Here is a 222,219-nt window from a genome sequence, read left to right on the forward strand (position 1 = left end):
ACCCACTGTCACCCACTCCTCTAGGATGTCATGGTGAATCACTCAACACATGGGCCACCTTGGGAAGTCGCTTAACCTCTCTCCCTTTTCACTTTATAAAACGGGCATAATCATTACACAAATGCATAAATCAACCTCAATTTTCTCATCTCTAAGTGAGAAGGTTGGACTAGAATTAACAAGAGGATCCCTGAAGTTCTTTCCAGCTCTGACATCCTCATCCATTGCAAACAGGCTGTGAAACTGGATTATGTAAGGTCCTGTGGCCTCACCAATTATTTGGCACATCCGGTCTTTTTCCCTAGCTAGCTAATGATGTGGCTGAGGGCAGGGACTGTGCCCACACTCACCAGGTGCATGTGAGTCAGCATCTGGATTGTGTGGCCTCGCTGGGGCTGCCCTGGCTGTATCACATGCCTCTTGTGCCCATCTCACACCCCTCAGCCACCCTCTAACCACAGCATTGCCCGGTGTGCCCCCTGCAGGCTTTTATTCTCCTGCAGCCCCAGGGCCTCTTCAACACTGTGACATCAGTCACCTGAGAAGCCCAGTCCCACAGGCATGCACAGCTCAGGAGTGCAGGACTGTCAAGGACTGTTGCAGCAACCCTCAGCCATGCGGTAGGTATGTGGGGTGCAGGGTCGGGGGGCAGCAGCGTACACACTCCCCAGAAGCTTCCAGTGGGATGAAGATCAGCTCAACAACACACCTTTGTCTTGGCTTCCCCTCCTTCTCCACTTCACTCCCTCAGCCCCTCTCCCTACTCCCTGAGCTCTCGTCCCGAATAAACTGCATGCATGAAGGCACACATGCCCAGGCTGTAGCTCTGCTCTTAGTGGGATGCCAGGCAAAGACACCTGCCCTAGGGACTGGAGCCTAAGCCAGAGAGGCAGGAGGGTTCAGGGCTCCAGCCAAGAAGTGCTTTCCAGATGCTGATTGGAATCCCGAGTAGGGGAGAGGGCATCTAACATAGAATGAGGAGGAGATAATACAAGGGTAGAAATAACCAAGAAAGGGGATTTCTCTCAGATGGCTTTAGAGGTGCTCCCAGTCATCGCTGGGCTTACATGGCTCATGTGTCATAATTTTTGCCAAGGCGGTTTCCTGCCACCCGCCTCAGCCTCCAGTGGCTTGTCCATGCGTGGCTCTGGCCTCTAACTGGGCAGGATTTTATAGGCTAGGAAGAAAAGTGGGGAAGGTTAAGGGAGAAGGAAGTCAAGTTTAACTTGGAACCAACTCAGAATGTCCAGCAGGAAAGGCCCATGGATGTTATAGGCTACAACCCTCTCAGTGCTCAGAGGAGGAACTAGGAGCAGAGAGAGTGACTAAGTCAGAGGCACCCAGGCCTTGTAGGGAATCCTGTGTCCCTGCAGGATGCAGAATGGATGCTTCTGAACCCTGCCACACCCTCAGGGTACATGTTAGAGCAGGTGTGTGGCTGGGACAATCCTCCATCTACATTCTTCACTTACACTGGCTCCAGTTTGGGAAGCCAAAAAGGCTACATCCAACCCACCACGACAGTGACCACAGTGTGCTTGGTGACACCTCACCTTGACACACAGCCACCTGCCAGTGTTCACAAATGTTGGCTTTCAGCTTTATGAGAGGGTAGGATCAACAAGCTCTTTCTTTAATGAAAAAGAATAAAATTGTAAAATATCAGATCTTATCACATGTCCTAAGGGTAACTTTCGTCTCATAACACTTTTGCTTCAATCATGAAGGTATAACCTCTATTTGATTATGTGTCTATGGGGTTAGATGTGCAATGTGGAAAAGCTTGAAAACCATTGCCTTACACCCATTTGACAAACCAACCGCCCAACAAAGGCTTGAAAAGATGAATATTTGCCAACCAAAAGGAGAACTCTTGGGCCCGGAAGAAGCATCACGATTCAAGCGCTGCAGCACAAAAGAAGTTGAGGCTGGATTTGCATTCAGCTTGACTGTTCATAAAGCACCATGCACCATGCAACTGCCTTCAGTTCTTTTTCTGTTTGTTTGTTTGTTTGTTTTTTGTTTTGTTTTTTGGAGACGGAGTTTCACTCTTTTCGCCCAGGCTGGAGTGCAATGGCACAATCTTGTCTCGCTGCAACCTCCACCACCCAGGTTCAAGTGATTCTGCTGCCTTAGCCTCCCGAGTAGCTGGGATTACAGGTGCCCGCCATCAAGCCTGGCTAATTTTTGCATTTTTAGTAGAGACAGGGTTTTGCCATGTTGGCCAGGCTGGTCTTGAACTCCTGACCTCAGATGATCCACCCGCCTTGGCGTCCCAAAGTGCTGGGATTACAGGCATGAGCCACTGTGCCCAGCCTGCCTTCAGTTCTTACCACTAAAGGATTCGTGTTCTCAACTGAGAAACAGATATGTGGAGGGGCTTCCTACAAGGGCACTGAATATGTCAGAGATGATGCCTGTGGAGCCCCTGGCACACAGGAGCTGCCCTGCAGACTGCAGCACAGCCAGTTCACAGGGATGAGCGCCGGCATCAGCTGAGACAGTATCCAGTCTTGCAGCTCCTCCCACTAGCACACTCTCCCACCTCTGCTCATGCAGGACCTCTGTCCAGGAGTGCTTACAGCAAGGCTTCTGCCTCAAAAACAGGGCTTCTGGGGCTGACTTGGGAGTGTAAGGGTAAAAGGAAAACTTCCACTAGGCTTCCCTGATTGTTCACTGGAAATCAAGGGACAATAGGAGATTAATAGGAGGAAAAGGCATACAAATGTATTAACATACATAAACACAGGAGCCATGCAAAATATGAGACTCAAAGAAGAGCGCCAGATGACTGAAGTTTAAATAGCACCCTCTTCATAGGACAGAGGGAAATGGGGGTAGGTAATTTTCAAGGTTAGTAAATAATTTTGAGCGAAATCAAATGGACCCAGAAGGCAGACATTTTCCTATAAATGTCCTCTTAGGAAGCTGAATGGAACTGCAATTTAAGGGAAAGCGAGGGGCAAAACTGCACTGTGAACAAAGGTTGTCTTATTATGCAGGTAAAGCCTGCCTAGCAATCCCTCAAAGCCACCCTCAGAAGAACAGATGAAAAGTCTGGGCTTGGTGACAGCTTTTAGTCTTTTCTCCTTGCAGATGGGTGGTTAATCTTTCCTGGTTATTTGATGAGATTTCTAGGGAGGGGGCCTTAAGACAGTTGCATTTCTTTTGGAAAGAAGTTTCCTTAGTCAGAGAAGGAAATTCTAGAGAGCCCCTTTTTCCTGCACTTGGGGAGGGGGCAAAGGAGAAACAAGAGAAGGTTAGAAAATTCTTAGTTCTGAGGCAGCTTCTAAGGACTTGCATTTTCTTTTAATTCACAGTGCTCAGCCTGCCAACGTTTCCTACTTTGGGGTATCATTCTCTGTGACCCCACAGGGGAATGGGGTCTGTCTTCAGACCAGGGAGGAGGACCTCAAGGCAGAAGGGCGGAACCCTAGGGTGAGAGTCAAAGATGGTTTCCTGGACCTGAGACTGTAGTGGGGTTCATGCTAGAGTCACCCCAGTCTTCAGGTTCACTGCCCAAACACGCACTTGAGGAAGTCCGTGGGGGTAGTTCCTTGTTTTGCTCCTCACTGTCATTTTCCAAAAGGCACACAAGCCCTGGCCGCCTTATGCCAGGGCTCAGTCCACACCATACTACATGAGCACCTGAGGGGAGGCTCCTCTCCAAAGTACATTACCGGGGCTTGTGCTAAATTTTTCAGCAGCCTCTTGCCTCACTAATGGTCCCAGGAAATAGACTGAGACTCCATCCCCAACTAAGTGCTGAGGCCTCCCCCACCTCTGTCCTGCCTGGGCAAGAAGCCCAGCGCCGCCCCGTAGCCCAGCTCTCCATGCAGCCTCAGCTACCAGTGGCCCTCTGCCAAGCACTTGGGCCTCCGCTGTGGGATGTAGTGCCTCATTTTACCCATAATTGTACATGGTCCCTGTGTGATGTCCGGGGTAGTGAAAAGTTGTGTCTCATTTCATTTGGGATCCAGTTAAATTCCCAAATGCTGCAACTGAGCAGGAGTCTCAGTGCTCAGAGACCAGCAGTAGGAGGAGTCTGGCTGCTGGGCCTGGACACCAGGCCACTCCAGCCTCTGACCAGCTCTGGCCATTGGTCACCACCCTGGCCTTGTTGGGTATTAATCCACCACACTCTGCCTGGCTGATCCCTGAGTCAGAGCCAGGCTGGGATATATGGGTCTCTGAGCCGACCAGCCTGTGACTCCCAAAAAGAGAGCACCCTTGCTACTTGGGAGGCTTGCCACCATGCCTAGCCAGCACTCTTGCTTTCTAAGCTGAAATCATTATACTTAGTCCCCTACTACATTCTACCCAAAAATGTATCCCCTCACAAAGTATACGTTCCCACCCTACCCCAATCCCACCATCATGATTTCTGAGTACTTTCCAGAAAACTATCTCCACTGGCTCCCAAGGGCAGAGCACTTCCTCCAGCCTCTGGAACGTCCACCATGTTGATGGTGTATGGATGCTAATGACCCCATGGATGAGCTCTCTCCAGTGGGATCATGAAGGGAGAATGGGATCCCTGATTCCCCACAGAACAGCTAGGCCCAGCTGTGAGCTTGAGCAAATACCCTCAAAGCTCAGAGTTAACCCAAGTCCAGCGCTCTCAGTTTTCACAGGTGGCAGCCCAATCTTAGTGCTCCACTCAATCCATGTCTATGTCTACTTAATTCTCTGGAACTAAAATGGGGAATAGGGCCAGGCGTGGTGACTCACGCTTGTAATCCCAGCACTTTGGGAGGCCGAGGCAAATGGATCACCTAAGGTCAGGAGCTCGAGACCAATCTGGCCAACATAGTGAAACCCCATCTCTACTAAAGATACAAAATTAGTCAGGCCTGGTGGTGGGCGCCTGACTACCCACCACCTAAGGGAGGAGAATCACTTGAACCCAGGAGGCAGAAATTGCAGTGAGCTGAGATCGAGCCATTGCACTCCAGCCTAAGTGACAAGAGCAAAACTCTATCTTAAAAAATAAAAATAAAATAATTTTTTTTTTGTAAGAAGGGGGGGGACTAGGATGGGGGGGACAAGCAGGGAGGTTCCAGCTCAATCCTCGCCAGCAGATATTCTTGCATCCTCCATACCTGAGCCTTCAGACCAATGCTCCCCAGGCCCAAAGGGGACCTCCCTTTCAAGTATAAGGCTCCTCTAATTCCTCACCTTAGGATTAACTTCTTTCCCAGATGACTGCCTTAAAGAACATCTATTCCTTGCAGCAAGAAGACCCTACTCCCAAATCCCACAGAGTGTGGTCTGGCCTGGACAAGTCTGCCCCAAGAAAAAAGCCACAGAGACCCTTAATAATTGAAATAGAGTTTAAGTACCATAAAGATGAGCTTTCAAGCATTAAAAAAAAAAAAAAAAAAAAGGTTTACTGAGCCAGGCACCAGGCCTAGGAACCGAGAGGTGCATCCGGGCTGCCATGTTAGGTGGGCTTGGGCCCCACTGCTGGGGTCAGGAGGTATTAGAAAGGGTCTGGTCTGCTGGGCACGGTGGCTCACGCCTGTAATCCCAGCACTTAGGGAGGATGAGGAGGACAGATCACCTGAGGTCCGCAGTTCGAGACCAGCCTGGCCAACGTGGTGAAACCCCGTCTCTACTAAAAATACAAAAATTAGTCAGGCATGGTGGTGGGCACCTGTAATCCCAGCTACTCAGGAGGCTGAGGCAGGAGAAATGCCTGAATGCAGAAGGCAGAGGTTGCAGTGAGCCCAGAACACGCCATTGCACTCCAGCCTGGATGACAGAGTGAGACTCCATCTCAAAAAGAAAAAAAAAAAAGAAAGGGTCTGGGAGCTCTAGGTGACCACAGGCCCACATCTATACACACACCTTGGCACATTATTTATTGATCAGATGGCACAGCATTGTAGGCAGCAGCATGGCAAAGACAGTGTGGAATCAGAGTCGGGCAGCCTCGGATGGGATTCTGGTTCTGCCACAGCTGGCTGTGTGATGGAAATCTACCACATCTCTCCAAGCCTTGCTGTCCTGTTTCATCAAATGAGGACATTGCACTGAATCACATGGTCTGCACAATGCCTATGCATGTGCCTGGAATCTTCCCCTCTGGCGTCCCCTCAATGCCCATGGTGCTTCCTGCACAGGGTGTACCATAGTTGCTTGCTGTCTCTTTCTGAAGCCTGCTGTGACGAGGGGCTGTGTGGAGGGAAGGCAGTGGGCCTCTCCCTGTGAGGTCCTCAGGGGGCTGAAGGCAAAGTCAGAAGTAAAAAAAGAGTGGGGGCACCCCATCCCCAACCAGCTGCCATCCCAGGGCACTCAGCCTAAGGTCACTGTATTTGCATGCTATTTGCATAAATCTGCATATACATTGCATTCCCACTATGTCTTGTAGGCAATTATTGCATTTAGGCAGCTCTGCATTCCAGGAAGGGGCACAAGCAGAGATGTGACCTCCTGAACTTCATGACAAGAAGGTACTCGAAGCTCCTCTCCCACCTCCAGCAGCAAATGTCTGCCCTGGGGCTGTCCCGTGTTGTGTTTGAACCCTGCTCTGGGGCTCCTGCCCGCTGCCTGTAGTGGCTACCATTAGAAGTTCCTGTTAATTGGGGACGGCAAGGTCACAACATCTCTGCTCCTCTCCCACATCTCAGCAGTTCTAATTTAAACCAGATTAGAATCTTTCCACTCGGTAGTCTGGTAGGGAAATTATAGCTAACAATAATTTATTATATAAGTCAAAATAGCCAGAAGAGAAGAACTATAATGTTCCCAACACAAAAAAAGATAAATGTTTGAACTGAAGCATTGAAGCGATGCTCCAATTACCCTGATTTGATCATTACATATTGTATGCAAGTACCAAAAGATCACATGTACCCCAAAATATGTACAACTATGATATATCAATTAATTTTTTTAATTGATTTTTTTCTTATTTTCCTGCATAGTGGCAGAATCACAGCTCACTACAGCCTCAACCTCCCGGGGTTCCAACAATCCTCCCAACTCAGCCTCCTGAGTAGCTGGGACTATAGTCCCTCGCCACCATGCCCAGCTAATTTTTTGTGTGTTTTTGTAGAGATGGGGGTCTCATTTTGTTACCCAGCTGGCCTGTAACTCTTGGGCTCAAGGGATTCTCCTGCCTCAGCCTCCCAAAATGATGAGATTACAAGTCTGAGCCACCAACTCTGGCTGATATATCAATTTTTTTTTAAAAAAGGATCTTCGGCCGGGCGCGGTGGCTCAAGCCTGTAATCCCAGCACTTTGGGAGGCCGAGACGGGCGGATCACGAGGTCAGGAGATCGAGACCATCCTGGCTAATACGGTGAAACCCCGTCTCTACTAAAAAAAAAAATACAAAAAACTAGCCGGGCGACGAGGCGGGCGCCTGTAGTCCCAGCTACTCGGGAGGCTGAGACAGGAGAATGGCGGGAACCCGGGAGGCGGAGTTTGCAGTGAGCTGAGAGCCGGCCACTGCACTCCAGCCTGGGTGGCAGAGCAAGACTCCGTCTCAAAAAATAAAATAAAAAATAAAAATAAAAAAGGATCTTCTCCAGACTTCAGAGCGATCCAGGTGTAAGTGGCCCTCATGTCCAGGTGGGTGGGGCCAGGCATCTGCAGGGATCTCAGGCTCCTTGGATTGTTTGGGATGGAGGCCCAAGGAGGGGGAAGGTCTGGGGTCTCACCCGAGCTGGTGCACCCCAAGGAATAAGAGTAATCACATGGGCCTGGAGCAGAAAAGGGAAGAGAAGGGCCGCCAAGGATGAGGATTTCTGGGGCTTCAGGAAAGATTGTGGAACTGAATGGCAGAGCTAAGGGAAAACTGGACCTTGCAACCACCCAAATCAGGCCCTCCAGTTGGGTCTGGGGCCAAGGGAGAGTGCAGCCTGGCTTCTGCCATTCTCCTTTCATCCCCTCCTGAGCTTCTGAAATCCACAGAATTGTGGTGAAGGACAAGGAGCCGGAGCCAAGGGCTCACAGGCGAAGCGAGGCGGGGAATTCAATGTGTTCAAGGCCTACATTGCACCATCTGCCCTTGGTTTACTCTACCTAATGTTCCCATTTGACCAGTAAGAAAACTGAGGCTCAAGATTCAAACCCAGGTTCTTGTAACTTCAAAAACCTTGTTCTGTTTAGGTGTCAAAGTCAATAGGTGGGCCACGGGGCTAGCAGTCACTTCTCTTCCTGGACTCAGCAGTCAAGGGACAGGACCTGAACTAAATTGCCTTTCTGCAGACTTTTCAGCCTCAACCAGAGGCCTGCTGCAGGCAGTTGTTTGAACTCCTTGATTAAATGTTCAGCCCCTGGCCTGGGCGGCAGGCTCCCTACACACAAGACTTACTGAGTCCCCCAAATAGACTTCAAAACACAGTGCTGAGACTCTGCCTGCCAGTTGCCCATTAAGTTCATCCCAGCCTGGCATCTTCCTTTGTTGGTCCACTCTCCCTGTGGCTACCAGGGAGAAAGTCTTTTCAGAGATGAATAAGGGCGTCCAGACAACAGAGACGTAACAGTAGGTGGTGGAACCAAAACAGAACCAGGGACCTGAATCTTGTCTCTGCTACTGTCTGAGCTATGTCACATCAGACAGGTGACTTAACCTCCTGCGTTTCCAAATTCAGTTTCCAATTCAAAACCTCCTCAGTTTCCAAATTCAAAAACGGAAAATGTATTATGATGATCAGATGAGTTAATACAATCAAAATGCGTAGAACAGCATCTGGGATGCAGCAAGCACTCAAAAACATGTTAGCTATTATGATCACATAGGGACTCATACCTCCTAAAATCTTCCTGGGCTCCCACCACCAGCATGATAAAGCCTCATTTCTCACCAAAGGCAAACCAGGCCTCTCATCTTCTGCCTCCTCCCTCCCCAGCCCCATCTCCTTAAGCGCCTCTCAGGGCACCTCCGCCCTTGCATAGGGCAGGACCTGTTCCTAGCAACCTTCAAAGCAGCAGGGGAAGTTTCCAACACCAAGATCTCAGACACCTCAAACTGGCAGGAGTGTGAGGTCCAACAAGAAGGGATTTTATGAATCAGCCAGCCATGTGGGTGGGGCATGGCCAGGTTTCCTGATTCCCAGACCAGGGTGCCAACAACACCTACTGTTCATGTGAGAAGAGGAAGAGGGGCCACTGGCATCTTTTGCCCACCTGGGGTTCCTCGCTGTGGGGAGGGGAGGCCAGAGGACAGCAAGTTCCCTGAGGGCTTCTCAGAGAAGAGGAGGGTTTAGATCATCGCACAGGATGAGGAAGAAGACCTTCCCCAAGGGAGAGGAGCAGAGCCTGCCTGGAGGTAAATTTCTTTTGGGAACTGTCTTCTTTAGTAGTTGCCTTCCTCTCCGAACACTCTTTCTTTTCCTTTCCGATGATCTGACAGCCTTTTAATGAACACCTACTAAGTGCCCAGCATTTCCTGGGAACTTAATTCTTACAATCTGCTGAGAGGTCTATACACTCATTCCACGGTGGAGGAAATGGAGACTTAGGGGAGAAGTGAAATTTGAACCAGGTCCGTGTGGTTTCAAAGCCTGTGCGTGTTCCTTTACCCTATGGAAGCCTCCAGAGGCCAAGGTCTCACCTCCCCTCTTCCCCGGAGGCCCCAAACCTGAGTAGCTGTGACCCAAGACCTTTGAGGGAGGATCTTGAGGCATGATCTCCCTTATCTTTTCTTGCAGTGACTTGGATTCTCCCAGGCTGCTGTAACCAGCACATGCCTAAAGGTGGCTCTGAGATGATGGCCCTCTGTGCCCGTGTCCATGAAATGAGGTAGTACACCACATAGAACCAGACTCTCGGTGACAGGCCTGATATTCCACAGACCTGCATCCAGGCTGTGCAAATCTCAGGTAGATACAACCAGTGGTTGGGGATAGCTGGTAGGATCTTGCCTAAGCAGACCAGGGAGCTCTGTGAGGAGTGTTTGGGAGAAAATCCCCCAGGTTCATCTCCCTGCATGGACTGCCCCTGCTGCACCCTCACACTAAGCTGGTCCTAGTCCTCAGTACTGAGGGGTCACCACAGGTGTGTAGGCCACAGCTCAAGGAGCCCTCTACCTAGCGGGTCAAAGGTAGTGGAAGATCTGAGAGTCAGGCAGACCTGGTCCAAATCCTGGATCTGCCATTTCCTCACAGCGTGATGCTAAAAAAAAGTCACTTCTTCATCTGAAAAATGGGGCTGATCCCACCCGTTCTGCAGGGTCTCAGTGGGGATTGAAGGCGGCTGACCTCAATGTAGCACGATGCCTGCCCCAGGTGGGACTTCAGCAAACTTCACTTCCCTTCTCTTCCCTCCCCTGAGGGCCAAGACCAAGAAAACAGAACTGGGTATGCGGAAACCTATCCCAGCCCTGTGGGGTGGATTTATCTTCTCTTCTGATCACAATGTGTTTGCATATGACCTTGAGGCCAGTGACTTTTACACCTTGCCTATGCTGGGCTGGGCTGTGACCTGGCTGTGACTTGCCTGACCTCAAGCCACGCCTCAGCTGACACCCGTCTTTCCACCACCCCTGCTGTGCTGAGTGAGTGCCAGCCACCTGTCCCATTGTTCCTGCCCCAGGCTGTGTGTGGAGAGTGGTCTGACGGGGCAGATAGCACCCTACACTCCAGATGTGTTGAAGTGGGCTCTGAGGGTCAGAAAAAAAGCAGAGAGGGGCACGGTGTGAACGTCCTGTGCAGATTTACCCCCAAGTGGCCCCCCAGCTGGTTGGGTTTTCTTTTCTCAGTAACTCCTGGCAGAAGTCCAAGGAGGCCTCCTTTTCCCAAACCCTCTGTCCTTGGCTCAAAAATCCAGCAGAGGACGTGCCACGACCACAAAAGGTGACAGCAGTCAAGGGGAAAGAGGGATCCCTTACTGGAGTGCACAGCTGTTTCCTATTTATTTTGCTTACACGGTTGACTTTTTCCAGAGGCTGCTTGGGATGGTTTTACATCGAAAAGCTTAGCAATAAGGCTAATAGTAAGTCAGACAAAAAAATCATGGACTGGGGGAAAGAAAGTAGCATTTAAACATATTTAATAAGGATAATATAGTCATGAACATGTGTCTGAGTATCCTGGCTACCACAGTAAAAGGGGAAATACGATTAGTTACAGGAAAAGAGTAAACATACTAATCATGTTTTTTTTTTTCTTGGAGCTTTGTGTAATAGGCACTGAGTGTTGAAAAGGGTAGAGTTATTTACTCCATATTTGTAGAAATTCAGAAGATTATCAGACTATTTGCGTCACAAGGACTTTTAAGTAAGCAAAGAGTATGATGTTGTCATGCACCCTGGTGAGGGGAAGTGTCGTCCAGTTCTAGGTTTCTGTGAATCTACCTTGATGCAGGTGTTCAGGGAGTAGTGAGTGTCCTTGGTTGTAATGCAGACGAGCGCTTCTCAAACTTAAACATGTATACAATCTCCTAGGGAGTCTTGTTAAAATGCCATTCTAATTGGGGAGCTTTGGGGTAAGCCTGACACTCCGCCATCCTAAAACCCCCCCAGGCCATCACGAGCACCACCTTCTGAGCAGCAAGGGGTTAAAGCCCAGGCGTCTCCCATGATCTAGTAGTGAGTGCCTTTCTAATCTCCCCCAGCTGAAAGGCAATGCAATGTTATGGACAGGCAAGAAGAATCTCTTCCTTGGCTCTGTAAATGCTTCTGGGATGTGCAGGGTCAGCCTCCCTCCATTCTGGTTGGCAATCTTGGTCTAGTCACGAGCCAAGACCATTGATCATACACAAAAGTTTAAGTACCTACTATGTGCCAGGAAGCTCCCTCAGAAAGACGGTTGGTCCTGCTCCCTGACCCACCCTCCACCCCGGCATCTTTGATCCACTCTTCCTTCAGCAACTGCCTTTGTCAATGCTCTCTTGAGCCAAAATAAACAAATGAAAAGCAACTTCCTTTCAAACCTTCTCCATACTCTCCTGCTGGCCACAGTTACATCTCCCTGCAGATACACAGATTCTTATGACACAGAGCTCAGAGAGCGCTTCCTCTCTGGAGGGCTCATGTTTCGAGAAAAGACTGAAAGGAGGACAACCTTATGCTCCAGTAGAATTCCAAATTCTGGGGTGCAGGGAGATTTGGTGTGTGTATGTGGTGGTGAGTGCCCTAATGCCCCATAAGCCACACTTTACAATGTTGTACAATATTGGCTCACAATCATGGGCCATGGAAAGCGGAGTCTTAAGGTTCAGTCCCAGGCTCCAGCACTCCTTTATCAGCTGGCCTCCCCGCTCAGCGCTCTCTCCCACTACCCGCCCTGCCTCAGCTCTGAGTGCTGCTGATGTGCCTCCACCCATCGAGATGGCAAAGACAATGCCTCCTTTTTACCCTGAATGCAGCCTCACATAGGGAAGAGCTTCCTGTGCCCCAGAACTTTGAAGAGCCCTGCAGCACCTGATCTAGTGGGGAGAGTATCAGTGGGGAGTGGCACCTTTCCTGAGGCCATGGCCCACCATGGCCTGGGCAGGACCAGATCCAAGTGGCCCGGCTCCTGGCAAGGGTTGTCAGAGTACATTGGGGCACGCAGCTTCCCGTGACCCTCTCGTTTTCATGCAGGATTTATTTTGTGTAGTGGATCTGCTCTGTCCCAGCCTATAAATGCTGGATTAATCCAAGAAGCTGAGGGTGAACAACACCCCTCTCCTTCCTAATCAAATAAGAAATAAATCTATATTTTCTTCCTGGATAGTCTCTTCTTAGCCAAACGGCTAGCCCGGTCGTCAAGGAAAAGGGCAATCCCGGGGGGACTGAACATTGAATATTCAGCAACTCCGGGGGCAGAGACGTCCCTAAGTGCACGAGTGGAGCACCCCTCTGAATCAGCATCACACACCAGCCAGGGGCGTACAAAGGAGGAGAGCAGAATGGGCAGGAGCTGTGGGGACACTTCTGAGATACTAAAAGAGGCGAGGAAGGGTGAGGACAGGTGTGCATTCCTGCAAAGGGTATTTACTGAGCACGTACTATGAGCCAGGCGGTGCTCTAGCCGTTAGAGATACAGAACTCACTAAACATAAAAATCCCTGCCCAGCAGGAGCTCACATTTCTATGGAAGAAGAAAGTTACTGAAAAACAGTCCAAAAAACTCTATTTGATAGTGTGTTCAAAGGTAATACAGCCTATGGGGAAAAAAAAGAAAGAAAGCAGGTACATGAATGAGGAATGGGGGTGATCATAGAGATGATGACCTTTCAGCAAAGACTTGAAGGAGGTAGGGAGGGTCCCTAGGGATACCTAGGGTCCAGGCAAGGGGAACGGCAAGGGTCAGGATCCTGTCAGATCTATCTGAGGCGGGACTGAGTGTGAGCAGAGAGACGGAGACAGAGGAGGAGAGAAGGCCAATTGCACTGGGCCACAGCTATTGCAAGGACTTTACTTTTGCTGGGGGAGGGGGTAGAGTTTTGAGCAGAGGAGAAACGCGATCTGGCAAACATCTTGAAAGCATGGTTCTGACTGCTCTGCCCTTGGCGGAGGACACCAGAGTCTGGCCCATAGAAGGTGCTCAACAAAGCTCAGCACATTGCACTCCTCCCTGGAGTAGGAAAGGGCTCGTCTGCTTTGAGAAATTTGGCCCTCAAGCTTCTGGAAACAACTGACCCTACGCCAGGTGAGACAAGCTCACACTCAAAAGTCCCCCTTAGTCCAGGGGTCAGTGGACAGAACAAACACCAAAGGTCAACGGCGTGGGTGGTGCCCTCTCCGCCAAGGTGTGTGTGCCCAAGTAGGGCATTCACCTCCCTCCCTCTGTGAGAAATTTCAGACCCCTCTTCTTTCCAGCAGGAGTTCATGTTCCTTTTAAGATAATCCTCTGTAGACCTCTGCCAGCCCAGCCTTCAAAATGTCTCCCTTTCTCTCTCTTACTCATGGAGAGCCCCCCCACCAAAAAAAGTCTCCCTCTCTCTTACTCATGCATGGAAAGCCCCACAAAAAGACACTGGTTCCCAGGGATTCTTCCAAAGATGCTGGAAGACCTCTCGGTGTTTGCGTTTCCCAAGCTCAGTTTTTGTCCCTGGGCATTAAAGGAAGGATATTCAGCCATCCCCGTCAGCAGAAGCAGGTCTCGAAAGAACAGCTACTGTGGGGGGAGCATATTGGGGGCACCAGAGAGGGCTAGGAACTGGGTCTTGTCTTTTCAAAGTTTACAACCCACTGCAGGGGCAACTCACCAGCCCCGGCACCCTACGGACAGGAACCTCCATTGGGCACCTGTGTCTCCAGTACTGGGAACACTGTCTGGCACCTGAGGCACCGTAAGTGTTGAATGGATAAAGGACCTGTGAGAATTGCCACAAGAGGTGTTGCCCTGGGGCAAGGTGGGACAGGAAAATTCTTGCAAGAGAAAGGAGAGGCTCTGGCCTTGGGCCCTGGCTGGGCAGAGAGCTGGGAGGTGGGTATTCAGGCAGGAGGAAAGCTGTGTGGAGGGGGAAGCAAACCGCCTGCGGGTGGGTCTCGGTGGGGGTTGGGGGTGGCGGGAAGGGCCCTCACAGCAGCGCTCCCTCCACAGGGAGACCAGAGCTCTGCCTCTTCCTCCCGACCCTGCCCTTTGGGGTCTAGTTACGGGCCTTCCCTGAGGCCCAGTTCCTGCCTCTGGCCTCTGGAGGCTTATCTCCCCAACAGAGGCTGGCTCCCCAGAAAACAGGATTCTTAGACTTCCTAAAAATAACCTGAAGCTCCTCATCAGAAGCTAATAGAATACGCCCCCCAGGAATACTCTAGAAAGAGTACCGGGGTCTCGAACCCCCACTCAGCCTCCACGAATCTGAGCGGAAAAGCCCGGGTCTCCTCACCTGTAAAGAGAGTAACAGCAGCCGGCAACTGTGACCATAGGTGAGAAAGGGCTTCGGACCAGGGCGCACACCTCTAGAAAGGCGCCCACAGACGGCCTCACCTTACTTCTGCCCGGCCTCACTGCTGTGCTGTGAAGCCATCTGCACTGGAAGTGCGGAGGGCAGCGAGCAGTGCGCCAGGGGGAGCGGGGGACGGGTAGGGTTTCAGAGCCCAGAAGGCCTAGACAGGGAGGCAGCTCCGGGAGAAAGGTGCCCGCCATCCCACCGGTCTTGGAACCTGAGGACTGCTGGGAAGGGTCAAAAGTCTGCCCTAAGGGTGGACAAGGGACAGAGATGGGCAGGACCACAAAGGCCTTGTTGAGAGGGAAGGGATCCGGACCCAATCTGGCGCCCTGGCCTCTTCCCACCTGCAACCATGGCTGCCACTTGGGCTCCATTATAAAATGGATAAGGATTCGAGGTGCTCCTCAGGTTAAGAGAGGGGGGCCTAGAGGTCACCCTGGCCTCGGTGCCCTCCCTGGCCGGGTTAAGGGGCGGTCCCGGAGTTCCGCTCTCTTCAGCCGTGTGCGGGGCACTGCAAATCAGGAAGTGTTGGAGCCGGCTGGGGACCTCCCGCCTGGGGCCAGGGGAGGAGGGTGGTTAGACGCCGCCGCCGCTGCCGGGCCTGCAGGACTGGGCGGGGAGCGAGGACCCGGCGGCTCCTGATTGAGGCCCCGGGGGAGGTGGCCGAGCCGGATAAGCTGCGGCGGGCTGGCGGGCGGCCACCTCCCCTGCAGGTCCGGCCCTCCCGGGCGGGTGGGGCGCGCGAGAGGAGGAGCCTCGGGCCGAGCCACTGCCTTCGCCGCGGACCTTCAGCTGCCGCGGTTGCTCCGAGCGGCTGGCCGCAGAGGTGAGTGACCCCTCCCCCGGTCTCCGCGGGGCTGTGTGCTGCGCCGGGTCCCCGAGACGCCCGCCCGGTTGCACCCTGCGCCATCGCCGCACGGACCTCGGGTGCCGCCACACGTCTGGAGGCGACCCCTCTACCCTGGGACCGAGCCACGTGCGCCCGGCGGCAGATAAACCGGGTTCGGGGCCCCCACCCCGCGTGCCTTCCTTCCCTAGGCGCAGAAGCCGCTTGCGCCATGCGAGTTGGGCAGGGCCGGCGGCGACAGTGGCGGGGAGCAGGCTCCGGAGCCCCGGGTGCAGATGTGGGCGCCCCTCCAGGTGACCTCGGCTGAGTCCACAGGTTCCGTGTGCCCCACAGCTGGGGCTCTGGCCAGCGGTCCCAAAGGAGGGCTGGTAGCTGTAGGCGGGATCTTCTAGGCTCTTCCTCGCCAGACCTCCCAGTCCCTTCGCAGCCGGGCAGGGCAGGGGCAGGGGCTGGGCAGGGGCGCCCGACCTTGGTCCCCAGGAGGAGGCTGGTCTGACCAGTGCCCGCCTCTGCCCGCAGAGCTCTTGCCTGGCAAAGTTCCCTTTCCTGCCCGGCAAAGTTCCCCCTCCTGCCCACTTCCCCGAAATTTGGGGACAGACTGCCCGGAGAGGTGTGGTTGGAACTTTGGTCACCCTGGGTAAATGAAGTGGAGGGTGTGCCCAGATAATATGCCGTTCGGGGACCAGAAAGCCGGATCCGTGGGGAGAAGCGGGAAGGTCCTGCTGGAGCCCTGGCAGAGGGCACGGAGAGGCCTCCCAGGTATCCAGGGCCACCTCAGAGATGAACTCCAGAAGTGGGGGGTTCTGGAAATAGCCCCAGGGAGGTATTTCTGTCCATCAGAGTGCAGCCATAATATAATTAACAGCAGATATTCCCATTTATGTGTGCCAGGCATCTTGCTAAGGGCTTTGTGCATAATATCCCAGTTAATCCTCACAACAGGAAGGCACCATTATCTCTTGTTAAAAATGGGGAAACAGCCTCAGAGAGTCCACATATTTTGCAAGGATACACAGCTAGCAAGTTGCAGAAGTAGGATTTGAACCCAGAGTTATCAGACTTGGAGCCCAGAGGAACCTACCAGTGGGGTGAAACAGGCTGTGTCCTCAAGAGGATTCTGGTAGCCCCAAGAATACAGTGCTGGGAGCCAGAAGGTCCACAAAACCAAAGGGTCTCACCTGGGTGTGTCCCCTCAGTCACCTGCAAGGCTTGTTAAAAATATAGATCCCCAAGTCCCATCCAAAGCTGACTGAATCAGCTAGGAGCACCTGGAGGACCCAGACTGTGTCTTACTTATCTGTGTCCCCAGTGGCCTGCAGAGGGGCTGGCAGGGAGCAGGTGCTTAGCCAATGTCTGATGGGTAAGTGGGCGGAGTGGGGTAGATGATGTCACTAGTGTCCTGAAGGGGCTTAAATGGAGCAGGTGGCCTCAGCCAGGCAATGTGGCAGCAGGTATGGAACTGACACAGTCTAATGCTGGCCTCAGAGCCAGCAGGGAGCTCAGGCTGGGCCACTTGTCCACCTGGAGGTTGAGCAGCCTGCCCCAGGTTTGCTGAGGTCCCCAGGACCAGGCCAGGACAAGCTGGGATCACACATGTGCCCTCTCCAGCCTAGAGATGTCAAACAGGTAGATTCCTCTCCCATTCACGTCTCCTATCCTTGGCCCACAGCCCTTCCCTCCTCGGGCTTATCAGAGACCAGGGTGCTGGGCAGGGCTTCACATAGTTAAAAAGTGAAAGTTCTTGAGTGAAGTCCAAAGGCGCACACCTGAGAGCTGGGTGGGTAAAGGTCGCTGGCTGAGAGCTGGGGGGAGAGTCTGGCTTTGGAGTCAGATAGATGAGTCCAAATCTCAGCTCCTTACCCCCTGACATGAAGCCCTCAGCTCTCTGAACCTCTGTTCATTTGCAAAACCTTGCCAAGGACTTCAAACAGGATATCCTCATAAAACAAGGATGCCTATCTGGGGGACTAAGTGTGTGAAGTGCTGAATTTTAGGAGTGCAGTAAATATCAGATCCCTCCTTCTTCACCTCAGGTTTGCGTGTTAACCAGTGAGGGGCCTTCCAGGCTCAGTACTCTTCTAGACCAAACCACTGACTTTCCTAAAGAAGGTAACTGAGGCCCAGAGAGTGGCCTCCAGGTTCCGTACTCTGTGGCAGAGCTGGCCTTGGCTCCAAGCCCCAGGGTTCCCAGCTCTGTCTTAGCTGATGCCTCCCAGACTGGCAGTCTACGCTGCCTGCTGCATTCCCTGTCTAGCTGCAAATGAACAACTGAGCGGGCTAGGGTGAGGTTCAGGCAGGCTGGGGCAGGGGAAGGAAGCAGGTCATTCGGGGAGTCAGGCTCCCTGGTCTTCCAGCTGAGGCTGGATCCGCTCTTTCCTGTCCACCCACGGTGCATAGTGGCCAGGTCTTCCCGAGCTGGGCAGGTTGAGTACTATGAAACTGCTTTCTAGCATCTAGACCAGGGAGGTGCCTCTTGATTTAAAATGAGGATGTTTACCAGTTTAAGTAGTTATTAGAACCTAAGGCCAAGTTGGCGCCTTTCCTCCCTCTAGGGGTTGGAAGGGTGTATGCCTCTTTTTCCACTCCTACCTCACCCCTGCCAACCCATTCCAATTTGAGAGGCTTTGGAGATCACAGAACTTAGAGAGGAGAGGGGCAGGGGTCAGGGTGAGATTAGGTGGTCTTCAAACATTGGGCTACTGAAGTCCCACTTCCTCCCACCAGTCTCCTGCAGCTGGGTCCACCCACCTGTCCAACACAGCCTCCCACGGGTCCCGGGCCTCTGTGTACTCCAACCATCACATCCTTGGCATGCCACACACCACCACCATCTCGCCTGAAATGCCAGTCCTCATCACTGACATTCAGCCTCCCATGTGCCGGCTCCCGGGCCAAACACTTTACCTACAGGAGCTCATTTGTACCTGGAGACTCTTAGGAGGTCGACAGTGTTATTCTCCCAACCACGTGACTTTTCAAGCACATATGGACCCCAGCTTCTTTTTTTCCACCCCTATCCTGAGAGTCCTAGCCACTAACTAACCGCCACATTCTCCTGTCCAAATTCTGCCTCATCGGTTATTCATTCAGCAAACACCTACTGAGCACTACCTTTGAGCCAGGCACTCTAAGACCAGCTGAGTCCCACTGCTGGCAGGATGAGTGTTGTCATTAATCACCCCACAAACACACATGCCCTCTGCGTACGTGTGAATCTGAGTGAGGAGACACGTGGCGGTGAGGCCCAGGACCTATCGCTCATGTGAATGAGCCAGGATGCAAACCCAGAGACACCCCCTTCCCTCACCCACTGAGCCGGAGGGATCAACCACTGTGCCTGTGGTGAGGGCTGACAGGCGACTGCTCATGGCTGAGAAACTCTTGCGTTGTCATTTCAACCCAAGGGCAGAGTGTGTTCCTCTTCAGGTGTGGCCTGGCCTCATGAGCACTCCTCCGAATGGGTCAGGCGTTGGTTGCTTCAGTGCCATAAGAACGCTGTCATTGGAGAGTTGTTCGATATTCAACTCCTCCCAGTCAGTCTGTCTTCTGCATGCCCACAGTTACCGAGCAGCGCAGGCAACAGGTGAGCACTGATTGTTCCTCAATCAGACAGTGACTTCCTCCATCTCCGCCTTCTGCTTAATGAGAGCCAGGTGGGAGTTCAGCATACATCGCCTGTGTAAGCCTTCTTTTTAAAGGTGTAAAAAAAATACTGCCCCAAGATTATAAAGCCAACTTCGGTGCATGTAAAGAGATTTGGGGTTGGTGAATGGGCCCACTAAGCTTTATTTGGTGGTGTCAGCTGTCTCGGTTCATGTGTAGACAGCAGGGCCCCCAAAGCTGGCATGCTGGGGTCTGCGAGTGAACAAGCTTCCCATTTCTTTTATTTATTATTTATTTATTTTATTTCTATCTTTTTTTGAGACAGACTCTCGCTCTGTTGCCCAGGCTGGAGTACAGTGGTGTCATCTCGGCTCACTGCAAACTCTGCCTCCTGATTTCAAGCAATTCTCCTGCCTCAGCCTCCCGAGCAGCTGGGATTACTGGTGTGCTCCACCACACCCGGCTAATTTTTGTATTATTAGTAGAGACGGGGTTTTGCCAGGTTGGCCAGGCTGGTTTTGAACTCCTGACCTCAGGTGATCTACCTGCCTCGGCCTCCCAAAGTGCTGGGATTGCAGGTGTGAGCCACCATGCCCGGCTGCTTCCCATTTCTATAAGCATCCAGCTGGTGGGGTGGCCAGCAGGCTGTGGGGAGTGGTGCCTGATTTTCCCAGTGGGCTTGAGAGGGTAACGGTATACCCCCCAGTCAGGGCGAGCGTCTCTCTGAAGGTGAACTCTGGGTGCACAGCTAGAGGATACAGTGGCTGAGAGCTGGGCCCTCTGGGTGAGGTCTGGCCTGCATATTGCCACAGTGGGCTTGCTGGCATCCAAGGGGGCTTTCTGGGTGACCATCCAGGCCTGCACGAGGGTCAGTAGCACACTGAATGCAGTGGAGTTTGAGAGGACGCACCATCGGCCGTCAAATCGCCCCAACCTGGGTGTAAGGCCAGAGGAGCTGTGGGAAGTGAGGAGCTGTGGGAAGAGAGTGCCAGGCCCTCTGGAGATGACCCTCTGGCCCTTGGAGATGTCTCTGGACTGGCCAGAAAGAAGGTGGTACCGGGAACTGGAAGGGAAGGAAGCAAGACAGTGCTGGGCCCAGCAGCCAGAAATCAGGGTGATGGGTAGATGGAGGGGCGGACATCTGGGAAAGCCCTGCCCTCCTGGTGTTCCCAGATCTGAAGGCTGGAGGTTGGAAAGCTTGCGTCACCCGGGCTGGTGTGAGTTCCAGTGAGGTTGCTGCTTGCCCTCCCGTGACCTTTAACATCTGGTATGGCTGCGTGGGGGGTGCTGAGAGGAGGGGAAGTCCCAAGGTTGAGGGAGCTCAGGGTAGAGCCAAGGTCTCAGTGAGAACCCCAGGGGGCAGCTGTCACAGCTGACCTGGAGTCCTCCAGGAACGTGTACTCTCCAGCTCCTGTACTCTCAAAAGCAACAGAAAGGTTTGCTTTCCTCAGGTGCGGTTTCCTCACAGTGCAGCTTCTCCAAAGAGATCTGGAGACCCCCCAGCAGCTTTGATAGGAAAATAGAGTCCTATCTACCCCACACCAACACACTGAACTAGAGACTCTGGGCCTGGGACTGCCCAGAAACCCACCCACTTAAACTGCCCGGGCGATTCTGGTGTTCACGAACATTTGAAAGCACTGCCTAAGACCCTCTGGCTCAACAGGTATCCACCAGCTTCACCTAAGCAGAGCATGATGTGAGGGACTGTGAGGATGTGCAGGGGTGGAGGGCACATAGGTCCCTCCCTCAGCTGACCATAGAGCACCCAGAGTGGCAGAGGGGCCATGTGCAGTGAGTGGCCACAGCAGAGCAAGGAAAGGTGCACGCAAGAGCAGTCCTAAGGAAGACATGTGTTTAGGGGTTTCACATTCACTGTTTAATCGTCAGGACAGAGAGGGAACGCAACCTGCCCAAGGTCACACAGCTAGCACATGGCTGGACCGGAATTCACACACAGCTCTGTCCAGCTAGGTCCACCAACTAACACAGCTGCCTCTCTGAATTCAAAGCAGGGAGAGATTGTCAGGGGTGAGGGTTGGGGGAGATGGTAGGTGTCTTAAGTGCCCAAGGCCTTGGGCTGGCTCTTCAAGGAAGGGGGATTGGGATGGGCCAGGAGGATGTCAAGATTTGAGATGGAAGGAATGCCATTGGCTGTGGTGGGGGGTGGAGTGGGCAGGGACTGGAAGGAGGGGTAGTGGAAGTCAGTCCCTGCCTACCGGCCTGTGCTGGACTCCGCGGAGATTCAGCAATCTAGCCCTGCGCACAGGAGCTTTCACTCCAGTAGGAGAGAAGAGACCCAGGGAGCCACAGAGAACAATGAGGCCTTGGCTTGGTGTTTGGTGATGATAGAGAAAACCTGCCCAGAACCTGTTTATCAGATGCTCAGGGATCTGATAAACAGGTTCTGCACGCGGGCTTGAGATAAAGATGCCAGGGATACTTAGATGTGCCCTATTCCAAGATCACTGGGTTCCAAACAAGTTGGACAATAGAATACACTTATCCCTAAGAATGGACTTGCACATAATTCACTTCAACAACACAAAAGCTTCCAAACCTCCAGCCTCCTTTGGGCTGCCGATGTGGCCTCCAAGGTCCACTGAAAAGCCGTCCCCAGCCAGCAGAAACATGCCTGTGTCTTCTTCAGCCCCCGTCCATGCTTTGCCCTAGAGACAAGTGCTGTCATCTCTTTGTGGGTCTGTCTGTCTGTCTGTCTTTCTCTCCACTGTGAGCACTGACAAGCAAGTAAAGATGACAATGAAGCCTTTGTGGGCACCAAATGCTGAGAGCATTATCACTAAGCCAGTGGCAACCATGATGACTGCAATAAATTTCCCCCACAGAAATTGATAAATTGCCACTTTCTGCAGCCATTATGTTTGCCTTTGTATCCCGAAGAGTAAACACCTCTCTCCCTTTCTTTCTCTCTCTCATGTGTGTGTGCACACATTAGATGACATTTATTCATTTTATGCATCCTGGGTTCTACTGGTCGTCCCACCTCAGTTCCTGTAGCAAAGAGACTTGAGTCTGAGCCACTAATTATCACCAGTGAGGTTTCCTCCCTGAGCAGGAAGCAGCAGGCCAGAGCTGCGCTCTCTCAGTGCACTCTCCAACCAAGCATCAGTCACCACTCCCGGTCCAGTCCCTGTGGCCAAGAGCTGGCGTGCAGGCTGGAGGAGTCAGCTGGCTGTCTCTCTGGCAGGTCCCTCGTCTCCTGAGAAACCAAAAGTCAGAACCAAAGCCAGGCTGTCCTGCTTGGAGACTGAGCCAGAAAGGTGGCTCACCTCATGATGAGGCTGTCGAGTGACCTGAGAGCCTCAGACCCTCAGACCCTCATGTCAGCCAGATGTCGCACCAGCCTGCTGTTGGTAAATCTGGCTATGATGCACATCCAAGGTGGCATGGGTCCTGTGCAAACCCCTCCCTCCAGCTCCCCAATCCCCTGACCCCTGGCCAGCTGGAGGGTGCCCCTTGAATCTCCAGGAGGAACTTGACACCTCCCAGAGATCTGTACTGCCTTGGAACAGGCTGCAAAAAGTGCAGTATAAAATGGGAAATATGTATCATCTGCACATTTTCATGGCCCCTTTTTGAGGAAAGGAAGTCCAAGTTATTAAGTCAGGAGGCTTTTAAAAGTCAAAGGTTCAAGTATTTATCACACACAGTTGTGTGTGTGTATGTGTGTGTTTAAGGATGTTAATGTTTATGATGCATTTCTGTGGAATGCAGGCCCATTGGGAATTGTACATTTTTCTTATTGGTAACCATTTCTGCATTGGTTTAGCACGGAACTGCTGCTGCAAGTAATTGAACCGGATTTTTCTAGAATGATTCGAAAATCTAGATGTTTGTAAAAAGCTCTCTAAATTATTCATTCACTTTTATTTTGCAAAGTGGTGTGATGATCAACTCTTTTCCATCAGACCTAACTTGCGCGCATGTGTATTTCTGCGGGATTGGCTCGAGTGTGCTTGAGCTTTCTGTATTCTCTTCTGTAGGAACTTCTCAGCCTTCCTTTTAAAAATATAATAATTTTTTAATGATGTCTAAATAATGATTCCAGGCAGTATTACAAGAAATATAACAGTAAAATGTTTGTAAGAGTACATCAGAAAGGGAAAATGCCCACAGAGAAAATAGAAATATATCAATTAGATGTGTATGGCTATAACCAAGCTTTTAAACCATGATTTGAGACTGGCATCCTCCATCCTCTCTCCTCTCAGGTCAGCTGTGGGAGGCTAGGGGTGGGATAGCAAGAGGGACCTGGGATCAGGTGGGGCCTCCTGGACCCCAGGCCCAGTGAGAACCAAGCCTGGGGGTTTGGGGATAGCGGGCAGCTCTGGATTTGCAGAAACAGCCTGAGAATGAGAGGCTGGAAAGTGTGAGTTGGAGCAGCTCATTGAGGAGAGAGAAAACTGAAGAGGAAGAAAGCAGAAGACACCAAAGCCTGGTGCTGACCAGGTGACCAACTGTTACTCACGTCCCAAGCAATGAGCCGCAGGCCCTCGCCACCCCAGAGGCAGCTCGAATGCAGGGACGGGACCGGCCCAGGACACAGTGGAACTAGGGCAGGCAAGAGCCAACTCGGGGCCCGGAGGAGGTCCTTTAACCTGTCCGGGCCTCAGTTTTCTCTTCTGCAAAGTAGAAGGCATGATAGCCTTCCGCAGGTCAAACCTTGTGCGCACATCCTCAGGCGCGATCCCCGACTTTGCCTCGCTGGCACTTCTCTGCATTTGACTCCTGGTTATTGCAGCTGTGTCCATGCCAGCATTTGTTAGGTGCTGGGATGTGCCTGCCCAGCTCCTCTCTGTTGGGGAAGATGGAATTCACGCTATAGGGGAAGCCCGGAGTTGCTACATGGGGCAGTCACAGGGTGGGGAACTTCCCTGAAAACTTCTTATTTGCATAAAATATGCCCTGCTTTTGACTTACATTGCAAATTTCAGATCCATAAAATGGGAAAGACTTTGCAGAAGCTGTTATTCACTTCACCTGACTGGGAGATGTAGATTTTTCATATCCAAGGGTGTTAGTTTTAATACTAACATTATTAGCATGTGGGGAGGGGTGATCGAGATGACAGGGAGTAGGTCCCCCCCACCACCTACCCCTGGGACTTGTAAGGGAAAGTACATACCACTGTATGTTAGTTGCAACCTGTTACCTGTGCTGCAGAGCCAAGAGGTGGGGAACTTAATTCTGCCTTGTAGAGGCACTGGGCCTTCCTGTTGAATTTAGCTAGCTGGGGGAAAGGCACTTCCCAGGGAAAAAGATTAAGCCTATAACCTAAGCAGAAAGAAAGCAAGAGCTCTGGGTGGGAAGTGGCCAGAGGCACAGACCAGGCAGACACAGGTTTGGAAGAGCCAAGGAGACAGCACATCTACCAATGGCAGTAGCTGGGCCTCACCTGCCCTGACACCCCCACCTAATGGAGACTGGGCAGACCCCTCCAAATGGTTGCTATGCCCTGGCCCAGAAGCCTCCAAAAACCCTGAAGCCATTGACTCAGCATTCCTGAAGGCTCCTTCCATGAGTACCCCCATACCAGGCTGCACCTCAGTGCACCTTAGATCTGGTGTTTGATTTTCACTCTGACCAGAGTTGCAGCAGTCTCTTTGCTAATATTTATTTCCAGTGTTTAAATTCATCTGTGCATAAGTCCTCAGTGTTACTAAGTTTATCAAATAGCAAAATGCTTGACTAGGTCTAACGATGTCACCAAGCTGCAGAAGGGATTAGAAACTCATAGTATTATTATTTCATCACCACTGAGTATGAGAGAGCCCCAGCTAGGTTCTGGGGAGAGCAGCTATGACTCACAAATACTCCCCTCAGAATCTAGTCTTAAATCATTCAAACCACAGAAATGTATTGAGCACTTACTGTGTGCCAGGCCCCAGTAGGTGCTAGAGACACATAAATGAGTTTTTTATTGGCCCCCATCCAATGAGGTGACAGACAAGAGAACCAGTGTGTGCAGCCAATGGTAATGTGACAAAAAGTGCAGAGTTAGTTCCAGAGCGTGAAGTCCTCCCTGTCCTAGACCCAGGTGGAAGCCAGGAGCTGCTCCCCAGGCTGCCTGGACCAGCCTTTTGAGCTCTTAGGACTCTGGCAAACGTCAAAGCTGTTGCAAAAGTCAGAGCTCTTGCAAAAGTTGGTGCTGGCCCATGGCAGGTGGTTGAGAAGTGGCTGCATGACTCTCCCCATGCAGAGCAGTTAGAGGGTGGAGGCCGACTTCCAGTATCCCTGGGAATCCAAAGTAAGAGGCCACTGAGGGGCAGGGGAGGGCCCCTCAGAGGCTTCCAGAAAAAGGCAGTGCAGCAGCTGGACAAACCAAAAGAAGGCACACATCCCTAAGCCCAAAAAGCAGTTGATGTGAGGCAGGCCGAGCTCCGTGGCAGACACCCTGAGCTGCCTCTGTGTGTCTTGGCTAACTCTGCTCTTTCCTTACTCCCATGGCTTGCCCTGCCCAGGAGCAGGGCTGAGGCCCATCCCTGATTCAGTAAATCCTATGCCATAACAAGGGGAGGGGTGGGGGCAGCCACAGCCCACGAGACCCACCAGTCCCAGGGTTTGTGCAGCTCCAGGTCTCCCTGGAAAGCAAGAAACCACCCAGCTCCAGACGCTGAGGCTGCAGATTCAGCTGCCACTGCCTGATGGCCTCCAACCTGGCTGGATTAACTGGCCCATAGGGAGCTGGCTGCCCCCACAATCCAGCTCCCTGGCCTCCCTGGGCAAAGTAAAGCCCTCCTCCCTGGCTCCATAGCGCCCAGTCATCCCCTCATGCCAGCACTTTACTCCTTCCTGCATTGTGTAGCTGGCCTTTCTCCCAAGAGCTTTAAGAGGGCAGGTCATCTTTGGCTACCTGCATGGCCCTGGCACCTTGCTCCATGCTGAGTACACAGCAGGTACTCTGGGAATAATGAATAAGAGAATTTCTCAGAGGAGGTTTGGTAGGATGGACCATTGCATAAAACTGCACAGGCTGTGCAGAGGGCGCTCTCCACAGCGATTACTATGTAAATAGCACCTCCTAAAGTTGTACAGCATAGGGACCGTGGTGCTTGAGCATGCCCCACCCCCTCTGCTGCTTCAAGCCCCTGGCCTTGGTGCTGACAGTTGGGCTTTCCTCTTCCCCTTCCCAACCAGCACTGACCATCATCCTTCCCATACGCTGGCAGTGGGTAGTAATGAACTGTCCCAGTGAGCAGTTCTCCCAGGCTGGGCTGTCAAAGCACGGTAGTGAGAGATTCCTGGTTGGCACGCAGGCCATCTGGATTCTTGGTCAGCCAGGAAACTCTGTCCTTTGGGAATATCCTCCCAGTCAAGATGTTAGGGGGCTCCCAGATTCCCAAGATCTTTATGGTCCCCTAGAACTGCTCCTCTCCCCAGCCTGCAGTGGGCCTGATGACCCACATATAGCCAGGGAGTGGTCCCCATGGGATTTGTTTCATTGACTCAGCTAACAATGCCACGATGACGCTGATCACCTTCTCACCTGAGAGACCCAGCTCTGGGCAGCCAAGGGGTGTGTAGGGACAGGGCATATACATGTGACCCTCAAGACCTAGAGGAGCTCAGAGAGAGCATGAATACTCGAAGTCCCTATGAGCAGGGAGGACTTTCTGGACCAAGTGGGCTGGGAGCTGGGCCAACTGTAAAGACCCAGGGAAAAAAAAGTTAAAACTGAGTTGCTCTTGCATGCAAGTGAGTGGTTAGTTCTTTCACCCCTTCCACAGACCTTTCCTGAGCACCTACGCAGTGTTTTTCAAAGTGTGGTCCCCACCCCAGCAGCACCAGCAATTCTGGATGTGGAGCCCAGCAATATGTTTTCATCAGTCCTCCAGGTGACCCTGATGCAGCTCAAGTTTGACCTGATGTGTCCTAAGTGCTGGGGTTTGCAAAAGTGAATTTTACTTAGTTCTCACCTTGAGGAGCTTGGAGTTGGGGAGAAGATAGACAGGAAAGAAAACAGTACTGTCCAGTGAGATGGATTGCTCTGGAGGGCCATGGAGGCAGAGGAGCAGTTGGTGTGGGCTTGATACTTGCAAGGGTAAGTGGCCTGGAGACCCCAGTGGCATAACTGTCCCTGGCAGGGAGCCAAATGTTAGGACCAGCATCCCCTAGAGGGCTCAAGGAGCCCAGTGCCCCAGTTCCCAACCACCAGGGCTGTAACCCTGAGCAGCAGGCCCTCCTACTCTTCCTTCCACCCCAGATCTCCTGCTCTGCTCTTCCCCCATCTTCTTCCCACTCCCGAGTCCCAAATAGCAGCAGGTCTTTTCCTCCAATTGTCTTGAAGAGAAATGGGTATGTCTCTCCAGGCCATTATCTTAGAGCACATTTTTAGAAAATTTTAAAGTAAATTTTTCCATTAGGCAGAGAACACCGTGTATTGATTTGGGTGCATCTATTTCTGCTTTACCCAGACAAGAAGATTTACAAAATATCCTAGAGAGGAATAAAATAAAAAATGAGCAAATTAAAAGGCCCAGAGCATAGCAGATTATTTGTCTCATATAATCCTTCCTACACCTCATTAAAGTGAGGAACATCACCCCATAGTGCAGATGAGGAAATGGGGCTCAGGAAGGTGAAGTGACTTGGCCGGGCCACCAGCTAGCAAGTGGTCGGGTGGGATATGAAAATCCATCCCTCTGCTGGGCCCTTGCTGGCTGACCTTGCAGTTTACTAAGGTGACTGATCTGGAATAAATCCAGAGTGTTCTAACGTTTTCCTGAGCCCATGTCCTGTTGGCTGCATGGTGGGACCCATGTCCCATTGACTGCATTGTGGGGAGTGGCCTGGCCTGGCTAGGGGAGCTCTCAGTGACAAATTGTGGCTTCAGCTGTGTTATTTAGAGAGTCCCAGGGGCTGAAATGATCCTGGTTAGGGAAGGGATGACTTTAGGAGGAAGAGGGACCTAATGCCCCACTTAGAAGATTTGCAGCTGTGTGCATGTTTCCACCTGCACATCCTTCTATAAACCCTCAGCCATGTGGGTGAGTAGCAGATGTCACCTCCCCCACACCCCCTGGAACACATCTGCCCTGTTTGCTGACCCAGGAGCTGGTGGGGTAGACCTCAGACCCCGGCACTTGGCACACATACATCATCCCCTGGGCCCTGGAATGGCTCTCTGCTTGCATGGATGGCAGAGAAGTAGCTGTGTGAGCAAAGGCCAAGAGGACAGTTTAGCCCAAGGCACCATTTTTACAACAACAACAGGTAATGGTACTGATTATATAAGCCTCACTTGTCCAGAGGTCATGGGGCTTAGGAACCTCAATTATGTGGAAAACAAACAGGAAATAACTTCAGAAGGTTGCAGAGTCACTGTGTTAGTGTGGTCTTTGTGTTGCTATAAAGGAATACCTGAGGCTGGGGAATTTGTAAAGAGAAAAGGCTTTTTTAGTCCATGACTCTGATGGCTGGAAAGTTCAAGATGAGGCATCTGCATCTGGGGAGGGCCTCAGGCTGCTTCCACTCATGGTGGAGGCCAAAGAAAGGCAAACATTTGAATGCTCTGGATTTATTCCGGATCAGTCACCTTAGTAAACTGCAAGGTCAGCCAGCAAGGGCCCAGCAGAGGGGTGGATTCGTATCCCACCTGACCACTTGCTAGCTGGTGGCCTGGGCAAGTCACTTCACCTTCCTGAGCCCCATTTCCTCATCTGCACCCTGTGTGCAGAGGTCACCTGGGGACAGAGGAAGCAAGAGAGAGAGAGGGGGAGGGAGGTATCAGGCTCTTTATAACAAGCTGCTTTCGAGGAAACTAATACAGTGAGAACTAACAGGGAACTTACTTGCCCCTCTGCCTGCCCCAAAGCCAGGGAGGGAATCCACCCCCATGACCCAAACACCTTTTATTAGGTGCACTTCCAGTATTGGAGATCAGATTTCAACATGAGGTTTTGGGGCGACAAACCTCCAAACCACAGCAGCCACCAACATTGGTGTTACAAAATCCATCCAATGATTTAGGCTCATGGAGCGTGCTTAAGCTCTCATCCAAAACATGTTTACTCTTGGTTTACACACACTAGTAGCAGTCTGCCGTATCTCAATTTCCTTTTTTATTTTAAGTAACAACTTTTTAAATAACTTTATTGAGCTATACCTCACATTACCATGCAACTCACCCATTCAAAGTATACAATTCAATGGTTTTTAGTGTATTCAGAGTTGTGTAATCATCACTATAATCAACTGTGGAATATTGCCATCACCCCAAAAAGAAACTGTGTACCTGTGAGCGGTCACGCCCCATTTTCTCCAGATCCCCCATTCTGGCAACCACTCATCTACTTTCTGTCTCTATTGATTTGCTTATTCTAGACATTTATATAAATGAAATTATGTAATGTCTGGCCTTTTGTAACTGGCTTCTTTCACTTAGAGTAATGCTTTCAAGGTTCATCCCTGTTGGAGCATGGACGGGTACTTAGTTTTTCTTTATGGCTGAATATTATTCCACTGGATGGATAGGCCACATTTTGTTTAACCATTCCTCAGTTGATGGACGTTTGAACTGTTTCCACTTTTTGGGTATTATGAATAATGGGTGAAAATGTTTTTGTGTGGATATACGTTTTTCCTTCTCTTGGATATATAGAGTAGTAGAGTTGCTGGGTCATACAGAAGCTCTGTTTAACGTTGTGAACAATTCCCAGGCTGTTCTCCACGGCAGCTGCACCATTTCACAATGCCAGCAGCAGTGTAGGAGGGTTCTGATTTCTCCACATCCTCCCTGTCTTTTAAAAAAATCTATCATTGTAGCCATCCTAGTGGGTGTGAAGTGGTATCTCATTGTGGTTTTCATTTGCATTTCCCTGAGGGCTAATGATGCGGAACATCTTTTCTTTTCATGTGCATTTGTATATCTTTTTTGGAGAAGTGTCTTTTCCAGTCTTTTGCCCACTTTATGTAGGTTCTTTTTAATACCGAGGTGTAAGAGTTCTTCAGATATTTAGAAATAGGTCCCCTTATCAGATATATGATTCGTCAAACTTTTCTCCATTCCAAGTTGGCTTTTCTCTTTCTTGATGTTGTACTCTTTCGATTTCCTCAGCAGTGAATTAGCAGGACCTGGGGGGCTTTAAGAGGCGAGCAGGTGGACAGACAGCGCCCATAAAGGCCTGAGGATGAGAGAACAGGCAGAGCTTATACAAATGCTCTGTGAAAACTGAAGATGAACCCCAGGCAGGTTGGGGTGATCCCTGGGGTGCTGGATGAGGATCTGATTTTGTACTACGTTTTGGAAGGATTTCTGCCCCCAGAGGCTACATAGGCTCCAGTGGTGTGTGCAGTCAGGCAGAGAGATGCACAGAACCTCTACAGTGTGCTGGGCGTGGTGCGGGGTTCTGGGTGCGTGTGGAACAAAACACAGCGATCTTGCTCTCCCAAAGCTCAGGGAAGTGGGGGCAGGGGGTGGACAAGGAGCACGTGGAAAGAAAGACCACAGGGGAAGAACTCCCAGAAACATCCCAGCCACAGAGCAATGCCCCAGGTGTATATGGCCCTTGGCTACTTCATGCCCTTGAGGGAAAATCGGTATTTTCATTTTACACATGAAGAAACAGGTTAGAGAAAGGACTGACATGTCCAGTACCTCCCAGTGAGAAGATACTCAGGGTAGACCCCAGACCCAGTTCCTTCCTCTTTCCCTCTCTACACGTTTTCAGTCTGGAAAAGAGTTCTGTGCAAGAATTTGTTTGTTTGTTTTGGTTTGTTTGTTTGGTTTTTGTTTGAGACGGAGTCTCACTCTGTCGCCCAGCCTGGAGTGCAGTGGCGAGATCTTGGCTCACTGCAACCTCCGCCTCCCAGGTTCAAGCGATTCTCCTGCTTCAGCCTCCGGAGTAGCTAGGATTACAGACACGCGCCACCACACCCGGGTAATTTTTGTACTTTTAGTAGAGATGGAGTATCACCATGTTGGCCAGGCTGTATGCAAGAACTGATGTTTTCACCTGTGGCTTGCTGAGCCCTGGTGCTGGTTGTGGGTACATACTTGTTCACCCAGGGACACGCACTGCTGATGTGTGCCTGCACTCTGGGCCATCCTGGGCCCCCTTTGCTCAATGCAGGCCCCTCTTTCTGAAGTGCTTTTCTTGGGCTCACTCTCAATTCGTCAAGGCTCAGCTCAAGCCCACCTCCTGCAGGAATCCTCCCAGTCCCCGCTGTCTGAAGTCAGTGCCCTTGTCAGGAGACCTTGAACACTTTAGTCCACTGCCTGGCCCTCCCAGGGGGCAAAGGTCTCCAGGGTGTGTGTGGACTTCCTCGGGGCTTGTTAAGGCTCACTCCCTGAGAGCAGGGAGGACATACAGAGCCTCCCTTGCACCTACATTTGTTTACATATGATTTATACCACATACAACGTTATAGGGCACTGCTGCATAAGTGTACATATTCAGTGTATTTTACTTATAAAGAAATAGAGCAGTAATAGGAATACATGCCCCCAAATGTAATTTTACTGACCAGATAAAAAAACATTTTTTTAATTGAAAATTAAGTAGCCGGGCTGGGCACGGTGGCTCAAGCCTGTAATCCCAGCACTTTGGGAGGCCGAGACGGGCGGATCACGAGGTCAGGAGATCGAGACCATCCTGGCTAACATGGTGAAACCCAGTCTCTACTAAAAAATGCAAAAAAAAAAAAAAAAAAAAACTAGCCAGGTGAGGTGGCGGGCGCCTGTAGTCCCAGCTACTCGGGAGGCTGAGGCAGGAGAATGGCGTAAACCCGGGAGGCGGGGTTTGCAGTGAGCCGAGATCCGGCCACTGCACTCCAGCCTGGGAGACAGAGCAAGACTCCGTCTCAAAAAAAAAGAAAAAGAAAAAGAAAATTAAGTAGCCGGACGTGGTAGCATGCGCCTGTAGTCCCAGCTACTCAGAAGTCTGAGACAGGAGAATTGCTTGAACCTGGGAGGCAGAGGTTGCAGTGAGTCGAGATCGCGCCACTGCACTCCAGCCTGGCGACAGAGCGAGACTCCGTCTCAATAAATAAATAAATAAACAAACAATAATTTTTTTAAAAAATTGAAGATAACTGTGGGCTGCTTGAGGACAAGAACTGGGTTATTTTCTCTTTCCTCGCTCAGTCAGTCCCTACATGGGAGGTGTGGGAGACACCCCGTTCTTGGCCTGCAGGCTGCCCCTCCTCCATTTAGCTGCAGGGTACCACAGCCAGCCTCTGATTGCCGGTGGCCCCAGCCCCTCCATCAACACCGACCTCACAGCAAACCCTCCGTGGCCACAGCCTGCCCCGGCCGCTCACGTCGGAAAGGTGATCAGTGTCCATGAAGAAAAGGCCAGGGGACTGTGGATGTCATACCGCTAACCATTAGTGACCTGCACAAGAGCAGACAGGAGCTGGCAGGCAGGCCCATGGGCCAGGCATGGCTCCCAGCCATAAATACAGGCTGTAGTTCTGCCGGGAAGAGGGAGGGGACAGACAAGCCTGGGCAGAGACCCAGAGGGGACCGGGACACCCGAGCCTCCATGCAGTTCTGTCCACAGCTTGGGAGGAGAGGTGGGCAGGTCTGCATGCAGGAGACGGGCTTCGGCCCACAGAGCTGCAATCTGATCCCGTCTGCTCCCTCTCCAGTTCTATAAATAGAACCCCCAGGGAACCAGGGCCCAGACAGGATTAGTCACACCCTCACCTCAGGCCGCAGGGACAGGCCTCTCGGACTTCCAGGACATGTACCACCTGTCCTGCCCCCAACCCACGCCAGCCTTCAGCAGGAGGGTTCATGCTGAGCATCAGGAGGGGGCAGAAGAATTGAATGTGGCCACTGTCCATGAAGAAGTTAGAGAAGAGTACACACAGCACACATGCACACAAGAATAGGACACGTACACACACACACACACACACACAAGATTAGGAAACACAGGTGCACATACAACCAGTCAGAAAAGAGCTCTGAGCTTTTACACATATTAACTCATTTCATCTTCAAACAGCCTTTAGAGAGGTATAATTAGCATTCCCGTTTTAAAAGTGAGGGAACTAAGGCACAGAGAAGCTATGTAACTTGCCCAAAGGCACCAAGCTACTGAAGGACGTTTGAGGCCATGATTTCTCCCCAGGCCTTTAACCACCTGCCTGACTCCTCCCAGCCAAGTGGCTCTGTTCCTGCATCAGAAAGGTCAAGGAAGAGGCCGCCTAGGGAGCAATACAAGGCGGCATTACAACCTGGCGTTTTCCTGTTGCAGACTGCATCTTGGTGGCAAGAGAAACTTTGGAGGGGCTTAACGTTTAGTTTGCGTTTATCCTACAGCTGAAAAGCAGGGCCCCTTAGAACCATGTCTAGGACTTTTCGTAGCTCCCTAGACTGCTGGGGCTGAAAGGGGCTTAGAGCTGAGCTGGTGCAGCAGCTCCTGTTAGATAAGCCACCCAGAGAGGCCCAGGGACCTCCTATGTCCCAGCACCAGTTAGACGCAGAGCTGGGACCAGCTCTCCTCGGCTGCGGCAGCCTCCATATCAGCTCCCTGGAAGGTTCTGAGCAACACCCTCAAGGCCCAGCCCCGGCAATCCCTTCCCACCTGTGAGTAGCTTTGGGGTTCAACAAAGACAGGACTCAAAATCTGGATCTGCTCGTCTTGCTTCACTTTGGGCTGGTTCAGTTTCCTTTCGAGGTAAATCATTTGAGGTTTTTCAGGGATCCTCAGATGCATATCTGAGTGAAGCCGCCCTGGCTTCTCCTTCAGCTGCGCCCTGGGCAAGAGCCCGGGCCATACCTGTGCCATGCCTGAGCTCTGTCTCTAGCTGCCCCATGTCCAGTCGTCGGCGGCGGGTCTCATTCAAGCCCCTTTTCCCCCAGCACAAACTAACTTGTAAGTCCTCTGGGTGGGGACCGCTTCTCACTCATCTTCATATGCTTAGGAGTGTTCAGCACAAAGTCACTCAGGAGATGGGAGGGAGGGGAGACAGAGAGGGCAGAGATAGAGGAGAGGCTTCTGTCTAGAGGGGTCCTACTTGGGATCAACCAAATCATTAGCAAATGTTGGAAAGATGGTCCAGAGGCCTCAGGGTGGCTACTCTTCTTCCCCATCAGGGCAAAACTCCCCAGGACTTGTGTCTCCCTGTGGTTGGGGACAGGCCTGGGTATATCTGTCCCAGCCTTGACTGACCACAAGGGGAACCTTGGCCCTCCCGATTGCAGGAGAAGAGGGATTTGAATTCACCTTGGCCCAAATCACAGATGCTGGCCTGTGAGCCCTGAGGCCATCTGCAAGGCCCTTGGGCTGACATAACTGTCACCCAGCTCTTCATCCTCCTTCCCTGGGGTCGAAGGGGTGCCGGCAGGGTCTTCTGCCCTCTCTCTGCCTGGGCCCTGCTGCTGGCATGGAGCTTCGTTTCTGTTGGCAGCCAGTGTTTGCTTAGTGATTACTGAACGCCATTTGCTAGGTGCTTATTATGTGTCCAGCACTGTTCTAAGTGCTTTGCACAATTTACCTATTTACTCCTACAACCTGCCCATAAGGGAAGTGCTGCAATGGTCTCCCTTTTATAGCTAAGAAAATTGAGGCACAGACAGGCCCATGGTCACACAGTTCAAATGCGGCAGAGTCAGGACCAGAATCCAGGCAGTCTGGCTCCAGAGCCCGGCTCCTGGACCGGGCAGCCTTGTGGGCCTGGTGCAGACCCGCCTGCCGTGGACTCACTATAGGATGGGTCAGGAGGCCCGTTGTCACCTACAAAATGTAGCTTACCACCCAGGAAATGCTCCCAGAACCAGGCAGAAAACATCGTCTCCTATTCTCAGGGTGGCTGTGCCCAGCGTGTGTGGGGTGGGGGTCTTGGCGGGTGCCTGCATGTCTGTGTAGGTGTGCCACCCCCATCTGTGGACTCGGGAAGCACGATCCCCACAAAAGCAACCCCTCAGTGTCTCAGATCAGCCAATTCCTGCTATCCTGTGACAGGCAGAGCTGTGTTTGAAAACCACGTTAAAGATGCGCAAGAGGCTAAGGGAGTTTCCCATGCTGGCAGAGGCAGGACGGGAACACACGTCCCCTGACTCTTGACACTGAGAATGCACCTCCTTCCACCTGGCCTCTTGTACCAGCCAGTGTGGTCCCAGCTCTGCAGCAATCTGGGACATCTCTGGAAAGCTCGATGTTCTCCGTCTGGGCAGTAAGACGGAGTGAAGCTCTGACTGCCGAGGCAGACAGACCTGCCTCCTGCTCTTCCTCCCCTCAATTATTTGTGCTGCCTGAAACAAGTTCCTGAGCCTCCCTGAGCCTCAGTTCCCTCCTCTGTAAAGTGGGAATGATAACTGAATCTACCTGCTGGGGTTCTTGTGAGGACCAGAGGCCCATCACCCGAGGAAAGTCCCAACAGCAGCGATGGGTGTATGGTAGGCATTCCATTAACAAGAGCTGCTGCTGCTGCCTTATAAAAGGAACGACCACAGTTTCAAAAACCTCTTAAGATTGCATTATTTGTCCTCTGAGAGCAGAGATTGTGATCTCCATTGACAAAGATGGAAGCTGGGGCCCAGAGAGGCACACAGACTTGTCTGAAGACACACAGCTGTTTCATAGCAGAGCCGGGCCCAGCCTCCTGGTCCCCCTGCCCCATCTTTGTGTCAGTCCCTGGACCCACTCCGCACCTGGTCAGGTGTCCAGAGGTTCCAGGAGAGTGTTGTGGAAAAGTGGGAAGAGGCAGACACCTATGCAGGGTGTTGAAAGTCACCCCAACTGCTCTGCTGCCCTGTGGAACTGTAGGCTAGTGAAGCTTGTGGACTTCTGCTCAGAATAATGTTCTTACATGCACCAAATAAAATAGCCTAGGGTTACAAAGGAAACATATTACATGGAAACACGGTGAAAATATTTTTTAAAAAAGACTACAGTAGCATTATGCATGCTTTTTTATTAGCACATTAAATAACAAGCTCTAGTGGCAGATCTAATGTCCACCATAATTTTATTTTTACTTTATTTTATTATTATTATTATTATTATTATTATTATTATTATTTTGAGACAGCCTTGCTCTGCCACCCAAGCTGGAGTTCAGTGGTGTCATCACTTCAGTCTTCAACTCCTGGGCTCCTGGGCTCAAGCGATCCTCCTGCCTCAGTGTCCTGAGTAGCTGGGACTACAGGCATGTGCCACTGTGCCTGGCTAATTTTTTTATTATTATTATTTCAGAGATGGGACTTCCCTATGTGGCCCAGGCTGGCCTTGAACTCCTGACTTCAAGCCATTCTCCTGCCTTGGCCTCCTAAAGTGCTAAGGTAACAGGTGTGAGTCACTCCACCGGGCTAGCATAGTTTTAAATTTGTGCTTAATTTAAATAGTATCAGGATAAATTATTTACAGGTAAATTTATGATATAATCTTGGCCAGTGTTAATAAAAACTTATGTTGCCTACTTCATACTTAAAGGAAATAGTAAATTTTAGTTAGAAGTTGGTGACAATTAATATATAATAATTTTTCCCATCCAAGTTTACTGTAGACTGCTGGCCCGAGTCCAGGGTTTCCTCCACATCCACTCATATCTTGGGCTCGGCAAAGAAGATCGCAGGGCACCCACCCTATCTTAGGGGCCCATTCACATGTCTCTCCAGTCCTGCCCTCAGAGATCAGGGTTTGGTGTTCATGCATTCATTCATTCATTCATTCAGCAAACACTGAGCACTGCCTCTGTGCCAGACTATGATACACAGTGAGAGCCAAGGTCAGAGGAGATGAGGTCCTGCCCTCAAGCTGTTCACTATCCTTCAGGGAGAGCATGAGAACTGCTCCAAGATGCAAAATGTAGACAGGTACAGGGACATGCTCACCCTTCCTGGTCATCAAACACCCAGCGATGGTGAGGTTGGGATTAGATGGTCACTGTCCATTGTATCATCCTTTTGAAAAGAAGTATGGCACTGCATCACATTGGTCATGGAAATTCCAGAGTCCCCTATCCCAGCACTCTCACTCTGCCAGCTTTTCCCCAAGGAAATAATTCAGCAGGAGGGACAAAGGGTGGAGGGCAGAAGTCCTCCCTGCTCTTCCTGAGTCTGTGCTCTCCCCAGGGAAGGGGCTGTGTTGTGCTCAGCTTGTTCCCCTGGTGCTGACATGTGGTAGCACTCGGTGAACACCTGCTGGGTGAATGTCTGACTGCCGTGTAGTTACGATGTGTAAGAGGAGGGAGGTGGCAGAAGGGGCAGTCCAGGAGCCCTCCACTGACCAGGTTCCTGACTTCTCTTGCAGCCACCAAAATGTCAGGAGAGATGGACAAGCCACTGATCAGCCTCCACCTGGTGGACAGCGATAGCAGCCTTGCCAAGGTCCCCGATGAGGCCCCCAAAGTGGGCATCCTGGGTAGCGGGGACTTTGCCCGCTCCCTGGCCACACGCCTGGTGGGCTCTGGCTTCAAAGTGGTGGTGGGGAGCCGCAACCCCAAACGCACAGCCGGGCTGTTCCCCTCAGCGGCCCAAGTGACTTTCCAGGAGGAGGCAGTGAGCTCCCCAGAGGTCATCTTTGTGGCTGTGTTCCGGGAGCACTACGCTTCACTGTGCAGTCTCAGTGAGCAGCTGGTTGGCAAGATCCTGGTGGATGTGAGCAACCCTACAGAGCAAGAGCACCTTCAGCATCGTGAGTCCAATGCTGAGTACCTGGCCTCCCTCTTCCCCACCTGCACAGTGGTCAAGGCCTTCAATGTCATATCCGCCTGGACCCTGCAGGCTGGCCCGAGGGATGGTAATAGGCAGGTAGGTTCTGGGGGAGTAACAGCCATCATAACAATAAATATAAATGGCTAATTTTCATTGAGTGCTGCCAGCACGCCAGGCTCTTTTATTTTTGGTATATTATCATAGCTAATCCTGCATCACTGCAAAATTCCATTTTACAGAACAGGAAATTGAGGCTCAAAGATATTAATGATCTTACTCAAAATCCCATAGCTGGTAAGTTGGGATTTGAACCCAGTTCCTACGGATCTGAAACCCATGTTCTTTCTGCTATGGTAACTGGGTTTCCTAGAGGGCAAGGAGGAAAAGTTTGATGACTTTTTGCTATTTGGAGCCAAGAAGGAGAGAGACTTGGCTTTCAGAATTGGACTTATAAGGAGGAAAGTAACACACTTATGTACCAGGCCCTGAGAAAGGCAGGCATGTCTCAAACCTTTTCTTATTTATTCTAAGGGCTTCCAAGAACTGATTTCTCAGAAAAGTCAACAGTGCGTTTTTCTGGGGCTAGATAATGGCTCCATGGAACAGCTAGAGCTGCACACATTTCTTGCCACGAGGTGTTCTTACCAAGACAAGGTGGTTTTTAATGCCACCTTGGTTTTTAATGCATTTTCTTGGTGAAAGAATGCCAGACTCCATGTGTGTGAGAACTTCCACCAGTGAGTCCAGCCCAGGTGCCAGGCTCTGTAGGACAGTTTCAAGGTGCCCAGCTATACCTGACTATAGCACCTTAAATGCAGGCTGCATCACGGGACTCCCAGGTATGGACCAGGAGGAACAGTAGGGAGTGTTGGGTGCAGGGCCTAGAGGGAACAGAGCAAGCAGGCTGGCTGGAGAAGACTCGGAGGAGGGCTTTGACCTGGGCCCACCTCATGCTGTCAGGCTCAGGGAGCAGGGAGTGCATTCCAGTCTGAGAGAACAATTTGAAAAGGCACAGAGATAAGAAACAATGCTCCTAGACCTCAGTTTTCTCATCTGAAAAATGAAGACAATAGTACCTGCCTGTGGGTTCATGGCAAAGCTGAGATCATATATGTAAAGCTCAGCACAGAGTAGGTGTTCAGTCTGTGTTTTGAGACTAGACTGACCAATGCAGTGTCAACAAGGCCCACAGGGTGCTTTGGGATCTGAGGACTCCAATGTGCCTGCAGGGGGACCTCGTGGCTCAGAGCAGTGGGCTTCAAGGCAGAGAAGGCAGGCTGGAGCTGGCTCGTGGAAGACCTTATGTGCTGACTGAGGGCCCTACTGAGCCGTGAGACATCATCAAGGGGGGCGATTCTGAACTGAGGGATGGAGCTGCAGCCACCGCTGCCCATCCTGCACCATATGCAAAACTCTTCTGCTGAGCAGCTCCCAGGGCAGGCCATAGCCTTGGCGACAGCCATGTCAGGGGCCCATGGGGACAGCCTGGATGAGCATTTTGCTTGTGGCTGCTGATGTCCATGAGCTAGGCAAGGAGCTTACTGTTCGCAGCTTCTCTCCTTGAGTAGTTGGCCTGGCTGGGCAGCTGGGCCAGAGGCTGGGAGGCCTTGGCACCAAAGACCCATGGCCTGGGAGCTAAAGTCCCATTAGCTCCCACCTGTACCATTGACTGGCAGCTCACTTGGACAAGTCCCTGTCCCTCTGGCCCTCAGTTTCCTCAGCTGCTCAGTGAGGCCTTGCCCACTCCTGCGGCCTGTGACCCCGTCTGATTGCCCCGCTTTTCCTCCCATAGGTGCCCATCTGCAGTGACCAGCCGGAAGCCAAGCGTGCTGTCTCGGAGATGGCGCTCGCCATGGGCTTCATGCCCGTGGACATGGGATCCCTGGCATCAGCCCGGGAAGTGGAGGCCATGCCCCTGCGCCTCCTCCCGGCCTGGAAGGTGCCCACCCTGCTGGCCCTGGGGCTCTTCGTCTGCTTCTATGCCTACAACTTCGTCCGGGACGTGCTGCAGCCCTACATGCAGGAGAGCCAGAACAAGTTCTTCAAGCTGCCCGTGTCGGTGGTCAACACCACACTGCCGTGCGTGGCCTATGTGCTGCTGTCACTGGTGTACTTGCCCGGCGTGCTGGCGGCTGCCCTGCAGCTGCAGCGCGGCACCAAGTACCAGCGCTTCCCTGACTGGCTGGACCACTGGCTGCAGCACCGCAAGCAGATCGGGCTACTCAGCTTCTTCTGCGCTGCCCTGCACGCCCTCTACAGCTTCTGCTTGCCGCTGCGCCGCGCCCACCGCTATGACCTGGTCAACCTGGCAGTCAAGCAGGTACCCATCCCACGCCCTTCCTCCCTCTGGCAACTCAGCACATGCTTGTCCAGTGCCCTCCACCAACCAGGTGCAGCCGATACCCACAGGTGCAGCCTTACCAGGTGTCAACTGCAGATTCTGTTCTCATGAGGCAGCACCCACATCCTCCTGCCCAAGATTTTGAGTATCAGTGAACAAAGCAGATGAAAATTCCTGCCCCCATGGGTACCTCCCAGTTGGGGCAGACTTCAACAAAATACAGCAGTGAATTATAGTGGGCGAAGGCGCAAACGAAAGCAGGGGTGGGTGGTGGGGGTGCAGTTTTGAAGATGGTCCGGGAGGCCTTGCAGAGTGAGTGCTATGTGAGCAGAGCTGGAAGGAGAGGAGAGGGGCCGGTGGCCCGCTGGGGTGGTGTTGCAGGCCACAGGGCATAGGCCTTGGGCAGAAGTGTGCCTGGTATGTTGGAGGAGCAGCCAGGAGGCCCACGTGGCTGGAGCTGAACAAGGAGCGGGTGGCAGGCGAGGCCTGAGAGGAACGGCTTCAGCCTTAGGCTCTGAGTGAAATGCGGAGCTGGTGAAGGTTTGAATTTAGGCGTTGATCTGCCTGACATTTTAAGTGGTTCTCTCTGGTTTTTGGCGAGAACAGACTGTAGGAGGTCAGAAGCAGCTAGCTGCTGGGGCCAGCGAGGAGGCCGTGCATATGCCCAGATTTGAGGCAGTGGAGGCTGGAGGCAGCGGGAGCAGTGGAGGAGCAAGGAGATCCCGAAGGCACATGTGAAGCTGGAGTGCATGGAATTGCTGCTGGAATGGGCCCGGGGTTTTGTGGGGTGGTCAAGGATGACTCTGGGGTTTGGGTCTGAGCACCTAAAAGAGAGAGTTGCTGTCAGCTGAGATGGGGGAGGCTGCGGGAGTCAGCGTTCCAGGTTTGGGTTTGTTGTTGTTGTTCTTTGTTTTTTACTGGGGGTGGCATTAATCATTCATTTAGAAAATCCATATGGCACTTGGTTGCCAGCAGGATTCCTGGGAAGTGGAGGGCCTTCAGGCCATACCAGGTGGGGACCACCCAGGCATCAGCTGGCACCTGTGCCCACAGAAACAGGCCCCTGATGCTCCCTCCTGGTCCACAAGCTCACGGGGCCTGATTCTTAGTCCCAAGCTCACATCTTCAAGCAACACTGTCTTTCTTTATTTTCTCCAAATTAATTCCACCTCCAGTGCCCAGCCCTGGGTCTGGTTGGTACATAGGTCCTGCCCACTCCAGGACGCTAGTCACCCAACAGGGTTCGGCCCAGGTGCTCATGAGACACTTCTCATCCACCCCTCATTCCAGCCTGGCAGCCCCTGCAGCTCCTGCTCCTGCTCAGGATGCAGGGACCTTGTTGAGGCTGGGCCCTCCCCTGAACACCTAGCACAGGACCATCCCCTCCGAGGATGGGGGATTGGCAGGACTGGAAAGCAGGGCTGGGCACCTCCTGAGAACCACAGACCTCAGCCCCTACTCACTCTCAGGGTTGCTGCTTCTCTGCCAGCAGCTAGTCGACTGCTCTCATCCTTCGCCACCCACAGATACCGGCATCATTGCATCTGTGGGCTCAGACTTTCCTAAGACAAAGGAAGAACCCCAGACTTCAGGCAGAAAAGCAAGATGCTTGATGGAAATGAGAGGAAGGGAAGAAATCAGTCATGAACCCTTAACAAGAGCTCGCTGTGTTCCAGGAACCATTCTAAGAGCTTCATACACCACTGTGAATTCATTTAACCCCATCTCATCCCTGTAGGCCAAGTGCTATTCTATCCTTATTTCATAGATGAGAAATCTGAGGCACAGAGGGGTTAAGTAACTTGGCCAAAGTCACACAGCCAGTAAGTAGCAGAGCTGGGATTCAGATCCAGCTATTTTCCAGATCCGTGCTTATACCCACGCTGCTTTCTACAGGGAAACCAAAGTAACAATTGAGTAAATGATTTCAGAACTAGGTCATTCACTCGCTCATTCACTGAGCACCTACTCTGCCAGGCCCTGGGGCCACAGAAAGGAGTAAGAAAGACAAAGACCATCTGGCTCCTTGCCTCAGCTGGTGTGGGGCAGTGTGGAGGCCTGAAGGCTAGAGCCTGGACTCATGCTCTCCAGCGTCGCTGACTGGAACAAAGATCTTGACCTTGAGCAAGTTACCGGCCCTCTTTTGTCCTCGGGGCCCTGATGTGTAGACCAAGCTCTCTCCTAGTGCTAATGTTTTTGATGCTCTTTGATGATATTTTCTAACTGACTTCTACACAGCGCCAGCCGCTTGGCGGGAGGCTCTGCGGGGCTCCTTGGGGACTAGTACAATGTTGCTGCCCAGGAGGGGGCAGATCTGCATAGAAGAGCCCAATTCCTCTCCCCTGAGCTGGCAGGTATTTCCAGCAGCAGTGGGAAAGATGGTGACGGTGCCCACTATCCCCCACAGCAAAAGACACACCACTGCTCCCTCCCTCCCCTGCCACCCTCCAACTGCCTTTGTCTAAATTCTCTGCCCTGCCAAGGCTCTCCCTGATATTCCGTTAACCCAATTCTGCCCTGATGCAAATACCAGGGCACAGAGGGGCGCATGCAAGGTAATTTTCCCTGCGTCCCAAAACTCTTTAGGGCTGCAGGCCCTGGTGAGGTTGCCAGGCAACCATCCCTCCCGCAGGACGAGATCAGTCAGAGACACCGAAGGCCTCTCACGCAAAGGGGCTTAAACTTGTTCTGCAGAGTTCTTAAGGGCAAAACCAGGGCTGATGTGGGTATGTCGGGTGGAGGGTCAGAGGGAGGCAGGGGCTTGACACACAGCAGCCCAGATGTGGGGAGGTGCCCAAGCCTGGACACATCCAAGCAGATTCTGGATGGTCCACGGTAAGCCATGCCCATGGTTCTGGGCCTGGGCACTTGAGGCTGCTCTGCCTTCAGCCCCAAACAGCAGGGCCTCTGGGCAGCTCAGGCCTGATGTGTGGCTTCTGCTGCCAGCCCGTGGGCATCTCACCACATCGTCCTCACACATCCACTCACCACCCCAACTGCCCACGGGGCCCTTGGGTCAAGGGAGCACATTAGTCCAGGCACAAGAAACTCCTCCAAGATTTCCTTACAGCCCTGAGTCTGCAGATTAGGAGGCAAAGCTGTATCCCAACTGTAGGGAAAACCTTTGAGACCATGTTTACAGACTGTATTATTACCAACAATAACTGATATTTGTACAGGGCATTTGGTTTTGCTTGTGTATTTCCCTGGAAATATACATTTCAAGATCAAAATCAAAGATCAAGATCAAAGAAATGTTTGGGCTGCACACTCTTCTCCTATTACCTTCACCCCAAGCTACATCTGCACATGGCTGGCATAGGACGGTCGGTCTGAAACTCTCATCTGACCATATCACTGCTGAAAAGGTTCAGTGATTCCAGTGTCCTTGGGATAATGGTAGAACCCTCACTATGCAGCTAGACTCCCTCCACAGCCTCATCTCCCCTTCTCCTGTGACACGTCAACACTTGGGTCCCACACTGTCCTCTAAATGGGCAGAGCCCATTCCTCTTGGCTTGGCATGCCCACCCTGGGACACCTTGACAGCCTGCAAACTCCTATTCCTCCTTCAAAACCCTACCTCTGTTAAGCTCCCCCAGCCTCTCCCCTGACTTCCCCATACCTGCCTCTGTCATCTATTGTATTTTGTAAACACTATTATTTTTCTTACACACTGCTTCATACCCGACTCAGAGGTCCACGACTGGGTCTGCCACACCTTGGGGTCCATGGTTCCTAACACAGGGTCCCAGTGCATGTTCACGGAGTGCCTGATTTTAAACTGGCCACCACAAAGCAATACCAGGCATCTTAAGAGGAGTGCACATAGAGCTTGGAGCAAGAACTAGCCTAACTGCCTTGTTGCCACTGAGAAAAATAGCCATTTATTACATTAAGTGCCCACTGTGTGCCTGTCCCATGCTACTCATTCCACAAACGTAATGCTTTTAGTCCTGCAGTAACACAGCAAGATACAATGATGCTATGAGCCAGGAAAGGGAGTGCCCAGGGTCTCATGGCTGCCCACCAGTGGCAGAGTCAGCGTCAGAATCCAGGCCTGTGGTCTCTATGCCCCCCAGGTTGCCCTTCCACACCCTGCCACTCCCTCCTCCTCTGAGTCTGGCAGGCAGTGAGTCAGTACCACTCTCTTCCCATCCATCACCCGCTGTGAAGACATGGAGAGGGGCTAATGCTGCAGCCTCACTGGTCCTTCAGCATCTGATCTGCAACCTAGAGGGAAATCCCACACCTGAATGCTGTCTTTCCATCTCTTGTTGATGACGACTCTCCTTCGCCTTCTCAAGGTGGCGAACTTGATCATCTCTAAACATAGAGACTTACTAGGCGAGCTGTTACACCTCTGTTCCAGTTAGCCATGTGCGCCACTGGTCACCGGGGAGCTCTGAGCACAGCACTGTGGTTTAATAGGCTGGCCGAGAATCTCATGGACTCCTAAGGCTGGCGTAGGTTCAGTCCTCATGTGGCTCTTCGCCATCCACTGCTCCCTTGCCCACCTCATCCCTCCCTTCCCAGCGTCACTGCAGAGTAGAAATATTAGAGGAAAAAAACAAGACATTTTGCAAGCCAATGTGGTATATGTGTGTGTAATCATTGAAACTCTGACTTGTGACATTAACTGCCTGATCTTCCCGAGACGCAGAGAGGAATGACTAATGAAGCAGAGTTAAGGAACAAACAACTTCCAGCGAGGAGATGACTTACTCAATTCATGCTGCGAGATGTGAGTAAGACTTCTCTGGGCGGAGGTACGGAGGAGACCTCTCTGCCCTCTGCATGCCTTTCCAGCTAATGGTGACTTCAACCACAGCAGGCACACAAGCAAAATCAAGAGAATTTCAGACATGACCTCATCCAAACCTCCCAGGTAGAGAAACTGAGGCCCAGAGATAGACCTGCTAGAGTCACATGCCACTGGTGGTCAGGACAAGAGGCTGGGTCCCCAGACTCCTGGTCCCTTAGTGGCTTAAAGTCACCAAAGTGAGCCGGGCCTGCCCTAAAATAGAACAGAGGCAATCATTTTTCACAAATTGCAGGAAAAGAACTCAATGGATGGCATTTTCTCTGTTTCTTTAAACTTTCTCTTATAAGCTGTACAACCATTTTGCTCAGCCCAGTGGATTCACTTTTAATATTTTATCTGGTAACTGAGCTCATGTTATTTTTTTTTTCTGCTGAAATTGTTTCTCAAAAAACCTGTATGAGTCATTCTGTTTTGAGAGGCAGCTTATTAAAGTGTAGTCACATCTTCTAATGGAAATACTGTTCCTTGTTCTGCTGACATTATAGAATTAAAGTACCAGCATTTCAGTGATTCGCAGAGAACACTTCGACTTCCAGGAACTCTGCTACCTGGTCTAGTTGCACCTTGATAAAAGTTCTTCCTCATGAGGGCACTGTGCGAGTGAGTGTTGGCCGGGTTAGGAGGGGGCTCAGTGGCAAGGTGGGGAGAGAAGGGTCAGAAATCTCCAGGTTCATAGGGGCTCCCCAATTTATGTGTCCTGGAGCTTGGTGGGGGCCCCAGATCTCTCGGAGGGCAGGGTGAAGGCAGGTATCTTTATTTTCTGTAGCCCAGGGCCTGGCACACAGTAGGTGCTTCGTAAGTGCTCACTGAACTGCTTGGTGAATGGCCATCAGTCTCTCTTGCCTGGCAAAGTTGAGCCAAGGCTGTGTGCCCCAGGCAGAAGTAGAGAACTGGGTAGGAAGACGGGAGGCTGAGAGCTTTGGGTCAGGGAGTGTTGGGGGCTCACTGTCTGCTTGTGTCTTTGTATGTCCTGAGTGTGAGCCAGTGACAGGGGCAATGTGGGGGTCCAGGAAGACAGAGGGCTCAGGGTGAGACAGGCTGGGAAGGGAAGCAGCCAGTAGGGTGTGAGCTCATTGGCTGAGGGGATTCTGAGCTAGGAGAGCTCCTCTCTCCTGTCCTGGGATTCTGGGGCCAGAAAACCGTGAGACGGAGCCATGCTTAAGGGCTGGATTTCTGGTTGACTCCTTACTCTGCTGATGTGACTGTTCTGATTGGTTACCCCGGGGCAGATGTGTGAAAGCCCCAGGAGCCCCAGTCACTGGCACCGGAGTGCGTGGGTCCTGGTCCCAGCTCTACATCTGTTAGCTGCATGTGATCTTGGGAAAGTGATTTCATCTTTGTGCCTCATTTCCTCCATCTCTGAAATGGGATAATAGTGATCTCTACTTCGTGGATGGTTTTGAGGATTCGATGAGTTAGTGCCTGAGAAATGCTTATCACAGACCCGGGTAGTGTCAGGTGCACTGTGAGTACCCCCCGTATCATCTTTCTTGTGTCCTTCATCATTGCCCTCCCAGGGCACCAGCCTTTGCCACAGCGTTCACGGTTTTCCTTCTTTTCCTTCCATCCATGTCAGGTCTTGGCCAACAAGAGCCACCTCTGGGTGGAGGAGGAGGTCTGGCGGATGGAGATCTACCTCTCCCTGGGAGTGCTGGCCCTTGGTACACTGTCCCTGCTGGCCGTGACCTCACTGCCATCCATTGCAAACTCGCTCAACTGGAGGGAGTTCAGCTTCGTTCAGGTAAAGTAGTCTCTCGTCTGCCGGCAAGCTTCAGCGTGGCCCTGGCCCACCTCTCATGAGTAAGTGCTCCACCTTCGAGAACTGCCTGGGCTCTGATCATCTGCACAGCAGGACCACTCAGTGAGATGCCAGGCCTTCCTGACCCAGAGGGCCCATCCAAGCCTTCTGATAGGGGCTGCCCGCTACAAACTTAACCTGCCAATACATGAGGAAGCCAGACACAGGCATGTGAAAAAATTACATTCCAGGACACTGAGCCCTGGGTCCACTGTTCTCAGCTTCTAGAATTCTTGAGCTTTCCAAACAAAATTGAATGACATGAAGTCATTGGACATTTTGCTGGTCTAGGTAGGAGTCAGTGGGCTAGGGAGTGAGCGAGCCTGGTCCACCACCCTCCACCCCTCGTCTCAGCCTGGCTCTTAACCCCTTGATTCATGCAGCGTGGATGGGAGACAAGCATTAGGACCCCAGTTTATAGGGGATGCGGCACAGCTTTTTCCCAAGGATGCCATTCCTATGAAACAATCCGGAAAAAGGAGGTCTGTCATCAGATGAATTTGAGAAAAGATTTACTTCCCCCTAAGAGATCACAATGCACTTTGGCACATCAAAGATTCTAATAACATCTACAACAAACAAACCTTTGTCAACCAGACTTATTGGAGCATTAGCACCCTCCCCCTCCTTTTTTCCAAATAACAGCTATCAGCACTCCACAAGCTGGGCACTGTGGCATGTGGCTGGGATCCCAGCTACTAACAGAGGCTGAGGTGGGAAAATCACTTGAGCTTGAGCCATCCTTCCAGGAGTCAGAAGTTCAAGTGTCCAGTCTGGACATCATAGCAAGACCTCGTCTCTAAAACAAACAAACAAACAAACTCCACAGAACATACTCTGGGAAATGCTGCTAGTGGCAAGTTTCTTTCTGCATTTGTTCATTCAACAAACATTTATTGAGCACTTACTGCAGGCCAGGCATCCTGCTAGGCCTGTGATGCAATAGAGAACAAGACAGGCAGAGCCATCTTTCCATGATAAAGGAAACGGAGGCGGGGACATTGTTTACATTTCTCTGGCATCTCCCACTGTTCTCCACACAGAATCTGCGGTCAGTGTTGGCGGATTAACTCCTCCCCTCTCTTGGGTGGGAGCTGACTAATGCTGTATCCTGCCATTGTATCAGGGCAGAGAACAGCCATCCTATCCACCCCCACTATCAACAGAAATCTGTGCAGGGAGGACGTGGTACAGGACTCAGGGACAGTGACAGTGTAATGCTCTTATGTAATCCAAATTAATCGCTCCTGACCAGGGATGCTTCACATCCATTGGAACAACACAGAGTTGTAGCCATGTATTTTTTAAAGTATGTCTGCTTCTGAATCTCCCTGACTCTGCTCATCGCCGAAGGTCCCTGGAGGAGGGCTCAGGGCTGACACATGCTAGCATACGAGAAGGGGAAGAATTTTATTTATCTGCCACTAATCCCCATGTGTCTCACACCCAAATCTAGGATTTTCCTCTTCCCACCTGGAAGTATCTGGCGTGCATGGCTTATCCACAATTAAAACGGACTGCAGGCTGCTCCCCTCACCAGAAAGCTGCTCCCTTAAGCAGCCATAGATTACATGCCCTGGCTCTGGCTGCCAGAGAAAGCCGGTGGATTTGATTTTGTTAGCAAGAGCTGACTGAGACCCTAGCAGCTGCCTTCTACTTTACATAGTAAAGCGTTGAAATGCAAATAGGACAGTCCTTTTGCCACTGCAAGAGCGGGGTGGTGTTAGGTGGGTAGAAAGGCAGGATTTTACTTGTGGAAATCAATGCCTGCCTTCCATCCACAAAAACCAGATGTCAATATGGAGGAGGCACTGTCAGCGTCGCCTGGGAAGCCCGGGTTCCAGCTTTCCCTCCCCACAACCCTGCTCTGTAAGTGTGGGCAGAGCATGTCTGCTCCAAGAGCCTCCGTTTACACCCCTGAAAAATGGAGTTAATGCCCTACAGGGATTTTATGAGCCACAGTAAGAGACTATGTGTGAAAGAAAAATAAAAAGCATGTTGCTATTATTCTTAGGGTATCTGGCCACATTTCCATTATCCCTGACTAAGCTACCAGCCATCCGTTTCTGAGTTCAGTGGGAGACAGTGAGATAGAGGCCAGGGAACTCCAACGCTGGGCTTAGAAGTGGTCCAGGTCAGTGTTTGCAAACTCACTGACCTGGGGGACACTCACTAGTGGATCATGCAATTGATTCCGTGGATCACAAGCAGCATTTTAAAAATGAAATAAAATAGAATGACAAAGAAAACAGTGGAGTGTTTTGCATGTTGTCAGGATACTTTTTCAGTTATGTGGATTTGCTAGTTATATTTGCAAATGTAGCATACCTCATTGTCTACTGGGCAGTAGAGGAAAACATGATTCTCACTGCGAGTCCCTGTCAAATAGGTTGAAGCCAGAGCACTCTTGGAGAAATAGATAACCCAGGCCTGCCTCCCATCCATGGACTCAGATGCTGAGGGATGGCTCCGGCAGTCTATTTTTGCAGCTCCCTGAGTGACTGACAGGTGCGCATGCCACGGTGTGTGGCAACTTCCACTGCAGGGAACACGGACAGTGGAGCCAGGAGACCTGAATTTCAGTCCCAAGACCCCCACTTACCTGCCCTGCATCATCAGACAAGTTTCCTAGGCTCTCGGAGCTTCTGCTGCTCGCTTGTGCCTGTGTCCACCCCATATGGTCATTGAGAGGATTTGAGCTGGACACGTTAAATGTAGGATGGATACAGCCAACAGTGGCATGCTGGCTTTTAAGGTAAGCTGCAACCTTCTCCTTTAAAGTTAGCAAGGCCAATGAGAAGCCACCTGAGCCCCATCACCCTCCCTACACACATGTCCACAGCAGACACCACGCTACGGGGACAGCCGTGATTCTTGAGGAGCCGTGGCTGACCCCTAGATCTGTAATGCTTTTGTTACCGGAAAAGGGTCCCGATCCAGACCCCAAGAGAGGGTTCTTGGACCTCACGTGAGAAAGAATTCAGCGCCTGTCCATCGAGTCGAGTGAAAGCAAGTTTATTGAGAAAGGAAGGAATAAAAGCATGTCTACTCCATAGTCAGAGCAGCGGCGTGGCCGCCCAGCTGCTTACACTTATTGTTACTTCTTGATTAGATGCTGAATGAGGGGTGGATTATTCATGAGTTTTCCGGGAAAGGGATGGCAATTCCCAGAACTAAGGGTTCCTTACCTTTTTAGACCATATAGTGTAACTTCCTGACATTGCCGTGGCATTTGTAAACTGTCATGGCGCTAGCGGGAGTGTCTTTTAACATGCTAATGCATTATAACTAGTGCATAATGAGCCATGAGGATGACCAGAGGTCACTCTTGTTGCCACGTTGGTTTTGGTGCTTTTGGCTGGCTTCCTTACCCCAACCTGTTTTATCAGCAAGGTGTTTATGACCTGTATCTTGAGCCGACTTCCTATGTCATCCTGTGACTAGCAATGTTTAACCTCCTGGGACTGCAGCCCAGTAGGTCTCAGCCTCATTTTACCCAGCCCCCATTCAAGGTGAAGTCGCTCTGGTTTGAACATCTCAGACACTTTATTTAGCTAAAAACCATTGAAACAATGTTGATTCCACAAAGAGGTGACTTGCGCTGGCATTTATCCTTTTGTTCCCAAAGCTGTTTTCAAAGCTTTACATTTTATTTTGTGTTCCTTTGGGTAGTTTTTGTTATCGTGTTGGTTTGGTTTGGGTTGTGCTAACTGTTCCAATTCAGCCAGTTAAACATTATTAGATGTTAGACTGCAAAATACCCCAGTCAGAGCAGCTCAGCTCATCTGCACAGAAAAATGAGGGTTCAGCTTTCAGAACCTAAGTTCTCTCCCAGAGTTAGAGGAACTGCCTGTGACCTTGCCCACTCCAGGCACCTGCCTGAAATAATGACAAGACCAGCCTGACCCCAGCTTCGTAAGCGATTGTCCAAAGCCCCTTCACGCCATAGTAATTGAGCACCAGCAGGAGCTACAACGACCTGGCTGTTTCTTTTTTGCTAACAAGCTTACGTATAATAAAAATGGCCCTAGCTTAGGGATCTTATTAATTGCCTCATGACAATCCCTCCCCTTCTTTTGGGCTTCTTTGGGTTCTGGGATTTTTAAATTGTTCCCAAGGAGAGTTTTCAGGAAAGAAACTCTGGAATCCTGCAGGCTTCCCACTGGGACAGGAAAGTCAAAGGCCCTTTGTTATTGGCTGGCCTTTGGCTGTCGGCCTTTGCTATGAACCACTAGGCTGAGGCTGGAGCTTCCTGCTGTCTGCACCATGGGATTTTGGATAGCACAAGCATGAGGATATATGAACAGGAGCAGCTGACTCCTGGTGGGCCTCGGAGCAGTGTCTCCTCACTGTCCCTGTGCAGAGCCCAGAGTGTCCAGCAAAATTCATCACTCTCCAGATCAGGGGCTGGGGACAGTGGCCCACACAGACCAAACACTGGAGCTACAAGGGCAGAGCTACTGGAGCTACAGCTGCCCGAGGGAAATGCGAAGACCTCACTGGGGCCACTAAGGCTGGCTTTCCAGGCCTGGACGGGCTCCCATTGCTGCCCCTTCTAGAAAAGCGCCACGACACAGAGGTGGGCGCCAAAAGGCTTTCAGTGGGGCTTTGTCTAAGGAACAGATAGGTCCAGGTCCTCCCCAGTCAAGTGACCTGAGCAGAGGGGCCCGTGTGGACTTTTCACCCTGAAGCTAGAAGGGTGTGGTGACGACAGTCTCCTAAATGAGTGGTTTAGTCCTGGCTGCCGATCAGCCTCATCTGGCGAACCTTAAAAAACAACAGATGCCCATGTCCCACCCCAAACCAATTTAATCTGAATTTCTGGGAGTGGGGTTTAGGCACTAATATTTTACCCAAGCAAGCTCCCCAGGTGATTTTAATGTGTAGCAAGGTTTGAAAACCACAGTCTGATAGCCACAGACTGACAAACTCTTGGGGATAAAGGGCATCACCCAGCCATCTTAGCAACACCAGTAAGTCCACAATGAGGAGGGGTGGGAGGGCCCACAGTTAATTAGGGCTGGGAACCTGGCTAGGGAACATCAGGGTGATTGACTTCAAGACTTACTCTTTTTTTTGAGATGGAATATCACTCTTGTTGCCCAGGCTGGAGTGCAATGGCATGATTTTGGCTCACCACAACCTCTGCCTCCCAGGTTCAAGCAAGTAGCTGGGATTACAGGCATGTGCCACAACATCTGGCTAATTTTGTATTTTTAGTAGAGACGGGGTTTCTCCATGTTGGTCAGGCTGGTCTTGAACTCCCAGCCTCAGGTGATCCGCCCGCCTCGGCCTCCCAAAGTGTTGGGATTACAGGCGTGAGCCGCCACACCCAACCAAGACTTTTTCTTGATGGTCAGTGCTGGGGACCTTTTTAACCACAGTCTTCCACACCAAGAGATTAGAATTTAGAAAAGTTGGGGTGGCTGAGAAGTTGCAGGGGATTTGGAATTATTGATAAGACACTTCTGGAAGTGGCAAGGATTTGCTTACGTGTGCAACTGACAGTCAAGGAGGCTTCTCTTTGGGAGGTGACTACATTAAAATGATAGGAATTCACTGTGAGTGACAGCACAAAGCCCATGGTGGCTTCCTCACGCTTCGTGGTGAGCCAGAAGCTGTTAAAGACCGGGCCAAGAAGATTCTGGAAGTGGACACAAAGCCAAGAAGAACCAGAGAGGGTGAGGAAGGATAGAGAAGGTTTTATTTGGTTATTTTACTTGGGCCCAAGGATGTTGAACGTGAGAACCTGTCTGTGAAATTGTAGTGTGCAGCCATTGGAAAATGTTTATTATTATCTTTAGCAAAAGCATTACAAGCAATTCTCCCACACCACGTTCTTTCACTCACTGACGTTCACCATCCTGGTGTCTGTTCTGGAGCAGGCGCAAACGAAGGGACACACACGTACACACACACACACACATACCAGGGAGGAGCAAGAACGGGGCCCAGTGTGGAATCAGACCCTCTTAGAAACACGTCTGAGGGGAGTGCAAATGAGAAGCATCTGTCAGCCCAGGCTCTGGATTGATGCCGACAAGCCGGGCTAGAAGGGGATCCATAGAGACCACCCAGAGGTCTCGGTGTGCCGCCACATTTAAATGACACCCTCGCAATGTCTCCTTGGAGAAAATGCGTATGTGTTCATTGCTTGATGGGTCATTGCTATTTCCATCCCTGTGTAATAGACACGGTCTCTCCTGCCCCAAAGCTCTCAGTGGCTCCCCAGTGCTCGCAGAATTCAGTCAGAGCCCCCTGTGCCACTCTTCCCTCGCTCTCGCTGTCTAGGGGACTAGATGGAGGCGACTGCGCCTACCCAGCGCTTCCCCCTCTGACTTTAGCTTTGGAAATTACTTATCTCCCACTGAAGTTGATTAAGTGGACTGCCCAGGGTTCATATCAGTTGAACCAGCACCAACAGTAGAACCTGGATCTCTTCCTTCGTGGTCCATGAGAACTCGTACATGCCAAGAGGCTGAGTCACAGAGCAGCACTTCCCAGCCATTTGCACATTGCAGCTCCTACAGAAACATGCTTTGGGTGGTGGATCAGTCACTCTTGGCTGGAAGTGACCCACAAAAGCCCACACATGGTTCAAGGGGTGGGAAGCTCCATTGTAAAATGGCTGGGACTATTTCCATTTGGAGTTGAATAGTCTCTTCTCCCCATGGTCACTAATCTCCTCCAGAGGGAAGAGTAGGCCCAGCTGGGTTTCCACCCAGGGAAATATCCCATGCTGGGATATTTATAACCCAGCATGGGGCGGGAGGTGAAGGTCTGGCATGCACAGAGGGCGTCTGTGTGGTGTTCTGGGGCTTTCTATATGGTGCCAGGTCACCCAGACCACAGGCCCCATGAGTGGGCCTTCACTACTGGTGCCAAATCCGCATGCCATCTGTAAATTTTATTTACTCTGCATTTATCTTCAAGCTAATTTAAAATCAATCCACTTTTTATCTAATCTTAACTTAGGCCAAATGTTATCTGTGAAATTATGATTTTGGTATGCAGGCAGACACTTGTTACTCTAATATACATTAAAATACACATATAACTAGTAAAATTTGTATATACACACATACACACATATACATGTATATGTATATATATATTTAGAGACAGGGTCTTGCTCTGTCACCCAGGATGGAGTGCAGTAGTGCAGTAGTATAGTGGCACAATCTTGGCTCACTGCAGCCTTGACCTCTTGGGCTCAAGTGATTCTCCCATCTCAGCCTCCCAAGTAGCTGGGACAACAGGCACAGGCTGCCACAGCCGGGCTAATTTTTTTGTATTTTTTGAAGAAACAGGGTCTCACTATGTTGCCCAGGCTGGTCTCGAACCCCTAGGCTCAAGCAGTCCGCCCACCTAGGCCTCCCAAAGTGTTGGGATTACAGGCGAGAGCCACCGCAGCAGGCTTTAAATGTTTTTTAAACTTCTTTGAACTTAATTCCATCTGAAATCATCCAGCAGCCTCCAGAGATACAAATAACCAAGTGAAGGAAAAAGCATGGTTATATGGTTATTGTAAGGAATCCACATGAATTTGTCAGGCCTTAGACACCTTCAGCATAGAAGCATTCTTCCCATTTTCCTGTTGTGGAAGCTGAGGCACAGAGAGTTGGAGTTATCATAAAATCCCACTAAGAGTGATAGAACTCCGGTTCCAACCCAGAGCCACAAGTGCTAAGGCCACCCTCCTTCCCCTCCGCCAGGCCAACAGATGAGTCGTTGGCAGGATTGCTGGCATCTGTCATCCCCTTGCCCTCACTCTAGCCTTTTTTTTGCTCCACAGTCCTCGCTGGGCTTTGTGGCCCTGGTGCTGAGCACACTGCACACGCTCACCTATGGCTGGACCCGCGCCTTCGAGGAGAGCCGCTACAAGTTCTACCTGCCTCCCACCTTCACGCTCACGCTGCTGGTGCCGTGCGTCATCATCCTGGCCAAAGCCCTGTTTCTTCTGCCCTGCATCAGCCGCAGACTCACCAGGATCCGGAGGGGCTGGGAGAGGGATGGCGCCATCAAGTTCACACTGCCCACGGACCACGCCCTGGCCGAGAAGACGAGCCACGTATGAGGTGCCTGCCCTGGGCTCTGGACACCAGGCACACGAGGGACGGTGCCCTGGGCCTGTTAGGTTTTCTTTCCTTGGTGGTGCAGAGCGGTGTAACTGTGTGCAAATAGGAGGTTTGAGGTCCAAATTCCTGGGACTCAAATGTATGCAATACTATTCAGAATGATATACACACATATGTGTGATACGTATTTACATATATTCCACATATATAACAGGATTTGCAATTACACATAGCTAGCTAAAAAGTTGGGTCTCTGAGATTTCAACTTGTAGATTTAAAAGCAAGTGCCGTATGTTAAGAGAAGAGCAGATCATGCTATTGTGACATTTGCAGAGATATACACACTTTTTGTACAGAAGAGGCTTGTGCTGTGGTGGGTTCAATTTATCCCTGCCCATCCCACCCCTACAACTCCCCTTTTGCTACTCCCCCAAGGCTCTTGCAGAGCTGGAGCTCTGAGGAGGAGGGAAAGCAACAGCTCTGCCCAGGGTCACCCCCGATGCCTGTGAGGGTGCCTGTGAGCAGGGGCCGTTATCTCTTCCCTCCACCTGGGGCAGCAGCAGGAGGACTGGGGACGAGCAAAATCAGGCAGTCGGCCTGGAGCCTGTGCCTGGTCCTTTGTGGGGTGCTGGGAGGATGGGGGGATTGGGCTGAAGCTGCTGCACCTCATCCTTGCTGAGTGGGGGAGACATTTTCCCTAAAAGTCAGAAGTCACCGTGGAGCCTGCAAATGGATCCTCCTGTGAGAGTGAAGTCACCTCCTTGCCAGAGCCATTAGTGAACCTGGCTTGAGAACAAAGTGTAATTTCCTTCCTTCCTTTAAGCTGGTGATGAGCATCCTTTCAACCACTGTGCCTTCTCACCCTTTCCATCTGTAGTTTGAACATCTCCCAGGAAGGCCTAGAGTAGACCCTTTAGAAATCAGCCCAAGGGGGAGAGTGAGAGAACACACTAGGGAGTAAAGCTCCCCGGGCGCCAGAGTTGAGCCCTTTCAGGGACCCTGCATGGGCTGAAGGATTGTCTTCATTAAGTCGGTCCTGGGGAGACATACTGGGGACTCCAGATGTCCTCTGGCAGAGGACCCAGAAAACCACACTGGCTCCAACTTCCTCCTCATGGAGCATTACATTTCAAAACAGTGGGGAGCAACTTTTCCACCAAAGCTACAAACCTGAAATGCTGCTGCCCCAAAGCACAAGAGGAGAGAGCACCGCCGGGGCCACAGGACGTCTGTCGTCCAGTCACACGCCATCCTCGCTGCTTCCTCCTGACCCTAGCTTACTTCCCCTGTGGAGAAACAGGTGTTCTTGGCTGAGCCCCCAACCCCCTGCAGAACCAGGGTGATCTGCCACCAAAAAAAGCATCTTTGAAGACAAAGGGGGTGAGGTCTTGATGAGTCTCCTGGGCCCGCAGGCATCTTCTGATAGAAGGAAGCCAGCAGGGCCGGGGAAGGCTGCCCAGAGAGAGTGTCACAGATGAGGCTGCCCCTGCCCCCCAGGGAGGCTTCATGAGCTCATGTCTATGGAGCACATGAGGGTTCTTCAGTGAAAAGCAGGAGAAAAGCCCACCGCAAGGATAGCTCATTAGGCACTTGACCGATGCAGGGAAGGCCATGCCGGGCAAGCTCTTCCTGCTGGTGTTTTCCATCTGCCGTGCCAAGGCTGAGCGGCAGAAACTTGTCTCATAAACTGGCACTGATGGAGCATCAGCTGTGGCCCACAGAGAGCCTCGCTGAGAAGGGGGCAGGTAAAGCAGAGATTTTAGCATTGCCTTGGCATAATGAGGGCCCATCGACTCCCTGCTAATGAGAGGCAGAGAGAGCATGGGTAATGGAGACCCATAATGATCCCCAACCCTAGTGGGTACGGGCTGCCTGCCCTGGGCCAGGGAATGGCTCCTTATACCAAAGATGCTGGCACAGAGCAGAGCCCAGTGCATGTCCTCCCCTTCCCACCCACCTCTGGCTGAAGGTGCTCATCAAGAGGGAAGCGATTCTAAGGTGGGTGGCAGGAGGGAACAGGTGCCACCTGCTGGACAATCAGCACATGAAAGGCAGGCGGGCTGTGTACTGGGCCCTGACCGTGCGTCCACTGCTGTCCTCCCTACCTCACCAGGCTACTGGCAGCAGCAGCCCCTGAGAGCACATCACTCCCTAAAGCCTGGTAAATTCCATGTGCCTCTGGGTACAAAAGTGCCTCAACAACATGCTCTGGAAATCCCAAATGCCACAGTCTGAGGTTGATATCTAAAATCTATGCCTTCAAAAGAGTCTGTGTAATTTTTTTTTAACCTGGTAGACGGTCTAAAAAGCAGTGCAAATAAACACCTAACCTTCTGCAAGCTTCAGGCTTTTATTTCTGCCATGTAGATCACATATCCATTCATCCACTGACTCCAGAGGCCTTCAGCTTGGAGCCTGCTCTCAGGCAGGCAGTATGCAAGGACTTGGGACTGCCAAGGTGAACACAGTGATCTGTGCTAGAGCTGGCCAATGAGGAAGGGCAGATGCGCAGACCTAAGGAACTAAGGGACATGCCAGGGAGGAAATGGGCAAGATCCAGGTGACAGAGTGTCGGGTGGGGGCGTTGGGATGTGAAAGGAAGGCTTTCTGGAGTGGTCAGAAGTCTGAGGCCTTGAGTGCAGGTAAAAGCAGCAGAGCTTCTAGAATTATAATGTGCCTGGGAGTCACCTAGGAATGTGGTTCAAATGCAGGTTCTGATTCATGGTCTGGGGTGAGGTCTGAGACTGTGCATTTCTAATAAGCTCCTGGATGACCTGGATGGTAATGATCCTCGGACACTCCGAGCAACAAGGGCTTAGATGGCATTCTTTGCCTCTGCTGTGCTGTAGTCTATGGCACAGTAATCAGTGCACACACATCTCTGTCCCCTCAACCCTCCCCAGGAGCCTGCATTCCCCTGGCAGCCCTGGCAAGGTACACGTCTGCACACTGCTATGACCCCGTGTTCTTTTTTTTTTTTTTTTTTTTTTTTTTTTGAGACGGAGTCTCGCTGTGTCGCCCAGGCTGGAGTGCAGTGGCCGGATCTCTGCTCACTGCAAGCTCCGCCTCCCGGGTTCACACCATTCTCCTGCCTCAGCCTCCCGAGTAGCTGGGACTATAGGCGCCCGCCACGTCGCCCGGCTAGTTTTTTGTATTTTTTAGTAGAGACGGGGTTTCACCGTGTTAGCCAGGATGGTCTCGATCTCCTGACCTCGTGATCCGCCCGTCTCGGCCTCCCAAAGTGCTGGGATTACAGGCTTGAGCCACCGCGCCCGGCCTGACCCCGTGTTCTCTTAAAGGCAAAGGGAGAAACACTCCATCCAGGAGCCACAGCCTCGTACTTTGTGCTTCGCAGGGGCTGCGGCACATTGGCCCTGGGTCCATCGGGAAAACAAGAGGAGCTCTCTTCAGAGACCACCCGCCTATCATGCAGCCGAGCCTTCCTGCTGAAGCAACCAGACTGCCTTATGGTACAGGGTGAGGAGACAAGAAACCCAGTGCAGAAAGTGGTCTAGTGGCTAAAAACCGTTGATTGGGAACAATAACCAAAAGATGGCCCTGCCATTTTGAGTTCATGATAAGGATTTTCCAAAGAAAGAACCACGACCAGGAAATACATTCAGGACAAACAATTTTCAAGGTGAAAAGCATCTTGTGCTTGGAGGTTTACTTTTCTCCTCTGTGTCCTCCCATGCATAAAGCTGGGAGAGTTAACTTTACAAAGAAGTAATCAAATAGTTGAAAAATACCCACCACTAAGGTAGCCCATGTAAGAACTAAGGAACCACCAAAATCACTCATATCAGTTCAGGAGAGAAAGTTATCATTCAGCTGTTTGACACACTGAATCTTTCCCGAAAGCAATGAAGCTGGCTCTTGGAGTGCAGAAGCTTTCTTGTGCTGGGCCACTACCCTAGTCTCAACCAAGAGACAGTTGGCTCCACTAGAGCAGAAATTCTCAGTCCCATCAAAGATCACTGACTTCCTCTAAGAAATACTTTGAAAATCTCTTTACTAATTTCTGAAATTAAATTAGGAAATAATATAACCTACCTAGGCATATAATTTTTAAAATCAATGTAAGGTCTAAACTGAAACACAAAGTAGAAGTAATTTATACTAAAACATACATATGTAACAGTAATAATGAATAATTATTATATTACTAGTCTTACAATAAATAAATTGCTTTTTAAATGCAGTGATACTCAACTAAACATTATTGACTTTCTTGTAGCCGATATTTTAAGATAAAGACTAAAGGTGTGTGTGCGTGTGTTTGTGTGTGTGTGTATTGTGTCCACTGTGTTTGAAATTGTGTTGAATGCTACGAAGAAATCACATAGGGTGAAAACCAATAAATGTCAACTAGATTTGGAAACATGGAAACCTAATGGTGAGAATTTCAGTGGGACGTTGAGGGTAAAATCCCAATTGAGTATGAATAAGAAGGAAATGGAGACAGTAATTCTGGACAGCTCTTCTGAGATTTGGCTGTAAAGCAGGGGAAAGAGAAAGGACTGGTAACGGGAAGGGTATAGGGGTTGAAGGAGGACTGGTTATTGTTTTCCATGGTTCTGACCTGAACATGTTTTAAATGCTTCTGGGGAATAAACAAGGTGAAAAGGAATGATGGAAGATGAGGGAGAGAATGATAGAGAATCACAAAGTCCTGGAGGACACTGGGAAGAGATGGAGTGCAGAGTACAGGTGGCTCTGGAGGAGGAGGAGCTTGTCCTTTGCCACTAGGAGAAAAGGGGAAAAGAAGTGGCTGAGTATTAAGGGGAGGGGCTAGTTGTGATGACACAGCCTGTGACAGTTCCCTTCTGATGTTGTCTGTTCTTTTTAAAAAAACAGTCAGTCCCTTCTGCTGAGAACATCACGGGAGGAAGAAGGTTTAGCTCTGAAGATTGAAGATGGATAAAACCGTTGAAAATAACTGTTAGAGAAAATGTAAATGTAAAGGGAGCGGACCAGAAAACTGATAGGGTTTAAAAAACAAAAACAAAATTTGATTATAACCATTTTTTATCCAGAGTGAAATATACCAAATTGTGTTTCCTGGGAAGTGTGCAAAGTAGATTTTTGTTTAGTTAAATTCTGTTTTCCCTCACCAGTTTCTTTAATAATTCTAGGTAGTTTGTCTTAGTTGAGTGTCATCTCTAATAGTTACTCAAAAATGCCTTGGCTTCATTTTTGTTTTCTCTGTTCAGAAATGAACAGTCACAAATGGAACTTTGATGCACTAGGCAACCAAAAACCTTCACTGCCAATCCTCCCGTAAAGTGAATAATCACCGCTCTTGCTTACTGAGTGTTGATTTCATTTATTAGACCAGAAACCTAGCTTATTTGTATAATTCTCATATATGAAGAGTCTATTCTTAAAAATCTAATTTTAGCCAACATTTAAAAGTTCCGCAACTAGAGAATTTATTCAGACTTTTAACTCCCTGAAGGGTCTTTCTGCTTAAAACACAATTAGTTCCTAAACAAAAGACATACTTTTTAAGGCAATACTGAATTTGCAGGAAGTAGGGGAGATCACCAGGACAGAAAATAAATGGGAACACACACAGAAATCAAAAACAAACAAACAAACAAACAAAAAATAGCTCTCCTTGGCTCCTGGCAGAAGCAAATGCAAGTCCTTTCTGAAGAAAAGCAACCTCAGTTCAGATCAACCACATAAGAAGCTTAATATTTACATTAATAAACCATAGGTGAGAATCAGTGGAAACAAAACCTGAAGGACTTAGAAGAACAGAATTGTCAAATATAGGATAATGATATATTAAATACCTAAAGAATTAAAAAATAGAGTTGCAAAAAATAAATAAGCAATAATATACTATAAAAGCACAGGCAGGGTGAAAAGTGGAATTTTCAGAAATAAAAAATGATCAGAAACAATTTGATGAGTTTAACAGCAGATTGGAGAAAATTATTGAATTTTAAAAGCTAAAACAATTACCCAGAATGCAAAAGAGAGACAAATGGATAGAAAATATAAAAGAGTCATTACCAGAGATAAAGGTTAAAATGAACAACTCTAACATACAAATAACTGGAGTTCCAAAAGGAAAGAATGATGAAGAGGCAAATTTTAAAGAGATAAAGACCAAGGATTTTCTAAAGCTAGTGAAATACTGGAATCCAAAAACGCTGAAAGTGCAATGTATACCACCAGGCAGGAAAGCAAATGTAAAAGTAAAGCTACAGTCAGCCACACTAAGCAGCTCTTAAAAGCAATCAGAGAAAAATTATAGATGACCTACAATTGTGGAATTATAATAGACTTCTTAACAATATCAATGGAGATTAGAAAATAGTAGTCTAATATATTGAAAGTCCAGGGGGAAATGATTGCCAACTTAGAATTTTAAATCAAGCAAAACTGATTTTAAAGATTGAGTGCAAAATAAGAAAGTTTCAGATTACAGAAATTGAGAGCTTACCAACAGTTCTTTTCTGACGAACTTCTAAAAATATACTTCAGATAGAAAGAAAATGATCCCAGAGGGGAATCTGAAAATGAGAAAAAACAGTGAGCGAATAAGTGGTGACCCTCAAGGTAAATCTAAGCAAACCTTTTCTCTATAAAAGAATAATATCTATTTATGTGTTTTTTTAAAAGGACATACTAGGCCAGGCACAAAGGCTCATGCCTGTAATCCCAACACTTGGGGAGGCCAACGCAGGCGGATCACCTGAGGTTGGGATCGCCTGACCAACATGGAGAAACCAGATCTCTACTAAAAATACAAAATTAGCTGGGCACGGTGGTGCACACCTGTAATCCCAGCTCTTCAGGAGGCTGAGGCAGGAGAATTGCTTCAACTTGGGAGGCGGAGGTTGCGGTGAGCCGAGATTGTGCCATTTCACTCCAGCCTGGGCAACAAGAAGAGCAAAACTCCATCTCAACAACAACAACAAAATGGACGTGCTAACCGGCTAAAAACGATGATATGTAAATAAGGGATTGAGTTAAAATGTTCGGAGGCTCATATTTGTTTAGAGGTTGGGGCTGGGAAAGTTATGGGCTAATTTAGATCTTGTTAAGTACATCGGAAACATGTCAAGGGTAACCACTAAAAAGCTAAAAGTATAACGCCAAAATCCTTAAGAAGGGAAAAAATTTTAATTGGATTTTTGAAAAACAAGAAACAAGAAAAAGAGCATAAAGCAAGACACAGAAAACAAAAAGTAGATATGAGAAAAAATCCACATATATTCATAATTGTGAAACACAATACCATGCACTGGTATCAATCCTTATGAGGGATACACCATACGCTGGTTACCAGGGGAGGACTCTAAACATCTTGCCAATTTTTGTAAAGATTCCTATATCTGGTGGGTGCCCAGGTCTGGCAGGAGTCTTTACACAAACCCAGCTTCTAAAGGTTTTGCACAAACCCAGCTGCCAGCGTCTCAGTCTGGTATGACAAAACACCTGCACAAGTCAGGCAAAGCCAACTTATTACTCATAGATCAGTAGCAAAGATAGACAGAAGCGTAGACTCCATGGTGAGCTGGTCCCCTAGAACTCAAGCAAGCTGCCCAGGGCAGACAGAATCTCACCTGCATATGCCCAACTTCACACTACTGCTGAGGGACCCTGAAAGCAGTCCACTCTGGGTTTTATACCCTACAGGTACTTAAATCACTGAGCTTAAGCACTGCAGAGCATCTTGTTCTGAGAAGAACAAAGACAAAGCCCAGGCTGTTCTAGATGGTTCTTCCTTCTCTCAGGATGTTACATTCTCATACATTCTGCCCAAGAATTGTAAGAAGGAGCAGGGAGAGCTGAATCAGCCAAGGTCATTCAAGGACTTGTCCTCCTGCAATAATCACAATAAATACAAATGGATTAAACACTTCAGTTGAAAGATAGAGATGGTCAGAATGGATTTTAGTTATATTTGTAAGTGGCATACCTAAAGACTCAAGGTAAAGATATGGAAAAAAGTATGTTAGGCAAAAACAAACTAAATTAAAGTTGGAGTGGCTAGATTATTATCATATAAAGCATACTTTATAAGAAAAGACATTATTAGGAATAGAGAGAATTACTACATAATAAAATAAAGATTTACATATTTTAGAATAGTGTTCTTTAATAATATAGCCTCAAAATATGTAAAGCAAAAAAATAAAAAAGAAAGAAATGTGAACAAATCCCTCATTATACTAGATTATAACAAACAGAAAATTATATGCATGTGTGCACATGCATGTATGTGTATAACAACACAAGTTGGATATAATAAGAAATAGAAAAATTATATTTTTCTCGAGAAAACAAATTGAAAACATATTATACCATAAAGCAAATTTCAATAAATTTCAAATAATATCGGCATTCTCTCAGGTGAATGCAAGAAAGTTAGAAATCAAGAACAAAATGCTATATGTATGTGTGTATATATGTATACACACATATATATCATATATATTTATATTTTAATAAAATATTTTTTATACTTTGTCACTGGGTCACTTTGTCACTCAGGCTGGAGTACAGTCACACGATGATCACTGCTCATTGCAGCCTCAAACTCCTGGGCTTAAGCAATCCTCCCGCCCCAGCCTCCTGAGTAGCTGGGACTACAGGCACCACCATTGTGCTCAGCTAATTTTTAATACTTATTTTTTAGAGATGAGATCTTGCTATGTTGCCCAGGCTAGTCTCAAACTCCTGGCCTCAAGCAATCCTCCTGCCTTGGCCTTCCAAAATGCTGGGATTACAGGCATGAGCCATCATGCCTGGCCTAAAATGCTATATTTTAAATGTCTATACGTTTTAAAACTTTAAATATACATTTCTAAATAAGTCATTAATCAAAGAGAAAATTATACTGAAAATTCTTCAAAACTGTTAAATGTGAATGATTATTAAATATCTTCATATCAAATATTTAGAGATGCAGCAAAAATATTGCTTAGAAGGAAATCAATAACCTTGACAAAAATTAGTACAAAAAGAATCCAACCCACAGAAAGTAAAAGATAGATACACACAGACAGATATACTGAAAGTAAGAGCAGAAATTAGTGAACTAGGAAACAAAAATATAATGGAGGGGATTGACAAAGTCAAAGGTTGGTTTTTGGATAAAACTAATCAAACAAATGAATCTCTGATAAAACTGATCCTGAAAAACGATAAGATGCTCAAATAATTTTAGACATAAAAAGGAGAGAAAACTACAGATGAAACAGAAATGTAAAAGATAATAAGAGAATATTATATGTGAGATTACGCAAATAAATTTGAAACTTGGAATGAAAAATATAACTTACCAAAACTGATTCAAGAAAACAAAAAGTGAGCATACAGGCCAGGTGCAGTGGCTGACACCTGTAATCCCCAGCACTTTGGGAGGCCAAGGCAGGAGGATCACTTGAGCCAGGGATTCGAGACCAGCCTGGGCAACATAGCAAGACCCCATCTTTACAAAAAATAGAAAAAAAAATTTGCCACATGCAGTGGCACATGCCTGTAGTCCAGAAGGTGGAGGCTGCAGTGAGCCATGACTGTACCACTGCACTCAGCCTGGATGACAGAGTGAGATCCTGTCACTCAAAAAAAAAAAGAAAAGAAAGAAAAAAAGAAGTAGCTATGTATCTGTGGTGATAGGCATACAGTGTATAATGATGTAATACAGTCTAACTTAGCAGTAATTACATTAAATGTGAAAGGATTTAACTCTCCAAGAAAAGGCAGAGATTGGCAGAACAAAAAATTCTTTTAAATGACCCATCCAGGCACAGTGGCATGTGCTTGTAGTCCCAGTTACTCAGGAGGCTGAGGTAGGAGGATTACTTGAGCCCATGAGTTCAAGTCCAGTGTTGAACTTTTACTAATAGGCAACATAGTAAAACCTCACCTCTAGACAAAACTAAACAAAAACAAAAAACCCAAAGATTTGAAAGTAAGAGGATGAGCCAGGCGCAGTGGCTCACGCCTGTAATCCCAGCGCTTCGGGAGGCTGAGGTGGGAGGATCACGACGTCAGGAGATGGAGACCATCCTGGCTAACAGGGTGAAACCCCATCTCTACCAAAAATACAAAAAATTAGCCAGGCGTGGTGGTAAACACCTGTAGTCCCAGCTTCTCGGGAGGCTGAGGCAGAAGAATCGCTTGAACCAGGTAGGTGGAGGTTGCAGTGAGCCAAGATCACGCCATTGCACTCCAGCCTGGGCGACAAGAGCAAAACGCCATTTCAAAAAGAAAAAGGAAGTAAAAGGATGGAAAAAAGATAGGCAAACAGTAACCAAAAGAGTACTGGATGACTACATAATAAAGAACATTTTATAACAGTAAAAGTGTCAATCCATTAAGACGATATAAATTATAAACATACATGCAACTAACAATATAGCCTCAAAATATATGAAGTTAAAGCTGTCAGAATTGAAGGGAAAATACACTATTCAACAATGATAGTTGGAGACTTCAATACTTCATTTTCAGTAATGGGTAGACCAACTAGACAAAAGATTACCAAAGAGATAGAAGATTTGAACAACACTGTACACAACTATACTTAACACACATCTATAGAACACTCTACTCAACAACAGCAGAATATGCATTCTTTTATTTTTTGAGATAGAGTCTCGCCCTGTTGCCCAGGCTGGCATCCAGTGGCACAATCATGGCTCACTGCAGCTTCTACCTCCTGGGCTTAAGTTATCCTCCCACCTCAGTCTCCCGAGTAGCTGGGACCACAGGTGTGCACCACCACACTCAGCTAATTATTAATTTTTGTAGAGACAGGGTCTTGTTATGTTGCCCAGGGTCTTGCTAAGTTGCTAATTTTGTAGACAGGATCTTGCTATTTTGCCCAGGTTGGTCTTGAACTCCTGACTTCAAGTGATCCTCCTGCCTTGGCCTCCCAAAGTGCTAGATTACAGGCATGAGCCACCATACCTAGCAAAGAACATACATTCTTTTTTTAAAAAAATACTTTTAAGTTCTAGGGTACATGTGCACAATGTGCAGGTTTGATACATAGGTATACATGTGCCATGTTGGTTTGCTGTACCCATCAACTCGTCATTTGCATTAGGTATTTCTCCTAATGCTATCCCTCCCCAAGCCCCCCACCCCCAACAGGCCCCAGTGTGTGACATTCCCCACCTTGTGGCCAAGTGATCTCATTGTTCAATTCCCACCTATGAGTAAGAACATGCAATGTTTGGTTTTCTGTCATTGTGATAGTTTGCTGAGAATGATGGTTTCCAGCTTCATCCATGTTCCTACAAAGGACATGAACTCATCCCTTTTTATGGCTGCATAGTATTCCATGGTGTATATGTGCCACATTTTCTTAATCCAGTCTATCATTGCTGGACATGTGGGTTGGTTCCAAGTCTTTGCTATTGTGAACAGTGCTGCAATAAACATATGTGTGCATGTGTCTTTATAGTAGAATAATTTACAATCCTTTGGATATATACCCAGTAATGGGATTGCTGGGTCAAATGGTATTTCTAGTTCTAGATCCTTGAGGAAGAATACACATTCTTAAGTACATATGGAACATTCTCCAGGATAGACCATCTATTAGGCCACAAAATAAGTCCCAATAAATTTTTAAAGATTAGAATTATAAAAAGTATGTTCTCCATACAGTAAAATTAGAAAACAATAACAAAAATTAATTTGAGAAATTCACAAATATGTGGAAATTAAAAAACACTCTTCTTAACCAAGAAGTCAAAGAACAAATAAGAGAAATTAGAAAAAAGTTTTGAGATGAAGGAAAAAAATAGCATACCAAAGTTTCTGGGGTACAGCTAAAGCGGTAGGTACTTGGAGGGAAATTTATAGCTGTAAATACCTTAAAAAGAAGAAAAATCTCCAATCAATTACTTAAACTTTCATCTTTAGAAACTAGAAAAGCAAGAGAAAACCAAACCTAAAGAAACCAGAAGGAAGGTAGCAACATAAATTGATACAGAAACTTGAGAAAACAATTTAGCATTATAATGTTGAACCTTCACATACCCTAACAGCCTGTAATTTCTCCCCAAAGTATATTTAGAAAAATTCTTATAGGTGGGCAACAGTGGATGTATAAAAAATATTCAATATGGACTGCGTACAGTGGCTCACGCCTATAATCCCAGCAGTTTGGGAGGCCGAGGCTAGATCACCTAAGGTCAGGAGTTCAAAACCAGCCTGACCAACATAGTGAAACCCCGTGTCTACCAAAAATACAAAAATTAGCCAGGCATGGTGGCACACACTGGTGATCCCAGCTACTTGGGAGGCTGAGGCAGGAGAATCACTTGAACCCCGGAGGCAGAGGTTGCAGTGAGCCAAGACCGTGCCATTGCACTCCAGCCTGGGTGACAGAGCACGATTCCACCTCAAAAAAAAAAAAAAAAAAGAAAAGAAAAGAAAAAGAAAAAATTCAATGTATATGAAAACAACATGAAGATTCTGAGAAGGTGGCAGCCTTGATGGCATAATTATTTAATATCTCCAAATCCCCCATAAAGATACACAAAGCAGCCAGGATTGCAAAACTAAAAACCCATGGACAATCCCTATAACAAACAAGATGACACCAAATCCCTACAAACCCTAAAACACAAATGGGTGGAGACACAGATACAAGATCTGCATGGTATCAGCAGCTTTGCTGGAGGACACAGAAGGAAGCAACAGAGCACCTGGTAGGCCTCAGAACTGTGGGGTCCTAATGAGGGGAAAGAAGTCAGGCTGGCAGGAGCAGAGGAAGCAAAACACAGAAAACAGATAAGCTGTAAGGGTTTTTATAAGGTCCAAAACACATTACCCTCCTGCACAAGTAACTCACGACCTTCCTGTGCTCAACTGCGCCTTCCTGTGCCAACCCTCAACTAATAAAATAACTCAATTTAGTTCACTGCAACCGTGGCATCATCAGTACTGCACAAAGCCCTCTTCAGCACACAGCACAAGCACCATCCTACAAAATCCCCGGGAAGCCTTCGTTTCCTTGCAGTCAGTTCCTCTCTTGCTAACCTGCCTGTTGCATCCTTGCAACATATTTGCCTACTTTCTCTAATAAATCTGCCTTTTTTTAACCTACAACTAACCATCTTGGCCAATTCTTCTCCTGGCCCATGCTACCGGCCCAGATAGTCACTGATCACCTGCAACAAGAACTTTAAAATAATCAAGAAACAATTATTGTAAAGCCCGCAGGCAGCTGGAGGACAGCACCTGACCCAGGGAGGCATTTGTATCTTTCAGTAAAAGCATGTGAGTTCCAAAGGTAAAGTCAGAAGAGGCTGGGGAAGACTGGGCCTAATAAACACTCCAAACTAACCAGCCCAAGCCCCCATCCAGAACAGAACCCCAGCTGGGAACAGACTCCAAATTGAGCACTTCAGGAAAATAGAGAAAAGCAAACAAAGAGAACCCAGACTACAGTAGGAGAGAATGGAATGGACGTTCTCAGGAAGTGAGGGGCCCTATTTTTAAAACACTCAACAAAAACAACAGAAGAGAGTGCTCTACCATTGTGAAATAAGAAAAACCCTTAAAATTATGCCTCCTTTCAAAAAGTTCAGGAAATCTAATATTATGTAAACATAAGTAGCAGAAAAGGATTGAAGTCAAATCCCACACGGTTATTCAAAGAAAAAAGAAAAAGTAGAATAACATCCCTGCAGACGATAAAAGCATGCCAGAGAAACACACAGGTATAAACTAATATTTTGACATAAAAGCAAAGCAAAGGGAGGGGAAGGGAGGAGAGGGGAGGCAGGCACAGCTCATCTGTAGTATTCAGGAATGGGGAGCACAACTGCAAAGAAAAGAGACGATTAGCACAAAAGGCAGGCTGGCGTTTACTCTTGGAGGAGGGGTGGGGCTTTGCATTTGGGAAAGTGAACCTGGCAGGCTTATGGGGTCAGAGTCAATTTCCTTTACATGTGGATGTTTAAAGGTGTTTATCTTGTAATTTCGTTAACCTCTCATTTTGTCTTATGCTATATATATATATGTATGTGTATAATGCTGTTTTTTGTTTTTCATTTTGGCTTTGGTTTTTGTTTTGGTTTTTTTTTTTTTTTTTTTTTGAGACGGAGTCTCACTCTATCTCCCAGGCTAGAGTGCAATGGCGGGATCTCGGCTCACTGAACCTCCTAGGTTCAAGCGATTCTCCTGCTTCAGCCTTCCAAGTAGCTGGGACTACAGGCGCCCTCCACTATACCCGGATGATTTTTGTATTTTTAGTAGAGATGGGGTTTCACCATGTCGGCCAGACTAGTCTCAAACTCCTGACCTCAAGTGATCAGTCTGCCTTGGCCTCCCAGAATGGTAGGATTACAGGCGTGAGTCACCGTGCCTGGCCATAATGGTTTCTTTTTTAGCAACTAAATTTGTTTAAAAGAGTGTTCATCTCAGTATTGTTCATAATTGCCCCAAACTCCATTGACAGGAGTGCATGAATAAATTGTGCTATTCAGAGGATGATCTGTTATTCAGCAATGAAATAAATGACCTATTCCTCCAGTGAAACTTAGAAACATGATTATGGCGAGGGAAAAAAAACAAGTATCAAAAACCTACACGCTATATGATACCATTTTTATAAGCCTTAGAAACCAAGCAAAAATGAAACAGTACATTATTTAGGAATACATACATATGTGATTTTTAAAACTATGTTTTAAGGAAGCAAGGCTGGCAAACATAAAATTTAGGATAGACTGTATACCATATAACATTTTTATAATGCTCAGAAATCGGCAAAAATTAAACAATGTTGTTTAGGAATAAGTAAACATGTGATTTTTAAAACTATTCTTTTAAAAAGCAGGGGAATGATAAACCCAAAATTCAAGCTGGTTTTTATTTCTAGGGAAGCAAGGAGGACGGAATAGGGGAGCTAGACCCCAGTTTTCTTCCTAGGTCGTGTGGTGGGTTCACAGTATACTTTTGATTATCATGTTTCATGATTCACAAATGTGTTTTATATGAAGACTTCATCAGATCTGCACACTAAGAATACAAATTAAAAATTGAATTATCTCCTTCATCAGTCATTCATTTGTTTATTCATTCAGTCATGCAACAAACAGGCATTGTGTACCCGCCCTATGCCAGGCCCTGTGCTAGGTCCTAGGATAGGGCAGTGAGCAGACACCACAGCTGTCCTCTCAAAGTTCACAGCCTCCCAGGACATTCTACACTATTGGTGATGGGGCTGAGTGGGAAGTGGGTTTTTAAAAATCTGCACTGCAGAGAGCACTATTTACAATAGCAAAGACTTGGAACCAACCCAAATGCCCATCAATGGTAGACTGGATAAAGAAAATGTGGCACATATAGACCATGGAATACTATGCAGCCATAAAAAAGAATGAGTCCATGTCCTTTGCAGGAACATGGATGAAGCTGGAAGCCATCATCCTCAGCCAACTCACACAGGAACAGAAAACCAAACATCACATGTTCCCACTCATAAGTGGGAGCTGAACAATGAGAACACGTAGACACAGGGAGGGGAACCTCACACACTGGGTCCTGTTGGGGGCGGGGAGCAAGGGGAGGGAGAGTATTAGGATGAACACCTAACGAGTGCAGGGCTTAAAACCTAGGGGACGGGTTGATAGACGCGGCAAACCACCATGGCACATGCACGCGTATAAACCTGCACGTTCTACACATGTATCCCAGAACTTAAAGTGACAACAATAACAAAAGAGAAAAAATCTGCAGAGAGTAAGTAAGAGCCAGGACGATCCATAATCAGGACCTTCCATTTCAGGGTAACGAGGAAATGCCTTGTTGGTATGACTTGAGGGAGGTAATTTTTAAATTAAGGTAGTTAAGGCAGCCAACAGGAGACAGCAAAAGCATCAGACAGGCACTCCGGGTCGGTGGTTCCCAATACTGCCAATGGTGTTCCCCAAAGAAGTTTTCTTTGTCTTAAGCAATGTGATATGCACATGCATGCAAACGTGCGCACACACATGGGTTATTCAAAGTTTATTTCTTCCCTATGTTTCTGTGTTAGGACCTCCTTGCATTTATGTATTGATAGTGATGATAGACTGTGGTTGGACTTCGTTACTGTTTAGGGAAGTGTGGTTTGCTTTTTAATGTCCATACTTAGTAAAATAAAGAGCTGCCAAATCCAAATCAATCTCTAAGATTTAAATTCTTCATTATGTAAACCCTGAAGTCTGAGAATCATGGTCCAGAGTCATGTTTGAACCTAGCACTGTCCTTTTTGAGTAGGAAGACTGAGGTCACTTTTCTTTTTTTTTTTTTTTTTTTTTTTTTGAGACGGAGTCTCACTGTGGTCACCCAGGCTGGAGTGCAGTGGCACAATCTCAGCTCACTGCAACCTCCACCTCCCAGGTTCAAGCGATTCTCCTGCCACAGCCTCCTGAGTAGCTGGGATTATAGGTGCCCGCCACCACGCCTGGCTGATTTTTGTATTTTTAGCAGAGATGAGGTTTCTCCATGTTGGCCAGGCTAGTCTCAAATTCCTGACCTCAGGTGATCCGCCTGCCTCGGCCTCCCAAAGTGCTGGGATTATAGGCTTGAGCCACTGCACCAGGCCTGAAGTCACTTTTCAATACTTGGTTAAGACCTTGCTTGGCCTCAGGAGTAGCCTTGCCTTGACTACCTGCCCAGCACCACCCCCATCCGTAGGGCCTGGAGGAGTTCCTCAGCTTATCTCTGAGCAGAGCTGAAAACCCCCCTATGGCTGTCACCAAGGTGAAAGGAAAGGATTGGTAGTTAACAGCAAAAGCAGCAGTATATGCATACGCATGTGTGTATTATTACAAATACATCTGTTCCGGCAAGAGATCTCCACTACAGAGTCAACCCACAGGAATTAGCTGAGGCTCTAGAGACCCTGTTGAGGAGTGTGCCGTGTCTGAGGTCAAGTAAGTGCTTAATCCACTAGCTCCTTCTTCCTTGTATCTGCCAGTGTGGCCAGCCGCTGCACCCATTTCTGTTCACCTCCACCATATCTGCCATTTCCACCCAGGCTTGGACCTCATTTCTTTATATCAACGTTTCCTTCGAATCTACTCACTTGTTCTCCCTGAAAATGTTTGTTTGTTTGGAGATGGAGTCTCGCTCTGTCTTCCAAGCTGGAGTGCAGTGGTGTGATCTCAGCTCACTGCAACCTCTGCCTCCCGGGTTCAAGCGATTCTCCTGCCTCAGCCTCTGGAGTAGCTGGAATTACAGGTACCCACCACCACGCCCGGCTAACTTTTGTATTTTTAGTAGAGACAGGGTTTTGCCATGTTGGCCAGACTGATCTTGAACTCCTAACCTCAGGTGATCCGCCCGCCTTGGCCTCCCAAAGTGCTAGGATTACAGGCATGAGCCACAGCGCCTGGCCTGAAAACATTACTTTTTAATATTCCCTATGGAGAGGCAGCATAGCACAGAGGTTATAAACACAAAGTCCAGGCCAGTCATGGGGACTCAGGCCTGTAATCACAGGGATCTGGGAGGCAGGAGGATCGCTGGAGGCCAGGGGTTCAAGACCAGCTTGGCAACACAGTGAGACCCCATCTCTACAAAAAAAAATTTTTTAAATATTACTCAAGCTGGTAGTACACACCTGTAGTTCCAGCTTCTCAGGAGGCTGAGGGGAGAGGATCACTTGAGTCCAGGAGGTCAAGGCTGTAGTGAGCCATGACTGTACCACAGCACTCTGGCCTATTTAGAGATAGCAAGCCACTATCTCTAAAAAAAAAAAAAACGGTTAAAAAAAGAACACAAAATCTGGAGCCACACTGCCAGGGTTTCAGCACCACTTCTACTACTTCCTAACCTGATTTAACTGCCTCTTGCCTCAGTTTCCCCAGCTATAAAATGAAGGTGATTATAGTTCTTACCACATAGGTTTGTTATTAGGTTATAAGAAAAACAAGAGTTTCCCTTTTAACATAATTTATTTTTAACTTTAATTTTAGGTTCAGTGGTACATGTGAAAGTTTGTTACACAGGAAAACTACTGTCATGGGGGTTTGTCGTACAGATTATTTCATCACCCAGGTATTAAGCCCAGTACCCAATAGGTATCTTTTCTGCTCCTCTCCCTCCTCCCAACTTCCACCCTCAGGTAGGCCTCGGTGTCCGTTGTTCCCCTCTTTGTGTCCATGTGTTCTCATCGTTTAGCTCCCACTTATAACTGAGAATATGTGGTATTTGGTTTTCTGTTCCAAGAGTTTCTCTTAGGCTGAGATGCGAGGATCACTTGAGCCAGGGTGGTCGAGGCTGCAGTGAACTGCAGTCCTGCCACTGTACTCCAGCCTGGGGTGACAGAGCGAGACCCTACCACAAAGAAAAAAGAAGAGAGAGGGAGAAAAAAAGAGAATGACAGAGAGAGAAAAAACAGTTTCTCTTTTTAAGGTATTTAAAACAGATCTTCCACAGAGTAAATGCTATATAAGCGTTTGCTAAATAAACGTTTCTAACATGAATAGAAAAATGTTATTACTGGCTGTAAGACCTGAAAGCAATTACAACCTCAAAATAAATAAAAACAAGACAATATAATTAAATTCTAGCTAGATTTTTTACCTGCTAAAATGCTTAGTGGAGACCCGCTCTCAAAAGAACAGAGAGAGGGAAGCAAGTGAATTCTTAAGGACATGCCATCACCAAACTAAAACCTCTTCTTCACTCAACCAGAAGACCTGAAAGAAAACTGAAGTAACAGTAACTGTCTTCCTGTGCTACCCACCCTCAACCATCTCCAGGTCCACTAGGAGCATGTTGTACATGTTCTGGAAAGCTCCGGAAAGGCATTAAGATATAAACAGTTAGTAGCCAGGTGTGGTGGTAGACGCCTACAATCCCAGCAACTTGGGAGGCTGAGGCAGGAGAATCTCTTGAACCCGGGAGGCGGAGGTTGCAGGGAGCTGAGATCACGCCATTGCACTCCAGCCTGGGAGACAGAGCCAGACTCCATCTCAAAGAAAGAAAATAAAAAAGATACAAAAAGTTGGGAAAGTGAGAGGTGTCCCGAGTAGCCCATATACATGAGAAATGAAACCAGGCGATCCTGTGTGGATCTATACATCATAAATGCCCCTGGGCTGGAAGTGAAATATCTCACACCAATAGGTCGGCTCTGATGCAGGGAGTCTGTTTGCACTTTGAATTGAAGCTGTGCTGTTCCTGGCACTGCCAGGGTGGGACTGTCACTCACCGAGCCTCCTTCCTGTCCTTGGTCTGAGGTGATTCGGCACTTCCCAGCAGGTGACTCCAGGTGACAGCCAACAGCCAGCTTGCTCCTGTTCTCTTTCGCAGGCAGAGCTGGCTCTTAATTTTCATGCATTTATTCTTTAGCCACTTGAGATGCCTGGCTGGAGGGATGGGGAAGAGATTTAGCATCTTGGTGCCTCCAAGCCTCCCATCCAGCATGGTCCAGGTTAACAAACACCTGTAAAGCATACATCTCTGCTGGTCCTGACAGACAGGGTGAACACCCTGGTGCATCCTCCCTCCTAAGAGGATTAAGAGGGGGTGTTTGGAAAACAGAGCTGCATCCCGGGAGGGAAGATGCCACAGAGACATCAACACACAGTTCTGCATAATCAGTTCAACAGCAGAACAACAAAAAGGGGAAGAGAAGATTAAAAACTAATCCAAATGTCATAGTACTGAGGAGTGTGATGAAATGGGGAATCGGGTGGAAGCATTAAACCTAGAATCACCAACCATCCCCGCTTCACTCTTCAAAACTCAAGGCTTCGGCGGGAAACAACATGCTCATCCTTGGGAGGGCTCCTCTAAGTCCCTCCTGAAAGATGGATGTCCACTCCTGAGGCTCTGTCTCTGAGGATGGGCACGGGGAAGCTGTGGCAGTCCAGCCATCCTGCGGGGATGTCATGAATAATTAGCTGGGCTCTTCACAGTGGAGCGCAGCCCTAGTCTCTCTCCCTCTTCCTTGGTGGGAAGGAAGCCCAGGTCCCTGAGAGACACTGGTGGCCGTCTCCCTGGAGGCTTCAGGCTGGCCGTTGACAGTGGCACCAAGGTGTAGCTCGGGGCAGGGGGGCAGGCACTTAGCACTCGGCAAGCTCTGTGGGCCTCCTCCCTGCCTCCCATTCATTGTCATGAGCTTGGCAGGAGAAGTTTCCAGTCCGCCTCTCAGTGCTGCACCCCCTCTGCCCACACTCCTGGGCATCCAGCCCAGGGCCTGCCTTGATGCCAGCTCTGCCCTTCCTGCCTCCTCCTTCCTGCTCTGCCTTCTCTCCCTCTCTCTTCCCTACATCCATTTCTATTTTACAATGGTTTTGGGATTTTTTGTTTTTTGTTTTTTCTTGAGAGGGAATCTGGCCCTGTTGCCCAGGCTGGAGTGCAGTGGCATCATCTTGGCTCACTGCAACCTCCACCTCCTGAGTTCAAGCAATTCTCCTGCCCCAGCCCCCCGAGTAGCTGAGATTACAGGCACACGCCACCACACTCAGCTAATTTTTGTATTTTTAGTAGAGACGGGGTTTCACCATGTTGGCCAGCCTGGTCTTGAACTCCTGACCTCAAATGATCCAACCACCTCAGCCTCCCAAAGTGCTTGGATTGCAGGTGTGAGCCACTGTGCCTGGCCCTATTTTACAATGTTTAATGACTCAAACTTGAGGATTTTTCCACTTCTCTATACCATATAATCAAATCAAAAAATCAGATATTAGGCTGTGACAATGGGACTGAATCTTGGAAACCGGAAGGTCCAGTCTCAGGACGTCCTGGAAAGTTCAGCACACAAGCAAGCCCCATGCAGCTGTGTGATGAAACGGCCCCGCACATCCAGGTGCACAGCCAAGGCGTCCCGTGCCACCTTCCTGGTAGAAACTGGCTTTTCAACTTTCTCACCCATGACAGGAAAGCGGTTTCAGACATCAGGCTCGCCGCTCTCCTAAGCCACATCCTTTTCTCATTCCCAGCTGAGGACATGAGCCTGAGACACTGAGGTTCCCAGCTGCCTCCATGATTTGCCAGCACCCAGCTTCAGTTTCACATCCTCCCAGTTGTCATAGCCAGGAGAGCATGCCTCACTGACCATGAGGGCATGTCACATCCCGCCTGGCTAAGCCATGTCGCAGACAGGCTCCTGGCTAAGCACTTGGCTGACACCCCAATATTCAATGCTGACACCCCACAAAGGCATAAGTAGCCTAATTTTGCGGATGATGAAAATAGGACTCAAACTAAATTGTGTACAGTTGTAGGGTTTATTGAGGGCAGAAATCTTCTCCACAGCAGGTCTCTGGCAACCCAGAGCCCCTCCCTGCACTCCTGTGTCCCTGTCGCCGTACCCACAGAACCCCCAAGAGGCCTCCATGGATCACTGGGCTTGTACAATTTTTATCTGGGCATATATATATTACCAAATTACCTCCACCCCAAAAATACTGTTCCAGGTTTCCTGTTACTATTTGGAAACATTGATGTACATCAGCCTGTGTTCATTTTGTATACTATCCATATAGTGGGTGGGTTGTTTTGGGGGATTTTTTTGCAACCTAAAAGCTAAAATATTTTTCATGTTTAAAACTGAAATCCATGTGCATGGACAGGACATTTTTAAAAATAAATATTTCATGGGTATTTGCCAACAGAATCTTATGGTTGGTAATTTTGTAAATGATTTAACCCATCATTTCATGTGAATAAATTTAGATTTGACTATCTATAGGTAGCATAAGGTGAAAAACCTCTAAAATTTGAACCCATACTCTGGGATGGGAGACCTTAGGCAAATTAACCTGTCTGAGCTTCAGTTTTCTCATTTGTAAGAAGGGGATGTACTATCTGTGTTCCAGGATCGTGGAGGAGATCAGAGGAGGTCATCTACCAAAAGGCCCCCACCAGCCTCACAAAATATCATTACTCTCATCATTTCATTCTTAGGTTGACTTAAATAGGGAATACAAATATATTTACATATTCTTATTAAATTCTTAAAAACTGATAATTTATTCAAATCCAAATCATATAGAGATGATAAAATTATCTACTGTGCATAACACCGTTAGGAAAGAATGACTCAATAACTATCACCTGACATTTTATTTAACATGATATAGTGCGATAGTCTCGGCACAAAGTGACCTTAACTGCTTCCAAATTCCTTCCTCATTTTTCCTGTAACAAATCATATGGTTGAAGGAAGACCTTCATCAGGGTCACGCAACTTGGAGGAGCTTCTTGGGGGAAGTGCACAGGCATCTCTGGGCTGTGGAGGAAAGGCTCCGGAACCAGCTTTAATGGGGTTTTTTTTCTCAACAGGATCTGTCCTGTCTCCCTTTTCATGTGTCAGGTCCTCAGTAGCTGGGACCCCATTTTCTCTGTCATATCCCACCCCCAACACCTGACCAACTCAAATCATGATATACATTTTTAAACAGGTAGTGGATATCCAACAGTGTGTCAGGGCATGGAGAAAATGGAAAAGAAACCGAAATTGTGGTCCTGGTGCTGAGACACAGGTAATCTCATCAAGCAATTTGGGCAGAGGCTGAGTTACCTGGATATTATTGCTGGTATCTGGATTTCTTAATATAAGTTCCAGAAAGCCTGGTAACTTTTAGAAGAGTATATAGTGTAGCAAGGAAAGTGAATCCGTTCATTCATACATAAATAACAGATGCATGCATTTATTAACTCCCAGTGTGTGCAGGCTGTGGAAATGCAACAGTAAGCCTGATCTTCAACCTCAGGGACAGCCACATCTTTTGGGTAAGGTCAGTATATAAAAACGCAAGGCCAGCCAGGTGCGGTGGCTCACACCTGTAATCCCAGCACTTTGGGAGGCCGAGGCAGGCGGGTCACAAGGTCAAGAGATCAAAACCATCCTGGCCAACATGGTGAAACCCCATCTCTACTAAAAATACAAAAATTAGCTGGGCATGGTGGTGGGCGCCTTTAGTCCCAGCTACTCGGGAGGCTGAGGCAGGAGAATAGTTTGAACCCGGGAGGCAGAGGTTGCAGTGAGCTGAGATCACGCCACTGCACTCCAGCCTGGTGACACAGCAGGACTCCATCTCAAAAAAAAAAAAAAAAAAGCAAGGCCACACTGTGTGATCAGTGCCACAGAGGACTAGCCAGGACACAGCAGGATGAAAAGGAGAGCAGGGTCGAGTCTCCTGGCTGTGAAGTGCTGGGAAGGTGGGACGGAAAGGACCTTAGGGACAAGATGGTCCTTGGCTGTGCCTCCCAGGATGAATGCGAGTCTGGTGGAACATTCAGAGAGCAGAGTGGGAAGTCTGAGGAAGTGGCAGCATGGTGTGCCCAGAGAGAACAGGGCAAGGGGATAGGGGACAGCTGGGGGAGACAGGAGAGGGTGCCAAATTCCACAGCTGGAGGAGAAGCTGGAGATGTAGCCAGAGATCAAACCAAGGAAGCCCCAGTACACCATGCCAGAGTGCGCACGTGATTCAGAAGGAAACAAGGACCCATCCGATGGTTCTGAACAGGGAGGGATACAGCAGTCAGACTTGCATTTTTAAAAGATCACTCTGGCAGCGGCATGAAGGATGGACTCAGTGGATGAGTCTACAGGAAAGGACACCAGACGGGAGAGTGTCTCTGCGGTCAGGATGAGAAATGATGAGGCCCAAAGCAGGGCAGTGGCGGTGGGAAGGGAAAGGGAGGCCGTTCTCATGAGATGTTCATTCCGGCAATTCTGAGCTGACTCCTGTTGAGGAGGTATCAGCAAGTAGTGAAAGGCAAAGAAGGGTATCACTTGCTCCAGCTACAACTAGGAATTCCTTCCTAGTACCCCTAGTGAGCGTAAGAACCTTCCTTCACCTGTGAAGTCCCTCCTGATGGTTGGTTCTGGCAGGCTCCATCACTTAGGAGCTGGGAAACCTCAGGCAGGTCACTTTACCTCCAAGTGCCCCTTCCCCATCTGTAAGATGCAGATAACTAGTACCTACCTCACAGGGGTCGCGAGCAATAGTGAGTAAATATCTGCAAAGTGCTTTAGTAAGGCCTGGCAGGGCAAGCACTTGATAAATGTTGGCTGTTTTATGCCTGGCTCAGTCTCGCTTCTGATGGCTTGCCCTGCAGAGCTTGCTGGACCTTGCTGGAAAAATACTTGAAATTCTGAAATATGGCTTTTGTCACATATGCAACATCTACACAATAGAAGTGACCACCAGCCAGAAACCAAGCAACTATCACACCCCAGTCCCCACCAGCTCACCATCACATGTTCCCATGTACACACATGCGCACCACCCAAGACGCTCTCCCACAACCCCATCACAGCGGCCTCTGCCCTCAAGTATACAACTTTGGAGGTTATTTGAAAGGCGAGCAATTAACATGCTTTTTTAAATAAGACATCGCATGTACATTTTTAAGATGGGAAGTCTCTGTTTTTGTTGAGAACAACAAAGGACAATATGGCATGGAACGTCTGTGAAGGAGACGTGATGTTTATTCAAAGACGTTGAGGCTCTTTCTTGATTTCTTGAGTTTCTTTTTCATGGAAGAAATTTTTAACTGACATGAAGTTCTGGTTATGAAGGAAATTCCAGAAGACAACACACCTTCTCTCCTTACTCCCGAAGGAAGAGGTTAGATTTAGACACAACTGTGTGTGTTTTAAATAAAATGGCGTTGTTCTTACTTAAATTCCAATTTCTTCTAATATTAGAGTTGGTCTTCAGTTAGTTAGTTGTGTTGGGAGAGTGATTTGGACCATATACATTACCCTCATATATTCAAAAACGAAGGCCCGAATTTACCTATGGTGACAGAAATCACAGCGGTGGTGGGTGATGACAGAGGGGCAGAGAGGGAACTGTAATGGCAGAAAGGAGGTTTTGGGGGCAGTGGGCATGTTCTGTATCTTGACACAGATGTGGGTCGTACACTTGTCAAAACCCAAAGAACTGCATGTCTAAGATCTTTGCATTTCACCATCTGTAAATTATCCTTCAATTTTAAAAAAGAAAGGGAGAGAGCAAGCAAGCAGATTTCCAAAGTTAAACATGAGAGGCTGATCTATTCACTTACATCATCTCCTCTGAAAACCCCAATAAGATGGGAGTAGGGAGATAATACAAACATAAACCCATGAAGACAAAGAGACCCAGAGAGTAGACATTGAGGACAAGAGAGTTGATCCAAGTTTTGAAGGTGAGAAGTGGACGGAGGGGTGGAACTGTCGGAGTAGAGAAAGCTCCAACCCCAACACTGGCAGAAAGCACCATCCACCAGAAGCTGGACGCTCACCCTCAGAACCTGGGAGCTGCAGGCCTTGCTCGGGCCAGAGACTGGAGAGGGGGCCCTCACCTACTTAGGGTCAGCTCTTCCCCTCTGCGGAAAAGTCACCTCCCCAGAACCAGACACCTGGCAATGGTAAAACCCACAAGCTCCGTCCCCTCAGCCTTGGTGAGTCACTCCAACCCCCAGCCTCCTCTCCCTCCTTTATACCTCAAGCCTTCTAGCAAAATTTCCCTGACTCTCAAAGGCTTTCAGGGAAGACTGAAATAATCCATCTTCAAGCTGTTCTGCTTTCAAGTGTACAAGCAACCTTGGGCCAAGACACTGAAAAACCCAACACACTGGAAGGAGAGGAAGAGGGAATACAGAGAGAATTGCTGGCTCTAGAAACTACTCTGTCCTTTTGACCTGGAGCCCAAGGAAGGCCAGTTACCAGGACCTTTGCAGGCAGGTCCCAACACACTTCTAGCCAACACAGGGGCCTTGACGCTGCAGAATGTGCACTAGGTCAGGGGGTCTCACACAGTCAGGTGTGGACTGTAGTCCGCCTCAAATCAGCCTTCTTAGAATTCTACTCTCCTGTGGTTTAGCTTCTGTGTTCCATCTTGCACTTAACCAAGTCTCCTTGACATCTTAGTCTGGAAGCGTCTACCAGCTGTGGTGTCTGCATTAAAGCGCAGGGCGGCCGGGTGCAGTGGCTCACGCCTGTAATCCCAGTACTTTGGGAGGCCGACACGGGCAGATCACGAGGTCAAGTGATTGAGACCATCCTGGCTAACATGGTGAAAACCCATCTCTACTAAAAATACAAAAACTATCCAGGCATGGTGGCATGCGCCTATAGCCCCAGCTACTCAGGAGGCTGAGGCAGGAGAATCGCTTGAACCCAGGAGGCAGAGGTTGCAGTGAGCCGAGATCGTGCCACTGCACTCCAGCCTGGCAACAGAATGAGACTCTGTCTCAAAAAAAAAAAAAAAAAAAAAAAAAAAAAAAAAAAAAAAAAAACCAGTGCAGGGTGGCTGGCTTTGACAGGACTGGGGACTGGAATTAAGACACCAAGGGGGTTCACAGAGCTATAAGGAGACCCTGTCACTTCAGACCTTGTCTCAGGCCCCACTCACAGCCCAACTCAGCCCTCTGCCGGTAATAGTTCTCTGCTGTCGCCTCACCCAGCTAAGCCAGGAAGAGAGCCCACAGAGGCACAGTTCTGCACCAGGGCAGACTGGTTTTTATTCTGTCTGCTGCCTTAAAGTGAGATTTCTTATTTTTTAAAATAACCTAGAAACAAATGCAGGGTTTTGTACACTACCCAAAGAGTTACTGGCATTGCCTAATCATGTGTGAGAACATTCAGTCTTCGGAAGGGAAGCGGGACATCCCCTCTGCAAAGTAATTCCTGTGCCCCTGCCCCTGCCTGGGGTCACCCTTTGACCCCAAAGCTCTAGGCACTGCTTCCAGGCTCACACATGCACAAGCTAAAGGACAGCTTCCAAGCCCCTCCACCAAGCAGAAGAGAGTCTCCCTGCAATTGGTTTGGGAAGGAATTTTTTAAGCACCTCACCTGGGCCAAACGGAGGAGGCTGCCTATCAATTGTTGTGGTAGGAAGCTTTTAACAAAGGAGCTATAGAAACCGGCTCAGCACCTTTCAACCCTCAGCTTTAAGGAATCCTCCACAAATAAACAGAGACATTTTCCAAAGCATTGACACATTACTGGTCTTCTTTTTAGAAATGGCCCATCATCAAATAGAGTGGTATAAAAGAAAAAGAAGGAAATAAGACTACAGAGGTAAAACTGACTAAAGTTAGGTATTGGCTTTGAAATAATTAAGTATTTACTTTTAAAATAAAATTTTAGGCTCGGAGCGGTGGCTCACGCCGGTAATCCCAGCTACTCGGGAGGCTGAGACAGGAGAATCGCTTGAATCTGGGAGGCGGAGGTTGCGGTGAGCCGAGATCGAGCCACTGCACTCCAGCCTGGGTGACACTCCGCCTCAAAAAAAAAATAGGCCGGGCGCGGTGGCTCAAGCCTGTAATCCCAGCACTTTGGGAGGCCGAGACGGGCGGATCACGAGGTCAGGAGATCGAGACCATCCTGGCTAACATGGTGAAACCCCGTCTCTACTAAAAAATACAAAAAACTAGCCGGGCGAGGTGGCGGGCGCCTGTAGTCCCAGCTACTCGGGAGGCTGAGGCAGGAGAATGGCGTGAACCCGGGAGGCGGAGCTTGCAGTGAGCTGAGATCCGGCCACTGCACTCCAGCCTGGGCGACAGAGCGAGACTCCGCCTCAAAAAAATAAATAAATAAATAATAATAATAATAATAATAATAATAATAAACAAAATTTTGGGCGGTAGCAATTGCATGATCGCTTTTGAGCACTAGCACAACATGCCACCCCACGTACAAGCTGATGGTTTTGACTTTCAGCTATCAGACGCCAAGGCTGACTTACAGGGGAACAAACCTACTGCACACAGTCCTTAATAAATGACTGACGTTGGCTCGGCTTCATCAGTTCTCAGGCCCAGACAGACTCTGCTGCCACCTGGTGGCTGAGGGTAGGCAAAGGCGGACAAGTGCAGAGCCACTCCACCTGACCTGCAGCCTGGACTTCTCTGGGTAATGAGGATGTGCTGAAATGGCGGGAAAGGTGACACATCAGAGGAGGAGCTGCTAGGCAAGACGTAAAGATGAACGGCTGCGCATTAATCGGCTGGTGCCTGGCAGGTATCTAGAATATTCAAACTACAAAACCGGCCTTAGCAAGATTTTTCTTCCCAGAGATTAGATTTCCTTGGACAACCTGTGTATCCATTCATTCTACCAACCCACTCCACCCCATCCCACTTGAAGCAAGTTACAGCCAGAGAATAGTGAAAGGGACAGCTTTATTCTTACAGAAAGGACATTTAAATTGCCAGCTGTTGTTAATGAGCCCGTTAGTCCTAATTGGGGAAAATTCCAACCAGAAGAAAGGGGACATGTCAAGGAAACATGTGACAGGTAATGTGCTCAGGGCTAGATGAATCCAAGGCCAAGACACCTCGGGAAATAAAATGGGAACAGAAGGGTTCTTGGAAAATGAAAAATGGGTCCTTCCCTGGGTCCAAGAACACTGCTGGGCAGTGTGGCTGGAGCTGGCAGGTGGAGGGGGCGAACTGGCGGCAGCCAGACACCCCTGCCTTGTAAGAAGAGGCCTGGCTCCACTGCGCAGTGCTCATAGGGGACAACCTCCTATTCAGTGTCTAAATGTTCTCCCTGCGTGATGGGATTAATCGTATTTCTTTGTAAAATAGCAGTGTAACAGAAATTATTCCCCAAAACAGAATACGTTTAGGCAGCACCAAGCTAGGTCACCTTAACAAAGCCACAGAGAAATTCTGGAAGGTCAGTGTTATCATCCCCACTTAAGAGAGTCAGAAACTGAGACCTGGAGAGGCCGAGCAGCTCACCCAAGGTCACACCTCCAAGCTAGCGACAATGCCTTTGTTCTTCCAACCCCGGGCTGCCTGTGTCAACCCTGAGCTCTCTCCTCCCACTCACGCTTGCCTAAAGCACACAGAGAGACCAATAATTCCAATATATGCAAAAGTGCACCACTTGCCTTTTCCAATTTGTATAATTTTAAATGTCACCACAAGTTCACTTCTAGGTCACTTTTACAACAAGCAACTTTGCTTTAAGGCAAGTGGGGAAAAAAAATTCTGCCTTCATTTGTACCGTTGTACAATCCATTGTTCAGTTTTCTACTCAGTTTTCCAGGGAACAGTTCAAACAGAAACAAATGACAATCTAGGACACTTATCTTGCCTATTGTGACTAACCACCACAGCATTTGAGGTTTTTTGTTTTTTTTTTTTTCCAGCTGGTAAAAAAGCCCTCACAGGAGGCTCAGGACCGCCTCCGGGCATACGCGGAGCCACGCAGCAGAAAAGAACTGTCAGCCGCATGATAATGCCAGTGCAGCAGTGACCGGAGTCAGATCCACAAAAACAAACTAACTTTCAACACAGGTTTTCATCTCATTTCCTCAACTCCATTTGAAACACATATGCACTCAGGACTGCTGACCAATTATTCCAGATCTCAGTCTATACCACTTTACACATCTAGATGACTCATTTCAACTAAAGAAACTCCTAGAGAGTGTATTCAATCTACACAGATCTATTAAAACATTGCTATGAGATGAGCTTCAACAATCTGTAGAGTTTTTCTTTAACATTCAAATACAATCTTAGGCCAGGCGCGGTGGCTCATGCCTGTAATCCCAGCACTTTGCGAGGTCAAGGCAGGCGGATCACCTGAAGTCAGGAGTTTGAGACCAGCCTGGCCAACATAGTGAAAGTCCGCCTCTACTAAAAATACAAAAATTAGCTGGTCATGGTTGCACACGCCTGTAGTCCCAGCTACTCAGGAGGCTGAGGCAGAAGAATCGCTTGAACCCGGGAGGCGGAGGTTACAGTGAGCCAAGATTGTGCCACTGATCTCCAGCCTGGACAACATAGTGAGAATCTGTCTGAAAACAAAACAAACAAAAAACAAATACAATTTTAAAGTCTTTCACTCATCCCAGAAACATCCATGCTGGCCTATGAAGTGCCAGCCACTGTTCTATACATTGGAGACATTCTAATAGCAGAAGGCAGAAAAGGATTTTTTAAAAAGTAAAACAGTTAGACAAATGAGTTTTGCAAGGGCAAGCATTTGCTATTTTGTATAGGATAAGCAGAGAAGGCCTCTTTGATGGCATTTGAGCAGAGACATCTGACAGAAGGGGAGAAAACCATGCAAATAAATGTAGAAAAGTCATTGCAAGCAGAGGGAAGAGCAAGTGCAAAGGCCCTGGGGCATGTGTATGTTTACCAGCTGGCCCTGGGGCATGCATGTATTTGGGGTGCACTACGAAGAGGACCAAGGCCAGGGTTCTTTCTCTGAGTAAGGGTTTTGAGCTGAGGCATGACAGGATCTGACTCACCTTCTAGAAGAATCGCTGTGATGGCTGGGTACAGCATTGCAGTGGGGCAGAAATGAAAACAGGAAGAACTGTAGTGGGGTAGGAGTGACAGCAAGAAGCCCATTTAGAAGGAAGGCGACTGCAATAGTCCAGGTAAGAATGGTGGTGCCTTGGATCCAGTGGTAGTAGTGAAAAGGGTGAGAGAAGCCTGGGCCCTGGATATACTCTGAAAGTGGAGCAGACAGAACTGGCTGATGGCCTGGTTGTGGGGTTAAAGAAAAAAGAGATCTATCTCCAAGGTTTCTGACCTGAACAAATGGAGGACCAGAGGTCATGTCCTTCAAGTGGAGAAGATTGAGCATGGTCCAGCCTCAGGGAGAAAGCACAGAGGCTCGGCTGGGGTGTGTTAACATCTGAGGCATCTATCAGAGGACACCTATCAGCTACCTCACCAGGGATGGGGAGCACCCAGCGGGGACTCCAGCAGGGAGCTGCGCTGTGGACTGAGATCCAGAGTCTGCAACATTTAGTTGTTATTTAAAGCTGGGAGCACGCATGAGGTCATCTAGGGAGAAGATATAATTAGAGAAGGCAGAGGACTGAGCCCTGGGGCCTTCCACATTGCAAAGGTTAAGGGATGAGGAAGAACCAGCAAACGCGATAGGGAGGAGTGACCAGTGAAGCTAAGCAAAGCAAGTGTGGGCAAGAAGGGTGTCGGTTGGTTCTGTGTGTCCAAAGATGCTGACAGGTGAAGCAATTCCAAGACAGAGAATCCTGTTCCTGTAACAACAGGAAACTTTGGTGACCTTGCAAGAGCTGTCCCAGCAGAGAGCTGGACGGAAGCCCTCATGGAGGAAAGAGGGTGTGGAGAACTTGGTTCAGGAATCCGGCTGTGAAGGGAAGATGCGGTGGCTCTTGTGGTAGGGTTCGATGGGAGAGCTGTCCCTATGCTGGTAGGGTGCAGAACTTGATGGTGTGGAAGAGGGAGGACAAGGCTGAGGTGTGCTCGTCGGTGTTCCAGAGGAGGGGCGCCCGGGCACGAGGAAGGACAGACAGCACTACTCGCTCGCCTACCCACACAGGAAGGCAGGTGGGGGACATGGCCGAGAGCAGGAGCATATGGTCTAGGATAGCCAGAAGTGAGGACAGCAGCTGGGAGTGAGAGGAGGGGTCTCAGGGTTGAGGGCCTAAAGGAACCTGGAGAGCAAGGGGAACTGCAGGGCAGCGTGAGGACCTGACTGTGGCTTAGCAGCCATGACCGAGAGTGTGGCCATGACCGAGAGTGTGGCCACAGCACTTGCCCTCTACCCCACCACATGCAGTGCAGCGGTTCGGGTGCGGCTGGAGAAGGTGGAGCATGGCAGGGTTAGGCCTGGGGCCAGAGGGGTCAGGGCAGCAAGGGTCTAGGCAGAGATTGATGAGAAGGTGCAGAGGATCTCAAGTCGGGGGTGGGACAGTGAGAAGACAGCAGGGTCAATGAAGTGTACTTCAGGTGGGGGTTGAAGAGCCTTGGAGGGGGCACCAGATGCAAAGAAATGGAAAGACAGGAGAGAATGGTCAGAGAACGGGAGGTGGATATTGAGATGGCGTTGTGGACTAGGGTGCAGTTATTAATGACTACGGCAAAGGTGTGCCTCTAGGAGTAGGTGGCTGAGAGAGAGATGACAAGAAGGTTGCAGTGAGTTCTTCAACGACCTAAGAGGCCCTAGGGTACAGGAAGGCTAATCTACGTCTATCCTGAACTACGAGAGACAGCAGCGGTGAGCCAGGAGCTATAATCATCAGGTAATAAGGGAGAGTGGCACAGGGCCTGCAGGTGTCTGCAACAAGGTTGGGGTATGGCGATAATGTGTAGTACGATGGCATAAGGCTCAAGGTCACAGGACAGAGGGAGGGGGAAGGGGCACTGATCAGGAAATTAAATGAGGTTGTTGTGCTTTGCTAAACAGAATTAACACTGAGAGGATTGAAGATGACAGCTCCCGATCTTACCGCTCTCATTCCCCACCAAGTCAGAGATGGAGGGGAAGAAGCCCTCGCCACCTTCCATCCTGGGGACTTGCCTTAGTCCTGTGAAAGAGTCACAGCCTTAAGAGTGCTCTGGTGGCTGCTTTGATTGACCAGATTTGATAGATCACAAGAATACCATTATGGACGACAGTTTTTTCCCTATGTATTGGATGTAATAGAAATGAAGTTAAAACCAAAAGCTTGAGTCTCTCAGGCAGCATCCCCAAAACAGTCTGCCCTTACTTAGTTCGAAAGAATCACATGACTTCATCTGGGACCTGAAATGGATTTTCTCCATCTTAAAATCTTGCGGCCTGCGAATGACATTATTTACTGAACACTAAGCCGAAGTGGCAGCAGCACGGAATGGAGGAGGGTCACTGCTCCCTAACAAAGCACATGGTCGAGCAGAACAACACACATCCTGCATGTTTAAGTCATGACAACTATATGACCCTCTCGCTGACTAATGATCAAAAAACGAGCCTCCAAAGGCCATTATCAACACTCTTAGGCTCATATTCTAGCCCAAAATGCACACTTGGGGACGGGGAAAGTGGTCTCAGGTCTGATTCTTTGAATAAATATGTCTCCTTTGATGGAAAGAAATGACGATTACCGTGCCTTCCTCTTCCACTCCTATAAATGCTAGAAGTGCAGAGTGAAAGCTACAGAGTGGCCATGAGATGTGCGCTGTGGCTCCACGTGAGAGATGGGTTCTTTCCAGGCCTGCAGACAGCAAGGCCCACTGTCTTGATGGTGCAGTTCAAAATATTAACCTCGGACCAATTAAGTCAATTTTCCACTTCAATTACTTTTGCTACTCTGAGCAATGATGAGAGATTCTGAAAGTAAAATACGGTGAAACTGCCCAAAACCAATAATCAGAGCCCTTCTCCCAACACACATGCATGTGTACATGCACAGTGAGAAAAAGATGACAAGATTGCTGGACAACTTCTGTAGTGGGCAGAGGGGTCCAAGTACAGAACCTTGGACATTCAGGCCTTGGACACTTCAGACCTTGTCTCAGGCCCTACTCACAGCCCCAACTCAGCCCTCTGCTCTTTGACTTATCAGATTGTAGGCCTTGGGCAAGTGGCTTAATCTCTGAGGGTGAGGGTTCCTTGCTCTAAAATAAAGTTGTTGCTGCTGCACTCACTCTCACAATAAGCACCCAAAGACACGTAATGAGCACTCACTTCCTGCTAGGCTCTGTCCATAAGTGCCTTGTAGGCAATGTCCCACTTGATCACAAAACTCTACGAAGTGGCCCTTATTATCTCCTCCATCTCACAGATGGGGAAACCAGGACTCCTCGGAGCTCTATCACAGTCTACTGTGTGGATTAAATGAGATAATATAAAATACATACAGTGTCTGGCACATAGCGGTGATAAAAAAAAAAAGACTTCTCAACCATATTTAAGAGAGTGATCACGCTCTGAAATGCACAAAATGACAAAGCTTTAAAATGCATACCTGTATGTTTAAATAACATATGTGCAAAAAGAAAAAAATAAAGGTCTGAAGGTATGCTCACCAAGCTACGCAAAGGAGTGACTTTGCAAGAACAGGATTTTTACTTTAACCTTCAAAATTTTGTTGTTGTTTGTTTTGAGACAAGGTCTGGCTCTATAGCCCAGGCTGGAGTGCAGTGGTGTGATCTCAGCTCACTGCCTCCTGGGTTAAAGTCACCCTCCCTCCTCAGCCTCCTAGGTAGCTAGGGCTACAGGCATGCACTACCATGCCCAGCTAATTTTTGTAGAGATGGGGTTTCACCATGTTGCCCAGGCTGGACTCCAACTCATGAGCTCAAGTGATCACTGACCTCAGCCTCCCAAAGTGCTGGGATTACAGGTGTAAGCCACCATGCCCAGACCAGAATTGGTTGTTTTAACAAGCAAATGTGACTTAAAACACATGAAAAGTATCAGAAACACTAAAAAAAAAATACACAGGAAAAATAACCTAGATGGAAATATGTCAAAATGTTCATGGCAATTGCCTGATGAATATTTTCGGCTTCTTTTGATTTCTATACAGATTTTGGTTTTGTTTTTACTAATTCTTTTTTTATGAGACAGGGTCTCACTATGTTGCCCAGGCTGGTGTCAAACTCCTAGGCTCAAGCAATCCCCCCACCTCAGCCTCCTGAGTAGCTGAGACTATAGGCGGACATCACCACACCTGGCTTGCTTTTAGTCATTCTTAACACAAACACACTCTCCTTATGAAATTGTGGCATACGCCTTTTGTGTTTTAAGAAGGCCTTCTCTACCCCAAGGTCACAAATATAATCCATTTTTCCTTCTAATAAACTCATCATCTTGTTTTTCGTGTTTGTTATTTAATCCATCTGAAATTTTTGTGAATGGTATGAAGTAGGGCCCTTAACTGCTTTTTTAAATACCTGACCATGTACTAAATAATCTTTCTTTTCCTCATAATTACAAATACTACCTTTATTAGCTATTGTTTCCATGTAAATTTTATGTTTCTATATTCTATTGCATTCATCATTTTATCTAGTTCTGTATCATTACCAACCTGTTTTGATCACTGAATATATTTTGACATTTGGTAGGTAACCACCCATTCTTCTAGCCTACCTTTTGTTTTTCCAAGTTGATCTTGGCTATTCTTGCATATTTTTCTTCCAAATGAATTTAAAACCAATTTGTCAAGTTCCATGATAAATCCTTTGGGATTTTGATTGAGATTGCATTTACTTATGGAATAGGTAGGTATCTTCCATCTATAAACATGTAATCTCTCTCTATTTAGGTCTTTTATACTCATCTAATAACACTATTTTATAGCTTTTATGAACAATACATTTTAGGTTCAGCACTGAAGTCTTAGTTCAAAAAACTTAATTCTCGGCCGGGCGCGGTGGCTCAAGCCTGTAATCCCAGCACTTTGGGAGGCCGAGATGGGCGGATCACGAGGTCAGGAGATCGAGACCATCCTGGCTAACACGGTGAAACCCCGTCTCTACTAAAAATACAAAAAACTAGCCGGGCGACCTGGTGGGCGCCTGTAGTCCCAGCTACTCGGGAGGCTGAGGCAGGAGAATGGCGTGAACCCGGGAGGCGGAGCTTGCAGTGAGCTGAGATCCGGCCACTGCACTCCAGCCTGGGCGACAAAGCGAGACTCCGTCTCAAAAAAAAAAAAAAAAAAAAAAAAAAAAAAAAAAAAAAAAAAAAACTTAATTCTCTTGCAATCATATTGTCTACAAATGAATGTTTTGCCTACTACTTTCCAATATCTGAGAATCATTACTTTTCCTACAGTACTGGCTACAGTAAGACTTGCAGAAATATACTGAATAGTACTGGCAACAGTGTTCATTCTTGTCTAATTCATATTTTTTGTGCTGGAGTGCAGTGGTGCAATCACAGCTCACTGTAGCCTTGACCTCCTGACCCAAGGGATCCTCCCACCTCCACCTCCCAAGTAACTGGAACTACAGGCGCAAGTTACCACACCGGCTAATTTTTCGTTTTTGTTTTTTTGTAGAGATGGGGTTTCATCCTTTTGCCCAGGCTGGTCTCGAACCTCTGAGCTCAAGCAATCTGCCCGCTTCAGCCTCCCAAAGTGCTGAGATTACAGGCCTGAGCCACTGCACCCAGCCGCAGCCTCTTATTCATATCTAACAGATTTGCTGAAACACTTCTCCATTAAGTAGGTTTCCTATGAGCACCCTTCATCAAGTTAAGGGTATTTCTTTCCCTTGCTAACTTTTATATATGCATGAGCAAGAATATCATCAAATGCCTTTTGGCACCTATTGAGATAAACATAATTTTTTTCTCCTTTATAGATTTTGAAAATTATATAATGAATCAATCTTCCATTCCTGGTAAAATTTTAGTCACAAATATTTTAGTCACAATATATTTGTAGTTATCGTAAATACAACAGAAATGTCTTTTCTCACATAGTTCTGGAGGCTACAAGTCTGAAATCCAGATGTCAGCAGGGCCCTGCTCGCTCTGCAGGCTTTAGGAAACAATCCTTCTTTGCCTCTTTCTGGTGGTTGCTGTCTATAGGTTTATTTCTGATTTTTATTCCTTGTTTATAAGTGAAAATAGCCTATATGTACCTTTTATAAGAAAAACACACATCAAAAAAGGTACTATATATACATATTTTTACATTATCTACTTAAAAATGCACAGGTAAAGATATGCTTAATTTTATATTTTAAAAAAGCCTGGTATGCAAATTGAATGTGTGCAAAGCAAACAAATGGAATATGTTTTAGCCTCTACTTATTGAAATCCCTATTTGGGTTACTGCTACCATCATTAATCCAGCCACTCAACTCCAGCCAAGAATCACTGAAGCCTCCATTCCTCCTTCCCCACACTATCCCCGTCCAGGCATTCACCAGGTCCCAAACATTCTAAGGTCATTCTACCTCAGGTCTCCACTGGGAGGCTGCAGTATGGAATGGCGGAAGTCAGAATTTTAAGACAGACTTGGTTCCAATTCCATTGCACATTACTGCATTCTCTTGAGCAAATAACTTCACCTCTCTGGGCCCCAGTGTCTTCATCTATAAATATACATGCTACCATTGAAGAATTGTGGTAAATGTCAAACGAGATAACATATGTAAATTAACTACCACGTCCTATTTGCCACGGAATGCATGATACATCATATTTGCCACAGAATGCATGATCAAATGGTAACACCAAGAACCTCCCCACTCCTCCTCTTCCCCTCTGTCCCTGCCCTGAGCCAGGCCTTCCAAACGTCACCTGCTCAATGATGTCTTCGAGTCTTTCCGCCATCTGGACATTGCTGACAAAGCTCACTTGCTAAAATACAAATGGAATCAAATACCTGTTTAAATCATGCTACTGGCTCCCATCTACCTACTAGACACAGTTCCAACTCCTTAGCATGACTTGTAAGGCCTACCTCAACCTACCTTTCTGGCTTTATCTTCCTCTACTCTGTTCCATGTACTTTGCCCTCCTGTACAGATGCTCCTCAACTTACAATGGGGTTAGTCCCAATAAACTCATCGTTGGTTGAAAATATAAGTGAAAAATGTATTTAATACACCTAACCTACCAAACACGGCAGCTTAGTTTAATCTACCTTACATATGCTCAGAACATTTACATTAGACTACAGTTGGGCAAAATCATCTATCACAAAGCCTATTTTATTGTAAAGTATTAAATATTTCATGTAATTTATTGAATACTGCACTGAAAGTGGAAAACATAATGGCTGTATGGGTACTCAGTGTGCAGTTTCTACTGAATGCCTATTGCTTTTGTACCACTGGTAGGTCTAAACATTATTAAGTTGCACCACCTATAAAAGTCAGGGACACTACAATTTGTGCTTTCTCCTGAAACCTCAAGCTCTTTCACAGTGCTTTGCCTTTGTGTATGCTACTCCCTCTTCCAGTAAGCCCTTCCCTTCTTTTCTTCTAAGCAAAAATTCCTATTCAATCTTCTAAGACACAGCTCAACTGGTACTTCTAAAAACAAAGAAACAAACAAACAAACAAAAAACAACAAAAACCACAGAACTAATTTCTGTCAACAAGGCTCTGATGGCAGCTTTTTCTGATATTCTTAAAATCGTTTGATTGTACTATGTCTTTCTCCATTTACTGAGGCAAAAACTGGGTCTTATTTTCTTCTTTATTAACTCCCCCAAAAGCTATGTCATCTGTGTATTCAACACTTTGCTCCCGAATGAAATAATGAATAAAATAAATAGAATTTCTGTTTTAAAGAAGACCCTATTAACTTTTTCAACAAAGCAAAGCATCTTCTAATCATGTTAATCAGACTTTCAAAGTTTATTTTTAAAAAATAATAGGTTTTCTTAAGTTAGACGTGGCCATAATGAAACCAATTTGCCCTCCTGGCAACTCTGAGGACTCAGGGAGCAATGGTAGAGCTGGCTAAGTTCTCTAGGACTCAAGGAGCAATGGCAGAGCCAGCTAAGCCCTCCAGCACTCAGGGAGCAATGGCAGAGCTAGCTAAGCCCTCCAGCACTCAGGGAGCAATGGCAAGGCTGTCTAAGCCCTCCAGGACTCAGGGAGCAATGGCAGAGCTAGCTAAGCTCTCCAGGAGTTCTGATTAAATGCAGGCTGACTGAAAGGTCTCTGAAATAATAACTCCTCACGTGCTGGTGGTCAGCCATGATCAGGAACCACAAGTATTATATTATTTAGAAGGAATGTATCTTCCAGGACATAGACTTGTTCTCAATGAACAATTTTCTTCCAGAAGTGCAAGCATCCTGCTACTTCCTCTCTCTAAATAAATGAGTTTGGTTCTATGACAGTTTGCTCCTGAAGATGGAAAATACAGCTCAAGAAAGAAAAGAAAAAAAAAAATCAGCAACATTACTTGTATAGCTGCGATACTTTAAAAAAAAAAAGTAACCTTCCTGCATCATAAAACCTCCCTAAAATATACACAATTCAGTTGCACATATGGTGGTATGTATCACACACCCTGAGCTAAAAGGTAGCCATGAGGGTCAAGAAATTCAGAATTTCTGGTAGCCACAGACAGTAACAGTTGCTCTAATTAGAAACTACAGAAAAAATATAAAATAAACAGTATGATCTTAGTCTTACAATCTTTTTAAGGAACTCAACATGCAAGTCACCCAAATAATTCCTAATTTCAGAAAATAAATTATAATTTAAGAATCAATATTCCACGATAATTTTTAATAACAATTTATTTCCCTTTAAAAAAATCAAATGTTTTTCTCATAATATATTATTTTACAACAACAAAGAAAAAGAGGGAAGGAAAGAAAGACCTGAAGAGAAAGAAATCACCAGATTTTAGCTCAAGGAGTAGAGCCTGGGATTAATTTTTTAAGATTTGTTTGTCAGTTTCAAAAACTCAGCAGTGGAATAAAAAGCTTAATACAGGTATGCAAAAAGGAAGCCCTCAAGATGTTTTCACCAGGATGAAATGGGATTAGCTTTGTAGTTCTTATAATCTTCTTCACAGAAGAATGCAATTTCAGTTTCACTGGCTGAAAAAAAACAGAAAATAGAAAACAAGATTTCAATGTAAATCTAAATTTTAAACAAGTATGGAAATCCATATGACTTTGATTCGGTATTTTAGAATAGCTTCAGATGCCTAAAGTGAAAAAGATGAGTTATTTGTTGGGTTGCACAATGAATTTTACCAAATCAACAGGAAGTTTCAGGTGAAGTTTTAAGAATTGAAAACTCAAATGATTTAAAAGTAAAAAAAAAAAAAAAAAAAACCCAAAAATTGAAATCAAGAGTTAATGCAAGAATCTGGTTTTCAGGAAATCATAAAATTGCTCATTTGTAGTACTCTTTACAGTGCTAGGAAATAAAAAACCTTGATTTTTTTTCTCAAATATGCTACTCAGGTACTGAAGGAAGGGGAGGGAAAACTCTTTTTCCCCCCTGAAATTAGCCTGTAGGTATAATAATTTAATACTTAGAGGATCAGTAGAATATTTTACAGATCACTTTACATTCTCCCTCATGACCCATCAAAATATGTGTCTGAAGAAGTTAATTTTTTGCCCTGCTTATGATTAATTCATGCGGCTTCAACAATATGCAAAGTGAAAGACACAAATTGGCTGCTACCTCAATACCTTCAAATACCTCTAATTATTCACAGGGGAAATGGCACCGCTAAAGGACCCATGAAGGTTCAGAGCAGTCACAATTCTTTCAACCTAGCAGGTCAAGGACTGCGTCTTCTAAAACAGTAAGTCAGCAACATTATTAATTCAGGCTAGAGACAAATCTGATGGAAAGCCTTCCAATTATTAAACATGCAATTCTTTAAGGTGTTGTGCCAACAAGTTCCACATTCGTTTTTTAAATTAAACCAGAAATTAATACAGTCTGCTTGGCTTTTACAGAAAGAGCAAACGGGCCTTCAGAAATCTCCACAAGAAAACAGTCAAGATTATTCGTAATGAATACTGAGTACTCAATTAACATACTCTCTAAAAACAGACAAGTAAAACTCTCCAAGTCAAATAAATAGGATAATAAAAAAGGGTGCCAAGGATTACCACTGGTCTCTTAGTTTACAGCTCTCATCTCATCATTAGACTTTGTCAAAAAAAAATGAAATTAATGAGATTAGCATGCCATTTCATTAAAAATGTTTTTGCTGTTTTCAAGAATATCAGATTTAACGTTTGTTAATCATAAGCTACCCATGCTCATTACAGAAAATAAACAAGTGTCAAAAGAAGAAAATAAAGCCAGCCATAGTCACAGATCCTCATTCCAGTCCTTACTATATCTTCAAGATTAAATTTAATCTGAGGAGATGAAAATCAGATTGCAGCCTCGCATGACAAGCAGCCTGTGGGGGATACAGCAGAGAGAAACTGGAGATCAATAAGGAGGGGCTGTAAAAAGATGCACCCTGTGCAAACAGTAAGTTAAGGTACAGTTAAATTTTACAAGAAAGTGGCATCTAAAAGAATAGGTAAAAAGACTCCACACTTGGAATCAGTGGGAAAAAGAAAATCAAGAAAGGGAGCTTCAAAAACTTCAATATTCAAAGATATTTGGAAATCTATCCTTTATACAAAAAGCTCCTGGGGTTTCCTTTTTTGAAGGGAAGCATGCCCAGAGGTAGACTTATATAATTTGCAAGTGATTCTAATCAACCTTCTAATGGAAAATGAGCAAAAGACACCCTGTTCTTAATAATCACAGAGCAAGGTTTTATCTGTGATGTGCTATTTACATACAGAACTTTACACAGTGCTTTGCCCACACAGCACTTTGCTCAATCCACACTAACTGTAATTACAATTTTCACTTACTGCAGTTGACATTTATCTGAACCCCTTCTGAGAAACTAATATGTTGTGTGGCTCTTCAGCAATAGCAGGTTCAGAGAAGCTGATGGAAAGCAAGGACTAAGCAGTTCTGTTTTGACACATCGGTTCTCCTGGGTCCAGTTAACTTAAACATCAATGCATTATTTACATAGGGCATTTATGCTAGCTCTCACAATGTAGACTCCGAATGAGAATCTGCAGTGTAAAGATTTTATTTTCAGATGACTGTACTTTTTTTTTTTCAGGAAATCTAGGTAAACAAATGGGTTAAACTATAATACTTCAGGTTGATATAAAAATTTTTTCACCCTTAACAAATTGGAAAACACACAAATTAAAATTTACTCTGAATATTCAAAAGTAAAACATTAAATGGGTTTTAAATTTTAGTAATGTGGTCCTTAAGCAGAAGTAGAATATAATGTTTTCTTACATCTGTAAAACTCTGTGGAAAATGTTTGAGAGAATGATTTCAGGGACTTATACTGCAAATTCATTTGCCAATTTACCTGAAAACCAATTATAAATAATTTTTAAGACCTCTACATAATTACTCTTTCCACCATTATCCCTTAAATTCCTGCTTCCCAAATACTATTTAAAATGGCTCCTTTAAAACTGGCTGGGGATGAACCCTCCGAAAGTCTACCTAGTGCTGGTCCCCCAGGGCACCTGATTTTAAATTAAATGTGCTGCAGGCGGCAGTGCAGTCAGGTGCAGAGTGCCTTGGCATGGGAATCTGAAATGAATGTGCAATCTAAAATCCAATAAATACACTGCCACTTCATCCCTTCGTCTTACTATCAAATGAAACAGAGAACCCTCCAAATACATTTGTAGGATCATTTTAATACTGATGTTCAAGTTTAATGAAACAAACACAAGCCAGGGCTTTCAAACTTTGGATATAAAATTAATAATTTTATAATGCTTCCAGACAGACACACACAACTTTAAAAGGAACATAATGATAATGACTTTAAATGAAAGAATATAAGATCAATTTTAAGTGTAAAATCCCAAGAAAAATTAACTGCAATGTATTTAAACTCTTCAACTAATTTATCTCAATAAACTTATCATCAACAAGGATTTATCCATATGTTCTGAGTCCCTAGCCTTGTGCTAGTCAGCACTAACGTAATATGAGGCGCAGCCCCCGTTGTCTGGAAAAAGGAGCCTGAGACACGCACACTGACCTTGTGGTACAGAAAATCCACGATCAGGGAGGCTGCCTTGTGACAATAACCACAGACTGTTGACAAAAAAAATACATGAGGGGTGAGGCGTGGCTTCTGTGGCAATCTGAGACCCAAAGGACGAAGTCTCACCCTCTCCCCCACTTTAGGAGTATAGCCTATCCTCCCAAATGTCACAAAATCCTAATCTACAAATCATTCAAAGCTGTGCTCACAACTGAGTTATATTTCTAAGTTTTCACCACCAACAGAGGTCCCAAGTGCTCTGCCTTTTATTTCGTGGCTTGCTTCAAATATTGTTTTGGATCTGCTGGCAGAGAAGATTTCAACTACAGTTTGAAGAAAACAACTAGCCAAAAAAAAAAAACCTCAGTCTTTGCTAGACTGGGTACATGCCTGTAATTTCCACCATGGTATGGGGAGGTAAAAAGGAAAGCACTCCACAGAGGTTCACTCTAAGTCTTGCTTCTGGAATCCCCCAGTTTCCTGAGTCCAACACCCACATTACCGAGTAACCAGACTATCACTGTTTCTATGTAAGAGTGAAAAATGGCCGCCATAACATACTGTCGAAGAAAGAAAACACGCATGACCTAAAATATTACTACCCAGAAAAAGAAAGGGAAGGGGACCCACACCTTAAGGATACACAAACATGATCCTGAAAGAACAGGGGGAGCCACAGAATCCCACAATATTAGCTGTACAGACAAGATCACCCAAAGGGGCGAGGCGTGAACGACAGGGATCTGGTTGGGGGCAGATGACAGAAGTGACATGCAAAATGAAAACAAACCACGAGGGAGTTTTGGAATTATTATAGGACCCGGCTTGCCGAGAATGCTTCCCTCAGATAAACACTTACAGTTTGGCCACTGTATCTTGTTTTAAAATGTTTCCAATGAAACACAACTGGCTTTGGAAGAGTTACCCAGTCACAATTTCTCTCTTAAACCAGACCAGATTCCAAAGACAACAGGAGTAGAATGTAGCAAAATGAAAGAGAGAAAATAACATTTCCAAAAAAAAAAAAAAAAAGCTTACATGTAAATTTATTACTTAGGGGAATTAGTCCATAAAACTACAACTGCTGACAACAAGGTAAAAACAATCTTTAAATTATAAGTAACATTTCTAGGTAAAAGTCTCTTCTTGTTTCTACTGAGCAAAATCTTTTTTAAGTATGTATTTTCCGTACTGAGTCCACAAGCAAAAACTTCCACTGACGTCAGGTGTAGAATGTTCCATCGGGATCTACAGTGCAGAGAAAAAGCCAAAGGATGAACTAGAGAATTTCTCCGTGAGAAAAGAAATCTTCAAACATTTTTTTTTTCCCCTAATTTCCCCACCTGCAGCCTTTCTTTTCTTTTCATGACTACTGCAGAAAAGTCCTAATGATAAATTTGTTACCCTGGCATTATTCCATGGCAACGGGCTGTGGTAGCAGAGTGACAGCTCTACAGCAAGATCAGGTGGTAAAAAGGGAGGCAGAGATGACTTCGAATTTTTCTCTTAAACCTATTAAAAATCTAATCAAACATGGCACTGAGAGAGGGAAAATTCCCTAGAAAAATCACATATTTCAGGCCAGGCGCAGTGACTCACGCCTGTAATCCCAGCACTTTGGGAGGCCGAGGCAGGCAGATCACTTGAGGTCAGGAGTTCAAGACCAGCCTGGCCAACATGGCAAAATCCCGTCTCCACTAAAAACGCAAAAATTAGACGGGCGTGGTGGTGCATGCCCATAATCCCAGCTACTCAAGAAGCTGAGGCAGGAGAATCACTTGAACCTGGGAGGCGGAGGTTGCAGTGAGCCGAGATTGCACCGGGCGACAGAGTGAGGTCTGTCTTACACAAAAAAAAAAAAAAAAAAAAAAAAAAATCACACGTTTCAAGTATCATTTTCACAACTCAGTTCTCACTTAGAATTTTTTGTTGCTTTCCAGGTACCCTCATCTCCGTTCCCAGGTATAACCTCAGCTTGTCCCCAAGAGCACAGCAACACCACTCTAGATAACAAAGAGAAAATCGCTCCCTGCAGGGACCCAAATCACCCTGAGCCCAGGGTTGCTGGCTTGCTGGAGTTAGGAGGGCCGTTTGGAGTCCTCATACCACCCTGAAATGAGTGGAGAATCTGGGAAAAGAATCTGACTCTGATCCAGGACCAATAGCCTTAAAGTAAGAGGACAAAAAGAGGGATTTGCTTCTCACCTTTACAGATGGTTCATTACATAAGTCAGTTTGAAATTAGTCACAACAAGACCAACAACTCAGTATTTTAGTAAAGTCAAAACATTTGCCAACTGCCTTCTCCAGGAGAGTTTCCAGACAAAGCAGTTGTTCTTGAGGGCCTTTTACACACATCACTCCCAATGCCTTCAGTGTTTTACACAACCCTTATGACAACCTTCTAGAATAGGGTTCATTCTTCCTATTTTTACAGAAAACAAAATAAGAGTTTCAGAGAGGATAAGTGGCTTACAGAGGGCCAGAAAGCAAGCAAAACGCACAGCCTTCATTCTAACTGACCTTCCCCAACTTCATGGGTTTACACTTAAAAAAAAAAAATGGTCCTTTAATTACAAGGAATACATGTAAACTGTAGAAAATTTTTTAAATCACCATAAAAACAATTAGATAATACAGAAAAGAAAGGAGAATATCAATTACCGGCAATGCCACCACCTCAAGAAACCATTTCTATAATTTTGGCATATGATCTTTTCTCCGTATACACATAAACAATAATCTTACATGTATATTTTAAACACTTTAAAACAATAATGGGGTCGGGCACAGTGGCTCACACCTGTAATCCCAGCACTTTGGGAGGCCGAGGCAAGTGGATCACCTGAGGTCAGGAGTTCGAGACCAGCCTGGCCAATATGGCGAAACCCCGTCTCTACTAAAAAATACAAAAATTAGCTGGGCGTGGTGGTACACACCTGTAATCCCAGCTACTCAGGAGGCTGAGGCAGGCGAATTGCTTGAATTGCTTGAACCCAGGAGGTGGAGGCTGCAGTGAGTCAAGATTGTGCCACTGCACTCCAGCCTGATCTCAAAACAAAAACAAAAACAAAAACCCAACCATAATGGTATCACACAGCATGTTCTATTTCTATTCAATAAATCAAGCTCTACATCAGTGCTTCACATACAAGGGAAGGTCAGGGCTAACCCCACCACCCCCTTGAAGACCTATCACAATGTCACGGCTTGTCCCTGTTGGCCTAGAAACAAGTATCGCTGAAATTCAAACTTGGGAAAGTCTTATTGGTCAAACTGACCCACAGAAAATTCGAGGTCACATTCATTCCTGACAGTGGTATAAGACTATCCATTTTCCTACACCTTGAACTCCCTTGGACAATGCCACTTTTGTCATGTCTGCTAATCTTACAACAATTGCTGCTGTCCAAGGTCACCTAGACAGTAAAAGACAGAATCAGGATTTGGACCCAAGCACTCTGGCTCTAGACTCTAATGTTTATTTTTATAGACATGAAGTCTCACTATGTTGTGTAGGCTAATCTAGAGCTCCTGGCCTCAAGCGATCCACTAGCCTGGCATCCCAAACTGCTAGGATTACAGGCATGAGCCATGGCACCCAGCCCCAGACTAGAGTCTTAACACTAGACTCTACTACATAAAGCAGTATCTATGTACTCATTTCTAATAAGTCCTCATTCTCTCCTAATGAGGAGGAGCTATTTTTTATATGTGAGTTATTTCTTCTATCAGTAGAATTTCTCTTTTTCACAGTAATTACAAGTGTTCTTTATAAAGTCAGGCTAATAACTTCTTTCACTTTTTCTTTTTCTTTTTTTTTTTTTTTTTGAGACAGAGTCTCACTGTGTTGCCCAGGCTGGAGTGCTGTGCTGGAGTGCAGTGGTATAATCTCAGCTCACTGCACCCTCTACCTTCCAGGTGCAAGCCATTCTCCCGCCTCAGCCTCCCAGGTAGCTGTGATTACAGGCGTGTGCCACCATGCCTGACTAATTTTTGTATTTTTAGTGAAGATGGGGTTTCACCATGTGGGCCAAGCTGGTCTCGAATTCCTGACCTCAAGTGATCCTCCCGCATCAGCCTCCCAAAATGCTGGGATTACAGGCATGAGTCACCACGCCCGACCCCAGGCTAATAACCTTTTTATCTGTTGTATATGCTGCAAATATGTTTCAAAGTTTCTCCTTTAACTTTGTTTACAGTTTTTAGTTTTTTTGTAGTCAAATCTATCACTTATCCCCCTTTATGGCTTCTGTCTTTGAGCTCATGCTTGGAAAGCTCTTCTCCTTCCCAAGATTATGAAATTATTGAACTACACTTTCTTTTTTAAAAATTCTTTTACATTATAATATTTAACCCATCTAGAATTTATTTTGTAATAAAAACAGAGATGAGATAAGAGTTTGAATTTTATTTTCCTGAATGCTTTGGCAATGGGCTTGAGGATAATTTTCTGGCTACATCATTATTTCCTCACTTCTTTGAAATGTCAACTTTATCATCCTGTGAAATATTACCTTTTTTTAGTTTTTGGATTCTCCAGTGTTTTCCATGGAGCTGTCTGTCAATACCCCCATCAATATCAGTCTGTAATATTCATTATGCTTCATGCTTTAACAACAAACAGGGCTACCTTCTAGGTGCTACATGCCCCAATCACAAAGGTGCCACCTGCTACAATAATATAATAGCATTTAAAGAAACAAATGCCAAATTTAAAATCCTTCTTCAAAATAACAACCTTACATATTCATAACATGGAAAGACAAGAATATTCTAGCAAATATTATAGATGGCAACACAGAAATGAAGTCTAAGATTTCACAACATGCTATTTAAGATCCTGTTGAACTCAGATCTATGTCAGGAATTCATGCTAGTCACATGAACCAATCAGAAGTAAATTCCTAATACACGTGATTCAAGTTAACTCAAAATAATACTCATCAAAAAAAAAAAAAAAAAAAAAAATCCAGGCTCCCAATGTGCACCTTACTAACCGTGTTCCTTAACAAGTGCACATAAATAATTATGAACAGGCTGAGGCAGGCGGATCGCCTGAGGTTAGAAATTCGAGACCAGTCTGACCAATATAGTGAAACCGTGTCTCTACTAAAAAAACACAAAAACTAGCCAAGCGTGGTGGTGCGCACCTGTGTTCCCAGCTACTTAGGAAGCTGAGGCAGGAGAATCGCTTGAACCCAGGAAATAGAGGTTGCAGTGAGCCGAGATCGCACCACTGCACTCCAGCCTGGGCGACAGAGTGAGACTCTGTCTCAAAAAATAAATTAATTAATAAATAATTAAGAAGCAGCATGGCTTGTGACACTGCATCGGTTACCAACCACAGAGGTGTATCAGGGCACACTGCCTTTAACCACTCAGACCTCCCTGACAATCTCCACTTCCCCTCCTGCCAGATCAGCTTTAGGTGTACATATACGTAGAATAACAGTGACATCTAATGGTCACAAAATATGTCACATAACATTTATTTAGAATAAAACCACATGCATATTCTAGGCTGGAAGGCCCAATCAGGTACTTTTCAGCTGCACACACCAGGCTCCTATTTTAAATTCCATGCTTCAGTGGGCCCTGAGTGATTCGGAAGACCATCAGAAACCACACTGCATGTGATACCAACAACAACGCATTGCGTTACTCCTCATTAGTTCTTACTATGTCCATTTCTCTCCAACCATCAGCTCAAGTGACAATGATAAGAGTAAGGAGACATGGTACTAACAACTCGTCCCTTAAACGGCCCCTCAGAATTCTGAGCCTACCTTCTGAAAAGAGCCATTTGCATTCTGCATATTTGGAGAGCAGACACCTACTGCCCTCAGTCAAGAGATCGGAATGCACATCATTCTCATCCTCCTCCTCTCAGCAGTTACCGGGCAGTGTCAGGGGGGCCAACGGCAGCATTTACTTTCCAGTGAGTTATCCAAATACCATCAGCCAGGCCTCAGCATAGGCCAGGAGAGGGTTTCCCCTCCAGCAACACAAGGCCCCCTTCCTCACCGATTCCAGCTGCTTTCAGAGTGCTGTCTTCTTTCAGCAGGAGTCTGTCGTCGTCTTCCAAACTCAACACAAGTTCATTTGTCTAAAAAAAAAAAAAAGAAAAAGAAAATCTGTATTTTATCAGTACTTACATGGGTGTGTTTGGTGAGACTTCTCAAAGACACAGAGTTGTAACTTTGAGCACAGCAATAATCTAAGTAGATTCCATTCCCCTGGCCGTAATGAGGGCAGTGAACAGAGGCATAGTGAGGTCCTGCCAAGCGCACGCACCACGTAAAGCACTGGGGAGAGTCCTGTGGCATGGCAATGAAGTCAGATCAGGATGCAAATCCAGACTCCACCAGCACTCAGCTGTGTGTTCTCAACAAGCTACACAACCTCTCTAGGACTCGATTTCCTCATCGGTAGAAAAGTGGAGGAGAGGGATCCTTCCCCATCACCTGGATGGAGCATATAAATCCGCAGCAGTGCCGGCCACAGGGTGAGCACTCTCTTTTAGCTGTCACTGTTCTGTTGCTGCATCATCATCATCTTCTCCTGCCATCCTAACCTGGTCAGCGACAGAGTGGAGCTTCCAGCTCTGGCCAGTCTGACTTCTGAGAGAAGCAAGTATACTTCCTTCTTTTGTTTTGTTTTTTGAGACAGGATCTCACTCTATCACCTAGGCTGGAATGCAGTGGCATGATTATGGCTCACTACAGCCTCAGTCTCCAAGGCTCAAGCAATCCTCCCTTCTCCAGCCTCCTGAGTAGCTGGGACTGCATACATGTGCCACCAAGCCTAATTTTTTTTTTTTTATTTTTAGTAGAGATGGGGTCTCACTATATTGCCCAGGCTCATCTCGAACTCCTGAAGTCAAGTGATCCTCCCACCTTAGCCTCCCAAAATTCTGGAATTACAGACATGCACCACCACACCTGGCCACAAGTATATTTCAAATGGCCATAAGTCCACATATCTAAAAACCTTGCCCAAGCTAAAAAACATTTGGTTCCATGTCACATTAATTGGAATATTTCTCTATGTGATTTGGGGTGGGGGTAGACAAGAGTGCTCTCCAGTGATATTTACAAATCCAGCAAGACTCCATTAAAACAAGTGAAAATTTTAAAGTTGCTATCTGCCCCTAAATAGCACAAAGAGATGACCACTAGTGTCACACAGCACCACTTGTCAGCCAGAACACACCTGTTTAGCAACATACTCTATTTCTAGAACACAGCTGAGACAGAGAGTCAACAGAAAGGCCTCTCAGCAGCCAAATCCGAAGCCCAAGCCACGCAGGGTTCATGGACCTCATTCACTGCAGAGCACAGGGGCTTAAACTCCAGAGCACACACATTAAAAGAAAAAATACTTTACTCAAAAAATCATTTTAGAATAGGTAATACAGTCTGTAATCCCAGCACTTTGGGAGACCAAGGCAAGAGGACTGTTTGAGCCCAGGAGTTTGAGACCAGCCTGAGTAGGATGGCAAGACCCCATCTCTACAAAAAAAAAAAAAGTTTTATTTAATTAGCTGGGTGTGGTGGCACACATCTCTAGTCCCGAATACTCAGGAGGCTGAAGCAGGAAGATATCTTGATCCTGGGAAGTAGAGGTTGCAGTGAGCTGTGTTCACGCCACCACACTCCAGCCTGAGCAACAGAGTAAGACTCTGTCTCAAAAAAAAAAAAAAAAAATTATTCTTTTTTTATTCTTTGTATAATAACTCATTATACAAAGTTCTCCAAGCACATATGAATAGAAAGTGAAAAGTCAGTCTCCTCCCAATCCCCATCCACCAGCTATCTAGTTCTCCAGAGAGGACTGGGACCACTGAGAGGCCCTATTTCCCATACTCTCCCAACACAGCGTGTTAGCAAAGCCTTCTCTTCCTTGTCAATCTGACAGGTGTGGATTAAGTACAGTCTTAATTTGTATTTTATTATGCTTCAAGTTCTGAATATTTTCTATTTTTTGATGGAGTTGTAGGCTAATCTATCCAATAGAGTTGTAGAGTCTAGAGTATCTTCATATGCTAAGGAAATTCAGCTTTTTCTGTAAGTTAGAAAAATTTCCCCCACTTTTCATTTGTTCCTTGCTTTTTCTCAGTGGTTTTTTTTTTTTTTTTTTTTTACATAGAAGGTGTTAAATGAATTTTCTTGGAATAAATAAGTTAGTGAATGAAGTAAAATGTATCAGTCTCATATTGTTTCTCAGTTTTCTGTCATATTTAGAAAGACCTTCTTCACGCCAAGATTTTTAAAATTCCATGTTCTCTTCAAATATTTTCATGAATTTCATTTTTTGAATTTTTCATCATGGAGAATTTCAAATATACAATAGTTACAGAATAGTGTAATAAACCCCCTGCCCTGTACCCAGGACCCAACTTGAACAAATTATCAAGTCATGTTCCATCTGTTTTATCTCTATCCCCACCTATGGGTTTAATTTTTTAATCCAAGGGGTATTTATTTTGGCATAAAGAAAAATACACGGATCCAACTTAGCTGTTTTTTAGATGTTTACGCAGTTATTCAAGTACTATTTATTGAATCTGCCACCTTTTCTTTACAAACTTGAAATGCCATATTTACCATACATTCAATTTCCACATTGGGGTCTATTTTTGAACTTTTAATTCTGTGCCCTTAAACTACCAGTTCCTGTGATAGTGCCATACTGTTCTAATTACTATAGTTTTATAACATGTCTTATACGTTAGAGCTAATTACTCTCATTTCTCTTTTTCAGAATTATCTTGATTATTCATATTTTTTACATACTAATTTTCAAATCAGCTTATTTAGTTTACATATAAACACAAGTATTGTGTTTTATTGGGGCAGCATTAAATATGTAAATTAAGAGAGAATTGATTTTGTGCTGTTGTATCTTCCTCTCCAAAATATCCTAAGCATTTCTGTTTAAGTCTTGTTTTGGAACTCTCATAGCAGGTTTTGTTTTGTTGTTAAGTTGAAGTACAATTTCACACAATAAAATGCACAGATCTTGAGAGGAGTTCACTTTAATGGGTCTGAAAAATTAATCCCAGAGCTTAGATTCATATTTTCAAGTGTGTGTGTGGTGAGGGGTGAGGAAGGACAGCAGCATTTTAAGTTTTCTTTTTAAAGACCTTGCACATTTCTTATAAAGTTTTTTCCAGGATATGACTTCCACACATAAAATGGAAATTAAAATTATTGCAATCTCTTTAATAGAAATTATTCTGACTTTATAAACAGACCACTGATTCCATCCATAATACACACATACACACACACACACACACACTCACACACACATGAGGCTCTGGTGGGAAGGTATCCAGTCAGTCTTTTTATTGTTGGAATGGGAAGAAATTTCTGAGGATATGTAGTAACTGCAACTGGGAAAGTCTCTAAGTCCAGAAAACTAGGGAAATGGGAAAAATGCCTTTTATGAATGAGTTCATTAAGACAACAGAGTTATTTAGAAGTCTCTTCTTTTGGCTGATGCAGGAAATTAAAATTATAGCTGAGTTGGAACACTGACAGGCCAGGCCAGCGGCGCCGCAGGCCCGCAGATGGGGAATAGAAATGAAAGGGTAACAATAACTTGGAAATGAGAAAAACGGCTGTGAGCTGGATAAGGTACAAATGAGGACACGTGGACGAAGTGTCTTTGAAGTTTTAAAACTGTCTCTGTGAAAAGATACTGAACTCCTCCCTTAGAAAAGTTGAAGTAGAAGCTTGCATAACCATCCCAAAGACACCTTAACTAGCATCGTTATGATTTGGAGGAACGCTCACAAAGCTAGATTCCAGAAGCACTCTAAGTGACTTAATTGTTTTGGAAATCCTCCCTTCCACAAATACACTGTTCAACTGGAAAGACAAGCCCGAATTTTACAACTAGAACCTGCCAGTGTGAAACATGTCTTAAATATAAGTAACAATTCTAAGATTGTTTTGTCTTCCAATGACAGGGTAATTGCCAGATTTCTAAAACGTTATAATACTGATAATTTGAACACGACGAACTATGTCTTCACTAAGATAAAGGAATAATTTACTACTTACTCCTTTTTGGAAACATGAGCATAGGAAAAGCCAAACGATGTAAAACATGCAGCAATGAATGGAGAATGGGGACTCACTTTGCTTTACAACCTTTTCAAAGAGCATATTAACTTTATTTTATATTTATATTTGTATTTTAAATATATTGTATATAATATATAAAAATATAAAATAGGACATTTCCTATTCTCTACATTTTAGGAATGAGGTTGAAAACATTCCTGTCCCCAAGGAGAGAAACTGGATAAAGTCCAAATATGGTGGCCATACATTCTAGTACCAATCAAAAGGGCAGATTCCATACCACAGCCCCAGACACATGTGAGCATCACATTTTGAGGCATTTCACAACGGACATTGTCAAACTGGCATCTACAATCCTTGGTATAAAAAATAAAGTTACTAGAAGGAACCAACCCTACTAAACCCTTAACTTTTGCTCAGTGAAACTGATTTTGGACTTCTGACTCCAGAATTGTAGGAGAATAAATGTGTGCTGTTTTAAGCCACAAAAAAATTTTTTAAATAAATTTTAAAACAGTTACTAATCAACGGTCAACAGACTTACCTCATGCCATTTTCTTGTGATCTGTGATACCAATTTATCTGAAAGGTGATTGAGTGTATGAAGTACAATTACGACAACAGAAGACAATGAAATAAAATGAATTCGTAAGTACTTCATTCAAAAATTGTTACGGAAGAACTGCTATGAGCCAGGCATTGTGCTAGGTATTGGGATGTGACAAATAATATCTAGTTCTTGAGTAGTTTATATAATACAGTAAGATTACTGCTTTAAAGAGGACTCTATAGAAGGCCACCGAGATTAAAGGAAAAAAGATCACTCTGCTCTGTCTGTATGATAAATCTTTGATTGTGGCTTCATAAAAATGTTACTTCAAGAAAGTAAACAGAAATATAAACACAGAACAAACCCATACATAAACAGCTCTCTTTGGGAAAGGCAAGACAACTTCAGTATTGCAGGCCATGGCCTTGGTGGAGCTAAAAGGTGTGCTCCCAGAGCCACAGTTCTGTGCCTTCTCTTATACCCAGCACGAATCAAATCAGAACAAGTGAATTATTTGTGTCTGCTTCTGGCCCTTTTGTTCTGGTACAGAATTAAGAAGATAAAAGACACTGGACTGCCAGATAATAAGCAGTTTCTTTTATCTGTAAACTGAATTTACTTTTCCAAGTTTTACGCTTATTTTATGCTAAATATGTGCCTGATAAACAAAATATGGTATACTTTTTTTTAAATTAACACTTTTTTAAAAAGGACCTACTACTAACAGGGAAACAGCTTATTTTTCTTCAATGAAAAAGCTAAGGCAGTAGAAAGGGTACCTATAAAATAAAAAGCGCTATTATAATGGGAAATATTTTAGATGTACAGCTATTCATTCACTTATTCACAAATTTAACCAACATTGATTACTTGCTATGTGCCAGATACTGTACCTGTGGAACATACCTTAGATTTATGTGCTTGATGAATAATCTTTAGTGTATCTGAAAGAAAAAAGCAAGTTATCTTTTTACACAGTTTATTCTAAACTTCTTTTCAAATTATTAAAATGATTGGAGGGTGGCTATGAAATTGAGAAATGTAAGTCCTTGTTTTATAACCAGATTCCCTTAGAAATATACTATATAGTAAAAGAAAAACTACTTTTGTAGATCACTAAAACTGAAGTAAAAGATCTTTATCTTTTAAAGCCTTGGTCTTTAGACACACAGCAGTGTGTCAGAACTTTATGTCAACTCAGCACATTTTCTCTTAGAATGGAAGACAAGCAAATCACATTACTGTATCTTGTTTTTTGGAGTCACTGCAGACCAGGATTAGCAAATAATGTAAAAAAAAAAAAAGTCTTAAAATAGACATTAGTAAATGCAGTTCAAAAAAATCTACTCAGACGAGATACAATGACAAGAGAGCAAATGATGATACGGGTGTTGCCACTCTCAGAATTCAAACACTGTGGCTAGGACCACAGGTAATCAGAACAAGGCTGCTAATGCCCCAAGAATATCAATATCTGCCTCTTGGTTTGCAAATACTGCACACGATCACACCATGTAATCTGCTCTATTCAAACCCAACTTCACTCCTTAATTTGTTTATCTTGAAGTCAGGCTACATTTATCTTGAAGTCAGGCTACATTGTGCATTTCCAGTAGATAACTTCTCCACACTTGGGTAAAACTGTAACTCAGCAACAATCAGCCCTTAACTACATAATCTACACGGCCATTCAACAGGTTGAAATTCAGAAAGTTTCCAAGTCTTCACTCATTTTTATTTAACCATTTAATGAATGCATTATGAGTACAATGTATTACTGAATACACTCCTAACCTTACACTAAAACTCATTTCTATCAATCACGTTGTAACAAGGAATTCCAACAGTGACAGAAAATGAAAGGATCTATTTTTAAAACAGATCTTATTTAACTATGTTCTCATAATACAGAATAAGGTGGCTATCGAGATAAGAACTAGCACTCTGAATTTGCCCGTTATTTTAAATAGTCAACTTTCAGTTATCTATTGCAATTTTTTTTTTTTTTTTTTTTTTGAGACAGAGTCTTGCTCTGTCACCCTGGCTAGAGTACAGCAGCACTATCTTGGCTCACTACAAGCTCCACCTCCCAAGTTCAAGCAACTCTCCGGCCTCAGCCTCCCGAGTAGCTGGGATTACAGGCGCCCGCCACCATGCCCAGCTAATTTTGTATTTTTAGTAAAGACAGGGTTTCACCATGTTGGCCAGGTCTCGAACTCCTGACCTCAGGTGATCTGCCCTCCTCGGCTTCCAAAGTGCTGGGATTACAGGCATGAGTCACTGCACCCGGCCTTGTAACTTTTTATACAAAGTCAACATAATCCTCAGACTACAACTCTGTATTCCTAAGAAATAAAAATAAATCTAACCTAAGTAAAATGTGCATATTAGGGATGTAAATAAACTGTAATTGCTAAAAATAAGCTTAAAATGTATGTAAGAAAATAAACAAAGTTGACTTTCAGCTTATCTAGTATTCTGAATTACCTATCATGCTCTTTTTCTTACTGTAGATATGTTTATTATTTGAGACAAGTGAGAGAAGCCAACAGTAATTTTTTAAATAACAGGAGCTCAAAGTCTGTTGCAATCAACCTGCAAAACTATAGTCTGACCTTACTAAATATTAATCCTGTTCTATATATTTTGCTAATGAGCCTTTAAACTAGAAATCCTGCTGCTCTAATAGGTTTGGCAAACACACAACTAAATGGCTACATATTTTAGCAGAAAAAGAAATGTTTTGAAGAGAGGTTTTTGCCAGATTTTTCTCTCCAACAGAAAGGGGTGTGACCTGAGGAGTGGGTAAGAAAGGAGAAATGACAAACCAGCAAAGAGATGTATTACTGTCCCTTTCTGTGTTGAATAAGTTACTTCCCTTGTTCTTGCTTCTTTCAAATCATCCTCATAATGATCACAAACAACACCTGTGGGCATTGTTGTCTTAATACAAATTCCTTGAGGAAAGCAACCTCATAAAAATATCATCTTTTATTTGTGGAGCATCACACTCAGTTTTACGAAACAGAGAGGGATGAGCAGCTCACACTGTACAACAATTACATTTTCGTGTGCCCTCATGCGTCATGTCTAGGCGATAGGGATTTAAGATAAGCAGCATGCGTGGTAAATCAATAATAGATGTGGATGCCAATTAAATGGGAGGAGGGCTCTGAGAAATCTCAGGCTCTTGGTGGCAGAGAGAACCAGCCCTTTGCCAAAGGGCAGGGAGACAGTAACAGGCAAAACTGAAATTTGACTCCACACTCTTTCTACTCCCTAACACCCAACAAAGTGCTCTGTCCCACAGACTGTGAGGTGGCAATCTTGGATAACAATGACAGGTGAAAATAACACTGCAGCCTTCCTTATTCAACAGAAAGCAGAAGATTGTTAAAGAGCCAAGTTCAGACAAAGCCACTTGAAGTCTATCAAAACTCGAGTGGTTCTATAATTTCTTCACAGATAAATGTATTCATTTTTTCTGCCAATTCATCTGAACAGTATAGAAATACTAGGACAGAAGGATGTTAATACGATAGAATAGCCTAAAGGGTACATTATCTACCACAATAATGCTTAGCAACTTGGATATTCTAACGCTTTCATTATCTAAAATTTCTTTCAAAAGAACTTCCATGGAACACAGCTTTGCACATAGACATATAGACACACACACACACACCATGAAAAAGGAAACCATATGTAACTATTCTAATTTAAAATGGCATCTGTAAGTTGATTCAAGTTTAAGGCTATATTTCAAGACATTGTATTTTGAAAGCCTTGAAAGCCACAATTGAGAAGTTTCATATTTACCTTAATCATCCTTTTTATTCCTTTCTCTTATTCAATATTGAGTATGTAAATTCTTTAAGCCCAATAAATCAAAGTACTTTCCACTCAGTGCCTTCAACTTCTGCTTCACTACCCCTTATAACCTCACAATTAGTTTCTGGATATTAAAATGCATATACACGGTGAAGACTGTGATTTCAAAGGATTTTAGGTCATAAGTTGTTCTATCAAATGAGAACAGAATGAAAAGCCACGCCAAAAAAATAATCTAAGGTAATAAAAAATTTATACTTTAAAATGTCTGCACCAATTAACAGAAATATGTATTAGGTGCATCATACCTCTCAAATGAAGTCTCAGATTCAAAGTTTGGTGAGTGTCCCTCTGCTGAAGGTTAATAACTGTGCCATGTTTATAACAAATAATGAATGACATCTAGCTTCTTACCTTATTACTCCATTTTTAAATCATCAATTGTAACATATAAAACTACTATATAACATGCTCAAATTATTGGCATTTAAAATGTTAAATCCCTTCTTTTAATTCTTAGTCTTCATTTTCCTTTTCTAATTAATCTGGCAGAGAAACTCATTTTAAACATAGTTTTGCCAAACATGCTATTCTTTGCAAATATGTCACTTCGTTACTATTACAATTCATTTGAGCAACATACTAGCATTCCTATATTTCTAAATAAACTTCCGAATTGGTTTTTATTTACAGATAGTCAATTCATTTTTGAAAACAAAATGTAAGTTTGTGACAAACTAATGCAAAATTGTATTAATATATAGTTTAAAAGAATAAAAAAATGGTTACCATATTTATAATTTCTGAATGGTGGTGGCAGGCTGGTCCTTAAAGGGACATCTACAAGAGAAAGATTATTTTTATTACACAATAAGCAAATAGACACTCATGGAATATGTACAGTCTTTTGGTTCTACTCTTCTCTATCTACAGACTAAGTTACTTTGAAAAAACTGATAGAACACAGAACGAATACATCACCGAAATCCAAGGGCCATCTATATTAGTTCATTTACGGCTATAAAGAAATACCCGGCTGGGCACGGTGGCTCAAGCCTGTAATCCCAGCACTTTGGGAGGCCGAGACGGGCGGATCACAAGGTCAGGAGATCGAGACCATCCTGGGTAACACAGTGAAACCCCGTCTCTACTGAAAAATACAAAACACTAGCTGGGCGAGGTGGCGGGTGCCTGTAGTCCCAGCTACTCGGGAGGCTGAGGCAGGAGAATGGCGTGAACTCGGGAGGCAGAGCTTGCAGTGAGCTGAGATCTGGCCACTGCACTCCAGCCTGGGTGACAGAGCGAGACTCCGTCTCAAAAAAAAAAAAAAAAAGAAATACCCAAGACTATGTAATCTATTTAAAAAAATGTTTAATGGACTGGGGAGGCCTCACAATCATGGCAGAAGGTGAAAGAGGAGCAAAGGCACGTCTAACATGGCCAGGCAAGAGGGTCTGTGCATGGGAGCTGCCCTTTATAAAACCATCAATGTCATGTCACTTATTCACTATCATAAGAACAGCATGGGAAAAACCCACCCCCATGATTCAATTACCTCCCACCAGGTCCCTCCCCTGACAGGTGGGGATTATGGGAGCTACAATGCAAGACAAGACTTGGGTAGGGATACGGACAAAGCATATCACCAACTAAAATATTAGAGCTATTGACAAGATGTTGAGCTGTTACTATTTGAACCAAGACTTCAGTAACACTATTAAAAAAAATTTTAATTTCATTAAAGACAACAGTATCTATGTATAGTTAAAATATATACTAATACACTTGTGTGAGACATATATATAACTGATGTTTGTTTAGCATATGAATCTGAGAACCCCTTATGGGTCTCTGACCATTAGTGGAAACCAATGACCTGGAACAATCTTACTACTCTTACCAAAATTCATATAACCAACAAAATAACTCCTCTAACTCTGCAAAGACAACAAAACAAAACACAGTAAATATTCTTTTAAAAACATATTCCAAATGCCAGTACTAATTTTAATTAATAAGATCTGCTGGTACAACACCTAACAGAGAAGTGTGTGTGTGTGTGTGTGTGTGTGTGTGTGTGTATAAAAATTATATATGCATATACTCCTTGACCTAGTCATTCCACTTCAGAATGAATGAGTGAATGAATGAGTTTATTAATTGATTGAGACAGGGTCTCATTTTGTTGCCCAGACTGGAGTGAAGTGGTGCAAACATGGCTCACTGCAGCCTTGACCTCCCAGATTCAAGTGATCCCCCTGAGTCAACCCCCCAGGTAGCTGGGATGACAGGTGCACGCCATCATGCCCAGCTATTTTTTGTATTTTTTGTAGAGACGGGGTTTTGTCATGTTGTCCAGGCTGGTCTCAAACTCCTGAACCTAAACAATCTGCCTGCCTTGGCCTCCCAAAGTGCTGGGATTACAGGCGTGAGCTACTGTGCCCTGCCAGAAATTTATTATCATAGAACTATACTATGCACATGTGTGTGTGTGTAAAATGACATTCATAGAAGGGTATTAACTGCAGCATTGCTCACAGCAGAAAATGTTAGGAAAAGTCCAAATGTCCTTCAATTAGGTACTTGTTAAGTAAATCGTAATATGCCCAAACAATGAAAAGTACTTTTCAACTGTTAAAAGAAAAAGAAGGAAGCTCTCTACTAACATGATAAGATCTTCAAGTTATGTCAAGGCTAAAGAGATATGACAGAACATTATTTTTAGGATGCTACCTTTTGAGTAAAAAGGGGATAAAATGAGAATTTATGGTTGGATTTGCTTGTACTTGCTGACTGGGGGTAGGGAGGGCAGGGGGGTGGTGCACTGGTCAGACAGGGACCAGAAGGGGAAAGGAGACTTTTCACTATATTCCTTTTTACATTTTGATCTTAAAACCACATGAATGTGCTATCTACTAAAGAAAACTAAAAATGAACCAAAAAATCCACATATCTAAATTAGGAAATGTGAAGGTTCTTTGAGACAGGGTCTTGTCTGTTGCCCAGGCTGGAGTGCAGGGGCATGATTATGCTCACAGTAGCCTTGACCTTCTGGGCTCAAGCGATCCTCCCACCTCAGCCTCCTAAGTAGCTGGGACCACAGGCGCTCAACACCATGCCCATAGTCCCAGCATTTTTTTTTAAATAGAGATGGGTTTCACTAGATTGTCCAGGCTGATCTAAAATTCCTGGGCTCAAGCAATCCTCCCACCTCACCCCCAAAGTGCTGGGATTACAGGCATGAGCACCTGGTCAGGAAATGTGGGGTTTTTAAAAATGCTTTTCCAAGGTCAAATACATATCAAATTAAACTAGAATTTATTCATTTATGTTACAAGCATTTAAAGCACCTAGTACCAGGTATTCCAGGAACAGAGTGAAAGAGGAGCTGCCCACTCATGACAGCGTGTGCTCCAGTGGTGAATGCTGTACCAAAAGTACATTTCCAGCCAGTGCTATGGTCCTAGGAGTGTGGTCCTCACCAGGCTACACGTCAGAATCACCCAGCCTGGCACGAGTGGATCCAACTCACAGTACGCTGGTCCCAGGCAGAGATATTTAAACACAAAACAAAACAAAACAAAAAACCCTGAGATGATTCACAGTCAAACAAATTTACCCGGGGGCCAGACAGGCGACAACAGGTGAGTGAAGCAGGTCAAACAAGGAGGGGCAGTGGGATCTGAGAGCACGCGCCCATCAAAAGGGGCTCTGCCAGTCAGTGCTGACTGATCAGTGCTGTAGGAACAGGAGCCTGGAGTGGCCACACTTAAAGATTTAAATGGCAATGCTGTAAGTGTAGGATTTGAGGTGAAATTTCTTGACTTTTAAAACACTCTAGGCCAAAAGAAACCTCTCTGGAGGCAGGATTTGCCCTGCCAGACACCAATTTGAAACCTCTGGCTTAGGCTCACAAGAGTATATGCACTTCATTTTATTCTTCTTCTGTCTCAATCATTTGTGAATTATGGGCCAAAGAAGTATTCATTAGACATCAGAAAGGAGAATTAATTCCATTTAATGTATTGCCATTTATATTTCCTGAATCAGACAATGACACCCCCTGAAGAAAGCTGTGAGGTGAAGAACAGATGGCCCCATGAAGCTATTATCATTTAGAGATGTCTACGACTGAAGAAATCAAATCAGTCTTATGTTCAGTCCAGACTTTTGAGAGCAGAGACAATGACCAGGACACAGCATGCACCTATTCTCTTCCTGCCCTTTAAAGCTTAACTGAAGTGCCGCCTCCTCTGACAGCCTGCCTAAAGTGGGGGTCTTCTCTGATATTTGTTGACCATGTCCGGCCCATAACAAATGAACACAAACTGGCTTCATGAGGGCAGGGACCACGGCCCGTTTTCTTCATTGTGTTGTCAGAACCTAAACTAGTGCCTGGTACACAGCATGTGCTCAAAAACATTCATGAAAGAATACACATAATTTAATGCCTACAACTGCCAGTGGAGAACACTGAGGTCTCAAGAAGTGCCTGGTCAGCCCAAGGTGTCAAGAGCTGAGATCAGAACCCAGCCCTCTCAGCTACCCTCCTGCAGCACTTAGAAGGGTGGGAACTAAAGCGGTTACCTTCTACAGTGGCAGAAAGACAGATTAGACATTAGACACACTCCGGTGAGATAAGAGCTTTAGCAAAAATATACATAAAGATGCCTGCAAAGGAACTAGAATAAAACAAACATGTTCCTTAAGGTAAAGGTCATTTTTAATCTTGCACTATTACAAATAAAGCTGGGAACATTCACATGGAGGAAATTACTTTCATTCCTCACAGGCACATACTGTCATTCCACCTAGAAGTGGAATGGCTGGATCATACGCTAGGTGTATGTTTAGCTTTCTAAGAAATTGCTGGCAGAGTGCAGGGGCTCACACCTGGAATCCCAGCACTCTGAAAGCCCAAGGTAGGAGAATCGCTTAAGCCTAGGAGTTCAAGACCAGCCTGGACAACATAGTAAGACCCTGTCTCTACAAAAATAAAAATTAAAAAAAGACACACCTATAATCTAGCACTTTGGGAGGCCGAGGCGGGTGGGTCACCTGAGGTCAAGAGTTCGAGACCAGCCTGAACAACAAGGTGAAACCCCATCTCTACTAAAAATACAAAAATTAGCCAGGCGTGGTGGCGCATGCCTGTAGTCCCAGATACTCAGGAGGCTGAGGCAGGAGAATCGCTTGAACCCAGGAGGCGGAGGTTGCAGTGAGCCAAGATCGCACCATTGTACTCCAGCCTGGGTGACAGAGCATGACTGCGTCTCAAAAAACAAACAAACAAACAAAAAAGACATGGTGGTGTCTGTAGTCCCAGCTACTCTACTCAGGAGGCTGAAGCAGGAGAATCACTTGAACCCAGGAGTTAAGGCTGCAGTGAGCTATGATTGTACCACTGCACTCCAGCTTAGGGGAGACAAAGCATGACTGTCTCCAAAAGAAAGTAAAGAAATGATAAATCATGTTCCAAAGTGGTTGTTCCTTTTAATATTCCCACTAGTGGTATATGAGAGTTTCAGTTCTTCCACATCCTAGTCAAAACTTGCTATAGTTACTCCTTTAAATTTCAGTCATTCTTATGGATGTGTTGTGTAATCTCATTGTGGTTTTAATTTCCGTTTCACTAAAGACTAATGATGAGTATTAATTAATGTGCTTATCTGTCATACATATGTCTTCTTTAGTGAAGTGTCCGTTCAAATCTTTTGCCCACTTTTAATTGTGTTGTGTGTCTTATTATTGAGTTATAAGAGGTTTTGGCTTTGGTTTTAATTGTTATTATTCTAGATAATAGTTCCTTGTTGGATGTATGTTTTACAAATATTTTCTCCACATCTGTGGTTTGGTTTTTCATTTTTTTTAGCATATTTTGAAAAGGAAAAGTTTTTAATTGTGGTAAAGCCCAACTGATTTTTTTCTTTTATAGTTTGTGCTTATTGTGCTGTATTTAAGAAACTTTTACCAAAATCAAAGTCTCTAAGGTTTGTTGCTGTTTTCTTCTAGATGTTTTATAGTTTTACCTTTTACATTTAGTTCTTGGCCAATTTTGAGTTATTTTTGTATGTGGTAGGAGGTAAGCACTGAGGTTCATTTATCTGCATATGGCTACCAAACTGTCCTAATACCTTGTTTAGGAAAATTACACTCTCCTCAAAAATACCTTGAGCAACAATCAATTTAACACATCTGTGTGTCTGTGTCTGGACGCCACTTCCCATTAATGTACATGCTTATGTACACACCAATATCACATATGCAGTACTGATTACTATAGTTTTATAGCAGTAAGTCATGAAATCAGTTAGTGCAATTTCTTCAACTTTTTTCCTTCCTTTTGTGAGTTATGACCATTTGAGGTCTTCTGCCTTTCCTTATACATTTTAGAATAAGCTTGGTATTATCTGAAAGGAAGAAAAAAAGCCTGCAGAAATTTTGATTGGAACTGGAATCAATACCACAGTTTGAGGACACATGGCATCTTAACAGTTTTAAGCTTTCTGATCCATGAACACAGTATACCTCTCCATTTACTTAGGGCTCTTTAAATGTCTCTCAGTGATATTTAAAGTTTTTAGAGTAAAAGTCTTACACTTCTACCAAATGTATCCTAAGTTTTTCATTTTTTTGATGTTTTATCATTTTTTTCAGTTTCCCACTGTACACTGCTTATAACTATAAATACAATTAATTCTTATATACTGATCTTACATCTTAATATCTTATAACCTTGCTAAGCTCAGTTTGTAAGTTCTTGTAGCATTTGTATAGATTTCATAGGATTTTCTGCATAGATAATCATATTGCCTGTGAATAATGACAGTTTCACATCCTCCTTTCAAACAGGGTTGCCTTCTACTTTGTTTTCTTGCCTTAATGAATTGGCTAGAACTCCAGTACAATGTTGAATAGCAGTGATGATGAACAGATGTCCCTGCTTCCTTATCTTAGAAGGAAAGCACTCAGTCTTTTACCATTAAGTATGATGTTAGGCAACAGTTTTTCATAAATACCCTTCATCTGGTGGAGGAAGTTCCTTTTTATTCCTAGCTTGAAATAGTTTTTTAGCAGGAATGGATTTTGGATTCTGTTTTCAATTAAAAAAATCTTATAGTTTTCTTTTCTTCACTATTAATATGATGAATTACACAGATTCTTTTTTTTTTTTTTTTTTTTTTGGTGGAACCAGCATTGCATTCTTAGGATAAACCCTACATGGTCATTGATATAGTCTGGATGTTTTGTCCCCTCCAAATCTCATGTTGACATGTAACCTCCAATGTTGGCGATGGGCCTAGTGAGAGGTGTTTTGGTCATGGGGGTAGATCCTTCACAAACGGGTTGGTGCTCTCCATGCTGTAATGGGTGAGTTCCTCCTCTATTAGTTCACATGAGATCCGGTTGTTAAAAAGAGCCTGACATCTTCTCCCTCTCTCTCTCTCTTGCTTCCTCTCTCATGTGACATGCTATGTGGCATGCTGACTTCCCTTTGCCTTCTGCCACGGTAGTAAGCTTCCTGAGGCCTTCACCAGAAGCACATACCAGCACTAGGCTTTGTGTATGGCTTGCAGAACCGAGAGTCATAATGTATTATCCTTTTTAATATTTTTGGATTTGATTTACTAAAGTTTGGGCAAGAATTTTTACATCTCCATTCATGACAAATATTGGCTGGTAGCTTTATTTTCTTCTAACAACTTTCTCTGGTTTGGTATCAGGATAAGGATGACCTCAGAGAATGAGTTGAAAAATATTCCCCCCCTCCTTTTTTTTTTTTTCTTAAGAGATGGCATCTCACTATGTTGCTCAGGTTGTTCTCAAACTTCTGGCCTCAAAAGAACCTCCTGCCTCAGCCTCCTAAACAGCTGGGATTATAGGGAAGAATTATTGTGCCTGGCTCCCATCCTTCTTCTGGAAGAATCTCTGTAGAATTGAGATTATTTCTTCCTTAAAAATATGGTAGAATGTACCAGTGAAACCATCTGGGCCTGGAGTTTTCTTTGTGGACTTTTTTTTTTTTTTTTTTTTTTGAGGCGGAGTCTCGCTCTGTCGCCCTGGCTGGAGTGCAGTGGCCGGATCTCAGCTCACTGCAAGCTCCGCCTCCCGGGTTCCCGCCATTCTCCTGCCTCAGCCTCCTGAGTAGCTGGGACTACAGGCGCCCGCCACCTCGCCCGGCTAGTTTTTTGTATTTTTTAGTAGAGACGGGGTTTCACCGTGTTAGCCAGGATGGTCTCGATCTCCTGACCTCGTGATCCGCCCGTCTCGGCCTCCCAAAGTGCTGGGATTACAGGCTTGAGCCACTGCGCCCGGCCGATGGACGTGTTTTTTAACCATAATTCCTTTTAAAATACAGAGTTGTTCCGGCTGTTTCTTCTTTAGTCAGCTTTGATAGTTTGGGTCTTTCAAGCAATTTGTCTACTTTATCTAGGATAATGTATTTATTAGCATTAAATTGTTAAGAATATTCCCTTATTATTCTTTTAATATCTGTAGAAAGTCTGTAGTGATATGACAGCTCTCACTCCTGATACTGGTAACTTGTGTCTTCTCTATTTCCTGATCAGTCTGGCTAGAGATTCCTCAATTTTATTGATCTCAAAGAACCAACTTTGACGACTGTTACTGATTTTCTTTATGGTTTTTCTATTTTCTGCTGCAATCATTATTATTTCTTTTATTCTGATTATTTTAGGTTTCATTTGCTTTTCTGTTTCTAGTTTCTTAAGACTGAAATCATTGATTTGAAACCTTTTTTAATATTTAGGTGTTTTAGTACTATAGACTTTCTTTTAAATACTATTTTTACATGTATCCCACAAAATTTGAAAAGTTGTATATTCATTTCCACTCAGTTCAAAATACCTTCCCTTTTGATCTCTGCTTTGACCCTTAGGCTATTTAGAAGTGTGTTATTTGGTTTCCAAATATTTGGAGATTTTTCCAGAGATCTTTCTGTTACTGATTTCTAATCTAATTTCATTATGGACAGAAAACAGACACTGTCTAATTGGAATCCTTTACAATCTATTAAGACTTGTTTTATAGCATGAAGTCTGGACTATTCATAAACACTCCATTGCATTTGAAAGAAATGTGTAAATTCCATTATTGTTGGAAGCAAGCTTCTATAAATATCAATTCAGTCAACTGGATTGCTAGTGTTTTTCAGTTCTCCAGATCCTTACTGATTTTCTATTTGTTCCATTCATCTATTTCTTCCTGCAGTTCTATGAGTTTTTATTTCATTTATTTTGAAATTCAGTTGTTAGGTGCATTGTTATGTCCTCTCAATTGATGCCTTTATCATTATGAAGTGATAGTTTTATCCCTAGTAATATTTTGCTGTAAAATCTACATCATCTGATACTAACATAGTCCCTTCACCTTTCTTTGGATTCATATCAGCATGGTATAACTTTCTCATCCTTCTATTCTAACTTGATTTTTATCTTTAAAGTACATTGCTTGTAGGCAACATATAACCGGGACTTCCTATTATATGTCTGTCTTTTAATTGGGGTATTTAGCCCACTTACTTTCAATGTAATTATTGATATGGTTAAAGTCTTGCTATTCCTTTAAATTTGTCCATTTGTTCACTATTTCCTCTTTTTCTCTCTTTTTTTGGATTGTCTATTTGACAATCTTTTATGATTCCATTTTATCTCTTTTGTTAGCCCATTAGCTGTAACCCTTGGATTGTGGGGTTGGGAGGCAGGAGAGATGCTTTGAGGTTTACAGTAAACATCTTTATCAGTCTACCTCCAAATGATACTATAGCACTTTGTAACAGCAAAAGATTTTTCCATTTCTCCTCTGCTGGTCTTCGTGCTACTGCTGTCATAAATTTCCCACAAAACCCACAATATGTTGTGGTTGTGTTTCTATAAAGGGTCAAATGTATTTTTTAAATTTTTTTAAAATAAAAATATTTTATATTTATTGTATTTACCATTTCCAGTACTATTTCTCTGTGTGCATCCAGATTTACGTCTGGTATCACTTTCCTTATGTCTGAAGAAGGCCTTCTAACATTTATTACGGTGCAGATCTCCAGGTGATGAACTCTTTAAGCTTTGGTATGTCGGAAAACATCTTCATGTTGGCTTCATTCCTTAACTGCTTTAAAGAAGTTACTCCAGGCCGGGCGCGGTGGCTCACGCCTCTAATCCCAGCACTGTGGGAGGCCGAGGCGGGCGGATCACAAGGTCAGGAGATCGAGACCACGGTGAAACCCCGTCTCTACTAAAAATACAAAAAAAAAAAAAAACTAGCCGGGCGAGGTGGCGGCGCCTGTAGTCCTAGCTACTCAGGAGGCTGAGACAGGAGAATGGCGTGAACCCGGGAGGCGGAGCTTGCAGTGAGCCGAGATCGCGCCACTGCACTCCAGCCTGGGCGACAGAGCCAGACTCCGTCTCAAAAAAAAAAAAAAAAAAAAAGAAGAAGTTACTCCAGGCCGGGCGCAGTGGCTCACATCTGTAATCTCAGCACTTTGGGAGGCCGAGGCAGGCAGATCACTTGAGGTCAGGAGTTCGAGACCAGCCTGGCCAGCATGGTGAAACCCCATCTCTACTAAAAATACGAAAAGAATTAGCCGGACATGGTGGCACATGCCTGTAGTCCCAGCTACTTGGGCAGCTGAGGCAGGAGAATCGCTTGAACCTGGGAGGCGGAAGTTGCAGTGAGCTGAGATCGTGCCACTGCACTTCAGCCTGGGCGACAGAGCAAGATTCCGTCTCAAACAAACAAAAAAAAAAGTTAATCCAGTATCTTCTTTCCGGCACGCACTGATTCTGATGAGAAGTCAGCTGTCAATTTCATCTCTGTTTCTTTTTATGTAATGTGTTCTTTTTTCTCTTGCTGCTTTTAAGATTTTTTTTCTTTATCACCGGTTAAGCAGTTAGACTATGGTATGCCTTAGTGTGGCTTTCTTCACGTTTCTTTTGGTTGGGATTTGTTGAACTGCTTGGAATTGTGAGTCTCTAGTTTTTATCATATTTGTAAAATTTTCAACCATTATTTCTTCAAATATATTGTCTGTCCCCCATCCCTCTCTCCTTTACCATCTCCAATTACATGTATATTGGGCTACCAGAAGTTGTCCCATACCTCCCCACTGCTTTATTTTTTCCAGTCTTTTTCTATGTTTAATTTTAGATTGTTTTGTTGCTAAGTTTTCAAGTTGACTAACCTTTTCTCCTGCAGCATCTAATCTGTAGGCTAATCCTGTCCAGTGGATACCCATCTCAGACACTATTTTCAATTCAGGTATTTTTAAATATCTTCCATTGCTAACATGCTCAATCTTTCCTCTAGCTTCTTGAACATTTGCAATATGGTCATAATTATCTCTATCGTCTTTGTTGACTAATTTTATCACCTGCAATATTTCTGGGTTGGTTTCAATTAACTGATTTTTTTTTTCCTGCTCATTATGGATCATATTTTTTGCTTCTTTGCATGCCTGGTAAGTTCTGATTTGATTCTAGACACTGTAAATTTTATCTTGTTGGGTGCTGGATATTTCTGTATTCCTGTAAGCTTTCTTGAGCTTTCTTCTGGGACACAGTTAAATTATCTGGAAACAATCTGATCCTTTCAAGTTGTGCTTCTGAACTTTGTTAGGTGGGACCAGGGCAGAATTCAGTCTACAGCTAATTTTGCTCTACTACTGCAGCAACACCCTTCTGGATACTCTGCCCGACAGCCTGTGAATAACAAGGTTTCTGCTCCGACAGGTGGAATAACAACTATTCCCAGCCCTATAGGAGCTCCGAGCATTTCTCATTCTACTATTTTTAGGTGGTTCTTTCCCAGGCTTCCAGTAGTTTCTTTACTTGCTTTCACTGATCCATACACAACTGAAGACTCACACTCTGCATATCGTCAAAGTTCCTCTGCAAATCTTCAGAGCTCCCCATCTCTCTGCACAGCTCTCTATGTTCCTGTACTCTGCCCTGTGACCTCTCCAGGCTTCACTCCAGACTGCCAGCTCTGACTCCTAAACTCATGGAACCCACCAGCTTTGGCTCAATTCCCTCTCCCTGCCCTGTGGCCTGGAAAGTGGCACAATCATAGGGGTCACCTTGTCTGTTTCCCCGATCCCAGGGAAATGATTGTTTTATATATTATATATGGTTTTTTTAGTTGTTTAATGTAGAAGAGCAAGCCTGGTCCCCTGGTCCTACTCCATCTTGGCTGAAAGCAAAAGTCTATGACATATCTATTATATTCTGAAAATGATTTCCCACTTTGCACTGAGTTATTCTTTCATTTTATGTTTTCCCACCTTTGAACTTAAGACTTCAGAATGTTGCAAAAACTAATTTAATATTTCATTAATAGAAAGGAAGGTCACAAGAAGGTAACCACTAACTTTTCTCACACAATTAAGTCCCCATAAAAAAAATCCGTGGAAAAATGTAGGCAACTTAACAAATATACTAGTGAAAATTAGGATGCCCCAGGGGAGTCTGAAATGTTAAAACACACATTTCAATACAAAAATCAATAAAGTCTGGAAAACCACTGAAATATCAATAGGCAATAAAATAATTCTTTGCCTCACAGTAAAGGCTCTAAAAATAGAAGTGGTACAATCTGTAACTTATTGGACGCTGGATCTACATTAGAAGACCTTTGAGAAAGCATAAACACCTAAAGGAAAAAAAACAAAACAAAACCAATGACTAATCTATATGGACGAAGAATACCAAACACCTAATAATCAAAACTATGCACCAACATTCAAACCTGATAAGGTATCTTTATCAGACATGATGGTAAGATTCCAAGGTAAAGCTATATTAAGATGCTTTTTACTTTACTTATAAAATAATCTAAATTATAGAAAAGCACAGAGTAGAACAAACAAATTCATTTAACCCACTAACCAGATTTTACAAATGTTAACACGTAGTCATATTACTATAGATCCTTTACTAATTTTTTTTTTAACTAAGTAGAACAATCTGGAAATAGCTGAAACCTTTCCATCTTTCCCCAGTCCCACTGTTATTCACTTCCTAGAAGAAGCCACCTGCCATCCCTAGGTTAGCACACCCGCTCTGTTGTTATACTCTCATTCCAAAGATTAATAGCCAGAGATGAGAAATATAGTTTTGTTTTGTTTTGTTTTGTTTTGTTTGAGCAGGGTCTTTCTCTGTTGCCCAGGCTGGAGTGCAGTGGCACAATCATGGCTCACTGCAGCCTCGACCTCCCAGGCTGAAGCAATCCTCCCATCTCAGCCTCCCAAATAGCTCGGCTACAGGAAGGTACCACCAGGCCAGGCCTACGTTTTTAAATTTTTAGTACAGATGAGGGTCTTGCTATGTTACTCAGATTGGTCTCAAACTCCTGCGCTCAAGCCATCCTCCCGCTTTGGCCCCTCAAAGTGCTGGGATTACAGTGTGAGCCACCATGCCAGGCCATGTATTATTTTGTGTATTAAAATCATAGAGTTAAGTACTTAAAGAATCTGCAGTACATCCTGTAGTAGAGTAGTAAAAACAAGAAAGCATTGCCTTAACAATATGTTGAAGGAACTGCCTCATGTGATAAGGCAATAATACGTTATGACTGTGCTGCAGTCAAATTATTGTATTCCTTTTGAAAAAAGAGAGGCTTCAAGGGAGTGTTTCTTTATAGAAGAGTGCCAGATAATACATGGAGAGAGAATCATAGAATTGGAAAAATCAGTTTTTCAACCACCAATGATTCAGATAAGAATCATCAATAAATGCTAAAACCATTAGAAACAAGATACGTAAACGGTCTCAACGTTTATCACTCCATAGACTACTTATAAATCAGAAAGACCCTTTTACACCAGGAAAATCTGGTGGATGGCACCTTTAGCCAAAGGATTTAAATCTGTATCACCAATGAAGGGATGAACTGGCATTCAGTGTTTCCTGATGTGATGCAACAAGGAAGAATCACCTACATCAAGGCCAGCAAACTATTTTGGAAAAGGCCAGCGAGTCAACATTTCAGGCTTTGTGGGCGAGTCTCCATCTCTGTGACAGTGTCTGCCACAACTATTCAACTCTACCACTAAAGCACAAAAGTGATACATATATGGTCCACAGACTGTAGTTTGTTAACCCCTGACCTACACGGTAATCTTGCCAAAACTGCTTAACCTGAATCTAATCATGAGAAAACGATCTAGACAAATGCAAATTATGTAACATTCTATAAGACACTGGCCTAAATTTTTCCTTAAAAATTAATATAATCAAAAATGAAAGAAGGTGGGGGGACTGTTCCAGATTAATGGAGATTAGAAAGACATGACTTGTCACAAAAAGACATGAAGGACCCTTCAACGCATGTTCAATGCATGTTTCTTTTTTTTTTTTTTTAAATACAGATGGGGTCATACTGTGTTGTCCAGTCTGGTCTTCAAACTCCCAGGCTCAAGTGATCCTCCTACCTCCACCTTCCAAAGTGTTGGGATTACAGGCATGAGCCACTGTGCCTGACCCCTTCAATGTATATTTCTAAGTAAAAGAAGCCATTCAGAAAAGTCTACATACTGTATGATTCCAATTCAGTGACATTCTGGAAAAGATACAGAGATAAGAAAAAAATCAGTAGTTGCCAAGGGTGCAGCATGGGGAAGGAGAGGATAAAGAAGTGAAGCACAGCGGATATTTTAGGCAGTGAAACTATTCTGCACGGCACTGTAACAGTGCTGCATGACATTACCTGTTTGTCAAAAACCCAAAGAACTTTGTAGCACAAAGAGTAAACCTCAATGTATGCAAAGTAAAAAAAAAAAGGTCAGGTGCAGCAACTCATACCTATAATCCCAGCACTTTGGGAGGCTGAGGCAGGCAGACCGCCTGAGTCCAGGAGTTTTGAGACCAGCCTGGGCAACACAGTAAAACCCCGTCTCTAGTAAAAATAAAAAATAAAATAAATAAATAAAAATAAAAATTAGCCAGGCATGGTGGCATGCATCAGTAGTCCCAGTTGCTAGGAGGCTATGGTGGGAGAATCACCTGAGCCCAAGAGGTTGAGGCTGCAGCAAGCCAAGATGGTGCCACTGCACTCCAGCCTGGGCAACTGGAGTGAGACCCTCTCTCAAAAAAATTTTTTTTAAAATTATTTAAGAAGTCAGGGGATCCCAGGAAAGAATGCAGGTGGTGACAAGAGAATCTAATCTATCTGTACTACAAAAGGTACAACAACCTTACTGAAGGGAGAAGAAGAAAAAGTGCTGACCTAAATAACTCTGGCAATGAACAGATTTTGTAAGACTACAGTGCTTATGGCGAAAGGACACAAAAGGACTGTATCTAACTGATATCAAGTGCTTCCCATGGGGATACACTGCTATACCTGTATGCTAGAATTAAACAATTAAATAAATGGATAGCACATGGTGGAACCACGTTTCTCACTGTTGGTGTGGGAATTAACAGATAAGCAAGGAGAGGAAGCTAGAATGAACCATAGGGTAATGGATCAGAGATGGAAAGATCAGTAAGAATTCATGTTTAACATATTTATATATAGATCGTTACATATAAAAATATTTATACATATGTACATATGCACAGGTTAATACAGACACAAGTGTTTCTTTGCCTGATCAGCTGAGACAGTTTAAAATGACACTCCTTGGTCTTTAGATATCTACTATAGAAAAAAGAAAGAAAGAAAGAGCACTCTAGTAGCAATGAATACATCTACTACCTAGATCCTGGTTTCTAATACCATTTTCTACTAAAAAAGAACCGAGACTCTTTGGAAATAAAGCTGATTCTAGGAACAGGACATGTACAAGACAAGTCTGGGGCATCCTATGGTACCAGAAAGTAAAAGTACTGAACACGTGCACCCATGCACACTGAGGGCGTATGTCAGAGGAGCACAGGAAGCAACTGAAAGAGCTCCCAAAGCTAGCATAATCTGAGCAACAAAGTCAAGTCTGCCATACAGAACTTCAAAGGATTTTTGTACATATTTTATTCTAAAGGAAGGGGAGCATAACCCCCGAGTGTTTAACTGTGGATATGAATTCCTTCTGAAAAGTACAATTTGAAAAGGAAAGGAAAAAAAGAGTAACTTTACAGTAGAGCAACTTGACATGACTTCTGCCACTTAATCAAGGTCAACATCAATAATCCTAAATCATGTGGAAAGCGTACACCTCTGACACGATCCGATAAAATCTCTCTGTGCCTCTGTGACCTTCCTCTCAAAAACCCGTAAGCCCAGTCTAACCATGAGAAAAACATCAGACTGAACTAGAAGGTTGGACAGAGCTTCCACAGTGTTCTTTTCCATAGTTGGGATGACTTTACATTTGGAAACCAGATCTGAAGTATTAGTAAGAATCGAAATGCTTGCAAATTAAGAACAATTAAAATAACTTTATGTTATCTAGATAACTGGTTTGTCTAGTATTCTGAATCTAAAAAATACAGTCATCTATAGGTGTTAATATATTATGATACCTCTATGATCATAATATTTGATTAATATCCATTTCCCAGGCCCCGGGTGTGGTGGCTTATACCTGTAATCCCAGCACTTTGGGAGGCTGAGGCAGACAGATCACTTGAGATCAGAAGTTTAAGACCAGTTTGCCAACATGGTGAAACCCCATCTCTACTAAAAATTCAAAATTAGCCAGGCACAGTGGCGCACACCTGTAATCCCAGCTACTCAGGAGGCTGAGGCAGGAGAATTGCTTCAACTTAGGAGGCAGAGGTTGTTAGCCGAGACCACACCACTGCATTCCAGTCTGGGCAACAGAGCGAGACTATGTCTCAAAATAAATAAATAAATAAATAAATAAATAAATAAATAAATACATAAATAAATAAAGTTCTCATACATCAGCAATAGGTTTATTATATTTATATGTAAATATATACATTTATATTTATTGTATTTACATAACTTAAGGTTTTGATGACCTGATGCTCTAGGGCCATGATTCTCAATGGGGAATGAATAAAATTTAACCAAAACTTTTTGGCTGAGGAGAAAATACAAAGAATGATGGTAGGTAACTAGGTTAACCTGTGGATGGCAAAATGTGACTACAAAAGAAAAGAACATTTAGAAAGCCTTGGGGAGGGAGGAGGATCAAAAAATAAAATTTAATTTAAAAAGAAAGGAAGGCAATAAAGTGTGTAAAATAACTCCAAGAGATTTTTCTTCACAATGACCATCTCTGTAACTGTACAAAATTCCCTATGCCACTGCCAAACAATCTCGCTAGCACTCAGCATTCAAAATACTAGAGCAAGACGAACTGAATTCAAAGCCCCTTTTGACACAGAGTCCATCCATTTATTTCAGAGATCCCACTCAAGCAAGTGAGGCAGTAGAGAAGAATAAAGAAGCAATTTAGTGCAGTGTTTAGTAAGAGTACATGTTTGATTGTTAATATGCCTGGGTTGATTTCCAGCTTTGCCTTTTACTACCCATGCAACATCAGGAAAGTTTTATTTATTTATTTATTTTTTTGAGGCATAGTCTTGCTCTGTGGCCCAGACTGGAGTGCAGTAGTGCAATCAAAGCTCACTGCAGCCTCAACTTCCTGGGCTCAAGCGATCTTCCCACCTCAGCCTCCTGAGTGCTGGCATTACAGATGTATGCCACCACGCCCAGCTACTTTTTGTTTTGTTTTTTGTTTTTGTTTCTGATTTTGGAGAGACAGGGTCTTGCTATATTGCCCAGGCTGGCCGCAAGCTCCTGGGCCCAAGTGATCCTCCTGCTTTGGCCTCCCAAATTGCTGGGATTACAGACATGAGCCACTGCAGGTGGCCAAGCAAGCTTCTTAAACCCTCTATTCCTTAGTTTCTTCACCTGTAAAATGGTTCCAACTTTAGTGGGATGCTGTGAGGATGAAATGAGATAATCTAGGTAAAATTCTTAGTATAGTACCTGATACATAGTAATGTTTGCTATCATTATTATTATTACACATTTCAAAAATCCCTCACTATCAAACTATTTGGTCTTTGTTATGTACACAATTCACAAAAGGCAAATATGTGGCCCATCAACCTTTCAGAGTTCCATAGTACCTCAAATCAGATGACAAAGATAGGCTTGGACACAGAGCCCACAACACAAAAAAGCCTGTACCCCAAAAGTTCACCTTTTAGTCAGTAGAACGCATTTCCTTAAGTGCACAACTAAACAAGCAGTGGCTGTTATTCCCACTGCAGATGAAAGGTGTGAGTAGGCGGGTCTGAGCATCTCACTGTGACCAGTACCACTGCTCTGCTGGGGAAGGCATCGTGGTACCTGGGAAGAAAAGAACACCATGACCCTGGGAAAGAGACATCTTCCCCTGCCACTGCAGCAGCTTGAAAATACATCTTATTCTCAAGGACTTCAAGAACCTAGTCTGCACTGTACAAAGAACATCATAGCACTTGCTATATCAACATTAAGAAACACTGCAACCCATAATACACATAAAGATTATAAATAAAACAGTAGGGATTTGTTTCTATTTCAAACTCTGACTATGCTTTGGGTAATGACCTCTCAAAAGCACGACACTTTCTAATTGATGCTGTCAGAGACCAGGAAGTGGCCCTCAAATTATGCCTCTATAGCTAAGGATTTTTTTTTTAGCTAAGAGCAATTAAGCAGCAGCAGATGCAGGAAAGCTCTCAGCCCTCCCTCTGTTTGCCTAAAATCAGGACATACAATAGATGTACAAAGACAAAAGGTATCTTGCCCACCTCTCTACCAGGGAAAACAAAGGTTAACCACTGAAGACAACTTGAGACCCTTATCAGTCTAGAGATGGCACAACAGAATCCACATTAATGAGCTCTACTAACTATTGGTTATTCACCTTCCCACAAGTTGTCACCCTGAGAGATTCACAGTTCATTTCCTTTGTCTTGTCACGTCTCTAAAATTTTACTCTTCTTTGTTGAGGATGCTACCTTATCTGGGGGAGTGAGGAGAATGAGAGAGAATGGGGAAGAGCAGAGAGGGGAGGGAGTGAAGGGAACTGTTTCCAGGTGAGCAGGTCTATGTGAACCTACCCCAGAAAGTCCGAGGAAGCTGAGAGGCTGAAGAAACAGGCTGACATATTCAGTTTCTTAGAAAGACATATTGAATAGGAACTTACAAACAGAAGCCATGTCTGTGTCTCAGGCTTTGGCAGGACAAGACAATGGATCCACACACCATTATCCCCCAGACCCAGGGCTTATACCATAGGAAAGGGTGATCTGAAGGGATGTGTAGGGCAAGCAAAGTATAGTAACATCAAGGTTGTTTGACCTAAGGTCAGGATTTATAGTAAGTACCTGTTCTTATACAAGGAACAGTAGATAACCTGGAAATCTTAGAGGTATCTCAAAACTGGGGCTAATGAGAAGTCAATATGGCAGATCAGCATCCAAGATGGAGTTGCTCTGGCCTCCACAGGAATAAAACAAACATAACAAAATGTTCACACAGGGAATCTGTGTGAAGAGCATCCAGGAATTCTTTGTCCTGTTCCTGCAACTTGTCTATGACTCTGAAATCATGTCAAAGTAAAAAAAAATTACATTGGACATACAGCAATATTATTTGTCAAAACCAATGGAACTATACAAGAAATCTGCAGATTGCACCATATATAAATAACACTTCAATTAAAATAATAAAACCTTATTTTAGATGTTTTCTCAAAGGTCGACGATTAGAACACTTCAATAATTAAAAACAGAGAAGAGAAACCCAATGAGGACATAACAGAATGAAGACTAACTTCATGCATACTTTTAGTTTGAAACAATAAACTAGCACCACCATTTCTGTGTCTGTGACCACAATTATCAGCAGCTCTCATGACTTCCTGCTGTACGGCCCCCGCTCCCCTCCCGCCACGCTTCCCCATGTGACCACCCCACACCCCCTGTGCTCAGCTGGGTACCACAATCAGCTACACTGCACTCCCTTGCTAATCAACCTCCAAATATATAAGCCCATTAACAACAAACCTAGATATTGTCTTTTATTAATTTAAAAAAAAAAAAAAAAAGCCAAAAATGATGGTCACAATCCCTCATGAGGACACAGACTATTCAGTGAGAATCCCTGAGGGAGGCCCTCTGCAGATGCCAGGGCCCAGAATAGGGCTTAGAACCCAGGTTAATCTTTCAAAGTACTTTAGGATTTGTTAAAGATCACTATTAATATCATAGTCAGCTATTTTTAAAAAATACTAGTAAAACAAAATGGCTTCCACATCTCATACCTTGCTTTAGAAATACGATAAATTCCTTTACAGTTTGGTCCAAATTCACTCCATGATACACTATAGGTCTGAAATTGCGATGCTCAAAGGAACGGATGAGGCGAACTGTGATGGTCACTTCTTCAGGAGCCATGTGAGGAAATTCCTGTGGCGAGAGACATGAGAACCGTCTGAATGAAGCCAGCTCACAGCTGTCTACCAGCACCTAGCCTGCATCTCTATCATCAGCTCTCTGGCACCAGCCCCCTCTTCCATGCTGCATGATGACTGACAGAGTTCCCAAACAGAAGCCAGCTTCCAGAGTCCCCAGAAGGGTCGAGTGATTATGCCCACCTATCCACTGCAATCCTGGACGGCTCTGTCACAGACACCAGATGTTCTGACCAGCAGAAAACTGACAGGGTACAGAAGATGAATCAGAGTAACACAGGGGCATGTGTACGTGTGGAAGCAGAGAAGCAGAATGACCAAACACAAACACATGGCAAACACACGCCTATTGTGGGTACCCTATGTCAGTGGGCCCCTCAGCTGGCCCTGAGATGGAAGCACATTTATATTAGAATCAACTATCAACAGACAGCATTTCAATCTCATAAATGCTGCCAGATTTCAGGGCTGATTTAATTATATAGGATGGTGTACCCGTCTTTCACATTACTAAAGCTCAGTAGGTACATTTCATCCTAAAACCAAGTACTAGGCACATGTGCCAGGTCTTCATGTTATCTCATTTAATTCATTCAATTCTCTCACCAAACCATGAAGCATTTTGCCTCATGCTTTAGTGAGAGAATTAAGTGAGATAACATTTTAAAGATGAGAAGACTGACTTGGAGAGATTGTATCAACTGCCCCAAATCATAAAGCTGGCAAATAATGGAGTCAGGATTCAAGCATCAATTTAATTCCAAAGTCCATGGTTTCTAATATATACACACACACAAACTGGAAAACCACCCGAAATTATTTCCTCCAAAAAATTTCTGCACAGTTGCCAATGTTTTTTTCCATGCTTAAAAAATATTTTTGTTTTGAAATATTTTAAGCAAACAGTTAAAAAAAAAAAAGAACCTGCTACACTATCCTGTCAAATCTTAACATTCTGATGCAACTGCATCAACTTTTAGGAAGAAAACACATCAGAAGTCCCGTGTACCCTCCCCAATTCCACCAGCATTTCCTGCCCTGGGACGACAGAGCAGTGACTCGCACACACCATTTCAATACATAATTTTACACTCTAATTCGTATCATTTGAATCTACAGAAAATAGACTATTATGCGCAGCTATAACAACACTTTCTATGTATATATTTTCACTGTTTTGTTTTGTTTGAGACAGGGTCTCACTCTGTCACCCAGGCTGGTCTCCAACTCCTGAGCTCAAGTGATCCTCCTGCCTTGGCCTCTGAAAGTGCTGGGATTATAGGTGTGAGCCACCACGCCCAGCAACACTTTCTGTTATATATCAACAATGCTTACGTGCCAGATACTATTCTAAGTGCTTAGCACTCATTCTATCATTGACTGCCCACTCACCTCCAATCACCCTGTGAGGTTGGTAAGATCATCTCATACAGAAAAAGTGAAACACATAGGCTGAAGGACTGTGCCCACAGATACACAGTATGGTTAACTTTACATACATGGCGTATTATATGTAGCTTCCACAAGCCTTTCAGCATCGCTTTTCATTTATCTGTGTTGAAAGATGTAACTCTAACTCTCATATTCACTTTCTGAAGTATCAAAAACCCATTTGTTTTAAGGAGACAAGCAGGGTATAGTTCTGTCTAGTAGAATCTACTTTGTGCTACTTACAACTTTGCATGTAACTTTAAACCATAATATACGGTAAGAGTAAGTATTAGAAAAAAATACCTGTAATACTGATAAATGTAAGGAAAGATATACAACCTCACTAGTACTCAGGGAAATTCAAAATAACAATGAGACATATCACTCATCTAACTGATAAATTACAAAGTCTAACAATACCTCCTTTTGGCAAGGGTAGAGAACAATGACAACCTCATCAGTGACGGCAGGCACTTAAAGGAGCAGTACTTTTGGAGATAATTAGGCAATTTTTAGTAAAACTGAAGATACACATACCTTTTGATCCTACAATTTCATTCATACATAGGTACCCTAAGGAATCTCACATATACACACAAGGAGGAACCATAAAATAACATTAATAGCAGTGTGATTTTTTAACTGCAAAAACTGGAAACAGCTGTCCATCAACAGCAGAGCAGATAAGAAAAGGATGGTGTATTTGTCATATTTCATACGATGAAATATGACAAGCAATCGAAATGAATGGATTGGAACTACAAGCATCAACATGGATAAATCTCAAAAATACTACCATGAGTGGAAAAAAGCAAGTTGCAGAAGAATCAGAGCATCCCATACTATTTATACAAAGTTCATAAACATAGTCTTTATTTTGTTTCATACGAGACAATTAGTCAGGCACGGTGGCTCACCCCTGTAATACCTGCACTTTGGGAGGCTGAGGCGGAAGGATCATTTGAGGTCAGGAGTTTGAGACCATCCTGGCCAACATGGTGAAACCCAGCCTCTAATAAAAATACAAAAATTAGCCAGGCGTGGTGGCGGGTGCCTGAAATCCCAGCTACTCAGGAGGCTGAGGCAGGCAGGAGAATCTCTTGAACTCGGGAGACGGAGGCTGCGGTGATCAGAGATCGTGCCATTGCATTCCAGCCTGGGTGCCAGAGCAAGACTCAGTCTCAAAAAAAAAAGAAAAAAAGAAAAAAGAAAGGAGACAATCATCTAAGGTGTAGGAAGAATCATGTACTTGGGAAGGAATAAATTGGGGCTTCAATTATATTAGTAACATTTTATATCTTAAGCAGATGATAGGTATATTTTTTTTGTTTGTTTGTTTTGAGACAGAGTCTCACTCTGTCGCCAGGCAGGAGTATGGTGGCGCTATCTTGGCTCACTGCAACCTCCCTCTCCGGGGTTCAAGCAACTCTCCTGCCTCAGCCTCGTGAGCAGCTGGGACTACAGGTGCGCACCACCACGCCTGGCTAATTTTTGTATTTTTAGTAGAGATGGGGTTTCACCATGTTGGCCAGGCTGGTCTCGAACTCCTGACCTCGGGTGATCCGCCTGGCTGGGCCTCCCAAAGTATATCATTCTTTATGCCTTTTACTACGTCTGGGATATTTTATAACACACACAAGCAAGTCACATTAATTTGGCCTGGAAAGTCTCTCTCAATCTTATAAGCATGTTTTGTGGTTAATTAGTTTAACAAATCTTTTCACAATTTCAATATTAGTTACTTCACTATTTCTTATTAAATCTGGCTTACAATGCTTCTCAGAAAATCTGATCCCAGAATCTATCACATAATAGCAGTTCAGCAAATATCTACAAAATGAAAATTTTAAATATACTGAAGTACTCAATAAGGAATAGCTCTTGAGAAAGAGACATATAGAAGCCTCTTTATTTTAGAAGCAGTGTTGACAGGTTTGCTAAAGCTATGACCACATCTCCCTCTTCTCACCCCCTAAAACAACAAAAAATCCCTGCCAAACACAAACATATGCACACCCCTACACACACACACACACACACACACACACACACACACACACACACACACTGGGAAGCCCTATAATGCAGCCCAGCATCCCTAAGAGCCTAGAGTTGGACAGATTTAACTATTTAACTTAAAGATCAACTCTGCTTCTTAGCTGTGTTATAAAATAAGAAATCCTTAAAAAGCTGTTCCATGTTAGCCGGGCGTGGTGGCACGTGCCTGTAGTCCCAGCTACTCAGGAGGCTGAGGCAGGGAGGTGGAGGTTGCAGTGAGCTGAGATTGCACCACTGCACTCCAGCCTGGGCAACAGAGTGAGACTCCGTCTCAAAAAACAGACAAACAAAAAAACAAGTTGTTCCATTAATTTAAGAAATCAACATACATTAAACACAATTCCTCGCACATCGGAGGATCTCAATAAGTAGTAGCTGCTTTTATCATCATTATTCTATTTAGACTAAAATAGGTTTGGGTATAAAGACAGCTCATATAAGCAGCAGATAAATATAAATTCCCAGATGTAATGAAGCGAAGGCTGGGCAGGCTGGCACTTGCATTCCTCATGAAACTGTTTTTCACAATTACAGGTTTGTTATTTTCACTTAATAAAAAGCTGCCCACATGCTGTACTTAAATAGTTGAACTTTTCCATTTAAAACCCCAAAATCTGAGTTATATCTAATTTTGGGCAACTATTGTCATCTTTCTAAAAAGTGTGCTTCAATTTATACTCAGTAACAAAACAATAGCTACTATTAGAAGGACCATTATCTAATTTGCCTTAAGGACAGTGGGACATAGGCTTGTTTGCCTAGACAGGCTGACATACTAAAGAGGCAGCTTAGAAGACTAATCTTACAGATAATAAAATCTGACATTTTCCCCAGAAGGTTTGGCCTAGTTTTTTTAAAAAAGTGAATGTGATCAATTTTAAAAAGCATTCTTCAAATGAAAAGGCAGAGAAGCCAATAAAAATAAACTTCGGGATAAATTAACAAAAAATATTCAAGGACATAAAAGATTTAAATAAATGAAATGATAGACAATGTCCTTAACTACAAAGGTTCAAAGCAGTAAAGAAATCAAGTCTCCCTAAATTGACCTATGTATTGAATAAAATCCCAATCAAAATAAAAAAGGGTTGTTTGGGAATCTTGACACAAATAATTCTAAAATCCATCTGAAAGAATCTGTGACCTTTGTCAGCAAAGTCACAAAACAACAAAAAGAAAAGAGACCAGTGATACCAATTATTAAAACACATTATAAAGCAACCGTTATACATGAAAAAGCTTGTTTGATTTTCATAATTTTACAAAATCCAATAACAACTATTTTAAATGCAAAATCAAGCCATAGTAATATAAACTTTGATACTGGAACAGAAATAGATGGACAAATCTGTGAAATCTAACAGAGAACTCAGACTTAAGATTATAGAAAACTTAATATAAGATGAAAGTGGCATCTCAAATTAGTGGGGAAAAGATAGTTTCCTTAATAAATGGCATTGAGAAAACTAAAAATGGATTTGGGGAAAAATAATAATGGATTCTTATCTCACTCCTTATACAAAACAACCTCTCCATGAAACAAATATTTAACTATAAAATCATAAAGAGGCACCAGAAGAAAATAGGTACATATTTTTATAATCTTAACATAGGAAAAGCTCTAAGCAAAGACAAAGCAGCAGTCATCAAGGAAAAGACTAACAGTTGTAACAACACAAAAATGTAAAAAGAGACCAATATCCTAATAGAAACAAGGATAAAGGTAATTAACAGGCAACTGGCTAAACTTAAGCCAATAATGCGAAAAGATCAGCTTTACTTCCAACTAAAGAACTGAAAGAGAAACAGATATGAATTCTGCCATAAGACTGGTATAACAAGAAAAATTAAAAACTGGCCAACAAGTGTTGGCAAGGATATGGAGAAACAAATATTTTTATAAACTACTGGCAAGAATATAAAATGAAACAGCCTATCTGGAGGTGAGTGGGTAATCTGTATCAAAATTTTAAATTTGTCTACCCTTTGATATGGCAAGTTCTTTTCTAATAATTCACCCTGAGAAGATAATCATATCAATTATTTTATAAATCCATGAGTTCATAATGACACTTTTTTAAAAAGCTAGTCATTCTGGAGGCTAACAGGGCACTAATTTGTTTTTCTGAAAAGTGGCTTTCCAAGTGAGGGTTGGTGGAAATAAGAAATCAAACATTTTACCCTTCCTTTCTTGTACAGACAATATTTCAATGTTACCAAATAGCTAATGAAAAAAAGTTTCTTCTTCATAGAAGAATTACAGCTAAAAAGTACTAAAATCCCAATTTACATACCTTATCAGGATGGCTAAAATAAAACACAGCAAGAGCCCCAAATGTTGGTGAAGGTGGAGACATTCACATACATTGCTGGTAGGAATGTAAAATGGTACTAGCCAGCCTGAAAAAGAATAAGGCAATTTCTCACAAAACTAGGCATACCCATTATATCACACAGTAATTGCATTCTTGGGCATTTATGCCAGAGAAACAAAAACTTACACTGACACAAAAACCTGTACATGAATGTGCACAGCATATCCATGTGTAATACCGCAAAACTGGGAAGCAATCCAAATGCCCTTTAACATGTGAATGATCAGACAAACTGCAGTATATCCATATCATGAAATACTAGTCAGTAATAGAAAGAAATAAATTATTGATACAGGCAACAATCAGGGTGAATCTCAAGGGAATCAAACTGAATGAAAAAAGGCAGTCTCAAAAGGTTGCATACTGTATAATTCCATTTTTATGTCATTCTTGTGATGACAAAATTACAGAAATACAGAAATGAAGAATGCATTAGGGTGTAGCTAGGGGTTAGGGGAGGAGAGGGAAAGAGGTGCCTGTGGCTATCAAAGGGTAAAATGAGAGATCCTTGTGACGGAAATGTTCTAATTCTTGACTGTGGTGTTACCCATTTTTATCTACATGCAATGTAACTGCACAGAACTAAATGCACACACATGCAGGCATACACACAGATACACACACGTGCATATAAAACTAGTCAAATCTAAGTGAGGTCCATTGTTTGTATCAATGTCAATTTCCTGCCTGTAAAATCGGACTATACTCAAGCAAGATGCTGCCAATGGGGGAAAGTGGATGAAGGGGAAATGGGATCTCTGTATTATTTCCTACATCTACATGTGAATCTACAATTATCTCAAAATAAAAAGATTCTAAAAATTATCCTTCTGAAAACCCTAATGAAGTGAGTGTAGGTGATGATCATAAAGCGGTGTTAAAACAATCAGGTAAAAGACTGATGGGAAACTTTAGCATGGGTACATCGGGGGTTGACAACACCTGAGCTTACTAATCAATATTAATGAATGAATCAAGCCTCCAGATCTCACTCCCAGTTTATCAGCTATGATAGAGTGTGTAAGAACATGTTAAATGACACCACAAGGAGGCCATCAGCCAAGTTCAGATGGTGGAAAATTGTACTGGAAAAATGACTTGATTTCTTCAACAAATGGCATGAGAAATAAAGAGAAGAGAGGAAGGCTATATATTAGAAGAGACTTAAAAGAGATAATCTCAACCAATGCAACATTTAGTCTTTGTATGGCTCCTAATTTGTATAGTATTAGATGATATTAGGAATTCATGTTAATTCTGTTTATATCATATTATGGTTACGTTTTTAAGTCCTTATCTTAAAAGACTGAGGAATACACAGGTGAAATGATGACCTGTATTTGCTTTCAAATACCCTAGCAGAGGAAAAACAATTATAGAAGCACAGATTAAAAAAACATTAGTAGAGACCAAGCATGGTGGCCTACGCCTGTAATCCCAGCACTTAGGAGGGCCAATGAGGCAGGAGGATCACTTAAGTGCAGGAGTTCGAGACCAGCCTGGGCAACATATCAAGACCTCATCTCTACAAAAAATGTTTTTAATTAGCTGAGTGCAATGACACACATCTACAATCCTAGCTACTTGGGAGGCTGAGGCAGAAGGATGACTTGAGCCAGAAGTTTGAGGCTGCAGTGAACTATGTACTGTGCTCCACACCACTACTCTCCCTCTCAAAAAAAAAAAAAAAAAAAAAAAAAAAAAAACTAAACCATTGTTGACTGTTGAAGTTGGTTATATATGAAACCTCATATACTTTTCCATTTGTAAATGCTTGACATTTTTCCTAATAAAAACTTTTGCAAGATTACAAGTGCACAAAAGTGTACATTCAAAGATTTTCTTTCACTGAAATGTTTCTAATAGTTAACAAAATTAGAATCCAATTAAACGTCCACCAGTAAAGATACGGTTAAGTAAATTATGCCATGCAATAAAAAAAAAAAATACCCTGCAGTCATTAAAGGGTGATATGGATGTATGGGTACCAACTCTGAAAGATGGCCATGACATACTAGTGAGTAAAAAAACAAGTTAGGCTGGGTGCGGTGGCTCACACCTTTAATCCCAGCACTTTGGGAGGCCGAGGCGGGTGGATCACCTGAGGTCAGGCATTAGAGACCAGGCTGACCAACATGGTGAAACCCTGTCTCTACTAAAAATACAAAGTTAGCCAGGTGTGGTGGTGCACACCTCTAATCCCAGCTACTCGGGAGGCTGAGAAAGGAGACTCACTTAAACCCGGGAGGCAGAGGTTTCAGTGAGCCGAGATTGTGCCATTGTACTGCAGCCTGGACCACACGAGTGAAACTCTGTCTTAAAAAAAAAAAAAAAAGAAGTTAAAGGGCTGGGTGCTGTGGCTCACACTTGTAATGCCAGCACTTCGGCAGGCCAAGACGGGCAGACTGTTTAAGTCCAGGAGTTCAAGAGACCAGCCTGGGCAACATGGTGAAACCCCACCTCTACTAAAAATACAAAAATTAGCCCGTCATGGTGGCGTAAGCCTGTAGTTGGGGGGCTGAGGTGGGAGGATCGCTTGAGCCTGGGAGGCGGAAGTTGCCACGAGCCAAGATTGTACCACTGCACTCCAGCCTGAGAGGCAAAGCCAGACCCTGTCTCAAAAAAAAAAAAAAAAAAAAAAAAAAAATTAGAAAACTGCCTGCGTACAGCATCACTGCATGTTTGTAATGTCGGTATGTTACATGTAAACATAAGCACGGAGAGACGTCCAGAAAAGCCTTTACCAAAACATTAACAGTGGCTATCTCTGAGGGCAGAAATCCAAGAGACTGTTACTTGTTTTATATACTTTTTAATATTGTTTGATGTTTTACCAATCATGTGTTTTTAAATTAAGCTATTTCCTGTATACTTATATTTGCACTTTTCTGATATATGTGTATGCATCAACAAAAAGTTATTTTAAAAACTCAGCTATTTCCATTTCTTTTTAAGAAGGAAGAGATAACAGAACAAAGCAAACAATACCAAACTTACAGAGTACTGGAAAGGAGCGAAGGGCTAGGAACTTAGTTATACTCCTGCTATGTACCAAGGGACACCAAATAAATCCAAACAGCATTCGGAGGCACCAGAAGCAGGTCACACGCCCAGAGGAGTCTGAACTTGTCCGGGATGGTACAAGCCCCTCGCTGCCTCTCCAGTGGTATACATCACCATCAAAATCTGCCTTTCAAATATCCCTGCAGCCACAATGACAGCTCACAGTTTCCCACACCCACCACGCTGTTGCCACGCCTCTACCACACCTCTCCAGCCCGGCTTCTCTCCAAAATCCCTCCGCCCCTCGCCCTCTTTGCTTTCCCACAGAGGCTCCTTCAAGACCAAGCTCAGGGGCTATCTTCTGCAGGACACTTTTGAGCTGGGCTCCTCCTCTCCCCTAGGCTGAGCCATGGGCCCCTCTGGATGCTGCAGTACCTATCACTCCCTATTGATGTCATCTGTTTTAGAGGTCTGGCCCACAAGCTCCTTAAGGGAAAGAATGCTGTGTGGTCCGTTTTTGTAGACCCAACAGCTTGTATAGCATGAGACGCCTCAGAAGCCCCATAAATGTTCTTTTTAAAATTGTCAATTTTGCGTAGAGCTAGGGTCTCACTGTGTTGTCCAGGTGGGTGCTGAACTCCTGGGCTCAAGCAACCCTCCTGCATTAGCTTCCCAAAGCACAGGATTACAGGTGTAAGCCACCATGCCCACCCTCCATAAATATTTGTAGAACTAATGAGCAGTTAAAGGGAGGAAAAAAAAACTGATTTCTTCCATTTTCTAAGGACACACTAACATGGCTATCTTGCACTAGAGACACAGGACCCAAGAAAATGTTTGAGATATGGGAAAAAAGAAATCAAAATTAATATTAATTATATATTTATAAAATGTAACAGTTCAACAGCAACTTGATTCTATTCATAATTACACGTTAGATTTAATGTAGGATATGGGTGTATTGCAACACAGAAGACCCAGGTGATGCTTTGAAAAGTAAGAGTGCCTAGGGCTTAGGAAGGTCTTTAAACCTCTCTGCCTAAAAAACCTGCAGTTCTAGCTAGTACCTTACCCAGCTAGTCTGGGGCAGTGAAGAAAAGCCCATAGGCAAAGCAAAACAAAGCTCTTCCAGACAAACAAAGCAAACACAAAACTTCCATAGGAACTGCCTTGCATGGAAGCCCCAGTTCGCTGGCCAGTAACCACTGCATTAGAGCAGCCCAGCACCCTCCCCTCTGCAGCTGCTTTTTTGGTCCAAGCTACAAGGATAGTGAGGAGGGAAGCACAGCTTGGAAGCTCTGATGCCCCATAGATGAGATGGTCCTTCAGCCTTCAGTCCTGCAGCCTGTGGTGCAAATTCAGCAACCAGGGAAAGCCAGAACAAGCTAAATGCAATGCTCCTTAACTTGCCCAGTGGCTCCCCTTCCCAAGCTGGCTGGTCTCCCCAGGGCAGAGCTCTGAGCTGCAGAGTTATAAACTGGCAGGGGCAGGTTTCTGGGTGAAAAACCAGGCACCACACATGAAAGCTCAGAGCCAAGTATTCAGATAAGCACAAAACACTCACAAGATACTTGATTGTTGATGTTACACTGATCTCTGTCAGTTCAGAAACAACATCACTACAGTTGGTTCTGCTTGTTGGTAGCAGTTATGGTTTATAAAGTTGGCTATGAACACTGAATCAGCAAATCCTGAACCACTGCTCCCAGGGCAACTACAGGATTAGGATCTTGTGAGCCCGTCTTCACATTTTGGCAAATGATCAATACATAATCTTGTTTCGTGCATGTTTCTATTGAAAGAGACATTGTTATGTTGCTGATTCATCAGCATTGAACTCACAGCCAACACTCACAGCCTGCCTGAACAAATCTTATCCAACACAGTATTTTCTTCATAAGGCACATCACAGCCTTCCTGAGCCTAGGAACACTTGACTGCATGTCTGCGCTATGCTTGGGGGACATTTTAAATAGCAGAATCACTAACAGAAAAGCATTAAAATGAAAAAAAACACAGCACTAAATAGTCCACAAACTGGTCACTTGTTTACAATATAAGAGCTGAAATAAGGCAGAGCGACTGGGCACGGTGGCTCACGCCTGTAACACCAGCACTTTTGGGGGCCCAGGTGGGAGGATCACTTGAGCCCAGGAGTTTGAGATCAGCCTTGGCAACATAGCAAGACTCTGTCTCTACAAAAAAAAAAAGAAATACCAAAATTATCTGGGTGTGGTAACGTGCGCCTGTAATCCCAGCTACTCAGGAGGCTGAGGTAGGAGGATCACCTGAGTCTGGGAGGCAGAGGTTGCAGTGAGCCGAGACTGTGCCACTATACTCCAGCCTCAGCCTGGGCAACAGAGCGAGATCCTGTCTCAAAAAAAATAAAATAAAATAAAAAAGGCAGAGCGTTGTCTTATTTGACCTCAGCTGGGAACATATTGAGTGACTCAAAATTTTCACTGCTCTGGACATGTCCAAGAATGACTAAGAAAGTGTCATGAATATTGCTTTTGGGGTTACAAATAAATGTTAGTATGTACATGAATTTGCAAATACAGAATCTGAAAATAATTAGGATTGACTGTACTACCTAAAAAACCCAGTATATATGCCTTATGGTATTTGAAGAAAGCATCTTCTTGACCTTTTTGTCAGAGAACGGAATCCAAAATGAGCTATTAGAAGCTTTAAGGGTACGCAAAGCACTCAAGCACTAAGGCAGTTAACATGGAGAAGACCCTATAACCACTTGCGCACTGGCTGACCTTCCTTCATGTCACACGCAGGTTTCTAAGAAATTATGTTTATGACCAGAATTTTAACAGATTCCTAGAGAGAATCATTTTGAAAAACCAAAATATTTATAAAGCACATCTACTCCCTAAATTTAAGTACTGTAAAATCACACTTGTCATATATCAACTTTGCTTTAAAGTTTGTCTTATCCAAACGAAAAAGGTACAACTTTCAAAAACAGAAGGTTCTAACCACTGTTCAATTAAATCTGACCTAAAGCTGCCTCCATAGGTAATGAACTGCACCCTATCTTACTATGTAAACAAGCTGCAACCTAACTTGCAAGTGTATTATTGTAGTAAGTAACGGAGCCTCAGCCAATCACAGCAGCCAAACTTTCAGCCAATACAGGCTGCAAACTGCCAAAACATGTCAAAATAAGGCAAAAGCCAAGCTGTAGCCAGTCAGACTATTTCGGTCTCTCACTTGTTTTCTGGCCATAAACACTGCCTGCTGGATATTTATAGACAGAAAATACTGTTGCTGGTTAGTGCTCTCTGAACCTTTACTAGTTCAGACGCTGCCTAATTCATGCATTCTTTACTTAAACGCTGCTAAATTGAATTTGTCAAAAGTTTTCCTTTTAACACCAGATTCTCTCTTTCATTATAGACAGATAGGTTATATACAGAAAGAGTATATTAGAGTGATTACATATATATACATATGTACATATGTATATGTAATCATGCTAAATGCTTAATTCTCCTCAAGATTTAGGAACCAGTATCACAGGGCAGAGTCCATCACCTTCCTTTTAAAACAAATAAATCAATAAGAAGAACATATGAAACACAGTTGTTACTGTTCCTTTTTGTGAGGAAACTGAATTGGCAAAGGTGAGCAGGTATAAAAGGAGAAAGAGCAGGAAATTGCTAAGAAGAAAATCACTGAATATGCAAATGATTCTGAAACTGCCCTTAATGATTTTGGAGTAAATAATCCTTAAGTGCAATTAAATAGCATTTAAATATGTCATTTTATAAAAAAAAACAAAAAAAATGTTGTTTAAGGCCAGGGGTGATGTTGGGGAGCCTAAATTATTTTTATTACCCTTCTTAAAAAGACAGAACACCTAGCATACTGTTAGTAGATGAATGATAAATGCTCACCATTTACAGAAAATTTAACCTTGGCAAATTAATAACTTTATATTAACTTCAGTTTAAGTTTGTAAGAATGACAAATTAAAATTAATTCGCACTTAGTACTATGACTAAAAGCAAAATGTTAATTGCATTTTAATCTACTCTGGCCTATTTCAAAAGCATAATTTTAACTCTTGGATGGAGAACAAAATTGTCTCCTAAAAACAGATCTCAGTAACAATGAAATATCAAGAGTTGGACATTATAATAAAAAGAAAAAAGGTAACAATAATTTTCTTTTTCTTTTTTTTTTGAGAGTCTCGTTGGAGTCTTGCTCTGTCACTCAGGGTGGAGTGCAGTGACACGATCTCAGCTCACTGCAACCTCTGCCTCCCATGTTCAAGTGATTCTCCTGCTCAGCCTTCAGAGTAGCTGGGACTATGGGCACACGCTGCCATGCCCGGCTAATTTTTGTAGTTTTAGTAGAGATGGGGTTTCACCATGTTGAGCAGGCTAGTCTCAAATTCCTGATCTCAGGCGATCCACCCACCTCAACCTCCCAAAGTGTTGGGATTACAGGCATGAGCTACCGTGCCCAGCCCCAGGAATTTTCTTTTTAGGACAGACTGGAGAATGAGTGAGAAAAGGATTGGGAGAGGCTGGTTGAAGGCACAGCTGAAATTAAATAGGAGGAATAAGTTCTGGCGTTCTATGGTTAACAGTACATTACAAAATAGCTAGAAGCGAGATTTTTAAATATCCTCATCACAAAAAGATAAATGCATGAGGCAATGGTCACACTAAATACCCTGAATGGCTCATTCTACAACATATATATGCATTGAAACATCAAACTGTGCTGCCCAAATATGTACAATTACGTGTCAATTAAAGAATCCGCTTTACATTTTTTCAAAAGCATATTTTTTTAAATATGAAACTCAGCATTTATAAACTACATTTAGGGCAGGGCATGGTGGCTCACGCTTGTAATCCCAGCACTTTGGGAGGCTGAGGCAGGCGGATCACTGATGGATCACTTGAGGTCAGGAGTTCAAGACCAGCCTGGCCAACATGGTGAAACCCCATCTCTACTAAAAATACAGAAAAAAATTAGCCGGGCGTGGTGGCCTGCCCCTGTAATCCCAGTTACTCGGGAGGTTGAGGCATGAGAATCACTTGAACCAGGAGGCAGAGGCTGCAGTGAGCCAAGATCGTGCCACTGCACTCTAGCCTGGGAGACAGTGTGAGGCTCCATCTCAAAATATAAAAACAAACAAACAAAAAAAAACCCCTACATTTATAAACTAGGACTATATGAGAGTTAAATAACATTTGAAAAGTTCTTGGCATTTTTTTGTTTGTTTGTTTGTTTAGCCGCATAATACAAATGAAAGCACCATTATTCTAGAAGAGTTGGTTAAATCATCTTTCACTGACAGAACTTTTGAGAAATATATTTTCAAAAATTCATTTATAAATGATTTCAAAGTCTTCAACCTCAACTATTTTTTAGATAGGTTAAAAAAATAAAATCTTCCACCTCTAGGGGGTTAGGTAACACATTAGCTACAAGATGAATTTTAGCTAATCTGCTGACTGGCACATGCTTCTCCGTGCTGTAACTGCTTTACTACACAATGACATTAGCAGCTGACCTTCCCTGAGGAAGAACCATTATCAGTTCCAAATAAATATATCCTTGATTACTGTTCATATGTACAGTACACCACCCACTGACAAATCAACACCTACAATTCCTCAGACCTGCCATTATGACCTTCAATCTGGAGCAAATGTACAAAACCATAATTTGTTTTCTCTGCTCAAGATATGCAAGACCATTCTGGACAGTTGAGTTTTCCCAAGGGTTGGAGATTTAACCATTTGGAAAGAATATTTCATATACTTGCTTTCTTAAACAAGGTATACTGGGTATAAATTCTATTTTTCTTGATTTGCAATCATCAGTGAGAATGTCAATCCCTGTATTGTGTGTTAGGAGACATTTCTCCATGGGTCTCCCACACTTTTGCGTGTCTTAGAAGTAGAGGCGCTGGCTGCTTTCATTCTTAACTATCTTTCAAGGATATGTATACAGCTAACAGCTTAGAAAGACAGAGACAGTATCTCCCACCAGACTGTCCAGTACAATGAAGATATCTCACTCCAGGGTAAGGCTGGGCAGGTTTGCCTGCAGCCCTTTATAAAGAATTTGATTTACCTAAACCTGGGGTTTTACAGCTGTGACACAAATCCACTGCACACGCAGTAGCAAATGAGCTACTCTGATTGCCCCTGTGGGACCTAAAGGGAGAAGGAATGGAATCAACTCCTCCTCTCAGTGGTGGCATTAGATTCTCATAGGAGCGCGAACCCTATTGTGAACTGAGCATATGAGGGATCTACGTTGCATGTTCCTTGTGAGAATCTAATGCCTGATGATTTGAGGTGGGACAGTTTCAACCCAAAACCATCCCCCTACCACCCCAGCCATGAAAAAACTGCCTTCCATGAAACCGGTCCCTGGTGCCAAAAAGGTTGAGGACTGCTGCTGTACACCACCATCCACCCAACAGGATGTAATGGACATTTATGGAACACCCCGCTAATGACTGCAAAATGCACATTCTTTTCAAGTATCCACAAAATAGATGCCAAGACATCCATATTCAGCACCACAGGAAAAAACCATGACGAGTTTAAAGAAGTGAAATTAAATAGTGTGTTCTCTGACCATAGTGGAATCAAATTGGAAATCAGAAACAGAAAGCTACCAGCAAAGTCTTCAAACACTTGGAAACTAAGGAACAGACTACTAAGCAAGCCCTGGACCAAAGAGGAAGTCCCAAAGGAAACTAAGGCCAGGTTCAGTGGCTCACACCTGTAATCCCAGCACTTTGGGAGGCTGAGGTGGGCAGATTTCAGGTCAGGAGTTCGAGACCAGACTAGCCAACATGATAAAACCCTATCTCTACTAAAAATACAAAAATCCGCTGGGCTTGGTGGCAGGCACTGTAATCCCAGCTACTCAGGAGGCTGAAACAGGAGAATGGCTTGAACCCAGGAGGCAGAGGTTGCAGTGAGCCGAGATCACTGCTCTCCGGCCTGGGTGACAGAGCGAGACTATGTCTCAAAAAAAAAAGAAACTAAAAATACCCTGAACTGAATAAAAGTTGGACACAGTTAAAGCACTGTGAAGAGGAAAATGCATTGCACTAAATGCATATATTAAATGAGAAAAAGTCTCAAGTCAATAATCTAAGCTCCCACCTCAAGAACCTAGAAAATCAAGAGCAGAACAAACCCAAAGCAAGCAGAAGGAAAGAAATAATAATGAGCGGAAATCAATAAAATTGAAAACAGAAAATAGAAAATCCATGAGAAAAGAGCTGGTTCTTTGAAAAGATTTTTTAAACACTGAAAAATCTTGAGCAAGACCAGCTAGGAAAAAAAAAGAAGGCACAAATAACCAATATCGGTAATGAAACGGAGGATATCACTATAGGCTCTGCACATATCAAAAGGATAATAAGGGAATAGGAACTAATTACATACATACATTTCACAGCACAAGACAAAATGGACCAATTTCTTTAAAAACTCAAACTACCAACACTCACCAGTATGAAATAAACAATATGAATAGCCCTATAACTATTAAGGAAATTAAATCCATAATTTAAGAACTCCCAAGAAAGAAATCTCCATAAGAACCTGATGGGGTTCCTGGAAAAAAGGAAGGAAGGGAGGGAGGAAGGAGAAAAGAAAAGAAATCTCCAGTCCTAGAGAGTTTCACTAGAGAACTCTACAAAACATTTAAAGAAGAATTAACATCAATTGTACACAACCTCTTTCAGAAAACAGAAAAGGAAGGAACATTTCCTAATTCATTTTATGAAGCTAGTCTTTCTACAATAATAAAGCCAGACAAAGCCATTACTAAAAAAAGACAACAACAGACCAATATCCCTTATGAATATAGACATAAAAATCCTTAGTAAGACATTAGCAAATACAATTTAGCAATACATAAAAATAATTATACACCATGACCAAGTAGTTTTTTCAAGAGAAGCAAGGTTAGTTTAATATTTGAAAATCAATCAGTGTAATCCACCAAATTAACAAGCTGAAGAAAAATCACACGATCACATCAAGTGATACAGAAAAGGCACCTGACAAACATCAATGGAGAGTCAACATCCATTCACAATAAGGACTCTCAGAAAAACAAGAAAAGAGGGGAACATCTCAGTTTGATAAAGAGCAACTACAAAAAAGAAACCAAAAAAAAAAAAAAAAAAAAAAACTAGAGCTAACATTAGACTTCACAAGGAAAGACTCAATGCTTTCCCCCTAAGATCAGGAACAAGGAAAGACAGCCATTCTCACCATTCTTACTCAACATGCTGCTGGAAGTTTTAGCCAGTGAAACAAGGCAAGAAAAGGAAATAAAAGGCAGAGTGTTGAGAAAGGAAGAAATAAAACTGTCCCTATATTTGCAGATGACATGATTATCTACACAGAAAATCCCAAGAATTCTCAAAAAAAAAAAAAAATCTAGAATTAATGAATTTGGCAAAGTCACAGGATACAAAATAAACACACAAAACCAACTGTATTTCCAAATAGTAGCAAAGAACATATGGAATACAATATACAATACGAATACAAATACAAAATACAATAACATTTGCAATCACTCAAAAAACAACTATTTAGGTATAAATCAAACAAAACATGCACAACAATATTGAAATTAGGCCAATTAATAACACTGCAATGGCCTCTAAGTTTTCAAGTGACAGGAAGCATTGTTAGTCTCTCATTTTAAATCAAAAGTTAGAAATGATTAAGCTTAGTGAGGAAGGCATGATAAAAGCCAAGATACGTTGAATACTAGGCCCCTTGCACCAAACAGCCAAGTTGTGAATATAAAAATAAAAATATTAGCCAGGCATGGTGGTTGCGCCCATAGTTCCAGCTACTCGGGAGGCTAAGGTGGGAGGATCGCTTGAGGCCTGCAGTTCAAGGCTGCAGAGAGCTGAGATTGTGCCACTGAACTACAGCCTGGGTAAAAGAGTGAGACCCTATCACACACAAAAAGAAATAAAAACAAAAAACTAAAAAACTAAATCAAAGCAACTGATCTTTGAGAAGTGATAACTGCATTATCAAAGTACCTAATCTCGACAATACCCTAACTTAAAACCTGCTGACTAGGGGATGCATTTGACTGCAAATCTGGCCCACACAAGCAATCTGAGTTTCCATCAAGGAAGCTGTAAGCACCAACTAGAGCAAAACCAAATCCAGGCCTCAAATGGAAAAAGCAGCTCTGAATTGTGATTTTCGAAGAAACCTGCATTTCTTACACTTCAGTGTACTTTCCCCATATTTAAGATTTTTGTTAATTTGTTTCGTTTTTCTTTCTCAGACAAAATTCTCAGACTGAAAACCCTAGATTTGTTCCCTATTGCATATTCATGACAAATAAGACACTGTCCCTGCCTTTAAGGCACCAGATGCAGAAATGGACCACAGACATCAATGTGCCATACAGGACTGACACTAAGGCCACAGGCAAGTCAAAGAACCCCTGCCAAAAGTTCAGAGGAAGAGGCCTCGGCTTCGCCTTTCTGGAGACCAGTCCAGCTTTCCACCATCACGCAGCTCACCAGGTACCATCTCCGGGGGTCTTCTCTAGACCCCAAAAGAAGAGCGGGTCCCGCCCACCATTCCCAGGTCTGAGTTTATTTGTCCAGAGAAGCAACTTCCGGCCTCTTCAGGCCGGGCAAGAGATTTAAGGAAAGAAAAGAAACATAAGGACCTTCGCTCTTCGGTCTCCGTCCCCTCCCCTTCTCCCGCGTGCCGTCCCCACAACGGCCCAGGACTGAACCCAACTCTCGACCAACTCGCGTCTGCAAAACTAACCGCCCAACTTCCGTGGTCCCCACCTGCTCCCGGCGTCCCCTTCGGCTACTCCCGGCGCGTGCGCAAGCAGTCCCACGCGGGCTCGGGCGGGGCTGGCGCCGCGGCGGGGGCTGGGCACGCCCCTAGCACAGAACTGGCTTCTGATTGGCTTTCCGGTGCTCGCCCGAGCAGGGTTGGGGCGAGTGAACCGCACCTCTAAAAGCGCTTGCCAGTGCAGCCTGAGGGATCATTTCCTGGTTCTCTCCTCCTGCGCGGTCTCCCTGGAGTTCTTGCAAGGCGGCCAGGATGTCTCAGGTACAGCGGGTGCACAGCCAGGCTGGGAAGGTGCAGCGGGCTGGAGGCCTGTTGGTGGCTCACCCGGCAGCCAGAAGCTCCCGGGCTGTTTCCTTCCGTGCCCCGCAGTTCCTCCTGGACCCATGCCCAGCCCTGATTCGTTGGACAGAGCCTTGTGAGCGGGATTTTCCGTTTGGGGATTTCTAACTCTGCTGCCCACCCCGCAACTGCCGGAAAGTTGCCCATGGGGTGGACTTCGCTGTGTAGCGGGAGAGGAGTGGGAGTCAAGGGTGCTTGATGGAAAGATGGGGGAAGGGGTTGCACGGATTGGAGGAGCGAGAAGACTCAGTCCCCATCCCGAAGCACAGGGCAGGACGTCGCGGCGGAGTGGGGAAGCGAGGAGGCCGTGGACGGGAGCTTGGAGGTCAGGGGAAGTACGGGGCCGGGTGCTCCGAGTGCGGGACGAGGAGAATCGCGGCCCGGGGAGAGGTGACCCAGGGCCCCCTCCCTTCCCTCCAGTGTAGACCCTTATCGGCGACCAAGCTATGTGGGGCGACCTCTGGCCCCTCCCGCCTGCCTCTGCCAATCCGGGCACTGGGACAGATGTCGGTGTTGAATGCCCGGGCCCCAGGGGAAGGGAGGGGACCAACGGGCTCCGGCGCTGACACCGGGGCACTCATGCCCTGTCCCCTTTCAGCTGTTTCCAGCATACTGTGCCGCCTCTGTCCCCAGGCCAGGGCTTAGCTGAAACCCCGGCCACTCCCTAGTGCCTGGCACGGTGGTGGCCAGGCAGTTGGCCGCGCTGCTTCTCCCGCTTCTCCTGCGGGGTGGACACCCACTGCGGGCAAAGGCTTGGCCTGCCCTCTTCACTGCTGTGTTTCCAGACCTGATGCCTGCGTTTGTGAGAGCGCTGGATACGTGGTTTTCGATTGAATGAGTGAACTGGAGGAGCTTCCCCTTCTTGTGTTGCTGAATCTTTCTAGCTGCCCTGTTGGGGCAGGGTAGGGCAGACACACTTCAGGGGCTGCATTGCCCGAAGGGTGCCACCTTTCCCACCTCTCCATCCCTGTAACTGGGCTCTGTTCAGGCCACAGCAGGACTCCTACCCTCTCCCACCCAGAGGAGGCCCTCAGTCCTCTCCTCTCCCTTCCACTTAGGCTGAGTTTGAGAAAGCTGCAGAGGAGGTTAAGCACCTTAAGACCAAGCCAGCCGATGATGAAATGCTGTTCATCTATGGCCGCTACAAACAAGCAACCGTGGGCGACGTAAATACAGGTATGCGGAGAGGGGGTTGGGAGGGCCTCTTCTCATCAAAGCAGGCTCAGCAGCCCGGCCTAGAAGTCCCTGGGAACTTCACTCAAACTGCCTGAGGCCCTACTCTTCGGTTGGGGTATGGTGATGGTTCCTGGGTTGGAAAAGACCGTGTTCCGGATTCTCAGTGTCTCCAATAGTAGCAGAATTCAAATCCTGGCTTTAGAAGGTCTTTACTGGTTATCACCAGCAGCTCCTCTCTACTAGGGAAGAAGCAAAGGCTGCAGCTTGGAAAAGACTTGCTGTAGGCTCTCAGCTCAGTGGCATCATTGTTGAGCCGTTCAGCTTCTGCCCTAGATGGGCAGGATCAAAGTTGGAGCACTTGACAGCCTGGCCAAGCCTGATGTCAGGAGCAGAGAAGCACCTGGTTTCTAGGGCCAGGTCAGAGCATTTCACTAACAAGTCTGTGCCTTCCTGATGACAACTTTTTCCCTGTCCGAAAATCTTGGTGCAGATTTTGAGGCTGTACTTTGGACTGTCGTGTTCTGTAATAACGTCTTTCCTACCTTGGGCAGGTATCATTCTGTCCCTAAGTCCCTGAAACATGGGTGGATACTGAGGCAACAGCACAGTGCATTCTGTGCAAGGACTCAGGGTTGTCATGGCAGCACAGAAGGGAGGTTTCCCCTGCCCCTGTTGAGGAGGAAAGTGAACACAGTAGCTGGGGTGGAAGATGGAGCATGTGGGCTGGCTGCCAAGCAGCTCTAAGCAGAAAATGGCACCCAGAATGACAGATCACAGGCAGTACCGAATCAAACCCTGGGGTTCACATGGAGCACTTAGTTGAGGAAGGTCTTGTGGCGAAGATGGGTTTTACAGTGAGTTCGTAGACTCTGTCCTTCCAGGAAGGAGAAGAAAAAGTGAAGTGGAGGAGGCCAGAGGTGCTGAGATGCTTTTCTGACAGTGTTTTCACAGAGACTGGCCTGTGCCGGTACTAGAGATACCGGTTTTCTCATGAGTCTAGATAGACTGGCATGGGAATCTTTCACTTACGGATCAAAGAGGTATCATTGGCTCTCTCTGGGGCTGTACTATACAGCCCTATTACACGATTATAAAACATGATAGTCCAAACACAAGAGTTTAGTACAATAGCCAGTAGCCACATATGACTATATAAATTTTAACGGAGGCTGGACGCGGTGACTCATGCCTGTAATCCCAGCACTTTGGGAGGCCGAGGCGGGTGGATCACGAGGTCAGGAGTTTGAGACTAACCTGGCCAACATAGTGAAACCCATCTCTACTAAAAATACAAAAATTAGCTGGGCATGGTGGCACGTGTCCGTAGTCCCAGATACTCGGGAGGCTGAGACAGGAGAATCGCTTGAACCTGGGGAGGTGGAGGTTGTGGTGAGCCGAGGATACACCACTGCACTCCAGCCTGGTCAACAGAACGAGACTCTGTCTCAAAAAAAAAAAAAAACTAAAAATAGTTAAATAAAATCAGGTAATCAGGTTTAGTCTTCATTCACAGGAGCCACATTTCAGATGCCCAGTAGTCATTTCAGGTACTTGGTGTGGCAAGTGGCTCCTGAATTGGACATTGCAAATATACATGTACATTTCCATTTCCATCGCTTGGAGAGAGCTGTCGAGGAGTGCTATTCTAGGATCCTGATGATGACCGCAAGGGCAGTTTGTTTCAGCTGTCCCTGGGAACAGTTCCCTGAAAGCGCTCAGGGACATTTTCTCAGACGCAGTGCTCCAGGCTGGACTCTGTTCCCTTTGGCTTTGGGGCTGGGCATGTTAGTGAAATAGGACAACAGGGAGATGGTGAGTGTGTTTCCCAACTGCAGATGATAACAGGTCTATAAGCATAAGGTCATCATGTAACTTAAAGAAACCTTACCCTCGGTGAAAACGCCCACAGATCAGCAAGAAATAGACTAACAATTTGGTAGAAAAATGGGGCTAGGATATAAACAGTTCATAGGAAAGGACACTTGATATCATTACTGATTAGGGAGAGAAATTGGGCAGCTAAGAGCAGGGGTGGGAGAGAAACTTTATAGTATTTTCCTCTGTCGCTTTTGAATTTTAAGCCATATGAATAGATGTTTTAAAAAAAATTGTAATTAAAGTATAATTTTTTTAAAGGAGAAATTTTGGAGTCACTTCACTTGTAAGAAAAAGGTTATCTTGTAATAAGAATAGTGTTCTTCCTATTTGCTCTAGATTTTAAGTTTGGATTGGCATATATCTGGTTTTCTTAGGGCAGAACCCACTCTACTAGACCTATTTAACCCCATGACAGAGCCTAGAAGGAACAGGTGTAATAGAAGATGGCATTTATGGCAAGAAAGTTGATCAAATTCTCCATTAGAATTCGAACCAGATCTAATGCCTTTTCTTTCCTTGTTTAAGAACGGCCCGGGATGTTGGACTTCACGGGCAAGGCCAAGTGGGATGCCTGGAATGAGCTGAAAGGTAATTGTTCTAATCAATTTCCTTCATTTGTGAAACCCAGTAATGAAAGAGTCTTCATTATGAAGTGTAGAGGAAGAGGAGAGGAAACAAAGTCAATGGGGCACGTGTGGGAAACCAGCCTGACCTGTGCCAGAATGGGAAAAAACTGGGCCACCTACTTTTTTTCCTAACACTGTTTATGCCTTTTCTAAAAGCACCATCTCTGAGCAGGAGTATCATTTAGAGAGGAGGGGCTGGGAATCAGGCCACTGAAAAATGGTTTGGGGAATGATGTAGTTGGTGTGGGCTTCGGATGTGTTCAGAATAAGGGGTGGTTTCCTGTCTGCAGCTCCCTCTCCCCTACAAGGCCAGGCGGTGACCCCCAACCCCAGTGGCCCTCCCCAGTTCCCTCCTAGCCAGAAGGGTACATGAAAGAAGGGAATGAGCTAATACATGGCCTGCCACTGGCATCGTAGGCTCAGTGAATGGAGCCATTATATGCTAAGCACCAGCAGCCAAGAAGTATCCAAGCTCGTACTTAATCACGTGCCACCTGCAGCAGCAAGACCCAAGAGTTGGCACCAAAACTCCTGGCAGCATTGGCATTCCCGCTGGCTAGTTTCTGAATAAGCCCTCTGTCTTTCTGCATATGAGCAATCCTTGAATTCAGAAAGGGTTACAATACAATAAACACACTCCTAGGATCTGCAAGTAACTGGGAAGGGAATGCCCGTCTGCCTGGCCATTTTCATGGGACATTTCCATACCATCCTCAGCCCCCATGTACTCTCCAGTGCTTCACAGCAAGCTCTGAGTTCCAGAGGGTCTCTCTCTTTCATCACAGAATCCAGGAAACTGGGTGTCACTGTCTCTGAGGGATACCTTCAGTGTCCTTTCTACTGCAGCAAGAAGACAAAGATTTGCCTCATTCCCCTCCAAGAAGCAGCCACTTTTGCTCAGAGTTCCTGAAACTTTTCTCATAGCCTCCCTCTGGGGAGAAGAAGGTGCCTGACTTTGCTTTTGCACTGCCAGCTTAACAGCTCTGGGAGATAGGAGCCCAACACAGAGACACTGAAAAGGCCAAAGCCAATGTCAGCCACAAGAGTTAGCAGGACCAGTAAAGTCACCACGGTGACAGTTTCCTGCCTGTCTGGAGGGTGGCACCTCTCCCCCGAGGCTCACACTGGCCATTCCCCCAGGACAGGTGGGGGATGCAGGTGTCCAGCAGATGGGCGACAGGTCTTGGCCAGCCCCACCAGGCTTTCTGAGCACAGTGGCTTATAGAGCATTCACTTCGGGCCAGGTTCCATGGATACCGTCTCCTCCAACATGTACTTAGTAGAATCTCAACTTTGTAAGTGAGAAACTGAGCCTCGGAGAGTTACAGCAGAGCTGCCTGGGGCTCTGGAAGCTGCTTATTTCCTACCATGCTGCCTCCCTGACAAATAATCCTATCGATTCCTTACAGGGACTACCAAGGAAGATGCCATGAAAGCTTACATCAGCAAAGTAGAAGAGCTAAAGAAAAAATATGGGATATGAGTGACTGGATTTGGTTACTAGGCCATGGATTTCTCCTAAACTGAGACAATGCCTTGTTTTTTCTAATACCGTGGATGGTGGGAATTCGAGAAAATAACCAGTTAGCCCAGCTACTCAAGGCTGCTCACCATACGGCTCTAACAAATTAGAGGCTAAAACGATTACTGACCTTCCTTAAGTAGTTTTTATCTGAGATCAATTAAAAGTATATTTGTTACTTTAAATAACTTTAGTGATCTGAGTTCTTGAGATGACTTTGTCTGACCTCAGCCTTGCTTCCTTTTTCTAAAGACCTCTGGTAGTGCTTCAGCCGCGTACCTGGTAGAGTATGAGGCAGGCAGTCCTGCCCTGCACCCTGGCCCAGGGTGTGCTGGCCCTTTGTGGGGAGGAGCAGGATGGTAGAAATGGCCTTTCTCGCCTCCTTCCCAGTTCAGCCACACTGAGGAAAATGAGACAGGCTGGCTGAGACCACAGTCTGCAGGTACTTCCGTCGGGGATGTTCCTGCCCCAGGCCCTGTGCAAGGCAGGGTTTACAGTGTTTGAGGTTTGTCTGAGGCCCAGCTGGTCCCTGATTCCAGAGTGCACGAGCCAGGGTGGAAACCCTCATCAGGAATGGAGTGTGAACCTGACAGGAGGCGTTCCCCAAGTCCCAGGGGAAGCCACAGACAGCTGTCTGGGCAACAGTCAGTGGGCAAGGGGTATGTCCTCTGCAGGCAGCAGGGAGAAGAATCCTGGCAGCTTGCAGAGGAGAAAGGCTGGAGCTTGACTCTGGAGGACGTAGGAAGTAGGTTGTTGAAAAGTAATAACGAAGAAAAGGAGACAGCTCTCTAGACCCTTCTTGCCAGATGTTCCCCTCCAGCTCTTGGATTTACAATCCCGCTGCCCTTTGCAGTGGGGATCATACCTCAATATTGTGTAATGGGGATTACTGTGCCCATTATTTGAGTGAGGAAATGAAGGCTCAGAGGTGATTTAAGTGGATCCAAGCCCAGGGCTTACTGGCCGGGAGGGCCCTGTTTGTCCCCCTCCACCACGTTCCCTCTCATGTCCCCTGGCTGCCACTTAGTCTGCATCTCTGCTGTGTCGCAGCAAGTGACATCTGTCTCTCTGGGCTAGCATAAGGTGCTGGTGTGAAATCTGTCCCTTGACTGTGCAGCTCATTCCAGAAGAGTGGCTTAGACAATGAGGTCCCACTTCCAAAGCTGGAGTGACGCACAGATGAGAGAGATTTTTAGGCACCTCAGGTGACTAGGTCATAGCTGGTTCGGGAGATGCCCTCCCCCCTTACTAGCAAGTACTTTACTGGTTTCTCAGAAAGTACTGTTTGTGCAGTTCTGAGAGCACCAGCAGCCTGGGGCTGCACCTGCTCCTGTGGCTCCCACAGGAGTCCTTGTACCACCCAGGGCTGGCTCACAGGGTGTCGCTTGGGGACAAATTATCGGGGGAACCTGCCCCTAATGTTTCAGCATACGTTCTATTTTCCATGAGTGTCAGCCAGCTGAGAAATAAAGAGAAAGAGTACAAAGAGAGGAATTTTAGAGCTGGGCTGCCAGGGGTGACATCACATATCAGTAGGACCGTGATGCCCACCTGAGCCTCAAACCAGCAAGTTTTTTATTAAGGGTTTCAAAAGGGGAGGGGATGTAAAACAGGTACAAAGATCACATGCTTCAAAAGGTAAAAAGCAGAACTACTAATAAGGGTCTAACAAAGATCACATGCTTCTGAGGGAACAGGACAAAGGGCAAAAGCAGAACTACTGATAAGGGTCTATGTTCAGCGGTGCAGTGCATGTATTGTCCTGATAAACATCTTAAACAACAGAAAACAGGGTTTGAGAGCAGAGAACCTGTCTGACCACAAATTTACCAGGATGGAGTTTTTCCCCACCCTACTAAGCCTGAGGGTACTACAGGAGACCAGGGCATATCTCAGTCCTTATCTCAACCGCATAGGAGAGACATTCCCAGAGCAGCGTTTATAGACCTCCCCACCAGGAATGCATTCCTTTCCCAGGGTATTAATATTAATATTCCTTGCTAGGAAAAGAATTTAGTGATGTCTTCCCTACGTGCACATCTGTTCATAGGTTCTCTACAAGAAGAAAAATTTGGCTGTTTTTGCCCAACTCTGCAAGCAGTCAGACCTTATGGTTGTCTTCCTTTGTTCCCTAAAAATTGCTGTTATTCTGTTCTTTTTCAAGGTGCACGGATTTCATATTGTTCAAACACACATGTTTTACAATCAATTTGTGCAGTTAACACAATTACCACAGTGGTCCTGAGGTGACGTACATCCTCAGCTTACAAAGATAACAGGATTAAGAGATTAAAGTAAAGACAGGCATAAGAAATTATAAAAGTATTATTTGGGAACTGATAAATGTCCATGAAATCTTTACAATTTATCTTCCTCTGCTGCAGCTCCAGGCAGTCCCTCTGTTCGGGGTCCCTGACTTCCTGCAACATCTCTCCCTTTCTTTTTATATAAATGTGCCATGGCGATGAAGTCTTGTTCATTCTCTTGGTTTTGATGCAGGATTCTTTGACTGGTCCAGCACGCTAAAAACAAGCCAATTAAACAGAGAAACATGATTCCAAAATTTACTACAGTGGAGCCCCTAATAGACTTAATCCAAGTTGTGGGGTTTAGTCCAGAAAGACTTTCTGCCACCTGATCTAACGCCTCAGCTCCAGGCACAATAGATAAATGAGCTTGAGAGGCTTCAAAAATTTGTTTCTTTAACTTAGTTACGTCCAAGGATAAATTATCTTCCCTACCCAGCAGGTGTCCTTTGACCATTTCCCACAAATGATCAGTCTTGTTGTAGGAATATGGTGTGATACAGAAATCAGAAGTATTCCAATCACATTGCATTTGCATGCAATGTTTGAGATTCACTACCCGATCTCCAAGCCAAATAACAGACTGTCTTAAATCATTAATTTGATTAACTAATTTTTGATCATTGCCCTGTTGAGAATTCCACATTTGGGTAGAATTGGCTTGTCAATCATTAACAAAATGAGCCGTTTGAATAGATTGGTGTAATGCCATTCCGGCAGTGGTGACCAGTGCAGTAACTGTAATTCGGCCCATGATCACAGCGATTAAAGTGAAAACAAATCTCTTAGATCTTTTAAGAATTTGTTGTAACACTTCATCAATTAAATGTACTGAGGGGGAAGATTCCCAAGATCTGGGTAAAGTTACCAGTATCCAGATTCCTTCTTGAGCTCGAACCAACATTACACTTTTCCTGAAGTCAAAACGGGAGTTAACACAAGTGTATAAATGGCAATTAATGCACTGGACAGTTTGATTGTTCATCCAAATATTGATGTTTCCCACTAACAGCGGGTAAGGAGGCTTAACACAACTCTGTATAGGAATTGTCAGGCTGGAGGTAAACAAAGCAGAATGTTTGAATCCACGTTGATACTGAGGAAGAGGGGCAACAGTGGCAACACCCAATGTTCTCCACCATAAAGAAGCAATCCAAGGTGCCCGGGGATGTCGAAGACATACAGGGGCATACCTGGGTCGAGAAGAATTTTAATGCCAATCGGAGTCCCATAAAGGAGGATCGGCATCAAAAAGAGGAAAAGGCTTCAAAGAGGATTTATCATGAGGTTCAGAATCACGGATGCGAGGGGCAGTAGTGGGGATAACAGAAAAGTTTCCCCTTCCCATACTCGCAGTCTGGACATGGCAATCGCCAGTTTCCCAAGTTCTGGGTGTTCTGGGCTCAGAATGGGGAATATCATACGAGGTCTCAGAAGGGGGGGTAATGCCCTTATCTTCCTATTTCAGAACGAGCTGAACCTCCTATGCCAAGTAAGATGAAGATCCTCATCCTCCCAATAAGAAATAAAATAGGCCAGGCGCGGTGGCTCAAGCCTGTAATCCCAGCACTTTGGGAAGCCGAGACGGGTGGATCACGAGGTCAGGAGATCGAGACCATCCTGGCGAACACGGTGAAACCCCGTCTCTACTAAAAAATACAAAAAACTAGTCGGGCGAGGTGGCGGGCGCCTGTAGTCCCAGCTACTCGGGAGGCTGAGGCAGGAGAATGGCGTGAACCCGGGAGGCGGAGCTTGTAGTGAGCTGAGATCCGGCCACTGCACTCCAGCCTGGGCGACAGAGCGAGACTCCGTCTCAAAAAAATAAAATAAAATAAATAAAATAAGTAGCCTCCAGGCATTCCCTTCCACCAGAGGAGCAGTTGTTTTTTAAATAGCCTTTTGGTGCCCAGTCTTATTACTAAACCGTATGAGTAATACTACTGCATGTGAGTTAACACATATCTTCCCAAATTAAAGTTTCAGATGGGCCCTCGAAATTTTTAGGACATGGTTTTCCTACAGGTTTATACTGAAAATATGGCGTATCTTCTATTACTCCCCTTTTTATTTGTATTAAAGGAGAAAGGGAGAGCTGGAGACTAAATGTCCCCATTCCCCTGTGGCTAATCTCTCTGGAAGATAAGCAGCCCAGACTTCAGTTTCTAGATAGATACAACCAGGTGCATGTCTGAGGCACAGAGGAGGATATTTATAACCCACAGTAACATCAAATGCAGTGCCTTCTTCTGGTTGAGCGGGACAACGGTCATCTGTAGCTCCAGGCACACACTATCGTTAGTATAGATTTCCGCAGGAGCATCCATCCAGGTGAGAGGTTGAATAAGTGGAGGAACCCTCCGTTCAGGGTCCCTGACTTCACAACACAAATGAGATTGGCAGTGAGGGTATCACCAAGCGTCCCCTCGCCTGTGAGGGGCCCACAGCACCTCTGGTCCATCTTAGCTGGAATCTGGCTTTGGTGACACACTGACTTGTGAATCCTACTTCAGCCTCTCAGTGCTGAGTCATGTATCACCTTGAAACCACAGTTCCTTCATCTGGAGAATGGGTACCATCTGCACCTCACAGTGCTGACAAGATGGGTCAGTGTTTAGCGCGGTGCCTACCCACCAGCAGCTGGTTTGCAGCCCAAAGATCTGCCCGGCGGGCTGGCCTGGCCTGGCCGCACCGTGCTGCCCCTCACCTTAGCAGGGCTCCAGAAATTTAGGGGTCAACCACGCAAGTAGGTGGGGGTTATCTGAGGATGTCCTCTCCAAACAAATAGTTCCAAGATTCACAAGTCTGGAAATCAGGACTGAGGATCAGGAGCCAGCCAGAAGGGAACATGGAAAGGCCACAGAATTTCAAGTGGCGAGGGCTTTCACTCAGTCACCATCCAAATTAAATAGACATGGGGCAAGATATGTCACCTCTGTAAGCCTCATATTCTTCATCAGTAAGCTGGGGCTGAACAGAAGGTCGTGTGTCCATTGAAAGCCAGAGAAGGAGAATGAGAAAGCCCCCGGGGCTGGCTGGCTTGATCAGAACCAGCTTGGACTGGGAAGTGGTGAGGGGGTAGTTGAAATACCCACATAATTAAGGGTGCTTCAAATTAAATTATAGGTATTTGAAGTTGAGGATGAACGAAGAGACATCACCAGCGGGGGCGGCTTTTGCATGGTTGTGCCTTTGGGTTCTGAGTCAGGGCAAGACAAGGCCTGTGCCCTTTGCAGTTCCCACGGAAGAGAAGTTCAGAATGTGTTTTCTTCTGTTTATTTTGTGGTCACAGTCAATCTCTCTTTCAAAAGGACTTGGGATAGCTAAGAATAAACCCCAAAATCAGGGCTGTCCTATGCTGGACCCTAGAAATGAAGACTCGTTCTTGCCTGAAAGCTATAAACCACAGTGCAAAAGATGTGCCATGGGAGGCCCTCTCCTCCCCCTCCAAGCAGAGAACCCACCCCCTTCTTGGCAACAACCCGCTGCTTAAGGTACAACTCAACCCTTGGAAGAGTAGGAATCATTGGTCTACAGGTTTATTTTATGGTTTTCAGTAAGTATCCTTGCTAAATAATGAATGAATGTAAGTCTAAACTGTAAATATTTTCTTTTTAATGTAGCTGTTGACAACCAAAATGAGTGACTGAGGCAGGCGTCCCCATCAATCCAAGTTTATTGAGCCAGCTTTGCGAGTGTGCCTGGGAAAACGCACAAGCCACACAGACAGATCTGTGGCTGTTTTTCTTTTTCCAAAGAGGCTCTCAGGAGGTTTAGTTTTTATACAGTTTCCCTAAAGGGGATGGGGCGGGGTGGCAGTGAGAGGAATGGTTACATACATGTGAGACCTCAGTCAGTGCCCACTAAGTCTACGTTTTACTAAATAAGATTTGAAGAAAAAGAGAATAGAGGATGCAGATGTCTCAGGGAGGGGTGAAGGAACAATCTCATCTTTGTTCTGTACCTGGGAAGATAAGCTGATAATCTACATTATCAGTGTGGAGTCTTTGGAAAAGGCTGGTTTCTATTTAGCTCTTAGGGAAGACAGCCTAATGGTGGTTAGCCAGGGAGAGGCTGTAATGAGGTATGTCTGAACTCCCATCACGTCATGCTCAGGAACTCAGCTTCCAAGGTTTCTCTGGGGTCCTCTTGGGCAAAAGGGGGTCCGTTCATTCTGTTGGGGAGCTTGGATTTCAACATTGATATGGCTTGGATGTGTGTTCCCCGCAAATCTCATGTTGAACTGTGAGTCCCAGTATGGAAGGTGGGGCCCGGTGGGAGGTATTGGATTGGGGCGGGGGGGTGTTGGGGGAGGGCGGGAGCTGGTAGACCCCCATTGATGGCTTTAAAAGTCTGGGACCTCCCACTCCTCACTCTCTTGCTCCTGCCCTCATATGTAACACGTTTGCTGCCTTCCATCATTGGAAGCTTCCTGAGGCCTCACCAGGCGCAGATGCCAGCACCATGCTTCTTGTACAGCCTACAGAACCATGAGTCAACTAAACTTATTTTATTTGTAAATTACCCAGTCTCAGGTATTTCTTTATAAAAACACTAAGCAGTGCCTAACACAATTATTTCTCATTTCTCCCCTTTGGCTGGGATTTGCCAGAGGCAGCATAGATGGCCACACTTTTATTTTGTCCCATATTATTGCCCGGATGGTGTGGCTGCCCGCCCCATGTCCATTCTGTCCCTTGGTGGAACTCCTATTGCCAAGGGACTTAGAGCCAAAAGACTTACAACCAATTAAATGTTCTAGGCCAGATGAGAATGGAGGTGGGCAGGCACTTAACAACCTTAGAACCTTTTAGAGCCAAAAAGCAAGGTTATAAAATGGGCTTATCTATAAGTTATATGAATTGAGCTACTGTAGTCTTGTTTTCAGTTAAATATGTAGCAATGTAAAACTAGTTGAGCTAAGGAACTTAGAGACTTTTGTTGTGCCAAAAGGTTTTTTTTTTTTTTTTTTTTTTGCAGTCTCCTTAGAAATTTGTCCTAAGGTAGTCAATAAATTATGTCATATCTCTAGTTTCATAAACCCCATAACTGGGAACAATTATACCCAGAAGCCTTCATCACAGGTGTCTTGATGTCCTTGGCAATTCTCTTTTAAGTCTCTGAGAAGCAGAAAATTCTGTATGGTTGGGATGGATTGAAAAGGGGCCACATAATGGCCCAGGAGGCAAAGTCCCTAAGCCGGCCAGCTGTTTGAGCATCTGTGTGCCCATCCTTGATTTGGAGTCTAAACCAATTCTGTCCTTCAAAACCAACCCTTACAGTCTCGCATATCCACCTGCTTTATGATCGTCCCTGGGCCTAGAAGGAGGGTGCTTGAACAGTTTTAGTAGCAGGCATTGGTAATGAAAAACAGATCAAGCCTAGTGGGTATGAACCCCAAAAATCTGAGACAGATCTCAGTTAATTTAGAAAGTTTATTTTGCCAAGGTTGAGGATGCACGCCCATGACACAGCCTCAGGCAGTCCTGACAAGATGTGTCCAAGGTGGTCGGGGCACAGCTTGGTTTTATATATTTTAGGGAGACCTGAGACATCAATCAATATATGTAAGAAGTACATTGGTTCCATCCAGAAAGGTGGGTACAACTTGAAGCAGGGAGGGAGCTTCCAGGTCACAGGTAGATGGGAGACAAGTCATTGCATTCTTTTGAGTTTCTGATAAGTATTTCCAAAGGAGGCAATCAGATATGCATCTATCTCAGTGAATAGAGGGATGATTTTGAATAGAATGGGAAGCAGGTTTGCCTTGAGCAGTTCCTAGCTTGACTTTTGCCTTTAGCTTGTAATTTGGGGGCCCCAAGATTTTCATTTCACATTTTCCCCCTTTTCTTTTTTAACATCTTTTGGAGAAAGCATTTGAAAAGAACATGAGTTTCTGGTCTCAGGTTGCATCTGATTTCTCATGGCGAGGGCAGTTTATTCCTAGATGGGTAGGTCCCAAAAGCTCATGAGTGGCTTTGTCCTATGAAGAGAAAATAGAAAGAGGAAGGGAGAAAAACAACAACGAACAAAAGAAAGATCCTGGAAAGTGGCTTGTGTGTGTAAATAGGTTGCTGTTATTTTCTTCTGAAGTTTCAGTTGTCTAGCTTCAGTTCACAGGGCTTTAAGAAAGCACAGCTTAGTTTTCAGTGATTTCAAATTAGAAAAAAAAAACATTGGGAAAGAAAGGAAAAGAAAGAAGAAAAAAATTAAAAATATTATGTTGGAGACTTATAGCCAGGAAAAATTAGAATTCAGCCCAAACTGTAGAAAATAATAAAAATTGAAAAACTTTAGGCAAGACTAGAATCTAACAACAGGTGTACTATAGTTTTTGAAACATAATTTTTCTCTCACCAGTTTACCATTTTTGCTAAAGACAAATCATGGTAGGAACAATTTGCTTTATTATATTGGGCCAGATTATTTGTATAAAGTACATCAAGAATAATTGTTTTTCACACAGGCTTTTTAAAATTTGCTTTGATGGAACTTTCTCTCAGATAAGACTTTTTTAAAGCCAAGCCCAGCCATAGATTCGTATCAACAAATACCTATGAGTTGGGTGAATTTCCTCTCCTCTTGAGGTCCCAGGATAAACCTGGGGCTCCTGGGCCTATCAGAAAGTGACATTCATTACTAACCACAGGTCAGAAACCCTTTAGAGGGACTGTGTAGACAAGGTATGAGGCCAGTTTCCCCAAGGGCTTTTATTGGCTCCATAAGTCAAAGTTGATTCCTTAAAGGAAAACATACCATTCCAGTCAAAGCCTTGGTAAAATAACCAGTTTCTCCAATTGTGTCCTGTTACAAATGAAAACAGATTCTTATTGCACTTATGCAAATAACTGTATTGCTGTAAGTTAAGAATACTCACGCCTGTAATCCCAGCACTTTGGGAGGCCGAGGCAGGTGGATGATGAGGTCAGGAAATCGAGACCATCCTGCCTAACACACAGTGAAACCCCATCTGTACTAAAAATACAAAAACTTAGCTGGGCGTGGTGGCCAGCGCCTGTAGTCCCAGCTACTCAGGAGGCTGAGGCAGGAGAATGGCGTGAACCCGGGAGGCGGAGCTTGCAGTGAGCCAAGATAGCGCCACTGCACTCCAGCCTGGGCAACAGAGCAAGACTCTGTCTCAACAAAAAACAAAAACAAAAAAAGAATATTCACAAATAGTTTTCAAATTCTGGAGAGATCAGGTAGAGAGAAACACATGCTCTAAATTTTGTTCATAGGAGTGTACTAAATTGTTAAAAGCTGTCAATAGCTCAAAAGAAAAGTTTCAAGGCTGAAACACAAAACAAAGGATCAGCAACGTTTTAAGCAAAAAGTCAAAAAGATTAGTTCAGTCCATGCAGTTAACTCCTGTTCTGTTTGATATTCATGAACATTTTAGCTCTCCATGAGTCCTGAAAGGTTTTCCTCTATTCTGATGCCACAATCTCCAAAGTTATCAGAAACCTGCATTCAAGAGCACCTGTTAGAGTTTTATAGCTGATTATAAAACCACCTTCTAAAGAGGACCAAAACAAGACAATTGTCCATGGGTGAGAAAAAGTTTTAGGGTAGCCATAGTCAAAGACACAATTGACAAGGAAATTTGTTACCTCCGTCTCACACAATAATTTTAACTTTACAATTATGATTATTACTGATAATGTACACTAAATCACATAAGAATTATAGAAGTTTCGGCCGGGCGCGGTGGCTCAAGCCTGTAATCCCAGCACTTTGGGAGGCCGAGACGGGCGGATCACGAGGTCAGGAGATCGAGACCATCCTGGCTAATACGGTGAAACCCTGTCTCTACTTAAAAATACAAAAAACTAGCCGGGCGACGAGGCGGGCGCCTGTAGTCCCAGCTACTTGGGAGGCTGAGGCAGGAGAATGGCATAAACCCGGGCGGCGGAGCTTGCAGTGAGCTGAGATCCGGCCACTGCACTCCAGCCTGGGTGGCAGAGCAAGACTCCGTCTCAAAAAAAAAAAAAAAAAAAAAGAATTATAGAAGTTTCCTGTAATTTTGGAGCACCTACCAATAACATTTATACAAATACAGTCCAAAGAAAATCATACACCATTTTGTATTTGACAATGCTTCCTGTATAATTTTTGTTCCAAATAAGCCAAATTATGTCATTTTTGGAGTCACTTTAGATGCCTTTTTCTTTCTTTTTTTTTTTTTTTGAGACAGAGTCTGGCTCTGTTGCCCAGGCTGGAGTGCAGTGGCCGGATCTCAGCTCACTGCAAGCTCCGCCTCCTGGGCTTTCGCCATTCTCCTGCCTCAGCCTCCCGAGTAGCTGGGACTACAGGCGCCGCCACCTCACCCAGCTAGTTTTTTGTATTTTTTAGTAGAGACGGGGTTTCACCGTGTTAGCCTAGATGCCTTTTTCTAAGGGAGGAGACTACCCCTCATACTGTCTTATTCCCAATTTCTGCCTCCAAAGAAGGAAGAAGTAAAAACTAAAAGGCAGAAATGAAATCCACAGGCAGACAGCCCGGCGACATGCCCTGGGCCTGGTAGTTAAAGATCGTCCCCTGACCTAACCGGTTATGTTAGCTATAGATTCCAGACATTGTATGGAAAAGCATTGTAAAAATCCCAGTCCTGTTCTGTTTCGTTCTGATTACCAGTGCATGCAGCCCCCAGTCACGTACCCCTTGCTTGCTCAATCAATTACAACCCTCTCACACAGACCCCCTTAGAGTTGTGAGTCCTTAAAAGGGACAGGAATTGCTGACTCAGGGAGCTCAGCTCTTGAGACAGGAGTCTTGCCAATGCTCCCGGCTGAATAAACCCCTTCCTTCTTTAACTCGGTGTCTGAGGAGTTTTGTCTGTGGTTCATCCTGCTACAATTCCCCATAATTTGGAACCTTCCTTTGGATAGAGTTGGTCAAACCCAATGGGAAAAAAGGCTGAAACAACAACAAAAACAGAAACAAACAACAACAAAAAAGTTAAGCAAAACAAACTATCTCACAACTTAGATGATTACTGAGCGCTCTAATGGTATGGAGAAATTAAGATGAGCTGGTTGTTAACTTTAGCCAAGACAAAATCCCAAATCAGCTGCTCACTTAGGGATGGGTCTCATGCTGAAGTCTGCTCTCTCCTATCCTGAAAGCAGGGATGATGGAAAGATGAACAGAAAGATGAAAGAATCTCGATTCCAGGTGGCTCTGAAGAAGTGTTGAATTATCCCTGGACTGCTTACCTCTACATTTATTTCTTTAAGAGAATAGATCCTGTGTGTTGAAACCACTTTTTTCAGGAGACTGTTACACACAGACAAATGCAATTCCTAGGTAATAAAGGTATTGTGATTAGTCAGGACTGTGCCCATATTAGATAAGTATGGTAAAATCCTGGAGTATAGGAGCCAGGCTTCTGGAACAGAAACAATTACATTTATAGTTATGTGAAAGTCTCAAAAATTTGGTGCTCCAGAAGTAGAAAATGAAAAGGATACAAATTTAAGGGGCTCTTATGACATGGAGTATCGCTCTGTCACCCAGGCTGGAGTGCAGTGGTGTGTGATCTGGGCACACTGCAACCTCCACCTCCCGGGTTCAAGCAATTCTCCTGCCTCAGCCTTCTGAGTAGCTGGGATTACAATGCCACTACACCTAGCTAACTTTTGTATTTTTAGTAGAGGTGCAGATTCACCATGTTGGTCAGGCTGGTCTCTAACTCCTGACATCATGACCCACCTGTCTCAGCCTCCCAAAGTGCTGGGATTACAGGCATGAGCCACTGCACCTGGCCTAAAAGTTTCTTACATTTGGGTTGTGAGCATGTATTCCGTATTTGTTACATTAGTCTCTGCACTTTTCAATATTTTTAAAAATAGTGGGCATGGGATGTGGGGGGAAGAAAATCACTGTAGCACTCCTCCAGGCCAAGTGGGCATGAAGAGACATCCCTACAAAACTTCATCACTGATGAGGGAAGTGGATTGGCTGAGCTCACTAGGGTAAATTAGATGATTGTTCCCAACGCCTTACACCCTCCGTAAAGGATTATCTGTCTGTGCCCTTCACTGTGCCAACCTGAAGAGTGCCCACTAGAAGTGAACTGCTTATCCCCACCCATTCACTCGAGCTTGGTCATAGGACTTGCTTTGGTCAATGGCATGTGATCAGACATGATGCAAGAAAGAGCTTTATATGAGCTTGTTTGGCTTGGCTGGCTCTCTTGAACTTCTGCCATCTGCCATGAGAAGATGCCAAGGAGCCACTGTTGCCAGGTATATGAGAGATAAGCAAGGCCTACCTGAACCTAACCACAGCCTTGAGCAAGTCCAACCGATCCCAGATAAGCCTGGCAGAGCCACCATCAACTGAAGGCCTGTGAGCTAGAAATTAACAAATAGATCTTTTAAGCCACTGAGTCTTAGGGGTTGTTGATCATGCAGCATTATTGCAGCAGATGTTTATAATGAACATCTGATGTTTTTGTCTGTCTGGCATCCTTCTCTCAGCCTACTAATAACAGTTCCTCTTTCTTTGGAGCAACTGCCAAAAAGTGCTTCGGGCAGGCTGCCAGCCACAGTGCCTCATCCCAGAAGTGGACGTATGTGGGGTCCATTCAAGATAGCAGAAGGGAGAAGAAAGGATAAAAGGTGCCCTTCCTTTTTAAAGATTTGTGGTTAGCAGAATAATGATCTGCCCAGAGAGGTTCGTGTCTGAATCCCCCAGAACCTGTGAATAGATTAGGTTGCATGGAAAGGAGAAGTAGGGTTGCTAATCTGCTGATTTTAAGGTGGGGAGGTGCCTGGATTATCCAGATGGACCCAGTGTAATCACAAGGGTCCTTAAGTGTGGAAGAGGTAGGCAGAACAGGCAATGGCAGGGTTGTGCGATGTAAGAATGACTCAATCAGCCATCACTGACTTTGAAGATGGAAGAAGACACAAACCAAGACACATGGCAGCCTCTGGAAGGTAGAAAAGGTGAGGAAACAGATTCTCTCCTACCGCCTCCAGAAGGAACAGTCCCCTGACACCTTGACTTTAGCCTGGTGAGACCCGGGTCAAACTTCTGACCTCCAGAACTGTAAGACAATACATTTATGTTGTTTTAAGCTACTACATTTGTGGTGATCTGTTACAATAATAGGAGCTGACACAGAATCTTTCCGTAAAGGACCACACACCTGTCCTTGGCCAGAATTTAACCACCTAGCCATGCCTACCTACAAGAGAGATGGGCACATTGCCAACCTGAATAAAATCAGGAGAATTTATGTCATTACCAGGGGAAGGAGGAAATGTATGTTGGAGTGAACAAATGGCAGCCTGAGTCACAGAATCCTGTTCCTCTGGCCACAGTGATGTTCCAAAGATGGGCATATGAGTCAACACACTAGCCGTCTCCTGAGATTGTATTTGGACTTTAGAAGAAAAATCTCTCTTTCTCATGGAGATACTAAACCTGGAGCTTACTGTAGCCACTCCCACCACCCTGCCACCCACCAGGAGAGAATGAGTTCAACAACAAAGAGAGGAAGAGCTAAGAGATGGAGATTGTTCTAGTTCTCTATTTTTGTGTAACAAGTCACCTCAGAAATTAGTGGCTTAAAATAACAATAATCACTTTATTATTGTCTTTATGGCTCTGGGGTTAATCGGGCTCAGCTGGGTGGGTCTTGTTCAGGATGGCTCCCAAGACTGCACCTGAGAGTGGAGGCTGGTGTCCCACAGAGCTTCCTCACTCATTTGTCGGGTGGATGATTGATACTGGCTATTGGCCAGATGCCTACACCTGGCTCTCCATGTGGCTTGGGCTTCCTCACAGTATGGTAGCCGAGTTCCCAAAGTGAGTGTCCCCAGAGAGTGGGCAGAATTTGTGTCACCTGGTATAACCTAGCCTCATAAATCACACAGCATCCCTTCTGCCATAGTCATAAGCCCACCCAAATTCAAGGAGAAGGAACATAGACCCCATCTCTTCATGGGAGGAAAGTCAAAGTCATATTGTAGGAAAGGCCCATGGGGTGGGAGATTGTTGCAGCCATTTTTGGAAAATATAAGCGTCAAGAGATTCATATTATCACATGAAGCTTCAATCAAACTGTCGTTTCCAATGTAACTCTTTTTTGTGTATGCTAGTGTGAGAGAAGTTTCTGTCATTTTCTGGCTACAACAACATTATACACACGTCCCACAAGACTCCATAAGTGGTAGTCGCCTTTCCCCTGTTCCTTCTTTTCCAGTGACCCTTCACTTTCCCTGTGGATGGTGGAAATTTGTCACTAAAGCTGTCTGTGTTGCAAGAAAGCATAGCAGCAACCTTTGCCACTATGGACGGTTATGAAACTTTTTCAACTTACATAAAAGTTGAGAGAATTTTACAGCAAACACCTATGTATTCACTACATAGATTTTCTTTACTTTAGTTGCATTATCTCCTTTTTTTAAAAAAAAAAAATTGTAGAGATGGGGTTTTGCTGTTTTGCCTACACAGTTCATAACCCTGCCTTACAACTACACTACACTCTTGGGAAGTTTTATAATGCATCAGCCCTAGCCAAATGGAGGCAGAGCCCTGCTCTTCAGCAGTCGGCTTTGTTCCTCCTACCCACAGACTCAACATTTTCATCAGTACGAATCTAAACTGGAACCTGCACTGTCTTTATAGTATAAGCAAAATATTTGCAAATTTTGCCGTGTTCTTGGACAGACTGAACAAAAGATTAAAAAAAAAGAAGAAGAAAAGAAGGCAAGGGGCAGTGGCTCACGCCTGTAATCCCAGTGCTTTGGAAGGCTGAGGCAGGTGGATCACCTGAGGTCAGGAGTTCGAGAAACTTTAGTAGAGACAAGCTCCTCTCTACTAAAACTACAAGCATGCCTGTAATCCCAGCTATCGGGAGGCTGAGGCAGGAGGATCACTTGAACCCCAGAGGCAGAGGTTGCTGTGAGCCGAGATGGCGCCATTGCACTGCAGCCTGGGCAAAAAGAGCAAAACTCTGTCTCAAAATAAAAGAAAAAAAAAGAAAAAGATTCACAAATTTATTTTTCATTTCTTTCTTTCTTTTTAATTTTAATATAGCAAACTTGTCCTTAAGCAAACTGATTTTTAAGAGATATTAAAGAAGCCTTGGCAATATTGCCTTCTCAATCCCCAGAGAGAAATCTTCACATTCCATCTCCAAACTGCTGCATTTTAAGAAATATTTTTCCAAATATGAAAAACAATATGCATGCATTGCAGAAAACTTAGAAAACATTGAAAACTATGAAAAAGAGAACAAATAATCTCTCATAATCATTTAGCACATAATGGGGATCATATCCCGTATAAAGTTCTATAACCTGATTTTTCTCCCCTAAAAGTATATCATGAAAAATGTCTGCATAATAGTTGCATCACATTGTTAAACTATTATTTAATTAGTACCCTATAAGCAATATCCCATTTTTCCTGTTATTATAATAATTTGTTAAACATCTTTTTTTTTTTTTTTTTTTTTTTTGAGAGAGTCTCGCTCTGTCACCCAGGCTGGAGTGCAGTGGCGTGATCTCGGCTCACTGCAAGCTCTGCGTCCTGGGTTCTCCTGCCTCAGCCTCCCAAGTAGCTGGGACTACAGGCACCCGCCACCACGCCCGGCTAATTTCTTTTTGTATTTTTAGTAGAGACGGGGTTTCACCATGTTAACCAGGCTGGTCTCGATTTCCTGACCTTGTGATCCGCCCACCTCAGCCTCCCGAAGTGCTGGGATTACAGGCGTGAGCCACCGCGCCAGGCCTGTTAAACATCCTTATATATAGATCTTTGAAAACATTTTGATTTTTTGCCCCTAGAATAGATATACCCTTGGATATAACTTATTGAGTAAAAATGTATGACCTTTTATACATATTGTTAAATTATTTTCATAAAATCCTCTTACTAGTAATGTATAAAAGCGCCCTCTCTGGATGTGAGGGCGATCTGGCTGCGACATCTGTCACCCCACTGATCGCCAGGGTTGATTCGGCTGATCTGGCTGGCTAGGCGGGTGTCCCCTTCCTCCCTCACGGCTCCACGTGCATCCCTCCCGAAGCTGCGTGCTTGGTCAAAGAGGACGACCATCCCCGCTAGAGGAGGACTGGTCTTCGGTCAAGGGTATACGAGTAGCTGTGCTCCCCTGCTAGAACCTCCAAACAAGCTCTCAAAAGTGCCCTCTCACCAACTTCTTGCTAGCACTGAATATTATTATTTTAAACATTGTTGTTTTTGTAATTCAGCCCATAAGTGGTAGCTTGTAGTTTCAGGCTCCCTTGAAAGTGAAAAGCGTTTGATGGCTGCCTTCTCCAGGTTTCTCTTTAGCAGCCTCTGCTGCTTCAGAGGCAGTCTTTCTCTTTCTCTCCCTTGGGGCCATCTTGCATAATTTCTGGTTTCCTCCTTCCTGCTGTATTTTGGAGTTCTTCACACAGATTTTTTCTTTTTCAGTCCCAGCACTCCACTTCAAAGTCTGCTTCTGCCAGGGTGCAGCAGGTCAGATGTTTTCCATTAACTAAGGTAGTTCGTGTTAAATGGTTAACCCAGAACCCTCTGGAGCCAGCAGAGGAGTTGAGTGGAGCTGCGCCTGCCAGGAAAAGCCCCCTTATCCTCATTTCTGCCCAGTGGGCAGAGCAGCACTTTCCGCTTAGCAGCAGGCCTGATGCAGCGCTCAAGGGGAGCCAAGCCAGTGCTGGCATTGCTGCCAACAGCTACTGAGGAAGCTATCTCCTTAACGATGCATGTGATCAAGACTCAAAAGCTTAAAAGGGAACCTGTATATCTTGCTTGGGCAGAGACCATGAGTCATCTAGAAACGGTGTTTGGGGCTCTGAGCAGATGACGCCATTTCCGGCGGAGACAGCCATGGGACAGACAGCAGGACACAGTGGGGGCCAGGGGTCTGCAGAAGTCACAAGCTGGAACGATAAGACCACCTGGCCAGGGCCAGGACACAGACCATTCTTTTAGCCATGCCAAACTTTAAAGGACTTTCCATTTGTTATTTCTCTCCATTTTATTATGAAAATTTTCCAACATACACAAAAGTTGAAAGAATTTTCCAGCAAACACCCATGTATCCACTACATAGATTTTCTCACAGCATTTTACACGAATTGCATTATTATTTTTTTTTTAACACTTTGTAGAGATGGGGTTTTGCTATTTTGCCCAGGTTGGTCTCAAATCCCGGGCCTCTGGCAATCCTCCTGCCTCAGACTCCCAGAGTGCTGGGATTACAAGCAAGAGTCACTGCACCGGGCTGCATTATCATATATTAATCCATCTATCCATCATCCCTCTATCTCTCAAGCAATCTAAATTATATTTTCTTTGAATATCAAAGTAAGTTGCAATGTCCATATGCTTCCCCAAAAAACTGAAGCATGTATATTATTAACCAAAGTTCAGTATTTATTTACAGTCCATTATTTCCTTAGGGAAAGATTTATATACCACAAAATGGACACACAAAGGTGTACTGTGTGATGTTTTAACAAATGCATATACTTGTACAACCCAGATCCCTATCAAAATATAGAACATTACTCTCAATCCAGAAAGTTCCTTCATGCCCCTCGCCAGTCAATATCTGTCATCATGGTTCTAGAGGCAAATTCTGCTCTGACTTTTTCTATCACAGATTAGTTTTTCCTGCTCTACAGCTTCCTATAGATGAAATTACATTTTTGTGTGTGAGACTTGTATTTTTTGTGTGAGACTTCTTTTACTCCATCTAAGGACACTTTACTATATAGGAGGAAACTGGCAAACCACAGGGCCTGCCAGGATCCTGTTTTTGTTTAGGAACCGCGAAAAGCTTTTTTCCTAAATCGAATTTTAAGTGACAGTGAGAAACACCGTTAAGGGGAGCAAAGGCTTCCTATCTCATTCTATGAGGCCAGCACTGCCCTAACACCAAAACCAAACAAAGACATTACAAGAAAAGAAAACTGCAGACCAGTGTCTTTCATGAACATAGATGCAGAATCCTCAACAAAATATTAGCAAATTGAATCCAATAGTTTGATAGAAAAGTGTAACTGACTTTGGGAGTCTGAGGCGGGCAGGTCACTTGAGTTCAGGAGTTTGAGACCGGTCTGGGCAACATGGTAAAACCCTACCTCTACTAAAAATACAAAAATTAGCTGGGTATAGCGGTGCACGCCTCTCATCTCAGCTACTGGGGAGGCTCAGGTGGATGGATCGCTTGTGCCTGGGGAGGTTGAGGCTGCGGTGAACCGAGCCGGGGCTCCAGCCTGGGCAATAGAGCAAGACACTGTCTCAAACAAAACAAAACAAAACAAAAACAAAAGAAAGAAAAGTGTAATCACACAACAGGTTCTCCTTGCCCACTGCCTAGAGAGAGCCAATTTATCAAGACAGGGGAATTGCAGTAGTTTAATTCTCACAGAGCCAGCTGTATGGGTGACTGCAGTTTCATCATTATTCAAATCAGTCTCCCAGAAAGCTAGGGGATCAGGGTTTTTAAGGATAATTTGGTGGCATGGGGTCAGAACGTGGGAGTACTGACAGGTTGAGTTGTAGATGAAATCAAAGGGAGCTGTTCTCTTGTGCTGAGTCAGTTCCTGAGTAGGGGCCACAAGACCAGATGAGCCAGTTTCTCGATCTGGTACCAGCTGATCTATCGAGTACAGGGTCTGATCTTAGTGATACTATCCCCAGGATAATTTGGGAGGTTTAGCATCTTGCAGCCTCTAGCAGCGTGACTTCTAAACCGTAATGTCTAATCTTGTGGCTAATTTGTTAGTCCTGCAAAGGCAGTCTAGTCCCCAAGCGGAAAGCGGATTTGTTTTGGAAGAGGGCTGTTATCATCTTTGTTTCAAAGTTAAGCCACAAACTAAGTTCCTTCCAAAATTAGTTTGGCCTGCGCCCAGGAATAAACAAGGACAGTTTGGAAGTTAGAAGAAAGATGGAATCAGTGAGGTCAGATCTCTTTCACCGTAATAATTTTCTGTTCTAATTTTTGCAGAGGCGGTTTCAAAAGAATTATGCACACAACCAACTGATATTTCTCCCAGGAATGCAAGCCTGATTTAATATTCAAAATCAATTAATGTTACTTATCAACATGTTAAAGGAGAAAGTCACATGATCTAATTAATAGATGCAGAAAAAGCATTTGACAAAATTCAGCACTCATTTATGATTAAAAAAAAAGAAACCGTCAGTAAACTAGGAATAGAGGGGAATTTCCTCAACTGGGTGAAGTATATCTACAAAATATCTATAGCTAACATCTTACTTAATAGTGAGAGACTCAAAGCTTTCCCACTAAGGAAACAAGGAACAAAGCAAGGATGTTCTCTCTCCCCACTCCTTTTCATTGTCCTGGAAGTTCTAGCTAATGCAATGAGATGAGAAAAGGAAATAAAAGAATACAAACTTGAAGAATACAATAAATACAAACAAAAATACAAATTAAAAAGGAAGAAATAAAACTATCTTTGTTTGCAGATGATATGATCTTCTATGTAGAAAATCATAGTCAATGCAAAATTTCTGGAACTAATAAGCAATTATAACAAGATTCCAGGACACAAGGTTAATATACAAAAGCCAATTACTTTCCTATATACCAAGTGGAATTTGAAATTAAAAACACAATACTATTTCCATTAACATCCCCCAAAATGAATTCCTTAATTATAATCTAACAAACTATGTCCAAAATTTTTATGAGGAAAAGTACAAAACTCTGATGAATGAAATCAAAGAACTAAATAAATGGAGGTATATTACATGTTCATGGAGGAAGACTCAATATTGTCAAGATATTAGTTCTTCCTCAGCTTGATCTAATTTAATGCAGTCCCAATCAAAATTTTATCAAGTTATTTTGTGGATATTGGTAAATTAATTCTGAAGTTTATATGCAGAGGCAAAAGATCTAGAATAGTGAACACGATATCTTCAAGTACAAAGTCAGAGGACTGATAATACCTGATATCAAGACTTACTATCAAGTTCCAATAAGACAGTGTGGTATTGATGAAAGAATAGCCAAATAGGCCAATGGAACAGAAGAGAAAGCCCAGAAAATAGCTCCACATAAATACAGCTAAGTGATCTTTGACAAAAGGGCAACGGTCATACATTGAAGAAAAGATAGTCTTCAACAAATGGTGCTAAAACAACTGCACATCCACATGCAAAAAAAAAAAAATGAATCTATGCACAGGCCTTCCACCTTTCACAAAAACTAACTCAAAATGGATCATAGACCTAAAAGCAAAATGCAAAAGTATAAAGCTTCTAGAAGATAACATAGGAGAACACCTAGATGACCTTGGCTATGGTGATAACTTTTTAGATACACACCAAAGGCATGATCCACAAAAGAAACGTGTGTGTGTGTGTGTGTGTGTGTGTGTGTGTGTGTGTGTGTGTTTCTAGAGACAGGGTCTTACTTTGTTGCCCAGGCTGGTCTCAAACTCCTGGGCTTAAGTGATCCTCCCGCCTTGGCCTCCCAAAGTGCTGGGAATACAGGTGTGAGCCACCGTAACTGACTGACACACAACAAAACTGATCAGTTGAACTTTTTAAAAATTAAATAATTAAAATGAATATTCACACTATGCAATAATATACAGTAACAAATGGAAAACGACACCTCATGCAACATATCCTGCAAGGTTGTCAGAGGAATGCGTAAAGGGAATGCTACAAGGTTGTCAGAGGGTCATGGCAGAATGCTCTAGTGCAATGGCCCCAGGTCTGGAGGAAGGAAGGCCTTGGGGCCTGATGAGCAACGTGTGAAGTGTCTAGGGAGGGAGCTTTGGGACAGAGTACTTAAAGCATGGGATTTACTTCAGTGCCAGCAGTTCTGGGTTCAAATCCTGGCTCTGCCACTTACCACTAACCTCTCGGAAACTCCATTTACTCATCTCTAAAAGGGATTATGATGATGACTGAATGAAATAAAATGTGTTCAGATGTATAAAGTGCCTGGCACCCAGTACCTACTCAATACACGGAGTGAGTTTTATTGTGTGGCGGGAACAAGATCTTTCAGTGGACTAACAAAGGGCATGGAATTAAAATAATCTGTTTATGTGTCTGTTGCCTCCACTGCCCAATGGACAGTGGAATAGGGACTGCCCCTGGCACACAGTAGACATTCCGTATGTGCATTCAAAGAATGAACCTGCATGGGAAGCGTGGGAGCTCCTATGACTGAACCAACCATCATTTTGGGGGTCCCCACAAGCTTACTCAAGTCCTGTTGCCTGGCTAACTGTGCAGCCTCTCCTTTTGGTGGCTGGAATTGACACTGCAGGTATAGATTTATGCCAAACCCTGATCTGTTTATGCACAGCCCAATCCTGGACCCCACCGCCTGCCTCTTGTCACCTGCCTGGTGGGATCTGAGGGGGAACTGCTTCTCTGAGTCCCCTCATGGTATGCCTCCCCACCCCAACTTCCCCCTGCCTAAGTGGCCCCAGGTTATAGCACCTTTGTATACTCTTGAAAAAGCTATTCCCTTCTCTCCTGCAACTGATAACACCCTCCTCTATCCCACCCACTCACGGGGACACATTTCGATCACAGAACTCTAGATGCTTTTTATTGATTGATTGATCGATTTATTTTAAGATGGAGTCACACTATATTGCCCAGGCTGGAATGCAGTGGTGCAATCTAGGCTCACTGCAGCCTCTCCCTCCTGGGTTCAAGCGATTCTCCCACCTCGGCCTCCCAAGTAACTGGGATTACAGGTGTGCACCACCAAGCCTGGCTAATTTTTGTATTTTTGGTAGAGACGTGGTTTCCCCATGTTGGCCAGGCTGATACCGAACTCCTGATCTCAAGTGATCCACCCGCCTCGGCCTCCCAAAGTGCTGGGATTATAGGCATGAGCCACTGCCCCCAGCTAAATTTTGTTACAATTATTTGTTAGCACAACTGCCTGCTTCCTTCTGGGTAAGGTCCTTGAAGACAGCAGCTATATCTTCCCTATCTCAGAGGTTAGCCACATAAATCCTCAATAAACACACTTATTGAATGGATGAACAGATGGATGTCAAAATTTCATCTCTTTCTTGTCTTCCTCAGCTCTACCCCATTCAAGGTATTCCAAAACAAATTCTATTAGTAAATTCCCATTGCCAACAATCATTGCCACAGTTAAGATAGAGGAGCCCCCTTATCCACGGTTTCACTTTCCAAGTTTTCCGTCTCCTGCAGCCAACCACAGTCCAAAAATATTACATATAATAAGATATTTTGAAAAAGAGACAATTCACATAACTTTTATTACACTATATTGTTATATTTGCTCTGTTTTATTATTAGTTATTATTAATCTCTTACTGTGCCTAATTTATAAATTAAACTTTATCATAGGCATGTATTTGTAGGAAAGAAATATATATATATATAAAATAGAATTTTATTGCTTCGTCATGGGAAGCACAAAATAGATTTCCTGCTGAGTGGATGGCTCCTTCCAGGTTCTGCCTCCGACCTCCTTTACAGCCACGGGGGCCTCTGAATTTAGCCTGAGGAATGGGAAGGACAATGGAGGTTTTCGTTTTTGTTTTTTTGAGACGGAGTCTCGCTCTGTCACCCTAGCTGGAGTGCAGTGACGTGATCTTGGTCCACTGCAACCTCCAACTTCCAGGTTCACGTGATTGTCCTGCCTCAGCCTCCCAAGTAGCTGAGACTACAGGCCTGTGTCACCACACCTGGCTAATTTTGTATTTTTAATAGAGATGGTGTTTCACTATGTTGACCAGGCTGGTCTTGAACTCCTGACCTCAGGTGATCCATCTGCCTTGGCCTCCCAAAGTGCTGGCATTATAGGCGTGAGCCACCACGCCCAGCTGACAATGGAGGTTTTGATAGGCTAGGTCTTGAATTGACACGCATCACTTTTGCTGATATTTCATTGGCTAGAATTCAAGCACAAGGCACCCAAATTGATAAGAAAGGCTAGGAAATGTAGTCCAGATATGTGTGCCCAGAGAGAAGAGGAAATGGGTTTGCTTAGTAGTCGGCTACTCTCTGCCACACCACCTTAATGGGAATTATTTTACCAGTTCAAAGATTTGAGAATTTAGATTCGGCTCTGTCATTAGCATCAGTAGACTATGTTTGTATTAGAAGGGCTTTTGTGTGGTAATTAATACTGCCTTTATTAAACAGAATGCAGTTTTAATAAACCACATTTAGAGAATGATTTTTCTTTAACATTTGGACACTGATTACAGATGTTATTCAATACATTTCCTAAGTGGCTTAAACTAAAAGTATAGTTTTGTCACGATGGATTATCTCAAACTTCAAATACTCTACTCCAAGAGTAAGCAACCTGAGGCTCTCTGCCTGATTTTACAAATAAAGTTTTATTAGCACATAGCCACACCATCATTTCCATATAGTGTATGGCTGCTTTCCCTCTACATCAGCAGAGTTGAGTGGTTGCAACAGTAACCACATGACCTGTAAAGCCAAAATTACCTCCTGGCCTTTTAAGAAAAAGATTTAGACTGAAACAAAATATGCACAAATACACCAGACAAAAGATTACATTTAAACTTGTTCTAAAATACCACCAGCATGAGAGTCCTCTTTCTTTTTTTCTCCTTTTTTTTTTTTTTTTTTTTTTTTTGAGACGGAGTCTCACTCTGTCGCCCAGCCTGGAGTGCAGTGACCGGATCTCAGCTCACTGCAAGCTCCGCCTCCCAGGTTTACGCCATTCTCCTGCCTCAGCCTCCCGAGTAGCTGGGACTACAGGCGCCCACCACCTCGCCCAGCTAGTTTTTGTATTTTTTAGTAGAGACGGAGTTTCACCGTGTTAGCCAGGATGGTCTCAATCTCCTGACCTTGTGATCCGCCCGTCTCGGCCTCCCAAAGTGCTGGGATTACAGGCTTGAGCCACCGCGCCCGGCCTTTTTTTTTTTTTTTTTTTTGAGACAGAGTCTTGCCCTATCTCCCAGGCTGGAGTGCAGTGGTTCTGTCTCAGTTCACTGCAACCTTTACCTCCCGGGTTCAAGCGATTCTCGTGCCTCAGCCTCCCAAGTAGCTGGGATTACAGGTGCACCACTATGACCAGCTAATTTTTGTATTTTTAGTAGAGACTAAAATTAGTTCTGGCCTCGAACTCCTGACCTCAAGTGATCCACCTGCCTTAGCCTCCCAAAGTGCTGGGATTACAGGTGTGAGCCACTGCACCCATCCAGAAGGCTTCTTTTTTTTTTTTTTTTTAGATTTTTAGATGGAGTCTCACTCTGTTGCCAGGCTGGAGTGCAGTGGCAGGATCTCGGCTCAATGCAACCTCTGCCTCTTGGGTTCAAGCAATTCTCCTGCCTCAGTCTCCCGTGTAGCTGAGAGAACAGGCGCAGGCCACCATGCCCAGCTAAGTTTTGTATTTTTAGCAGAGACAGGGCTTCACTATGTTGGCCAGGATGGTCTCAATCTCTTGACCTTGTGATCCACCCTCCTCAGCCTCCTAAAGTGCTGGGATTACAGGCAGGAGCCACCGTACCTGGCCAGGAGGCTTCTTACAATCACCATCCTTATACTTGTTCTTTTAACTTTTTAGAGCTTAGAACGCGTCTATTGATACCTTCAAGGTATACAGCAAATATATCCTGAAAAACAACGAGCAGAGATTAAGGAGAAGAAAAAAGAGAATGAGGAAAAGGAAGAGGAGAAAGAAGGACAGGAGGAAACATATGCTTGTTTTAATTAGGGTGTTTTTTTTTCCCATAGATTATTGGGGAACAGGTAGTGTGTTTCGTTACATGAGTAAATTCTTTAGTGATGATTTGTGAGATTCTGGTGCACCCATCACCTGAGATTAGGATGCATTTTGATTAATTAGGACAACTAGAGATCTCATCCCCCAGAAATCACGAATGCAGTCTGGACAGATGGTCTCTCTGGGAGACTTGCCTGGTCCATCATTGTGCAGCACTTTGGGGCACCCTTCTACTCTGGGGCTTTGTGTGACTAACAACAGTGATAGGTCCTCCTTGCTTTTCCTGGTCATCTCTCACTTGCTCACCCTGCCATGTTTATTCTTTACCACTTACAAATGGAGAAAACGTCTTATATAGCCTTAGAAACAGACATATCCACACCCTCCTCACTACTGCAATTTATTTAAATACTATCTTTTTACACTTTATATAAACATTTCTTTTTCAAGTATCATTATATTCGCATGTCTTTTTATACTAAACTTATTCTTAACACTACAAGTATTCCATATTGATGCTCAGGTTATGATAAATTGTTGCCAGTTGTTACAGTTTGGCCAAGAAGTTCGTTTGGTGCCAAATTTTTGAAATCTTTCATTGTTTGGGGCCAACAGCAGGATATTCTAGGACCATCCTGATCTTTCTCAACTCCCAGGACACAGACAGGCCATCAGTTACCTTCTACCAGAATCCTGATTCCTTTGGTGTACAATTATATTAGAGTACAAAACCTTGGCACTTAGAATTAAGCAAAACACTACTGTTTACTACTGCTTACTGCTTACTTTTTTTCTTTTTCTTTTAAGACTGCTTACTGCTTACTTTTTTTCTTTAAGACAAGGTCTTGTTCTGTTGGCTGGGTTGGAGTGCGATGGTGCAATTAGAGCTCACTGCAGCCTCATACCCTTGGGCTCCAGCTATCCTCCCACCTCAGCCTCCCAAGCAGTTAGGACAACAGGTATGTGCCACCATACCTGGCTAATTTTAAAATTTTTTATAGAGACTGAGTCTCACCATGTCCGGGCTGATCTCAAACTCCTGTCCTCAAGCAATCCTTCCACCTCGGCCTCCCAAAGCTTTGGGATTACAAGTGTGAGCCACCATGCCCGGCCTACTGAGTCACTTTTGAAGCTACAGACATAGAAAAGAGATGCCTTTTGAACATGTCATTGATCCCCTTTCAAACTGATTTTTTTTTATTAAATCCTAGAAAGACAAGAATGTTTAAAACTCGATTTTATGAAGACAGAAAAGGTTTCTGACTTCCAAACGCTTCCCATTACTTATCAAAAGTAAAGCTTCGAGGGCTGAGACAAGACCATTAACATAAACTGCAGTATCAAGAAGATACAGAATGACCAGGCTGCTGCACTCCATGAGACAGAGGAGGGCCTCTAAGGAGGTGTGAGGGGGCGGAGCTGGCAGGGAGGGAGGGAAGGCCTGGAGGTAAGCCCACAGTGTCTTCCCCCTCTCCCTGGGCTGAGTATGGAGGAAGGAGGCTAAGTCCTACAAGAGCAAAATACTCAGGTGGTGTGAGGGTGGAGGATGGATCTGACAGGCGGCTCCTCCCCTGCTTCTGGGCACTCTGCTGGGTCTTAGGAAGGCTGAAGCCCCCTGCCTAGGAGAATGGGGCCCCAGGGCCGAGGGCCAGGCCCAGAGAGCTCCAGCATCCAGAGATGCCCACGGGCCCCAAAGGTAACCCAGGGCTAGCTCCCTCTGAGGAAGAGAGCCTGAGGAGGAGGAACAGGCAGGACTTTAGGGCCAGGGCTTGAAAAAGAGCGACATCCAGACCTCAAGGACAGCAGCCCCAGCAAGTGCCCAGGCAAGGGCAGGCCAGCACAGGGACTTGGGGAGAAGGCCTGACAAGGCCCTGAGGTTCCTAAGCCACTCACGCCTCAGTAAGGGATCCAGTGGGGGCCCTGTGACAGTTCCAGGCCAGGCCCCACCCCCTTGGGAAGGAGGGATGAGAGAGAAGACGCCTTCAGAGAGGAGAAAAACTGATGGGAAGTCCTAATTCTGAAGGGGCTAAGTCTTCGAAAAAAAGTCTCTTTTAAATTGGAAGAGACTGAAATACTTTGACTCAGCAAGTCACCCACCTCTCAACATTCCATATCCACCCTCGGTGGACTGGAAGCAAAGCAAGGTGAGGCTGGGCAAGTGATGGAAAACAAAGATGGGGCACATCTGGCTGGACCACTCCCAGTCTCCCGACCAAGCAAGGGGCGTGAGGGGAGTGGGGTGGCTCCACCTACAATGCACTTTGAGCTTTTCCCTCTAGAGGGTGGGCGGATACCTCTACCCACCCAGCATTTTCACAACCTCCTGGAGACAGGGTCGTCCTTGGTCCCTGAAAAAGCAGGGTGCCCATTCTTGAAAGCCCTTCACAACTTCACCAATCAGTGCTTTCCCTTTGCCAGCTGTGTTGCAATGCCGTGGGTTTTTTTCCTTTTCCAAATATGAGTTTTTTTTTTTTTTTTTTTTGAAACAATCTTGCTCTTTTGCCCAGACTGGAGGCAGTGGCGTGATCTCGGCTCACTGCAACCTCTACCTCCTGGGTTCAAGCGATTCTCCTGCCTCAGCCTCTAGAATAGCTGGAATTACAGGAACCCACTACCACACCAGCTAATTTTTGTAGCATTTCACCATGTTGACCAGGCTGGTCTCAAACCCCAGATCTCAAGGGATCCACCCGCCTTGGCCTCCCAAAGTGCTGGGATTACAGGTGTGAGCCACCATGCCCGGCCCAAATATGAGTTCTTTTAATTTGAATGTGTTTTTCTGATACACATGCCTCATCCCAAACTGAAGACTTTCATCTCTCTCTGTCTCTCTCCACACACACACAAACACACACACTCCCTTTAAGAATAGCCCTAGAAAGCCTATCCTTCTCAGGGACATCCTGGGACAGTCCCATTCATTTCAGGAGCTACACCTGCTCAGAACCTCTTACCTGTGAGCTGTTCCCCAAGGATGGGAGCAGAATTGCCCTTTATAGACACCCCCTTCCCATTCTCCATTTTTAGCATTTTTCCCTTCCTTTTAGTCCCAGCCCCAGAAATGCTTAGGATTTATGCTGTCTGGAAATATTTGCTTTCCAAAAGGAGAAATAGGGAACAATGCAATGCTCTACCTGAGAGATGACTCATCTGTGGTTCATGCTCAGGCATTAGAGAGCAAGAGAAGCTGCACTAGGGCGAAGCTGCCTTCCCCAGGGTTGCTCCTGCCTCCCCCCAGGGGACACTGCCTTCCCTACCTGCACCACCTGAGAGGCCCCGGTGCTCTCCTGGATGTCCAGGCAGGTTAAATAGTTAATTACCAGAAGAATAATCAACAGCAGCATTTTGGAGCTGTGCACCAGGAAGTCTGTTCTAAGCTATTACATGGACTAGGCACTAACTCATTCTTCCTTCATAGAGTAAGAAGCTGAGACACAGAGAGGTTAAGTAAGTTTTCCAAGATGCACAGTTGGTAAGGTGCAGAGCCAGGCTGCAAATGCAGGCATCTGGCCCCAGACCCTCACCCTAACATTCCACATTGCCTCCTCTTGGGCTTTTTACGGAGAGAAGGAAATGATGACTCTCCACTTCCTCCTGCCCCCATCTCTGTCCATCCTGGGGACAGGGAGAGCCTGGGACAGAACGGCCCTGGAGCAGACTCAACCACCATGCCCAAGTCTGGGGTGGATCCTGGGTAAGGAAGAGATCTTGAACAGAGAGGGAGCACACATTGACCGGGAGAAGGGATTCAAGTCACCCACACCCAGCGCTGGGCCCAGGGGCCTAAAGCAAATGGAGGCCAGATTCTCACCTTTACAGAGGCTGCTGCTGAATTCTTGGTCTTTGGGCTCACAGGCTTATAGACTCTGCCACAGTGCAGGCCTGCATTAGGCTTCGGAGATGCGCAAATAAATAAGATGGGTCCCTGCTCTCCAGAGTCCCCTGTCACCGGGGAACCATGGATGAAACCACTGCACCACCTCTGGGTCTTCTTGCCAAATAATCTAACCCCAATCTGATAAAACCCCAATCTGATAAAACCCCAGATCTATCAGCTTTCAGGAAATACAGGGGGCAGGGAAAGAACATGTCAAACTACTCCATGGAGATGCAATCAGCAAAATCTGGGTGGCACAACAAACAATCCAGTTTTGTCAAAATAAAATACATGCTACAGGGAAGTAAAGAGAGGAGAGCTTCTGAGAGACAAATCAACACAGCGCAGTGCATGGACCTGGCTGGATCCAGACTAGAACAAAGTTGCTTTTTTTTTTTTTTTTTGAGATGCAGTCTCACTCTATCACCCAGGCTGGAGTGCAGTGGCGCGATCTCAGCTCACTGCAACCTCCACCTCCTGGGTTCAAGCGATTCTCCTGCCTCAGACTCCCGAGTAGCTGGGACTACAGGCTTGCACCACCATGCCCGGCTACTTTTTGTATTTTCAGTAAAGTCAAGTCTCAAACTCCTGACCTCAAATGATCCACCCACCTCGGCCTCCCAAAGTGTTGAGATTTTAGATGTGAGCCACTGCGCCCAGCCAAAATAACTCTTTTTTTAAAAAAGTGATGAGACAATGAGAAAGTTTGAATACTGATGGGACATTTGATGACATTAAGGAATTACTATTTACTTGGGGACAGGATAATTTTATTTGGTTTCATTTTAAAATAATTCTTATTTATTTATTCATTTATTTATTTATTTATTTATTTATTTTGAGACAGTGTCTCGCTCTGTCGCCCAGGCTGGAGTGCAGTGGCGTGATCTTGGCTCACTGCAAGTTTCGCCTCCCGGGTTCACGCCATTCTCCTGCCTCAGCCTCCCGAGTAACTGGGACTACAGGTGCCCGCCACCACGCCCGGCTAGTTTTTTGTTTTTGTTTTTGTATTTTTAGTAGAGATGGAGTTTCACTGTGTTAGCCAGGATGGTCTCAATCTCCTGACCTTGTGATCTGCCTGCCTCCGCCTCCCAAAGTGCTGGGATTACAGGCGTGAGCCCCCGCGCCCGGCCAAAATAATTCTTATATTTGTATCTTAGAGATACATAGAAAAGTAGGCCGGGCGCGGTGGCTCAAGCCTGTAATCCCAGCACTTTGGGAGGCCGAGACGGGTGGATCACGAGGTCAGGGGTTCGAGACCATCCTGGCTAACATGGTGAAACCCCGTCTCTACTAAAAATACAAAAAAACTAGCCGGGCGAGGTGGCGGGCGCCTGTAGTCCCAGCTACTCGGGAGGCTGAGGTAGGAGAATGGCGTAAACCCGGGAGGCGGAGCTTGCAGTGAGCTGAGATCCGGCCACTGCACTCCAGCCTGGGCGACAGAGCGAGACTTCGTCTCAAAAAAAAAAAAAAAAAAAAAAAAAAGAGATACATAGAAAAGTATTTATGGATGAAAATGATGTATTTGCTCAAAAACATTGAGTGAGGGGTTGGGGCATGGGTGGTGGCACATAGCTAGAGCAAGGTTGGCCCTGAGCTCGTCATTGTTGAGGTGGGTGATGTGCACATGGGAGCTGATCTTTGCTTTTGTACATAAATGTTAATAATTAATAGGTGAAATATAATTCAGGCAAAAAAGGACATAGGCCTAGAAATAACCAACGGCCCTATTTGCAGCCAGTTTCTCAGGCCTGAATCTCCGTATCTGGATCCAGCCTCCTCTGCCATCAAGGGCTGAGCTTTCCCTAAATTCCTGTTGTCTCCTCAGGAAAGTCGCGGGGCTTGAGTCTTCTAATGCCCTGGGCTGGCTCCTCAACTCCCTGAGGATCCATAATTCCAGTAAATTCCAGAATTCAAGTAAGCCAGTCTCTCCTTAGCTACACAGAGCACTGATGTTCCCATAGCTTCATGGAAGCCAGACTCTGGGATCATCGTCCCAGTGACTAACGGCGAACACTTAGTAAGGGTCCACTGTCTACACAGCTCTGTGCTCAGTTAGTGTTTCAGCAGATGGGCACATCAAGCACACAGTGAGGATGTAAGTTGCCTTCATAGGGTGACCCACTTATCTGGTTTACTCAGGACTGACTTGGTGTTAGCACTGAAAGTCCGTTGTCTGGGAAACCCCTCCGTCCTGGACAAACCTGTACAATTGGTCACCCTGAGCCCACACCTGGGGGGCCTCCAGTCAGATCTGTCTGGCAGCACAGTCCATGTGCCTTCTGTTTTGTTTTTCTAAGACCACCAGAGCGGGTACAAAAGAACCAGCGACTAGGCAAGGGTAGGAGCAAAACTGCAAGTTTATTTTGGTCACCTAGCTTCAAGGGAAGAAGGTGGGTAGGGAGAGGTCTGTTGGCCCCCCGACAAAAGGGGCCCCCAGAGTCACCCGTACAGCTCTCGGACGGAGTTCCCACAGTCCTGACATCCCGACAGGAGTGGAGGACTGAGGAAGGCCGCGCGTGGCGAGCCTCCGGAGCGGCTTTTCTAGGAGTGGGAGGGCAATAGGCGGGGCACGGGCGTGTCAGGGGGCGTTCCACAGGTGCGACCAGGTAAATCTTGGTCTCTTCAGATTGACATCACCTGGCGCATGCCTAGTTGGTCTGCACCTTCCCGGGTCGCCGGCTGGATTTTCGCGCGCGCGGGAAAAGTTGGGGGATGAAGAACCCAGAAGTGCGCCATCTTGCCTCCGTTCATCCAAACACCTTCCACCATGAAACATGGCTTTTCCAAGTTGGTGAGTAGAATGGTCTCAATTTCAAGTGGTTTTCCCATCAATTTTCTTTAGTAGCAATCCATTTTTTAAAATAATGAAAAAATTAATACTGATGAAAACTGAGAAAATAGTGTTGATTGCTAGTTTGACAGACTGTTTTTCTATTTGAGGCTCATTCATACATTCATGTCAGGAAACTGGATTTTCTACTATTCTTCCTTTCTGTTTCACATAAGGGAATTAAGGTATTGGTGTTTCATGGTGCTTGGCAAAGAGCATTGTGGTTCTCAGGGGATTCCTTCCTGGACAGTTTTGTGATCCCTGAGCCTCACCAGGCACTCCTTCCTTCCTCCTGTGCACTGTCTGCCCACCGGCTATCCGCAGGTTGACTGGTATCTGCTCAGATGGAGAAGAGACCATGGGGCTCAGCTTACATCTGATCACTAGCCCTGGAAGGGAGGGCAAACAGGTTTCAACTTGAATGCTGAGTCCAATCGATGGATTGGTAGTGGCTGCCTAGAGTACTGTGTTGAGAAGGATTCTGAAGCCACATCCAGAACTTGGCAAAGAAGCTCTGATTAATTAGTATCGCCTGCCCTGGGACAGGTTATGGAGGTTTGTGCATGTGCCATATACCTACTATACTAGGATTAGAAAACACTTTTATTTTCTAGATAATAATTGCTAATATTTATTGGGCACTCTGAGCAGATATAGAAAAAAGTGCTTTTCCTAGTTCCTCACTCAGTGGTCCACACAGAACACTTCTGTGACTTCTGGTCACCAAAATGCGTGGAGATTTTTCCCCGTCAGCAACCAGTTCTGTAGCAGATGCCAGCTGTGTGTCCCATCACTTAATTCAGTTCTGGTACTGTCTACCTGGAAGCAGCATGAGGTGAGGACCTAGCCCCACAAGATTGTCCCTGCTTCAGATGCCAGTCGCAAGCACAGGTGATGTCTTGTGTTTCTAACCGATGGGCTGCTCTTAGGGTTCCCACGACTCCCTCCTTGGAGTCAATTACTTTGCTGGGGCGGCTCCCTCTTTCCCACTTTGAGCTATGTTGCGTCTCTTGAAACTGCTTGCTGTTGCCACGAGTAGCTGTGGATTAACCTAATAATGCCCCACCCAGCATATAACCCACATCCTATAGCGTAACAGTGTATAACCAATTGCTAATCAATGTCATTTCTGTAAACCAGAGAGAATTTCTGACAGAACTTTATATCAGCCATCCCCCGTTTCACTTTTGTTTCCTTTAAAAACCCGCCTGCGATAAAGGCCACATGAGGCTTATATCCAGGATTACTTGGGTCTGAGTTTTTTGGGCAGCTGTCCTTATTTTTGCTCATGTAAACTGTTTTCTTATTTTTATTTTTTATTTTTGAGACAGGGTCTCGCTCTGTCACCTGGGCTGGAGTGCAGTGGCACAATCACAACTCACTGCAGCCTCAACCTCCTAGGCTCAAGTGAACCTCCCATTTCAGCCTCCCAAGTAGCTGGGGCTACAGGTGTGTACCACCAAGCCTGGCTAATTTTGTATTTTTTGTTGAGATCAGATCTCACTGCATTGCCCAGTCTGGTCTCAAACTCCTGGGCTCAAGTGATCCTCCCGCTGTGACCTCCCAAAGTGCTGGGATTCCAGGTATAAACCATCATATCCAGCTCAAGTAAACTCTTTAAATCACATTGTGCACTTCAGCCTCTTCCTTTTAGGTTGACACAGAGGACGCAGATGAATATCCTATGGAAAAGATGTGCAGGGCGAGGCATGGGAAAAGAGTCTCAGAGCTTCCATGCTCTCTCTGGACACACTACCCCCTAGGAACTTCCATGTGTTCCATGTCCAGAAAAAACTGAACCCAGTCCTTTTGGGTTTTTATGGAGGATTCATTACATACGCATAATTGATGAAATCATTGGCCATTGGTGACCAACTTAACCTTTAGCCCCTCTGCCCTCTCTGAAGGCTAGGAGTGGGAGTGAAAGTCCAAATCCTCTTGGCCAGTCAACAGTTAATCCATCAGCACTCAACAAGACACATCGCTTTAGAGATTCCAAGGGTTTTAGGAGTTGTGTGCCAGGAAACAGGGATGAAAACCAAACATGTATATTGTGTCTTGGCCAGGCGTGGTGGCTCACACTTACAATCCCAACACTTTGGGAGGCCAAGGTGGAATAATCATTTGAGTTCAGGAGTTTGAGACCAGCCTGAGCAACATATCCAGACCTCATCTCTACTAAAAATAAAAATTTTTAAAAAGTAGCTGGCTCATGTCTGTAGTTCCAGCTACTCAGGAGGCTGAGGCGGGAGGATTACTTGAGCCCAAAAGATCGAGGCTGCAGTGAACTGCAATTACACCACTGCACTCCAGCCTAGGCAACAGGGCAAGACTCTGTCTCAAAACAAAACAAAAACACATATTATATCTTATTATGAGTCACAATACTGTATCACAAGCCCTAAGTATATGCCAGAGACTGTGGCATATGCTTAACACATATTATCGCATCTAATTCTCGCAATGACTCTGAGTTAGGGATTGTTATTATCATCATTTCAGAGATGAGAAAACAGCAAAAAGAAGATAGGTGGGTTACCCAAGTCATCAGGACTTTACAGCAGAACGCCAGTCTCCATGTTCTTGGTGCAATGGTCTGTACCAGTGGTTCTCAAAGTGTGGTCCCTGGACCAGTAGCCTCAGCATCACCTGGGAACTCAATAGAAGAAAAATTCTTGGGTCCCACCCCTGACCCGCAACATCAGAGGCTCTGGGGGTAGGACCCAGCCATCTGGGTTTCAGCAGCCCTCCTGGTAATGGATTCACGTTGAACTTTGAGAACCACTGTTCTATCTCTACTGCCTGCTTTTGGCACCATCCTGCAGCAACCACCCAGTGGAAAGAAGCCATGTGAGCTTGAAACCAAAACACCCCAGTTGCAAAGGCAAAGAGGGCAGGAGTGATAAGGTGGGGCTTTTCTAAGCACCAGAGGCGGTTGCAACATCCCGGAAGTTTAGAAAGCACCCACGGTGCAGGGCCAAAGATTTCTGGTTTATCATCCTTCCCATCCTGCAGCAACCACCCAGTGGAAAGAAGCCATGTGAGCTTGGAACCAAAACACCCCAGTTGCAAAGGCAAAGAGGGCAGGAGTGATAAGGTGGGGCTTTTCTAAGCACCAGAGGCGGTTGCAACATCCCAGAAGTTTAGAAAGCACCCACGGTGCACGGCCAAAGATTTCTGGTTTATAATCCTTCAGCAACACTGCACTCTCTACACAGGTCTCAAGGAAATTTCTGCTCAGCATTTAAAAATCAGACCCTAGCCGGGCGCGGTGGCTCAAGCCTGTAATCCCAGCACTTTGGGAGGCCGAGACAGGCGGATCACGAGGTCAGGAGATCGAGACCGTCCTGGTTAACACGGTGAAACCCCGTCTCTACTAAAAAATACAAAAAACTAGCCGGGCGCGGTGGCGGGCGCCTGTAGTCCCAGCTACTCGGGAGGCTGAGGCAGGAGAATGGCGGGAACCCGGGAGGCGGAGCTTGCAGTGAGCCGAGATCCGGCCACTGCACTCCAGCCTGGGCCACAGAGCGAGACTCCGTCTCAAAAACAAAAAAACAAAAAAACAAAAATCAGACCCTAAAAGAAATAGAGCCTGAAGGTGTTACCCAAAAACACCAGGGTTCACTCACCTGGGGAGTAACAAATGACTCCCCACAAGAACACAGGTTTTGATCAATAGGAGTTTTATTTCTTGGCACAAGTAAGGAGCACACTGGGTGTATTCTCCAAAGAGTGTCTCCCTGAGGGAAGTGACAGGAGGGTTTTATGGGGGTGATGGAGGGAGCAGAGGGTGCATTGCTGCATGGAGAGGGGGGTCCTAGCGGCGCAGGCACAGCAAGTCATCACGCCAGCGCGTGGGTTGCGTGTTATGGTTATAAAGCTACCGCTCTGCCCAGGGTGGATACTTTAGCATGGTCATGAGGAAAGTTCACTGAGGCTCATCTATAAGTTGCTGGGGTCTGTCAGGAGCTGGTTCCAGCTAACTAGGTGACCACATTCCCCAAAGGATTTGGGAAAACCAGGCTGCAGGGCAGGAGGCTATAAAATACCCTGATTGCTTGAGTGGATTACATTCATGTAGTCCCTGGAGATCCTCCCTGTCTGCTTACATTTTTGGTAAGTTCTTCTCCCTCCTTCCAGGCATTGTTCCTATTCTCCTTTTTTTTTTTTTTTCTTTTTTTGAGATAGATGAGACAGAGTCTCGCTCCGTCGCCCAGGCTGGAGTGCAGTGGCACGATCTCAGCTCCGCCTCCCAGGTTCCAGCGATTCTCCTGCCTCAGCCTCCTAAAGAGCTGGAATTACAGGCACATGCCACCACTGCTGGCTAATATTTGTATTTTTAGTAGAGACAGGGTTTCACCATGTTGGCCAGGCTGGTCTTGAACTCCTGACATCAGGTGATCCAACTGCCTTGGCCTCCCAAAGTGCTGGGATTGGAGATGTGAGACACTGTACCTGGCATTTCCATTCTCCTTTCGTTCATTCACTCACTCATCAAACGTTTGCTGAGCACTGCCGTGTGCCACTCACTGCGTCCAGTGCTGAGGATGCAGATGAGCCATGGAATGGGACTGCTTTTAGTGCATGTCAGTAAGAGGAAGCTTCCCCCGTTCCTCCATGGCACTGCTCCTCCAGCCCCGTTCCTAAGCAGTCCCCAACCTCCAGCCATGAAGGGGTAAGGCCACTTCAGGAAGGAGCCTCCAGGGCTCTGCAACTGTTGTGCCAATTGTTGGATGTGAGGTGGGGAGCATGGACAGGCAAGTGGACCTCGCAGCACAGGGATGGGTGAGTCCATGGAGGGGCCACCACCCAGACGGAGAGCCCAAAAGTCCCGCCAGTGCTCTGGGTCCAGCAGCTCTGCCTGTGGATGCTGTGGCTCGTCCCCAGGGACAGGGACCAAGCAAGGGGACTAACACTTATTAAACACTTACACGGCACAGCTGGTTCTTTCCACCCCGGGGAGTCCTCACAACAGCCCTGAGTGTTATCCCTGGTTTTCCAATGAGGACACAGGAAGACTGAGAGTCTTCTCCAAGATCCCACAGCTGGGAATCAGGTTCCAGTCCATCTGATGACACCCCGGGCTGTCCCCATAGCTCTGTGCTGCCTCTGCAGAGGGTGGTCACTGGACCTATCATGCCTCCATGGTATTCCTAGGGGCTGCTTTAGTTCAAGGAGTTTGGTGTAGAAACACAGAGCCTTGTTGGTCTCACCTCTAACCAGCTATGTGGACCCCTTAGGTCTCTTCTCCTTGGAGACCTCCTTTTCCTCATCTGTAGACTAACAAGGTAAGAAGGCCCGGGTCTCTGTCCTCTCTGGCTCCACACAACTGGCCTCTGGTCCCATCTGCCCTTGAACCTGTATCTCCTATACTCCCAGACAGGACCCGCAATGAAAATGCAGGGCCCCTGGCCCCAAAACTATTCAGAATGTCAAAATGCCCTTTCCTACACTATACATGTCTTCCGATCATAAGTTTTGTTGCCCACTCAACACCAGTGGCAGTTTGGAGAAGGGAGAGGCCACCCAGACCCACACATTGGGCCAAGCAGAAGGCACCACAGGCCCACAAACCCCAGCAGAAGGCATGGCCCCTCTCGCTCAAGGAGAGTTGGGATAGGAGTGTTATGATTGGCATATACCAGGTGTGAGTCTGTACCCGGGCACCTGCTAGCAGGTGTGGAGGGAAGGATGGCTCCTGGCTTGGCTGCTCTTGGTGTCAGTCACAGGCCCCTACTGGCAGAGCTTCCTGTCTTCTAGGCACTCCTTAGGACATGAGGTACAGGAGCTCCTACCCTGAGAACATGCAATGGATGGCACCTGGCTTTGCTTTAGGGCCACCAAATTCTGCCAGATTCTATCCAACCAGGGCCAGCTTCGTGAGTATATGATCCACACACAGGTCCCTGTTTCAGAAGGACTTGCTTTAAGCTCTGCTGTCACCATTGTCACACCTGGTGACATTGACACTCGTGGGAGAGACTTTATCTTTTCTGATCCTTAGAACCCCTCTTTATTACTGATTTGGGTCTCTGTGGTGCCTTCTGCTTGACCCCATGTGTGGGTCTGAGTGGCCTCTCCCTTCTCCAAACTGGCACTGGTCTTGAGTGGGCAACAAAACTTATGATCTGAAGGAATGTATAATGTAGGAAAGGGCAAGCTTAAAACGGATGTTAGAAAAACTATCTTGCATTTCTGCATTGCTCGCTGGAATGCTCACTCTTGACACCTTCACCTCCCAGGGCTGACTTTGCAGAAGCTGCCATGCTGAGAGGAGGCCCAAGCTCCCCCACATGGACAGACTCCATGAAGATGACCAGTCACCTGACTGCACCCACCTGAGCATCCCCCAGCTGGAAACACCAAAGAACAAAGCAAGACTAGATGTTAGACCTCACGGTTCCTTAAGTCAGGCTAGGCCCTCCCTAGGGCTCCCCTCCTGGCCAGATGGAGGCAAATTCTGTGGGCTTATACAATCTGGTGGAGTCTCCTTAAAACAGAGGTGTAAAATTATTTATCTCATATTAGGTTTGAAAGCTAGTGTTTATTTAGAAGAGACCCATTGGAGAAAGAGGTCTTGAAGCTTGAGCCATGCACCTCTCTGGCTCCAAGTCAGCTGTTTTTGAACTGCAGTCTTCTTTCTTGGTCTAATTGCACTTCTATAACAAAATGCCTGAGGCCAGGTAATTTATTAAAAACAAATTTATTTTCTCATAGTTCTTGAGGCTGGGAAGTCCAAGATCAAGGAGCCAGCAGGTTCAGTGTCTAGTGAGGGCCTATTCCTCATAGGTGGCACTGTCCAGGTGTCCTCATGTGGGAAAAGGAATGAAGGAGAGCAAAGTCTCTCCCTCCGGCCCTTTTTTAAGGACAATAATCTCACCCATGAGGACAGAGCCCTTGTGGCTTAATCACCTCCTAAAGGCCCATCTCTTAATATTGTTGCTCTGGGGATTAAGGTTCAACATGAATTTTGAAGTAGACATGAACATTGAAACTATAGCTCTTCCAGTCCCTCAAAGTGCAGAATATGAGCTGGAAGTGGGAGAGGTCAAGAAATGATCCTTGACTAAGGGAGCTGGATCACCACCACACAAGCAGCAGCAGGGGTGGAGAGCTGGACCTTGGCCTGGGAAGGGGATCCAGGAACATGGCAGGCCCTGGATTCTGGACCTCCAGGGCAGAGCAGGACCAGATGCCAGGCTGACTACCATAGAGGGAGGAATTCCTCCTATTCCCTGTACGAGAAATGAGAATTTTACCATCATCCCTAGAATGCAGAAGCGACATTAGCGACATTAGTGTTAACATTTACCCTCTTAATTGTTGTTACTGCATTTGGGACTCCCAGCTCTAGGCAATATGATTGCCAAGCCATTGTCATTTGTTACTCCACTAAGGGACATTTGGGAACATCCTGCCTGCATGGGTTCCAGCATCACTGCAGCCAGAGGCTGTGTGGGAGACGAGAAGAGACCAGGTGTGCTCCTGCCATAGGGCTCCCCCATCACTGGGTAAACTGAGGCTTGGCCTGATGTCTTTCTAATTTAAAATCACAAGACCAGGACCTGCACCACTGGGTAAAATGAAAGTACCTGCCCCTGTTCAGGAGACAGTGAGAGCTTGGCAGTTGGGATGGGGGTTGGGGGGTGGAAAAACACAAAAAGATGTACTTAAGAAATGGCTGAAAAACAAATAAAGTGAATGCCAATGAATACTGTACAGACTGACTGAGTATATTCCCAGGTACAGTGACCAGTGTGCGCAGCCAAGTCCACATGCTCAGTTGCGATGGTGGTCAACTCTCTAGCAAGCCCCCAGCTTCAACGTGTGGGGCTTTTTTTCTCCACTTCAGTTTCAAGTCCCACAGCAAGCTGGTTGGCCCACTGGGCCTGGATCTAGGAACATAGATCCAGGGTGTGGATCTGAGTGTTCCTCCAGCCTTCCCTCCCTTGGATGTCTCTGTGCAGTGGCCTTGCTCTGTCCTGCTGGGGAGGGACTTTCTTAGGCAGAGAGGAGGGCAGTGGCCGCTGACTGCCCCACCTACAGAGACACCAGAGGAAGAAGGGACTTCCAGGTGTATACATAATGCCCCAGAACTGTCCCATTTGCATTGGCTAGGCACCCACCCCTCAGACCCATCCATTACTGTCACCACCCCCAGGCCACGTGCCCCTTGCCACAGCCAGGAATGACAGGATTCTGAGATTGTGGTTCCGTTGGGAACAGGTAACGTGGGCAAGGGGAGACGGCCAGTCTCCCCTCCAGAGAACAGAGCAGTGCTACCAAAAGAAGAGGGAAAGAGATGCAGAGGCACTAAAATCTCTTATGTCTGCAAGATGTGTGTATGTTAGAGGCAGTGGGGTGCCAGACTTGGGTGGGGGAATAAATCTATTCTTTGTCTGTAATGTCAGGCAGAGGCCAGCAGAGGGAGATGTTGGAATGTGTTGGGATTTGAGGGCCCTCTACCCACAGACAGGACTTGGGAAGCCAAGTTTATTCTCCGCTAAGACATTTCTATCGGTGGTGACCCGGGTGTTTCAATGTACACTAACTTTGTCTTATGTACAAAACTATTTAAAACACTGTGTAAAATTACCTTCAGACTACATGTATAAGATGTATATAAAAAAATGAATTTCATGTTTAGACTTGGGCCCCCTCTCCAAGAGATCTCATTCTGTATATACAGATAGTCCAAAATCTGAAGAAAAAAAAAATTCAAAATCTGAAACACTTCTGGTCCCAAACATTTTGGGTAAAGGACACTCAATCTGCATTGAATTAACAGCACCGCCCAGCCCAGCCAGCCTGCCAGGGGCGTGAGAGCCCTGCATCCACAGTCGCCTACCAGCTCCAGTCCCCACTTGGATTTTCCCCAGAGGGAGGCATTTCCTGGTGCTTTGCTCACCATCTAGGCAGCTGGCCATTCTGAAAGGTCTCCAGGAAATGCCGTTGGGCGCTTTCTGAGACTCTTTAATCAAACCCAGGCCTTCACGGAGCACCCAGGTTGCAAGTGGTGAGTCCAGAGTGCGAGTGTTGTGCTGACAGTGCTGATCCTGCAGAAAGCCCTGGATTTGAAACCCCAGCGGCAAACGAGCCTGGGTCAGCCGCCTGACTTCCTTGTGCTTCTGTTTCCTCTCCCTAATATGGAGATATAGTACTACCTGCCTATAAAGGTTGATGTGGGCGGGGCGCGGTGGCTCACGCCTGTAATCCCAGCACTTTGGGAGGCCGAGGCGGGCGGATCACTAGGTCAGGAGATCGAGACCATCCTGGCCAACATGGTGAAACCCCCCCGTCTGTACTAAAAATACAAAAAGAAATTAGCCAGGCGTGGTGGCGGGCGCCTGTAGTCCCAGCTACTCTGGAGGCTGAGGCAGGAAAATTGCTTGAACCTGGGAGGCGGATGTTGCAGCGAGCCAAGATCGTGCCACAGAGTGATTCCGTCCCAAAAAAAAAAAAAAAAAAAAAAAAAAAAAAAAATACATTCTGGCGTGCCTAGCACAGTATCTAGTACACAAGTGTGCAACAAATATTATAATAATATTATAATCCCTAACACAGACACACATAGGAATAACTTACTTAACTGGTTGCACGTAAATCTATCTCAAATATTTGCAGCTGACCCCTTCAGGCAGGAACAGCCCATCACAGTGGATACAAAGCATTTTAAATGCCTGTGGGCTCCCTGCCTTCTTAAGGACACCTGATCCAACTTTTCCAATTAACTTGAGGTCATAGAACATCAATCAGTATATTATGTATTTTTGTTTTATTTTAATTTTTGTGGGTACATTGTTGTATATATCTATGGGTTACATTGGATGTTTTGATACAGCATGCAAAGTGTAATAATCACATCAGGGTATATAGGGTATCCATCACCTCAAGCATCTATCTTTTGTGTTTCAAACAATCCAATTATACTCTTTTACTTATTTTTAATGTACTATTATTATTATTTTTACTATCATCATCTTGTGCTAGCAAATAGTAGGTCTTATTTATTCTTTTTTTTTTTTTTTTTTTTTTTTTTGAGACAGAGTCTCGCTCTGTCGTCCAGGCTGGAGTGCAGTGGCGCGATCTCGGCTCACTGCAAGCTCCGCCTTCCGGGTTTACGCCATTCTCCTGCCTCAGCCTCCTGAGTAGCTGGGACTACAGGCACCTGCCACCGCGCCCAGCTAACTTTTTTGTATTTTCAGTAGAGACAGGGTTTCACCGTGTTAGCCAGGATGACCTCGATCTCCTGACCTTGTGATCCGCCTGCCTCGGCCTCCCATAGTGCTGGGATTGCAGGCGTGAGATACCATGCCCAGCATATTTATTCTTTCTAACTATTTTTTTTGTACCCTTTAATCATCCCTCTTTCACCTCCATCCTCACCCTGTCCAGGTACCCTTCTCAGCCTCTGGTAACCCTTTCTACTCTTCATCTCCATGAGTTCAATTGTTTTAATGTTTACCTCCCACAGATAAGTGAGAACATGTGATGTTTGTCTTTCTGTGCCCAGCTTATTTCACTTCACATAATGACCTCCAGCTCAATCCGTGCTGTTGCAAATGATAGGATTTCATTCTTTCTTAAATAGCTGAATAGTACCCCATTGTGCATACATACTGTATTTTTTTATTTCTTCGTCTGTTAATGGACACTCAGGTTGCTTCCAAATCTTGACTATTGTGAACAGTGATGCAATAAACGTGAGAATGCAGATACTTCTTCAATATACAGATTTCCTTTCTTTTGGGTATACACCTAGGAGTGGGATTGCTGGATCATATGATAGCTCTATTTTTTGTTTTTTGAGAAACCTCCAAACTGTTCTCCATAGTGATTGTACTAATTTACATTCCTACCAACAGTGAATGAGAGTTCCCTTTTCTCCACACCCTTGCCAGCATTTATTATTGCCTGTCTTTTGTATAAAAGCCATCTTAACTGGGGTAAGGTGAAATTTCATTGTAGTTTCGATTTGCATTTCTCTGATGATCATTGATGCAGAGCACCTTTTCATATACCTGTTTGCCATTTACATGTCTTCTTTTGAGAAATGTCTATTCAGATCTTTTTCCCATTTTAAATCTATTATATTTTTTTTTCTATAGAGTTGTTGGAGCTCCTTATGTATTCTGGTTACTAATCCCTTTTCAGATAGGTAGTTTGCAAAGATTTTCTCCATTCCATGGGTTGTCTCTTCACTTTGTTGTTTCCTTTGCTGTGCAGAAGCTTTTTAACTTGATGTGATCCCATTTGTCCATTTTTGCTTTGGTTGCTGTCCCTGAAAGCAAAAAGAAAAGTCTTTTCCCACTCCAGTGTCCTGGAGAGTTTCGCCAATGTTGTTTTTAGTAGTTTCATAGTTTGGGGCCTTAGATTTAAGCCTTTAATTCATTGTGATTTGATTTTTGTATATGGAGAGAGATGGGGTCTAGTTTCATTCTTCTGCATACGGATATTCAGTTTTCTCCCAGCACCATTTATTGAAGAAACGGTCTTTTCCCCAATGTATGTTCTTGAAAACTTTGTCAAAAATGAGTTTACTGTAGATGTATGAATTTATTTCTGAGTTCTCTATTCTGCTTCACTGGTCTATGTGTCTGTTTTTAGGCCAGTTCCATGCCATTTTGGTTACTATAACTCTGTAGTATAATTAAAGTCAGGTAATTTGATTCCTCCAGTTTTGCTCTTTTTGCTCAGGAGAGCTTTGGCTACTCTTGGGTCTTTTGTGGTTCCATATTAATTTTAGATTTTTTTCTATTTCTGTGAAGAATGTCATTGGTATTTTGACAGGGATTGCATTAAATCTATAGATTGCTTTGGGTAGTATAGATATTTTAATGATATCAATTCTTCCAATCCATGAACATGGAATATCCATTTTTTGTGTCCTCCTCAATTTCTTGCATCAGTGTTTTGTAATTTTCATTGCAGAGATCTTTCACTTCTTGGTTAATTCGTAAGTATTTTATTTGTATCTATTGTAAATGGGATTGCTTTCTTGATTTCCTGTCAGATTGTTCGATGTTGACATTTATAAATTTTTTGATTTTGTATGTTGACTTTGTATCCCGCAACTTTACTGAATTTGTTTATCAGTTCTAATAGTTTTTTTGGTTGGGTCTTTAGGTTTTACCAAATATAAAATTATATCATCTGCAAACAGGGATAAATTTGACTTCTTCCTTTCCAATTTGGATGCCTTTCATGTCTGTCTCATCTGATTGGTCTAGCTAGAATTTCCAGTACTACACTGAATAACAGTGGTGACAGTGGGCATCCTTGTTGTGTTCCAAATCTTAGAGTAAAGGCTTTCAGTTTTTCCCCATTCCGTATAATACTAACTGTGGGTCTGTCATATATAGCTTTTATTGTGTTAAGATATGCTCCTTCTACACCCAGTTTGTTGAGGGTTTTTATCATGAAGGGATATTGAATTTTACCAAATGCTTCTTTAGCATTAATTAAAATTATCATTTTTTTGGTCCCTCACTCTGTAAATATGATGTATCACATTGATTGATTTGTGTATGTTGAACCACCCTTGCATCCTTGGGATAAATCCCACTTGGTCATGATAAATGATTTTTTTAACATATTGTTGAATTCAATTTGATAGTATTTTGTTGAAGATTTTGGCATCAATGTTCATCAGCTATACTGGCCTATAGTTTTCATTTTCTGATGTGTCTTTATCTGGTTTTGGGATTTGGGATTTGGGATTTGGGATTCTACAATGCTGGCCTTGTAGAATGAGTCTGGAAGTATCACCTCCTCTTCTGTTTCTCAGAATAGTTTGAGTAGCATTGGTACTAGTGCTTAACTATTTGGTGGAATTCAGCAGTGAAGCCAAATATGCTATGTTAATTCAATACAGGTCGAGTATCCTTTATCTAAAATACTTGGGACAAGAAGTGTTTCAGATTTCAGATTGTTAAAAAGATTTTGGAATATTTGCTTATATATAATGAGATGTCTTGGATATGGGGCCCAAGTCTAAACATTAAACTTATTTATGTGTTATATACATCTCATACACGTAGTCTAAAGGTAATTTTACATAACTTTTTTTAGTAATTTTGTGCATGGAACAAAGTTTGTGTACAGCGAACCATCAGAAAGCAAAGGTGTCACAATCGCAGCCACCCATGTGGACAATCTGTGGTTGTTTGGCATTGTCATCACTCCTGACTCTGAATTTATATGCCACCGATAGGCAATCATTTTCTTACCATTATTCACATGTAAGTATTTAAGAGTAAAAAATCTTACGTATCATTAATAGAGTGAAAAAATAATATGCTCATCATAATTAAGCCACACAGTAGCATCACCAGAACACCTGGATCAGCTGCAAAACAACAGCCACAAACAATGGCAGGCTTTTGTTGTCATTTTTAGTGGGGTTTGTTTTTTGTGTTTTGTGTTTTGTTTGTTTGTTTGTTTCTGAGACAGGGTCTCACTTTGTCACTCAGGCTGGTGTGCAGTGGCACAATCATGGCTCACTGCAGCCTCAACCTCCCCAGGCTCGGGTGATCCTCCTGCCTCTGCCTCCCATGTAGCTGGGACTACAGGCACATGCCACCATGCCCAACTAATTTTTTTAATTGTTTGTAGAGATGGTTTTCGCTATGTTGCCCAAGCTGGTCTCCAACTCCTGGGCTTGCCATCCTCCCACCTCAGCCTCCAAAACTCTGGGATTAAAGGCATGAGCCACCAGGGTCCAGCTGATGTTGTGTTTTGAATACAAAGTTACTGTGTGCTGTACTTTATTTCGTAGGTGAGAAGAAACATCAGAAGCCGTTGAGGGCCCAGGAAGTGAGTCTTGTAGAGATGAGGAGGTGGTTTCTAGAATATTTCTTCCAGAGTCTTCTGCCTTATTCACAACTGTTTTTGTCTTAAAATCTCTCTTGGATTTTATAAACTGACATGATTTCTTGCTCTGTTAAACCGCTCCAACCCTTCAATAAGCCCATCACATGTTTTCACCACATGGTCTATAGCCACTTTTTCTGCAGTGTTACATTAACAACAACATCTTCATATCTCTGTTATTATAATCAACTTGATTAAGAACCATTTTGGCTTTTTCACCATCAGTAAATGAATGAATAACTAGAGCCTCCTTATTGATGTTGAAGACTTCTTCAATATCCACTTCTCCCAGCGTAGAGACAGATTCTGGAGGGTTTTTTTTTGTTGTTGTTGTTGTTTTGTTTTATGTTTTGTTTTGTTTTGTTTTTTGCATATGTAAGGGAGTCAGACATTGCTTTTTTCTCACTTGACATACGGAATCCTTCAAAATCACCACCTTGTTCATTGTCATCACTGAACATAGTTGCAGGCCAGACATTGTTCCAGGCATGTACAACTGTCTTTAGTCACTGTGTTCCAAGAATTTACAACAGCATATATAGCATCCTTCTTGCTAAACTTCTTTTGAAAACCTTGCACACCTACACTTCTCTTTACATGCTAACAGCAGTTTTTATATTTACTCTTTATTGATTTCAGGATACCCTGGTCACATGAATTGAATTAATAAAGCCATGTTTGGGGAAAGTACATGGCATAGACATTATTTTTTATGAGAATTTCAGCCAGAGGATGAGCAGAACAGTTGTCAAGAAATAATAAAATCTTGCAGTCAACATCTAGTTCAGCTTCCTGGCAGTGAGCACAAGCCACTGGTACAAAATGTTTGTGAAGACAATCAGAAAAGATGTCCCTAGTGATTCATGCCTTTCTGTTAGCATAATAATAAACTGATAAGAAATTATTTTTTATTTTATTTATTTATTTATTTTGAGACGGAGTCTCGCTTTGTTGTCCAGGCTGGAGTGCAGTGGCGTGATCTCGGCTCACTGCAAGCTCTGCCTCCAGGTTCATACCATTCTCCTGCCTCAGTCTCCTGAGTAGCTGCGACTACAGGCGCCCACCACCACGCCCATCTAATTTTTTGTATTTTTTAGTAGAGACTGGTTTTTCACTTTGTTAGCCAGGATGGTCTCAATCTCCTGACCTCGTGATCCGCTTGCCTTGGCCTCCCAAAGTGCTGGGATTACAGACGTGAGCCACCACGCCCGGCCACAAAATTCTTTCCTTGAAAACAGCAAGGATGCAAGCTTTTTCCTATCACAGCAAGTGTACACTTAGCATGCCTGCCGCATCAGCACACCCCAGCACTTATTCTGTCTGTGGCATCCTTAATTCCTGCAAGGTCTGTCTCATTAGCTGTAGTCAGTGTCTTTTGGGGGCAATAATACTAAAACAATGATGCTTCATCAGCATTATAGACTCATTCTGGCATCAGACTTTCATCAGCAATGACCTTGGCAAACTCATCAGTGAATTCCTCCACTGCTTTGTGATCAGCAGATGTTTAGTCACCAGAAATCTTAAAAAATGTAATGTTGGGGTCTTTTCTTACATTTCTGCAAACAATATGTTGACTTTTTATAGTTCCCTTTAATTTTTAGTTCACTGTGACACATTTTTGCTTGTTTCATGATCAGCGTACCATTAAGGGGCATGTGTTCATGGCAGTGCTGATAGATCCACTCTTTCAATACACAATTGGGATCTTCACTTTTAGCTTTATGTAGGGTTTTTCTATGTTTCATTAACTTCTTCCGTTCATCACTCAGTGTAGAGCCTCGACAGTTTATCCCTCTGTTTCTTCAGGTCATATACAATGGCCATTCGAACACTATACTCTTCTGTAAGATGTTGTGCATTTGCGCCACTGTCCAGCTTTTTCAACAGCTTGACTTTCTGTGCTATACACATAAATATTTCCTCTTTTACTTTTGCTCTTACGCATAAAGGTATCTGCAGGCCTTTTTGACATTTTCAAGAACATCTCTTCACTACAGAGAAGAGAATTTAAAAAAAGAAAAAACAATGAATAATGCACACACTGTCAGGCCTTGCCCCATGTACTGCATTGTGGGAAACCTGCCACTGGCACATCCAAACTGCACACATATCATTTTGTTACCCTTCGTGGGTGTGCTTGTGTGAAGGAATCTGGGCATGGGCAGAAAAGATACATTGCAGTGAAGGGAACTGGGACTGTCTTTTTTCCCTTGGGGACTCCAAATGAACTGTGTGTTGTACACTTGCATTTTAACTGTGACCCATCACATGGGGTATAAAATTTTCCACTTGTGGTATCAAGTCAACACTCAAAAGTTTTGGATTTTGAGCAAAGTGTGGTGGTGCATGCCTATAGTCCCAGCTACTCAGGAGGCTGAGGTGGGAGAATACTTGAGCACAGGAGATCAAGGCTGCGGTGAGCTATAATTGCACCACTCACTGCACTTCAGCCTGAGCAACAGAATGAGACCCTGTCTCTAAGAAAATAAAATTGAATAAAATAAAATGTAAAAGTTTTGGGTTTTGGAGCATTTCAGGTTTTGAACTTGTGAATCAGGGTTGCTCAACCTGTAATGATTTCAGGGACCCTATCTGATGATAGAGGAACCTCTGGGGGACTTGTTCCTTGATTCTAATTTGTGATGGACACATGTGAAATTACCAAGTAAGTAGCATGTGGATAAGCAGAATAGCTTCTCTCTCAAGGTACGTGTGTAGACTGATGCAGCTACATAGATCTCCAGCACACACACACACACAAACACACTCACACAGACGGTCTCTAACTTACCACATTTACCTACAGGAAGAGCCAACCCCAACCCTCCACTTGTGAGCTCATGTTGCTCTGGGGCAATTATAAATAAACAAATGAAACTCCAAGATCAAAACATCTCCTTAGAACCCAGAACAGATGAAAAGAGTAGAGCAAGAAACTAAGGAAAGCACAAAGCCTTGAGGGCAGAGGTTTGCAACCTCAACTGCACATTAAAATCACCTATGGAACTTTAAAAAATGCCCTTGTCCAACCACACCAAAATTCTGAGTTCTGTGGTCTGGGATAGGGGTTTGTTGGTGTTTTCTAAAGCTCCCAAGTGGGCCAGCCATGGTGGGTCATGCCTGTAATCCCAGCCCTTTGGGAGGCTTGAGGTGAGAGGATCATTTGAGGCCAGGAATTCAAAACTAGCCTGGGCAATACAACGAGACCTCCTCCTCCATCTCTACAAAAAAAATGTTTTAAAAGTTAGCCAGGTGTGGTGGTACACACCTGTAATCCCAGCCACTTGGGAGGCTGAGGCAGGAGGATGGACACCTTGAGCCCAAAAAGTTCAAGGCTACAGTGAGCAATGAAATCATGCCACTGCACTCCAACCTGGATGACAGAGTGAGACTCTGTCTCTTAAAAAAACATAAAAATAAAAATAAAAAAGCTCCCAGGTGATTCTAATGTGTGGTTAGAGTTGGCAACCCTAGCTTAGAGTCTGGCCTCAAAAGTTTCACTTGACTCTCAGAGTAAATTCCCTAGAGGTTCACTTTACGTTTCTATACTGCCAAATAGTCTGAAAATTAGAGAACTGTTATTGTTCACCAGTATCTTCACATTAAAAGTACTTCCCTCCACTTCTTGGAGGGGAGTAAATCATCCATTTACAACTAAGTGTTCATTAGTTTCTCACTAAATGAGTTCTAGGTCAATGAAGGAAGAAAAGTTGGCAAATGTGGTAAAGGGCACCTGGGTTGATTTGCCACAGCCACAGCTGAAGAGTCTAAGACAGTAGTTTTTAATCAGCCAGCCCAAACTATTAAATCTGATCCTCTGCAGCAGGGCCCAAGGGTCCAAGCATCACCCTCACCCTCCTCCCCACCTTTTTTTTAAAGAGAGACAGAGTTTCGCTCTTTCGCCCAGGCTGGAGTGCAATGACATGATCATAGCTCACTGTGACCCTGAATTCCTCAGCTTAAGCAATCCTCCCAACTCAGTCTTCCAAGTAACTAGAACTACAGGCATGTGTCACCATGTCTGAAATATATACATACATACACACACACACACATATACACATATAGCTTGAGAGAGAGTCTCGCTATGTTGCCAAAGTTAGTCTTGAACTCCTGTCCTCAAGTGATCCTCCCACCTCAGACTCTCAAAGCAAGCACTGGACAGCTTCCATAGTTTTAAAAGCTCCCCATGGGATTCCACTGAGCAGCCAAGGATGGGGACCACCAATCTAGTGGGTGAAAGTATCAGGAAGCTGAACATTAGTAAAGGAAAGTAGAAGAAAGATATCACCTTTTGTTGTCAGTGTTGAGGCTGAGAGCACAATACCCCCAAAATACAGTGCTTTGGCATGCTGAGCACTTTTGAATGAAAGAACACTAGAAGGCCTCAGAAGTTCTCTCAGAACCAAGGATTTTCTAACCTTCTCTTTTTTCTCACCCACCAAACCCCCACTATGAAGCACAGGCAGGAGCTCCCTCTGGAGTTCCCTTATGTGACTAGGGAAACCTTCTTCCAAGAGAAATGCAATTTCTTAAGATCCTCTCCTTAGAATGTCATCAAATATGCAGGAAATACTAATTACCAGAGAAGAGAAAAGACTAAAAGTAGTCACCATGCCCAGGTGAATGTTTTTTGTGTTGTGGGGTGTGTGTGTGTGTGTGTATGTGTGTGTGTGTGTGTGTGTGTGTGTGTGTGTGTTTTGAGATGGAGTTTCACTCTTGTTGCCCAGGCTGGCGCGCAATGGCGCAATCTCAGCTCACCTCCCGGTTCAAGTGATTCTCCTGCCTCAACCTCCCGAGTAGCTGGGATTACAGGCATGCACCTCCATGCCTGGCTAATTTTGTGTTTTTAGTAGAGATGGGGTTTCTTCATGTCAGACTGTCTCAAACTCTTGACCTTAGGTGATCCACCTGCCTCAGTCTCCCAAAGTGCTGGGATTACAGGCGTGAGCCACCATGCCTGGCATAGACGTTTTATCTATTTTTCTGAGGGTAGCTCCAAGAGATTACCTGGGAGACTTTATCTGCATAGTAAGACAACCTTTGTTCACAGTGAGATTCTGCTCCTCACCTTCCCACCATGTGCCCCGGTACCCAGAGGAACTTTGTCCCAGACCATTATCTATCTTCCAGGCCCATTTATTCCCCCTGAAAATCATTTACTAACCTCTCACAATTTCCTGCATTCTCCAATGAAGAGGGCACTATTTAAGCTTCAGCCATCTGACCCTTCTTTGAGTCTCATGTTATGTATGGCTCCTGTTCTTATACATATCAATACATTTGTATGTTTTTTCTCCTTTTAATCTGTCCATTGTCAGTTTGAACGAAAATTATCTTTGCCACTACTTTGAGGAGGAAAATTTTTTCCTCTGCTCTCTTAGCTTTGCTGATTGTGGGTCTGCAAATTAAACTGACAAAATACAGCTTAGAAAGAGAAAATGTAGATTTTCATAATATACATACAGAGTTCACAAGAAAAAATGTGCCTCAAGGAGACGGTTAGAATTTGGGGTTTATATACCATCGGAAAAATAAGTGGGCCTTTAGGAGAATAGATGGGAGATATGACAGTCTTGTGGCAACATTTGTTTATATGTAGTGCTGACTTCTAGTCAGTGATTGTAAGAATCAATTTTTACCTGAGTGTAATGGCTCATGCCTATAATCTCAGCATTTTAGGAGGCTCAGGTTGGAGGATAGCTTGAAGCCAGGAGTTCAAGACCAGCCTGGGCAACATAATGAGGCTCTGTCACTATAAAAAATAAAATAAAATATTAGCCAGACGTAGTAGTACAAGCCTGTGGTCCTAGCTACTCAGGAGGCTAAGGTAGGAGAATTACTTGAGCCCAGGAGTTTGGGGCTACAATGAGCCGTAATTATAGCACTGTACTCCAGCCTGGGTGACAGAGTGAGACCCTGTGTCTTAATAAGCAAACAAATAAAAAAAATCAACCATCCCTGTTGTTCCTGGGGGAGTAATTTATGACAATTGAATTTGAACAGTAGTAGAACATACCACTCCAAAATGTGCCAATTTGGCATAGAATTATTTTGACCTGAAGGCAATTGAGAAGAAGCAAATCCAAGGAAAGCTTTCTGCCCTCCCCCTATTTGCCTAAAAGGAGGACAGAAATTTGTAAAGATGTCCTCCCTCCCCTTTCTACCAGGAAAGACAGAAGTGAGTCACCAGAGAGCTGGAGATGACCCTAGATTCTTATCATCCTGGAGATTCCCCAAAGGAACCTACATAGCAAACCTTACTAACTAGCCCTCATGTACCATTAATCTGCCTATATATTTCCCTTCCCACAAATTGCTACTCTAGAAACTCAAAAGTCTGTTTCCTTTGTCTTGTCACTTCTTTAAGAACTTACTGCTCTTTCATTAAGATGCCATTTTAGTCCATTTGTGTTGCTATAAAGAGTATCTAGGCCGGGCGCGGTGGCTCACACCTGTAATCCCAGCACTCTGGGAGGCCGAGGTGGGTGGGTCACAGGGTCAGGATATCGAGACCATTCTGGCTAACACGGTGAAACCCTGTCTCTACGAAAAATACAAAAAATTAGCCGGGCGAGGTGGCGGGCGCCTGTAGTCCCAGCTACTCGGGAGGCTGAGGCAGGAGAATGGCGGGAACCCGGGAGGCAGAGCTTGCAGTGAGCTGAGATGGAGCCACTGCACTCCAGCCCAGGCAACAGAGCGAGACTCTGTCTCAAAAAGAAAAAAAAAGAAAAAAAAAAGAATATCTGAAACTGGGTAATTTGCAAAGAAAAGTTTATTTGGCTTTCAGGTCTGCAGACTGTACAAGAAGCATGGTGCCAGCATCTGCTTCTGGTGAGTGCCTTAAGAAGTTTACCTATGGTGGAAGGTGGAGGGGAGCCAGTGTGTGCTGAGATCACAGGGTGAGGGAGGAAGGAAGAGTGAGAGGAGAGGAGCTGTTGAGCTCTTTTCAATAACCAGATCTTACAGGAACTAAGAGTGGGAACGCACTCGCTCTGGTGAGAATGGCACCAGGGCATTCACAAGGGATCTTCCCCAGGCAATCCAAACACCTCCCACCAGCCCCACCTTCAACACTGGGGATCAAATTTCAACAGGAGAGTTGGTGGGGCCAAACAAATCATATCCAAACCGTAGCATTCTGCCCCTGGCCCCCCACGTCTCATGTCCTTCTCACATTGCAGAATGCAATTATTCCTTCCAATAGTCCCCAGAAGTCTTAACTTGTTCCAGCACTGACTCAAAAGTCCAAAGTCCCATCTGAGACACAAGGCAAGTTCCTTCCAGCTATGAGACTGTAAAATCAAAAACAAGTTGTTTACTTCCAAGATACAATGGTGAAACAGACATTGAGTAAACATTCCCACTCCAAAAGGGAAAAATCAGCCAAAAGAAAGGAGTAACAGGCCCCACGCAAGTCCAAAACCCAGCAGGGCAGACATTAAATCTTAAAGCTTCAGAATAGTCTCCTTTGACTCTGTCACCCTAAAGGAAAACCCTGAGGCAAACTTAATAGAAATAGGGAGTTTATTTGAGCCAAGCTTGAGGATTGCAACCCAGGAGCATAGATTTGCCCTGAATATACACTCTGAGAAGCAGCAGTTACAAGTGGATTTTTAAAGGAAAAGAAAGGCAATTCCTAAGTTGTTTACCAAGCATTTGCATTAAAATAAGATAAGATATTGATTGGCTGTACATTGTCTTTTGTATCATGAATTCCAGGAACATGAAGGTGATGAGTGAGACAGCTAGTTAGGAACAAGATGTCTTTCAACAATTGTCCCCATCAGGCCTCAGAGCCCAAGCCAAGCCATCACATCCCAGGTGACTTGCACGTAAACGCCCAGATGGCCTGACGTAACTGCAGAATCACAAAAGAATTGCAAATGCTCTGCCCCACCTTCACTGATGACATTCCACCACAAAAGAAGTGAAAATGGCCGGCCCTTGCCTTAAGCGATGATAGTATCTTGTGAAATTCCTTTTCCTGGCTCATCCTGGCTCAAAAAGCTCCCCCACTGAGCACCTTGTGACCCCTACTCCTGCCCACCAGAGAACAACCCCCCTTTGACTGTAATTTTCCTTTACCTACCCAAATCCTATAAAACGGCCCCACCCTTGTCTCCCCTTGCTGACTCTCTTTTCGGACTCAGCCCGCCTGCACCCAGGTGAAATAAACAGCCATGTGGCTCACACAAAGCCAGTTTGGTGGTCTCTTCACACGGATGCACATAACATTTTGGTGCCGTGACTCAGATCAGGGGACCTCCCTTGGGAGATCAATCCCCTGTCCTGTTCTTTGCTCTGTGAGAAAGATCCACCTATGACCTCTGGTCCTCAGACCAACCAGTCCAAGGAACATCTCATCAATTTTAAATCGCGGGTACGTGGCCCCCTTTTTACTCTCTTCTCCAACCTCTCTCACTATCTCTCAACCTCTTTCTCCTTTCAATCTTGGCACCACCTTTCAGTCTCTGCCTTCTCTTAATTTCAATTCCTTTCATTTTCTGGTAGAGACAAAGGAGACACGTTTTATCCATGGACCCAAAACACCGGCACCGGTCACGGACTGGGGTAGGCAGCCTTCCCTTGGTGTTTAATCATTGCAGGGATGCCTGATTACTCACCCACGTTTCAGGGGTGTCTGACCACACTGCAGGGACGCCTGCCTTGGTCCTTCACCCTAAGCGGCAAGTCCCGCTTTTCTGGGGGAGGGGCAAGCACCCCAACCCCTACCTTCCCTGTCTCTACCCCTTCTCTGCTTTTCTGGGAGCAGGGGCAAGCACCCCGACCCCTTCTCTCCCTGTTTCTACCCCTTCTCTGCTTTTCTGGGGGAGGGGCAAGAACCCCGACCTCTTATTTTTGCACCCCCTCTTATTTTTGCGCCCCCTCTTATTTTTGTGCCCCAATCTCTTATTTTTGCACCCTAATACCTTATTTCTGCTCCCCGACCTCTTTCCTGCTTTTCTGGAGGGCGAGAACCCCCGAACTCCTTCTCTCTGTGTCTCCACTCTCTCTTTTCTCTGGGCTTGCCTCCTTCACTATAGGCAACCTTCCACCCTCCATTCCTCCTTCTTCTCCCTTAGCCTGTGTTCTCAAGAACTTAAAACCTCTTCAACTCACACCTGATCTAAAACCTAAATGCTTTATTTTCTTCTACAATGCTGCTTGACCCCGATACAAACTTGACAGTAGTTCCAAAGAGCCAGAAAACAGCCCTTTAGATTTTTCCATCCTACAAGATCTAAATAATTCTTGTCGTAAAATGGGCAAACAGTCTGAGGTGCCTGACATCCAGGCATTCTTTTACACGTCGGTCCCTCCCTAGTCTCTGTTCCCAATGCAATTCGTCCCAAATCTTCCTTCTTTTCTTTCCCTCCTGCCTGTCCCCTCAGTCCCAACCCCAAGTGTTGCTGAGTCTTTCTAATCTTCCTTTTTTTTTTTTTTGAGACGGAGTCTCGCTCTGTGGCCCGGGCTGGAGTGCAGTGGCCAGATCTCAGCTCACTGCAAGCTCTGCCTCCCGGGTTCATGCCATTCTCCTGCCTCAGCCTCCCGAGTAGCTGGGACTACAGGCGCCCGCCACCTCGCCCGGCTAGTTTTTTGTATTTTTTAGTAGAGACGGGGTTTCACCGTGTTAGCCAGGATGGTCTCGATCTCCTGACCTTATGATCCGCCCGTCTCGGCCTCCCAAAGTGCTGGGGTTACAGGCTTGAGCCACCACACCCGGCCCTAATCTTCCTTTTCTACAGACCCATCTGACCTCTCCCCTTCTCGCCAGGCCAAGCTAGGTCCCAATTTTTCCTCAGCCTCCACTCCCCCACCCTGTAATCCTTTATTACCTCGCCTCCTCACACCCTGTCTGGCTTACAGTTTTGTTCCTCCACTGGCCCTCCCCAACCTGCCCAGAAAAATTTCCTGTTAAAAAAGTGGATAGAGCTAAAGGCATAGTCAAGGTTAATGCTCCTTTTTCTTTATCTGACCCTTCCTAAATCAGTTAGCATTTAGGCTCTTTTTCATCAAATATATAAAAAAAAAACTTAGCCCAGTTCATGACCTGTTTAGCAGCAACCCTGAGATGCTTTTCAGCCCTAGACTCTAAAAGGTCACAAGGCCGTCTTATTCACAATATACATTTTATTACCCAGTCTGCTCCTGACATTCAATAAAGCTCCAAAAATTAAATTCCGGCCCTCAAACCCCACAACAGGACTTAATGAACCTCGCCTTCAAGGTGTACAATAATAGAGTAGAGGCAGCCAAGTACCAACTTCTTTCTAAGTTGCAATTCCTTGTCCCCACTGTGAGACAAACCCCAGCCACATCTCCAGCACACAAGAACTTCCAAATGCCTGAACCACAGCTGCCAGGGGTTCCTCCAGAACCTCCTCACCCAGGAGCTTGCTACAAGTGCCGGAAATCTGGCCACTGGGCCAAGGAATGCCCGCAGCCCGGGATTCCTCCTAAGCGGTGTCCCATGTGTGTGGGACCCCACTGGAAGTCGGACTGCCCAACTCGCCCAGCAGCCACTCCCAGAGCCCCTGCAGCTCTGGCCCAAGGCTCTCTGACTGACTCCTTCCCACACCTTCTCGGCTTAGCGGCTGAAGACTGACGCTGCCCCATCTCCTCAGAAGCCTCCTGGACCATCACAGACACTTTGGGTAACTCTTACAGTGGAGGGTAAGTCCGTCCCCTTAATCAGTACGGAGGCTACCCACTCCACATTACCTTCTTTTCAAGGGCCTGTTTCCCTTGCCTCCATAAATGTTGTGGGTATTGATGGCCGGGCTTCTAAACCTCTTAAAATTCCCCAACTCTAATGCCAACTTGGGCAACATTCTTTTATGCATTCCTTTTTAGTTATCCCCACCTGCCCAGCTCCCTTATTAGGTCAAGACATTTTAAGTAAATTATCTACTTCCCTGACTATTCCTAGGCTAGAGCCACACGTCATTGCTGCCTTTCCCCCCAGTTCAAAGCCTCCTTTGTGTCTTCCCCTCGTATCCCCCCCACCTTAACCCACAAGTATAGGATACCTCTCCTTGGCGATTGATCAGTCACCCCTTACCGTCTCATTAAACCCAATCACCCTTACCCCACTCAACGCCAATATCCCATCCCGCAGCATGCTTTAAAAGGATTAAAGCCTGTTATCACCCACCTGCTACAGCATCGCCTTTTAAAGCCTGTAAACTCCCCTTACAATTCCCCCATTTTACCTGTCCTAAAACCAGACAAGGCTTACAGGTTAGTTCAAGATCTGCGCCTTATCAACCAAATTGTCTTGCCTGCCCACCCCGTGGTGCCAAACCCATATCCTCTCCTATCCTCAATACCTCCCTCCACAACCCATTATTCTGTTCTGGATCTCAAACATATTTCTTTAAGATTCCTTTACACCCTTTATCCCAGCCTCTCTTCTGTTTCACTTGGACTGACCCTGACACCCATCAGGCTCAGCAAATTACCTAGGCTGTACTGCTGCAAGGGCTCACAGACAGCCCCCATTACTTCAGTCAAGCCCAAATTTCTTCCTCATCTGTTACCTATCTCGGCATAATTCTCATAAATACACACTTACTCTCCCTACTGATCGTGTCCAGCTAATCTCCCAAACCCCAATCCCTTCTACAAAACAACAACTCCTTTCCTTCCTAGGCATGGTTAGTGCGGACAGAATTCTTACACAAGAGGCGGGACCGCGTACTGTAGCCAGGACTGCATACTGTAGCCTTTCTGTCCAAACAACTTGACCTTACTGTTTTAGCCTAGCCCTCATGTCTGCGCGCAGTGGCTGCCACTGCTTTAATACTGTTAGAGGCCCTAAAAATCACCAACTATGCTCAACTCTCTACAGTTCTCATAACTTCCAAAATCTATTTTCTTCCCCCAACCATCCTCAGGACAATGCTTATGCTGATAAGTTAGATAAAAAAGCAGCTAGCGTTCCAAATCTTATCCCTCATGGCAGTTTTCCTTCTTCACATCATCCACTCCCACCTACTCCCCCGCTGAAACTTCCACCTATCAATCTCTCCCCACACAAGGCAAGTTCTTTGACCAAGGAAAATATCTCCTTCCAGCCTCACAGGCCCGTTCTATTCTGTCATCATTTCATAACCTCTTCCATCTAGGTTACAAACTGCTAGCCTATCTCTTAGAACCTCTCATTTCCTTTCCATCATGGAAATCTGTCCTCAAGGAGATCATTTCTCAGTGTTTCATCTGCTATTCTACTATCCCTCAGGGATTATTCAGGCCCCCTCCCTTTCCTACACATCAGCTCGGGGATTTGCACCTGCCCAGGACTGACAAATTGACTTTACTCACATGCCCCGAGTCAGAAAACTAAAATACCTCTTGGTCTAGGTAGACACTCTCACTGGATAAATAGAGGCCTTTCCCACAGGGTCTGAGAAGGTCACTGCGGTCATTTCAGACATAATTCCTCGGTTTGGCCTTTCTACCTCTATACAGTCTGATAACGGACCAGCCTTTACTAGTCAAATCACCCAAGCAGTTTCTCAGGCTCTTGGTATTCAGTGAAACCTTTATATCCTTTACCGTCCTCAATCTTCAGGAAAGGTAGAATGGACTAATGGTCTTTTAAAAACACACCAAGCTCAGTCACCGGCTTAAAAAGGACTAGACAATACTTTTACCACTTTCCCTTCTCAGAATTCAGGCCTGTCCTCGGAATGCTACAGGTTCCAGCCCATTCGAGCTCCTGTGTGGACACTCCCTTTTATTAGGTCCCAGTCTCATTCCAGACACCAGACCAACTTAGCCTGCACCCCAAAACACTTTCATCCCTACTGTCTTCTGTCTAGTCATACTCTATTCACCGTACTCAGCTACTCATAAATGCCCTGCTCGTGTTTACACTGCTAGTTTACACTGTTTCTCCAAGCCATCATAGCTGATATCTCCTAGTGCTATCCCAAACCGCCACTCTAAATTCCCTCTTAAAGTAAATAAATAATCTTTGCTGGCAAGGCTATGCTGAGCCTCCTTAAGCCCTCTCTAATTAGATGTCCTAGGTCCTCCCAATTCTTAGTCCTTCAATACCTGTTTTTACTCCTTCTCTTACTTTATGTCTTCCGTTTAGTTTTTCAATTCATACAAAACTGCATCCAGGCCATCACCAATCATTCAAAACCACAAATGTTTCTTCTAATGACCCCACAATATCACCCCTTACCACAAAATCTTCCTTCAGCTTAATCTCTCCCACTCTAGGTTCCCACGCCACCCCAATCCCGCTTGAAGCAGCCCTGAGAAACATCGCCCATTCTCTCTCCATACTAACCCCCCAAAATTTTAGTCACCCCAACACTTAAACACTTTTATTTTATTTTTCTTATTAATATAAGAAGGCAGGAATGTCAGGCCTCTGAGCCTAAGCCAAGCCATCACATCCCCGGTGACCTGCCCTGCACGTATACACCCAGATGGCCTGAAGTAACTGCAGAATCACAAAAGAAGTGCAAATGCCCTGCCTCACCTTAACCAATGATATTCCACCACAAAAGAAGTGAAAATGGCCGGTCCTTGCCTTAAGCGATGATATTATCTTGTGAAATTCCTTTTCCTGGCTCATCCTGGCTCAAAAACTCCCCCACTGAGCACCTTGTGACCCCCACTCCTGCCCGTCAGAGAACAACCCCCCTTTGACTATAATTTTCCTTTACCTACCCAAATCCTATAAAACGGCCCCACCCTTATCTCCCTTTGCTGACTCTCTTTTCGGACTCAGCCCGCCTGCACCCAGGTGAAATAAACAGTCATGTTGCTCACACAAAGCCTGTTTGGTGGTCTCTTCACGTGGAGGTGCATGACAGTCCCCAGGGATGGGTGCTGGGGAATGAAAGGGAGGTGAGAAGTATGATGGGATGAAAGTCCCATGCTCATGTCTCTCTGTGCCTGATACATTTTGCATGCCTCACGTAGCTCAGACTGCTCTAAGCTATTTTACTTTTCTCAACTCTATGTCCTGCATCCTGGGCACACTGGTGCAAGGGGTGGGCTTCCAAGACTTTGGGCAGCCCTGTGTCCGTGGCTTTGCTAGGTAAAACCCACATGGCTGTTCTTATAGGTTGAGGTTTAATACCTGTGGCTTTTCCAGGCTGAGGTTGCAAGCTGCTGTCCCACAACTCCACTAGGCAGTGACCCAATGGGGGCTCTGTGGGGACTCCAACCCCACATTTCCCTTGGCATTGACCTAATAGAGGGTTTCTGTAGGGGCTGTGTTCCTGCAGGAGGCTTCTTCCTGGGTACGCAGACTCTCTCATACATCTTAAATCAAGATGGAACCAGCCAAGCCTCTACCACTCTTGCATTCTTCATGCCTGCAGACTTAACACCATGTGGAATCTGTCAAGGTTATAGCTTGTGCTCTTTCAAGTGGTGGCCCAAGCAGTTTCTGGGACCTTTTGAGCCATGGCTGGAGGTGGAGCAGCAGGGATGCAGAGAGCACCATCTTGAGATGGTGCAGGTAAGTGGCATCCTGGGCATGGCTCCTGAAACCATTCTGTCCTCCTATGCCTCTGGCCCTGTGATGGAAGAGGTGGCCTCGAAGATTTCTGAAATGTTTTGGGGGACTTTTTCCTATTGTTCTAACTATTAGCACCTGGCTTTCTTTTATCCATGCTAATCTCTATAGCAAGTGATTGCTCAGCCAGATTCCTCACCTGAAAATGCTCTTTTTTTCTGTGCCACTGGCCAGGCTATGGATGTTCCCAGTTTTTATGCTCTGCTTCTCCTTTAATTGTAAATTCCAACTTAAATTCATTCCTTTGCTCTCAAGTTGATTTAAGTTGTTAAAATCAACTTGTCACTAATCAAATACTATGCTGCTTAGAAATTTCTTCTGCCACATACCCTAGGTCATCACTGTTATATTTAGCCTTCCACAAAGTCCTAGGGCATGAACACAGTGTGGCCAAGTTCCTTGTTAAGACATAACAAGGGTGACCTTTGCTCCAGTTCCCAATAAATTCCTCACTTCCATCTGACACCTCCTCAGCCTAGATTTTGCTATCCATATTTCTATCAGCACTTTGGTCACAACCACTTGATTAGCCTCTAATATTTTAAGTTCTAGACTTTCCATCATCTTCCTGTCTTCTGCTAAGCCCTGCAAACTCTTCCAACCTCTGCCCCTTATCCAGTTCCAAAGCCACTTCCATATTTTCAGGTATCTTTATAGCAATACCCACTCTCAGAATCAATTTTCTTAGTCTGTTTGTGTTGCTATAAAGGAATACCTGAGGCTGGGTAGTTTATAAAGAAAAGAGGTTTATTTGGCTCATGGTTCTGCAGGCTGTGCAAGAAGCATGGCATCAGCATCTGCTTCTGGTGAGACCTCAGGAAGCTTCTACTCATGGTGGAAGGTGAAGGGGACCTGGTGTCACACTGTGAGAGAGGACGAAAGAGAGGGGAGGAGCTGCCAGGTTCTTTTCAACAACCAGTTCTTGCAGGAACTAAAACTGAGAACTCACTCACTCCCATGAGAATGGCACCAAACCATTCATGAAGGATCTGTCCCCAGGATCCAAACACCTCCCACTAGACCCACCCTCAACACTGGGGATCATATTTCAACATGAGACTTGGAGGAGCCAAACAATCCCTATCCAAATCATAGCCGATGCTGTACAAACCCAAGTTGTATCCACCCTTTTGAGTTTGCCCATTCAAGTGTAATACACATTAATAAACTTTTGTTTGCTTTTCTCTTGTTAATCTTTCTTTTGTCAGTTTAACTTACGGGGCCCAGACAATGAACCTAAGATGGGTAGAAGGAAAACAGTTTTTCCTCCTCTAGAAGTTCTTGGAAAGCTCTGTTTTTAGGCTGATAAAAGGCCATCACCAATCATTCAAAACCACAAATGTTTCTTCTAACGACCCCACAATATCACCCCTTACCCTTTTGTTTGTTTAGGACAAACAAAAACAATACCATTCTCATATGCCTTCAATTCAAAATAACGTATATGTCATAGTGGTGTGTTCTGGGCCCCTTTACTATGAAACAGCTGTGGCCAGGCCTTCTCTCCTTTGACTGTCAAATAGAGCAAATGTGTGTGTTTACCCTGGGGCACCATCTGTCTGCTGGGCACCCCTTGCTCAAACCTCAACTCTAGGCCCCTCATTCATCTTCAGTGGGGAAGGCTGACGCCACAGGGGAGGACAGAGAAGACATTTGAGCATTATGCACCTGGGACACAAGTCATGCGTACCTTCCAGCCCACTTGTACCCTATCCTAAGCATGTTAACACACTCCCTATGTCTTTCCCTCCCTTCCTGCTGTGTGTTTTCAATTGATCTAACACTCCATGTTACTCAGGCAGCCTAATTTGCCCCATGAGCCTTTCTATTTTGTGAACTCTGTCTCGGCCTGTCTGGTGCTGTACTTAGAGGCTTCCATAGCAAAAAGATAATTCTCTACATGACAGAACTTGGACAAAGATATTCATCAGTGTGGTTGGCTGGGGGGGGACTCTGAAGTGACCTAGTTGTTCACCACTAAAATGAACAAATAAAATGCAGTGGATGAATAGCAGGGTAATCACAGCAGTGAGAGGCAATGAACTAGATTATGAGCTTGCAAACTTTTTTTTATCATGAGTCACAACATAGAAATACCTTTTACATTGTAACATGGGATCTATCTATCTGTATCTATCATCTATCTATCCATCCATCCATCCATCCATCCGTCTTTGAAAAAAATTTGCAAAAATACATTTAATTATGTCTGAGGCACTCTGACATTTTCTATTCATTTTTGATAAATGCTAGTTATACTCCTACCAAATTCGTTTCACTAGTCACTAGTGGGGCCTATGCTTTCATTTGCAAAGCATTGACTTCAATGTACATCAACAGAGATGGTCTTACATCATGCTGTTGGGTAAGAAGAGTAGGAAACAGAACAAGATTTATAGCACAATGCAACTCAGGAAACAAAATCCACACACACTCACACAAGGATACACACTTGGTTACAGATATATATCAAACACATTAGAGGGTGTGCCTCTATAGGGAATGAAAATAGAGTCTGAGGAAGAACATGTAAAACCAATCCTAGAAGGACCTTGAATGTGAGGATTCTGTCAATATGCCATGATCAGAGAATGGTTAATGGCCTCTGAACCAGCTAAACAAAACGATGGGATGGAGGTGGGTCTCCTGCTGGAAAAGAAGTTTGAGAATCACATAAATATTCACAAAGTACTTAGGAGCTGGAGAATGTTGTGTTTAGAATTCTTTAAATATATCATTGAAATCAGTTCATAAGGATACAATATCTTCTGGTGCAAAGATGGAAGAGAGAAGGGTCCCCTGGCCATCAGTGTAGGTGAGACCAGCTGAAAGGAAGTGTCGGCTTAGAAGTTTGCAGTCACAGAACAAGGCTGGCCAATGTACCCGCCTCGTGCTTCAGGGGAGAGGGCCTGGGACCAGGGCCACCTGCCCCCAAGGAAGAGCTCTCTGTTGGGTGGACAGCCCTGCCTCAGTGCTAGCTCCTTCTTGTCCATAGTCCCTGTGGCCCAGGAGGCCATGCTTAATGCCACATGACCCTGCACCCAGTCCTTGGTCACAGCTTTAGGGGACAGCGATGGGCCCCTAGCTCTGGAGGAACTGGCTCTCAGACTGCTGGGTTATCATTAAACTGAGCAGCCTAGATCTACTGGGCTACAGAGATTCTCCCTGAGGAATCTGAGCCCGGAAGTAGAGAGATCATTTGCCATGAGGGGTGAGGGCTGCTGTAGAGCCGCCATGAGCTGGAGTCCGGGCAGGAGGCTGCAGTGGGTGGCGAGGTGGGGAAGGCAGATGGTGGTGGGATAGCGAGATGCAGATGTTGCAAGTATGGCTGGGTTATCTCACCAGCACAGCAACAGGGCGGGTCTTACAAGTTCAACTCTTAAAAGGGCCAGCAGGTGACATGGAGGACAGACAGAGCCAGGGGTAAGACTGGTGGGGCCCACAGAGCATAGCCTGTCCATAGGGCAGCCCTGCAGGGCTGTGGCCATTGTTCCCATCTGGCCAAGTGATCCTCAGGGTTCCAGACTGTCTCATTTTCAAGAGAAGTCAGGGTTGGGGCTCAGAAAATGATACCCCAAAATGTGGTGCTTTGACTTGCTGAACTGAAGAAAAAGCCTCTGACCGTCTCTCTGATCTTCCCTGGCTCCATCCTTACTCTCCCAAAGAAAAGAACGAAGTTGTTCTCTGAAGTTTCCTAATCTGCCTAAAGTCTGGACCCACTGAAGAAGAAAACAATGACTCCTGGTCCTTTCCCTAAGTTTTCATTAACCGAACATGGCAGGAAGACCGAAGTCTGTCAACGTACCTGGGCAGGCTTTTGTCCCAAACTATTGTCTGCTCTGCAGGCTCAACAGACTCTGTCCCAGGCCATTGTATGTTCTTCAAGACCACTGAATTCCCCTAAAGATCACTTAGCACCCCTCTGAAATCATTCACACTTCTCCATCTCCCTCTCCCCTAGAAACAAGAGTACAGAACCATCTGTACCCCATTGTGCGGTGGGGCGACCACGCTGTGATTCACCCCCTTGCGTGCTAATACATTTCAGTGCCACAACTCCTTTCTCAAGTTGACTTTTCAGCAAACCCTCAGAGGGTAAGGGAAGTTTTTCCTTGACTGACCCCTACACCAGAAATCCAGAATTTAGCCTAAAATCCTCAACTTTTTCTTTTTCTCCTTTTTTTTTTTTTTTTTTTTTTTTTTTTGAGGTGGAGTCTCACTCTGTTGCTGAGGCTGGAGTGCAGTGGCGTGATCTTGGCTCACTGCAAGCTCCGCCTCCCAGGTTCACGTTATTCTCCTGCCTCAGCCTCCCGAGTAGCTGGGACTACAGGTACCCGCCACCACACCTGGCTAATTTTTTGTATTTTTAGTAGAGAGGGGGAATTTTTTTTTTTTTTTTAACTAAAAACACTTTGAGGCTGGGCATGGTGGCTTATGCCTTGGTAGGCTGAGGTGGGAGAATTGCTTGAGCCCAGGGGGTTGAGGCTGCAGTGAGCCATGATGATGCCACTGCACTACAGCCTGGCCAACAGGGTGAGACCCTGTCTCAGAAAAAAAAAAAAAAAAAAAAAGCCACACCCAACACTTTGTGGAAAAAACAATACAGGACTACAGGCTGAGGATGATGGGCAAGTGCTGGCTGAAGGTCCGAAGTCCATCCCCTTACGCTATTCTCATGGGGAGGCCACCCTGCCCCAAGTAAATTCCCCAAGAGATCCCAGTTTCCCGTATTGCTCCTCCCAGACCCTTTGACCCAGACTGCTTTCCTTGTAAACATCTAATCTAACAACCTAAGTGGTGGGGTGTTTCCCGGGTTTCCCCAGAGCTTAGACAAAGCCCTGTGTAAACCATTTAAATTCCATAGTCATCAGCCCAGTTATGCCCAGTACTCATGCCCACGCTGTTTCTTCTTCGTCCCTCATTGGTCATTCCGCGCTCACCAACCAACTCCTGGTGCCTAACTTTGCTTCTTGGGCATTTTGATCCCAGCAGGGGTACCCCGATGAGGAAAGAACACAGATCCACTCTGGGGAAGAGATGATCTGGCAGTCTGTGCTGTACGATAACTCTGGGTGCATTTGTTTACTGTCTCCAAGAGACTGAGTGTCCAGAGTATGCTGATGAGTATAATGTCCAAGTCTGCGAAGAAAAAGTTGATGGAAGCCTCTCCCGTGGGGGTTCGGCGTGTGCCTGGAAATCTGTGGGGTCCTGATACCTCCAACTGTCTTGAGGGAGGACTTGACTTTGGAAAGGCAGGCCCTACAGAAAGGCCACCCTCAAAGGTCCCATCTACATCATTCTCCCTCTCCCCACCTCTCTGGTACCACCTCTAAATACAGAAGCACCTTCAAAAAACTCACGCGGGGGAAGTTTCCCATATATAGACACGTTTAGGAGAAAGTTTCCCATATACAGACACATTTAGGAAAGATACTAGTTCCTCGTTTCATTCATCGCTTCAAGCATAGCCAGCCCACCCCTGCATTCCCCCTTAGATGCTGGGTGTCCCCGATGAAGCTGCTGACTGACAGGCCCTTTCTTCAGTTGCAAGGTGAACATCATACCTGTGATCCTTCCTCACCCAAGAGAAAGGCAAGAAGGAAAGACTCAGGGCAGGGTGGGGAAACTCTTTGGCCCCCAGCCAGCTCACATTAAAATGTGGTAAACAAGGTCTGTGTTGCAATCAGGCGCCTGAGAGGAGGTCAAGGAGGTTGAATGCCGGGCTGGGGCT

The 222,219-nt window shown here is 45.2% G+C and overlaps 3 protein-coding genes across 16 annotated transcripts; 2 read left to right on the top strand and 1 right to left on the bottom strand.

The window, feature by feature from the left end:
- Positions 1 to 15,375: 15,375 nt before the first annotated feature.
- Positions 15,376 to 57,289, top strand: STEAP3 (STEAP3 metalloreductase). Its single transcript, XM_010362154.2, has 5 exons — positions 15,376 to 15,656; positions 37,505 to 38,004; positions 39,701 to 40,228; positions 46,651 to 46,815; positions 54,668 to 57,289. The coding sequence occupies exons 2-5, from the start codon at positions 37,513 to 37,515 to the stop codon at positions 54,947 to 54,949; spliced, it is 1,467 nt and encodes a 488-aa protein (XP_010360456.2). The 5' UTR covers positions 15,376 to 15,656; positions 37,505 to 37,512; the 3' UTR covers positions 54,950 to 57,289.
- On the bottom strand, positions 54,787 to 150,856 carry C14H2orf76 (chromosome 14 C2orf76 homolog). 14 transcript variants are annotated; one of them, XR_004053138.1, is made up of 10 exons: positions 150,667 to 150,757; positions 137,863 to 137,968; positions 131,930 to 132,074; positions 112,474 to 112,524; positions 108,760 to 108,797; positions 103,234 to 103,315; positions 74,146 to 74,302; positions 61,408 to 61,477; positions 56,121 to 56,236; positions 55,023 to 55,042 (listed from the first exon to the last, which is right to left on the bottom strand). XR_004053138.1 is itself a non-coding variant. In XM_030916240.1 (9 exons), the coding sequence occupies exons 2-8, from the start codon at positions 137,923 to 137,925 to the stop codon at positions 61,432 to 61,434; spliced, it is 582 nt and encodes a 193-aa protein (XP_030772100.1). In that variant the 5' UTR covers positions 137,926 to 137,968; positions 150,667 to 150,757; the 3' UTR covers positions 54,787 to 54,922; positions 61,408 to 61,431. The 14 variants fall into 14 exon arrangements, 12 of the variants coding, with proteins under 12 accessions (XP_030772100.1, XP_030772101.1, XP_030772099.1 ...); XR_004053139.1 differs by lacking the exon at positions 55,023 to 55,042 and adding an exon at positions 62,534 to 62,793; XM_030916240.1 differs by lacking the exons at positions 55,023 to 55,042; positions 56,121 to 56,236 and adding an exon at positions 54,787 to 54,922.
- A 64-nt stretch (positions 150,857 to 150,920) lies between these two features.
- Positions 150,921 to 156,529, top strand: DBI (diazepam binding inhibitor, acyl-CoA binding protein). Its single transcript, XM_010362152.2, has 4 exons — positions 150,921 to 151,064; positions 152,201 to 152,318; positions 154,722 to 154,784; positions 156,232 to 156,529. Exons 1-4 carry the CDS (start codon positions 151,056 to 151,058, stop codon positions 156,303 to 156,305), a joined length of 264 nt encoding a protein of 87 aa, XP_010360454.1. The 5' UTR covers positions 150,921 to 151,055; the 3' UTR covers positions 156,306 to 156,529.
- Positions 156,530 to 222,219: the final 65,690 nt, after the last annotated feature.

This window comes from Rhinopithecus roxellana, chromosome 14 (genome assembly GCF_007565055.1).
Source record: "Rhinopithecus roxellana isolate Shanxi Qingling chromosome 14, ASM756505v1, whole genome shotgun sequence".
Classification (NCBI taxonomy): Eukaryota; Metazoa; Chordata; class Mammalia; order Primates; family Cercopithecidae; genus Rhinopithecus; species Rhinopithecus roxellana.

Coding starts and splice junctions, on each gene's coding strand:
- STEAP3 (XM_010362154.2), top strand. CDS start 37,513: ATGTCAGGAGAGATGGACAAGCCACTGATCAGCCTCCACCTGGTGGAC. Junction 38,005..39,700: donor CGAGGGATGGTAATAGGCAG/GTAGGTTCTGGG, acceptor TTCCTCCCATAG/GTGCCCATCTGCAGTGACCA. Junction 40,229..46,650: donor TCAACCTGGCAGTCAAGCAG/GTACCCATCCCA, acceptor CATCCATGTCAG/GTCTTGGCCAACAAGAGCCA.
- C14H2orf76 (XM_030916236.1), bottom strand. CDS start 137,925: ATGTCTCCACCTTCACCAACATTTGGGGCTCTTGCTGTGTTTTATTTT. Junction 108,798..112,473: donor ATTCAGAAATTATAAATATG/GTAACCATTTTT, acceptor TTTTTCTTTCAG/ATACACTAAAGATTATTCAT. Junction 103,316..108,759: donor ATCAAGCACATAAATCTAAG/GTATGTTCCACA, acceptor TTTTTTTTTTAG/ACAAATGAACTTGTGTTGAG.
- DBI (XM_010362152.2), top strand. Junction 152,319..154,721: donor CGTGGGCGACGTAAATACAG/GTATGCGGAGAG, acceptor TCCTTGTTTAAG/AACGGCCCGGGATGTTGGAC. Junction 154,785..156,231: donor TGCCTGGAATGAGCTGAAAG/GTAATTGTTCTA, acceptor GATTCCTTACAG/GGACTACCAAGGAAGATGCC.